This window comes from Ovis canadensis, chromosome 6, assembly GCF_042477335.2.
Source record: "Ovis canadensis isolate MfBH-ARS-UI-01 breed Bighorn chromosome 6, ARS-UI_OviCan_v2, whole genome shotgun sequence".
In the NCBI taxonomy this organism is placed as follows: domain Eukaryota; kingdom Metazoa; phylum Chordata; class Mammalia; order Artiodactyla; family Bovidae; genus Ovis; species Ovis canadensis.
In genome coordinates, this window is record NC_091250.1 from 108,360,678 (window position 1) to 108,649,035 (window position 288,358).

The window sequence follows — 288,358 nt, forward strand, 5'->3', positions numbered from 1 at the left end:
AACAGGATCTCCAAGTGACTCATATGTACTAAAACTTGAGAAGCACTGAAGTCAAACAAATAAGGGATGGCAAGGTACCCAAAGACTAATAAAATTAGGAATCATTATCATCCTTAGGACTGAAGGAAAACAAAGGGAGGAAATTGTGAGACTGGAACTGGTGAATCTATTAAAAAAAAAGTTGAATTGTACACTTTAAATGAGTAAATTGTATGATATGTGTATGTATGGACGTGAGAGTTGGACCATAAAAAAACATGAGCGTTGTGGTGCTGGAGGAGACTCATGAGAGTCCCTTGGACTGCAAGGAGATCAAATCAGTCAATCCTAAAGGAAATCAACCCTGAATAGTCAATGGAAGGACTGATGCTGAAGCTGAAACTCCAATACTTTGGCCAGCTGGTATGAAAAGCCAACTCATTGGAAAACCCTGATGCTGGGAAAGATTGAAGGCAAGAGGAGAAGGGGACAATAGAGGGTGAGATGGTTGGATGGCATCACCGACTTGATGGACTGGAGTTTGAACAAATTCTGGGAGATAGTGGAAGACAGAGGAGCCTGGTGTCCTGCAATCCATGTGGTCACAAAGAGGCAGACACGACTGAGCAACTGAACAATAAGATGGCATGTGAACTGTATTTTGATAAAACCATAGGGGAAAAAAACACAAAAAATACATGTAAAATCTGTATTCTGAACATAAAATATTAATAAAAAGCAAGCAGGGGGAATAAATATCATGTTCATGGGTTGGAAGATTCGATAGTGTTAAGATGTTAATGCTCCCAAGTGATTCTATAGATTTAATGCAATCCAAAATAAATCCCATCATGATTTTTTGGTATGATTTTACAAGCTTATTATAAAATGTATACAGAGGCAAACAATTTAGATTAGCCAAAATAATTTTGAAAGAGACTAAAGTTGGAGAGTTCATATTTCCTTATTTCAAGACTTATTAGAAAGTTACAGAAACCAAGGCAGTGTGGTGTTGGCAAAAGGACAGACACATTGACCAATACACAGAATAGAAATTAGTCTTAGTTCAGTTCAGTTCAGTCGCTCAGTCGTGTCCGACTCTTTGCGACCCCATGAATTGCAGCATGCCAGGCCTCCCTGTCCATCACCAACTCCCGGAGTTCACTCAGACTCACGTCCATCGAGTCAGTGATGCCATCCAGCCATCTCATCCTCTGTCGTCCCCTTTTCCTCCTGCCCCTAATCCCTCCCAGCATCAGAGTCTTTTCCAATGACTCAACTCTTCGCATGAGGTGGCCAAAGTACTGGAGTTTCCACTTTAGCTTCATTCCTTCCAAAGAACACCAAGGGTTGATCTCCTTTAGAATGGTTTGGTTGGATCTCCTTGCAGTCCAAGGGACTCTCAAGAGTCTTCTCCAACACCACAGTTCAGAAGCATCAATTCTTCGGTGCTCAGCTTTCTTCACAGTCCAACTCTCACATCGATACATGACTACTGGAAAAACCATAGCCTTGATTAGATGGACCTTTGTTGGCAAAGTAATGTCTCTGCTTTTTAATATGCTATCTAGGTTGGTCAAAACTTTCCTTCCAAGGAGTAAGCGTCTTTTAATTTCATGGCTGCAGTCACCATCTGCAGTTATTTTAGAAATTAGTCTAGACAAGCATATATATGCTTGATCAATTTTTGAGAAAGGTAGAAAGGCAATTCAGTGGAGAAAGGATAATCTTTCCAATAGGTGAAGCTGGAAAAATTGCATATGTGAGAAAATAAACTTTCATCCATATCTCACACCATATACAAATATTAACTCAAAACAGTGCACAGACTTAAATGTAAAGACAAAAACTACAGACTTCGAGAAAAAAACAAAGATTTGACAGATTTCTTAGACACCAAGAGCTCCATCCATAAAAGAAAAAAAATCAGTTATACTCCATCAAATAAAATTTTCTGCTCTATTAAGAAAATGAACTATGGACAAAGATTCGGGACATTGTACACAAGACAGGGATCAAGACCATCCCCCTGGAAAAGAAAGGCAGAAAAAGCAAAATGGCTGCCTGAGGAGGCCTTACAAATAGCTGTGAAAAGAAGAGAAGTGAAAAGCAAAGGAGAAAAGGAAAGATATTCCCATTTGAATGCAGAGTTCCAAAGAATAGCAAGGAGAGATAAGAAAGCCTTCCTCAGCGATCAATGCAAAGATATAGAGGAAAACATCAGAACGGGAAAGACTAGAGATCTCTTCAAGAAAATTAGAGATACCAAGGGAACATTTCATGCAAAGATGGGCTCATTAAAGGACAGAAATAGTATGAACCTAACAGAAGCAGAAGATTTGGCAAGAAGCAGAAGCAGAAGAGGTGGCAAGAATACACAGAAGAACTGTACAAAAAAGATCTTCATGATCCAGATAATGACGATGCTGTGATCACTCATCTAGAGCCAGACATCCTAGAATGTGAAGTCAAGTGGGCCTTAGGAAGCATCATTACGAACAAAGCTAGTGGAGGTGATAGAATTCCAGTGGAGCTCTTTCAAATCCTAAAAGATGATGCTATGAAAGTGCTGCACTCAATATGCCAAATCGGAAATCTCAGCAGTGGCCACAGGACTGGAAAAGGTCAGTTTTCATTCCAATCCCAAAGAAAGGCAATGCCAAAGAATGATCAAACTACTGCACACTTGCACTCCTCTCACACGCTAGTAAAGTCATGCCCAAAATTCTCCAAGCCAGGCTTCAGCAATACGTGAACTGTGAACTTCCTGATGTTTAAGCTGGTTTTAGAAAAGGCAGAGGAACCAGATCAAATTGCCAACATCTGCTGGATCATGGCAAAAGCAAGAGTTCCAGAAAAACATCTATTTCTGCTTTATTGACTATGCCAAAGCCTTTGACTGTGTGGATCACAATAAACTGTGGAAAATTCTGAGAGAGATGGGAATACCAGATCACCTGACCTGCCTCTTGAGAAACTTATATGTAGGTCAGGAAGCAACAGTTAGAACTGGACATGGAACAACAGACTGGTTCCAAAGAGGAAAAGGAGTATGTCAAGGCTATATATTGTCACCCTGCTTATTTAACTTCGATGCAGAGTACATCATGAGAAACGCTGGACTGGAAGAAGCAAAGGCTGGAATTAAGATTGCTGGGAGAAATATCAATAACCTCAGATATTCAGATGACACCACCCTTATGGCAGAGAGTGAAGAGGAACTAAAAATCCTCTTGATGAAAGTGAAAGAGGAGAATGAAAAAGTTGGCTTAAAGCTAAACATTCAGAAGACAAAGATCATAGCATCCGGTCCCATCACTTCATGGGAAACAGATGGGGAAACAGTGGAAACAGTGTCAGACTTTATTTTTTGGGGTTCCAAAATCACTGCAGATGGTGATTGCCGCCATGAAATTAAAAGACACTTACTCCTTGGAAGGAAAGTTATGACCAACCTAGATAGCATATTAAAAAGCAGAGATAATACTTTGCCAACAAAGGTCTGTCTAGTCAAGGCTATGGTTTTCTCCAGTGGTCATGTATGGATGTGAGAGTTGGATTGTGAAGAAAGCTGAGCACCGAAGAATTGATGCTTTTGAACTGTGGTGTTGGAGAAGACTCTTGAGAGTCCCTTGGACTGCAAGGAGATCCAACCAAACCATTCTAAAGGAGATCAACCTTTGGTGTTCTTTGGAAGGAATGAAGCTAAAGTGGAAACTCCAGTACTTTGGCCACCTCATGCGAAGAGTTGAGTCATTGGAAAAGACTCTGATGCTGGGAGGGATTGGGGGCAGGAGGAGAAGTGGACGACAGAAGATGAGATGGCTGGATGGCATCACCAACTCGAAGGACATGAGTTTAGGTAAACTCTGGGAGTTAGTGATGGACAGGGAGGCCTGGCGTGCTGCAATTCATGGGGTCACAAAGAGTGGACACGACTGAGCGACTGAAATGAACTGAACTGAACTGAAGAAAATGAAATGACAAACCTTAGAAATATGTGTGAAACATACATCAAGCATAAGAATAAATAATAAAATAACTCAGTTTAATAAAAAAAAAAACAGCAAAAAAACCCCGCACATAACCAAAGAAGGTTTGAAAGTGAAAGTGTTAGTCACTCAGTACTTGTCTGACACTTTGGGACCCCATGGACTGGAGCCCACCAGGCTCCTCTATCCATGGAATTCTCCAGGCAAGAATACCTGAGTGGGTTGCCTTGCTCTTCTCCAGGGGATCTTCCCAACTCAGGGATTTAACCACAGTCTTCCACATTGTCAGCAGTTTCTTTACTGTCTGAGCCGCTGGGGAAGCCCAAAGAAGGCATATGCATGGGAAATAAGCAAATGGAAAGACTGTCAACACCATTAGTCACCAGAGAAATGCAAATTAAAAGATCATTGAGGTACCACTGAAAAATGACTAGAATGACTGAAAATTTAAAAACTGAATATACTTACTGCTCATACAGAACCAAGCAACTGGAAATTTACGTGTCACCATGATACATTTTAGAACATTTTTATCATTTCAAAAAGAAATCCCATACCCCTTAGTTATTACTTAGTTATTAGCTCTCTACCACTTCAGTCCTGTTAATTTACGTTCTGTCTATATTTGTGTTGTTCAATCCCTCAGTCATGTCCGACTCATTGTGACCCATGGACTGCGACACACCAGGCTTCCCTGTCCTTCACGATCTCCTGGAGTTTGCTCAAACTCATGTCCACTGAGTTGATGTTGCCATCCAACCATCATCCTCTGTCACCCCTTCTCCTCCTGCCCTCAATCTTTCCCAGCATCAGGACATCTTTTCTAAATCCTTACCATGGCAATAACAGTTTTTTCCAACCCCTAGCCTCATCTCTATTCCAATGTAATTCAACATTTATTGAATGTATCAGACTTTGTGTGTGTGGACTTCCCAGGTAGCGCTAGCAGTAAAGAATCCGCCTGCCAATGCAGGAGGTGTAAGAGATGCGGTTTGATCCCTGGGTCAGGAAGATCCCCTGGAGAAGGAATAGTCTCATCTCTATTTTAATACAGCTCAATGTTTACTGAATATATCAGACTTCATGTAACACAAATAAGCACTCTTGCCTTGAGACACTCATGGTCCAGTAAAAGATGTGTATTAGTAGGATCATCTTTCAATTAATAACACCTTATAATAATAGCTAGGGTGACCATACGTCCTGGTTTTTGCCTATTGTCCTAGTGTAGTTACTAATGGTACCAATGCTGTTTTTCAGTCTCAAAAGTTTCTCGAAAGTTTGAGCAATAGCATGAATACTGGAGTGGATTGCCATTCCTCCTCCAGGTTACCCTGGGTTACCCTAGAAAAACCTAGTCACTGTGAGCTTCAGAAATAGCCAGCTTGCAGTCATACCATAGCAAGGGAGCCTAGGGGAATAAGTAACCAGACTCCTCTGCTGTATTGCTGTTGCTCCCCATTGCCCGAACTCAGCTAACTGAACCTAAGGGAAAGAAAGCCCTATATGTTCAGGCTCTCTTGTGGGCAGAAACATGGATATCCTGCATTAGGACTCACTGTTACTACCCTATTTTGCAATAGGAAAAAAAATGAGATGAAGAAAGGCTGATGTGCTCAATGTGACAAAGATGGTCTGTGATAATATGGAGTGCTGTGTGCTCCCCACTCCCCCAGGCTCCCTCTGCAGCTCCTGCGTACTAGCAAATGCCAAAACACCTATCCTCACCACAGCATCAGTACCCCTGAAGCCACTGACTCTTTGCTCATCCTCATCCCTTGTTTGGAATGTCTTCCTTGCCCTCTCCTCTCTACCTCCTTGGTGAAGCCTTTCCTGTTCTGACAGGCAGAGTGAATGGCTCCTTCTCCTGTGCTTTGAAATCTCATAATTTTTATATCTTTTCTAGGATTTGGCCTATTTATTAGAGTTCTTCAACATCTGTCTCTCAGCAGACTGGTTAAGAGTCAGGGAGGCATCCTCATTAAAAAAATTGTTTTTTAGTTGCTAGCACAGTGCTGGGCAGAATTAAAAAGGTAATCTAAGCCTTTAGCAACTCTATTAGGGAGGACCGATCACTAAACAGGTTTTAAAGATGAGAAAATTGAAGCACTGAAATGTTAAGTAATTTGCCCAAGGTCACACAGCTGTCAAGCAGTAAAGCCAGGATTTTGAATCTAGGTAGTCAGGTTGCAGTTGTTATGCTTAGTTGCCCTGTCATGTCTGACTCTTTGCAACCTCAGAGACTATAGCCCACCAGGCTCCTCTGTCCATGGAATTCTCCAGGCAAGAATACTGGAGTGGGTTGCCATTCCCTTCTCCAGAAGATCTTCTTGACCCAGGGATCAAACCTGGGTCTCCTGCACTGCAGGCGGATTCTTTACCATCTGAGCCACCAGGGAAGCCCACTCTGATTGTAGAATGATACATAAATAACTTCATAGTAAGAACTGAAATTCTGAAACAGCCTTCCTTGGTTGAAAGGACTTAAGTTGTACATTTATTAAATATATTTATGCCTACCTGCCAAAAAAAAACAAGGAGGGGGGTGGATTTAAGGCACTGCCCCTCATCAGTGAAAAAATTCAGGCAGAAACTGGGTTAACTGATGATTTTATCCTGAAAGTTTCCTCAAACAGATGAAACTTTGGAATAAATGACTTTGAGCTTTTGTGAGGAGCATAAAATAATCTACCAACAAAGGCAGGGAGTTCACATAATCAGTTGTTTTCAATATAGGTGAAAGAAGGTGAAGTCCCTGTCGTGTCCTACTCTTTGTGACCCCATGGACTGTAGCCTACCAGGCCCCTAGGTCCATGGGATTTTCCAAGCAAGCATACTGGAGTCGGTTGCTATTTCCTTCCCCAGGGGATCTTCCCAACCCAGGGATTGAACCCAGGTCTCCCAAATTGTAGGCAGACGCCTTACCATCTGAGCTACCTTTGGCCCCTTTCAATATAAGCAGTTGCAAACAAAATAAGTCAATAAAATTAAAAACAATTAATAAGACCCTGAAGCCTGGTTTGGTCAATATAACACAAAATGGAGAGCTGGTTTGCGGCTGCCCTTATGGGGCTGGCAGCTTGTGGAGGGACCTGCCCTCTGGTCCAGGGCAGTGTTGCTCTTAAATCCTCCCTCCACCAGAAGGAACCAAATGTCCATATACCACAGAGAGCTGCGGATCAAGTATTTCTTGCTCCTCCCTTTGCACAGCACTCATGCACCTGGTAATCCTAACTCAGTGCCTAGGGTGCCTCATGTCTGCTTGACATAAATTGGTGGCCTTGTCTTACAAAGATCTGAAGCCTAGGGGCCGACACTGGTCAGAACTGAAGAGGTTAGTGCTCTGAGGGTCTGGCCTACAGACAGGAGCTGCTCATCTTTCTTCATCCAGTGTGTGTGTGTTCAGTCGTGTCCAGCTCTCTGCAACCTCACCTTAGCTCGCCAGCCAGGCTCCTGTGTCCGTGGGATTTTTCCGGCAAGAATACTGGAGTGGATTGCCATTTCTCCCTCCAGAGGATCTTCTCCACCCTGGGATGGAACAGTGGCTCCTGAATTGGCAGGCGGGGTCTTCATCACTTGAACCAGCTAGGAAGCCCTTTCACTGAGAGCTCTTTCATCGTATGCTCATTCCGGGGGGGTCCCATCGGCACCCTGCGGATGGACTTCAGCCTGGGGTGCCTCTAGCCCCTCGACCCCTCCCGGGGCAACCTAGTGTCTGTTCCGCAGCAGCGGGAAGCGCACCCGGAGCCCACTCAACACTTAGTCAAAGGTGGCGCAGCAAGTTTGAATCCTGCACCCTTGGGGGCAGAGACAGCTGGAGCGGCAAGCCCTAGGCCCCGAGAAACCCAGCTAGTTGATGTCTCAGCTCAGACTCTGAGGCGCCCCAGTCTGAAGAGGCGGTTTGTCTTTTCACCTAATTCAATAGGCCCAGGATTTCCCCAAGGGCTCAAAGCCGTGGGCTGATCACTGACAGCCCTTCATCGCCTTACCACACCTTCCCTGCGCTGGGATCCAACGGCTTCCCTCTCCCCGACCTGTCGCTATCCTCGATCACCGTGTCGTCAGGCACCCCACCTCCCCCCGCCAGCGTGACTCCACGAGGGGCCGCGGTAATCTACAGCACTCCAAACACACCTCGCCACCCCAGCCCTGGACGAGGCGCCGCGCCACCCCGCGTGCAGCGGGACTCTGCCGTTCTTCCCGCAGCACAGACACGCAGCAATGCCCCAACACCTCCCGGAAAAACCCTTCCCCACCGCAAAGCAGTCTGCAGTCCCACGCGCTCGGAGTCGCACCCGCTCCAGGGTCACCCGCCTGGCGCCGCCGCCGCCCCGCGCGCCCGCCTCCGGGTCGTGGGGTCGGGCCTCCAGCGATCAAAAAAGGCCCTCACTTGCGCCCAGCTCTCCGGTTACACCCGGGGGAGGCCTCGGCCCCATGCTCTAGGGCAGTCAGCAGCTGCTTTCGTTCTCCGGCTGGGGCGTCCTTTTCTTCCTCTCTGGCAGGCGGTGGTTAGCGGTGCACGGCTGCCTCTACTCCGGCCTCTTCCTCTTCGGTGGGGTCGCCTACCCGGCCGCACGCGACAGTGACAGCTTCCAGCTGCCTGCCTTTGAGTCTCTCCCTTAGGAGAGAAGAATTGTGGAGGGGCAACTCTCCCCTCGCAGGGGTCTGCCCAGCCCCACCTCGGTCGCCCGCCGCTCTCCCTAGTGACCCACTCCCCTTTCAAGCCTGTTCCTCCGAGGGGGGCGTGCTTGCCCGGGGCTAACTCTCGGCGAGATGCTGTCCGCGTGGACCTGTCTCGCCCCAGGGCCCCATCTCCCACTCCGCAGCCGCTCCAACTACCAGCTTGGGGAAGCGCGTGGCAGGACCCAGGGCAGGGACCTCTGCGCCCAGGCTTTTACTCGGACTCCAGCACGTGGTGGAACGGGGGGTGGCGGGCAGCGCACAGGCTTGGGGGGCGCTCCGGGTGGCACAGGAGCGGGTCCTGTCGGAGCCGATCGCTCCATTCGGGGAGGGCGAGCCCGGCGGCCGGGGCCGGCTGACCCGGGTTGGAGACCCGCCCATCCTCCTCCCTCCCACCGCCTCAGCCAGGGCGCGCCGGCTCACACCCCTTCCTGGGGAAGCAAATGGTCCCTTCCAGGCGGGTGGCCATGTTGCTCTAATAAAGCGGGAGGGGCGGCGGCGTGGGGGTAGCAGATGCTGCTGGTGGCGCGCGGGAGCCGGGCGCAAGCAGAGCGCAGCCGCCAGGGAGGCGCGGGGGTGGCGAGCCGGAGCCGGAGCCCGAGCAGCAGCCGCTAGTGTTGGCGGAGAGCACCCGGGCGCAGCCAGAGCCGCTGCCGCCGCCGCGATGGCCGTGGCCGTGGGGAGACCATCTGTGAGTGCTGGGGCCTCGCTTTCCTCATCCGCCTCTCCTCCGGCGCTGGTCGGGGAGAGGGTTCCCGCTGGCGGGAGGGTATCGGCGGGGACCCCGGGGGCCGGGGCGGGGGCGCGGGACGGCTGCGGCGGTGGCTCTGGGTGTGTGTATGAATTTGGGCGCGCGTCTGGGGCGAAGGCGAGGGCGAGGAGCCGGGAGGCTCGGCTACTACGTGATGCAACAGTGGATCGCCCCGGTTCTGGGGATGTGGGAGAAAAAGGACCCCTTCCCTGTTTTCTGTTTTTTTCTTTAACAGGGTCGTTTTGGCCACGGTGTTTCTCGGCTGCCTCCCTCTCCCCGCGTACACCTTTTCTCTGGTGGCGGTGGAGAAAGGCGCCGGGTGCGGGGCTTTCCTCCCGGCTCCCCCGCGCGGAGGGGCGACCAGGGCGTGGGAATTGTTAGTTCAAGCGCCGTGCCTTAGGGTGGCAGAAACCGGCTCAAAAATAAAGGAGAGGGATTTCCGTGGTGGCTTCCCCAGTGCCTTGAGAGATTCCGGACACCCCCCGGCACCCACGCCGGTAACCGGGCCCTGCCCAGGATGTGGACAAAAGCCTTAGATACACAGACAAAGTTTTCAAAGGGCCCCCTTGTCCGGGTGGGTGAAAGTCTTAAAGCGCTCTGCGGTTGGAAGGCCGGAGGCGGGGGCGCGGGAAGAGGAAGGGATGGCGGGTGCGTGGAGAATCGGGTGCCCCGGGACTGGGGCGAGGGAGCCGGGGAGGGAGGGAGGGAAGGGGATGCTCAGGCCGCGAGTTTGCGGGCGGGGCGGGGGGTGCACGACTCAGTGGGCGACTCCGGACCCGGCCTGGACGGCGGCGGGACTAAAAGGGCGCGGCTTCAGCCGGGCTCCTCATCCCGGGTGAAGGGCGAAGGGATTGGGGCGGCGGCGGCGGCCTTTTCCTTTTTTTTTTTTTTAACTGAAAGGAGCAGAGCCGGGTGGGGAGGGCGGAGTCCGTTTTCTTTCTCTTTCCCCCTTTCTTTGGCGCTGTTCAAAAGTCCATTTTCGTCCCACGGGCTTTGTGGGCTCTCTGAGAGAGGCTCTTCCCGCTCTGTCCCCGCCGGTTCCTTTCCTCTTCTTCGCCTGCTCACCGCTGTGTAGCTGCAGGTGGTGGCTGCAGAGGGTTTGTAGGTATAGACCCGAGTCTCTGGGAGATCCTGGAAGCTCTGAAAGCCCAGAAATGCAAAATGCAAGACTGCTCTCAGATTTCCCACCCGCCCCCGACCCCGGCTCTTCTTGCAACTTCTCCCTCAGATACCCTCTCTTTTTGCACCCCTTCCTCATCATTTAGCGGAGTCCCTCTCCGGGTTCTAACCTGGTTTGGTGGTTCAGCTGCGAGAGATGTTTTCAAAGGCACTCTCCACCGTCGGAACCTGTGCAGTGGTCATATTGAAGCGTAACTGTGGGTCTTGTAGGCATTTTAAACTCTAATATTTAATGACATGCTCTTAAGAATTCAGGTCTCCTCTTGATAATTAGTGGTCATAGATTGTTGTTACTGAGGGAATTTGCAAAGTCTCTGGGCTGATCCCTTTATTTTTCTGGTGAGAAAATTGAGGTCCAGAGAGGTCAAGTTCATCTGGTTAAATTACCACCCCCATCCCCCTACCCCACCCCCTTCCCCAACACACACACACACACACACACACAGAGTCACTCTCTCTCTCTCTCTTTCTCTCTCTCTCTCATTTCCAGAGCAGTGATTCAGATAACTAAAATAACAAGATAATTGGACAGTGGCTAGGAATGCAAATATTCTGTGTGTGTAGGGGGAGGATGTCTTTCAGTGACACCTATTGCTGGAGCATTCTTGGGGCAAGGGGGAGGTGGAAGAAATAATTTGCTGCACGTTTTCTATAAATTAGTTAGTTCATATATGTCAGCTAAATAGGAACAGTATGTGGATTTAAGACTCAGTTGTGTGGCGGTAATCATATCCAACACCAGGTCTGCCAACCAGATGTGAACTTAATCCCTCAGAATTCTTGTGTAAGACCTTGCTCATTCAAAAACAGAGGCGACTTTACAAAGTATATGTGCACAGAGGAGGTGCCTGCTTTCTCTGCACATTCCCTGTTGTCACTAGAATTGAGATTAAATTACTTACAGTTTGAAAACAGAGGACTTTTTCTGGATCAAGCTGTGGTAGGGGTGATCAGGAGTTGACTACAAAGTTACAAAGTCTTTTCATGCAACTTGCAAGGAATTGTTGGACGGTTTCACTTTGTTCATTCAGGTACTGTCTTAGTGTAGTATGTGCACTTAGGTCTTCAAAACAGCCCCAGTGAACGCAAAAGATTCTCCAAACCCAGCCCCAAGGTCTCTTCATAGAGTCCTTGATGGTAGAATTCACTGCCCCCTTCTTTTCCCTTATCTAGTCTGTGATTTGAACAAAAGGAAGGAAGGGTGCGTTGAGAGAAAAGAATTACTGCAAAATCGATTGTGAATGGAATGTCCCCAGTTACTCCTTTAGAATCAGTTTTTTTTTTTTAACTTGTTTAGGAAACCATGAACAACTCTCCTTTCTCTACAAACTGCCTCTCTCGTTCAGATTGAAGAAAAGTTCAGTCAAAATAAGTTGCTCTCAACTTGAGACTGAGATTCTTGGACTTGAATATCTTAATCTGATATCCCAAGTAAATATGACATTTTACTGAGCAAAAATCTTTACATATCAGAGGTAGTATTTTCTGTCTTCTGAAGTGGTTATATTCAGTATAACCATTTTAATTTCAAGGCTAAATTGAGACGTCTCAAGTGGATTTGTTGTTGGCTGGGCAACAGGAGCTTCAGTCTGGTGCGATTCTGTTTATTTCCATTTTGATCTCGACCCCTAGCTTCGCCATTTTCCCAAGAATGGTTTTTGTATTAGGCTCTCAGAGGCCCCTGAGGCACATCTGCTGTTTCCAGAGTGTGACTGGTGATTAGCAAGAGCATTTCTTCCCTAGGGATGTGTCCACATTTTGGATGAGTTAGTATTTTGGCATCCAAGTCCCAGGGCTGCTATTATCTTTATTTTAATCAGACCATGGTAATTCACTCTACCTGGGAAGAGGCTTTAAGTAGCTGATCCTCTCTCTTACCCAGTGGTGTTCATCAAATTATAGGGTCTGGGGGTTTAGAGAGGTTTTAAAGGTCATTTGGTTCAGCCTCCTCCGCAATGCAGAAATATTTTCTGCGTTATCCCTAATAGAAGTGTTTAAACTTTTCCAGTGGTGGAGAGTCCTCTATGATATCAAGAAACTTTTTCAAGAAACAAGTTGAATTGTTTTAATTCACTGTACCCAAAGGAATAGAAAGTCATGTTTGTTCATTAGCTCATTTAACACTATTTATCGAACACCTCCTCTGTGCCAGTACTTTTCTAGGTGCTCAGGATACAGTAGTGGACAACTGAGAAATTCCTTTTTACCTGGAGCTTTTATTTTCTGAAAGATTTAGTGTCTGTGTGTATTACAGAAACAAACTTCAACAGAGTATGTAAGCCATTTAGGGAGAAAGGAAATTACGTGCCTATTGCTGAGTGAATAGCTATGATGCAGGTGAAGGATCTTATCTGTTTGAGTGTTGTTATCCATTTGAGGGTTATTATAGGCAGTTCCTAAGATATGGTCTGTCTTCAGCCGGAGGGTGAGGACTGGCAGTGAAAAGTTATTTTCCCTTGTTGTAAAATTGCCATTTTTATGACTTGAGGATGTGGCCCCTACATGGAAGTCTCTGGTTGTTGCAGAAAGAGTAAATCTTTTGAAAGCTGTGGATTATTTTTCTATCTTTTAAATATCTTTAGAAATGATGTCTCTACATCACAATGAAAAATTGACCCAAGTAATTGATTAAAAGACCAAAGCTACTCATAATCCCATTGTCCTGATATAACAGTACTTAGAGTGTTGTTTTCATCCACTCTTTGAGGTTTATACCAGCAAGCATAACCCGTACCATATAAACTGTTACCAAGAAACCAAACTGTTGAATTGGGAGATTGGGATTGACATATATACACTGTGGTAAAGGATCTAACCTGCAGTGCAGGAGACGTGTTTTCCATCGCTGGGTTGGGAAGATCCCTTGGAGAAAGGAATGGCAACCCACTCCAGTATTCTTGCCTGGGAAATCCCATGGACAGAGGAGCCTGGTAGGCTCCATGGGGTCACAAAAGAGTCAGACGTGACTGAGCAACTAAACCACACCAACGATAAAATAGATAGCTAATGTGAACCTACTGTATAGCATTCTACTCAGCGCTCTGTGGCGACATAAAAGGAAAGGAAATTCAAAACACAGGGGATATATGTAAAAAATAAATAAACCAAACTGTGTGCCTGGGAAGACCCTGTGTGACTAATTGGACATTCATATAGTGAAGGAAACAGATGCTTGGTGCTTTCACAGGGGCCACCCTATGTCTATGTCCAGACAAAAGAATGAATGATTTGGATGGCCTGCCTTGATTAATTACCAGAAGACTCAGTTCTATTACCACTCACTGATGGTGCCACAGCTGATAATGATGCTCGGGTTTTGACTCCCTGTGGAGCCAGCTACAGAGTTTTCTGTGCCTCTCTTTCTCTTTACAGGGCCTACACTTGGTTGGGGGAAGGGCAGGGTAGGGATTGCTCTTGGATTTTATCATTTTGGGGGAACTGTCTTTCATAGCCTTAGTTAGACTGTCTCACCCAGAGTCAGCCAAGCTGAACCATTATTGAAACAAAGACCCAGTAGATCCAAAGCTTCTATCCTTTTTCCCAAGGAGAACCACTTTGCAATATAATTGATACCCCCTTTGTTTTGGGTTTGTTAGTTTGTTTTAATCCAGATTGACAGGAAACTCCCTTCCAGCTAAATAATACCTCTTCTACCCACTCAGGCCTGTTGGCAGCCCATCAGTGCAGCTGCTGTTGAACAGAGAAACAGAACTGGCGCTAAGGTGAAACAGATTTCTGAAAAGAATGCTAGTGCTCTAAGAAGCAAGTTTGCGTTGTCTCAGGCCTGGCCTGAGGTAGAAATCAGGTCTGTTGCCTGATATGACCAGGCATCAGAGCCACCTCTTCCGGATCCATGCCAGTGAGAGTGACCTGAACATGTCACTCAGGTCAAAGGATGCAGGAGGTTGAGTTGTGTGGATGTACTTTCACTATCTGCTGGGCTAGGATGGCACAGGACAGAGTGCAATGTATTGATGGAGGGGCCAGGCTGCGCTGGAGAAGTAGCAATGACTTCACGCTCCAAAAGGGCATCTTTGGTATCTGACAAGGGGCAGCTTCATTCCTGCCTTTTTTAAAAAAAATTATTATGTTAAAATTGTTGTGAAAATAGACATAAAATGTGTCTACTTTTGATGACTAAGATTCCTTTGGAAAGAATGTATGAATTTTTTTACTTTCTAATTTTTTTTCTCCTAGAAGTAGAATCACTGTAATACAGATAGGTTGAGAGTGCAAAACAAAACCGCTCTCGACATGCTAATGCATCAGTAGTCATTCTTGGCTTTATCTGGCTTCATCTTGGCTAATCCATCTGCTTTATCAGATATTTCATGTGCACTTTCTTTGTGCAGGTGCTGAGGTTATGATGTGAGTACTTGAGATGCTGTTCCTCCTGCTCTCATCAAATTTCTCTAACGGATGAGAAAGCACTAGGATTTAGCAAGGAAAGCGAAGTGGGGAAAGGAGCGTGTGCAAAGCTCTGAGGTGAGGCAGAGCCCCTTAAGGAAATCCAGTGTAGCAGGGACATCAGCATTCAAGATGGGGGATTGGTGGACAGATAGGAGGCTGGGGAGGTGATGGAAAGAGACCACATCACTTTCGTGGTACACTCTTCGGGACATGGGTATTGACTGCACAGCATTTTTAGCATTTTCGATGCTGTCCAGCTGCCCCGCAACTTAGAATGTCCCAGATTCTTGCACTTGGTTGATAGAAGACACTGAAACTCTTCAGTGCACTAATTCTTCAGGTTTCAGGGAAGGTGCAGGGGAGTTGATTTGATGGCCAAATCTAGCCCTTAAAGAACAGAGAAAGCCTGAGGAAGGGCAGGGAGAGGAGGAGGAGGGATCCAGTAACAGTATCAGCAGGTCTTCCTCTGTCTAGTTAATTGTATTGAGCTCTTCCTCAAAAGGCAGAACTAAAGCCCTATTAGACACTGAAGTCACTGTGTCCTAAAAGGAGGGGTGGGGAGAATGCTGGGACTCCTCCCGCCTCAGATTGTGCGTTGTCCATAAAGAAAACTAAAAACCCATTGGATCCTATGAAGACAGGAAAGAAAGAAAGTGAAGTCGCTCAGTCGGGTCTGACTCTTGGGACCCCATGGACTGTAGCCTACCAGGCTCCTCCATCCATGGGATTTTCCAGGCAAGAATACTGGAGTGGGTTACCATTTCCTTCTCCAGGAGGTCTTCCCGACCCACATCTTAAAAGCCAGGGTCCTCCTAAGACTTAATCCTCTTTCATTCATCTCCCTTTGTGTACCATTTTCATGCCGGTATAAACTGCATGAATCTCATTAAGGGTGCCCATTAAATTTACTCAGACCTGCTGTTGCAAGGAAAAGGCTTGACTCATATCTTCTCTGTACAGGAAACCTGTGTAGCATCTTGATATTTAAAGTGTTTTCTGTTTAAATTACTGTCAAGACAGTTCTCTATCAATCCTCACAATTCCTAGGAAATAATGTAGGCAAGGAAACTGAGGCACAAAGAAGTCGTCACTCACCTGATCTGGTACAACCAGTTAGTGGGAGAACTTGGCTTTGGAACCCATGGCTGTTAACCAATGTGCATACAGGTCTACTGTTCGTGTTGGTCAGGGAGGCTCAATTCTGTTGAAGTAACAAACTGCTCCCAAGATCTGGTGGCTTACCCAGCAGAGGTTTGTTTCTCATGCAGAGCCCCTGTCTGTTCCTTTGAGATCCACTCCATGCTGAACTGACCCTTGGACCCAGCTGAGGGAGTGTCCTGTCCTCTTCTCAGTCTGGCAGCAGAGGAGAAAGAGGCAGGCTGAACCCTGAACCGACTTTCCAGGCTCTTGGATGAGGCACTGCCAATGTGAACCTCACTGGCCAAATAAATGGTCACTTCTAAATTCAACAGGATGGAGGTGGATAGTCTTCTGCAGAGAGGGGCTCTGCTGGTCACATGGCCAAGCTGGATGGGATGGGGGAAGTCAACCCTCCCCTAGGGAGGGCCAGTGGTGATGTTCAATAGCGAGATTTCACCATACCTGGTGGCTCAGACAGTAAGGAATCTACCTGCAGTGCAGGAAACCGGGTTTGATCCCTGGGTTGGAAAGATCCCCTGGAGAAGGAAATGGCAACCCATTCCAGTATTCTTGCCTGGAGAATTCCATGGATGGAGGAGCCTGGCGGGCTACAGTCCATGCATGGGGTTGCAAAGAGTTGGACACAACTGAGTGACTAACACGTTCCCCTTCCTAGTCAGGGCATCTTCTGGAGAGCCAAGTGTCCTTATTTTGTAAAATTGTCTCCCTGTTGGTAGTGATTTCTCTCGGTCTGTTTGATTTCTGTGATTCCTGCAGGATTTTGTAAACTGAAGAGAGAGGGAGAAAGTGTTCAGCCAGGATGAACTGAAGGCTGAGAGTGTGACTGTTCCTGTTCTTTCACAATGAACTTCCAAGTAGCCTTATCACCAGATGAGGGATGGGCGGTGGCCTTCTCAAAGACCTTCTGTGCTGCTCTCTGGTGGCCCCAGCCCTGGGACTGTACTCTCTGGGAACTGGTTTTGAGGCCATTAGGACTTCCAGCTGCTTGATAGGCTGATTTCCCTTAGGATGCTTCCAAATCAGTCTTTTTTTCCCAGGACTGTCTGTTTCTAAATGCAGATACATCTATGACCCCCTTCTTTTTTGTGTTGTTTTCTCTCCACTGAGAGATACTGGTACAGTTGTCCCTTGGTGTCTATGGGGACTGGTTCCAGGATCCCAGATATGCTGATGGATGCTCAAGCCCCTTATATAGAATGACCTAGGGCAGTCTGTGCTACATATCTAGATTCACCCAGCCGCTGGTGTGGTCCCTCCAGACCACTTGGATGGAGGACTGTATGCAGCATTTGGGTTAAGAATGTGGGCTCTAGAGCCAGACTGCTGGAGGAGTCCTTGGGTATCAGCTCTGCCATTTGACCTCCTTTATGACCTAAGGTTACCTCTCAGTCCTCATCTGTAAAATAATTACAGTGGGCTCTCAGTTGTGTCTCACTGCTTGTGACCCCATGGATGTAGTCCACCAGGCTCTCCTCTGTTCATGGGATTCTTCAGGCAAGAATACTGGCGTGTGTTGCCATTTCCTTCTCCAGGGGATCTTCCTGACCCAGGGACCAAACCAGTGTTTCCTGCATCTCCTGCATTGGCAGGCAGATTCTTTGCCACTGATCTGCCTGGGAAGCCCCAAGTAATTACAGTACCTTGCTCAAAGGTTTACAGGATTAAATGAGTTAGTACACCAGGTGCTTTCAGTGATATAGTCAATTTTAATTCCAGCTGTGCTGTGCTGATCTCTGGCAGGCATAGACTTCATCTCTACAGCTTTCTTCCCTAAGCTTTTCTGCTATAGCCACGTGGGTTCTGCTTAGCTATTCTGACCTATGTACAAATCTGGATATCCATCTGGTTACCATTCCGTGGGCCCACCTTTGACTGCTGGGGATGCAAGCTGGTAGAGAAATACTTCTCTTGTTACTAAGTTGGACAATTCTGAAGCACTGCTGGAGGAGTCCTCTAATAGATAGGGCTCCTCAGAGGGTCCACGTGGGCTGCAGCCCACAGGAATGACTGGCTCCATCCTTTTAAGATGGTTAAACTATTCCAGGTCCCCACTCCTGTTCCTTGGGATCACTTTTCAAAATAGCTGCGTGCACACGCGCTCTTGTCTCAGGTTTCTGCATTTTGGGGAAAACTGGGCGAAAACAACTTTTTTCCTGGTTTGGGTCTCTTTTTTTGCCTTATGCAGATGAGGGAGCTTGCATGTTACTTTTGTAACATAACAAAGCACTCTGGACATCAAGAAAAAAAGAAGGTTCACAACAAACTGATCTTTTGTCAGATTTTTACTATTTACTAGAGGTCAGACTTCAAACTGCTGTAAAAACTGGTCTTGGGAAAAAGGCCTCTCCATCACCTAAACTTTTCTATGATTTTCCTCCCTAGATCCTTGGAATGGAATTCTCACACTCCCCAGTTTGCAGGTGCTTTTTCTGAGGGTATGGAGCCTAGTTTGTGCTGTAACTTGTTTATCATACTGGTTTCAAGTCAGTGACATATATTTTGTTACCTAGAAACTAGATACAGAATGTATGAGGGAAGATGTGTGTGTGTCTTATTTTTCCTTGTGATGTTCCTTTTTATTTAAATATGTTTAGAAAGTTAAAAAAATTTTTGTTTTTTAATTGGAGGATAATTGCTTTACAATATTGTGTTGATTTCTGCCATCCATCAACATGAATCGGCCACAGGTATACCTAATATGTCCCCTCCCTTGTGAATATGTCCCCTCCCTATGTGATTCTCCCTCCCATTCCCCACCCCATCCCACTCCTCTAGGCTGTTGGAGAGCACTAGGTTGAACGCCTCAGAGTCACATAGCAAATTCCCACTTGCTATCTAGTTTACAGTATTACTCAGCTACGAAAAGTGTTTTTGCTATATGCCTGGGCTGTGAACTTGGGCCAAAACTTAAAACTTTTTGAAAAAGAGAAATTTGGGAGCTTACACTATCCACAAAGATGGGAAAAATGAGGTAGCAGTTCTTGAAAGAGTTTTTTTATTAACTAATGTTGGGCGATTTTAAGGGCCCAGATTAATTTATGTATCTACCTGAGAGTTCTGAGGATAATTGTTCAAATCATCCTGGCTCTTTGTAGAAGCCTAGCTTAGAGGTGGTTTCTGATGTGGAAGAGATATTTGGAAACATAGAAGCTGATTCATTCTCCAAATCTCACCAAACTTGTCACCTTTGCTCTTACCCTGAGATTTGGTTTGACTTTCTGTGTAGGTGGGCAATCAGAGACTATGCTGGAATGATTTGATTGTTTACCTATTAGGTACTTCTTTGTTTTCAAAGACTCTTCCAATCCTTAGTCAACCTTTGAATCACTTCTCCCCTGGGGGATATTGGTTGGTCCTGAAGCACAGTTTTATTTCTTGGCCCACTGAAGAAGTCTTTTATTTGCTGGTAATCAAGTTTTCCTGATTCAGAAAACAGAGTGCTAAGGTATTTTATGAACTTAAGGCAGAATATGAAATTAAGATCAGTCATTGAAATGACTGATAATTAATTTGTTGTCACTAGCTGCCGTTCCAAAGCTGGCTTTTAAAGCTGAAGAGACCTTAGTCTAAATTGGATTTTATAACTGGGTCAGAGCCGAGAGAGATGAAAATTCTCAGGGACTTTCTATAACAGACATTTATGTAGGCATATTGCGGAGTTAGGGATACTGCTAAATGTTACTTCTTCTTTCTTGAAGATTTTGTTTTATTCCTCAAAGGTCTTTCCTGTTTCCCTCTTTCATTAAGTCAACAGGCACTGAGCCTGGGCCAGCACCATGCATGAGTGAAGATGTCAAAACCTTATTTCTTCTCATTTTCCCACTAAACCAAGCCAGAACCAAAAAGCTTTTTTGGCAAATGGAGCTCCCTGTCGCGGAGATTCAAAATCTTGAAGGGAATTCCCTGGTGGCCCAGTGGTTAGGACTCGGGTGCTCTCAATGCTGTGGCTCTGGGTTCAGTACCTGGTTGGGGAAACGAAGATCCCACCTGCCACATGGCATAGCCCCAAATTAAAAAGTAAATAAAATAAAGATGTACTCAGTCTGTCTGGGAAGAAGAAATTATCTCATAAGATATAGATGAAAGCTTGGCCCATAGTCAGTCGTCAGCCTGGATTTTTGCCACTGACCTTAGGTAATTTTCTATCAGCAATTTGATTTAATTTTTAATCCCAAACATGAGAAGATTAAGTGTTTTTTTTAAAAAGTAAAAAATTGTTTTTCTATTCTAAAATAAAGGCAGTGGGAGGAGAAACTTAATAAATTGGAAGCTGAAATGTGTGATTTCTCCTTTTTTCAAACTAAAACTGGAATCATTTTTCAGTTTTGTTGTTTTTTTCGGTCTTTTCAAAATATACATTTGAAATGTTGCTAATTTACATATTAGCTTTGCCTTTAAACTCAACTGCACAGACAGCAGTGATGTCCTAGTTGAAGTTGTGCAATTGTATATATTTTTCCTGTGATAAGATTTCAATGGGTGAAAGCTGACTTTCAAAATAACATTGTGAGGTAGTTTGATTAGATGTTATTCTTGATCCAAGCCCATCAGCCCCTGTTTTGATGGATCAGGACTCAGACTTGATGATCTTAAGGCCAAGTCTTCTGACTATTGGTTATACCTCTTCTTACCAAATAGAGATTCCAGATACCACCCTAGGCTGCAGACCAGTGCAGTCAGGTAGAACTTTCTATGCCAATGGAAATGGTCTGCATTGATCAGTGTGGTAGCTGCTAGCCACAGGTTGCTGTTTAACATTTGAAATATAGCCGGTGCAACTACAGAATTAAATTTTTTGTCTGGTTTAATTCATTTGCTTTAAATAGCTACATGTGGCTAGTGGCTATTGCGCTGAATAGTGAACCTTTAGGGGTATAGTCTCCAGTACTCTTGCCTGGAAAACCCCATGGATGGAGGAGCCTGGTAGGCTGCAGTCCACGGGGTCACGAAGAGTCCGACACAACTGAGCAGCTTCACTTTCCCTTTTCACTTTCATGCACTGGAGAGGGAAATGGCAACCCACTCCAGTGTTCTTGCCTGGAGAATCCCAGGGACGCGGGAGCCTGGTGGGCTGCCGTCTATGGGGTCGCACAGAGTTGGACACGACTGAAGCAACTTAGCAGCAGCAGGAGTATTGTCTAGAGATACTTATAACCTGAGGTCTGTCTCAAATTTTAAAAAACTTTTTTGTTGAGGAAAATATACACAGAGTAGGGATGGAAGTGTTCATTGTAATATTCTCTCATCACCCAGACCAGTCTTAGTTCATCTAGTTCCCCTTTTCTTTTCTCTTCCCCACCCATCAGTCCCCAGACTATTTTGAAGTAAATTCCAGGCACAGTCCAATCTTATTTTGTTTTAAAAACTGGGAAGGTGATCTTGGAAAGTAGGGGAATGGTACCAGAGAGGTACTTCGGGATCTTCAAATGTATCTATGACTTTAAAAAAGACTTGAAATATAGGGATGAGAAAAGCTATGGTTTGATGAAGCTAGGTAATGAGTATACAGATGTGTTATGTTTTGTATGCTTGAAACATTTCATCACTATCATAATCAGAAAAAAAGCCAAGCTTGAGCCCAGAGATTGAATAGTCACTGTACCAGGCCATGTTTACCTGTGCTTACTGTGAACTTTGAGTTCATGGGTAATTTAAACATTCAAACATTATTCACGTACAGTATTTATCATTGAGCTTAATTGAATGCCAGCAGTGCTATAGAGTCATAGGATCTGTAAAAAGGTGGAAAGGAGGGTGAGGATCTTTTTCTTTAGCCCAGTCTCCTCCCATCACTTGGTTCCAGAGAGTGATAGCTTGATGGGAGCTCAACCTACTCCAGTGTTCTTGCCTGGAGAAGCCCATGGACGGAGGAGCCTGGTAGGCTGCAGTCCATGGGGTCGCAGAGTCGGACACGACTGAGCGACTTCACCTCACCTCACTTCACTTCACACTGAGTCCGGAGCTCTCTGTCACTTGCCAGATGGACTGATTGGCTAAGTTAAAGCTTGCAGCACTAAGTCACTCCTTGTGTTGTTGTTCTTCAGTTGCTAAGTCATGTCAGATTCTTCTGGACCTCATGGGCTGCAGCACACGAGGCTTCCCTGTCCTTCACTGGCTATCCCCTGGAATTTGTTCAGATTCGTGTCTGTTGAGTCAGTGATGCTGTCTAACCATCTCATCCTCTGCTGCCCTCTTCTCCTTTTGCCTTCAATCTTTCCCAGCATCACGGTCTTTTCCAATGAGTCAGCTCTCTGCCTCAGGTGGCCAAAGTATTGGAGCTTCAGCATCAGTCCTTCCAATGAATATTCAGGGTTGATTTCTTTTAGGATTGACTGGTTTGGTCTCCTTGTCCAAGGGATTCTCAAGCGTCTTCTTCTGCTCCACAGTTCAAAAGCATCAATTCTTTGGCCCTTAGCCTTCTTTATGGTCCAACTCTCACATCCTTACATAGCTACTGGAAAAACTACACCTTTCACTAAACAGACCTCTGTCGTGCCTATCTACTTTTCAAAATGCCAGATTCTTGTGATCTCTGTTAGAGCAGATACATTATTTCTAAGTCTGCTTGTAGTTTTGCAGATATTCTCATAGGAGGGAAATGTTTCTATAAGAGTATGAAGAAGTCATTTATTTATCTTTGGGGCTGAAAATCGATGCCTGTTACTGGTGCAGATTATTATAGGAAATGCCTGTTTGTTTTTTATATTTCTGTTTATAAAAGAAACCCTTGTCGCAGCACATTTTGGTCATATGGACACACTGGAGGAAATAGTGCTGGCATCAATGATACTTAAAAGTGCATTTTTCCTTCACAACATAAAGGAAGAATTGCTGCTGTGCTTTTGTAGTTCAATTTAGGGACTAATAATGATTTTCTTCCTTAGGATAGAGTGCAGCATATGTATATTCTAAATTTGGAACCCTATACTTATGATCTCAGGGTTCAAGGGGAATGAATTTGTGATGGTAAAAGGATCTCATATCATCAGAAATGCGCCCAGGCCTTGACTCAGCTGTCCTTTGATGGAGAAAGATAATATGCTTTAGAAGAAGAGCTATTAAAGATGTTAGCAACATTTTGAACAACTGCAAGCCCTGAGTTGCAACAGGATGCTGTCCCTTTTCTGTGTCTCTGAGTCTGCCCTTTGTGTCCCCTTGGTCTTTTGTTAACCACATTCCTGGGAGGGAGGGAAGAGCATTGTCTGATCTCATCATCTCCAGTTAGTTTTTATCTCATGGTTTGTGGAGACAGTGAATAGCTGGTTAATACCCTACATATACATGTTGCCAGGAGTCAAGATTTATGCCATTTTGCACATAATACTCGCATGAAATGAGCCTCCTTATCTCCACTTGACAAGAGATACTTGAATCCCTGGTAGGGCAAGATTTAGGAAGATGATTTGTCAAATCAGTTGCTCTGTCCTTTTCATACAGGACTTTTTTAAGGCTTTTAAAATGACTGTGACCTGATTAGGAGAGAATAGCAACTATTTTCAGTAAAGAGGACATAAGATTAGCAAGAGTAGCAGGTTCTTTAATTTTTTTTTTCATGTATTATATATATATATATAATACATAAATGTATCTAGCAATAACATGCCTTGAAAAAGAAAATAAATTCATATAATCTAGATCTCAAGCATTCTTATACTTAATTACCATTAGAAAAATGTCAAAGTTAGTGTAGCCATAACACTAATAAGAAATAGAAGTTTACCTTACATGTTCTCTTTGAAATAGTTACGAGCCATGGTTTACTGTGGTTTACTAGCAGTCTAGCAGTCTTTAAAGTGTTAGTCACTCAGTTGTGTCTGGCTCTTTGTGACCCCATAGACTGTAGCCCACTAGGCTCCTCTGTCCATGGGATTTCCCAGGCAAGAATATTGGAGTGGGTAGCCATTCCCTTCTGCAGGGGATCTTCCTGACCCAGAGTTCGAACCCGAGTCTCCTGCATTGCAGGCAGATTCTTTGCCATCCAAGCCACCGGCCTCAATTTTGTCCCGGAGTGAATTATTTATGGCATGGAGAGATAGTAAGGGAGACATGGTGAAACAGTAAGGGAGAGATACTGATGCATCAAACCATCTTTGACCATGGGGAGCTTCATTGTTTGGTTTATTTGTTGGAGATAAAAAAGTACCAAAAGGGACAACACTCCGATTCTTCATTTAAATTACTATAAATGCCCAAGCATGTGCCACCTCTTGATTTTAGCTGTTGAAATGAGGGTGTTAGAAGTATCATAGTTTTCAATTTTTCAAGAGAAGGTGGACATGTAAGAATTTGAAGTGAAATCTTCCCATCTGAAAATGCTGGCAACTGAATCAAATATTTTAAAATACTGTGTGGGCCACATACACATGTTCATGGGCTGTGCCTGCCAGTTTGCAGTCTGATTTCCATTGGAAATAATTCATTTATTTTTCTTGTATTTGAATAAAGAAATCATTCAAGTTTTTAAATTTTGTTTTGGTATGTCTTTTAGAATGCTTTGTGTGGGAAATATGCTGGTATTTAAAACAGAAGCACTTCCTTGGATTCTGATATGAAAATGTCTGCATAGTTTGAAGGCAGCAGCAAAACTTGTACATTGTGTCCTTCACAGGATCTGTCCAGACAGGTTTGATCCATTTGGGAGAAATACAACCAGAGTTGTGTGGTGTGACCAGGATCCACGGCGGAGGGAGTGGGAGGCCTTCTTGAGAGTGTGGTGTCCGATGCAAATCCTCCTCTGCGAAAATATTTGCTATACATAGTGAATGGGGTTGGATTCTTTTTCTTTTTTTCATTTTGGTTGAGGTCCAGTGACAGTTAATGGCTGTTCCTTACAGGCTGTGAAATAATTTATGAGCTTGGCAGTAGGATGATGTAAAACGCAAGTGGATACAGGTAGAATAAGGTCTGTTACCAGATTTCAAGAAATTGTTAGTGCTGGAGCCAGGAGGGACTTTAGAGGTCACCTCATCAGGGCCTGCCTTTGAGATGGGAAGTCGAGTTCTGGGGAGTTGGGCTGAGACTGAAGTTTCTCATTTACCCTTCCCCACCCAGCAGGAAGCCAGCACTCCCGCTTCTCCTCTCTTCTTCCTGCCTGGAGGAAGATGTTTCTTCTAGGACTTATTTGTGACAATCAGAGTCTTGGAAAACAAGCAAACAAACCAAAGCAGATGTTTGGTGAACAGAATACTTAGAAAACAACTTCCGAGGCTTCTGGTCATCAGAAGATTTTTACGATAAAAATTTCTGTGATGGTTTTTTTGAGTCTTGGTTCCCTTCTTTCCAAAAGACTACTTTTCCCTAATGGTTGTGTATACTGAATTACTCAATTGTGTCTGACTCTTTGCGACCTCATGGACTGCAGTCCACCAGGCGTCTCTGTCCATGGAATTTTCCAGGCAAGAAAACTGGCATGGGTTGCCATTTCCTGCTCCAGGGGATCTTCCTGATCCAGGGATTGAAGCAGAGTCTCTTGCGTCTTCTGCGTTGACGGGCTGATTCTTTACCACTGCGCCTCATGGGAAGCCCAGTGGTTATAAGAAGCAAAAATCTAGTTAGATCATCAACGGAAAAATGTGGCAGGACTTCCCTGGTGGCGCAGTGGCTAAGAATCTGCCTGCCAGTGCAGGGGACAGACGGGTTCCATCCCTGGTCTGGAAAGATCCCACATGCCGAGAAGCAGCCAAAGCCTGTGCGCCACAACTCCTGAGCCTGAGCTCTCAAGCCCGTGTGACACGACTACTGAGTCCTGTGCTCCCTGGAGACCATGCCCCGCAACAAGAGAAGCCCAACTTTGCTGCAACTAGAGAAAGCCCACACAAAGCAACAAAGATCCAATACAGCCAAAAATAGAGAAAATTAAAGAAAAATGTGGCAATTAATTACCTTTAATTGTGTCCTATTTCCTGCTGGTGGGTTCAACCACATGAACTAGTTGATTTCAGCTGTTTCTAAACTATGAAAGTGCTAGTTTCCTGTGAGTCAGGATAGTAACTTGACAGAAGGGTAATTAAGTACAGTTGACCCTTGAGCAACAAGGATTTGAACTGCACAGGTCCCCTTAGAAGTGGATATTTTTCAATAGTAAATATTGCAGCACTATACATCTGTAGTTGGTTGAATCCAAGGATGCAGAGAAACCACTGGTATGGAGGGCTGGCTGTAAATTATATGAGGATTAACCCTGGGTTATTCAAGGGCCATCTTATACTGGGCCATCTTCCCAGTCTTCTAAAACTATCCTTAGCATTTTCCGTGGTCACTGACCGTTCAGCTCTTCTCAGTTTATCCGGCTTAAGCACTTCTGCTGGGACACTTTTACTGAGAGCTGTGGGTTGAAAGCTCCCTGTGCACACGTGGAACAGTCTTCCTTCCACATGTTCTGTTTGGCTTGAAAAGCCTCCCTTGCCTTGAAGAAAAGACTGTCCAGCTGAAGTCAGATGCTAGATTTGTCTAAGTTTTCAGGCCAACAGAAGCCAGTTGGAATGGAAGTCTTGGTTCACAGCAGCATAGTTTGATAGGCAGTCATAGTAATGTTACAACTTGTATTGAGGATTTGAAACTTTAGGAAACATTGCCCTGTTACTGTAATTTAATCCTAACTGGATTTGGCCATGGTAGTGGTGATGTGGGGTGGTGAGTGGGCCCACAGAAAGCAGTGTTCTAAACTTTAGGCTTTTTCTTCTGCTAGTTTTCTAAATCGAATCCACTGATTGCCTTTGTCAAACCAACTTCTGTAAAAGAAGTGGCATCTTGGGATTTTTCAGGTTCTGAAAAAATAAAATGAGAGCTTAACTCTGAAATTTTTCAGAGAGATTTTGAAAATTTTCAGAGATGTTCTGAAATTTTTACTTGAGAGATGTTGTGATCTCAATAATATTTCAGACCTCTGACAACGGAGAATAAATCTTTTGACTTCAGGCATCAAGGGAATTAAAAATGTATACTCATTTTTCTTAAGAAATTTTAAAAAAGAAATCCACCCCAGATCCAGGCAATAGGAGAAAGCCAGTCTCTACCAAATTCGTGGCTCGTAAAGGTCAGCGTGCACTGCAGCTGCATAAATATGAGAGAGTCATCACAAAGAGCAACTTGGAAATGGGATTTTTCTGTACTCCTCTGAATCAGAGGATTAGTTAGAAATTCACTTCTGACATCTCAGCTCGTTTGGACTCTTCAAGTCGACGCTTTTACTCAGTTCTTAACTCATTTCATAGTGCTTGTATATGAGCTGTAGAACTAAGGAGTCCTTTTACCGGTGTAGAGCTTCCCTGGTGCTCAGATGGTAAGGAATCTGTCCACAGTGCAGAAGACCCAGGTTCGATCCCTGGGTCTGGAAGATTCCCCGGAGAAGGGAATGACTCCCCTGCCCCCAAAGAATTCTATGGACAGAGGAGCTTGGTGGGCTACAGTCCATGGTGTTGCAAAGAGTCAGACAAAACTGAGCGACTAACTTCTTTTTTTTTTTCTTTTATTGGTATAAAAGGTTTTCCAAAGGAAAAAGGTATGAGAGAGGCCGAATCTCTTACTTTATCTCTGCATAACTGCCCTTCGCCACTCTGTTCTTTTTGGGGTGCAGGCCTTCCTCCCCTAATCCCTATGAGGCTGCATCTCCATGCCAACTTTGTCTTTGCACATCACGGGAATGCCTTTCCCTGGCTCTTCCACCCTCTACACCTTCTCATCCTGCAAGACTCTCCAGGCCTCTTAACTTTCCCCTCGTCCAGGCAGAGTTGGGAGGACTCATTTCTCGTTTATCTTTGGGTCCCATCATAAGCGGATACCTTGTTGTACCATGACAAGTTTCATGTCCTTTTCATTTTTGTATCTTAAATACAGTAGAGAATAGTACCTGGCACAAAAGAGAGCCTCAGTAAAAATTTTAAAATAATTCTGCCATAACAGGCCTATAATAAATTCAGCCATAACAGGCCTAGGTTTCTGCCTAACATAGAAGGACTTAACCAGTAAAAATTACTATGGCAGAACATCCTAGAAGGAGGTGACGGAACAAAGAATTTAATGGGCCACTCAATTTTTCTCAGGAATTCTCAGTCATCATTATTTAACGGTTGAGCTCCTGACAATAGAGAGCTGTAGAGGGCTGGGAAGTGAACCACAGATGCAGTGGGCTAAAGATTTTAATTTTCACTTCACCTGTTTCTTGTCTCCGCTCAATTTTTCACAGCCCTGGGTTGCTCAGGCCATACCAGTTGGGGTTGACAGAGCGTAATATAATTTATTCCTGCCCATCAGAAGATACGGCAGAGAGACTGGGTGAGGTGGCCTCCGTAAATGGTACAGCTGGTTCTCTTCAGTATTGCATTCAGGGCCTTCCTCTGGGCGTGTTTTTCCTAATTATTGAAAGTATATGTATATAGTGATCCCTGAAGCGCTTCTGTGTGAAAATTGGTGGGCTGCTTTCAGTCTTTCCATGTTCATTACTTATTACTTTCCAGAGAGTTGCCAGTGTGGTTGGTGAAAGTTCTAGCAATAATAGCGTGAAGTGGTTATTCATGGTGGTCTTTATCCTGTGGAAATGAGACTACAGGATTCATTGGGACAATAAATACCTACATTTTTAAAGTTTGTGTATGAAATCTATGTGTTTCTTATATAGGCATCCTTAAATGTCTCGTGGAGTTGACATTGAATTGATAGGGAAAAACATTTTAAATATTGTTTACAATGAAATTGCTTACAGTAGGCAAGACTGTGCCAGACGCTTCCTATTGATTGCATTGAACTCCCTCCTCACCAAAATCTCATATATTGACCTTTCCCCACTAACTTCTTTGGGGCTTCTCTTTTGGTTCTCTGTAGGAGCCATGCTCCTACATCACAAGCCTATGCTGCTGCTGCTGCTGCTGCTAGGTCGCTTCAGTCGTGTCCGACTCTGTGTGACCCCATAGACAGCGGCCCGCCAGGCTCCCCCGTCCCTGGGATTCTCCAGGCAAAAACACTGGAGTGGGTCGCCATTTCCTTCTGCAGTGCATGAAAGTGAAAAGTGAAAGTGAAGTCGCTCAGTCGTGTCCAACTCTTGGCGACCCCATGGACTGCAGCCCACCAGGCTCCTCCGTCCATGGGATTTTCCAGGCAAGAGTACTGGAGTGGGGTGCCATTGCCTTCTCCACACAAGCCTATGATGTACACACTATCCATACTTTTCAATGAAAGGCAGAGACCTAGAAGTTATCTGCCCCAAAGTCATTCAGCTCAGAAGTGGCAGAGCTGGGATTTTTATTCCCGACTGACTTGCAGCCAGTGCTTATGATACTCTTCCATACTGTTTTACTTTTTGTATCAATTACAGAGAGTTTTTACCCAAGTCTATCATTTGTCAACTAAAAAGATGCACAATGTGAGAGTAGCGAATTAAGTTTTATTTATGGGAGAATGAGGGTAGCCTGGGAGACAGCACCTCAGATAGCTCTGAGAGACTGCTCCAAAGAGGTAGTGATGTTGTTGTTCAGTCACTAAGTTGTGTCTGACTCTTTGCAGCCCCATAGACTGTAGGCCGGGCTCCTCTGTCCACGGGATTATTATAGCAGGAACACTGGAGTGGGTTGCCATTTCCTTCTCCAAGAAATCTTCCTGACCCAGGGATTGAACTCATGTCTCCTGCACTGGCAGGCGGATATTTTTTTTACCGCTGAACCACCAGAGAAGCCCCAAAGAAGTACTGGGGAAAGGTCAATATATAAGATTTTGGTGAGGGGGGGAGTTCAGTGTAATCAAGCACTTACTTTACAAAAGGTTTCCTGCTAGTCACAAGGAGCTGATGTCACCATGAAGGGATTTAGTGTTTTTCTAGATTTGGAAGAGAAGCAAGGATTTGGATCATGAAATCAGTTCCTGAAAATATCCATCTAAAGACCTGTTCCACCAGTTTCTGTGGAGCACAGAGTATCTCACTCTCCACCCTGAGTTCCCCTCGGGGGGTGTTGATGATTCGCCAGCTGCAGCAGCATAGGGTTCAATTCCCGCAGAGGCAGATGGCAGATGCCCTTCTTGTTCAATCGCTGGCAAATGCTCTTGGCAAGTGCCAGTTTGTAGTTGACACGTTTAAGATAAGTGTGTGCCTGCTTGCTAAGTCGTTTCAGTTAGGTCTTACTCTGTGTGACACCATGGACAGTAACCCACCAGGCTCCTCTGTCTATGGGATTCTCCAAGAAAGGATACTGGAGTGGGTTGCCATGCCCTCCTCCAGGGGATCTTTCCGACCCATATCTCTTACATTTCCTGCATTGGCAGGTGGGTTCTTTACTACTTGCACCTCCTGGGAAGCCCATTAAAAATGGCACCGCCTACTTCATGTAGACCTGCCCAAGATATATGTGGGTGAAAGGTAACACTAATTACTTTCACAATTTAAATCACTTTATGCATTGGTCTCGAACAAAATATTGAAGCACTTGTTTTCCCTAAATACTCTTTAGTTATGATTTTTAAATGTTGGCTAGGTGCAGTGCAACACTTAAGAATATGCCAAGATTTTATGAGATTTTTAGAGGGGTAGTATTCACTTGGGAAAAAGGAAAACATCTGAAAATGGACAACTTCAGGGCTATTCAGTAGTATACTGTTTATCTTAAAGGAAGGTTGGGGGACTTCCCTGATAGTCCAGTGATTAAGACTTTTTCCATTGTAAAGTAAAATAAAGTAAAAATAAAAATTAAAAATAAATAAATACACTAAAAGCAAAAAAAAAAAAAAAGACTTCTTCCAATGCACAGGATGCAAGTTTGATCCCTGGTCAGGGAGCTAAAATCCCACATGCCTTGTGGCCAAAAAAACCAAAACATAAAAAACAGAAGCAAAATTGTAACAAAGTCAATAAAGACTTTAAAAATGGTCCACATTAAAAAAAAAAAAGAGAGAATGAGCCAGTGCGGGTCTAGGTGTGAAATGCCAAGTGGCTGTCACAGTGTCTTTTTTCTGTCCAGCTTCATGCAGCCCTGTAAAAAATGGCCTTTTAAAATATGGGGACATAATTACTTTTCTAAAGTAATTCTTAATAAAGATGGCTAGTGGCTTCACGAGATAAAACAGCAACCTCTAGGTGGTTACAATATTTAACTACTATGGTTGTAGTGAGGTTGAACCTCTTTCTGTGTGGCCACTGGGCGTTTGTTGTCATTTCTCTGTGAATGACCTCCTTGCCTTCCCCTCCTCTGCCCCCACTTGGGCTATTTCTCTCTGTCCTGTTGACATTCATCCTTTTTATATGTGGAAATAATCTTCTCTCAGTCTGCCTTGAATCTTTACTTTTCTTTCTGGTGTCTTGTTATATAGAAGCTTCAATTGCACCATCTTCTTTTTGGTTTGTATTTGAGTGTCTTGTTTGGGAAATCTTGAGCTCCCTTTTCACTGAAGTTCATTTAATTATGTTTAACAACTGTTTTGTCTTTTGCTCAGTAATTTAAAGGGGACAAGAATGTAGCAACTGTTGAGAAACAGAGTCCATTCATCCAGTGGGAGATGTCCTGAACTAATAAATTAGAAACAACTCAAAGAAGAGACAGAAAGGGAAGAGCTTGGAACCTAAGATGAGACAAGGAACCCAAGATCCAGGCCTTTTGGAGGGGCACAGGCATTTAATGCTCTGTGATTTGAAGAAATTTTTATGAGACAGTTAACACCTAACTTGTCATTAGCAGTTCAGTACACACTGGACTAGATGGAGGATAAGCAAGGGAGGCCTTGAGTTAGTGATGGGGTCTCTGAGTTAGAAACGTGTTGTTTGAGGGGGAAGAGATCTCATTTTAACGTTTATTTCACTTGGGTTATTTCCAGCTTTATTGATCTAAGTATTTTATTGAAAATAATGAGTAATAATGTTGAACACTCACTGTACAGCAGGTGCTGTGCCTAAGCACTTTATATGCGTTATCTCATTTCGTCGATAAACTCCTGAGCAGGTGGTGTATTATTTTCCGAATGAGGAAACAGGCTCAAGAAGGATAAATAACCTTCCCAAAGTAAGTAAGTAAATGGGACCAGGATTTGAATTCAGTGTTTTCTGACCTTAGGACCAATTAGATGTGATTGTTACACATTTTTAATAATAAAGTACTTGTGAAGGTGATGCATGATGAGTCCTTGTTGTTGATGATCGTGGCTGTTCTGCCGTGAAATTGGGCTCTATCAAGCATCTGCTGGCAGGGCTGGAGTTCGTTGCTCTCAGTGGGAGGGAGAAGTTTCTGAAGGGCTTTTTCACTGGAAACCCTTAAAAAAAAAAAAGCCACTTCCCTTCTGGGGGCCCTGCTTTTCTATGCAGGCTTTGGTACCTTCTGCAAAGGGGGTGTGTGTGTATGTGTGTCTGTGTGCTAAGGCACTTTAGTTGTGTCTCTTTGCAACCCCATGGACTGTAGCCCACCAGGCTCCTCTGTCCATAGAATTCTCCAGGCGAGAAACCCAAGGAGTGGGTTGCCATTTCCTTTTCCAGGGTTCTTTCCTGACTCACGGGTCGAACCCGCATCTCTTACGTCTCCCTGTATAGGCAGGCAGGTTCTGTACCACTAGTGCCACTGATGTCAATGAAGGGTCTGCAAGGTGACGAACGGGTTATTCTCTCCTTCCAAGCCCTGGCTTGGCTCTCCAGCAGCCCTCTACTCAGGCCACAGGTCAGCTCCATGCTGCTGTGGTGCAAGGGGACTGGATGAACTTCTCTGCGTGTGTATTTTTTTTTAAATTTTTTTTTAAGATTTATGTATTCTTTTTTGGCTGTGCGGGGTCTTCATTGCTGCGTGGGGGCCCTTTCTAGTTGTGGTGCATGGGCTGTTCAGCATGGTGGAGTCTCTTGTTGCAGAGCATGGGCTCTAGTTGCCTGGGTTCTAGAGCGAGGGCTCAGAACTGGCACATGGGCTCAGGTGCTCCACAGCCTGTGGGATCTTCCCTGGCCAGGGATCGAACCCGAGTCCCCTGCGCTGGCAGGAGGATTCTTAACCTCTAGGCCACCGGGGAAGCCCTGCGTGTGTCTACACACACTTGAGGGGACACTCAGAGCATGGCCATCTCCCCAGGACTCCTCAACAGTCCACTCCCCACCTCAGCACATATTTCATCAGGCCAACCCAAACATACTGTTTTATTTTGTTTATATTTTAATTAAAAACATTTTTTTTTTTGTCCACACCACACAGCACGCGGGTCCTAGTTCCTCGACCAGGGGTTGAACCCGAGCCCCCTGTAGTGGAAGCATGGAGTCTTAACCGCTGGACCACCAGCGGAGTCCCATAGCCTTCTACTTTAGTGAAAATGTGACACATAGCAAGCAAACAGGAAACTGCAGTCTGTTTATATGGAACTAGTGCTGAGGTGAGTCACTGACATAATTCCCTCCTGTTCAGTTCAGTTCAGTCGCTCAGTCGTGTCCGACTCTTTGCGACCCCATGAATTGCAGCACCCTAGGCCTCCGTGTCCATCACCGTCTCCCGGAGTTCACTCAGACTCACGTCCATTGAGTCAGTGGTGCCATCCACCCATCTCATCCTCTGTCGTCCCCTTCTCCTCCTGCCCCCAATCCCTCCCAGCATCACAGTCTTTTCCAATGAGTCAACTCTTCGCATGAGGTGGCCAAAGTATTGGAGTTTCAGCTTTAGCATCATTCCTTCCAAAGAACACCCAGGACTGATCTCCTTTAGAATGGACTGGTTGGATCTCCTTGCAGTCCAAGGGACTCTCACGAGTTCTCCAACACCACAGGTTAAAAATCCAGGTTTTGTTGCTTATTTCCTATGAGACCTTGGCCAGGTTTCTTTGTATCCTTATGACTTAATGTCCACCTCTGTAAAATGAGGATAATATCATCTAACTTACAGGGTTCTGAGGATGTAAACTTGAATGCATGGAAAGCATTGAGAACAGTGCCTGGTGGATAGATGGTACCTTCTGAATGTTCGCTATTTTATAGATTTCAAGCAATAAGTCACTATTTCCAGGGCGGTGGTCCTGTTACTATTTCATTGTGCCTCAGGGAAATCTTACATTCTTATCTCTGAGAATTTTGGTGAATTGATATCACTTTTACCTCCCCTTGTAGATGAAGACATCTCTGCGGCCTCTAGAAAAATAGAAAAGTTTATTTGAGCCCCAGGAAGACTGCTGCTGGCTTTTGGTCATGTTTTCTTACGATGGCCATGTCCCTTTGATCACCTAGGTGTAGCTCCCCATTTAAGCCTCAAAAATAGGTTCTCCTCCATCTAGAATTGGCAGTGTGTCCATGAGTTTTTACCCTAGCAGCTGAAATCAGGATTAAAACATCCTGGCTGTCCGTGTGGACTCTCCCTCCCTCCTCCTCCTTATTGAACCTGCCCCTTTAGCTCTGGTAGTTGCAGGCTGTTGACAGTTCAGTGACCCATGTTGAGCACTGACTCTCCGCCAAGCCCTGTCTAGATGCTGTGGAGGGCAAACTGAACACCACTGCAGGTTTTTGCGGCTTGGGTTTTCAGAGAGCGTTCAAGCAGGAATGACTTTGAAAGAAACCATCTCATCCAGCCCTTTCAGTGTACAGAGAAGGGAGCCCAGACCCAGGAGAGTCAGTGACCTGCTTATGGCCCAGAGAGTCAGAACAGGGGCCAAACCCTCTGACTTCTGTTCATCCTGCAAACCCAAGGACAGCAGAACAGAGGCGTTCTAGTTTGTAGGCATATTCTTTGGTTTTCCATGACCCAGCAGAGGAAAGCCCAAATCCCTTTCCAATTGCTGATCTCAGGTTTGGGACCCTGGTCACTGACTATGGTAGAAAAAACCTTAACAGTTTTGGAGCTACAGATGCAGTGAATCCAGTTTAACTTGGGTCTTCAATGCAGTTGAATATTTATGGTGAGTCACCCTTTGTAGAAAAAAAAAAAAGTCCTTGTGAAAGACTTACATAACACAGCTCGAGTTACTGTTGGCCCTGCACACGTGCACACCTCCAGCCTGTGGACTAGAGAATGAACTAATGCCTTACAGACGACCCAGGACACCGTCTGAAAGCTCTCTGCCATCCCAAGTGCATTCTGTGACAGTGGCAGTTTGGGGCCTCTTTTTTTTAATTAGTTGCATACTTTATGTCAAAATCAAGTGCTTCCCGTAGCCATTACCATGGGGCTTTGTTGCACCTTCAGTCCACTTATATATTAATTTTTTTACATGTTAAAAAATTACTTATTAATTCATTTTATGTGAGAATAATTGTATTGCCTGTTGACGTAAATAATGGTTTTATGAAATGTAAATTTTTCAAGCCAGTCAGTGAGACGAGATGCATTGTTTTACACTTTTGTAATTCTTTTTAATGTTGACTTAATAGAAGACAGCTGGGTTTTCAGGTCTGCTTTTCATTTACTCTGATGCAATATATTGTTTTGGTTGAAGTACATGAAGAAGTTCCAGCTTCATAGAGAATGTGGTTGAAGAGAAGGAACTTGTATACCCTTAAAAGTTTCCTGGAAAGCCGCCAGAAAGTCTCTGACCACACTTGGAGAACTACTTTTTAAAATTAATTTTTATTGGAATATAGTTGCTTTACACTGCTGTGTTAGTTTCCACTGTACAGCAAAGTGAATCAGCCCTACATATACATACATCCGCTTCCTTCTGGACTTTCTTCATAAAGGTCACCCCAGAGCATTAGATAAAGTTCGCTGTGCTATACACTATGTTCTGTTTAGAGGTCTATTTTATATATAGTATCAGTAAGTGTATTTGGGTCAATCTCAACCTCCTGATTCCTCCCACCCTACTTTAGAGTCACTCTCCCTGCTCTGAATCCTCATTCATTTCCCTCTAGGGAGGAGTGTTGAATTTCCTGATAGTTTGGAGAAGAAAGTGGGCACTTTTCTTACGGTAAAGTTAGGACTCTTCCTGTGTGCTGATAGTGGTGTATAAAGTAACTCTATTAAAACAACAGCAACTAGAAGAAAATGATTCAATGCCAATTCAAGATAAGTGTCTGCCTGTAGTGGTGGGCTTTAGGGAGAGGAATACTGTTCCATGTTGGGGGCTCTTGGAGCTTCAAAGCTTTCCATGGTGTTCTGTCTCTTGGGCTGAGTGTTAGATATGTTGGTGTGTGTTCTATTATCTTTACATGATAAGGATACTTTATAGACATAGTTTAAAGAGAGCTCTGGTTTCTAGCAGTTGGGGAAACAATGAAACTGTTTTTTCCCTCTTCAGTCTCTTCTGCTTTTTTGGCTTGGAGCGCTTGAATCCTTCTGGTCTAAAAAAACACCTGTTTGGATACATGACTTGTGACTCTATCCATCACAGTTACTTTTCACTTCCTATGCTTGTGTTCACTCGGGGTCTAAGGCTTATGATTCCCTCACTGTTGGAAGAATCAGGAAAATCCGAAACTCTCAAGCTCAAATGTGGGGCCAGAGCTGTGAGCGCTCTTGGTGTGGGAATGGTCTGGTGGCAGTGGCCCCCACGGCCTTCTGTGTCATGTTGATCTTGGCCCACAAGGGCTGGAGTGTTGTTTTGCTTTCTGCTAGATAATAGACTGGTTTTGTGGTCTCAAAAGCTAAAGGCCTGCTTCTTGGACAGGCGAACACTCTGTCTGACTTGGACTTGGATCCATTCCTCTGTCTGTTGTGTCTTCTCCTTTGGGTTCATATTGTTTACTTCTGTTCTGATGACTGATCGCTTCTAGTTGGGTTTTATTTTGGAGCCTGATATCTACTCTCTGTGGGTGCTGGCATCCTTTTCTTCTCTTTCCCCATTGTGAGTTATAAGAGCTAGTGTTAAGAATTAGAGAGTGTTCATACACCCTTCCCCAGCAGCCCCTGTCCCCTCATCTGTGTTACAGAAGATGAAACCAAAGCAGAGAGAAATGGTACTTGCTGTCATTTAAAGTGGCTCCTAGCTCATGTATGGTTGCCAGCCCTGGAGGATTTTTGGTTTAATGGCTAAAGTAGCTTTTTCTTTGTGGGTGCTTACTTGTTTTAAGGTTGGTTAAGTCCAGCTTCATGATATAATGTGAGATGAGATGGAAAGAAGAGTGTAGTATTGTAAGTAAAGAAAGCATATTTGGTGGGACAGAAATTTAGACCATAAGAAAAAGCTTAAGAGGACCACAACTTTTATTGGAGGGGGAGAAAATGGTATTAAATAATATGTGCCTTTGAATTTATTAACATTTGATTTTAGAATGCTTTGCCATTTGTTGCACTTTCAGAAATATTATTGTCTAAATATATGACATCTGAGTATGGTTTCCTTGGGTCTGTTATTAGTATTAACTAATACTATATTAGTAATAACCTCATGGATTGTTAGGAAAGCAAAAAGCAGATGTCTTGTGTTGATACCACCATGGCTGGTGGTTTGAACATGTGTTCCAAATTGTGAGCCACAGACAAGTGGGTGTAAAGGAATGTGGGTACAATTAAAATGTCTTCAGAATGGGGAGTCGAAGTAAATCTTAAGTGGAATTGCCAACGAATGCCCAGCTCAGGGTAGGCTTTAGAATCATGTTAGTTTCCCTGAGGGTAAAATTATCACTAGTTTTAAAAGTTTTATTTTTTAATATAAGCTCAGATGATGTGGATAAATGCATTCCATCAATAAATCAGGAGATAATCATGGGAAAATATTACAATATGTAGACTCCAGTACTCTTGCCTGGAAAGTCCCATGGACGGAGGAGCCTGGTGGGCTGCAGTCCATGGGGTTGTGAAGACTCGGGCACGAATGAGCGACTTCCCTTTCACTTTTCACTTTCATGCATTGGAGAAGCAAATGGCAACCCACTCCAGTGTTCTTGCCTGGAGAATCCCAGGGATGGGGGAGCCTGGTGGGCTGCCGTCTATGGGGTCGCACAGAGTCGGACATGACTGAAGCGACTTAGCAGCTCTTGTCTAATCTGAAAGCCCTGGGCAATGAGCCTTCCCCTCTGGACAGGATGAGGGAATGAATCTGGAAATGTTCTCTCATCCCCAAAGGGGCATCTCTTTTTAGGATAGTGAGGTTGGTGTCTCGCCAGTTCTTTGCACATGGTAGCAGGGGTCCAGAAAATGCTCTCTGTGCCCTTTTCATGAAAGCTTTGTGGCAGGCCAGCTATGCGTGTGTGCGCTCCTCAGCCCTCTCGGAGAGGCTAAGGAGGAAGTGATGGGAGTTTATCCGGCATGCGAGCCATGTGGTTTTAATCCGTCAGGACTGCTGACTGCATCCTGTCTTTCTTCTCCACCTCTGATGCATCTTCTTTGCATCTTCTGTGTAAGCTTCAGTTGCTTTTTCTCTGCAGCTGGTTTTTGTAGCATCTCCAGAGGAAACAAAGAAGGGAGGCTGGATAATCTTTGCTGCTTTTCATGTGAGCAAGAGAGCGATGGCTGTAGGCTGCATAACTTTAACCTATAATCTTCCCACTGAATGTGTTCCTTCTGTGTGAGAAATAGAAGAACGTGCTCAACAGCCCGGGATGGAAAGGCATTTCTTCTCCGATCCTTTCTCCCCTTGCTGCCTGCTTTCCCTCCTCCCCTCTCCGCCCCCTCCCCGCCTCCCCACCACTTTCTCTCTCTGCTCCACTGGGTAGGTTCAGGCACAAGCGTTGTGGTAGGCCTGCCTTCCTGGCTCTTACTGATCTCAGGAGATGGTAGTATGATGTGCTCATGTGAAGCTGTGGCTGTTCCCCAGTGGCCAGCACACATGTACCATTCTGTGGTTTATAAAAGGTTGACCAGAAGTTGCTTTTCTCGGCTCTCAGGCCTTGCTAATGCAGTGGCGAGGGCTTTGGAAGCAGCCTGCCTGGCTTTAAACCATCACTTATTTGCTGTGTGTCCCTGAACAGCTACATCTCTGAGCATCAGTTGCCTCAACTATAAGATGGGAATAATATCAGAGATGATGAGAGATAAGTAAGATCAAGGTTAAGTGCTCAGGATGGTGCCTGGCACACACATATATATTTATCTGTGTGTATATGTGTTTATATGTTGTGGTTTGTTTAGTTGCTCAGTTGTGTCTGACTCTTCTGCGACCCCACGGACTGTAGCTCACCAGGCTCCTCTGTCCATGGGATTCTCCAATACTGGAGTGGGTAGCCATTTCCTCCTCCAGGGGATCTTCCCGACCTAGGGATCAAACCCACATCTCCTGCATTGGCAGGATGGTTCTTTACTGCTGAGCTACCATGGAAGCCCACATATATTTCTATAAATAAATATAGTTCCTGAGACCAAGTGCCCTAAACTGTTTAGCTTCATACACAATGAGTTGCTTCCTAGTGCTAAAAGTGAAAGTCACTCAGTCATGTCCGACCCGTTGCAACCCATGGACTATACAGTTCATGGAATTCTCCAGGCCATGATACTGGAGTGGGTAGCCTTTCCCTTCTCCAGAGCATCTTCCCAACCCAGGGGTCAAACCCATGTCTCCCGCATTGCAGGCGGATTCTTTACCAGCTGAGCCACAAGGAAATACTGGAGTGGGTAGCCTATTCCTTCTCCAGTGGAATCCTCTTGACCCAGGAATCGAACCAGAGTCTCCTGCATTGTAGGCAGATTCTTTACCAACTGAGTTATCAGGGAAGCCTTCAAAGTGCTGGGAAGGGATCAAACTGACGCATGTGGCCAGAGTATTAAGGTCTATCTTTGCTAATTCCCAAGGGCTGTCTTCAACCTCACTCCCTCCATCACACATCCCCCATCTTGAAATGATGCTCCTTCTTGCAAGGCAGTTGTTTTGCTTGGGAAAGACAGGGGAAGACTGTTAACTCTGTGAGATCTGATTCTCTCCATTTGTTCATCCTAAAACACAGACCAGGCTAAGGGTGACAATAATGTGAAGTTCAGAGTAAGACACATAAGATGGGGTTCCTGTCCTCAGGAAGTTTGCATTCTTCCAGGGGCCTGGACCAGTGGAAAACTAAGTAATGTGCTAGGTACAGGGTGACCCAGATACAGTGACTGCTTGTAGAATAGAGAGCAATGGTGTCTAATTCAAGGAACAGGGAAGGCTTAATGAAGTAGGTGGCATTTTGCCTGGGGCTTTAAGGATGAGTAGGATTTGACAGGTGGAACTGAGGATGAGACATTCTCTGTGCAGAGTTGGGTGTACTTTGAAAAGAGTCAGCTGTCCAGTTTAAAGTCTAGGTAGGTGGTGGTGGACTTGGAATCTGGAAAAACTGGTCTGAATGCTGCCTCTGCTTTTCAGCTGAGCTGTGGTTTCCTCATCTATAAAACGGAGCCAAAAGTATCTACTTCACAGAGTTATGAGGATTAAATAAATGGGAAGATTTTTAAAGGTCTAGGTATGGTGTATGGCACAGAACTGCTTAGGAAATTACTACTTAAGTGATGGTTGCAGTGGAAAAGAGAAATGAAAAGTTAGTTAGAGGACAGGCTTCTCTGTCCATGGAATTCTCCAGGCAAGAGTACTGGAGTGGGTTGCCAATTCCTTCTCCAGGCAGTCTTCCCAACCCAGGGATTGAACCTGGGTCTCCTGAATTGCAAGCAGATTCTTTAGTGTTCAAACCACCAGGCTGTAGTAGAAGGAGAATGACACTGAAAAGCTTGAAGGGCAGTCCAAGTAAGGCAGCCTTGGTGTATCTCATTCATTTCTGCTAAACTGTACTTAGCGTTGTGGTCTTTGTGTACGTGTTTGGTGATGGATTTTTGGTTGGTTGATCAAAGGAAATGTTAGAACTTTCTTGTAGTTCTCTGGCTAAAAAAGTGGTAGAGCCTGTTTCCGCTTTTCCTACTCTGAATTTTTTTTTTTAATTTAATTTTTATTTTTTTAATTTTTATTTTTACTTTATTTTACTTTACAATACTGTATTGGTTTTGCCATACTGGGCTTCCCTGGTGGCTCAGTGGCAGGTCAAGAATCCACCTGCCAATGCAGGAGACCCAGGTTCAAACCCTGGGTCAGGAAGATCCCCTGAAGAAGGGAATGGCAACCCACTCCAGTATTCTTGCCTGGAGAATTCCATAGACAGGGGAGCCTGGTGGGCTACAGTCTATGAGGTCGCAAAAGAGTCAGACACAACTTGGCAACTAACCAACAATGATTCAGGTATTCCAGGCAGCTTTGAATTCATACTTTTAAAAGATATCAATCATCTTTTCCATGTTGATCCCAGAATAGGAACTGAAAGAGGAGGTGCAGTCTTCTTGAGGATTAAACCTTCGTTCACGCCACTCTCCAGATAGAGCTGGGTTTACAGTGTTTATTTCTTGAGTATTTGGGCATGCGAGCAGCCAGATGACTTGGGGCTGTCACACTGCCTTTTGAATTATTAATATCTGGTCTAAAGAGCAGGTAGGAAGTTGAACTGAGAAGGAATCCTGGGGTAGAGCTGTCAGGCCTTATATCCTTACATTCGTGGTTGCAGCTGCCGCACTACACAAAACCCACTGCTGGTAATAACCAACCTAAGTATGTACAGTTGGTGCAATTGTGGCCAGAGGGGTTTAACTCTGTGTAGCCATGATTACAGTAAGATATATGGTCTGACCCTCTCTATGTGGGAGGGATTTGAGGCTTGGATCTTTCTCAACTCCAGAGGGCCAAAGTTGCTCTTCTTGTTTTTGCCAGTGTAATTATCACTTATTTATCCTGCCTGCCTTTCATTTTCACTATGTGAATAATAATTATTCTAATGAACCACTAAGGCTCTGGAAGAGGTTAATGGCAGTGACTTGGATCAGTGCCAAGGACTTTTGCTAATTCTGTTCTTTACCCCGGGTGTCATTGAACTTTCTCAGTTTCTTCTTCCTACAGAATGTATGAATTACAACAAGGATCTATTGCCAAGCTACAGTCTTTCAAGTTTTGATTTCAGCTTAATGCTTCCCTGTAATCATGCTATCAAAGACTGTCAGAAACATGTTCCCATTCACAGATCCCACGACTCTTCATCTGTTAACCTAGGAGCATTGAACTGGGACTGGACCCCATCTTAGTGATGAATCTGGGTTGCTGACCCAACCCCTTTGGGCTTTGTGGGAACAACATCGAGAAAACATAACCTTCGCTGTTGCATGTATTTTATCATCTAGTTTTGAAAGCTGATGGGATTTTGTAACAGATTGTTGGATGTAGCAGAGGTTTCCCAGTATCTGACTTGGGTTCTTGTTGATTCTTCAGAAATAACGTGATGATGATGATAATGAAAATGGCTCTTTAAGAGGCATTGGAGGGGCGGAGGGGACTGTGGGAACATTCTTCTGTGACAGCCTGTGAAAAGAAGGTTTGTTTTGCATTAGCTGATCAAGACAAGAAAGCCAGCCTCTAAAGCCATCCAACAAGAGGAAACTTTTGAGAGTAGAGGATAATTGTAATATAGCCTCTTGGGTCTGCTTTCCTAAGCAATAGGTGTGGGGGAAAAAAAAAACCCTGCACCAACTTTCTCTTAGAGCTAAGCAGACTCTTCTATGATGTATGTCTTCTAGAAGGCAGAAAATTGTTCTGCTGGTGGGAGTATTTATTTATTTTAGGGATTAATTGGTTCTATTTTTTGAGAAGGAGGACAGAGTAGGAAGAAATAAGAAAGCTTTAGTTTGATTAGGATGGCAGAAATTGTAGCCATAATTAAAGGAGCCAGTCTGTTAGGTTTTCTGCAAGATACACCTTTTTTTTTTTTTTTTTTTTAATGTTCTGAAGGACTTTTGCATCAAATAGCTTACCGCTGGATGATTGCCCAGGCTGGTAATCTGGGTTAAAACCTTGGCTAGCAGGCAGTACTGTATCCAGGATCCCTTGGGCTGCTGCTCTGGTGGGAAGATCTATTCAAAGTGCACTGGGGGGTAGGAAACAGAAAAATCTTTCTTGCTCTCATGATGTGATCATCTGGTGTTCATTCCTCCTCCCTCAGCACTGGGACACCCAGTGACAGAGCCTGGACATGTGTTTACTTATGTGTTGCTTAGATGTGTGTTTGTAATGCTTCACTTTAAGGGTTATTTCCAATAGACTAGAATGTGAGCCAGATTTATTTAAAGTCTTGTATCCTCTACACTGAATTATTCTTTGCTATTTCCAATTCATTGATTTCCATGCCCATGGGACCTCTTTCTATTTTTGGTGCCTCCCCTGACCGACTCCACTTCTTTCTTTTCTTCCATCTCCATTCCTTCTCTGTAGCTCAGCTCAGTTCAGTTCAGTTGCTCAGTCATGTCTGACTCTTTGCGACCCCATGGACTGCACCACGCCAGGCTTCCCTGTCCATCACCAACTCCCAGAGCTTGCTCAGACTCCCAGCATCAGGGTCTTTTCCAATGAGTCAGTTCTTTGCATCAGGTGGCCCAGAGTATTGGAGTTTCAGCTTCAGCATCAGTCCTTCCAGTGAATATTCAGGATCGATTTCCTTTAGGATGAACTGGTTGGATCTCCTTGCAGCCCAGGGGACTCTCAAGAGTCTTCTCCAACACCACAGTTCAAAAGCATTAATTCTTCAGCACTCAGCTTTCTTTATGGTCCATCTCTCACATCCATACATGACTACTGGAAAAACCATAGCTTTGACCATCTCTGCAACTCACCAAATCTATTTCATCTTATCATGAGGTAGATGAAGTCTGACCCCTCTAAGATAAGCCTTACTTTCTTGCCGTGGTCCATGTTGCTCTCCATTGTCTTACCCTGATAACCTTTGTACTGTATTTCATCATCAAACAAGTCACAGTCATCTTCTGTTTTGTCTAAATGACTTTTCTCCTCAATAACGCTTAAGTTCCTTAAAAAACTTTTGCATTTCCTAGAATTCTTGTGATGTTGCAGCCCCCCTAAATGTTTGCAGAGTTTGCTTTTGTTGTTGGGGAAGACTTCCTCCAAAGGCAAAGTGACTCTCCCGCTAGTTCCTTGTTAGCTGCCTTATCACTTTTGCTGTAAACGAGGGTGGAAATGCCTTGGTAACCTGATAGGGATCTAGTTTACTATGACTTTTTTTTTTTAATTTTTACTAATTTCTGTGTTTTTCCTCCCTGGAGACTTAGTTGTGTTTTGAGTTGGGGAAGTGCTAATATTAATTATTTTATTCTATCTTAAAATGACACAGGAGAACATAGGAACATTTTAGTGCACAGAGGGTTGGCAGAATCTTAAGGTGGCCCCATGATCCGAGCCCTCGGTTTCCATGCCCTGTATACCCCCAGAACTTGGGGATATGAGGGGGTAGTCACTCCTTTGATGAGCTTATGTTATGGCACGGTTGGCTCTAAGATATGGTTTTCCTGGGGGGATCTGACTCAATCAGTCCCTTAAAAGGGACTGGATTCTTTCTGAAAAAGGAGATTTGAAATTTGAGAGGGACATGAGGGGTTTTTGTTGCTGCCTTGGAAGATAGGTGGCCATATGGCTAGTGACTGTGGGTGACGTTTTAGAGCTGAGTACAACCCCAGCTGGCATTCAGCAAGGAGAGGCAGCCCTCACTCCTACAGCTGGAAGGAGTTGAATTCTCCCAACCTGAAGGAGATTGGAAGTGGAATTCTATACCTCCTCAGCCCCGCCCGCCACGCCCCACCCCCCGGCCGAGCTTCTCAGCCTGGCCAGTGCATTGATTTCAGTGATGCCCCTGGCAGGGAATCCAGCCATGCCACACCCAGACTTCTGATATACAGAACCAAGAGCTGATGAATAGGTGCTGTTTCCAGCCACCAGGTTTGTGGTCATTTGTTGCAGGGCAATAAGAGACTAAGATACACCCCAGGTGTATGCAGACAGCCTCTCTTGCATCCTGATCACATTTCAGCCAGGGCTGAGATTAAGATGCTACATTTATCTTAGGAAGGCTTGATGGCTTTTGGCCAGGATTTTTTAGTAATATTTGCAGAGTGATATCAGATGTTAATTTGTATGTTTATTTCCTAAGAACATCTTTACTGGCTCTTGGGTCATTTTTGGTACAGTCTATCAATTTTCAGGGCCTAGAAATGAATCCTTTCCCTCAAGAATGTTCCAGATTTCCCCAGTGGCTCAACGGTAAAGAGTCTGCATGCAGTGGAGGAGATGCGGGTTTGATCCCTGGGTCAGGAAGATCCCCTGGAGGAGGGCATGGCAACCCACTCCAGTATTCTTCCCTGGAGAATCCCGTGGACAGGCTACAGGGTCCATAGCGTTTCAAAGAGTCAGACACAACTGAAGTGACTTAGCAGGCATGCAGAGATGTTCCAGATCAGCCTGGCTGAGTGACTGAAGGTGCTTTGGGAGGAGATCCTTGGTGCTTTTATGACTGCTGTAGAACCGGCTTGGGTGGCAGTTTCTTCTTTCTCAGAATCTGCCATTACGTGGTCCTTACAGTCACTGAAAGCCCCTTCCATTTATCAGAAAGGGACAGAAATAAATGATGTCTTTCAAAAAGGAAGTGGCTAATATATATCCGGTGATAGAAATGGTGGCAAAGGGAAGGAAGTGTCCCATCCATGTTTCATTTTTTGCTGATGAATATGTTCAGTGAATAGAAGTGTGTGAACCGTGCCACACTGTTTCTCAGACAGGAATAGAGGAATCGGTGTATGAATACGAGGAGGAGAACTGTACATACAGAGTTGAGAATGAAACTGCCAAGTGAGCTGGGCCCTTGATTATCTTAGACCTCCATGCATCACTGTTTTGAGAAAGCTTGTCTGGAAATCTAGCATTTTGTAGAGGCAGGGCGTGTGTGTGTGTTCAGTCGCTTCTGTTGTATCTGACTCTTTGCAACCCTATAGACTGTAGCCCACCGGGCTCCTCTGTCCATGGGATTCTCCAGGCAAGAATACTGGAGTGGGTTGCTGTGCCCTCCTCCAGGGGATCTTCCTGACCCAGGGATCGAACCCCTGTCTCTTACATCTCCTGCATTGGGAGGTGGGTTCTTTAGCCCTAGCGCCACCTGGGAAGCAAAAAAGGCAGGGCCAAAGGCCCCCAAAAGTACCACACAGCTATGTAAATTTGCATGGTTTTCTCCCCTTCGAGGTAGGTGACGTGTTGGAAGAGGGTGCTGGGCTCTTTGGGATCCCCCTGGAAAGCTGAGGGTTTGGAGATGGTTAGTGACTCTCCTTCAGGGTTTTTTCTCGAACTTTCCTTGGTGTTGGCTGAGCGAAGGGCTTCTCTTTATCTTGGGGTGAGAGTGGAGAGAGTGGTGTGGGGGAGCAGCTGTAGCATGTGTTTCTAATCAGATCGTGCCTTTCTGAGTATTCTGGCCTTCTTGTCACATTGCTCTCCCCATCTCCCCCCGTCCCCCCTCCCACCCCAGCACTGCTGAATTTGTCAGAGTCCCTGGAATGCACATGTGGGCCCCTTCATTCCCAAACAGGAGACTTTCTGCTGATCAGCACTTTGTAACGTTAGGCTCTTACAGGCATTAGTCACTTTGACTCAAATAGAAAGAGGGTTCTTTGGAAACTTCAGAAAACCTCTTTTGCTGTTGTCATTAATTCTTGGCATCCAGTTAGGTTTAGCCTTTCAGAATTTACATGGGCTTCTAGAAAAGAAACATTGTAAGAAAAAGTACTGCCCCTTTTTGCAATTTGGGAATGTCACACTTGGTAGTGCCTGGCTGCAAGGCTGTTTTACTAATAAGCCAGTACCCGAACCCCCTCCTGCTGCCCTTCCCCCCACCTCCCCAGGACCCAGGGCTGTGGGCAGCCGCTGGGGGTTTTGTTGACTTCAGATACCCATTTCTGGGGGCTGCTTTCAAGCAGGATATTTCCCAGTTGTTAAGGTGAGAGATCTGCTATCTAATAGGACAAAAGTGAAATCGTTCATCACAGAGAAAGCAGCAAGATGTTGGAGGAAGTGTGGGCAAGGACTCTTTTCTTCGAGAGGAGGATGTAGAAAAGACAGAACAGGAGGCCTGGGTGGAGGAAGGCAAGGGCTGCGTGTCCTCAGGCCTGTGCTGTCGGGCTTTACTCAGCAGCAGTGTGCATTCTAACCCTCATGGAGGGGGGTGGGGTGGGCCAGGCGCCAGAGCCGTGGGTGTTCCCTGCCCCTCTGCCTCTCCACCCGGCCCCGTGCGTCGCGCTGGACCTGCCTCCTTATCTAAGAAAGAGGAGGTTGGAAAATATACAGTTTCCACGAGACATCACACTGGATACAAATCTGGGTGAGGTTTAGTGGGGGTAATGTTAGGAAAAAAGGGCCATCCGAGTCATGGATTTCCAGGCTTGGAAATAGAAATCAGCGGGTAGAATGGATGCACTCTTGTCAGTAAAGAATGCTGGGTGGGCGAGGTTCAGCTAAAAAAGGGCGATGGGTAGTTATTACATCTAGGCGGAGAGGAGAAAATCTAACCTGAGACTGACAGCTTCCCGAAGTCTTCACCATCTAATTCGGAGGACAGTGGAGGGTTTAAGAAGATTAAAAGTAGACTTTTTTTTTTTCTGCAAGGGATTGGAGGCCTATACATTTATGTAGGTTTTTAACAGTATGCACACTAATTGATGTTATTCTAGAGACTTCTAATTACCTTGGAGTAGATGCGGTTGCCAAGAAAATAAGAGGAAGGACAAATGTGAATTGAGAATTGGGGGTAGGGTGCATTCCACTTTTGATGTTGGCTTTGAGGTACCTGGACTATGGATGCCCAGGAAGGAGGCAGGGCTGCAAGTTGTGGCTAGGGAGTTGTTAGCCTGTGATTGGTCACTAACATCGTGGGCAGGGATGAGGTCATCCAAGAAAAGTGTGTCAAAAGAGCTGAGGATAGAGAATTATGTTAATTAATTCTTACAACAGCTTGGTGAGCTAGTTTATTTTCGACTTGACAAAATTGGCATAGCCACTATGGAGAACAGTGTGGAGGTTCCTTAAGAAGCTAAAAATAGACCTACCATATGATCCTGCAATCCCACTCCTGGGCATGTATCTGGATAAAACCATAGTTCAAAAAGATCCATGCTCCACAGTGTTCCTGGCAGCACTATTTACAATAGCCAGGACATGGAAGCAACCTAAGTGTCCATCAACAGAGGATAAAGAAGATGTGCCATATATATGCAATGGAATATTATTCAGCCACAAAAAAGGAAGAAAATAATGCCATTTGCAACAGCATGGGTGGACCCAGTGAGTGTCATACTGAGTGAAGTAAGTGAAGATACATGACAGAAAAAGACATAATGTCACGTGTGTGGAATCTAAGAAAGTGATACAAAGGAGCTTATTTACAAAACAGAAATAGACTCAGGACATAGAAAACAAACTTATGGTTACCAAAGGGGCAGGAGGGATAAATTAGAAGTTTGGGATTAATAGATACACACTACTGCATATAAAGTAGACCGACAACAAGGACCTATTGTATAGCACAGGGTGGTGGTTTGGTCTCTAAGCTGTGTCCAACTCTTTTGTGCTTCCATGGACTGTAGCCCGCCAGGCTCCTCTGTCCATGGGATTTCCCTGGCAAGGAATACTGTAGAGAGTTGAAGCCATTTCCTTCATTACACTCAATATCTTATAGTAATCTGTCATGGAAAAGAATCCGAGAAAGAATATGTGTGTGTGTGTGTGTGTGTGTGTGTGTGTGTGTGTGTATAATCGGAATGACTGTGCTGTATACTCACACAACATTGTGAGTTAGCTATATTTCAGTTTTTTAAAAAGTTGGCAAAACTGAAACTGAGAAGTTAAATGACTTACCCCAGGTCACCCAGATAAACAATGGCAGAGTTGCCCCAAGTCTCCTGACTTCACGTGTCAAGTACCTTCTACTGTCTTATTCTGATTTTTTTGCTTACTCCTCATTGCTTTCTATGTGACTTGGTTCTGTTACTAGAAAAAATAAATACTCATATTTTATCTTCAGTTCAGTTCAGTCACTCAGTTGTGTCCGGCTCTTTGCGACCCCATGAATCACAGCACGCCAGGCCCATCTATTAGCTGCAATAAAATTGTAGTCTTAGCCCCTTTGAAAAGATTTTTATTATTGTTACTCACATTTCCTGATTTTTAAAATTGTATTAATATTTATTTTCTGCTATAAAAATGTGAGCATTTTAAAAAATAATAATTCTAATATTACAGAAACATAGCAGTAAAATTTCCCTATAATCCTGCAATCCCCAGAGAAAACCCTTCCACTGTATTAGTTTTGTTAGGATTTGAAAAAGCAAAATTTGTCCTTCTGCTTGGAGTCTTTTGGAGACAGTTGCTTAGAGATGGTACTTGATATTGGGGCAGTTACTCAATATTAATCAAGACCTTTTCTGGTTCCTTGGTGTTGATTCAAGGCTGGCTCCTGGGTTGGTAGTGGAGGTGACGCCCCTGGCTCTGTGACTTGGGAACTGGCCCCTGGGTGCCTCTTTTCTCAGTCCCTACTTCTTGCTGAAGGCACTCAAGTTCTTTCCTCCTGTGGTTTTCCTCTGGACAGTCTCCTCTTCCTGGCTGTCTCTTCTGCTGCTAGTGTGAGACAATTTCCTTGGGGGCTTTCTTGGCTCTGATTTTGGGATTTTATAGTATAGATGACAAGCAGAGTAGCAAATATTGTCCAAGTCATCTTTAAAGAACGTGATCCCCATTGGTAATGAGATGCTTCAGATGTTTTATATTATTTCATACTATGGAAGTGACCCTAGCCATGCCTAGCCTTCAAAACAGCCCAAAGCAGGCTTCATAGTTGTGGTTTGGGTTGATACTTTGCATTCCAGTGTTTTCCTTTTTTGCATGAGAACCAAGGGCGTTTCCCATCTTCCCACTAACTTTCCTTTCTTTACAAGAGAATATGAAACCAGTTGAATGCTCTCTAGAATGTATTTAGATAAATGTATGTATTTACAAAAATAAACAGTCAGGCACTTGGGTAGAACCTACTTCTTGGGCAGTTTGTAAGGCCAGGATTTCTCCAAAAGCTGGGAAGTGGCTGGTGCTCAGTCAAAGGTTTTGTGTGAGGAAAGACAGGTTCTTCTCTTTGTCTCCAGCTGGGTGGCATCTGTCCTACTGAAACAGAGCCCGGAAAAAAAAAAAAGATTTATGAAGGGATATGTACCTCTCCTCTGATTGAGCATCTTCTTTATGGGAACAGACAGAGTAAAGGGAGTATGCCCCATGGTTCCATCCCAGCTCTATTTAAAATTGGACATTCATTTTCTTAAGACTCAAGTCTTCATTGTTTCTACCTCCTCCCTTCAGGCAGTGCTGGGCAAAATGACTCTTTGTATTCATCTGAATATATAAGACTTGCAAGTCAGCTGTACTTAGAGTTGTCTACTAAATTAATATTGAAAAGTACTGCAGTCTAAATACATGTTTTTATATCCTAGAAGCTGGTGGATTCACTGGATGGATAACTAGTTAATCACATGCGTTGGAAGGTTGCATTGCATCCTGTAGTTTCAATAGCTTATGATTATACATTTGTGACTGTTTTTGATTTTTAATAGCTGAGCTGCAAAGCTCGGGATCTTATTTCCCCAACCAGGGGTCGAACCTGTGCCCCCAGCATTGGAAGTGCACGATCTTAACCACTGGATCACCAGGGAAGTCCCTGTGACTATTTGATTAACATTGCTGCCTGCCCCATGTGTTCCATGAGTTACCAATGCTTTGTTTTTTCACCATCATCACCTTAGCATTTACTGCAGTATCTAGCACGTGCTAGTATTCAATAAATATTTGTTGAATGAATGAAAGCATGAAAAAAAAGATTTGCTTCTTTTCATGAAGACAGATGATTAACTGACAAAGAAGAATTTTCTGTGTTTTGTCTTAAGGCTATAAATCTACTTTTTGAAAAATTTCTGGGAGACTGCAGATACAGCTGAAGAAAAAGGTAGTTTTTAAGCAGGACAGTTATAGGGAATGGGTCCATAGTTAAGCAAGCAAAAATGAAAAATATATGTGGAAAACACGGGGATACACACACAGATTTCTGTTATGTTTGGAGTTAACCAGGGTAACTGACAGAAGCTCCCTTTTAAGGGTCATGTAAAACTTGAGCCATCTTAGGTCTGACAAGGGAAGGTAAACTACAAGAAGGTTTTGCCTTGTGTTGGCCTTTCCTCAAGCAAAATGAGAGTTAGATTTATGTATCTCTGATTTCCAAACTCAAGAAATCTTAGAATTGGCAAACCAAAGACATTGTTAGAAGTCATTTGATTAAATCTCATTTTACAGATGAGGAAACGTAAACCTGGAGATTAACTTGGATCAATATAATTCATTCTCCATAAAATGAGGCTTTGAGAAGAATATAATTTCCAGCTGTCTAATACGTAATAAAATTTTATCTCTTAAAAAAATAAAGAGGCAGAATCTTTCTAAACTTCAACTGTAGTATCTGTCTTTAAAGGCAAACAAACAAACAAACAAAAAAACCCCGGAAAATGAAGTCTAATTGTTTTCAATACACATGAAAACAGATACAACGTATCACCTTGGTAACATACGCCCCAACTCCCACTGGCTGATTAACATCAGCAGATGTATACTACCTACTAACCACATCTACTGAAGGCTTTGGTTTTAAAAGGAACCCAGTAACTTTGGGTTACCCCTTCAGTTTGAATATGGTGAATAGAATCCATCTGGGCACAGACAGTTCGTTAATTTCAAGAGGCTGTGGGCTGGGCTAAATTAGAAGAGAGAAGCTGAGGAATCCTTAATGGTTTCCAGCCCTGGAGGATGTTGATGCCTGCAAACAGGAATGGAATTCTGTGGCTTTTCCTGCAGCTTTGTAAATGAGCATCCTATTTAGGGTGGGTTTTCTTCATGCTAGAGTCCCATTCTTCCATGTTCTGTTTTTCCTCTTTGTTCATCCTTAGTGATTCTTCCTCCCTGGGTAGTCTGAGGGCTTTGCCCATCTGCAGAGTCTCCCAGCATGAAGTGTGAAGTGTCTCTGACTCTGCGGGCCCAACAGCAATAGGAGAGCTCCTCTCTTCCTCCCACCTAATTCAGGGAAAGGAGACACAGGTTTCCTGATGACCTATTAAATGCTGGCTCTCCCATATGTACCATTTCCTTAGTTCCTCCCAGCCACCTTGCCAAGTGGACCATTTTTACTGATGGAGGAACAGGGACTAAAACAGGTAGGGATTCAGACCCATGGCTATCTGACTCCAAGCTTTGTGCCATCCTACTTTTTGGCTAAGCAAGATTTGGAAATGTGGAACATATTTTAAAGCAGCATTCAGAATGTAGGTGTTGGTGCACATTCTTATGTAATTTGTTTTATAATTATTTCCATAATGAAGTCAGCTAGACATCTTCTGCAAAACTTGTTGACTGTAATCTTCAGAGTACCCACATTCCTTTGGGCAGAAGATAGTGTTTATCTGGCAGGCTTGTGCAAGCTGGACTTGTATTTTCCTGGTAGGTTTGGAGAACTCCAGCCTTCCTGAAAGATGTTCCCTGAATTTCCCTAGCCAAAAGCTCCTGTTTCCCCTTAGTCATCCTATAGTATTTATCTCTCTTATCCTTAATACTACTTGTGTCCTATCTCTACTACTACACGGTAAGCCTCTGAAGGGCAGGAAAAGCATTTATCAATGAATAACAAAAGTAATGTATTTTTGTTCCCTTAGTGCTTTGAGCAGTGTTTTTTTGAATGAATAAATAAATAATGGTGTTCATGTCACGATGATCTGGGAAGAGAAAAATGAGGTTGTCATGTTAAAGACTGGTTATTTTATACTATAGAATTTAGTCATAACTCATTTCAGGATGGATTGGGCCTAGAAATCATCCAAGTACAGCCCTCCCTGGGTAGCTTAGCAAATGGAGGGCTGAATCAATTAAGGTCTTACAGTTACTGGCTTGGTGGCTCCAAGTTGGCACTTGCATCTCAGAAATGGTCCAAACTAAGCCTTTTATTATTGGCTTCATGTGCCGTAGATGAAAAAAAATCAAAGTCTCAGCATTGCCAGGACCCGTGAAAATATACTTAAGAGCTCCTTTGCCAATTCTAATTTTCAACTTCCACCTCTTATGGTTGCCAGAGAATTATTTTAGAGAACATTTTTTTTTTCTTTCTAGTTTAATATATTGGCTTTCAGTAGTGGCTAAAGTCATTGTATTGTCTACCAAGGAACTACCTAGGAACTTAGATCATCATGTGGTTAACAGTGACTCTGGAATCTGACCTCCTGAGTCCACATTTCAGCTTTTCACCTTATTGGCTGTATGACCTTGGGAAAGTTACTGAACTTTGTGGGCCTCTGTTTTCTCATCTGGCAGTGGAGAGTGGGTAACAGTAGTTAACTACTCATAGAACTGTTAAATTCTCTAGTTCATTCATGTTTAGGGCTTTCCTAGAACCTTGATCAATAAACGTTAGCCGTCGTATGGTGGTGGAATGCCAGATAGCTCGAGGCACCTTTATCCAATCATCATTTTTCCTTTTATTGGTAAAGGGAATGTTTATTGAAATTCACCCTGAGATTTCATAGTTAAGACAAGGGTGTGTGTTAGTCACTCAGTCATGTCTGACTCTTTTCGATCCCATGGACTGTAGCCCACTAGGCTCCTGTATCCATGGACTTCTCCAGGCAAGACTACTGGAGTGGGTAGCCATTCCCTTCCCCAAGGGATCTTCCTGACCCAGGGATCGAATCCAGGTCTCCTGCATTGCAGGCAGATTCTTTACCGATTGAGCCACCAGGGAAGCCCAGTAAAGACAAGACTGGAGATAAAATTTCTATGGGATCTGGAAGGTTTGGATGTGTTGGAGGCCATAAGATCTTCCCAGATAGAGGAAATATCATAATATGAATAAAGTCTGATGAGGAGAAACCAGGGGGTCTCCCAGGAACTGTAAGTAATTCCATTTAACTGCAGTGGAATGTCCTCCTCTGGGAGGATGGGAGATTTGATATCAGCCTACAGAAGCTCCTGAGAAGGCAGAGTAAGAAGTTTGGATTGAGGGCCTTTGAGTACCAAGATCCCTTTTGCAGCCAAGTAGATTGAGGGAGAATTAGAGGGAGTGGGATCCAAGCAAGGAGACCTGTTCGAAGGCTGTTGAATTAGTGAGAATAAAGAGGAGGAGGGCGCAGCATTAATAACACTTTGAAATGAATGAGACGGTGGGACTCAGGCACAGATTAGTGCCATTAAGAGAAGTAGGAAACCCTGGAATAGGGGTGGTTTGCAATCAAGGAAGATGATTTCAAGTTTGGTGAACAACGATTTAAGGTACAAGTAGGACAACCTAGGAGAACTGCCTCTGGGGTAGAAATTCAGAACTGGAGTGCAGACGGAGCTCAGTACTAGACAGAAAATTCGAGTCGTTGCTAATATATGATAGCAGTAAAGACATTAGAATATCTGAGATTCCCTGCGATCATATCTAGACTCGAGCCCCACACACATTCTTTGGGTCGAGGCAGCTAAGGCATAGAGCTACAGGCTTGGTACTGTGAGATGCAGAGTGCAGGAATTCATTTCAGCTGCTGTGTGTGAGTTAAATAGACTCCTCTCACATATCCTGCAGTGATTTTAGTGTTTAAGCCTGTTCGGAGGAGCCTCCCATTTCCCATTGTCCCATCACCCCCTGCTGGGCAACAGCCCTCAAGATTCCTTTAATGCTGGGCAGTCCTTTAATGGACTTTTGAAGTGGCATTATAAAATTTACATATTTTATATGACAAAGAAGACAGAGACATTGAAGACATAAATTCAAAGTAAAAAAAAAATTTTAAGACCAAACTGTTTTATAACCTTTCATTTTGTATGTGGTTTTCAGTGGGTATAAAAATACTCGGTGGGTGTGTGGGTGGTTTCTCGTGTTTTGGAAATGGTGAGAATATGAGATGCTGAGCACTGGGTTCTGGGATGAGAGCTATAATTACTAACTCTGATTCTTTCCCCGGATTGGCCTGGGTGAATATCTGAATCTAAAAACCCAACAACTGTCCAGAATCCAGAGCAATAAACCACTCTTTCCTCCCCCGCCCCAGAAATTAAAAGAATTATTGTGGCAAAAAAGGAGAGGGAGTGTAGGATGATAGTTCTTCCTTGCCTGGCCTCCTTTCCTGCTGCTTGTTGTCTGCTCAAGGCCGTGGTACGTCAGGAAAGAGGCTGGTGTGATGGTGTCTCCTCGCGGGCTTCACAGCAGCCACTGCACAGCTGTGATGGAAAGAGTTCTAAATATAACCCAGACTCGTTTCAGATCTTCTCCTTCAGTCTTGGCGGATGTGGTAAACACCCTAAAAATACCTGCTGCCTGAACCTTTGGGGTATCTGGAGAGGAAAGGGCAGGTGGTAGCCTTGGGGCCTCCTGGTGGTGCTGGGAGGCCTGGCCAGCTACCAGAGCTGCTGCCCCCGGGGGCCGCTCCCCAAGCTGTTGGGTGCGCTGTTGGCCAGGCCATCCTGCTCAAGGATAAGCGCCCGCTCTTGAGTCTCATATTCACTGCTGGCAGGTTTCAAGGAGGCTATTCATAGCCTTGGCATCTGTTCTCTGTACCAGTGACCTCAAACCTGCAGCTGCCACCATGGTATTCAGGGGGAGTGGTGGTGGTTTCCAACCTTACTTCACAGAATCAGAATTTTAGTGCTTGCAAGGCCCTTAGATGTCATTTTGTCCATAAAACGTTGCGCTAAAATCCCAACATTTAGGGAGTCACATTTCTCCTTCTCTTTAGTGAAATGATTTGGAAATGGAGTTTCAGCCTTTGAGTATTCAAAGACATCACTCTCGTTACTGTGGAATACACATAGGAGGATAACGAAGAACCGTCTTTTAAAAACTATTGACCAACTGATTCTGTGCAAGGTTTTCCCTTCTTTATTTAAAACAAGGGAACTCTGAGGCTCGTTTTCTTACCCCAAATTCAGTATCTTGAGTATAAAGCTCATTGGCAACATATCCAGAAACCAGGAAGACTTTCAATAACTAGTTTCTGGAATCCCATACCGTAACTGTAGTTCTTAATTGAAGGACCATAGGTAGCCTCTGTTTCCCTGGGAAGGAAGGGTTTTACAGATGATCTCCAATACCCACAGAATGCACTCAGCATTATGGAGGAAGTTCAATTCAGGTCAGTCGCTCAGTCATGTCGGACTCTTTGCAACCCCATGAATCGCAGCAGGCCATCCTCCCTGTCCATCACCAACTCCCGGAGTTTACCCAAATTCATGTCCTTCGAGTTGGTGATGCCATCCAGCCACCTCATCCTCTGTCGTCCCCTTCTCCTCCTGCCCTCAATCCCTCCCCAGTACCAGGGTCTTTTCCAATGAGTCAACTCTTCGCATGAGGTGGCCAAAGTATTGGAGTTTCAGCCTCAGCATCAGTCCTTCCAGTGAACACCCAGGACTGGTCTCCTTTAGGATAGACTGGTTGGATCTCCCTGCAGTCCAAGGGACTTTTGAACACCACAGTTCAAAAGCATCAATTCTTTGGTGCTCAGCTTTCTTCACAATCCAACTCTCACATCCATACATGACCACTGGAAAAACCATAGCTTTGACTAGACGGACCTTTGTGGACAAAGTAATGTCTCTGCTTTGTAATATACTGTCTAGGTTGGTCATAACTTTCCTTCCAAGGAGTAAGCGTCTTTTAATTTCATGGCTGCAGTCATCATCTGCAGTGATTTTGGAGCCCATAAAAATAAAGTCTGACACTGTTTCCACTGTTTCCCCATCTATTTCCCATGAAGTGATGGGACCAGATGCCATGATCTTCATCTTCTGAATGTTGAGCTTTAAGCCAACTTTTTCACTCTCCTCTTTCACTTTCATCAAGAGGCTTTTTAGTTCCTCTTCACTTTCTGCCATAAGGGTGGTGTCATCTGCATATCTGAGGTGATTGATATTTCTCCTGGCAGTCTTGATTCCAGCTAGTGTTTCTTCCAGCCCAGCATTTCTCATGATGTGCTCTGCATAGAAGTTAAATAAGCAGGGTGACAATATACAGCCTTGACGTACTCCTTTTCCTATTTGGAACCAGTCTGTTGTTCCATGTCCAGTTCTAACTGTTGCTTCCTGACCTGCATATAGGTTTCTTGAGAGGCAGGTCAGGTGGTCTGGTATTCCCATCTTTTTCAGAATTTTCCACAGTTTATTGTGATCCACACAGTCAAAGGCTTTGGCATAGTCAATAAAGCAGAAATAGATGTTTTTTTGGAACTCTCTTGCTTTTCCATGATCCAGCGGATGTTGGCCATTTGATCTCTGGTTCCTCTGCCTTTTCTAAAACCAGCTTGAACATCTGGAAGTTCACAGTTCACATATTGCTGAAGCCTGACTTGGAGAATTTTGAGCATTACTTTACTAGAGTGTGAGATGAGTGCAATTGTGTGGTAGTTTGAGCATTCTTTGGCATTGCCTTTCTTTGGGATTGGAATGAAAACTGACCTTTTCCAGTCCTGTGGCCACTGCTGAGTTTTCCAAATTTGCTGACATATTGAGTGCAGCATTTTCACAGCATCATCTTTCAGGATTTAGAAGAGCTCAACTGGAATTCCGTCACCTCTGCTAGCTTTGTTCATAGTGATGCTTTCTAAGGCCCACTTGATTTCACATTCCAGGATGTCTGGCTCTAGATGAGTGATCACACCATCATGATTATCTGGGTCGTGAAGATCTTTTTTGTATAGTTCTTCTGTGTATTCTTGCCACCTCTTCTTAATATCTTCTGCTTCTGTTAGGTCCATACCATTTCTGTCCTTTATCGAGCCCATCTTTGGGTGAAAAGTTCCCTTGGTATCTCTAATTTTCTTGAAGAGATCTCTAGTCTTTCCCATTCTGTTGTTTTCCTCTATTTCTTTGCATTGATCGCTGAGGAAGGCTTTCTTATCTCTCCTTGCTATTCTTTGGATGGAACTCTGCATTCAGATCCTTATATCTTTCCTTTTCTCCTTTGCTTTTCGCTTCTCTTCTTTTCACAGCTGTTTGTAAGGTTTCCTCAGACAGCCATTTTGCTTTTTTGCATTTCTTTTCCATGGGGATGGTCTTGATCCCTGTCTCTTTACAATGTCATGAACCTCCTCTGTCCATAGTTCATCAAGCATTCTATCTATCAGATCTAGGCCCTTAAATCTATTTCTCACTTCCATGTATAATCATAAGGGATTTGATTTAGGTCATACCTGAATGATCTAATGGTTTCCCCTACTTTCTTCAGTTTAAGTCTGAATTTGGCAATAAGGAGTTCGTGATCTGAGCCACAGTCAGCTCCTGGTCTTGTTTTTGCTGACTGTGTAGAGCTTCTCCATCTTTGGCTGCAAAGAATATAATCAATCTGATTTTGGTGTTGACCATCTGGTGATGTCCACGTGTAGAGTCTTCACTTGTTGGAAGAAGGTGTTTGCTATGATCAGTGTGTTCTCTTTGCAAAACTCTATTAGCCTTTGCCCTGATTCATTCCGTATTCCAAGGCCAAATTTGCCTGTTACTCCAGGTTTTTCTTGACTTCCTACTTTTACATTCCAGTCCCCTATAATGAAAAGGACATCTTTCTTGGGTGTTAGTTCTAAAAGGTCTTGTAGGTCTTCATAGAACCATTCAACTTCAGCTTCTTCAGCATTACTGGTCGGAGCATAGACTTGGATTACTGTGATATTGAATGGTTTGCCTTGGAAACGAAAGGAGTTCATTCTGTTGTTTTTGAGATTGCATTTCAGACTCTTTTGTTGACCATGATGGCTACTGCATTTCTTCTGAGGGATTCCTGCCCGCAGTAGTAGATAGTGGAGTGGAGTAGTAGTGGAGGAAGTTAGCACCGTATAATACAGCCTAAGTCATCCAGCTTTTGAAATACGATAACTACCTTAGCCCCATTCTCCTTCAGTAGACTCTTGAGCAGGCGTGGGGAGTGCAGAGCCTGCGGGGGAGAGCAAGGAGGCCCTACAAAGCCTGTCCAGTTCATGCTAGAGAAGGAACCAAGCCCTGTGCTGTGCCATTTTCAATATGTTCAATATGGTGGTTGCAGAATTTCTGCATAGGAACGGGAATGCATCCTCCACTGAGAGTTTCTGAAAGCTCCTTCCTGTGTCTGGAAGAGAGTCCTTTATTTTTGCCCTCTGGGTTGAAAAGTTTTCTTGAGCGCTTGAGGCTGTCCAAAGGGTTGGAGTTTTAGTGTCACTTAGAGCATGTCGGTATCAGCCCCCTCTGGAAAGCATATTTCCCCTGAACTGGCGCACCTGTAAGCATTCCTGAGCTGCCTGGGCGGGAGATGGTGTGCTTTGGGAGTCGGTGTGATTTTTGTATAAAGAGTATGGTTCTAGAGTTGGTGGCTTCAGTTGTGTAGATGCCAGGGAGGGGGTGGGCACAGAGGGGTCGCCTTTTTCCCCATGTGCCAAGAAGAGAGGACGGGAGAGAGAGGGGTGCCCAGGGGGTGTCGTCACGGGCTCTCAAATGTTTCCCTTCTGACATTTCAGAATGAAGAGCTTCGAAACTTATCCCTTTCTGGCCATGTTGGATTTGACAGTCTCCCAGACCAGCTGGTCAACAAGTCGACTTCTCAAGGATTCTGTTTCAACATCCTGTGTGTTGGTAAGTGGCTCATCGCTTGCCGCTGAGCAACGAGTCTGACTCTTAGGTGTCGGCAGGTGACTGTCAGAGGGGCATGTTTCGGGAAATAAGGGAATGACATTTTCACTCGTTTATTATCTGTAAAGCAAGACAATAATATCTCTACTCCACATATGCCACACAGTTCTTAGCTTGGCCAAGAAGTTCGTCCTGAAGAAACTTTTTGGCCAACTAAAAGATAAAGACATAAATGCTTTGTCAGTTTCGTGGTGTTGCTCAGATTATTTTTATTTATGTCACATAGTCAAGCAATGATCAGTTTAATATTGCTGTTGAATCACTTATTTTAATTTTTCACAGGGGAGGGACTTGGACCCTAACTAGACTATGAGTACTCCGTCATGTCCAATTTTTTACACCCACATGGACTGTAGCCCACCAGGCTCCTCTGTCCATGGACTTTTCCAGGCAAGAATACTGGAGTGGGTTGTCATTTCCTTCTCCAGGGGATCTTCCCGACCCAGGGACTGAACCCACATCTCTTGTGTCTCCTGCATTGGCAGGTGGATTCTTTACCACTGAGCCTGCTGGGAAGCCCATGACTAGACTGTAGGAAGTTGAGGGAAGGAAGGGATGTACACATACACAGAAAGATCATTCAAAAGCATTTAAAAATTTGTTTCCAGGGTTTCTGAATAGGGTGCAGTAGTAATCTCCATTCAGAAAAGGCAATGGCACCCCACTCCAGTACTTGTGCCTGGAAAATCCTATAGATGGAGGAGCCTGGTGGCTTGCAGTCCACGGGGTCGCTAAGAGTCGGACATGACTGAGCGACTTCACTTTCACTTTTCACTTTCATGCATTGGAGAAGGAAATGGCAACCCACTCCAGTGTTCTTGCCTGGAGAATCTTAGGGACGGGGGAGCTTGGTGGGCTGCCCTCTATGCAGTTGCACAGAATCGGACATGACTGAAGTGACTTAGCAGTAATCTCCATTGAAATCTTTTTAAAGATATGCTTCTGCCTACTGCAGGTAAAATCCGCAATTACTTTAACCACTTTGATAAACTGAGAATACTTGAAAATTTTGCTTTTAGAGTAAAAGACAATCTTAAATCCCATTTTATACATGAAATAAAATTTCCATCTGAATTACTGAATTAACCTTTAGTCTTTCAATTGGAGTCTGAAATTGATCTCCATTTATTCCTGGTACATAAATGGGAAAAGGCCAAAGAGATCTGACTTACGTGTTTGCATCTCCACTATGTTTTATTCATAGCCTTTAAATGTGATGTATTGGCCTGTGCTTCTGGTCTTGGTATTTTTCTTCTTTAGCCATATCTTTTTTAAACCAAGAGGAGGAAGGTAGGAAAGAAGGTGGAGAAAAAGAGGAAAGTAGAAACAGGGCTGTCCTGTTGATTGGAAGCAGACGTGTCCTTGAAATAGATCATGGCCTTTCCTTCAGCTTCCCTGTCACTCTTGATGGAGGACCAAGCTGCCCAGAAGAGAAGTGGCTCGGGTTACACTGTTTCATGCCCTGTCTTCTGGGCATAGACTTCAAGACAAACCAAAAGGAATTCTACCTGTAGCCAATATGTATTCTGTATGTCTCCTCCCTACAAGCTTAGCAGAATGTACCTGACTTACTTCTCTTGTCTAAGTAAAATGAAGTGAATTTAGCAGAGAAAGGTGTGTGTTCAGTGGAAGTCAGTTGTTGAGAGGGAGGGGTAGATATCTTCCTTTCTGAAAATCTTCGAGAGGAGCATGTTGAATGTGGCATCTGCATGGGCGTTGAAAGCCACCGCCAATCTACCCCCCAGCCAGCTCACTGTTTGGCGTTCTGTCTGGAGCACCAGAGAGGAACATGAGCAGGGCCGCCAGCTCTCCTTTTTTCTGTTTTCCCCACATTAAAATTCAGCAGGGGACCCCCTGGAATGGCAGCTTGCTCTACAGAGTGGCATAAATGAGTTGTTTTTTCTCTTCTGCTAAATGCTCATTGCAGAGCAGAGTGATTCTTCATTAGCATAGTGATTTGTTGGCAATTTGTTGATTTTTCTATTGAAAAGTATGCTAAATTGTAGGCCAATTACTATTCTAGCTTCTCTTGTCTGTCTCCCCCAGCCCTGCCTTCAAAATCAGCTTCTAGAATGCATTTGAGAGTTACGATCCAGCCTCCGCTGTCTCATCCAGTGGAACCAGACTGGAAGGATCTGGTTTGACCTGGTGTGTGGTATGCAAGTGTTGGCTCGTTGGCTGACCATTGTGTTAGTAGTGCAATTAGTGATACTAGTTGGAATTCCTCACAAGACACATCCATGCTGTGCTGTTGCATTTGGAAAGCAGCTGGTATTCCGATTCCCCTGGGTGGGTGATAATTCCTGAGATTCTTAGGTTTTTACTCTGGTTCCATTCTTGGTTGTTGTTTAGTCACTAAGTTGTGTCAGACTCTTTTTGAGACCCCCTGGACTCCATTCGTAACCACGTTTAAAATTAGTTTTTCACTTACTTAATATTATGAATGCTAAGTTGCTTCAGTCGTGTCTGACTCTTTGAGACCCCATGGACTGTAGCCCGCCAGGCTTCTCTGTCAATGGGATTCTCCAGGCAAGAATACTGGAGTGGGTTGCCATGTCCTCCTCCAGGGGATCTTCCCGACCCAGGAATCGAACCCACATCTTCTGTGTCTCCTGCATTGGCAGGTGGGGTCTTTACCACTAGCACCATCTTGGAAGTCCATTATATGGCATGGGTGTGTGTTAGTCACTCAGTTGTATCCAACTCTATGTGACTCTGTGGACGGTAGCCCACTAGCCTGCTCTGTCCATGGGATTCTCCAGGCAAGAATACTCGAGTGGATTTCATGCCCTCCTTCAAGGGATTTTCCCCACCAGGGATTGAAACCAGGTCTTCTGCATTGCAGACGGACTCTTTACCATCTGAGCCACAAGGGATGCCCTAATACAATGCATATTTCTGGTTAAAAAATTATAAAGTATCCCTATTTTTCCCCTCCCACCCTCATTTTCATTCCACAGAGATAAAACTGTGGAATCCTTCTACAAACTTCCTACACTTGGAAGTTATTTTCAGAGGCTGAAAACAACACCAGTTATTATTTTACAGCTTTTTCATTAATTAATTTTTAAAAATTAATTTTTATTGGAGTATAGTTACTTGACAATGTTATTAGTTTCTGCTGTACCCCAAAGTGAATCAGCCCCAGGTATACATGTATCCACTTTTTCTTGGAGTTCCTTCCCATTTAGGTCACCACAGAGCCTTGAGCATGGCAGTGTTGTTGAAGTCCAACATGGGTCTCGCAGGGCTAAAATCAAGGCCTCTGCAAGGCTGTGCTCCTTTCTGGAATGCAAGGGGAGAAGACACTTCCTTTTTTCCCCTCTGCTAGAGGCTGCCCACATTCCCTGATACTTGGACCTTTTCCTCCATCCTCAAAGCCAGCAGTGTTGCACCTCTCTCTGACTGGTCTTGGATTAGGAAAATTTCCACAGAGAATCGCAGAAATCTAGTTTAAACTGAGTTAAGGCTCTTCCTCAACCCCAAAACACACTGCAAAGATCTTATACCGAGTTGTGTAATTAAGAACAGCCTGGTCTAAGAATTCAAAGAGCATTTCCAGGGCTCCGTCTCCAGTTTCCGATCCTGCTGGCTTTTGCGCGGCTTTTACTGTGTTTGGGCTTTTTCTTCCCTGAGGTGGTGGGGCCGCCAGCAGTATCTCCAGCTCAGCAACCTCAAGGGGAAGAAGAAGCCATTCCTGACACGGCTTCTTCGATAGTCACGGGATTGTCTGATCCACCAGGCCTGAGTCATCCACCCACCCGGGGTGGGAGATGGGGTTTATCTACCCTGAAACACACGAGGGTCCCCGAGGAGAGGAGACATGGGCAGAAGGCAGGCAGAGCACGGGGGAGCCACACACTGGGCAGATATAAACAGGTCTCTCGTGATTGGATAAGCGCTGTTCTGTTTTGGTTTTATACGAATGAGATCATGCTGTTCTGCTTTTCGAATTTTCCTTTTTTTACTTCATAGTAAGTCCTTCCCCCTCCTTCTCTGCCCGTATATCTAGCAATCCGGGTTCTTTTGCACAGCACTTTGGAGAAGGAAATGGCAACCCACTCCAGTACTCTTGCCTAGAAAATCCCATGGACAGAGGAGTCTGGTGCAGGCTATTGCCCATGGGGTCGCAAAGAGTCGGACACGACTAAGCGACTTCACTTTCACTTTCACTTTGGAGCCCTTTGGTTGGAACGAGCTTTAGTTCTTTGAGAAACAGGGGGTGTCAGCATTAAGTTAAATGTACTTATCTTCAGAGGATAAAACACATCAAATCCCTTCACAAATACTTTACAGCAAAATATCCGTAGAAGACGACAGTTCTCAGTGTCAATTAATGCTCTATTTTTAAAGTAAGAGTCTACAAAAAGCATTCTAGTTGATCCAAATGTTTTGACAGCCACTTAGAGAAGTGGGTGTCGTATTTAACTTGAGTATCCATGCTACTTTCTCTTCTCCTTGTCATCCTACTGTGCATTTATGTGTTTTACACAGTATGCGCGCCCATGGTGTTTATAGCATCATTATTTTGGGTGAAAGATAGGGAAGGAAATTAAAGACTGAAAAAAAAGTTATGATCCTACTAAGGAAGCTGATGTTTTTCTAAAAGGTCTTAGAATCGTAAGTTTGTTCTGTGGGAAGAGCCCACAGGTTGCAAAGAGAGAGGAAACAAACCAGGGCAGAAATTAATCCTGGTGTGCGCTTCGTTTAGTTTTAGAGGCACTGAATTAAATATTGTTAGAGCCTATCTCTCTCAGTCCTGGAGAGAATGTAACAGCAGGAGAGTAGTGTTCACTTAACTGGGAAGAGAATTCTTTTTTTTTTGACTGCACTAGCTCTTCGTGGCTTTCTCTAGTTGCGGCGAGTCGGGGCTACTTTCCAGTTGTGGTACGTGTGCTTCTCATTGTGGTGGCTTCTTTAGTTGTGGAGCATGGCCTCTAGGGTGTGCAGGCTCAGGAGCTGCTGCAAATGTGCTTAGTGGCTCCGCAGCATGTGGAATCTTCCCGACCAAGGATCAAACCCATGTCCCCTGCATTGGCAGGCAGATTCTTAACCACTGAAGTCTGGAAGAGAATTCCTGATGCTAAATCGGGTATCAGACAGCCAAGGGTTCATAGTTCTTTTACCCTCCATCTTGCCTGTAACATGCCAGTTCATCCCCAAAACTGTACTTCAGTTTAAATAAAGTGTTTCTTTCTTAAACTTTAAACTTTTTATTTTGTATTGAGGTATGGAAATTAAAAGACACTTAATCCTTGGAAGGAAAGTTATGACCAACCTAGACAGCATATTCAAAAGCAGAGACATTACTTTGCCAACAAAGGTCCATCTAGTCAAGGCTATTGTTTTTCCAGTGGTCATGTATGGATATGAGAGTTGGACTGTGAAGAAAGCTGAGTGCCGAAGAATTGATGCTTTTGAACTGTAGTGTTGGAGAAGACTCTTGAGAGGCCCTTGGACTGCAAGGAGATCCAACCAGTCCATTCTAAATGAGATCAGTCCTGGGTGTTCTTTGGAAGGAGTGATGCTAAAGCTGAAACTCCAGTACTTTGGCCACCTCATGTGAAGAGTTGACTCGTTGGAAAAGACTCTGATGCTGGGCGGGATTGGGGGCAGGAGGAGAAGGGGACGACAGAGGATGAGATGGCTGGATGGTGTCACTGACTTGATGGACGTCAGTTTGAGTGAACTCCGGGAGTTGGTGATGGACAGGGAGGCCTGGAGTGCTGCAATTCATGGGGTCGTAAAAAGTCGGACACGACTGAGCGACTGAACTGAACTGAGAGCCAATTAACAATGCTGTTATAGTTGTGGTAGGCGAACAGCAAAGGGACTCAGGGGTGCATATACTTGTATCCATTCTCCTCCAGCGCCCCTCCCATCTAGGCTGGCAGGTAACATTGAGCAGAGCTCCATGTGCTATACAATGGATACCACCTTGCTGGCTCCCTGTTTTGAATATAGCAGTATGTACATGACCTTCCCAAACTTCCTAACTATCCCTTCTGCAATAAGTTGGTTTTCTAAGACTGTGAGTCTCTTTCTGATTTGTAAGTTCATTTGTATCATTTCTTTTTAGATTCCACATATAAGGATGTCATACAATATTTCTCCTTCTCTGTCTGACTTACTTCACTCAGTAGGACACTCTCTATGTCCATCCATGTTGCTGCAAATGGCGTTATGTCGTTCTTTTTAATAAGCTTTTCTTTCTTATCCACACTGTATTTCTAAGTTAGTACCCAGTCTTTTTTCACAATTCAGAATTTATTGATCGTTGTCATTCTCTTTCTAAAATGACACCAGCTCTGTGAGAAACTACACCATTGATCCTGCTGTGTGTGGTTCTTTGTGCACCTACACAGAGGGATAAAATACTGCGACATCCCGGCTTTTGAAGAGCAACCAGTTCAATAGTAGGGTCAAAGTAAATTAATAACACATTTTGAGAGTAGAATTTTTAAAAATAATTTCACTGGTTGTTTTGAGAGAATGGCAGAAGAGAAATAGAAAGCAGATGAGTTTAAGATCATTTTAGCTAAGGCAATAGTGTCATCATTAGCTGTGGAATTTTGCAATCAGATCTTAAACATTTTTATCCCAGCTTGCTTTTCCAGGAACGGCTATAAGTGGTTTAAGGGTAGAATGAATAAATGAATGAATAAAGATAAATTTAACCCCAGAAAACAAAGTGAAGATTGGAGTCAGAGCAAAGACCTGCCTATAGAAGTTGATTCTCTCAGGAACACATTTATCTCTTAGCTAGTGTGGCCAGAGCATGGGGGTCCCAATCAGTCTATGGATATTTGTTAAACACATATGTGCCAAACACAAGTTAAATGTTTAATGAGGACAGACTTATAGGAATTATAAACTAAAAACAAAAGGGTTGCTGCAGATAAAATACAGTTTACCTGGAAAAATCTCTCTTGTAAATTTTCAGAAAAGACATATGTGGCTGTCGCTCCATTTAAACTTGGGTTCCTGAGCTTCCCCCACTTGGGGGTCATTGAGCTATGCAATGCTGAGGGTCACATGCAGGTCTTCCAAGTCCCTGGTGGTATTAGCCAAAGCGTACTTCATCAAACAGGATTCTATGAGGAGTTAAAATAACACAACATAACTCTCTGATTATCTGGCTCCGTCCAAGAATAAAACCTCGACTGTTTAGAGGAGACAGACAGACCTTCATTCACAGCTATTTGAGTAGGTATAATAATAATTATCCAAGTAGCCAGTTTTGGCAATCAGAGTGAAAATGCTGAATCACTGATCAACTATTTGCTCAGTTTACAATTAATTACCTTCTAATTAATAATACATTCCTCTGTGCTCTTTTTGTTTTCCTTCTTTTTCTTTTTAAACAGTGTCCAGCTTAGAGCTTGAGATTTATGTAAGCCTGAGAACAGAATGGAAGAACCTGCTTTCCACTGTGCTGTGGGTGTCCAGCTTACCAGCACTGGCAGGGGCAGAAGCAGAAGCCCCAGATAGCACTTCAAGAGGAAATCTCTAATTACTCTAACAACTGTTGAGGCAGATGAACTTATCACAGAATAAACAACAGACTCAGAAAAATCTACCAAAGTGGCAAATCTCAGTATAAGTGATCACTATGACCACTTTCCAGTTACTTTTTATGGAAGTCTTCCTCAGAGCCAGGAGTTCTGAGATGTTTTAGAGTTGCTGTTAGTCTTAACTGTCTCGAAATATTGTTGTGGTTGTTGGGTTTGAGTTGTAACTTACACTAGGTAGGCTTTCAGTTACTTAATTCAAAGGAAGCCTTTTTGCTCTTGCATGTCCTTAAAAGTATAGCAAATGCCTTCTTTTCTGAGGCTAGAGATTGACCTCAACAACGAATGCATTGAAAAGCTCTCCTAGTTCTCTACAATTCCTTTTATTCCCCAAACTGTCATTTCTTCGTGAAATACTTTTGGTGAATTGCACTGCTGCTAGGGTAGCGGTGTCTAATTAGGGCTCTTAAAAGCACAGAGCGTAGAAATGGAAAGTTAAGCACTCTGAAATTTAGAGGAACAGTGGTTTTTCCAACCCGTTGATTAACCCTGTGCTATAAGTAGGGCCTGGAATGCTAATTGTTCATAAAGTCCACCTTAATGCAAATAATAATTAAAATTATGTTGCCTTAAAAAAAAAGCATCATATTCTTGATTCACATATGCTTAACTAATTATCAACTTAGGACATGGTAATTTCAGTGCTGTCCAGGTAACCTAGAATTCTTTTTTTTTTTTTCCAATTTTTTATTTTTTATTTTTTTTTTAAATTTTAAAATCTTTAATTCTTACATGTGTTCCCAAACCTGAACCCCCCTCCCACCTCCTTCCCCATAACATCTCTGTGGGTCATCCCCATGCACCAGCCCCAAGCATGCTGTATCCTGCGTCAGACATAGACTGGCGATTCAATTCTTACATGATAGTATACATGTTAGAATGCCACTCTCCCAAATCATCCCACCCTCTCCCTCTCCCTCTCCCTCTGAGTCCAAAAGTCCGTTATACACAGCTGTGTCTTTTTTCCTGTCTTGCATACAGGGTCGTCATTGCCATCTTTCTAAATTCCATATATATGTGTTAGTATACTGTATTGGTGTTTTTCTTTCTGGCTTACTTCACTCTGTATAATCGGCTCCAGTTTCATCCATCTCATCAGAACTGATGCAAATGAATTCTTTTTAACGGCCGAGTAATACTCCATTGTGTATATGTACCACAGCTTTCTTATCCATTCATCTGCTGATGGACATCTAGGTTGTTTCCATGTCCTGCCTAGAATTCTTGCCATGTAAATTGTAGTCTTTATGGCTGTTCTGAGGGAAAGAGATGGAAGTAAGATGGGTCACTTTTCCACTGTCAGAACCTTGACCTTATAGAGGAAATTTTATAAGGTAGCTCTTCTGTTCTTCCTTTGTCTTTACTCTGGGCTTCCCTTGTGGCCCAGCTGGTTAAGAATCCACCTGCAATGCGGGAGACCTGGATTCAATCCCTGGGTGGGGAAGATCCCCTGGAGAAGGGAAAGGCTACCCACTCCAGTAAATTCTGAAAAGAAGTTTGCTGTATCAGGAAAGATACTCATGTACTTAAAATGACTGGAGTACCTTCAATACAGAATTGCTGTCTGGATTCTCTGTATCTTAGGAGTGAAAACCCTGTTTTGTTTCTGTATCCATTGCTTCGTAACTTTATTTTGCTCAAGAGTTATTTTGTTAAGTTACCAATCATGGGTATGTGCTTGTTGAGCATTACAGAGCCTACTTTGATTATGTTTATTGATGGGTCTTTTTGGTTAGAATATTAAAGAAAGGAAGACAGGAAGCAGTCTTAACTGCTACACGGCCAGACTTCATGGAGATTCTGAACAACATTCAGGATATTACAGAAATTCAAAACATTTCAGTTGCTATCATTAATTACCATTTTACCCCCAGCACCTGTGCTTGTTACATAGTAAATACCAAAGTATTATAAATGAATGAGTTTCGGATACTAAGTCTACTGTGTCTGTCTGCTCTCTTTCTCCTATGTGCCTGGCTAATGGTCTGTCAACATGTCTTCTGTGTATTTATAGCCTCATGGCCTCTGCTTATTCACTTCTCTTAGTATATCTTTTCTTTCTCATGCCATCATGCTGTGTGCAGACTCAAAGCCCCAAAGAGAGAAGTGTGATTAGATACACAGATCACTGTTCAATGTGGAGCATTCTCACAGCATCATAATTGCACTTCCATGGGTGCAGCCCTGGGGATACCCCCAGGAGACAACAGGGGGGGTAGCACTGGTCCAGTTACCTGTGGTCATTAGCAAGGTCCAAGGGATAAACTATGGTCTTGCTTGTAAGAGGAAGGTGGTTATGGCAGACATGTAAATACCATTCCCATAATAGTAAATCAGAGTCTGGTTGGTATTCAGTCACGTTCGAGATCAGATTCTAAGCTATGGGTGCGCACCATATCCAGCCAGTTGACTGTTGTATTCCCAACACTTGGCACAAAGCTGAAAAAGACACTGGCTGAATGAAAACTGATGAAGGAGGAAGTTCTTTGATCTTAGGTGTATCAAGTCCAATGGGTAAAGCTGAAGAGTTGGGCAAATGTTCTTGACCAACTTTTATCCTACAAATGAATCATGGTAGTCAGTGGCAAACCACAGACTCTTCTAATTAGAGAAAGCTCAGTTACAGAGAGATTCCGTTCTACTTCATTTTTATACTATGTTGGAAAGCAATGAGTAATATAGAACTTCTAATTAGTAAGTGGATTTTGTCTTTTCAATGGGAAAGTTGCCCTAAGGCTGCCAATCCTAGAGCTCCTTTTTTCTCCGATAGAATTGTCACCATCCTAAAAGGCATTACAGCAACCCTTCAGAAGAGAGACATTGTCCCTAAGAACATCATGGGATTGAGATTTTTTGAAAGGGCTACAGTATACTGGTATGTTTAAATTGAGCTGAAAATCTAATTGGGGAAATTTTCCAAATGTTGTTTTAAAAAATGCATTCCTGTAGATAATGTTTCTTGATTTCTACCCCCACACACTCAACCACGGCCACAGAAGTGGATGGGTTCTTTCTCATTGCCAACTATTTTTGACTCAAGAATTAGTATCAAGAGAAAGTTTTTCTTGGCTTTATTTTAAAGATGAGGTTAAAGTTCTCCATGGTTCCACATTTGGGTCTTACCATTTGATTGATTTAGTATAATACCTGCCACTGATTTGCATATATTAGAGGCTCAGTGAAACCTGATGACTTGAACTATAATGTGAACCAATAAGGCCATCATTGCAGGTCGTTTAACATCATTCAATTTCATTGTCACAAACATCAGCCTGAATACCAGGACATCTAACAAATGCTTGCCGTCTACTGAATAGGGAAATGCAAACGGAGGTATACAAAGGATTCTCACAGATTCATAACCATACCTGAAAATATTAGGCAGTTAGTTTTCTCTGTAACAATGTCAGAATTGGTTGAATGAATGTAGGTGTTAGAACCACACAAACCCGAGTTAGAAACCTGGCTTTGCCATTCAACAATATGACTTTAGACAAGTTACTTAAACCTTATCTAAGCTTTAATGCCTCATCTGTAAAAGGGAGGAAACAGTAGTACGTATTCTATAGGAATTAGTACTAGGGTTTAATAAGATAGTACATCAGAAGCTCTTGTCACAGGACCTGGTACAAAGTAAGTGCTCAATAATTGTAGCTGGGTTTGTTATTTTTGTTGTTATTTGTTAAGAGTGTTGTTTTGAAAAAAATGTAATTCTTTCCCACAACATTAGATGGTATCAGATACTTCAATATAAATGCAATCAGTCTCTTACATTTTCCTAGTAACAGAAACTCAGCAATATAGATTTTTTTTTTAAGTACTATATTGATAGTTTTACATGCCAACATTTAGAGAAGGAAGAGCTACAGTTTATGTCTTTGAAATGACCACAAACTGACCACAGGCAAGCTTTTAAGTTCTGTTTCTCTATTCAGAGGTAAAAAAAAAGAGCATCTTGATCTATAAGTTCAAGATCTTCTCTGCCGAATGGTTTTTGAAATGCATTAAGGCATTTCTAGAGAGGTAGTCCATAGATCACACATGGAAAGAGCTATTTTTTTTTTGTGGTGGGATATCTGGTGAGACTGACTTTTCAAAAAGTTTTTCTAACATGATGATTTAAAAAAAAGAAAAAAACACTCCTGGTGTTGTGAACTGATGTCTCAGAGGCACTGACACTTTCTTTGATTTCTCTCTTGTGGTCATGCAGGCGAGACGGGGATCGGCAAATCCACGTTAATGGACACATTATTCAACACCAAATTTGAAAGTGACCCAGCGACTCACAATGAACCAGGTGTCCGGTTAAAAGCCAGAAGTTATGAGCTTCAGGAAAGCAATGTGCGGCTGAAGTTAACCATTGTTGACACTGTGGGATTTGGAGATCAGATCAATAAAGATGACAGGTACATCTTGGGATTTTGTGGGGATGTAAATGAATGAGGAGGTAACAAGACTCATCCTGGGGAAATGCAAAGACCAAATGTTAGCTCGTTGTAGGGCTTGGTCTCCTGTCACCTAAAAGATAAGACATTGTTGTCCTCTGAGAAATTGTCTTAGAATGTTCTTGAGGTCAGAATCAGCCGATGTAATTGATTCCAGCTAGTATGAGCAGAAAAGAGATTTGTTAGAAGGAATAAGCTAGCTTATGATTTTTCCTGGAAAAGTCATGGAACTAGGTTTGGGGGCTTTCCCATCTAGAAAAGCAGTCTAGAGAAACATCTAGGGTTAATGGAACTCCTGCCACAAATTACTGTATATATTTGGTACCTGTGATGCTGGGGACAGGTCTCTAGAACCTCCACTGAATCTGTCCCTGTTAACCGAATGCCTTCATCGCCACTTGCAAGAAGAACCCCTTTCCCTGTGTGTGGCCCCTGCCTTGGGTGACATGCCCTCTGCCTCCAGATCTTGTATGCCTGTAGCTGCTTGGCACAAAGTAGGCCACATCTGAACACTAGCTGCAAGAGGGTCTGGGGAATGTGGTTTCTGGTTTGTTTTTTGTTGTTGTTGTCACTTTAACTCTGCCAAGAAAACAAAACAAAAACCAGGCATTAAAAAGTAAGAGGAGTTTGGAATGAGCATCTGCCCTGCTCTCCTAGGGCTTCCCAGGTGGCAATAGCAGTAAAGACCCCGCCTGCCAATGCAGGAGGTGTGACACGGTTTCGGTTCCTGGGTTGGGATGATCCCCTAGAGGAGGAAATGGCAACCCACTCCAGTATTCTTGCTCAGAGAATCCCATGGACAGAGGAGCCTGGTGGGCTGTAATCCATAGGGTTTCAAAGAGTTGGACACAACTGAAATGACTTAGCATGCATGCAGGCACTCATGCTCTCCTAGTCACTGAGACAGATTGGGATATTTGACTTAATCCCCAAATTCCTTCAGCTCTGAGTGAAAACTTGGAGTCAATAATGATTTTGCCCAAGAATCTAGAGCCCAGGATTTAGTAGACCCGGTTTGTGGTCTGAATTCTGCCAATAACCAGCTATGGGCTCCTTGGCAGTTTATCTCCCTCTAAGAGAATGACAGTGGATACTCTCAGCCCTCTTCCAATGGGATCTGCATACAGTCTCTTTTCAGGTGGGGTCTAAGGAAGGGCACTGTGAATGGCTGAGCCTGGAGGAGGGGTGTGGTAATCATAGGGAGTAATCCTGTATTTTGATGGCTTTGGCAACCAGGGGTGTCTGCTTCTAAAACCCAAAGTGAAGAAAGCATGTTTGTGAAGAAAGCTCAATGGGAAATATCGTAGCTGATTTCCAGCCGGCACAGGATCTTAATATTGATGCTAGAGCTGTGGTGTGAGCACTGTGGCTCCTTTGTGCATTGTCTGGGTCTTCCTGTAGGCTGCTCACAGTTGGGTGGCCTGCTGGGTGCAGAATGGCCACATTGAGTCTGAATAATGAGTGTGGTTTCAGTGGAGCCTAGTGAGGAATTCAGATCCTTCTCTATCCAGCAAGGGTTTGTTAAACTAACCAGATAATGTATTTATAAGAAACTTCTTTGTCAGTGTAGAAAACAGACATGTTTAACCTGCTTAAGAAATAAAATGTCTTTTTTTTTTTCTTCTTCAAAATTTTGATCCTATAGTTTATATATAGACAGAAGCTATTAGCTATAAGTCAGTCTTGCTGGGCTTAGTCACTCAGTCGTGTCCGACTCTTTGTGACCCCATGGACTGCATGCAGCCCACCAAGCTCCTCTGTCCATAGGGATTCTCCAGGCAAGAATACTGGAGTGGGTTGCCATGCCTTCCTCCAGGGGATCTTCCCAACCCAGAGATTGAATCTTACCAGCTGAGCCACCAGGGAAGCCCATAAGTCCATCTTGGTATTCACTAAAACTGGTTGACATAAACTTCACCTAATTATAAAGTAATACTGTGAAGTTTTATTTTTATAAAACAAACCTTCTCAATTGATAAAGCCAAGCAAGTTCGACTCTTTGAGTTTCTGTAGTCCTTATTTGAGGGAAGTGTTTAAGTTTTTAAACCTTCCTGGTGTGCACCCATGAATTCATCTCAAGATCACTCATCTTTCTTCACTAATCTTTGAATCCCTTATGGTTATTTTAAATATTTATGTTCATTCTCCAAAAAAGGTTTGAGAAAGCTAAACTGTCCCAGGCCCAAAGATAATTCTAGAAGGAGGCTTCCAGAGACATTTTTGTGCAGTGACAACTTAATGCGAATAAGACAACCAGAACTTTAAGTTACAGTCTGTTTGCTTAGGGCTCAGACACTTCATTTGTATCATACCAGGTTTTGTTTATTTGTTTGCTTCATTTTCCTCTGATCTGTGTATGGTATATGTGTGTATTTTCTAAAGAGGAATTTTAACCATTTTTAAAAAATCTAGAGCTATGTATTGTCTAGATACATTTTAACTGTCTCTGATATAAAGATGGACCCATAGTAATGACAGAGAAATATTTAATGCATGCTCTAGCTGAGCACTGAGCTCTAGTTTATCTATAGAGCAGTTTATATGCTCTTCAGTAAACATTGGCCTGGAATAACAGGAGCAATTGTTAGACACAGTAAGAAAGATTTTATTTTGCATCTGTCAAAATGGACTATCTGTACATTGTGTTGAGTGGGGAACAGCTAAGCACAGCTCCTGCAGCTGAGCAATTGCTCTTGATTTATGACTTCAATTCCAAGGAACGATGGAGAGGTTCTTGTCTGAATGCTGTGTGTGATGCTCAGTGAAGCAGATGAAGAGAAACCCTGATGACAAGCAGAAGAGCACAAGTGCATTGTGGGAGCTGGGAAGCAAGCCAGGGGGCTCCTGGTCCTCGTGTGGTCAGGAGGACCCATCTCTGTCTCTGACCTGTGCAGGTTTCTCCCTGGGGTTGCGGAATGCCAGGCATGTGCGCTGCCTGACGGGCAGGCAGCAGCCGGACTTTTTCGGGATGCCTTCTGGAGGGAATGAGAACCATCCTCCTGCATTTTGCTGCTAAGATTCCTTGAGCTATTCCTGCTCCATCATCGCCCCAGCACTGCCACTACAGTTTTCACTTCTCCTTTAAATGGCGACTTCCTACCCTTCTGGTGGGTTTTCACTCGCCAGCCCTGAGCAGCAAGTGGCCAGTACCAGGCTGATCCACACATTTGCAGCTGGAGGCCTCTTTAAGAAAATTCCTGACTCATTTGGGTCAAATAATAGTTTCCAAGGAGACTTAGAAGAGAGGAAGTGTGATATTAACCTAACCTAGATACCAAATGTTTTTTTTTCTTCTGAAATTTCTTGACAGCTATTGCATAACCTCTTTGAGTGGCATTTAGAACTCTGTGCTCCAGAAGGATTGTTGACATTGTTGACTGTAAACCCAAATGCCTGTTGTTAGAAAAAAAACCAACTCATTCAGATAGGGTCTGCTTCCATCAAAAAATTGGAAGTGGGGTATGCATTTTTGTATCAGTATGTAAACATATGCAAAGGGATGTGTTGTTTCTCCAAACCCATGATTATTTTTACTACTTTGAGGATTAGGCAAGATTTTCTGCCATCGATGCAAGACTTCAAGAATGTCCCAGTTTGTTTATGTAGGCTTTGGACATGTCAGCATTCCTGCATCACTATCTGCCTTGGACCAGGCTAGCTAGAAGGAGGCAGGAAGAGAGGTCTGGTAAGGTTTCCTGTTTTGTTTAATAGCATGATTAACTCTTCGTGGTCTAAGGACATTCTTGTTCTGCTGTCTCTACTATTCAGTGAAGAAGGAAAGAGGTCTACAGGAGAAGGGAAACTGCAATCTGCTATAGTAGATTCTTAGAATTCTTCTGCTGGAAGTAGGAGAGTTCATTTGCTGCATATTTAGGAGGTGGGAGATAGAATGTCAGTAGCGTCCTACAAACTATGATGATAGCACAAAAAAGCAAGACTAATTCAAGTCCACTGAGAGACTCCTCAAACTCACCAAATCTTTGTCAGAGTTATAAAGTGGTAATGGAGTAGTCTGTTTGATCTTTAAATTCTGTCTTAGTCACACTTTCTGGTAGAGGTAGTGGAAGGATAAGGAAAATTAGCTTTGGCTAATAGATAGCAAGAGAGAGGAAAATATATGGCTAGTATCTGTTTATTTGTTCACATACAAAGGGGAGAGTCAGTCCCTGAACAATGGCATGGGCTGTTTTGCAAGCATGATCAATGGGTACCTTGGGTGGCTAGAAAACTTTGCATAAAATATTTTTTCCCATCACTTTTAGGATTAACCACTGCCAAAATTTTTTTTTTTTTAATGGCTGGATATTTATGGGGGGAAAAAAAGAGTTGAGGATAAAAAGGGATATCCCCATGCCTTAGAAGGAAATTATGTGAAAATGTACAACTTGATTTGGTTTACCTGCCCCCTTTCCTCTGCTTGATGTGGCTACAATCCAGAGAAGTTTGAATTGGCAAAACCAGAATATAAATAGGTATCCTCACTATAAGAATGGAAACTAGCAAAAGGCAAAAATAAGGATGATTTTTATGACTTTGAGTGTAGATAACACGTGGACAGGAGATGGAGAGAGGGCAGAGTCTATTTGAAGGATGTGAAGGGAGAACAAAGCCACTAGGCTAACTTACTATATGCATCAGGAGAGGCTATTTCATCAACACAATGAAATCTGGAACAGAGGAAATAGTGATTTTGGTCAATAGTTTTCCTGAAATGCATTTATTTGTTTATAATGCTATAGAGGCTAGAACAGATGGGATCTTGTACTTGGCTATGTGTGGGAGGTAGGCTCTGGATTGAACCTAGGATTCTGATTTGGCCAGTGGTGTGGATGGAGATGCCATCTGCTGAGCTAAGGAATACGGGCTAGTAGGGTTTGGGGACAAGATGAAGTGTGATTTTGGGCACATTAGCTAAGAGCAAGTGGAAATATCTGGTAAGCAGTTGGATGCAGTGGCCTGAAACTTAGGTAGGAGATCTGGTTAAGTGAAACACAAGAGGAAATGTGATTTTTCCAAGGAAACTGCATACACAGAAAAGGAGATTGAAAAGATTGGCCCAAACTCAGGAAGCCTGAAGCGTAAGAGGAGAACAGGAGATGGCTTTGGAGATGCTGAATTCAGGGCAGACAGCGCTCCTCACTGGAAAAGGAGAGGTGCTATGCCTCCCATAATCTTGGAGGAACAGAATCAAAACCAAAGGCAAAAAGGAAATTACTAGAAAGAAGAAACATTCTTGGACCACTGTTGGGGGAGATGCCAGGAAGCTGCAAATCAGGAACTGGGGGGACAGGAAGGAGCAACTACCGTGAGCTGCTTTCCTCCCTTCTGGGCTCAGAGGGTGCTGGGGAGGTCCCTGGTTCCCCAAGGACTTGCCTGTGTCAGGGGACCCGAAAGTCTGGCCTTGGACTCACAGGGCATGAGTGGGCCTCACTGAAGTGGCCTGGGCCACTGCCCTACAGGGCATGAGTCAGTGGCAGAAGGGTTACCGTGGATCTAGGTCAGTACAAAGTTCCTTTTTCTTTTTTTTCCCCTGTCTTTTTTGAAAACAGGCTTGCTTTTCTCGTATTTGTGGTTTATTAAATTACTGTGAAATAGTCATATCTCACAGTTTTATGTGCTAGTTTTTTGCATATACTAGCTCATGTATTTGTCATATCAGCTCTGACATAGATGATATTTTTGTCCTTGATGTTACCTGTGAGGAAATTGAAACACAGAGAGGTTTAGTAACTTGTCCAAAGCAAGTTAGAAAGTTGTGGATTTGGAGTTTGATCTTAGTTGGTCTGACTTGAGTCCATGCTTCTAACCACCATTTTACATAATTATCCTATCATAATAATGACTATTAATATTGTTATATAATACCTGCTTATATTTAAAAGATTAATGTTATGTGTTTGTTAATTTTATTGGCTACAATGGGTCTTTGCAAGCGGGGACTCCTCTAGTCGTGGTGTGTGGGGTTCTCATGAGTGGCGTCTCTTGTTGCGGAGCACGGGCTCTAGGGCATGAGGGTTTCAGTAGCTATGGCGGGGGCTTAGTTGGTCCATGGCGTGTGGGATCTTCCCGGTCTGAGATCAAACCAGTGTCCCTTGCATTTTACTGGTTCTTAACCACTGAACCACCAGAGAAGCCCTACCTGCCTATATTTTAAAGTTGGAACATGTAGAAGAATCTTACTACTTGTTCATCCTTTCCATTGGAATTCATTAGGATTTCTATTATGTTAAGGATTTTCTTCAGGCACAGTCTACTTTTTCTTTAAACCTCTAGAGGCTTTGCTCAAATTGAATCAATGGATTGTAGTAAATAACCAAAGGAAAATAGAAGAAAACTTTTTTCTGTTTTCAGTTTTGGTCATAATTTTTTTTTTTTTTCTTTTAGGACATCTGCTGTCATCCTCATTATAAAAGATTTATAGTTCCCTTTCAGGGATTTCAGTTTAATTTATGGGTTTGTGAGTTGAGTGTTGAGAGGTTTTTATTTTTCTTAAAGCTTAAATCATTCCTCAGCAAGGTAGTAAGTCTGGGGAAGGATTAACCCATTTTATTCCTAATCTACCTGTCTCATTGCTGCTGACACTAGCTTCTGAGCAGTCCCTGTGGAGACCTGGAAGAATTCGTGGCTTTTCCATAGTGACCTAATGAACTACTTTGTCCCTGGAGAACATGTGGTTTATTGAATATATATCCCGCATATGCTATTAATGATAGTGTTTGTGGTCAGTTCATAGAGTCATGCATAATTATTCAAAACAGATTTGAATTATGATTTGGTGAGAAGACAGTTTACCTTCAAATCATAAAATTGAGAGTTGGAAGGAACCTTGATCCTAATTGACCAGACACTTCCGTTTATAGATGAGGTCATGGCAAGCGCCGGGCTCTTTGAGAGGACAGAGTAGCTAGCCCTTCTCCCTGAAGGACTGGCCAGAGGAGTGGGGAGAGGCTGCCAGCCAGAGATGGTGCCACATCCTAAAACCGCAAAGGAGTTTCACTCTGGGCACCAATGCCAGTCAGTTGGGAGAGCCTGTCAAAGTTACTTTATGGGGACAGATTTTGAGGCTCAGTTTTGGCCCAGTAGGGAAGAATGCCGCAGTCTCTTAGCAATACTTTCATGGGTGCCATGGGGCAGTGACAGTGTGTCCTACATATTTCTAATCGCTGTTTTAAAGGATGGATGTTAGCCAGGAGATTAACAGGAAGAAGACCGTTCCAAGTGGGGATCTAGCATGAGGAAAGGCCTGGAGGCAGGCGGGAGCTTGCCATGTGGGGCAGAGAGCATGAACTAGGGAGGTGAAGGATAGGGGAGCCTGGGGTGATGTTTAGGGGTCGTAGGGCCAAAGGCCTGGGCTGCCAAGGTAAGGAGCTTGGACTTTAGCTCTTAGAGAACAGGGAACCACTAAGGACTTTCCTGGAGGATTGTACAAAGAGGTTTGAGACTAATGACATGCTGATTTAAAAATATGTTTTAATAACTTTCTTCTGCATTCTAGCTATAAGCCGATCGTGGAATATATCGATGCCCAGTTTGAGGCCTACTTGCAAGAGGAACTGAAGATCAAACGTTCTCTCTTCAACTACCATGACACCAGGATCCACGCATGCCTCTACTTCATCGCCCCCACTGGCCATTCGCTCAAGTCCCTGGACCTGGTGACCATGAAGAAGCTGGACAGTAAGGTACTCACTGCTGCTCTGGGTGCCGTCCACTCTCCCCTAAGATCACCTTTATCCAGAGGCCCAGGGGACCTCTGCCTTCAGTGTAATTTGGAGTTTTATTTCAAAGACTATTTTTTACAGTAGTTTTGTGTGTGCTTAGTCGCTCAGTCGTGTCCAACTCTTTGTGACCCCATGGACTGTGGCCCACGAGGCTTCTCTGTCCATGAGGATTCTCCAGGCAGGAGTACTGGAGTGGTTGCCATGCCCCCTTCTAGGGGATCTTTCCAACCCAAGGATCAAACCAGGTCTCCCACATTGCAGGCAGATTCTTTACCATCTGAGCCACCCCGGAAGCTGTTTCAGGTTCACAGCAAAATTAAGAGCAAGGTACAGATATTTTCCATAGATTCCCTTCTCTCCACATGCATAGCCCCCCATTACCAATATCCCCCCAAGACGGTGCATTTGTTATTAATACAGTCAAAAAACCTATATTGACACATCCCTGTCACCCCAAGTCGATAGTTTACATGAGGGTTCACTCTTGATATTGTACATTCTGTGGGCTTGGACACATTTATAATGACATGTAATTATCGCTAGAGTATCAAATAGAGTAGTTTCACTGCCCTAGAAATCTCCACCTGTTCATCCCCACCTCTGCTTCCTAACCCTGTATTTATATTTTCACTGGCTTACAGAACCATAAGGTTTAACAATATGAAAAAAACCTCTGGATATTAGGACAAAGCAAAATGATGTAGCTTATTACAAAGTATCTTTAGTTCTTTTTTTTTTTTCAGGTAAGAGGTCTTCATTTATTTTGTCTTTCATGAAAAATCTGTACAATCACCACAGAGAGAGTCACTGCAGAATCTTTACTCCTTCTGTCGTCCAAGCTCCAGCTCACTTTTTGCCAGCAGCAAAACTGGCCTTTGCAGTCCCCCTGACTTTCTTCACTCCGTTCTTGTGTTTCTTGCACTATTTTCTTGAGGTCTTGTTCTTCTCATACAGGCCATGTCTTGCAAGCCTGTGTTTGGACTCATTCATCTTTGCATAATCCAAGGAATGGTAAATCATGCCAAAGCCATTTGTCTTACCACCACCAAAATGTGTTCTGAATCCAAATACAAAGATGACATTTGATCTTGGACATTCTGGCCAGTTTTTCCCGAATTTCTGTCTTAGAGACTATTGCCTTTCCAGGGTGAAGGACATCGTTTCTGCTGAAGTAGTTGGTTGGTCGTGAACTTACTGGTCCGGATAGTTACTGTGTCGTTCGTGATGGCAGCTGATCTTCAAGCAGCCAGGGAGGAAAAGAGAGCTTCCGTTCTTAAATTGGCACTAATGTGTGCTCTGTTGAGCGTCAGGGAATCGGATAGTGGAGACACCTAAAGGGTCATGCTGCTGCTGCTGCTAAGTCACTTCAGTCATGTCCGACTCTGTGTGACCCCATACGCAGCAGCCCGTGAGGCTCCCCCATCCCTGGGATTCTCCAGGCAAGAACACTGGAGTGGGCTGCCGTTTCCTTCTCCGATGCATGAAAGTGAAAAGTGAAAGTGAGGTTGCTCAGTCGTGTCCGACTCTTAGCAACCCCACGGACTGCCGCCCACCAGGCTCCTCTGTCCATGGGATTTTCCAGGCAAGAGTACTGGAGTGGGGTGCCATTGCCTTCTCCTTAAAGGGTTGTAGGAAGGGTTAAATTTAGGGAGATTGAACAATAATTCATTATTTATTTTTTTAAAGAAACTTGCTTTAAACCTCTCTTTGTAGGGTTTGTATAGGTTTGGCTTTAACTTAAAGTTTAAAAAAATTTTTTAAAGTGTTAATTCTTTATCTATGTGATAAGGTTGGTCTAACTTCTTAGATTTTAAAACAGATCTGTACCATGTGTTCAAAGGAAGTAGTGTCTCAGAATGCGTTTGACCCCTGATCTTTGCAGATGTGTAACCTCTCTCCTTCACAACATTTGAGAGAGGGGCTGCTAAGTTTGACCACAGTTGATGACGTACTTGATGACTAATTTGATTTTCCATTTTGAAATAAGTAGGAAGGCAATACATTGTGAAATAAAGAAGCAGCAAACGGCAACAAGAACAACCACAGAATTCTGCTCTAGTGTTTCCTCTTAGACTCTAACGTGCTTTTGAGATCAGTAACAAGTCTTAATATCTTTACGGGGCTTTGTTGGGTGTTATTTTCTGTCCCAACAATTCTGTTTAAAGGATGCTTTCTCCCTGGAGGGACGTAATAGAGACCGCTGAGAAGATCTGCCTGTCCTCAAGGCCTCTGCCTGAACCAGCCCACAGGAGGTCCGCATGCTGATACAGCCAGGCTCCCCAGCCCCCAGCCTGCACAGGCACACTGCTTTACACAAACATTCTACCAGCCAGAAAGGACTCCTGCAACTAGAGTATTCTTGGGAGAATAAATAGAAACCTTCCCTCATCTCATTTGATTCAGCTGCAGTGAGCCATTGAGGGTGAGGAGTCCTGGGCAGGAGGACCCTGCTCCCTGCACTCCCAGGTCCTTGGAAGCAGGGCTGGGAGGCAGGCAGAGGGAGGTGGCTTCCTCACTGAGGCAGAGCTTGTACACCACGTCAGGGTGATATCCAGCAGTAGGATTATGCTTCGTAGAGTTGATGTCAAAGGGGAAAGAAAAGGCAAATGCAGCTAATTTAAAAAAAAATCACTCTAAAGCAAGTTGAACTGCTTTCAAAGGATTAATATTATTGTAGAGATGGAATGCTGGAGAGAATTTGAAAATGATGTCGTCAAAGGTTTATTGGTACAAGTCAAGTGAAGAATTAGGGCAAACATATGATAATTAAAGAAAAGATTTCCAAGCACCTGCCTCTGAAGAAGAAGAGATTTTAAATCTAAATTTGCTTGGTTCTTCTGTCTACTCTCATTGAACTGGCCAGGAAAGTATGATCCTCTGCCATTTTGTGCATGTTGATATTAACTGAATACCAAATGTGCACAAAAGTTAGCCAATATGAAAAACAGGGAGGAGTTTGTTGCCCAGGTCCTGATTCAGACATTCACCAACCCTCACTGATGTCTGCCTCAGCCTGCAACTTGCTGGAGGAAGCCCACGCGTGATAAGGTTAGGAGTGGGTAAAGGAATAGGGAAGAATAATTTTTTTTCCATCAGTGGATCATCTCATTCTGGTTTATCAGGGATTTTTGGTTTGGCTCTTGGGATGAAAGGAGAAGCAAAGGAATGCGGACATGACCCGGAAAACCTCCCAGAAGTCTCTCTTTTCTCTGGCTGGGACCACTTTTTGTTCCCTTTTCAACTGACCTGGGTGAAGCACATGGTCTTCGGTATCAGATGTCAATAGCATCTTAGTGAAACCTTTGTACCAAGCAGGGAGTGGAAGGAAGTTATTCTTTAAAAGTGAATTTCAAAAAATGTGCCTTGTGGATAGCACCAGGGCAAGCTGGGGAAGAGTGGCCCACCCTGGGCTTTAGGGCTTGAGCTGGAGGGTCCTCAGGCCTTGTCCTGGGCTTTCTGCCGTTGCTGTCAAATCCTGAGCTCTCTGTATCCGATGCTCTGAAAGCGAGTTTTGTCTTTAGCACTAGATCTCATTCTGGCACAAAGTAATCTGATAGAAGCTGGTTCTCAAGATAATTAGTTGATGTGATTTTGCAAAATTTAAAAGTAGGTGAAACCATTTTTGTTTTGGTTAATACTTAGGTTCCCTGCTCCTAGCAGTTTTCAGGTCATCAGAAGAAAGAAAGGATGCTATCCTCATAGAGCTGAATGTTCCACTATTCTAACTACTGAAAACCTTGGTATTAGACTGTTAGAAACATACAAAAATCAAGCTCCTAAAGTAGCTGGGAGGAGTCACAGAGGAGTGGCTGGTTACTCAAAGAATAGGCTTCTTTGTTATCGTTCTTTGTCATAGAGTAACATTTCCTTTTACACCGTAAGGAAGAATGAGGTGGCACAGAAGAGGAAATTACAAGGTTGCTTGCTTTCAGTGCCAGATGGGAGGAAGTAAAGTGTTCAGAGATGGAATTAAAAGATTATCAAATATCTTCTGAATTTTGCATCTAGGTAGAAAGTGAAATTTTTAATATCATCTCTATTTTCTAAGTGAAGTTATACAATTTCCATTTCTATGTTTTCTGTATTTTATTCATTTGTCTGTTTTTCTTCTGTTGGAATTAAATAAAAGTGGCTGTGTTTGGTTTACAGGTGAACATCATCCCAATAATTGCAAAAGCGGACACCATTGCCAAGAATGAACTGCACAAATTCAAGAGTAAGATCATGAGTGAGCTAGTCAGCAATGGAGTCCAGATCTATCAGTTCCCTACAGATGAGGAAACGGTGGCAGAGATTAACGCAACGATGAGTGTAAGTCCTCATGTAAGGACCATCCCGTGATGATGATGCAGTGGTTTTTAATATTCACAGAGTTGTGTGACCATCGCCACAATCAATTTTAGAACATTTCTATCACCCCAGAAAGAAACCATGTACCTTTTAGATGTCAGCCTTCTAACCATCCCAGCCATCGGTGGGCGCTGCTCAGGGGGCGCTAGTGGTAAAGAACCTGTCTGCCAGTGCAGGAGACATAAGAGGCTCGGGTTCGATCCCTGGGTTGGGAAGATCCCCTAGAGGAGGGCATGGCAACCCACTCCAGTATTCTTGCCTGGAGGATCCCCTGGACAGAGGAGCTTGGTGGGCTGCAGTCCATAGTGTTGCAAAGAATTGGACAAGACTCAAGTGACTTAGCACATACGCTTATACAGACATTGGCAACTACCAGTCTGTATATTCCTCTTTCTGTAGACTTGCCTATTCTGGGCATTTTATATAAAGAAAGTCATACTGAAGCTTAGCTAGAGAATTAAATGATTTGGTGAAAGCCATCTAGTGAATAGTAACACTGAGATTTCAACCTACCCGAAATTTCAACCAGATTTGTGCTGTTTGCCATCATAATTAGGAGACGAGAGTAATTCCTCAGAACTGTTTCTTCTTCCTTCTGTTCAGCATATGGACTTTTCTAGACAGGGCTGTTATCATTTAGGGAGGAACGTTTCCCTCTGGTCATCCCCACCATGATCAGGACTTCGGAAGGGAATAGGAGGTTTTCCTTCTCTGGGAAAGCATTGCCTTTAACACTGAAGGATCTCATTCCTGCAGAGGCAGTCCAGCTCTGCGCCGCCCGGGTCTGCTCACCCTGAGTTGTGTGAGCCCCTCTGGCTGTCGTGCTGCTGTGGTTAGGATAGTAAAGGGTCTGGAGTCCTTGGAAGAAACCCAAGAGAGATGTTTCCTGGGAAATGGCCATGAGAGCGTGTGAAAGAAGGTTATCCTAGGGGACAGTGGCAGCTTCTGTCCATCAGCACCCACGGAGCAGGTGGTTTCCTAGGTTGTGACATCATAGTGTGCGCTGCAAGGGTCCTGCCGCCCCAGCTCTAGGGAACATTCTGCAGTTCCAGATGCTGGGGAAGAAGATGTGCTTTCTTCCCTTCATCCACAGTGAGAAATCAACTGGAAAATACAAGTACCATGAGCACCAAACAGAATAGCACTTGGGCAGCCTGGGCCAAGGGTTCTGCTAAGCTCTCTGTGGGAGAGGATTAGACTTTAAAAGCATCATCTTTCTCAGTTTATCTGTAGCAGAAGGACCCTGCATCAGGGAGCAGTAAATCAGTAAATAATTACTGATTTATTATTTATCAGCAATAAATCCCAGAGCAGCCATTTCAATGTTATTCTTACCTGCCAATAGGAAAAATATGGAATCACTGTTTTCTCCCCAGAATGTAGCCATAGTTACCAAATAAACCAGTGCAGCACAGAGCATGGCACAGCCCGGTATCTTCTATAGCAGCTCTGCTCAAGGTGAGTCTGGGTGCAAGGCCTGAGCCAGTAATTTTTTCAGTCGAATTTTGTGCAGTGATCACCTGTCAAAAGCAATGCTCTTCAATAGGAATAAAATATAAGCCACACAAGGAATTTAAAATTTTCCAGTAGCCACATTTTTAAAAAGTAAAAAGATAAATTTAAGAACTTATTTAACCTAATTTGTCAAAAATATCATTTCTCTGTGTGTATTTCTTTTTTTTCTTCTTTTTTTGCCTGCACTGCAAGTCTTGCAGGACCTTAGTTTCCTGACCAGGGATTGAACCCAGGCCATGGCAATGAAAGCTCAGAGTCTTAACCACTGGACCACCAGGAAATTCCCCAATGTACATTTTACAGTTACATACATCCCAACTTGGACACCTACCTAACTTACTCCTCTCATACTTCAAAGTGTTTCAGTATGAAATAAGTACCAAAAAGATAATTTTCCTTCATGTTTACGTCCACATTGACATAACTGTTTCTTCCCCTTCTTTTTTTTTGAGAAGATTTGAATTTGATGCCAAGTGAAGTGCAGTCCTATCAAAACCATAAAGTTGTAATTAAGGGAAAACTGTTTCACACTGCTTCCTTTTAAGTGTAATTGAGTTAAAAGTAAATAAAATTAAAAATTTCTTCTTAACCAGCCTCACGTCAAGTGGTCTTAATCACATAGATGAGCATAGATCAGTGGCTACTGTCAGACACTGGAGGTCCCTCACTTGCCATACATATAATTGCAAAGACTCCAGGCTCCCCTGGCGTCTAGGCCACGTCAGAGCCTCGGTAGCTGGTTGCAGGGGGCTCGGATCCATGACACCGACCCCCACTGGGCTGTCGAGCCCCCTCCCTTGTCTGCCCTCATTCTGCCTTTCCTCTCACCCCAAGGAGACGCCTGTGGGAGGAGGGGGCGTGTGGAGGCAGCGGGGGCCCATCTTTGCCATTTGGGGAGGGTAACCATTCTGTGTCCTCTGTTGCTGGCAGGTCCACCTCCCTTTTGCCGTGGTCGGCAGCACCGAAGAGGTGAAGATCGGCAACAAGATGGCGAAGGCTAGGCAGTACCCTTGGGGTGTGGTGCAGGGTATGTACGTGGGCATCACAGCGAAGGCGCTCCTCAGCCGTCACCCCCAGGGTGACCATGTGGGAACTCAACATGGGCGGATGGAAGGGGGCCGCTGGCAGTCGTGGAGGAAGGAAAGAAATGGGGAGGCTGGTCCACAACAGAGAGAAGTTTCTGCAGAGCCTTTGTGCCCATGAGGCAGCCCCTCAGGAATGCTGGGTGGTGTGGGGAATTTACTATAAATTCCTGAGCAAAGAGAGTTCTTCCCTGGGAGTTAGAACCAGTTTCATCAGCCAAGTATCAGAAAGCTGCAAAGAGTTTCTTGCAAACAAGAAGATACTTGTTTCTCCATTATCTCCTGAAAAATTGTCTTCTAATGAAGTATTTTCTCAGTCAGCATCTGAGAATTGTGAGAATAAGTGACCTGTAATTGGCACTCGGGGGACATGACCACAGTCTCTAACCTGAAGACGTTTTTTCCTGTGTCACTTTGTTGGGCAAGGTCTCTGATTCTGTTGCCTGCCTTTGGGTGTTGTGAAGGAGGTTATCCAATGCTATGGATTAAGTAGGGTGGCTGCAGAAAGTTCCTTCATCAGTTTAAGATATATCAGTCCTCTTGTTCTGAATAAAGGCAGCAAATCTATGAGACCTGAGAAAGCACAGTGCCTTTGAGATGTATAGGAAAATTCTAGTGTTTATGAATCTTCCTAAATTCTCTGCAATAAGAAGATGTTCTTCATATTGTTGATGCGAAAGGAGAAGGGGATGGCACAGGATGAGATGGTTACATGGCATCACTGACTCAGTTGACGTGAATCTGAGCAAAATCCAGGAGATGGTGAAGGACAGGAGAGCCTGGTGTACTATAGTCCATGGGGTTGCAAAGAGTCGGACACAACTTAGTGACTGAACAACATCAGCAACCAGTTGTTGGTAAAATTAAAGAAGGTGGTACATAAAAGCTGCCTTGTTCAGGTCCTGACAGCATCAGTTCAGTTCAGTCGCTCAGTCGTGTCCGACTCTTCACGACCCCATGAATTGCAGCACGCCAGGCCTCCCTGTCCATCACTAACTCCCGGAGTTCACTCAAACTCACGTCCATTGAGTCGGTGATGCCATCCAGCCATCTTATCCTCTGTCGTCCCCGTTTCCTCCTGCCCCCAATCCCTCCCAGCATCAGAGTCTTTTTCCAATGACTCAACTCTTCGCATGAGGTGGCCAAAGTACTAGAGTTTCAGCTTTAGCATCATTCCTTCCAAAGAACACCCAGGACTGATCTCCTTTAGAATGGACTGGTTGGATCTCCTTGCAGTCCAAGGGCCTCTCAAGAGTCTTCTCCAACACCACAGTTCAAAAGCATCAATTCTTCGGCGCTCAGCTTTCTTCACAGTCCAACTCTCACATCTATACATGACTACTGGAAAAACCAAAGTGTTGACTAGACGGACCTTTGTTGGCAAAGTAATGCCTGTGCTTTTGAATATGCTACCGAAGTTGGTCATAACTTTTCTTCCAAAGAGTAAGCGTCTTTTAATTTCATGGCTGCAGTCACCATCTGCAGTGATTGTGGAGCCCAGAAAAATATAGTCTGACACTGTTTCCACTGTTTCCCCATCTATTTGCCATGAAGTAATGGGACTAGATTTCATGATCTTCATCTTCTGAATGTTGAGCTTTAAGCCAACTTTTTCATTTTCCTCTTTCACTTTCATCAAGAGGCTTTTTAGTTCCTCTTCACTTTCTGCCGTAAGGGTGGTGTCATCTGCATATCTGAGGTGATTGTTATTTCTCCTGGCAATCTTGATTCCAGCTTGTGCTTCTTCCAGCCCAGCGTTTCTCATGATGTACTCTGCATAGCAGTTAAATAAGCAGGGTGACAATATACAGCCTTGACATACTCCTTTTCCTCTTTGGAACCAGTCTGTTCCATGTCCAGTTCTAACTGTTGCTTCCTGACCTGCATACAGATTTCTCAAGAGGCAGGTCAGGTGGTCTGGTATTCCCATCTCTTTCAGAATTTTCCACAGTTTATTGTGATCCACACAGTCAAAGGCTTTGGCATAGTCAATAAAGCAGAAATAGATGTTTTTCTGGAACTCTCTTGCTTTTTCCATGATCCATTGGATGCTGGCAATTTGATCTCTGGTTCCTCTGCCTTTTCTAAAACCAGCTTGAACATCTGGAAGTTCACAGTTCACGTATTGCTGAAGCCTGGCTTGGAGAATTTTGAGCATTACTTTACTAGCATGTGAGATGAGTGTAATTGTGCAGTAGTTTGAGCATTCTTTGGCATTGCCTTTCTTTGGGATTGGAATGAAAACTGACCTTTTCCAGTCCTGTGGCCACTGCTGAGTTTTCCAAATTTGCTGGCATATTGAGTGCAGCACTTTCATAGCATCATCTTTCAGGATTTGAAAGAGCTCCACTGGAATTCCATCACCTCTACTAGCTTTGTTCATAGTGATGCTTTCTAAGGCCCACTTGACTTCACATTCCAGGATGTCTGGCTCTAGGTGAGTGATCACACCATCATGATTACCCGACAGCACGGAGGGGTAGAAATCGCCAGATGTGACAAGGTCTGGATGTAGACTCTGCTCCATCTGTCTGGGAGGTCAGCCTGCTCATCAGAACCATGCTCTGCCTCTGGGTGGCAGGAGTCACATAGCCTGCTTGGCAGAATTGTTACAGAGTCGAGACAGTATTTGCAGAGCTCCTCCAGGGTGCCTTGCACTCAGCAGTCAGTATGCACTCAGCAGTCACCCTCGTCATCAGTCATCACCAATGTCAGAAATCCTGTCTATGTTAGGGGTGGAAGGAGGATCCAGTAGAGGATCCTTGGGTGACCTTGAGACCTTAGAGGATTCAGTATCCATGAAAACAACATCTTAGAAGCATCACTTCAGATCTTAATGACATGGCTGCTGAGAACCCTCCCTGCCTTCTTCCCCATCTCTCACAGTGGAGAATGAAAACCACTGTGACTTTGTGAAACTCCGAGAGATGCTGATCCGTGTGAACATGGAAGATTTACGAGAACAGACTCACACCCGCCACTATGAACTGTATCGGCGCTGTAAGCTCGAGGAGATGGGCTTCAAGGACACGGACCCTGACAGCAAGCCCTTCAGGTATGCGGGCACCCAGCAGTCAGCTCCCCCAGGCAGCAGTCTCCGGGATGTGCTGGTGTACCACAGAAACACTCACTGGATTGAGATATCCAAGGGGGAGGGCTCAGGCGAGGGCAGATTAATAGCACGTATTGCCAGGCATTGCAGTACCACTTTTTCTGCATCACCCCGAGTAACTAATGTTCCTGATGTCATTACTGCCTCCTCATTTTACAGTCGAGGAAGCAAAGTCACCACAACCTGCCCAAGTTGGAAGTGATGGCGTGAGTTTTGAACCCTGTTATACTCACAGAAGCATAGGACCTGATTCAGGTGTTTATAAAGGTGTTGCTGCTCATTACAGTTGGCCCTGTTCATTTTTGCCACACAGATTTAAGGTTGAACCTTGCCAGCAGTCTTATTTTGGAAGTGCTTTTACTGGATTTCAGTGAATCTATACAGTTCTAAGAACAGGAGTGGGTAGGAAAGGGAATAGCTTACAGAACCCCTGTCATGTATATTTCCCCACACCGTTAATGGATGGAGATGAAGAGGAAAGATGTGAAGGGGAGAGTGTGGAGACCAGTGTAGAGTTTTGTTGTTGTTGTGCAGTTGCTAAGTCGTGTCTGCCTCTTTGCAACCCCATGGGCTTCTGCATCCCAGGTTTGGTGTGCCAGAGAGTTAGTGGCCCAACAAAGGCCAGGCCCAGTCAGAACCCAGTGGTGGGGAAGGGTCAGCCAGGCAGAGGAGGGTGGGCTGCTGGGCTAGAATTGCCACCTCCTGGTACAGGAGAGAATCACTTTTCCATATGAAACTCATACAGTTTCTTTCCTTTTTAAATACGTATTTACTTACTTATGACCGTGCTGGGTCTTCGTTCCCGCACACCGGCTTTCTCTAGTTGCGTTGCTTGTTCCTGCACACCGGCTTTCTCTAGTTGCGTTGAGCGAGGTCTGCCCTTGAGTTGCAGTTCATGGGCTTCTGATTTCTGTGGCTTCTCTCATTTTGGAGCACGGGCTCTTGGCACACAGGCTTCAGCAGTTGGGGCGCTCCGGTTCAGTAGTTGCCTGAACAGGTTCAGGACCTGTTGCCCTGAGATGTGTGGGATTGTCCCAGACCAGGGATTGAACCTGTGTCCCCTGCACTGGCAGGCGGACTCTCAGCCACTGGACCACCAAGGAAGGCCCTCTTGTAGTTTCTTAATGGGGATTTGAGTTGAGGTGATACGAGGTGTACCAGTTGGGGGCTACAGTTCCTTGGAAAAGACTGTTTTCCTTTGCTTTTGTGGCTGACCTATAACTTACACTTGGATGTCTAGGAGCCGGCTGGCCACACATTTACCTCCTAAAATGTGCCCGAGGCAGCCTGCGTGCAGTGTGGGCAGACTGTCCTTGGGATCTGAGCTGCCTTTAGGATGGGAGGAGGTTATTTTCTTGGAATTGCTTTAGAGATAGTTTTGTGAGATCTGGGCTGGTTTCCTGGTACAGTGCTCCTTTGTATCCTGAGAATGAGTAGAGACCCCAGACAAAGGGCTTCTAACCGAGACATTCACTTTTAGCCGGGTTTGCACCATTTAGTCCTGCCCTGGGGGCTTGTGAAACTGACTGTCTTCAACCACGGGAATGTGCTTTCTGAGGCAGCATAGAGGATCCCTTTTTGTGTATACAGGTTCAGCTGATAGAAACTTGACCCCAAAATAGCCTCAACACAGTCAAGCCTACTTTGCTTATTAAGCTGGAGGAAAATGGTAGTTGGTAGTGGCAGAGGCCATCTTTATTTTTTCATAGAGGTTTTCTCTCCTCATCCCTCCCCCACCCCCAATCCCCGTAGACATGGAACAGAAGGGACGGCAGAACAATGGGACCCATGTGCCTCCACCCTCATTCAAACCCAGACAGCGTTGAAGGGTGAGGGGGCATCAGTCTGGGATCCGGTCTTGGTCCTGCTCCCACTGGACTTCTTGACTTGTCTGGGCCTCAGGTTCTTTATCTGTAAAATGAGGAACTGGGCTGGATCCGGGGATAGTAAGATCTAGTAGGAGTACTTTTTCCAGAATGTGCCCCCGAGGAAATAAATGCAGTGGGTTCTGTGAACCATGCAGTCTCTGTCCCAGTCATTCAGTTCCACCCTTAGAGGATGAAAGCAACCAGAAACCCTAAAAGAACAAGTGTGGCTGCATGGCTGTAAAAAAGATACTCACATCCTAAAAGTGGAGGGTTCTGTTTTAATGTTTGGTGGGACTTTTTAAGACTTCAAGCCCAGAAGACAGCATCTCAAATAACCCTGAGAGAACTGCTCTGAGGAGACGAGGGGAGGACCCATCAGGTTATATAGTTTTGCCACAAAGGGCAGCTAGTCTGAACTGATCATTGTTGATTAAAGAAAACCAGATAACCCAAGTGAAGGAATTTAGTGCTTCTCTATGTATGGGAAGACGCAAGAGTCTGGACTCACTGAAGTCATCCCGCTCATTTGCATTTTGGCTGTCCCAGGCCAGTATCCTGTGTTTTTCACATCAGGAGCTCCCTTGGGGCTCACAGTGGGGGGTGGCTGCAGTCTGATGGCTGCTAGACCCCAGGTATTCTCCTTCCTGAGTTCCCTCAGGGCTCACCAGCTCACCTTGAAGGGCTGTAATTGCTGATACGTCCCTGTTTTCTGATAGGGCAGGAAATATTCCGTTTCTCAGCTGTGTTCCAATAAAACTGTAGTTAGAAAAACAGGAGGGGCGAGATTTCCCCTTCAGGCTCTAATTTGGCAGCCCCTAGACCTCTAGATCATCACCTGGAACCAGTGAGCTGCCTGCGGAGGTTAGACTGCGTGTGACTATTTCTGAAGTCTGTTAGAGGCAGTTTACATCCCCAGCATTCAGCACAGCCGTGTTCTTTTCAACTCTGGAATTTGAAGGCTGTAATGCAGGCCCCTGGATGGTGAGGATTTCCTGCTGCTGCCCCATCTATGCATTTGAACGACAGTTTCTCCTGCAAGGCCAGGGTAGTGCCCGCCACAAGAAGCATTGCTGGGTGGGTCCAGCAGGCTGTTCCTGGCAGAGCGGGGTCCAGCCCACTGCTTCGGCCTCCCAGTCTGGCGGTGGAGGTCCTTGAGACTTGAAGAGAACATGCTTTATTCACACATCTCCCCTTCCTCATTTGGATCCATTTCTACTGGCCTTAGGGTTCCTTTTTGAGGACAGAAAAAGCAGGAAATATAGAATATTGGGTTGGCCAAAACATTTGGGTTTTTATGTAAGATGGTATGGAAACGGCAATGAACTTTTTGGCCAACCCAATATATCTGCATCATCAGAGCCTTTACTCTTTTTCCTGTGTAAGAAAATAAGAAATAGAAGTAGACCTTCTAAAAATAAATACTTCCTACCACCTCAGTTCCTGGGAACCCTGGAAGCAGTTTCTCCTCTTAGAGACCCATTCACTCAACCTCAGGTGGCCCTCTTGGTGCAGGCAAGATCCTTGGGATGTAAAAGTCAACTCTGATCACAAGTCTTGGCAGGTTGTAAGATGAAATGAACTTGGTTTTCCTCTCCTTGCAAACCACCACTTTACAAAGAGCCCAGCCTCTCTCCTGGAGGAGTTTCCAACCTTCTGGGCACTAACTTCCTGTGGGCCTGACCCTGAGGGTTCACTGCGTGAACGATGACACAGTTAAGGAAAAGCAAAAGGCACAGATAATTTGAGGGATTTCCTGGAATTTCACCATCGAAATCATCATGCCTGGATGCTCATGCTACTGCCAAGTCACTTCAGTTGTGTCCGACTCTGTGCGACCCCGTAGACGGCAGCCCACCAGGCTCCCCCGTCTCTGGGATTCTCCAGGCAAGAACACTGGAGTGGGTTGCCATTTCCTTCTCCAGTGCATGAAAGTGAAAAGTGAAAGGGAAGTCGCTAAGTCATATCCGACTCTTAGCGACCCCATGGACTGCAGCCTACCAGGCTCCTTCATTCATAGGATTTTCCAGGCAAGAGTACTGGAGTGGGGTGCCATTGCCTTCTCCGCTGGATGCTCATAAAAGACATTTTTTCCCTGTGCATTTAGGGTGAGGTTGAAGGAGTATCAGTGAAGGACTCCAGGCTTTTATGTTCTCAAAGTAGAGGATTCCTTCTCAGGTGTACAGTGAAGGCCATCCTCCCCTCTGGGCGCCACATGTGTTTATACCATGTGTTCATAAAATAGAGGTCTGTAAAGCCGAGGCTCATGAGTGGCGGCTCCCCTGAGTATTACACCAAACCAGAAGCCAGGCGAGCTCAGGGACAGGCCACATTTGAGCCTTGGAAGTGAGTCCCAGGCACAGAAGCCAAGTCTGTGCCCGGTATTGTCCTTCAACCTGCCCGCATTCAGAGTATTGTCTCTTTTGCCTTGTGGCAGACTGTTTCTCTCTGTCACTATGCATACATATCTCCAGGTGTCAGCCTGCTTTTTCTGTTTTTTAAATGTTTATTTTGGCTGCACCAGGTCTTAGTTGCAGCTTATGGGATCTAGTTCCCTGACCAGGGATCGAACCAGGCCCCCTGCATTGGGAGTTTGGAGACCACCCGGAAAGTCCCTTCCTGCTTGTTCTGGTGTGCATCTTTTACACCTGAAGCTCACGGCTTCACTCCAGCCAGAGCACCCGTGCCTTCCTAGGACTCAGGCCCCCCATACCCGGGCCCCTTTCTGGCTGGCATTTGGGGAAGAAGCGGGGGCCGGATGTCGCACAGAAGAGGGGATGGGTCTTGTCTCTGCCGCTTGTCTCCTGGGACGCCGCTGCCCCCTTCCCAGCACTCCTTGCACGCCTCCAAACACCACCTTCTCCTTCGCTCTGCCTGTCAGGTCATATACAGTGCTCCTTTACTGCCCTTCTCTTGAGGTCACACAGCTTGCAGTCCCCTGAGACTTCTTTGTTTTTAGGAGCACCAAAGCCTTGCTTCTCCGGCCATGGGAGGCGAGCTCCCACCTGAGCTAGGTGGCCGAGGTGCACGTCCCAGCTCTATCATTTCTTCATCATGTGACCTGCACAGATTACTAAGCTTCTCTGTGTCTGAGTTTCTCCGTCCATGACATGTGTGGTGATAATAATACCCACTTCACTGTGTGGTTGTAAGGATGACGCATTTTCGTGTGTAAATTCCTCCACTAACCCGGGTGACGTGTGGGACTCCAGCCTGCCCTCCCTTGGTGGTCCATGAGACGTGACAGGGAGAGAGCCCTGCTGCGTGACTTACCTGAGTGAAGGATGGGCTGGAGTGTCCTTGTTCTCCTTTGCCTTGACCTCCATGGGCAGAGCCGTGTGCTACCCAGAGCTGTTGAGAGAAAATGAGAAGAGAAAAGCCTGTGTTTCAAGCTGGCTTAAAGCCTCGTGAAAATATTGTTCACTTCTCCCTTGGAAGAGGGTATTAGTAAGTACAATTACAAATGAAGTTGGAAGAGCTAAAAATTGCAAAAGGTGTCATCCCCTTAGGTGTCTGAGTGGCTACCATAGGGCCAGTTCCTTCTAGGGGGGGTTCACTGGCTGGAAGCATTGGGGAGGGTGTCCAGTCTCTCGTTCACACGTGGATTTCTGCAGGTGCCTGGGGAGTGTCATCTGTGAATGCATATCTAAGAAATTTACTGCACTGGACTCCTGGGAGTGGGGTTTCTCTTTCCAGCATGTTGCTTGTCATCTCCAGTGTCAGAGCTCCAGAGCCACTTCCTGTCCCCGGATGCAGCCACCTCATCAGCAGCCGGTGTTCAGATCATCTGGCTGCAGCAGTATCACTCTATCCTTTCTCTGGGATATGCACTTTCCAACTCGGGGCTGCAAACTTCCCTATGAAATACGTTCTACATCATGATCTAGTATATACATTGCATGAAACAATATCTGCTGTTCGTGTTTGCACTGCATTTTTTTTTTTTCTGTCCTAGGCTCTCAACTTTTTATTTTTAACAGATAGATTAAGACCCTCAACTGGGTCATGACTCAATTTGAAAATGGATTTCCCAAAACGGGAGCCTAGGCTAGGCTGTGTCTGGGACTGGCGAAGGTGGAGTCATTCTGAGAGTTCTCAGAATTCCAAGTAGTGTTACCCAAACGAGATTCTCTCTGTGGGTCACTTAACAAAACTTTCCATGATTAAACAGATTTGGGGAGCTCTAAGTTAATCAGTTTAAACAGGTTTTTGTTTTGTTTTTAAACTAAAGGCCTTTTCAGAGCACTTAAGACAAGCCTTGGTTGGCATACTAGTTACTGTCCAGTCACCTGGAAACATTTAAGAAGTAAAGAGATTGCTTTGCCTTTGTCGGACATCCTGAGCCAGCATCTCCAGGAGTGGAGTCTAGAAAAGTCCAGTAAAACCTGCCCAGGCAGTGCTGACGTGCTGTAGGTCTTGGGAGCCCCTGCCCTCTGGGGCTCTCCAAAGAGAGGTCAAGGTCACACGTTGCACCTTCCTTTTGTTCTTTCAGCCTGGGATCCCTTCTTTTGAAGATTTCTTGAAATTAGTGGTCTTTGGAACACATTTTGGGTCATGTTTCTTGGTAGTGTTTCTATACTATTGGCTTGGCCAACAGGTTCATTTGGATTTGTTCCTAACATCTTAACGGAAAAACCCAAATGCAGCTTTTTGGCAAACCCAGTGGGTGTTCCACTGCTTGTTAGGAAAGGGAGATATATTCATTATCTTAAAATCAACAAAAACTGGGTTCCCTCCCAGAATTTAATAGCAGGGACAGGTCATCCTCTGCCTTTGGCAATTCTGACCCAAGTAATGCTGTTGAAGAGTTTACTGGAAGCTAGCAAAGAAAATAAAATTTGTAAATTATTTTGTACCTTTATTATCCCGTGCATTTCTCTGTATCGGTGGCTATAGAGTTTAAATGTCAAGTCCAAATATTGCTATTGTTAGCCAGCACTAATGTTGGCTACACTTGCTTTTGTGTTCTAAGATAATGTGAAAGCCAAATATACCTCCAGAAACTTGAGACTCCTAATTGTCCATTACTGGGTAGGTAGTGTTGGTACACTTGAGGGTGGGAGAACTTATTTTTTCAGCAGCCAGTAAGAGCACTGATCATGGGAATAGAAACAATCCTAATTAAGATATTTGTAAGTATGTTGCTATTTTTCCCCTCCCACCCACCCCCAACTTGCATGGCCTTTTCCTCCTTCTGCATGGACAAGTGTGAATGCTGGGGTGGCTCTGCTTGGAGCCTGGGGTCACCCACAGGTGCTCTTCATTTTGGAACCATCTCTATGGATGAAATTGGTCCCTGGATAAAGGCGGACAGTTCTGCAGACCTGTGTTACTGTAACAACTCTTGTTCTAGGGATAGTTCAAGGGAGAGCTAGAAATAATAATTTACCCACAAATGTTTCTCTGTGTGAGTGGGTGAGGGTGTCTGTTTTTCTAAGTTGTGTCACCAATGGTAGTTTTTCTGTGAATATATTTGTTCTGATTTGGAGGTGAAACTGTCCATGGCATCTGCTTTAAAATATCGGGCCCTAAGTTGTGTAGACAGTCAGGAGGTGGATGAGGTTGAAAATAAAAGTAAAACTCCTCCCTGCTCTATTTACAATTCATAATATCACTTGAAGAGTAGTAATTTTCTATAATATCTTTAGATATACTATTGTCTATTTAAATGGTTCACTGAGTCTGTTTTCTGAACTGGGGGTTGGAGGGAGCTGAGTGGGGGAGATGACATTTATCCAGCGCTAATGTCATGTCAGATGCTTTCCTCCATCTGCCCACATTCACCTCCCATAATCATATCCCTGGAAGGCAGTGTGTCCACATTCATATAGAGAACATTGAGCTGAGAGGCTGTGCTCTTCCTCAGATCAGTCAGGAAACTGCTGGGAACCTCAAACCAGCCCTGATGGCTCTTGTCTGGCTCCAGTGCCAATGCATGTCTCTCCCCACACCGCCTCTAACCTTCTAAAATTCTAATCATGTCTTCAGTGTACTGATTTGGGAGACACTGGCCCGCCCAGGCTGGCCCTGGGTGAATATACACAGCAGACAGCTTGGGCAGTAAGAGACATCCCCTTAGTGCTCGGGGCTTCCCTGGTGGCTCAGTGGTAAAGAATCCACCGTCCAGTGTAAGAGACTTGGGTTTGATCCCTGAGTGGGGAAGATTCCCTGGAGAAGGAGATGGCAACCCGCTCCAGTATTCTTACCTGGGAAATCCCATGGAGAGAGGAGCCTGGCGGGCTATAGGGTCACAGTCCATGGGGTCACAAAAGAGTGGCAACTAAACAACATCAACGTTAGCGCTTACTGTGCTTGCTGCCACATCTCCGGCTCCTGTATGCTTGTCTTTCTGACCCTCACATAATTTAAAAGAGGTGGTGCCATTTCATGTGTCCCTGAACCTGGTAAGTGGCAGCCTTATCTATTTTGAGGAAGCAGTTGGTTAGAAATTGTCTGAACTGAAATTTCTTATCATGCAACTTCACAACACTGTCCTTGGTTTGTGGCTTTTGAGTAGTCTTCAGGAGACATATGAAGCAAAAAGGAATGAATTTCTGGGAGAACTTCAGAAGAAAGAAGAAGAGATGAGACAGATGTTTGTCATGAGAGTGAAGGAGAAAGAAGCTGAACTTAAAGAGGCGGAGAAAGAGGTGAGCCATCTGTCCTGCATCCGGGGGAGGCACAGAGGAGATAAACGCTTGCTACGTGTATTCTATCAGAGGAGTGGCCTACCAACCTGCTGTGAAGAGTAGGACGGCCAGTCTCATTCCTATTTCATGGATGGGAACACTGAGTGTCCTAAAGATTAAGGGGTTTATGCAGTCACATACCAACTTAGTAGCAAAGCCAAGACTAAAGCTAAATCTTAGATCTCTGGGCCTGATCCCAAAGCCCTATAGTTCCAGGCCAGGGTAACTGTTTCCTGGATTTCTTTTTTATTTCTTAAAAAAAAATTTTTTAAGCAGTATTTATTGATTATATTACTTTTATTTTGAGAAGTTTCTTAAAATACAAATTAGAGCTTTTGGTCTATCACTTTTGATATGGAAGTTCTTTCTAATAATTAAGCATACACACTAAATCATTACCACTTTAAAATAGTTTAAGCACACAAAATATACCTAAAACTGTACAGATAAACATATATTTGATTATATAAACATATACGCCCCTATTATTAAAATTAAATCAAGAACTTAATTTAGTTGCCATTAGATTAATGTAGTGTGGAAGCTTTTAAGATCATTTAATTAAATGTAAATGTACCCTTTTTATTTGCATTTGTTTCTTATACATAATACCCTAAATATACTGCTAAATGTGTGCTTCAGTTCAGTTCAGTCACTCAGTTGTGTCCGACTCTTTGTGACCCCATGAATCACAGCACACCAAGCCTCCCTGTCCATCACCAACTCCCAGAGTTCACTCAGACTCACGCCCATCAAGTCAGTGATGCCATTCAGCCATCTCATCCTCTGGCGTTCACTTCTCCTCCTGCCCCCAATCCCTCCCAGCATCAGAGTCTTTTCCAATGAGTCAACTCGTCACATGAGGTGGCCAAAGTACTGGAGTTTCAGCTTTAGCATCATTCCTTCCAAAGAAATCCCAGGGCTGATCTTCTTTAGAATGGACTGGTTGGATCTCCTTGCAGTCAAAGGGCCTCTCAAGAGTCTTCTCCAACACCACAGTTCAAAAGCAGCAATTCTTCAGTGCTCAGCCCTCTTCACAGTCCAACTCTCACATCCATACATGACTACTGGATAGTATATTATAAAATAAATCACAGTAAACATTTTCAGATATACGGATTATTTCACATGGTGATGAGTAGTAATTTGTTTTCATCTTAAGTAATATTTTCATTACAGTAAGAGTTTTCACAGAGTTCACAATGAAGGAATCAATTCTCCTCGGGTTTTAAAATGACCCAATTCTTTAGCTGATATAGTTTAATGAATATTACTCATTTTCTCCTGTTAAAAGATAAACTGAGATACATTAAAATTTATGAGTCTTTTTGCATGGACATCAATTGGAATCGGGCCCCGTGGATTTCTGAGTAACACTTATCCCACTGAGAGAAAGACATAGGTTTGCCTTGATAGTAGATAATGAAAAATCTAGAGTTTACTTAAATAGCTAAGTACGCAACATAGTTTTGCTGCAGAGAAAGGAAAGTTGAGTCTTATTTGCTGTTGCCTCTAAGTATCAAGTGAATGCTGGGTAAAAAATCTAGAATCATTCAGTCAGGACGTTTCCCTCCGTTGCTCCTTCCCTTTCTCTTCCTGCCTCCCCATCCGCGCTTCTTCCCTCTCCCCCTGTTTTTGTTTCTGCATTGTGATATTTTTCTAAATTTAGTTTGTCAAGGTTCAGAAATTTCTCTACATGCTCTTTTTCTTTTCTACATGCTCTTTTTATTTGCATAGTATGTGTACGTCTATCTGTAGTCATTATGTAAGTCTCCAAGTAAACATGTATTATTTATTTTGAAAAGAACTACTCTTACCGTTAGGTGAGTTTCTTACCAGGAGCATGGATGATTTTCATTTTCTTCTTTATGCTTCTTACAATGAATATGTATTTTATTATCCGAAAAACTGCACGGAGATTTCTCTTAGTCCTAAGGGATCCAAGTCTCAATAGAGCACAGGGCTCCACAGGATGCTCTTCACACCTCTGCCTGGCTCAGCCCTAGATCCAGATCCCCTCTGGGAACTGGACCGCAGGCAGCACCACATGTGTATTTCTGAACAGACACAAGCAGCCTTAGACCAGCCAGCATCCCTCCCTCAAGCTTGTTCTCCTCCTCTCCTTTTCAGCTCCACGAGAAATTCGACCTCCTCAAGCGGACACACCAAGAAGAGAAGAAGAAGGTGGAAGACAAGAAGAAGGAGCTGGAGGAGGAGGTGAACAATTTCCAGAAGAAGAAGGCAGCCGCCCAGTTGCTCCAATCCCAGGCCCAACAGTCTGGGGCCCAGCAAACCAAGAAAGACAAGGATAAGAAAAAGTAAGCGGGTGTCGCCCCCACACAGCGGGGTCTCTAACAGTTTATTCCTCTTGCATGTCTCTACTTTTCCCATTTGCAGACTGGAAACTGGTCTGTTACCAGAAAGATAAAAGCGAGTATTTTCTCTACAGTGCAGGGGAGACGATAAAGGTTTTTAAAGTATTTCTAAAGGGTACACAAACACTCATGTCTAAAACTTGACCACACGATCAAGCAAGCAGGACTGGAGCCAGCTGTCGTCTCCAGTAGCATCTCTGAACCGACACTAGGACTCTCGAGAAGACAGTGTATTTCTCTTCACTACTCTCTGGAGACAATCCTCCTGGCTCTTGATGAAAGAGCATCCTAAAATTATGATTGTTAGAATTATTTTTCTATTCTCTCTTGTAAGGCTTGAGAAGCCAGTCATTGACCGTCTTGTTCCCAAAATGAAAGATTCAGAAGAACTGCCAGTGGCCTCTAGTTTTCCTCTGAACAAGATGATGAATTGTTTTATTGTGAAAATGAAATCAAAATGCCCATCCTATTAAAACACTTCCACCAGCTCTCAAGACATACCTGTATCCACACACACAAAGAAATTTTTTTTTTAATATAGCCTTGATTTAATGGGCCAGGGGGTCAGACTCTGCTCGAGTTGTCACTCCCTATGACATTCCAACAGCAGTGGCCTGAAGCCAGTGGGAGATTTGGGCCTGCCTTGAAATTCTGTCATTTGACACTTTGTGGCAAATCACCTGAAAGGCTCGAGGGTGCCATTTTACGACAATTACTGTTGGTCTGACAGTAAGCACAGAGGTCAGTACGTTACCTGAGAAGAAAACCTTAGCGGCAGCCAGGTGGTGAGCCCATGGGTGCCACCCTCTTTGTTTAATATGTGACCCTCTGAGGGCAGCGAGGAGATAAGTCAGAGCATGTTTCAGGATTCTTGCTCTCCACCCTCAGATCCTAAGGTGCCAGGGGAGAGGCTGACAACTAAGTAAACACTAAAAATGTTGGTACTGGAGCAGGCAGAAAATTACGTTCTTAGACGTAATACGGCAGACACGCGGGAGCCTGCGTGGTCATCAAGTCTGATCAGTGGACAGTGAGCACAGTAGTGAGGTGTTCACTTCATCTCCGTCAATGTGCAGACCTGCCCCCGCAAGGAATAGAGTTATGTGGTCTGTGGTAGAGACCAGCATGCGCTGCTCCAGTGACGTGCAGAGAGAGTTTGCAGTTCTTCTCTGCAGACCTTGACTTTCCAAGCGCTGAGCCAGCAAGCAATGTGTGAAGGGAGCACAGGAGCAAGCAGATTTTCTAAGCAATAGAAGGTAGTCAGTGTAGGTGAGCTGTGGTGTTAAATGGGGTTGGTACAGACCCAAGTGATCGAAGGACTCCAAGGGCTGAAAATTGAGTCATGCTGGATTAATTCTGAGTGACAGCTGCCTAGATTACAATCCAGTTGAAGAACACGCTTTGTAGTAGCTCTACACGTTGGGGGCAGTGTTGGTCACTAATGGTGACGATCCCCATGCAGAGTCAGAGACTAGTGATTCCTTTAGGGAAGACACAACAAAAGCCATTTGGCATCATACCCTTGTTGATCCAAACCAACCCAGGATAAAAATAGGTTTTGTGTGGGTATGTGTGTGTGTACACATCTATAGGCATGAATGAAATAGAAAAAAGCTGCTGAGTCATGGTTTAGGAAACCCAAAGTCAAGTTTTCTTACCCTGAAGCACAAAGTGCATAAAGGTACACGTTTTAGGACTAAACATGTTTATAAAAGACCAGCAATGTTCCAAGGATATCTCATTTATACTGGATGTGCCTTTAAGCAATAAATATTCCAAGAGCTGATCAGCATCGTGCCTCCATTTTCAACAGTCTCTCTAATAACAGACTTCTCCGTGTAAGGAGGTTTCTCTTATCCTTTAGAACGTTTTAGGTTATTTTTTTCCCAGCCTTGGGCCTTAGCGATGTAGAATGCTTTTCAAGTTTATGTGAAGTGTGTGTGAACTCTATTTTAGCCTTATTTATACATTCTCAGTTATTATTAATGGAGTTAGACTTAATTTTGGTGCACAAGAGTCACCAGATTTTGTGCTTGACAACAGCACGAACTTTTTGGTAACTTCTTAAAGGCACTTAAGCTCACTTTCCCATTTGAACAGTGAAAGCAATTGCCAGTTGGAGGCCAGAAGTGGAAAAGTGAAAAAAAAAAAAAAATCACTTCTGTTACTGCCAGTGGAGAGTTTTGGTTAGAGAGGACCACAGACAGACAGTGACCAGGGTAACGAGAACAGTACTTTGAAAATACATGGGAGGCTCTTTCCTCCTTGTGTAGCTGGAGGAGGAGCATGGGAGCTGTTCAAGGGAGAAAATTTAAAAAGAGATGCGTGTTTATTCACCTGCTATGCTTCCACCTCAGAGCTTAACTAAGTTTTTCTAATAGTTTGAAATTCTTTGTTTTTTTTCTATTCTAATGACACGCTCCCTCTTTAACATAGGTAAGGCCTTGTACTTTCTCCTTGACCTGTAGTGGCATGAGAGCATATAACATGTCCTAAGATTATAGACAAGGTAGCACTAACCCTGGTACTGCCTTTAACTGGACCCCACCTCCTGCCACCAAGTCACTTTCCTTGCTCGCGGCTACACCTCAGTGGTGGGAGTGCCCGAGGGTAAGTTGTTCAGTAGACAGTGTTCATCTTTTCTGAAAACTTTGCCAGCCGGCAGTTTGGGGGTTTAAAGACGCATCCATTCCAAAAAGAAAGTTTTAAAATCTCATTTTAAAACTATACCTGGCATCTGATAATGACAGTTCACAGAATCATCCACTCATTTTTTTTTCTTTTTTAAAACATATTTTGATTCTTGCTAAGGAATGAAGTTGCATGTTTTGGATTTGCCTAAAATTAGACATCTGTGGATCTTGAACTTGGCGTTGCTTTATACCTAAGAGGGGGAAGGCTCCTGGCATTGCTATAGCTATAACCATATAATGATTGTCCTTTTTTTTCCCCTCCCAAATAGATCAGTAGCATGTCCTCCATCCACTATATTCCAACTGCCAAACTATTTGTTTGAAGATGTTTATTGTATATTTATTTATTCTCTGACTCTAGAAGCTCAGAAATGGAATTTTCAGCTCCTGTTCAGTACTGCTGTGATGCCCAAATCTAATAGATCCTGGTTTTGTGTTATTTGAGAAAATGAAAAATCAAACCACAAATCTTTTCAGTAGAACATGTAATGGTTTCAAGAAGTCACTCGTGAATTCCGAATGACCTGCAAATGGAAACTAACCATGTGTTCTTTAATTCAGTATTAAAATTTTGCTTTTGCTTGTCATGTAGTATATAGCTTACTCAAATTTTTGGTTTTAATTTCTGTCGATTCCATAATCATTGCATGAGCATTCACCATCACCGAATGCTGGTGCTGGCGCTCCTAATTTTCCTTCTTTTAATTTATTATTATTTCTAACTTTTTTGTTTTGTTTTTTAACTTGCAGTGCAAGCTTCACATAAAGCCTGGCAAGCCAAGGATGGTCCGCATTCACCTGCTTTTGCAGTAATATTGTATCTCTGCCATCTGTGTCCTTTTATTTTGTTTTAATTTTTTTCCCCTTCCCCAGACACCATATAACTATTAACTCATTTTGCTGAATGTTGTTGGGTGGTGGAAAATGATAGAACAAGGGAGTCACAGCAAAAGCTATGTGCAGTGGGACTTTGTTTCTGGAAACGCAAATGACTTGCTGTTTATGCCTGTTCAGAGTGGCGGCGGCAAGCATGCCTGTCCTGTGACTTGTGTGTTGCTTGGGACCAAGGGAAGGAGGCTAAATTCCTCCGTGTATGTCTGACAGGAAAACTTCTCACCACCTCAGCAGCTGAACTGTAAACCTGAATAGCCCTGACAACTTGCTTTTCTTGATTATTCATCTCCATGATGGAAAGGCTCTGAACACTTTCTGATTCTTCTCCTCACCTGCCCCAAACCAAGGTAGCTTTGTATGTAGGCAGAACGGTAGGTAAGCTTTACCTGACTTTTACCCTTGCGTGGATTTTTATTACTTTAATAACATTATTTGGCCTGGATTGTGGATCTGTTCAGACTGGTTTGTCTCCTCTTATGGCTTTAAAAACATGTCTGAACCCCTATCTTAAGTCCTAGCCAAGCTGGACTGTAATAAGAGAACACTGATTCTATTTACTTGTTTCAGGGCAGCCTTGGCCCTCTCACCGATAGCCCTTTCCAAGGCTGATCGTACAACGTTCTTAGTAGAAGAGTCTTCTACTAAGATTAATGGGCTTTTTGCAACCTGTTTGCTACTAACAATACCCCGTCTTTTCATAAACGCACCTAAATCTGCTCTCAGTAGGGTGAGGGCCTAATGACTGACTCCAGGGTGTCAGTGCTTCGAGTAACATTTTTCAATAATTCCAAGGAGAAATTTTCCAGAAATATTTAAAATAGAAAATTTGTTATAAACTGTATCATCATCCAGCACAAGTTTGAGGAGACTTTGTCATTTTAAGATAGAAATGAGAAGGGACATAACACAAACCCACGAGTCAAAAAAGCAGAAATCCAACTTCACATCCCAATTTCCTGGCATATTTTGATATTTGGCCAAAAGAGGGATGAAGGAATAGAACATCTAGTCTTTCAAATCCAGTTGTCTTGAAGGAATGGCCTCACCAAGACTCACTCAACATGCCCTCTATGTTTAAGACCCATTGCCCCATCAACAAGAATTAGGAATTAGTCACCTTTCAGGACATAGACTACATATGCCAGATTTGTATGGAAAGGAGCATACCTAATTTCTTTTCTATACTTTTCATTCTTGAGGCTTATCCTTTCAGTTTCTTAGTTATCCCCCCTCCCCCCCATAAAAACAAAACACTCCCAGCTTCTCTCTGACTCCATAGTCTCCTACTTCTTACTTGAAAGAATAACCTTTCTTATGAATCTGACCCTTCACCCCTGCGTTTTCCTTTTGGCCCTCCCTAGTCATCCATTAGATGGGCTTCCCTAGTGGCTCAGATGGTAAATGACCTGTAATGCAGGAGACCCAAGTTCAATCCCTGGGTTGGGGAAGATCCCCTGGAGAAGGGTCTTCATTAAGTCATACATTAAGTAAATAGAACACACATACACACTTTTGTTGTTGTTTTTTTAATTTAAATAGTCTCTAGTTGATTTCAGTAAATTTTCAACCTTCTCTTTATCCTCAACGACACTCTTAGAGGCTTAATTAGGCAAAGCAAGGAATCAGTTTTCATGGAAGCTCAAACTAAGCTGGGATAGAAACTGCAAACCAGAAGCAGCAATAGAGGTGTAAAGACAGGCTTTAGAAGCTCCTGGATCAGTGTTTCTGCTTTTGTTTTTGAATGATTCTAGTCTGAAGCTAGCTGTGCAGCAGCCAAACATCAGGTGGCATGCTGATTCTAACCGTGGGCTGAATTTGCTCAGACGCTGTGCACCAGACAGAAGCTTGAATACTAGTGCTGTATGCTTGTTCCAACCATTGCTTGTGTGCGCATTTTTGTGCCTCGTAACAGGAAATACACTTCTAAATCCTAAGAATGCGTCCCTTGAAAATGACCATTTTACATGCATCGCTAAAGCCTTTTTAAAGTGAGCCCAACCGCGAAAGGCATCCAGCTGACTTTTTGATTCCAAGATTGTTGATTGATTTTTTCCCCCCATTAAATTTTTCACAGAAAAACAAATCATGGGGAGTCAGGGAATAAAAAGTCAAAAGAAACGTATAAAAGCTTTTTTTTTTTTTAAACTGCATTGCTTCTCAACTTTTTTCTGCCCCTGTTCCCTGGCCCTGTTTGGTTTGTTATTGCTGCCCTCTCTTTCTTTCTGTATCTGTGCCTTTTTTCACAGTAGTCCTTGGCTCTGCACGGAGTAAGTGATACCCTCAAATCTAATTGGATGTGCTTTCGCCTTTGCATGTAAGTACAGTAGTAAGCAACCTTTGAGATCTTTTTGGCTTTTTAAAGAAACAAATGGGATAGGTGGAATTATTTCTGTTTTTCTTTCCTGGATGGGGGTAGGGAGGTATTGGTTTGAGTATCCTTTGTTTTCTTTTTTTTTATAAAGAAAGAAAACTATATTTTAAATGGCTCACATTTATCTCTTTTTCACAAGAAACACAGAGATTTGACTTTTCCTTGGTGTCAGTGTGGAAGTCAGAAATTATCAGTCCCAGTCTGTGTTCTACATAGCATTGTGGGTTCTTTGGATATTATAGAAGGTCCTTGGTTCTTTTTTTTTGTTATTTTTGGTTGTGCCATGTGATCTGTAGGACTTTAGTTCTCTGACCAGGGATTGAACCTGAGTCCTCAGCAATGAGAGCGTGAAGTCTTAACAACTGGACCCCCAGGGAAGTCCCAGAGGGTCCTTGGTTCTGACTGTGTAAGTAAAGCTAGAATGAGAAACTACTACTTTCCACTAGAGGAAAACAAGAGAAAGTTTTTTTCATGTTACACTGCCTTTATGACTGCTTAGTGTTTTGGTGATCCTGGTTTACTGATCTCTCCCTTGTGCTAACTACTACCAAGGATCACTTTTTTTTTTTTTTTTAACCCGCCAAGACAGCTCTTGCCGGCCCTTCCCCAGATCTTTTGTTCAACCATTATGACCATGCTTTTGCTTCTTCTGGACTTTAGATACCTATAACGGTTTCAAAAGGATGTGATGGAAAAGCACTTATGAGAATTTATGGGCAGTTGAGAGACTAGCTTTTCCCAGCTTAGGCTCTTTATTAATTGGTGAAGGTTTTGTCCAGAAAGGACACCTCAACCAGGGGAACATTTAACATAATGCTGGGCACAGGTTACTCATCTTCCTTCTCTGCTTTGTGATCTCACCAGCAATAACACCTCATATCTTGTGCACCTCAAACAAACAGACTTGGTTTCCTCACTTTCTTGACATATCCATCAGTGTTTCATAATACAGACTGTTGAATCAGGTTTTCAGCTGTTACCAACTCATTTCATACTGTCTCTGTGTGGTCCTACCAAAACTGTGCATTGAGATCCCTTTGCTTTGCCATTCACAAGTGTCTGAAGTTGTCAAGTCTCAACTTCCAGAAGTCTTGGTTCCATTGACAGGATACATATGTGATGACTCTTTAGGGGGAATTGATGACGTACAAAGTCTAGATTGTATGTAGGTATGAAGGGAATTTTTTAAATAAATGGAAGATTAAGCTGTGAACAGCATTAGAACTTTGTCTATTCCTTAATTTTAAAATATGCTGATATGCCTTAAACTGTAGTTGTAGATCATTGTCATTTTGCTGTTGGAAAATAACCAGTGTGTTTTTAAAACTGTTGTGTAATCTCCTTTCGGTGTTAATGCAGAATTGTCATATATGTAAACTGCATGTTAGACACTTGTCTTTTTTAAAAAACTAAAACAACTGTATTGGTGTGAAGCATATCATTTTTTTCAAGTATGAAAGTAATCCCGTAGCAAACTTGCTTAGTCATTTGGTGTCTGTGGAGGTAGGAGCGTGGTGGACAGGTAATCTATGCATATCACTAGTGCCAAGAACATAAAGTGGGGGAAAATATATTTTTACCCAAACATTGTGTGCCCTTTTGTGAGTTCTTTTTAGTCACTGTTTGATATACAAATGTACACGTGTTTATAACACTGGATAAAAGAAATAGGGATGGAAGTGTCTCATGCTTTCCTGCTTTGTCTGGACTTCAAATGCTACCATCTGGGCAGCACCAGCTCCTCCAAGACGCTTGCCACGTGGTGTTCTGTACTTCATACACTGTCTCTGCCACCCTTTGTCCCCCATTTCTGTCCCCTTCTACCCTGATGAGCACCCCACTGCCCCAGCCGAAGCAGCCTCTTCTTCCTCGGCCTCTGGTGCCAGCTCTGCTGCTGTTGCTCCCACCTCGACTGATCATCCCTTTACTGACACACCACTGTTCTTTCAGTTTGTTGTAGAGAAGCTCTTTTTTTTTTTTTTTTAAAAAAAGCCTTTTAAGAATCAACTTTGAATCTGAACCTTTCTTTTTTCTCTTCTGTAGCTTCTTCTTTATGTAACCATCCTGTTGACAAGCCCCACTCTCTCCTAATGGACATAGAGCATTAGAAGAGCAGGAGCTGTCTGTTCACACGTGTTGGGGAAGAGTTACCTCATTTCCACCATCGCCTCCTGTTCTTTTAAAGTCTGGGTCAAATATTGCACTGCTGTTTCTATTTGTCAATGTCTGTTTACAAACCACTGCCCGTAGTGGTTACTAAAATGACTTATCGTCACCAAAAACAGTAATACTTAATAATACTCCTTAAAAGGAAATTGAGTGAAACAGAGAACTTGGGCCAAAACCCAAAGTAGCCATGTGTTGGGATCTTGCTTAGCTGTCACGTTCTTGAAGCTGCTGACCCAAGAACTCATGGACTGAAGATAGCATGGACCCTAGTCTGAGGGTCCACAAACTTGATCTCATGTAAACTCCAGACCTCTGTCCCATGAGAGACCTTCTGAACAGTCCCATCAGGACCCTCAACCATCCAACAGGTCATAAGATTGGGGCAACAGTTCTCCTTCCTCTTGGTAGCTTGATGGGTTGTTTTGAAGTTTGGAGTATTTTTCTAAACATTTGATATTGCATGAACAAAGATGGCTGCAAGTTTTAAATTTGGAGTGTTCTATTGATACAATATTTTTATTTTTCAGCTGATCGACTGCTTCTTGAGAGAGAGAAGTGGGCATCCTTCCTTTAAATTCAGGAACCACTGTTGTTTTATTTGACTCTTTCTGTTACCTGCATCCTATATATAAGTTTTTGGGGTTTGGGATTCTGTTTTGGAAAAAAAAATTTTTTTTCTACTTAGCCAGTTTGTTTTCATGTAAAGGTTATTCAGACTTAGTTTTGGTATCAAAATTATGCCAATTTTAAGCTCAAGGAGAAAGTTAAGTGACATTTAAGCCATAGAATTGTGTTTAAGATGCTCTCCTCATCTCAAATACAGCAACAAATCCCGGTGCTGTCACTGGGATTTTGACCTGCAAGTCTTAATCATGTTTAAAATGTGCCAGTGTTGGGTAGGTGATTTTCCTGCCTCTGGGACTCAATTTATATTTAAAGGTATGTTAAAATAACTTTCTGGCCCATCCTTGCCTTTTTATTTATTGTGAAGCTCTTCTTTACCACATGTCCAGAGTTTTTGTGTCCTGGACCATGGAAACAAACCCCCAAGTACATATCCTGTCCCAGACAACAGGAGCGTTGTTAACAATGGTTCTCATCCATATTTGCCAGTCAGCCAGGTGGCTTTCTCCACTCTGTTTGCCAAAGGAGGAAAAAAAAATGCTGAAAATCACTTAAAGTACACCCACATGCAAACACACACTTCTGGCTGTTGAGTCAGTGATTTCTAATGCTGACTCATTTGTGATGGGCTGGATTCAGGGGTAGGTTATTTTGTTAGCAGTCACCTCTTAGGGGCAATTTTTGTAGTCAAGGTGCAATTTCCAAATTCATTTCTATTTTATGCATGAACATGCAATTTGCTAACTTTACATTTCTTATCAATAGTTTTTGCTTATTTCCATCATTTTTTAGCCCCATAGCAGTTGGAGAAGGAAATGGCAACCCACTCCAGTGTTCTTGACTGGAGAATCCCAGTGATGGCAGAGCCTGATGTGCTGCCGTCTATGGGGTCACACGGAGTCGGACACGACTGAAGTGACTTAGCAGCAGCAGCAGCAGATGGATATTGGTGGCAAGAGAGTTCCCCCCTTTATTTAAGAATGGTAAACATATGCTTTGGTTGAAAGGTGAAATGATGAAGCAACAGTGCCTGCCTCTTGAATCATTTGATTCCTGGAAAGAGGTTATTTAGTCTAATTGGATAAGCATACTGGCGAGAGGCTTCCTTTACTTAGACACTGTTATTAAATGTTATTAAAATCAAGTTCATCTGAGCCATTAAATAGTTAAAATATGAGTTGAGAGCCGTCCCCTCCATATTACACTATAATCTGCAAGGATAGAAATCTGCTAAGATGTGATCAGATTTGATGGATGGATGGGTGGGTATCAACTCATTAACTGATGCTACAGCATGACATACTATCAGTCTTGTAAGTTGAACACAGACATCCTATTGTGTGAAACCACTGTGATTACTAAGCACAATAATTGGATTTATTTTTAAGCTCCTTTTAGTATTTTAATATCAACTTTACCCTATCGCTCATTTTGAAAACAAATTGTGTGTCAGATTGTAAAGACATTTTTTGAGCAATATTTAAAACTCAAATTAGGCAGTATTTTTGTCCTTAACTAGAGAAATGTGTAATCTATTACTGCTGTTCCCCTTTTAGGCCTCAGTCTAGAGAAGTGTAATGGTGACATCTTTGTGGGAGGGGTGAGGGAACTGTTGTTCCATCCAGGCTGGTTTCTGTTCAGTTATCCAGAGAGTGGGTAATGGACAGCACAGGTCAAGCACACAGCTAACCTCCATTTTACTTCAGGTGGTTCTTTTTCTCAAGTGTTGATAAAACTGGTAGGTTCTCAAGTTCTCTTGGCTGACCAACTAAGAGAGATGAAAAATAAACATTATTCGCTTGTCCCAAGCTAGATTGTTGAAAAGCAGGGAGAACTGAACCAGCTGAACCTATTTTGATTGATAACAGGCTTTTTTTCATAGTCTTAAAAAAAAAAAACCAAACCTTGCTTCAGCTACAGACTCTTGCCTTATGCTGAAAGTGTATCCTAGATGATCTCTTTGAGATTGGCACAGAACATGTATAAAGGAGAAACCTGATCTTCTGAATTAGTATGCACTGAGCTGAGTGAGAAAATTAGGTCATCATATCAGTATGTTCAACTGTACTTTTTCCCATCAACTGTACCTAAACTTCCTTCTTAGTTATTCTGACTTTTCTGCTTATCATTGTCCCGTATGAGTAGACAGTTCTGGACATCTGAAAAACTAAGGAAATAATTTTCACTGTACCTAAATGACAGTTCTATGCAAAACCTTTTGCTTTGCAGATGACTGCCATCTTTCCACCGTGGAGACTGTTGGCAATATGGCTCACTTTGAAGATCCTTGCATTTGAATCCTTAAGACTGTGGTGTTTAGTCCTTGTGACTGATGCCACGTAACTTTCAGACCAGTCTCTAGCCAACATGCAGCACCCTCAGGGCTGAATGTGTTCATATGAAAAGACTAATTGCAAGCCTGGGCATCTGCTCACCTCCTTTTCCAACCTTCCTATTCTGACAGGTAGCTGTAAATAAATGAGATCTTTTGGTTATTAGTGGAACATCGTAGGAGGTACAGATGAAGATTTCATGTCTTCCTCAGATCAGTTATTTGCAGTACTGTGAGCTGAAACGGCCTGTCAGTCCACTACGGAAACTTGCTTGGCACCAAAGAAAAGCTTTTTTCTTGGCAAATTATGGGACCAAGAGGCATGAAGCTATTACTTTAAGGTTGGTTCCTGTCCAAAAAAAATTTTTGTGTGTGTATGACGGGGGGAGGATACAGAATAGTGTTCTACAAACTCTGCTTAACCATGCCCTGCACAGGGCTTTTAGAACGTTGAAGAGGTGTAGCTCTAGCTCTCCTTGCTCTTTCTTTATATCCATCCGTCTTGCCACTCTTTCCTCTCCCCAAATACTTTTATACTACACTAGGCCAACATTAGGCACTGGGGATGTAGCCACACACTATGAATTGCATGTCTCTGAATACCTCATACAGCAAACTCTGGGAGTAAGAGGTAAGCCCTTTCTGGGCTAAACTGCAAGAGATAATAGTATTCTGAAAAGGAAAACACCCTCCTGATTGCTTTTCAGTAGTTTTCAAGTCCACTGGCCTACTGTTGTGTAATATAGTAAGGTCAAAAGTTTGACATTGGATCTGCTATGAAACTCATACTTTATGAGTTGAGAGAAATGGAGAGGTTCAGCCTCCTAGAGTTGTGTGCGGTCTTTAAACTTATCTGGTAAGATGTTCTTGGTTACCTCTTACAACAGCTGTTCAATGATCCAGAGGTGGCACAGAGAGGTATGTCTCTGTACTACACATGGGAATTACATCATGCAAACCACTGCAGAAGGTCCCTGACTTAATATGATTTGACTTCGTGATGGTGTGATACACATTAAGAAGAAACTGTAGTTCTGGATTTGGATCTTGTCTTGGGCTAGCCATATGCAGTACGGATACTCATTTTGCTGGGCAGTAGCAGCAGGCAATGGCACCCCACTCCAGTACTCTTGCCTGAAAAATCCCATGGATGGAGGAGCCTGGTGGGCTGCAGTCCATGGGGTCGCTAAGAGTCGGACACGACTGAGCGACTTCACTTTCACTTTTCATTTTCACATTGGAGGAGGAAATGGCAACCCACTCCAGGACTCTTGCCTGGAGAATCCCAGGGACAGAGGAGTCTGTTGGGCTGCCATCTATGGGGTCGCACAGAGTCAGACATGACTGAAGCAACTTAGCAGCAGCAGTAGCAAGCTGCAGCTCCTAGTCAGCCATGCTACTCATGAAAGGAAACAGCTGATAAGACTTACAACCATTGTTTTCCACTTAAGCACAGGATTCAACAAATTCCATAGGATATGTGATTCCTGTGTTGTAGAACAGGCTTTGTGTTAAATGGATTCAGCCCAACTGGAGGTTAATGTTAACTATATTGAGTACTTGAGGTGGACTACGTTCATAAGCTATGGTGTTTAGCAGATTAGGTGCACTAAATGCATTTTGATTTAAGGATATTTTCAACTTATGAGTTTATCAAGATGTAACTCTGTTATAAATAGAGGAGGGTCTGTAAACTTAATACGGTGAGGAGAAGCTGTCATTTTAACTCCTTGTTCCTAGCTTTACCACATTTAAGTGCAGGACCAAACAACTTAACCGAATATTAGGATCTTTAATTTTTAGAATGTTTTTGTTGTTGAGACATACTTAGCCACATCTAAGTCCCAACATGGCAGATCTTGGTAATTTCCCATCAGTCCCACGTGCACAGGCCTCCCATGGCTTAAGTGATGTGAACTCGTAGCTGCACATGATGCTGATGTTTAGAAACAAGAGGTGAGGCCTTAAATTGCTCATTCCCTCACAGTAAGCTGTTTCTCCTGAAACTTAAAAAGATGTTTTTTCTAAAAGCACCATCTAGTGGCCAAAGCTCAAAATACTAACAGGCTTAGGAGACATTCTCCTGTTAAGAGCTTATAGACTAATTTCAATGATTTGAGTCTTTAAAAGTTACAGTTACATGTTAGACAAAACTTCATGATATCACAAAGCTTTATATCTGATATGTCAGAAGCTGAACCTTGTTAAAAATTCCTGGCCATGTGGCCTTGGACAGTTCTCTAATCCTCAACCTGCTGTGTCCTAGGATGGTTGTGAAGGCACTGGCCAGTTATCTCCCTTTCCAGTTGAAAACTACAACCTACCTTAAGGCTCCCCATGATGACGGCCGGGCATCAGTCACCTTAGTCACATTGTGCTGTTCTGGGCAGTAATGCTCAAGGGCAACTTACTTTCTTGTTTCAAGAATTTCAAATGAGTAAAACCCAGGTAGGTAGAAAATAGGGAGCATATATATATATATATATATATATGCTATTTTCTACCTACCTATATATATATATATATATATATATATATATATATATATATATATATATATAATATGCTATACATATTTCTCCTGTGTTCTAAGAACATATGAGAAAATAAAGAATACTTCGGGGGCAGATACCAATGTCTTAGCTCTCAACAGTAGGAATGTAGGCTCAGATTCTCATCAGCTTGGCCAAGCAAGAAGCTATATTACAGCTGCTTTCAGAGCCAAAGGTACCTGGTCAGGGACATTTCTGACAAATCAGAATTAGTCTTTTTAACTGGCATTTGAGAGTACTCTCCTTTCCCAGCCCTCCCCTCCACACTAAGACATCTGTAGGGGGAAAAAAAAAATTCAGTTCTTCACAGATAACCAATTTAACACCAATCCTGCAAAAGACAATGAAGTAAATCACCTGGCTTTTCCCAGTATGAGCTTCAAGAGCTAGAGCATGCACATTCACTTCTGTTGGAGGATGAGAGTAACTTATTAGAATTAAACTAATTTATCCCATCACGTTTATTCCTTTGCTTTTGCAGATCCTTCATGGAATAACAAGTTTTCTAACCACCAAGAGGTACCAGGCAATTTGATTCCCCAAAGCTCAAGTTTCCAGATATTGGAAGAGAATTGTGTGATGCTAAAATTTAAGCACTGTGGATAAGGCAATGGCACCCCACTCCAGTACTCTTGCCTAGAAAATCCCATGGACGGAGGAGCCTAGTGCGCTGCCATCCATGGGGTCGTGAAGAGTCGGACATGACTGAGCGACTTCACTTTCACTTTTCTCTTTCATGCACTGGAGAAGGAAATGGCAACCCACTCCAGAGTTCTTGCCTGGAGAATCCCAGGGACGGTGGAGCCTGGTGGGCTGCCATCTATGGGGCCACACAGAGTCAGAGACGACTGAAGTGACTTAGCAGCAGCATAGGCTAATGAGAAGAGTTTCCAGTAAAACAGGATCTAACAGTAGGAACATCCTTAATGAGAAGTTCCTCACTGTTCAAGCATGTTTTGCTTTTTTTTTTCTGCCTTAATCCACAAGTTCAGGTCCCAGAAAACCAAAGTTCTGGAAGAGCTCGTGGTAGCTCAGGTCTCCGGGATGGTGGCAGGGACATAAAACTGAAAGGGTGCATGCTCAGGAGGGTCTGGTCTCCCAAGTACTATCATTTAATTGATATACAGGTTAAATAAGCTTTGAGGCACAAGACCTGGCAACCCAACCATTGCAATCCAGTTTCCCATGAAAACAATACCTTTTCCCCCAAACTGCTTTGCCATCAATTAAGGAAATATTCTGATTCTAGACTCAATGTTATCCGTAGATTTCTATGTAACAAAAATACTCATTTGTTGAGGGGGGGATGGAGGGATTAAATGCCATTTTTAAAATGATGAACATGTGTAGTTATAGACTTCTTGAAGCTCCCACAACTGAGGTGAATTAAGAAACACAACCAGATGACTGCTAGGATAAGTGGGATTTTTTTTTTTAATGTGTATTTGCAAAGTCAGCCTCATGCTATCTTCACTCCCTGTACTTCAATGTCAGGAGACAATTCCCCCTTGATTGGACTGTAGCAGGTAGCCAACCCTACCACAAGAATTTAAAAGTCAACTGCAGACTGGAGAATACTTGTGCTCTGCTAAACCAGAGCAAAATCAGTGGGTCAAAAATGATGGGTTATCAAGACATGGGAAATGCCTGCCCTCACAGTTCCTTAAGCTAAGAATTTACTGTTTGGAAGGTCAGTCCACCAGTTAGAAAATATTAGAAAGGAAAAATTATGTCAAACCCTAAACTCAGTCACATTTAATCCCCCCTTTATGTTTTATTTTCTGTAAGCGTATTAGTATTTTTATCATCTTCTACAGTTGAAATAGCAGTGCTTAACCAATCAAGAATTTGTACCTCTTCACAAGCAGAAAAAAAAGATAAAAAGTTTAAGGACAACATTTATTGCTACCAGTGGCTTTTATCATCAGTACATGGTTCTGACTGCAATTCCTTCTTCAGACTGCACAGGGAGCTCAGAATCCAGAAGTCATTAAGAGAAATACAGGTAGGCTGAGGAGGCAGGGGGTTAACTCATCAAAGGAGGCAGGGGGATTAACTGATCAAGAAATACAGGTAGGCTAGGGAGGCAGGGGTTAACTGATCAAGAAAAATCCTAATGGCTTAACATAAAAACTAGGGTACTGAATTCAGTTAATATTAATACATGTTACAGATCCCAATCACAGAGCTGCCCCAACATCTAGAGTCTCTCCTGCTGATTATAAATGAGTAAACTGAGCAGTTTAAAATACCTAACTTTAGCTGTTACATGTTTCTTTAGTGAGCACCTGGATACAGTCTTTATCACAAATTTTTATACAAATGTCAAAAATCCTTTCAGCAAACCTAAGAGTGTCTTAATCACGTGCCACTTTTAAGCTTCAATTTAAGATAAACAAAAACTGAAAATGATTTTATTTCCAAACTATAGAAATTGAAAGGAGACAAAAATCATAATGGTAACAGGAGTCCTTTTTACCACCTGATTCATATGGGGCAATTTTGAAGTACCTTTTCCAGATTAATGTGAATTTGAATCATGGATTAAACATGGCTGTCACACCGAAATAATCTGTTCACTAAATTGCTAAAAATAAACTTTGAGGGTTTCCTCATCAGCGGAAGTCAGGCCATAGATCAACATGCATAAAATTCATTTAGTATTCAAAGAAGCAAGCAAAAGCAAGAGGAAAATTAAATCAGGGTTCTGGGAAAAGGTTTGCTAGCTAGGAATTTTGGAATTAAAAAAAAAAAACACTGAGTTTCTGACACAAGGCAATCTACACATTACATTTTAGCAGAGAAAAGGGTAGAACTGACAAATACTACAAAGGAATTTTTTTACTTAAAATTTTTTTGATCCTAATTTTAGACTTTTTTTTTTTGGTCTTTAAGTGCTTAAATATTGTTGAATTATAATTAGTCATACAAATCAACTGGGTTTTTTCCTCTGGCTCATTTCAAATCAGCCTGAAAAGATATATACCTTACATAGCCTATCCTGGTTTTCCATGCTCCCATCCCCAGAGTCGTCTACCCTAGTTTGCCCTTGAAGGTAACTCTTGCAGCTACATGACAGAAACAGGCTGCAGAGGTGGACAAGGAGAAGCCTGTCCCTCTTGCCGTGATACATCAGTGCCACACACAGAACCCACACTTTCTGAAGCGTTATCTTCATTATAGAGCCGTTTGATCCCATCGTAGAAGTCGTCCACTTCCATTTCCTCCACTTTGCGTTTGGCAGAGGCATACTTGCACCCATTGGCAGCTGGGAGATGGTGGCAGAAGGCTGCTGGACCTCTGACTGGCACTTCTGGTCTGCTGTTGTCCTTGGAGAAGTCTGGGCCTGGGACAGAGGAGGGGTGTAATCTGAACACTCCTCTGTCACAGGTCACCAGGGTGTGCTTGAGGGGACGGTAGACATAAACGGAATTTAGAGGCAGGGAAGACTGCAGAGTAGAAAGGTGATGTGCCACAAGCTCCCGACAGTGGATCAGCTGGGAGCTATCCATCTGAGCCAGGCGAGAAAAAAGAAATAATCAATGGAGGTGGCTCTGTCATTTCTGCTAGCCACTTTTTCTCCTCATGCCCCCTGCCCCCCAAGGCTTCTCTCCTCACATCTTTGACTTCCAACTCATCTAATTCCTCCAGCCTAACCCATCATTTTTAGAATGTGTGTCCAGATCTGTATTTATAATATAAACCACTTTGGAACTTGAATTCTGTATTTGCAATTATATGCTGGACATCTTCATGAAAGTAGGAATTATTCTTTTTTTCACTGATACATATCCAACATCTGCTTTTTGTTCAGGCTATCGCCCCTGTCCAGAAGGCCTTTCACCTCACCCTCTCTGCCTCCTCCAACCTCTTTAGTGAAGACCAACATACAGATAACTATATTAATATATATACTCCCTTTTATATATATATTATAAAGATACGTATTATATATGTATGTCTATATACACAGACACACACACATATACATACACTCGCTTTTGGCTTTAACAGTAAACAATCCGCCTGCAGTGCAGAAGACCCAGGTTCAATCTCTGGGCCAAGAAATCCCCTGGAGAAGGAAATGGCAACCCACTCCAGTATTCTTGCCTGGAGAATCCCATGGACAGAGGAGCCAGGTGGGCTATAGTTCATGGGGTCGCAAAGAGTCAGTCACAATTAAGTGACTAACACATTCAATGTATAGATAAACAAAATCCATTAAGAATTTAGAGAAGCAGCCAGAGGCAAGAAAAAATTTAAATAAGGGACGGGGAAGGCTGTCTGGCTAAGAATTTTTGAATAACTTGTTTTTTTTTTTTTAAACAGAGTAAATGAGAACCTTTGATAAGTTGTATTTCTGTAGCAAACAGCAAGCTTGACAGCACTAGCAAAAAACATTTTTGCTAAGATTTTTGTTTAATTAGGAAGTTTCACTAACTCCTTCTTATCCTTCAGGATAATTCAGGTATCAGTCCTTTTTGAAGCCACCCCTGACTTCCCTTATTCTTCCCAAACCCCAAATCCCAGGATCATCTGTTTTCGTATCAACCTGCGACCGGGGAAGCCCATTAGAATAATCTATTTAACCATTTATGCTTTTCTACTACAGACTATAAGATCCCAAGAGGTAGCCACTGTATCATATTCATTTTTATTTCTTAAGTTTCTAGCACCAATGACTACATGGAAGGCCTTCAAAATCTTGTTAGAGTCTAATTATAATTAGTCTCTTTCTGCCTTACTTTCCCTTCAATTATAGCTTTAGTCAAAATTCCTATACAACACAAATTTAAATTAATTCCTCTATCTAATCCCTTAGCACCCCAAGTGCCTACCAGAAATAATCTAACTTCTTTAGTTTGGTATTAAGAAGGCTCTCCACAATCTGACCCAACCTTCATTTCCTGTCTTGTGTGAGCTGTGTGCTCAGTCATGTCCCAACTCTTTGCAACTCCATGAGCTGTAGCCCCAAGGCCTCTGTCCACGGAACTTTTCAGGCAAGAATACTGGAGTGGGTTGCCATTTTCTTTTCCAGGGCATCTTTGTGACTCAAGGATTGAACCTGAGTCTCCCGCACTGGCAGGCATATTCTTTACCCTAGAAGCCTTTCCAGTCTTATTTCCTCTTGCGGCTGCTGCTAAGTCGCTTCAGTCGTGTCTGACTGTGTGACCCCACAGACGGCAGCCCACCAGGCTCTGCCGTCCCTGGGATTCTCCAGGGAAGAACACTGGAGTGGGTTGCCATTTCCTTCTCCAATGCATGAAAGTGAAAAGTGGACGTGAAGTCGCTCAGTCATGCCCAACTCCTAGCGACCCCCTGGACTGCAGCCCACCAGGCTCCTCCATTCATGGGATTTTCCAGGCAAGAGTACCGGAGTGGGCTGCCATTGCCTTCTCCATATTTCCTCCTAAAATATCCCAATTTGCTCTCTGTCAAACAAATATGCTCTCTACTCTGCACAAATCTTGCCCTTTCTTACTTTACCCTTGCTCATCCTCATATTGAAACTGTATTATGTATTCCTTCCAGGTCTAACTGCCACCACCTCCAGGAAGTCTATCTTGACTAACTACCAGCAATCACTTTCCAGGCTTATGTATTCTATATATAGGTATCTTTGGACATTTCTCAACCAATTCTTATTCATACCTAAAAAACCCTGTAGCACACAGTATGACTTGCAACACCACAGAGAAAGGAAAATAACATGCTCTGAAAGAACATATTTGGTGACAAAATTTTTTATCTCTAAATATACTCCTTGCTGGAACTTCCCCTGCAGTCTAGTGTTAAGACTCCACCTTCCAATGCAGGGGGTGACAATTCAGTCCCTGGTTGCGGAACTAAGGTCCCACATGCCACAGGGTGGTGTGGTCAAACATTTTTAACATAATCATAAAATGCACTAAAATAAACTCATTACCTGTTACCAAGCAAAGTATACAAAGATGAAAGGCTAGTGTTAGTCATCATGTACAAATGTAACAGTGTCTGAAATTATCAGAAACTATATATGAAAATGACCTTTTTTCATCTATTTTGTTCACCATTTTTTCCCCCTAGTTTGAAAGGCTCTAGCTAACACCCTAACAGGCAAGATATTATTAACTAGTATTAGAATTTCTTTTCTTCTCTTAAAAAAAGTTATATAATAACTTTCAAGATTATAACTGTAGGCTAAGGCTTATCATGTCCCAGGGATGTGAAACCAGCTAAGCCATGCTAAAAACAGTGGAATGGGACTTCCCTGGTAGTCCAGTGGCTAAAAAGACTGTGCTCCCAATGCAGGAGAAGCCTGGGTTCGACCCCTGGTGAAGGAAGTAGATCCCACATGCTGCAAATAAGACCTACTGCAGCCAGATTAAAAGACAAAAACAAAGACCGTGGAACAAAGCACCCAGGAGAGGGGTGGGGCTTCAGGGTTCTTGAAGGCACCTGGTTCTCTAGGCCAGGACCCCACTTCTTCAAATAGCCTCCAAAAGAGAGGTAACAGAGAAAAAGGAATTGGGACATGGAAAGAAGACTACAGTGTAAAAAAAATTATTTCTAAAAAGTAAGTACCCAGTTTATTATGTTGTTCTTCAACAAATGAATGACACTTAATGGCCTAGAAAAACAGAAATATCACAAATATGCTAATAACTTAGTCACTGGGCATAGTATCACAGAAGAAGCCTAAAGAAAAACATGTTTTTCAAGTAAAAAGAAGACTGTGTCACTAAAAACTTTCTCTGTGGAAGTAGTAAGTAAATAGGGAGTTATATTTAGTGAGGACTGGCAGAAAATGGGGCTAGAAAGACACTGAAGGTTTTGCAAACTAATACCATCTAATGAAGCTTCGCAAGGTGGTGCAGTGGTAAAGAATCTGCCTGCCCATGCAGGAAACACAAGAGGCAGGTTTGATACCTGGGTGGGGAAGATCCCTTGGAGTAGGAAATGGCAACCGACTTCAGTACTGCCTCGAAAGTTCCACAGACAGAGGAGCTTGGCAGGCTATATCCAGGGGGTCAGAAAGCGCTGGACACGACTGAGCACGAAAGCACACACAGACCATCTAATGATGGTCTACCCAAGCTAAATCCTCTGTCCAAAATAATTCATCAACATAAATTCCTTCTATTGCAACCTGAGTTTGTTCTAAGAAAATAATATGGCCCTTGCTGAGTTACAGTGGAGGAAACAAAACAAGCATATATACTGGAATTACTGCAACTTTAGACACCAGACAAGTTCTCTAATAAAACTCATAGAATGATTTACAATGAACATGTTCTAGTTGCACAGTGTCAAGAGAACATTTATTGTTATTTTTCAAGACGACCATCTCCCTCAATTCAAATACTAACTATTTTAAAGCATCCCTTGCTAGAAAAACAAACAGAACTGTAATTCAGCTTACCAAGGAGGTGAGGCAAATAGCCTTGAACATTTACAGAGCAGACATCTGAACAGGTTACTGATGGGAAAAAGGGGATCGGAATAGCACGATGTAACTGATTCAGATGGACCCATTAGGTTCAGTGGATAGCATAAAGCCCTGAAAACACCTAGAGCCATAAGGAGTCAGACTCGAGCCACCTTCAAGGACTAGAAGACCCTGGTGGGGAAGGTCTGCTTCTTGAACTCCATACTCTTACACTACACCACAGAGGTAAACTTATACTTTGACTAGGGACCTTGGTTAGGGACAGGAAGTTAAAGTAAAGTCACTCAGTCGTGTCCAACTCTTTGCAATCCTGTGGACTGTAGCCCGCCAGGCTCTGTCCATGGGATTCTCCAGGCAAGAATACTGGAGTGGGTTGCCATTTCCTTCTCCAAGGGGTCTTCCCAACCCAGGGATCGAACCCGGGTCTCCTGCATTGCAGGCAGATGCTTTATCGCTTTACGGACAGGAAGACCACCACGCTAATCTGGGGAGATTTAACATCCTGAGATAATCAAGGCAGACTGCATCAATCAGAAAGAGGAGAACATGAGTACAGGCACAGAAACAGAGCAATGAGAGGAGTAAGAAGAAAGAGGGTTAGCCAGCTCAGAATGATGACCAAAAGCCAGCACAAGAGGTAATAGGGGTGGTGATGAGGCAGCAGAGTGGGGGTGAGGGGACTAGAAAAGACAAGAGAAAGCTTGCCTTTCAAACCAGGAAACACTCCCTGTACTTTGTCTGAAGTCCAGAGGGAACACAGGCAGAGCTGGTGACAATGGGGCCCCTCACAGCATGGATGCCTGTGATGGATCAACAGCAGTCCTCTCAAACCACAACACTGGGAAACACATCACAAGTAGTTCCGGCACCATCCTACCAATCTGATGTAAGAACTTCCTATACAACAACCAGAAATCCAGGAGGAGTGTCTGATGTTACTATGGCTTTGTCACAGGTCTAATTACAAAGATACTAGACTTGGTGTTCCTATGTGAACAGAGGCGAACTTAGCAAAGATAACTGAGTCTTAAAGAACAAGGAGCCATTCATATTTGGGCCTGGAGAAGGCAATGACTACCCACTCCAGTAGTCTTGCCTGGAGAATCCCAGGGACAGAGGAGCCTGGCGGGCTACAGTCCATGTGGCTGCAAAGAGTTGGAGACAACTGAGCAACTAAGCACAGAGTTGGGCCACTAGGATTTCAGAGAATTGCAAAGACCAAGTCTCAAACTCTCTGAAGTTTTGTGATCTTATGTGTGTTTTTAACTGTCTTCTTCATTATAACTTGACTACTACACGGAGCAGAGACTTTTTGGAATCACTGTATCCCCAATGCCTTGACCATAAATTTCTCAATAAATGTAACAAAACTATATACATATATAAGAAAATGGAACAGTGGTTTTCAGACCATGTCCAAACAGCTTATGAAAGAGAGAGGCCATGTTGAATAGGACTGCATCTGATAAGGCTTCTGGCCCAAACACATATTACAAAGTAATACTTTACTACTTAGGATTTGGGGACTGTGCGTGTATAAGATTTAGGGGGAGGGGGGTGACGAAGAATTCTATTTCTAAAGAAAACTCTGAAAACCACTGGACTACAATCTTCAAAATTTTTACGGTATGGGTAAAGCACTGTGTTTTTTCCAGTTTTCTTTACTACTAAGTTTTGTGTGTCTCTGAGAAAAGTCCCAAGTTCTCTAGGCTGCAGCTATAAAATAAGGAGTTGAATGATCTGATTTTTAAGAAGGTTCCTTCAAGTTCCAAGCTTATAATAAGCTACAGAATATACATGCTATTTACAATATTCTTATTTACGGTTCAAAGCTTGTCCTTTCTCAGTGCTAGTAACTCTTCATATAGCAAATTTTCTCTGCACTAACTTGGAAATAGGCACAGAGACAAAGTCATGGAGGCATTTAGAGATATGTCCTTCATTCCAATAAAGATGAAAAATGTAGGAGGTTCTCTTAATGTCCCTTCCCCCACTTCCACAGTCTAATGTAAATGATTAACATTCAACTTCCTTATCCAACATTCAAGGTAGGCAAAGTAAGTGCTCTGTGTCACACTATTCCCTGAAGTGGTAGTTTTTGATGTTAGTTTCTAAAAATTCTCACTAAATAGCAACTATCTCCCAGGGTTTATTTTCATTATAGCATTATTTCAATAGAAAAAAACATTTCTCAATTATTTCAATCTAACAAATGCAAGTAAAAGGAAGTATCTCCTTGTATGGAGAAATAGCCTGTATTACACTAACATCATGTTTCCCAGGGAAGGAAAGCAAGCTGGGCTATGCTAAAACAGAATAAAACACATCTAAGAGGAATATAGCTTTAGTTTATATATTGCTCTATTATCATCGTTCTTTTTATGAAAAGACAGCCCTTCTCTGCTCACAAATTAAAGCATGAAATTCTCAGAGCTGAGAGGCTGCCCTGAAGTATATTTTATATGTCTGCTAACTTTTTTTTTTGGTCTGTTAGCTTTTACGGCTTGTATCTATCAACTCTAATTGTCCTACAAAATATCAAATTCAAGTATTATTCTCATTTTTCTCTTATAGAATTCTTTAATAAGTTTTATCAGCTCAAAGATTGCAGCTGTTTGCTGAAGTTGGTTTTTATATTACATAATGTTTTTAAGCTCAGAATTTAGCAGTCTCTTCTCTAAATAAAATTTAATAAAACAAATCAGAATACTGCCAAATGAGAATAAACAGGGACATATAAAAGGGAAAGTAGGCTCGTAAGTCTTATTTGGACTCATTTGGTTAAGGGGTATTGTTTGCAGCAGACCTAAACTCATAGGTTCCATTTAGTGCCATGAACAGAACCAGTACGCATCCTCTCCAAATAGTTGCTAACAGAGTAACCATTACTAACTTTTCATTTGAATTTTAAATTTTCATTTGAATGAGAATTTTTTCCACTAAATTTTTAGTTTTTATATAGATGGTTGATAAAAATTTAATCAACCTCAAACATTTTATATCAATTTGCAGATAAAGCTACTCACCAACCTTAGGCAACTACTTCAGAAAGTCCTGGAACTTCAGGAATATACTTTCTATTTGCCAAATACTTCCTTCTCTAGCCAACAATAAATTATCTGCTTGTCTAAAAAGCAACTTCTTACAGTTTATGTTTTTGCCTTATCTTTTTTAAAAAATGAGTTAACTACAGAAGTACTGTAATGAAACCTAATAGGTAAGAAGGTTCTTCATACAAAACCAATGGAGTATATTAGTAAGAATCTTAGTAACCTTTTAAGATTAAGATTTTCAGCAACCTAGAAGGTTAGATGGTTAGACAGCATCACCGACCCAGTGGACATGAATTCTGAGCAAACTCCAGGAGATAGTGAAGGACAGGAAAGCCTGGTGCTGCAATCCATGGGGTTGCAAAGAAGCTGGACACGACTTACTGACTAAACAACAACCACCACCACCTAGAAGGAGGGATGAAAAGAATCGAGAAAATACTGTCTAGGCTTTAAAAGAGAAAAAAAGACATCTAACCTATACATTTAAAGTGTGTAATAATACTCTGTCTGGCCTTAAAAATGAACTGCCATTACAAGATTAAAATATCTCTTAGTTTTATAACTATCTGCTAACCCTGTTTTCCCAGTAAGAGACAAATGAATGCCATTTAATTAGACTGACACCTACCTGTGCTTTCTGAAGCAGTTCAATTGTAAGAGGAAGCCAATCAGGAATGAGTTTCTCCATTTCCAGACTAACCATCGCCAGGGCAAGCATGGATCCTTTGAACTGCAGAAGTTGGCTGCAGGCCATACAGTGAAGTAATTGCTTGGTAAGGAATGCCAAATGTTGAGATGGGCTCAGACTGGGCAAACTAAAAAGTAACTGAGGCCTAATTGACACTGCAATGGCATGGAACTAAAAAAAAAAGAAAAGAAAACTGAAAATTAAATCACAAGAACATCATTCTAGTTACTTAAATGTCTAGATAAGCTATGTACAGAAGTTGATGTAACCTCCTCAGGTATTACTCAGTTTCTAAGTTGGCAATTTTAGCTTCAATGATTTGACATATATCTTAATTTCCAATTTTTCCTTGGCTAACTGCAGTAATTTTCCTTTTCCTAAAAATCAGAACAACAACAACAACAAAAAAAAGGACTTTGCTGGTGGCTCAGGGGTGAAGAATCTGCCTGCCAATGCAGGAGACATGGGTTTGGTCTCTGATCTGGGAAGATCCCACATGCTGTAAAAGCAACTAAGCCCGTGCAGCAGAACTGTTGAGCCTGAGCTCTAGAGCCCAGGAGCCACAACTACTGAGCCCACACGCTCCATAGCCCCTGCTCCCCCAAACTAGAGAAAAGCTGGAGCAACAACAAAGACTCAATGCAGCTCCCCGTCCCCGCCAAAAGAGCAGGCAATCTACTTTTCAAGTTACTAAAACAGGACTATATACTCAAGTAGGAAATTGAAAGACTTCAGGTGAACTTACAATGTGAAGAAAGTCCAATGGTGTGGCTGTGTGAAGATCCCAATTCAACTTATCCAGAATAATTCTCTCCATCCGCAGAATTTCAGATGAAGAACAGCCACAGAAACTGTCTCTTGCCAACACCTTCAGGACTGGGATTCTCTACACAAAGCAAAAGGGGAGGAGGCAGGGAGGGCAGGACAGAAAAAAAATTAACTCATTTTTTCAGTTTTTGTTTTGGTAAACACTAAACAAGCTAATCAACGGATAAAACTTTCAACAAAGAGACATGACTAATCTTGAAAATAGTTACCTCATCTTCCTCAACAGTCTTGGCAGCCAGGAAAAAACAGCTGATTGCAATACAACTCAGGTATTTTGGGTGGGCCTAAAACAAGGACGAGGTAAAAAGCAACTTCAGTGATTTGTCAAAAAGTTAAGAGTTTATTTTTTGAAACTAGATATGCAGACGAGGCAAGTATGCACACAACCCTGTGGAATTCAAATTAATCTGGCTCTCATTCACTGCTTTCTAGGATCAGAGATAACTTATAACCCTAGCCATACTACACACTCTACAGAAATATTAAGATCATTCTCTTCCAAGTTCAACCGATGCTAGTTAGCCAAAGCTAATTTCTATCCATCAGAGGTGAGCTTGATTTTAGAAGACCTTTTTTTACTTATAAAATTCCCCAATTAAAAATATATTTGTGTATTTTTAAAGCTGGTTTTGTTCTCTTTATCTGTTGTATCAGTTAAGATTAACATACGAGGTATTAGGGGAATTAAGAAAGGAATATAAAATGAAGGCTATTAATATATTTTACATACTTTACAAAGTGACAGCATGCTAGCAAATTAAATTTTCTAATTAAACGTTTACCCAAAAAATTATAAATTCAAATCCATGATAAGAATGAAAGGCTCCTAAATATATACAGAATCAATCAAGGTGGGGAAAATCAATCTTGGATTTGACACCCTTAGGAGGGTTCGAGTTTGCCTGTTTTTCTTATCTATAATAACTTTCTACCCTACTGGTAGAGTAAGAGTTTGCCAATCCAGTTTTAAATAATCAGGACAGGGATTTTCCTGGAGGTCCGGTGATTAGGATTTGGAGCCTTCACTGCCATGTCCTGGGTTCAATCCCTGGTTGGGGTACTAAGATCCCACAGCTGTGTGGTGTGGCCAAATGAATAATCATGATAGTTTAGCCTTCATTAATTATTTAATAAATAGGCCAGCCAACAACCAATGCCTCAGTGCAAGGGGCATAGTCTAGGAATCTTCCATCCCTCTTCCTGAGTAAGAAATAAAGGGTTAGTTGCTCAGTCACTCTGACTCTTTGCACCCCATGGACTGTACAGTCCACCAGGATACTCTGTCCATGGAATTCTCCAGGGAAGAATACTGGAGTGGGTTGCCATTCCCTTCTCTATGGCATCTTCTCGACCTGGGATCGAACCCAGGTCTCCTGCATTGCAAGCAGATTCTTCACCATTTGAACCACCAAGGAAGCCCATATGAGAAATAAAAGCCAGTTCAATTCTATCAATATTTTAAAGTAATCATTAATATTAATCAGAATATTATGGTTTAGAAAGCATTGCCATAAATGTTATATCTTGCTTTACAGATGAGAAAACAGTCTCAGAGGTTAACAGAGATACCACAAGTGATCCAGAAAGTGAAGTCAGATCTTGTGGCTCTGACAGTTTTTAAGGTTCTCTTATTTCTCCATGTGTAACAACATATCAAGCCCATATCCTTGAGGAAATCAGAGTTCATTACAGACAGTCCAACAGTTAGCAACTCTGGGTAGGCAATGAAATCCCCAAATCAAGGGCACCAATAATAAACTTAGTACTATAAAGAACCGCAACAGAAAATATGTGGGTTTTTTGTTTGTTTGTTTAAACAAACAGTAATTTTCAATCCTGGATGTACATCAGAATCATCTATGTAGTTTCTTTATTTAAATAAAAATGTCCAGCTTTCACCTACTAGAGATTCAGATTTAGTAGGTCTGGGATAGGGCTCAGGGTCTGTCCTTTTAAAGTTCATAGCACCTTTTTCTGCACAGCTGGACTTGAGGCTCCATTCTTGTTGCAACCCTTTTATGACCTGCTTTAAGCACCTTGAAACTATGAATACATTTTAAATGAACTGTTTCAATATAGATTAGCCATCTCTAAGTAAGCATCTGATGCTAGTAACATCAGGACCCATGGTATCTTTCTCTGTGAAAGGGAGCTTAGCTAGAGTAGGGGAACAGAGAGAGGGGAGGAGGGCTTGATGCTGAAATAACTGTTGGCATCTCAGTTAACCCAGACTTCAGGCAATTAGGGTCATCATAATTTAAGTCTCTCAAAAGTAGAAGTTTGAAACATAAAAAGGTAACTGAGTGGCCATCCAAATTCTTCCACTCCATAATTCTTTGGCTTCTATTTGTTATACCAAATAACAAAAAATACAGTACCCTAAGCACTGAACTCATAGTTCCTACAACATATATATTCCTAGGGATACAAATGATAACTGAATTGCCTTTTTGTTTCATGTCTTGATATTGAATAAATGTTGACTTTCTGCTTTAAATCTGCTAAGGGCCTCCCATGACTGATTTCACATCATATAACCAATGATACATTATACCAATAGGGATAACATAAAACTTATCTGTAATGCTGCCATTGAACAAAAAAACACCCAAGTTATGTATAACAGTTCAGTTTTCATCTTGTTATACTCCAAATGTATGCTGCTAGAAAGTACTTATATGCTGTTCAGAAAACGACAAAAAAGAGATTTAATAAATAAGTAGTGACAGAAAAATATGCAATAGGCTTATTATACTTTTCTAGTCTGATTCACTGTTCACAACTAGTATTCAATGTGTTAAAAAGATGACTAAACTTTCTACCAATGCTATATGGTTTGCACTAAAAGAAAGAGAGAAAAAATTTCATTGGTTAGGTATAAGCTATGAATACTTACAGACAAAAAAAATTACAGAATATAATCGGAAACATTTCTGAAGACTTAAAGCAATAACAGAAGACATCATGTCTTCTTACAGATATATATATTAAGAAGGTTTTCCATTCCTTTCCACCTTGTAGAATATTTTACTAATTGCCCCTGGTGCAGCATATAAACCATTAAAACAGAAGTTGTATGTAAGCATATTCCAGAATATTTACCTTTACAGTAGCTAAGAACCTGTCCAAAAGACTGCTAGCCAGAGCAAATGTTTCTGGGTAAAGGTTGAATTGGTATTTGAGTTTGGCCAGCCACTGAATCACTTCATCTCTCTGGGATGGAGAAACATTCTATAAGGGAACAATTAAAAAATAAAAGAGGACAAGTTTCAAGTTATCATCAAGATATACTTGCAATTCTCACTTATAAAAGGTTAGCAAATGTTATGGAATATGTGTTTACGTGTTAGAAAATGTTTTTAAGTTTATTCAAAATCTAACAAACTTGAGATAAAGGAAGATAAAACCTTATGTATTAGTTGCTGTGCTGTGCTTAGCCGCTCAGTCATGTCTGACTCTCTGTAGCCAGCCAGGCTCCTCTGTCCATGGGATTCTCCAGGCAAGAATTCTGGAGTGGGCTGCCATGCCTTCCTCCAGGGGATCTTCCCAACCCAGGTCTCCTGCACTGCAGGTGGATTCTGAGCCACCAGCGAAGCTAAGTAGATGCTAGATACTTCTCCAGTAGAACAACCTAAATATCTCCAGATATTTCCAAATGTCGCCTGGTGAGCAAAACTGGCCCCAGTTAAGAACCCCATGCTGATATAACACAGTAATAAATATCTCAACCAGCAAAAAAAAGGTATCACCCCAAAGTTGATAGCCGAGACAGCTCACTTTAAATTACTTTACAAATATACCCTTCCGCTACTTTGGTAAATAAATAAATGAGTCATTCACACAGTTTTTAAAGTAAATGAAGCACTGCTCTTTTTAAATGTGAAATCAGAATTAAAAATGTCCCAAGTACTTCTTTTTTCAATCTATCATTTAAGTCATTCCAATATAACTACAGAAAATATAAAACTCGTAGAACTTGGCTATGGAGTACAAAGTTGACTTAGTTACTGTCAGAGTCATAACTAAGCAAACATCTTTACTGATCTTCAGCATTTCAAAAGCAAACAATATGTAAACAATGGGAAGAGTGAAATGGTTCCTCACAAAATGAAGAAAATGTTTGCAAATCATATATCTAATTAGGTACTTATATCTAGAATATGCAAAGACTCCTGAGAGTTTAACAGAGACAGAAACCAAATTGTAAAATGAGCTAAGGGTCTAAATAGATATTTCTTCAAAGAAAATACACAATTCGCCAATGAGCACTTGAAAAGATGCTCAATATTATTACATATCAGGGAAATGCAAATCAAAATCAAAAGGCAGTATCTCCTCTCACCCACAAAAATGACTACAATAAAAAAATTAATAACAACAAATTCTGGCAAGGATATAGAGAAATTAGAACCCTCATTCATTCACCAAGTAAGAATGAAAGATAATACGGTTACTTCAGAAAACAATCTAGCAGCTCCTCAGAAGTATAAACACAGAATTATCATATGACCCAGCAATTCCACTCCTAGGAATATACCAAAAAGTTTTTAAAACAAGCATTCAAACAAGTATTTGTACACTAACATTTACAGCAGTAACTATTCACAATAGTTAAGAGGCAGAAACAACCCAAATGCCCATCAACTGATGAATGGATATAAATAAAGTGTGATATATCCATACAATGAAATGTTACTCATCAACAGAAAAGAATGAAGTGCTGGGATTTTCCTGGTAGTCCAGTGGCTAAGACGTTGAGCTCCCAGTGCAAGAGCCTAAGTTCAATTCCTGGTCAGGGAACTAGATCCCACATGCTACACCTGAGACCTGGAGCAGTCAAATTAAATAAATACATACTTTAAAAAAAAAAACAGAATGAAGTACAGACATGCCATAACATGGAAGACCCTTGAAAACAATATGTTAACTGAAAGAAGACAGTCACAACAGACCATGTATTATATGATCATGTTTATATGTAATGTTCAGAGTACACAAGTCTATAGAGATGAGCAAAATAAAGGGCAGAAATGGTATGGACCTAACAGAAGCAGAAGATATTAAGAGGTGGCAAGAATACACAGAAGAACTGTATAAAAAAGATCTTCACGACCCAGATAATCACAATGGTATGATCTCACCTAGAGCAAGACATCTTGGAGTGCAAAGTTAAGTGGGCCTTAGGAAGCATCACTATGAACAAAGCTAGTGGAGGTGATGGAATTCCAGCTGAGCCATTTCAAATCCTAAAAGATGCTGCTGTGAAAGTGCTGCACTCAATATGCCAGCAAATTTGGAAAACTCAGCAGTGGCCACAGGACTGGAAAAGGTCAGTTTTCACTCCAATCCCAAAGGCAATGCCAAAGAATGTTCAAACTACTGCACAATTGCACTCATTTCATATGCTATCAAAGTAATGCTCAAAATTCTCCAAGCTAGGGTTCAACAGTTATGTGAACTGAGAAGTTCCAGATGTTCAAGCTGGATTTAAAAATGGCAGAGGAACCAGAGATCAAATTGCCAACATCCACTGGATCATAGAAACAGCAAGAGAATTCCAGAACACCTAACTTTTGCTTCATTGACTATGCCAAAGTCTTTGACTGTGTGGATCACAACAAACTGTGGAAAATTCTTCAAGAGATGGGAATACCAGACCACCATGTACCCCTCCTGGGAAAACTGTATGCAGGTCAAGAAGCAGCAGTTAGAACTGGATATGGAACAACGGTTCCAAATTGGGAAAGGAGAACGTCAAGGCTACTGTCACCCTGTTTATTTAACTTATATGCAGAGTACATCATGTGAAATGTCAGGCTAGAATCAAAACTGCCAGGAGAAATATCAATAACCTCAGATATGCAGAAGACACCACCCTAATGGGAGAAAGCAAAGAGGAAATGAAGAGCCTCTTGATGAAAGCGAGAGAGTGAAAAAGTTGGCTTAAAACTCAACATTTAACAAACTAAGATTATGGTATCCGGATTCATCACTTCATGGCAAATAGATGGGGAAACAATGAAAACAGTGACAGACTATTTTCTTGGGCTGCAAAATCACTGCAGATGGTGACTGCAGCCATGAAATTAAAAGATGCCTGCTCCTTGGAAGAAAAGCTATGACCAACTTAGATAGCATATTAATAAGCAGAGACATTACTTTGCCAACAAAGGTCCGTATAGTCAAAGCTAAGGTTTTTTCAGTGGTCATATATGAATGTAAGAGTAGGACCATGAAGAAGGCTGAGCACCTAAGAATTGATTCTTTTGAACTGTGGTGTACTAGTTACAGCATTTAATATCAATGTCCAATATTCTCTTATTTATTAAATAAAATCTTCACAATGTCATCACACCACAAATCTATATAATCAAATTAAGGTTTTAAAGTTTAGGTAACACTGTTACAAACTAGTAGTAATTTTGGAATTAAGTTTTCTCAATTCCTGAGAATAAGAAATTTAGTAAGAATAAGAGAATTTCTTTCTAAGGCAGCAAACAGACATTAAGCTATCTTAAATGGGCCATGTAAGAGATTGACAGTCCATTAAAAACAAAACTAAACTGAACAGGAATAAATGAAAGATACTAGGGACAAAAGATGAATATACATTTAAAGATGAAAGGATATTGAAGGGGAAATTAATCTGAATTTATCATTAGAGATTACTACACAAACACTGATTATTATCATTTTAATCTTCCTACATACTAAGTTTTGGGTTTAGGCTTAATTTTCAAAAGGTACATACTTTAAAGCAATATTTATTTACTCTTCAGTTTTACAGGAACCATAAAAAACGAAACAACCTAGTAATACTTAATTTACTACTAATAAATAGAACAGATATATGTAAGTACTGCTGCTGCTGCTAAGTCGCATCAGTCATGTCCAACTCTGGGCGACCCCATAGACGGCAGCCACCAGGCTCCCGGTCCCTGGGACTCTGCAGGCAAGAACACAAGGGTGGGTAAGCACTGCTGTCAGATAAACACAAAAAAGTACAGAAATGCCTCCGTGATTAGTGGAAAAGACCATTTTCAATGTGAGGGTTCCAGACAAGTAAAGGTTTAACCTGAGTACTGCAGGATTCACCATCATAACCACTGTGGATGGAAATCTCTTTAAGAATATATTATTTATCTCATTCCTCAGAAAGTATAGAGACCACACCTTAAACCTTTTTCCTGATCACTCAGAGTCAACTTTATGAAATTAATTCCTCTATCACAGAGAGGTGCATTAAGAGTTATTAAAGTATGAAAGGCTGTACATCTTGACGGTGGGTCTCCTCAAATAGGCATTTCAGCTAGAATTTCTTCTCTCCTTCCTCTTGGTTTTCTTTAGCGTTGCAAGGAACAGTGCCAGGCGCTCCTCGTAGCCTCTGATATTGCACTGGCCAGTTTCCTTTATTTCAACTCCTCTTTCTGTCAATTTTCAGCTTTGGCCCAAAAAGTAAAGTATTTCTTTGTGGCCAAACCAACTAATCACGCATACATAACTTTTATATTTAGCTCTAAACTCAGTTATCACTGGTATTTATGATGGTTAACTGCCATATATATTTGCCTACTGGTCAATTCCTTTTGTTATATAAAAACTGACTCTAGAAAAACTGACTACACAAGAAATACTGACAAGAAAATGAGACAAAGATGGCTTACAACCTTTTATATTAATATCTCACCACCAAACTGGTGTTAAGACTATGAACAATAATTTGAAAACATCTGATACTCAAGGCATTTAACTTAGTTATGGGAATACAATGAAGAATGACAATCTCCCTGTTTAAACTTTAAAGCAAAGCCTCATGATGAGGCAAACAATCAGAAATCATTAATAAAACACAGTAAGATGAGAGCAGAGGTATGCACAGGGTGAGGGGGAACACTGGAAGGGCGCCTGGCCCAGTGTGGGAGCAGGACAAAAGGCTCTGAGAGAAGACAGCAATTACCTTGTATCTTAAGAGTGAGGGCAGGGGGTGATCACTTGCAAGGCAAGGAAAAGTACTAAGTATTTTAAACCTGTGAACTTTACTCTGAAGGACAAGACTGATGTCAACCTGGAGTCAACTAATGTCAACAGGACTAATGTCAACACAATAACCTAGTATTAAGCTCCTCAGATTTGCAAATAAAAATCAAGGTGGATGGAAAAGACCGCTAGAACAGATACTCTGACAACTAGTGATACAATTCAATGAATCGAAAAGAATAAAGTTGCTCATGGAACTGAAGTTGTGGGCTTGAAATGCTTGGGGTATACGGGGTAACAGGAAAACAATGTCCTAAAGAGACTACTTTCCAACTTGACAGAGGAACCTGGAGTTAGGTTATTTACAGCCAGGATATTAAAGCCAGCAGATGGATCCTCACTCTCACAGAAGGAGTCTGAAAGAGTCAGCAAAATACTATCTGGATCTATGGCTTCTCTAGAGGTAGGAGGAAATAGACACAGCCCTACAGCTAGCCCCTGGGTACTGGTTTTAAAATATTCCATTCTCCACAGAGCCATGAGGTGTTACTTTTAAGAGCCGGACCAGGAGCCCCTAAAGGTCCCTGAGAACCAACTGAAGCAGCCACAAAACTTTTAGATGGAGACAATTAAACATTCAAGAGAAATTAAATTTCTACAAAGGGTAGCTTTTATCTAAAAACGCCAAAAAAAAAACCACAAAAAACCAATGTTAATTAAGCCATCTGAACAATTCAATGACAATGAAATAATACAAGGAGAGGCAGATGGTGATACAATCTGATGAAAGTGGGTAGGCTTTTAGGGAAGTGAAAGAACAATGATCTAGAAGAGCAATAAGGAGCAAAAATAGCATTAATTCAATACCTTCAGGTTGGATATAGGGGGGCAAAATCCCTAAGTAACAGATTACATTACATAACGTGTTTGACATTAAACAAATAACACAAACATATAACTGTAAGAAGTCTCACAAAAGAAGGACATAATGCGCTGTAACGAGAGGTATAACACGTGGGAACACAGCTAGATTTACATACTACAACTAAGTGATTTAACTTGTGTGAAACACATAGAATGCAAACAGCAGTGAAATGTTAGTTTTGCCCTTTTCCTTCCTCTACGGATATCTAGTGCTTTGTGATGCCAGAAGAAACAAATTTACAAACTGTTACTTATAAATAGTTCTTTCAAACCAATTATAATGCAAATAATTATGAAAGAAAACATGACACTCTTTGGACTTTAACATACTTTGTATTAAAAAATCTGAGAATGGAGCCAAGAAAGCATTCTCGAATGGCTAGTATTATCATTACTAGCCAAAACTAACAGAAAGCAAAAAATCCCCACAGAAGATAAGTTTGCAAAGACTCACTCATATTTCCTGATCAAGAGATCTGTTTTCTCTTATATAGATTGCTCAAATAGGGTTAAGAGAATTCAGTATAGTGGTTGAACAACTAATCCCAAAGAGAATTTATAATGGTTTGATTCAACATGGTAAAACACAGAGCTTTCTGCTATTCTGATTATTAAAACACAAATTCTGTCTCTACCTAAAAGATGAAATGTAATCCCCCAGGCAGGGCATGCAAATCCCTCTCTGACCTACCTCTCCAGTTTCACTCACCTTCCATCCCTTTCTGCCTTAAAATGCATAAGAGCAGTACTTCTATTTATGGTTTCTTCCTTGCTCCTGTAACGCTATTTTATATCACTGCTTCCCTCTGGTTGAAACACACTTCTTGCTCTTTACTTGCTTTTTTATTTCTCCTTTAAGAGCTTTTTCAGCCATCACTCCCTCCCAGACACTTTTCCTGATGACTCAAATCGGGCTGAGTACTTTCCTGTGCTCCCACATCATCTCCTGTCACAACTGTTCAATACTTTTTCAAAAAATCACCTTACTGCTTTTGGCTATGACTGAGTAGGGAGCAGCAAACCTACACTCTAGCCGAAAACAGCTAGAAAGGCCCCTAACAGTGACAGAAAGGCATCAGAACTGCTAGGACAGCCAGGCCTTGCGGAGCCGAGATTCCAGAGAGGAGGCAATGAATAGAGATGAGTCTGCATAGCTTCCCCTTTCAGGCATCTGCCCATCTTGTGAGTATGGCAAGAGGTGTAAAGTATGAGCAAAGAAACCAACAGCGTTTTGGGGAGTCTTACAAGGCGAGTTAAAATTTGGTGACTTGAACAGCCAAGAACCTAGCGGGAAGAGGGAGGGTCAGAGATCTGAATGTGACACTCAGCTGATTTTCCTCTTAATTTTCTGAATGAATTTCTGAAGTTGGGAAGGACAAGGATCTAAGTGGCTAAGCAGAAAGTCTCTGAAAAGTAAGAATGAACTCTGGGAAGAGTGTAGCGCCCTTCCAGGAATGAGGGCACTAGTAAACACTCTAAGCTTTCAGCTGGGATCCTGGGCTACTCTCTAAAGTTGGGGACAACCAGAAATAGATGAAGCTATCCTCAACAGCAACCCAGCCTCCCATCAGCATAGTCCTTCAACGGATTCAAGCTTCTTCTTCAGTTTGCCCACCACTGGGAAGATTGAGCCCTCCTGCAGAAAAAAAAAACATCTAGAGCCTCTACAATTTCTCATGATGTTCAGCAACCAGTCAAAAATAACCAGGCATAACAAGACAAAGAACCAAGTAATCAAAAACAAGGGAGAAAAAAAAGGGGGACAATAAAAAGATCTTGGTCTTTGCATTATCAGAAAAGGACTTGATACACAAATAGAGAGGAAGACAGATGAGAAAATGAAAATGTTCACTAAAGAAATGAAATCTATTAAAAAAATCCAAAAGGGAAATTTTAGAACTGAGACATGTAACAACTCAAATTAAGAACCTGATATGAAATCTAAACAACAAACTCAGCAAGAGTAGACAGCGATGCTTTATAGTGCTAAATGAATTAAAAAAGAAAACATTTCTCTTGAGATAAAGCATCTATATCTCAAGATAAAGAACAGAACTATACAAAGAAAGTAGACAGAAATAATGGAAAAAGAGCAAAACTTAAAAAAAAAAATGTACAATAGGGAAAAATCAACAGAATTGAAAGGCTGACAGACCTCTAGAAAGACTGATCAAGAAAAACCACATGCCAAATAAAAAAGGGCATGTTAAAGAGAGAATACTTTGAGTAACTTTATACAAATAACTGGAAACTGTAGATGAAATGAATTCCTTAAAAAACACAATTCACCAAAACTGCTGCTGCTGCTGTCACTTCAGTCGTGTAAAACGGTGATAACATTTAAATGAAGACCTGATTAGCCTCATACTGACCAAAGATATTAGACTAATTAGTAAATACCTTATCTACAAATAAATCTCTAGGCTCCAGGGGCTTTGAAGCGAAACCATCCAACATTGAAGAAAGAAATAGTATCAATTTAAACAAATGGAGAGCACTGGGGGAAAAAAAGCAGGAATAATTCCCAACTCATTTTACAAAGCCGGCATAACTCTATCATGAGAATCTAACAAAGGCATTACAAACCAATCTTACCCATGACCTTAGATGGAAGACTCCTAGTCAAAATGTTAATAAGATCCAATGATGTATAAAAATTCAACACTTATTCATAAAAAAAAAAACTCCAAGCAAACCAAGGCAGAGAAAAGAATTTCTTAATCTGATAAAGATTAAAAAATATATAGCAACTATTAGAGTTAATGGTAAAATATTGAAAGCTTTCTCCTGGAAACCCTGGTTAATTCTGAAAAACAGGGAGAAAAGAAAGTTGTAAGGACTAGAAAGAACAAAATAAAACCATGATTATTCACATTTGACATGACAAAGTATAATACACAGAAAATCCTAGAGACTCTGCAAACTACTTAGTTAATTTAGTATGGTCTATATAAAAATCTACCAGCATATAGAAGCAAGCACATAAAAAATTTAAAATGATACCATTTGTAATAGCCTCAACAAGTCTCAAATACCCAGGAATAAACCTAAATTCTCAAATATTATTAAAAGAAACTGAAGACCATCTTTAAAGAAAAATGGAGAAATACTCTATGTTCATGGATTAGAAGACTCATTATAACATGTTCATTCTTCCCCAAATCAATCTACAGATTCAGTAAAACCAAAACCCCACAAAATTTTTTTGTTTTTTGAAAACTGGCAAGTGTATTAAAAGTATTGATACATACAGAAGAGCAAAGGGCTCAAAACAGCCAAGGCAACTGTTAAGAAAAAAAAAAGAACAAAGTATATGCCACCAAAGACATTATTATGCTACAATAACTGAGGCAGTGTGGTATTTAAGAGACGTGAACAGATCAATGAAGAGAGGCAAGAAACTGACCCACAAATGTGTTTACTCATATACAGCAGTCAGTCATTAATAACAAAACTACATTATGGGGCAGTGGCACAAACAGTATTTCTAATCAATAGTACTGGTTTTCTAAATGGAGAAAAAAATTATTCTTGACTCCTATTATTACTCCGGGTGAGGCAAACATTTCTTTAAAAGGACTAAGCAAAAAGGAAAAAATTTCTGATATTTGGTCATTAAAAATCAAGATCTTCTATTTATCAAAAGTCAACATATACAGAGCTGAAGATCTGTATAATACACAGAGCGTGCAAAACAAAAAACTTCTAACAATTTAAAAAGGAAATCAACAGAACCCAAGTGAAAGATGTGAACACATTTCACCAAAAAAGATAGTCAATGGCCAATTAGCACATGAAAAGCTGAATTTCATTAGCTACCCAGGAAATGCAAATTAAAACCCAAAGTGACACTACAACACACTCACGAGAATAACTAAAATGAAAAAGACAGATAATATCAAGGTTCACAAGGATGCAGAGCAACCTGGGACTTTCATACTCTGCTGTAAGGGTAGAAAAAAAAAAGGGGGTGTGAAAGTGGTTTAACAACTCAGGTAAGTAATACAATTGGTGGTATCTGCTAAACCTGAGAATACACATATTCTAGGTTCTAGCAATTCCACCTCTAAGAATATACTCAACAGCAATGTACAAGTGTGTTCACCAAAAGATATACACAAAAACGACCCTAATGACCATCAATAGCAGAATGGATAAATGAATCCCTATGAAGAGATCTTAAACCAAAAATAATAAATAATAATGCTGAGCAAAACAGCCCAGGACATATTTTATTATTCCATATATAAATATAATTCAAAATAAAGAAAAATCTCTGATAATAGGATAATGTTTCTTTGTGGGGAGAAGATAGATGACGGTAAATATAAGACCTAAGAGCTTCTGAAGGTGCTGGTAATGTGGTTAATGTCATTTTGTGAAAATTTATGAGCTGTACACTCTATGATCTATATATACTTTAAGAAACTGTTTACTTAAGAAAAAAAAAAAAACAACCTGGGGCAAATCAGATGCATTTATTTACCAAATCTACAGATGGTACAAAAATGACAAAGTTAATGTATTAGAGCCAGACATCCTGGAATGTGAAGTCAAGTGGGCCTCAGGAAGTATCACTAGGAACAAAGCTAGTGGAGGTGATGGAATTCCAGTTGAGCTCTTTCAAATCCTGAAAGATGATGCTGTGAAAGTGCTGCACTCAATATGCCAGCAAATTTGGAAAACTCTGCAGTGGCCACAGGACCCGAAAAGGTCAGTTTTCATTCCAATCCCTAAGAAAGGCAATGCTAAAGAATGCTCAAACTACCGCACAACTGCACTCATCTCACACGCTAGTAATGCTCAAAATTCTTCAAGCCAGGATACAACAATATGTGAACCATGAACTTCCAAATATTCAAGCTGGTTTTAGAAAAGGCAGGGGAACCAGATATCAAATTGCCAACATCCGCTGGATCATCGAAAAGGCAAGAATTCCAGAAAAACATCTATTTCTGCTTTCTTGACTATGCCAAAGCCTTTGACTGTTATTGTGGATCACAATAAACTATGGAAAATTCTGAAAGAGATGGGAATACCAGACCACCTGACCTGCCTCTTGAGAAATCTGTATGCAGGTCAGGAAGCAACAGTTAGAACTGGACATGGAACAACAGACTGGTTCCAAATAGGAAAAGGAGCATGTCAAAGCTGTTTATTGTCGCCGTGCTTATTTAACTTATATGCAGGGTACATCATGAGAAACGCTGGGCTGGAGGAAGCACAAGCTGGAATCAAAATTTCCGGGAGAAATATCAATCACCTCAGATATGCAGATGACACCACCCTTATGGCAGAGAGTGAAGAGAAACTAAAAACCTCTTGATGAAAGTGAAAGAGGAGAGTGAAAAAGTTGGCTTAAAGCTCAACATTCAGAAAACGAAGATCATGGCATCTGGTCCCATCACTTCATGAGAAACAGATGGGAAAACAGTGGAAACAGTGTCAGACTTTATTTTTCTGGGCTCCAAAATCACTGCAGATGGTGACTGCAGCCATGAAATTAAAAGACACTTACTCCTTAGAAGGAAAGTTATGGCCAACCTAGATAGCATACTCCAAAGCAGAGACATTACTTTGCCAACAAAGGTCCATCTAGTCAAGGCTGTGGTTTTTCCTGTGGTCATGTACAGATGTGAGAGTTGGACTGTGAAGAAAGCTGAGCGCCGAAGAATTGATGCTTTTGAACTGTGGTGCTGGAGAAGACTCTTGAGAGTCCCTTGGACGGCCAGGAGATCCAACCAGTCCATTCTAAAGGAGGTCAGTCCTGGGTGTTCTTTGGAAGGAATGCTAAAGCTGAAACTCCAGTCTTTGGCCACCTCATGCAAAGAGTTGACTCATTGGAAAAGACCCTGATGCTGGGAAGGATTAGGACAGGAGGAAAAGGGGACGACAGAGGATGAGATGGCTGGATGGTGTCACTGACTCGATGGACGTGAGTTTGAGTGAACTCCAGGAGTTGGTGATGGACAGGGAGGCCTGGTGTGCTGCAATTCATGGGGTCGTGAAGTCGGACACGACTGAGCGACTGAACTGAAACTAAAGTCAAATCATCAGGAAATTATAATAGTGTGTGCTATCATATGTGAAGAACAGAGTGTTATAGAAGCAAACTGAAGGGAAGTGATAGATGTCTAATATTCTTACATGACCACTCTGTCCTAAACTGCAAGACAGGAGATGAGAATTATAAGAAAATGACCTTGTAGTAGTGTTTAGGTGAAAGCAGAGGTGGGGTGAAGAAAGCTAGAGGAGAAAAAGCTTAAAAATATTTTATTTTTCCGCTTTAACCAGCACCCAAAAAAAAAAAGCCCTAAAATAAAAACGTTGGTTTAGAGACAAGACTATTTCTCTTATGAAGAGCGAAAAAGGAGGGAAATCATGGTTAGAAGAAATTGTGAAAAGGGAAGTAGAAAAACCAGTCCCTGAGAGTTGCAGAAGAAAATAAAAGAATTAGAACAGGTAAGTGTCCCTGAGGTTCTTCTGTCAAGCGGCTCAAGCCCCTATAGCTCTTCACTCCTATCTCTATCTTATTTCCTATCACCATCAGACCAAGCCCACACACATTTTACAAGAACTAAGTAGGGCTTCTAGGATTCCCTGGTAGCTCAGATGAAGAATCTGCCTGCAAGGCTGGAGACCCAGGTTCAATTTCTGGATTGGGAATATCCCCTGGAGAAGGGAATGGCAACCCACTCTGGTATTCTTGCCTAGAGAATTCTGTGGATTGAGGGGCCCAGCGGGCTACAGTCCATGGAGTCACAGAGTCAGACACGACGTAGAGCATCTACTTGGCATTACAAAGACAAAACCTTAAACAGATCCGTCTTAGAAGTTCTGATATTGTTCTGTTCTCTGGTATTACACCTCAATAATATCTGTTAAATATCTATAAAAATAGGTCAGAATAAGTGATAATATAGCAATATACTATAATCTTGATAGAAATCACCTTCAAAGACCATGTTATAAAAGTTTATCACGCACGTTGGTTGCATGCTGACTTGAGATAATAGGAGAAAAAAATGGTCCTAAAAGCAGATATAATAAAGCTTTGAGGCTTATTAGAATGTCAGAACATAAAAAGCAGAAATTTCTATTTTTCTCACAATTGTATCCCCAATGCTAGAATAGTGCTCAGAATATCACACTTAAACATTTACTGAATGACTGACTCACACAAGCACACAAAAATAAAAAGTATAATGGGAAGAAAACTGCCTCAGGTTCAAAATTATAACTCTACTACTTAGTAGTTGAAATCCTGAGCAATTTGGGACTATTGCTTTTTCCAAAGAATCAAGTGTGTGCGGTCTTATGGACTATATAAGGGAAGCCCTCAAAGGATCAAGTGAGATATTAAATGTATTTGATAACACACGCAAATGTTCCTAGTATAAAAGGCTTTCATTCAAATTAACTAATTTTCCAATTCCCTAAATGACAATTAAGTAACACTAAAAGCAAAACATGTATTTCTTCAGCTTGTGGGAAAGAAGATAAAAGCAGGCTGGAATTAGAAAAAGCACATAGATATCAATAACCTATGGTGTGGTGATTTAGTGCTAAGTCATGTCTGACTCTTATGACCCCATGGACTGCAGCCCACTAGGCTGCTCTGTCTGTGGAATTCTCCAGGCAAGAATACTGGAGTGGGTTGCCATTTCCTATTCCAGGGGATCTTCCCAACCCAGGGATCGAACCCAAGTCTCCTGCATGCAGGGGGGATTCTTCACTGTTAAGCTACCAGAGAAGCTTAGATACTGTCATTTGCTTACACATACTGAAAATTTATTGGCCATTATTATTTATCCCAAGCACAGAGCTAGGTACTAGGGATAAACGATGTGTAAAGACATGTTATATCAGTAAATTTTGGGGAGTAGACATATTCACAGCTATTTGTTAAAAAAAAAATAAAAACTCTAATTATATGAAATTTCTAAGAGAAAAGGCATATCACTTCAGTTCAGTCACTCAGTCATGTCCGACTCTTTGCAACCCCATGAATCACAGCACATCAGGCCTCCCTATCTGTCACCAACTCCCAGAGTTTACCCAAACTCATGTCCATCGAGTTGGTGATGCCATCCAGCCATCTTATCCTCTGTTGACCCTTCTCCTCCTGCCCCCAATCCCTCCCAGAATCAGGGTCTTTTCCAATGAGTCAACCCTTCGCATGAGATGGTCAAAATATTGGAGTTTCAGCTTCAGCATCAGTCCTTCCAATGAACACCCAGGACTGATCTCCTTTAGAATGGACTGGTTGGATCTCCTTGCAGTCCAAGGGACTCTCAAGAGTCTTCTCCAACACCAAAGTTCAAAAGCATTAATTCTTCGGCGCTCAGCAAAAGGCATATAGCCAACAGTAATTAAGAGGTAAGCTGGTGATTATCTCCCTAGTTTTCAACACTGACACGACCTTAGTAGGTTATGTAATTCTTTACTAATATTTATGAAGGAACAAGCTTTTGATCACTAAAGATAAGGATGTGATTATGTTCAGCCTCTAAGGTGAGCTATGTATCTAGAAATAGAGAAGGCCTCCTACTCTAAGTATTGTGCTACAAGGAAAGGGAAGGGACACACCTATGTTCCTAAAGGTGTAACCCAGATAAAACGGAAAAGCAAACAGTTCATTTTTTCTCATATAAAGAATATCTTTATATATGATATACATATTTCTCCAATGCAGTGTCAAGATACTGTTACATATGATAGTGGTAATAAAAGCCACCTATTTAGAGTGAAGAGAGAAATCTTTACCTGATTTGTAGGTATTTTCGGCACATTCACTTTCCACATCTGGGCTTCCCTAGAGATTGCCTTTTCCAATAGGAAAGACAATCTCTGGTTTTCCAAAGGCCCTGGAAACTTCATGATATCCTATGGATCTGCCTGCCACCCAGCTTGATGTAGCTACCTATAAAAGCAAATATAAAACAATGTTCTATATTTAATTACACATATATAGTTAGGTGTAGCATTGTATAAATATGTTGGTACTTATTAAGCAATTCATAAAATAAAAATGTTATGAGGCAATATAGGATTTTACAACTCTTTAAAATATCATGTATTAAAATGTTTACAACAATCATCAGTTATCTAAAACATTCTCCCTTTAAATCTGAAATTCAGTTATAGAGACAAAAACATGACCATATAATTGACAGAATCTTTGATCAAAACATCAATGTGTCAAAACTAAGTCATAGGCTTTTTAAACTAGAAATTTTTAGAACTAGTTGTCCCAAATATTCCTGTTTAAAATCTAATTGGATAAGGGCTAAGCAGTCTCTTCATTAAAATCAAAACCATTTCCACTTAGTATGAAACTATCCCCTTAAGTATGAAACCATCCTGAACTGTGCTTCCCAATACAGTATCCACTAGCTACACAAGTAAATATTAAAATTAGAACTGAATAAAGTTAAAATTCCTCAGTCACACTAGTCATATTTCAAGTACTAAACAGCTACATGTGGCTAGTGAATACTGCACTGGACAGTACGGCAAAGGACCATTTCTATCAAGGCAGCAACTTCTACTTGACAATGCTGATCTAGAAAGCCCAACAGTAAGGTAACTGGCACCAGTGGTAAAGAACCCACCTGCCAATGCAGGAGACACAGAGATGTGGGTTTGATTTGTGGGTTGGGAAGATCCCTTGGAGGAGGAAATGGCAACCCACTCCAGTATTCTTGCCTGTGTAATCCCATGGACAGAGGGGCCTGCCAGGCCCCAATCCACAGGGTTGCAAAGAGTTGGTCACAGCTGAAGTGACTTAGCATGCGAGGTAACTGGCACTCTAAAATGAGCAAGTCTAAAATGCAAAGTCTAGATCAGCACAAAGCATCGTCTGAGAAGATATTTCTACATTAAAGCTTAAAAAAAAAGGAAACCACAGAGATTTAACTGTATGTAGAAAACTGGAGACACTGTGGAAGGATGTCAAAAAAAGGTAATTAGATTTGATGGAAGTTAACTGCCAAAGAATTGATGCTTTCGAATTATGGTGCCAGAGAAGACTCTTGAGAGTCCCGTGGACAGCAAAGAGATAAAACCAGTCAATCCTAAAGGAAATCAACCCTGAACATTCACTGGAAGGACTGATAACTGAAGCTCCAATACTTTGGCCACCTGATGTGAAGAGCCAACTCACTGAAAGAGACCCTGATGCTCGGAAAGACTGAGGCCAGGAGGAGAAGGGGGCGGGGGCAACAAAGGGTGAAATGGTTGGATGGCATCAGCAACTCAATGGACATGTATGTGCATGCATGCCCAGATTCTGCACCCCTACAGACTGTAGCCAGCCAAGTTCCTGACCATGGGATTCTCCAGGCAAGAATTCTGGAGTGGGTTGCCATTTCCTATTCCAAGGGATCTTTCTGACTCAGGGATAGACCTGCATCTCTGGAGTCTCCTGCACTGGCAGATAAGATTTTTTGAGCAAACTCCAGCAGATAGTGAAGGACAGGGAAGACTGGCATGCTGCAGTCCATGGGGCTGCAAAAGTCAGACACAACTTGGTGACTGAACAACAACAAAACAACTAAAAGGGTTATTAAACTCAGAAAAAGAGATTATGCAAGAAAGTAAATATAAGAAAATATAATAATATAAGAAAAGCTATGAAAACCTGGACAGCATATTAAAAAGCAGAGACATTACTTAGGTCATATAGTCAAAGCTATGGTTTTTCCAGTAGTTATATATGGATGTGAGAGATGGACCATAAAGAAAGCTGAAAGTCGAAGAACTGATGCTTTCGAACTGTGGTGCTGGAGAAGACTCTTGAGAGTCTCATGGACTGCAAGATCAAACCAGTCAATCCTAAAAGAAATCAGTTCTGAATACTCACTGGAAGGACTATGTTGAAGCTGAAGCTCCAATACTTTGGCCACCTGATGTGAACAGCTGACTCATCAAAAAGACCCTGATGCTGGGAAAGATTAAAGGCAGGAGGAGAAGAGGATGAAAGAGGATGAGATGGTTGGATGGCATCAATGACTCAATGGACATGAGTTTGAGCAAGCTCCAGAAATTGGTGACCAACAGGGAAGCCTGGCATGCTACAGTACATGGGGTCGTAAAGTCAGACACGACTGAGCAACTGAACTGAACTGAAATATAATAATATACCACAATATTTACAAAGCAATAATAAAATACTGAATAGAGACTTCAACACAAAGACTGTGATAAAACTACACTGGCAAGATGAGGGGAGTTAGAAGGCAGAATGAGAGCCTCATCTTTATATTTCAGAAGAAAACATAAATAATATCTAAAACTCAAATATCAAAAAACAGCAGCAATTATTTGAAAGTATGATTTTTAAATCACAAGAGAAAAAGCTAAGAGCAAAGAGTGGTTAAACCTCTAAGGAATGAGAAGAGAAGAGAAGAGAGTGGGGAAGTCAAGTAGCAGGGGAATGCTGTTTTTCACTGAAGACCTCAAATAACTATTCCATTTTATCAACTATATACCTGTATTACCTATCTGCTTCAGATTCCAGGGATGCTTTAAAAAAATGTTTTAATGTCTAGTTTTAACAAAGTCCCTAATTTTTTATAAAAATATTTGAAAAAAACAAAATATAGAAGCCTCATCTTCAATTTCTGTGTTCCCTCTGCCCCAACTCTAGCTAATATCCTCTTCCCTATGAATCACCCCACATATTTCACTAACTTACTGCTTAACCTACTGCAAACTACCTCTGATTAACAGGACAGTTATTTTCTTTTTGCTTCTTTAAACTTCTGGGTTTTTGCAAATTTTTTATACCAAGCATGAAGTGCTTTTTATATTAAGAAACAAATAACTTAGAGTGGAAAATAGAAACCATCCTGAAAGGTCCATCTAAAAGGTAATTTCTTCCAAGAACTATCTTCCCTATAAATTCCTTTGCATTCATATCATGTTTTCATAACCCACAGGGCCCATAGCAGTGTCCTGATGAAACAGAGATAGAATCAAAGGCTCATTTCAACCCTTGGGGCCAAAACCAAAAAACTATAACCAAAACAAACCCAACCAAGTCTGATCTCTTTCAGAGATCAAGCCTTCAAATGTTTGAAGGCTGTTATCATGCTCATCAGTTCATCCTCTGCAGAAATGAAAAACTATTCAAGAGTTCCTCATGTGACATGATTTTAGCTCTTCAAAATTAGCACCAATTACTAATGCCCTCTAAGACCATTAGCTACTTTTTTAAAAAGGGGCTACTGAATTACCGAGACAAAATTTATGCTAAAACTCTAAGACTTTCTAAGGCACACTCTTAGGCAAACTTCTCTACCTCCCTGCCTCATTGTGTGAGGGCTTTTGGTGCTTTTTTGGGGGGTAGGGGAGGACATTACATTTTTGTTCAGGACCTTAAATGCATTCTTTCTTTAAACAAAGTTGTCTTGTTAAATTCCATTTACTGTTATATTCTGCTGAGATGTTCTGAGATTCCAATTTTGTTGCCTTGGTACTTTTCTCCACAATCTGAGATAAACAGACTCACTATAATTTCATTTAAAGTAAACATAAATATTAACCTCAGAAACACGAGTGTAAACTAGATAATCACCTGTCAAGAGGTATTTAGAAGAAATACCTATACTGGATGCAGACTGAACTCCTTAGGTTCTAAGACTTCTTCTAAACCTAATTTTAATCAGTAATTGATTAACTCTTGTCAAAACTTATTTCATTCCTTTAGCTACTCTCACCAGGGTGGCTCACCAGGATCTGCCAGCTTTCTAAAATTAGTAAGACAAACTAAAAGAAAACCCCATACCCAAATGGCTTCACTGGTGAATTCTACCAAACATTTATAGAAACATTAAGACAAATTCTTCATAAACTCTTCCAAAAAATAAAGAGGAGGAGTCCTTCTCAACTCATTTTGAGGCCAGTTATAATCCTGCTACCAAAATCAAAGACTACAATAGGAAAACTGTAGACCAATATATACTTCTTTTAAATACAGAGGCAGAATTCATCAACAAAATACTAGCAATCTGTATCTGAAAACATAAAAAGGGGATTATACACCATAACCAAGCGGGATTTAGCCCAGGAATGCCAAGTTGGTTTAACATTCAGAAATCAATGTAACATGCCACAAAGTGAGGTGAAAGTCGCTCAGTCCTGTCCGACTCTTTGCAACCCCATGGACTATACAGTCCATGGAATTCTGCCACTGGAGTGGGCTGCCTTTCCCTTCTCCAGGGGATATTCCTAACCCAGGGATCGAACCCAGGTCTCCTGCATTGCAGATGGATTCTTTACCAGCTGAGCCACAAGGGAAGCCCTACACCAAATCAACAGGAAAAACAAACAAACAAAACACAATAGGGAAACAACAAAGATGTCATATTACCTTAAACTTCAAAAAAAATGGGATATAAATAATACAAGCATGGAGGACATCCATGGGGATGTTCCAGATTTTCCACTCTACAGAAAAGTGAAACTGCAGTATCTATCTGATCTGGCTACTGCAGATCAGATATAAACTCATTATCTGGATCCTGTAGAGAGAGGGTCACTTTTGGGTCAACTGACATAATGAGAATTCCAACAGATATGACAAAAAGTAAAAGTATCAATGTTAAGTTTACTAAAGTGGATAACTTTACTGTGATAACTGATTATCTGTAGGATGGTCTCTCCTATTAACCTTGATGGCAAACACTCTCCAGAGTTCAGCACTGTGCTAAGTAAATAATAATAATAGTTTATACTTGTTAAGTGCTTAGCTAAAAAATAGTAAGTGCTTATCACTTGGCCAGGTATTGTTCAAAATACTGCCATATTAACTCCTCAAACTCAAAGAACGGTATTAAATTTGGTGGTGGGGGTTTAGTCACCAAGTCGTGTCCAACTCTTTCAACCCCACGGGCTGTAGCCTGCCCAGCTCCTCTGTCCATAAGATTTTCCGGGCAAGAATACAGGAAAGGCTTGCCATTTCCTTCTCCAGGGGATGTTCTGTACCCAGGGATCAAACCCAGGTCTCCTGCAGTGCAGGCAGATCCTTTACATACTGAGCTACCAGGGAAGCACATTATTAAGTTTGTATTTTTATTAAGCCTCTTTTAAAGACGAAGAAACATGCACAGAAAGGTGAATAATCTTCACCTTTGATCGTGGCATACATTCAGAATAAAACATGTACACACCGCTAAGCTTCCAATCTTAACCAAGAAACATTTCAGAGTTCCATTCTCAACTAGTATGTCACACTGCCATGAAAACTCACTTAACTCAGTTTAACTGCAAACCATCCAAGTGCACCTTCCCAAAACACGCTGATTCTACTAGTCTACTCTTCACCAGTATTTAGAAACTTCTAGTTCAGAAGCTCGGAACTTCTGATGTGTCTGGTCCCAGACTAGCAAATCTGAATCTTGCCCATTCTTTCTTGTCTGTTCCCTTCTACTTTGTCTGCCACAAATGACCTGGAAAAGCTAGAAGCAGATAACACTACTTTAATTTTTTCCGAGATACAGACTGTATAGCACAGTCAGACTGCCTGGGATGGGAATTCTGGCCACCGTGTCCTGGCTGTCATCTAGTAGGGAAAATCAATTTTATGGAGCCTCAGTTTCCCTCATCTGTAAAATGTGTCTGAATCACCTACCCCTGTGAAGATTCAGTAAGTTGCAAACCACTTAGAACCATGCCTGTCCAATAGTAAGCCTCAACAAGTGTTACTATTAACATCATAATGTCACACTGCTATTGTTCAAACGCTGAGTGGCTCCCACCGACAGAATAAAAGTTGAATACTTTGACATTCAAAGATCTCCAGTCTGATGCCATCCTACCTCCGGAAAGATACCCTTCCACTACTTTGCTATCTAATTCGCAACTCCTACCCAAACGATCTGCAGTGGAATCACTAGCTCGGCAGAGGGCCTTCCGCCCTCTTCAACTTTTCGGTCTTACCTGCCCTTAGGGTGCAAACTCTTAAGCTCAGCTCCTTCGGCAGATCTTCCCCACCCACCCAAAACTCCGAGTAACGTTCCTCTCCCCCGCCTTCCCGCAGGTTTTCCCCATCATCTGCACCCCACCCCACCCCGTCCCGTCCCCAGCACCGCCTGCTTTGCGAAGTGAACGATTTTCCCCCGGGTCCCTTGGGGGCGTTGAGGTCTAGGGTTGGGGGTGTGTCCTTCTTTGTGTATCCCCCGGGCTCGCGGAGCCTAGAACGCACACTAGGAGGCGATTTGCTGCAGCTACAAAAAAAGTTACGCGCTGACGGAAAAAACTGGCCCGAAAGGGAACCCAGCGGAGCTGTTTCCAAACTGGGCAGGTGCCGAGTTGTTGGTGAGAGGGGTGGGGTGGGGGGTGTCCGGCAGGTTTCCCCGACGGAGCGCGCGGCGCTGGAGGGGGTCGCGCGCGGATCGCGAGGACCGTCCCCGCCCCTCACCTTCTCCTCCTCTTCTTCCTCCTCCTCCTCCTCCCCGGCAGAACTGTAGACCTCAAAGTGGTGACGAGGGGTCATCCGGGGGCCCGTTACCACCTCATTTTCCTCTGCGCGCGGCGACGAGACGCGCGGGACCAGGACCGGGCCGACTGAGGAGGGAGAAGAGGGGGAAGCGGGCCGGAGGGCGCGGGCGCTGGCGCTCGAGCAGGACGCACGGCTGCAGCCGGTGGGCTGGTCAGCGAATTAGTTCCATGACGCCCCCGGACCTGAGGCCGCCGCCGCCGCCGCCGCCGCCGGTCCCGCTCCTCCAACCGCCGCCGCTTGTGCCTGGGTGGGGAGGGGGTTCCCTCTCGCCATAGGGCGGCGGGGGCCGGGGAGAGGCGGGGGGTGAGACCGGCTCTGCCCCTGCCCAGGGGAAGCGCCTCCGAGGGGAAATGGTGAAAGGGGGGGAAGGGGGAAAAATAAAAAAAAAAATAAAAAGGAAGGGGAAAGGGGGGAGAAAAATAAGAAAAAGCGAGACAGAGGCGATACCGCGTCCGCTCGCGGGGAAGGCTGGGGAGGGAGGGGAAGAGAGAAAGAAGTGCCGGCTTCTTCGGCTCCGCCCTCGCGGACCGATTTCTAGACTCGCTCACTCCCCGTAAACAACCCTGGTTTGGTCTCACATCCTCCAACTTTTCCCTCTCCGCCGCTTTTTCCGTCCAACGAACGTACTCAGAAGTTCGGCAAAAAGCTGGGCTGTTGGCAACGGGCCGGGAAAGTCTTTGGCATTGGGGTAGGAGGGGTAAGGAAAGCTAAAGGTGCGTGGACTCGTTTCCATAGAGCAGCGGAAGGGTTTTCTCTTCGACTGCACGGTGACGTAAGCGCCTCCTCGACTCGCTGGAAAAGGCGTGCGGAGGCAGGAGAGTGGGCTGCGCATGCGCCCGGAGGAAAGAAAGACCAGGCTGAGCGCTCTGCTAGGGGGTGGGGTTTTATCTGGATGCTCTCCTGGCCAAACCTAGGGCTACCAGGTTTTATCCAGCCCATCTTTGTCTTTGGGGCTTGTGAAAGGATCTTTTGGGGAAAAAGCCGGCGATCTGTTGCGGAAAAGTCTTGCATTCTTTGTTGACCTCGCAAAAAGTTCTGTGTTCTCTTCTCATCGTTGACATAAAAATAGAATTGCAGGGTTGTTTTTTTTTCTTTTTGCTGCCACGTCGTGGGTGGAGGGAGATTCTCAAGTGTATTAGCGATCGGAGAAATTGCGGAGGGCATATTCTTAAGCACCTTTTCTTTTAAAACTAAATTACATTGCTGGCAGCCGGGAACCTACTTGGTAAGGCGCCAAGGAAATTCTATACTGTTAACCAACGCATCTGAGTATTTCAGAGTAGGGTTACTACCACGTCTGTTAATGAGTGTGTGATAACATATAAATGTGTTTTATTTGGGGTTCTTTACGGGTTTTGGTGATTTTTTGCTTATCTTTTTAAATTATTGTAGTTATAAAAAGAATAGAATTACAGAAAGTTTTGAAAAAGGAAAAAAAAACCCAAACTGAACTGTTTACAGAAGTAGTCGCATTTGTGTTTTCCATTTCTGGGTTTTATATGCCTGTTTTTAACAGTCACTTAAATTTGTTTTGAGCTTATTCAGCCAGCTAGGTGTTAATAAGCTCTAGCAAACTGGAAGTAACTAAGACAAATAGCTTCTACCTTCGTGGAGTTTACTATCCAAACACAGAGGAAAACCGTGGAGCTAATTATCATTAACTAAAATCACCCAAAAGGGTGATTTGTTTACTTGTACGTTACATTCCCTCTGTAGAATATAAGGTCTAGGATGGCTGGGGTCTTGCATGTTTTATTTTACCTTCTATTCCTGCATGTAAAAGGCTCTCAATACTTGATCACTGACTAAATAATTAGCCTTATTAAGATGGAAAATTGCAGGCTGCTATGGAAACACCTAATCCTAGACTAGTTAGGGATATCAGAGAAGGTTTCTGTGAGGAAAAGACATTTAAGATGATACTTGAAACCACTGGTCATCAAAGTGGGGAAAGTGTGATACAAGCAGAGGAAACAAATGCAAAGACTCTGGATCTTAGATATTTTAAAAATCTCTAAAAGCAGTGTGGCTGGTCTTCAGGGAATTGAGGGGGAGAGCTCTGAGGTCAGAGGCAGAGGGCATGTCCCTATGACAGCAGGGACGGGAAACCCAGAAAGGATTTTAAGAAGGTCGTAGTTTGCTTTTTTTTTAACCCCTGACTTCCCAGGTGGCGCCAGCGGTAAAGAACCCCCGTGCCAATGCGGGAGACAGAAGAGCCGGGTTCAATCCCTGGATTGGGAAGATCCCCTGGAGGAGGGCATGGCAACCCACTTCAGTATTCTTGCCTGAAGAATCCTCATGGACAGAGGAGCCTGGCTGGCTATAGTCCATAGGGTCGCACAGAGTCTGACACAACTGAAGCAGCTTAGCACACATGCATCCTTTTTCTTGCATGGTCTGTATGGCTGCATGGTCTTCCTTCTACATAGGCAACATTTATTTTGCATAATACCATTCTCTGTTGGACAGTGAAATTGCTTATGATTTTCAGTACTGTAAGAATACCAATTCCATTCCCAGGTATGTAGTCAAAAGAAATGTAAACATGTCCATGCAGAAACTTGTATGTAAATGTTCATAAGGGCATTATTTATAATGACCGAAAAGGGAGACAACACACACAACACACACAACTGCTGAATGCATGGTCAAATGTCTATACAATTAAATAATATTTGGCCAAAGGAAGTACTGATATATGGTGTAACATGGATAACCATTGTAAACAATGTGCAGTCTTTTGTGGCTGGCTGCTTTTACTTAGCATAATGATTCTATTTATATGAAATGTTCAGAATAGGCAAATCTATAGACAAGAGTAGATTGTGCAGGTGCTAAGTGGCTTCAGTCATGTCCGACTCATTGTGACCCTCTGGACCATGGCTCACCAGGATCCTCTGTCTGTGGGATTCTCCAGGCACAAATACTGGAGTGGGTTGCCATGTCTTCCTCCAGGGTATCTTCCTGACCCAGGAATCAAACTCATGTCTCTTACCTCTCCTGCATTGGCAGGTGGATTCTTTGCCACTAGCTTCCCTGGTGGCTCAGAGGTTAAAGCATCTGCCTCCAATGCAGGAGACCCGGGTTCGATCCAGGAAGATCCCCTGGAGAAGGAAATGGCAATCCACTCCAGTATTCTTGCCTGGAGAATCCCATGGTCGGAGAAGCCTACAGTCCATGGGGTCTCAAAGAGTCGGACGCGACTGAGCAACTTCACCTCTTCATCTCACCTCACCACCTGGGAAGCCTCAGAAAGTGGATTAGTGGTTGCTTAAGACTAAGAATGGAGATGTGATTGGGAAATGATGAGTAAATGTTTTGGGGTTTCTTTTTGATGAAAATATTTCACAGTTGATTGGGGTGATGGTTGCAAACTCTAAGTAAGTTACTAAAAGCTATTGAATGGTACACATTAAACAGATGAATTATCTGAGATGTGAATTATATATCAGTAAAGCTGTTACCAAAAAAACGAAGGGAAAAAACAAAAAGAACAATTAACATCTTCAAGTATAAGCTTTTTCTGGGCTATTTGCATTTTTATGGCTTTTGATGTATACCAATTTGCCAAAGTGCTTGGCAGAAGAGTTGACTCAATTAAAATGCAACCCGGAGTATTTAAGAGCTCTCACTTCATTACATACTTAGCCTTTGTGAAGCTTAGTTTTAATAAAACTGTCTTACTGTCTGTGAGATTGCCAGTGACAGTTTGATCTAGAATACTATAAATATAGTTATAAGTAATTAATTGGTAAGTAAGGAACTTGTTCCAGTTGTCCTAACAAAAAATATGGACTTTTTTATTAATAACTAATATCATTTTTTAAAAAATGAATGGCAGTTATAACACATGAAAAGTCTTTGAAATTCTGTGAGAAAATAAGGCATATAAAGAAAACTTTAATACTGTATTGATAGGGAATTCATATTTTTTCAATTAAAAATTTTTAGGAATATTTTGTCCCAAATAATAAACTACCTTTCTGCACCTGGTGTGTGTGTGCTCACTCGCATCTGACTCTTTGCGACTGCATGGACTATAGCCCACCAGGCTCCTCTGTCCATGAGATTTCCCAGGCAAGAATACTGGAGTGGGTTCCATTTCCTTCTCTAAGGGATCTTTCCCACCCAGGATCAAACTCAAGTCTCCTGCCTTAGCAGGCAGATTCTTTACCATTGAGCCACCTGGGAAGCTTCTGCATGTTAAGTACTAATAAATAAAATATATCGATTACTCACTATGTACGAGGCATTGCACTGAGCGCTTTTATTGCTTTCTGCTGTGCTTATTCCTACAGCACTCCTCTACTGTAGGTATTTTTGTTATCCCCATTTTTCAGAAGATAAAGAAGTAAAGTAAAAAGTAAAAAACAACAGCAATAATAAAATAAGAGGTAAAGTAAATCCTCAAGAGGGGTCACGCAGCTTGGAGAGGCGCAGCCAGGATTCCAGCTTGTCTTACTCCCGAGTCCGAAGTGTTTTTAGTTACCAGTCTTTACTGCCTCCCCTACGGGTATTTCTGGCTTGTGTGGAAGTCTGAACAGAAATACTCACCCTCTGGTTATTTTTGTCTTGCCTTTAAACCTAGAACAAACATGCAAACAAAAGTTTTTAGTGAGTAGTTCATATTTGTGTTTCTAGAGAGTTGAGTTCTGCCTGAAAACAGGTTATTAACATTTTCTTACATTTGCTTTATTTCATGACTAAAATATGGGATCTTGAAATAGAAACATGCCTTGCTTCCAACGTAGAGTGACAGAGTAAGGAGGAAGCTGAGAAGCAGAGTGCTCTCAAAATAAAAGCTCTGTTCTGAAATGCAGTATAGTGAAGTGAGACCCCCCCTCCAGAAATCTAGGACAAGTTGAGGGGCAAAGTCGTTTGCTATCTATAATCTTTAAAGAAAAAAATTAGAAACAGGCTAATAAAAAACAGGCCTTTTTGTGAATATAGAAGATAAGGCTTTGTTTAATCTTTAAAGAGAGAAATTTCTAGTCTCCTTTGTCTTAAATGAAATTTTAGGGTAATGTTTTCAGCAGACAATTTAATGAAGGTGCTATCCTATAAGAGAAACCCCAAAAGAACAAAAGAAGTGATTTAATGTTCTTATAATCACTAATCTTTAGTGTTGCGCTTCAAGATCCTTTTTACAGCCTCCAAATTACTTGTTTTCTTTAATCTCTACAGAGAAAATGTAAGAGGAGTAAACCTGTCAAATAGACATTAAAAGAAAAGGAATCCACATTCACCAAATAATACAAAAGACCACCTACTCACTATTATTTAATTGAAGTGTAGTTCATTTACAATGTTGTGTTAGTTTCGGGTACACAGCAAAGTGATTTGGTTATATATATATATATATATTCTTTTCCAAATTGTTTTCCATTATAGGTTATTACAAGATATTGAATATAGAGGAAGTGCTCAGAGAAAACAAGTCAAAAGTTCTAAAATAGGAAGCCACAAGCTGCTTTCCAGAGTTTCACCAACTCTGAATAAAAACTTGCTTTAGGTTTCTTGGTGTGTAAGTGCTTATTGAGAAAGACTTCACCAGGAGGGACCATTGGTTGCATGCTTTCCTAAAAGGAGCCCCAGAAGCCGCTATTTGAAATTTGTAAATCAAAAAGACTTCAGTAGAAACATTCTTTCCTTGTTGTTTTTGGGAAGAAAATAGACCATTAAAATAACACCGTTTTACTCTCACAAACTGTTTTGAATCCTGAACCACCAGAAAGTATTTTTGTGTGTCTTATGTAATCAAACTACCAATGCAGATTATTTCTTGTGAAGCATTTATGTGGGAGGTGTGGAGAGACAGGTAAACATCTTCCAAAGTGTATTTTTAGTTTCATCACAACATCTATTTACTGTAATCCTTATTTCTTCTCATTGAAGGAAAATAATTATATTTGGGAAATCAATTTAAATTATCCACAATCAGGGTTTCCAAGACTTCTTTCTCACATACATCAGCTTCTTTTGTTAGCAGACAGTGAGTAAGTATTTGAGACCCAATTGAATATTGGGCTAGAAACTGTATGAGATTCAAAGAGGCATATGCGGTCCTGTTTGTAAGAAACTTGTATTCATTCATTTCTTAATTCAATATTTACTAGCTATGTGATCATGAGCAAGTTAACCAGCTTCACCTGTTTCATCAACTGTAAAACGGGATAATAGTATATCTCCTAGGTTTTTATGAGGACTAAATGGGATAATGTTTACAATAGGCTTAGACCAGCATAGGACACATAGAAAACACTAATTGTTAGCTTAACTTATCTAACCCTTTATGTGCCAGGACTGAGTTTGGTTATTTTTTCCCACTTAATAGAGTTAAAAATGGCTTACCCTCCATGAGTTCCCTGCCTTGTACAAGGGAAGAAACAGAGAGGAGAAATTCTTTATGTCGGTCAGGAAAGGCTTTTATAGACTTGAATGTGGCATTAATTACTTGCTATTGATCAAATTACCTTGAAACTTAGCTGTGTAAAACAATGAGTATGTAGTATCTCACACCAATTTTGAGGCTCAAGAACTGTGAGTTCCTTAGCTGGGTGGTTATGATTTAGGATCTCTCATAAGGTTGCAATGAAGTTGTTGACAGGAGCTGATGTCATCATGGGACTGGATAATCTGCTTTCAAGTTCAGTGTCGGCTGTGGGCAGGAGGCTTCAGGCGTTGCCACTAGACCTTTCCATAGGGCTGCTCAAGTGACCACAGTCACCTATGACTGCCCCTTCACAGGTGGTGAGAGAGAGACGGAGTGTGAGACCCAGATGGAAACTGCAGTCATTTTTAATCTGGGACATGTTCTGCTGTCACTTCTGCCATATTCTGTTCACTAGAAGCAAATCAATAGGGACCTCCCTGATGGTCGAGTGGTTGGGAATCTGCATGGCAATGCAGGAGACGTGGGTTTGATCCCTGGTTGGAGAACTCAACTCCCACCTGCTTGGGAGTAACTAAGCCCTTGCACCGCAGCTACTGAACCTTTGCGCCACAGCTAGAGAATCCATGTGCCACAAGGAAAGATCTCACATGATGCAACATGCAACCAAGACCCAACACAGCCAGCTAAATAAATAAATACTAGAAAGAAAAAAAGCAGCAGCAGCAACTCAATAAATCCAGCCTGTAGTAAAGAGGAGGGGAGTGAAACTTGAAGGGAAGGGTATCAAAGAATCTGTGAACATAGTTTTAAAACCACTGCAGGTATGGAAGGAAAAGTAACCATTTTGCTCCCTACACAGAAACACATTTATAAAGGCCAGGGAGCAGCAGAAACAAAGGAGTAGAGAGATGTAAGTTTCATGACATGTAATCTGGCCCATAGCTAAAGAATTGAGGGAGCTGTTTTTATTCCTGTTTTTATAAAGAGAAAATGGGCTTAGAGAGGTAAAGTAACTTTCCCAGTTTATATTCTGCAATTAGTAAATGGCAGAGCCAGATCTTAAATCCATATAATTTTGGTTATAGAGTCTACAGTCTTATCACTACCTGTATTGGGCAGGGTTCTTCAGAGGTACAGAACCAAGAGGCTGCATCTGTGTCTCTTTTTCTATATACACAGAGGGATTTTGAGAGAGAGATTTATTTTAAGAAATTGGTTCATGACTATGGAGGCTTGGTAAGTCCAAAATTTGCAGTGGAATACTGCAGCTCTCTAGAAGAGCCACAGTTCAAGTCCAAATGTAGTCTGCTGACTGAATTCCTACTTGCTCAACCTTTGTTATATTGAGATGTTCAACTGGTTGGATAAGGCCTGCCCACATTATGGAGGGTAATCTTCTTTATCCAAAGTCCACCAACGTGGTTGTTAAATCTCATCCCCAAACAAACAAAATCTTCATAGAAACTCCCAAAATAATTGTTGACCAAGTATCTGGGTACCATGGCTGACCCAAGATGACACATGAAATCAACACATGAAATTATACTACCCTCTACAAAGATGACAATTTGGGGACCAGATCACAATGGCCCTGAATGTCATACTAAGCAGTTTGTTGGACTTAGGAAAATTAACCAAACCTACATGTCTGTTGACAGAGGAATGGATAAAGATGATATGGTACATATATAGAATGGAATATTACTCAGCCATTAAAAGGGATGAAATAATGCCATTTGTTGCAATATGGATGGATCCAGAGAGCAGCAGAGATTGTCATTCTCTAGTGAAGTAAGTCAGAGAAGGAGAAGTACTGTTTGATATCCCTTATATTTGGAATCTAAGAAGAAATAATACAAACAAATTTATTTACAAAACACAAACAGACACAGAAAAGAACTTATGGTTGCCAGGGGCAAAGGATGGAGGAAGGGGTAGTTAGGGAGTTTGGGATCAATGGGTACATACTGCTGTATTTAAAAAGGATAATGAACAAGGTCCTACTGTATAGCACAGGGAACTGGGCTCAATGTTATGTGGCATCCTAGATGGGAGGGAAGTTTGGGGAAGAATGGATACATGTATATGTATGGCTGAGTCCCTTTGCTGTCCACCTGAAACTATCACAACATTGTTAATTGGCTTTACTTCTATATAAAATAAAAAGGTAAAAAAGAATATTAAAAAGTTAAAAAAGAAGATTAACCGATAGCACTCTGTGAGCAATATAATCTTGAGCATGTGATACTGGATGGGGTATTCCCGTGAAATACTGTAATTCATTTAGGAAATGTATGTTGGAATACTTGTCTATCATGCTTGATCTTCAATTGTGTTTTGACAAATACGGTTTTTATTAACATTATATTTTTTCCTTTCAGTGTTTTCCTTTTTTAGTCCATGTGTTTTCAGTAATTCAGTTCAGTTGCTCAGTTGTGTCTAACCCTTTTGTGACCCATGGACTGCCGCACTCCAGGCTTCCTTGTCTATCGCCAAATCCTGTCGTTTGTCAAACTCGTGTCCAGCGAGTCAGTGATACTATCCAATCATCTCATCCTGTGTCATCCCCTTCTCCTCCTGCTCTCAGTCTGCCTTTCACATATTTCAAAACGACTTTCATTTAAGAAGTATTTTTCTCCCGTTTGGACCTTTCTCTCTTTTCTTCCCTTTGATGCCTTATTTCAAGGTTTCCTTTTTAAAAATTTATTTATTTATTTTTGGCTGTGATAGGTCTCTGTTGCTGCACAGGCTTTTCTCTAGTTGCAGCAAGCAGGGGCCACGCTCTAGTTGCGGTGCAAGGGCTTCTCATTGTGGTGGCTTCTCTTGTTGTGGAGCACGGGCTCTAGGGTGTATGGGCTTTAGTAGTTGTGATGCATGAATTCGGTAGTGTGGTTCACAGGCTCTGCATGTGAACTCTCATGCATAGAGTGCATGCTCAACAGTTGTGGCACGTGGACTCAGCCGCTCCTCAGCATGTGGAATCCTCCTGGACGAGGGATCAAACCCACGTCTTCTGCATGGGCGGGCAGATTCCCCACAACTGAGCCACAAGGGAAGCCGTCGAGGTTTCCTTTTAGTCATACCTCCTACCACAGTGAAATGTGACATCAGGAAAAAAGACAAAAATGAGGGTGAGAACCCAGTTTGTAGACCAGCTGGACTTGGTGATTCCAAAGGTATAAATATTGTTCAAGTATCGTTTCTTTGCTGATGATGCATAAGAAAAACTGTTTCAATCTTGCTGCTGGAGATATTTCTCTTTGTAACTAACATAGAGCAGGAAACTTTTTTTGTGGAGCCTCAGAATTTAAAAGTGCAATGGTCCTAACTTTTTCTTTTGACCTACTCCAGTCTGAGTCCCCACTGAGGACATGACACAGATAAGGAGTGGGCTGGAGAGTGTTATGAAGCCATCTGAAAGTGATATGGAGCGTAAATCCATGGATACAGCCTACCAGGAGAGAAGAAGAATGCTTTGCTTCAGTCATATCTAACTCTGTGCGACCCTATGGACTGTAGCCTGACAGGCTGCTCTGTCCATGGGATTCCCCAGGCAAGAAGACTGGAGTGGGTAGCCATGCCCTCCTCCAGGGGATCTTCCTGACCCAGGGATTAAACCCACATCTCTAGCGTCACCTGCATTGGCAGGCGGGTTCTTTACCACTAGCGCCACCTGGGAAAGAGCAAAATCTAGAACACCCATAGGGCAAAGGGTGCAACAGGTTGGCAAGGAAGGCAGAACCAGATTTGCAAAATATATAGGAGCTGAGACCTGCTGGTAAAACATAAAGAAGGTAAGAGAGTTTGGGAGCTAAAGTTCGAGCTCTAGATAATAGCCCATTTTCAGCTTTCCTTCTTAAGAACAGGAGGATATAATTTGTCAGCTTCAAAACACCCAGCGGGTGGATAACACCACTAGGTGGTTTGGTGAGTTCTAGCTGATGAGCCGGAGAGGGCAATGGCACCCCACTCCAGTACTCTTGCCTGGAGGATCCCATGGACGGAGGAGCCTGGTGGGCTGCAGTCCATGAGGTTGCTAAGAGTCAGACACGACTGAGCGACTTCATTTTGACTTTTCACTTTCATGCATTGGAGAAGGCAGTGGCATCCTACTCCAGTGTTCTTGCCTGGAGAATCCCAGGGACGGGGGAGCCTGGTGGGCTGCCGTCTGTGGGGTCACACAGAGTTGGACACGACTGAAGTGCCTTAGCAGCAGCAGCAGCTGCTGATGAGCAGATTTTGTGTGAGTGAAGAAGACATCAACACCATTCAAAGGAGAAGCTAGTTTCCTAAAAAAGGAAAAATTCAATGCATCAGTGCTTCTCTGTGTTCTTCTCTTTCTCCTCTGTTTCCTGTAGCTATCCTGATCATCCTACAAACTCGGTGAAGTGTGAATTCTATCGTCAGATAAGGGCTTCATTAATAGCATGAAAGACCAAATAAAGGTTTTACCAAAATCTGTTTCCTTTGTTTTATATCAACACAAATTTGTCAATGATAGGAGATTTTGATAGTTTATGTAATTGTTCTATTTTTAATAGTTATACTTAAACCGTCTTGGAAAAATATTGATAGTTTTCTTACTTTGCCTTGAAAGATTGCCAGTGGAGGTATATTTATAAATTCTCTAAGTACACCATTCCAAAGGAATGATCCCCTTTTAGTTATGTTCCTTTGCATATTTCAGAAAGTTATTTTTAATATATTGCTCATTTGAACCATGATAATGGAAACTAAGATCCAAAATGAAAGTGAAAGTGTTAGTAACTCAGTTGTGTTCTACTCTTTGGACCCTATGGACTGTAGCCCGCTAGGCTCCTCTACCCATGGTGTTCTCCAGGCAAGATAATGGAGTACACTGCCATTTCCTTCTGTAGGGGAATCTTCCCAACCCAAGGATTGAACCCAGGTCTCCCAAAGATCTAACCATACAAAGAACTCTGCATCAACTCAGCTAATTTTGACTTAAATCTTAGAAAATGATCAGCTTATTTTGACATAAATCATATACTTATAACCACCTGCATTTTAGAGTTAAAAATTACATACCCCAAATTCACTACTCTATAGTTTCCATTCCTGAATCCAAAATGTCTTCTGAATGTTTAAGAATAGTGTTGAGTAAGGAGAAAAAAAAAATGCTGGAGAAATATTGTGAGAGAAATCGAGCTTTATGCTAAAGAAACTGCAGTTTTCTATGGACTTTCCCTTCCTCCCACTACATAAGAACTCTTCCATCAAGACTTTCAGAGAGGCCCACTGATCAATTTTTATAAATCCGTTGTAACTTGGCCTCCTGACCACTATCAGGAATTTACAGTGTACATACTAATCGGTAATGAATATTAAAAGATTGATTTGAATGCCACATCAGGTTTTTTTTCCACTCAGAATTGTTGAATATAGAACAGGCTTCCTTTGACAGCTACTCCCACATGCATTATAAAATATGCACCATATTCTCTACTGTAGAAAGTTACAGCTAAGGTAATAGAAATGGAATCTTGTCCAAATGAAAAAAACAAGCCCATGTTACTAATAACATTGTTTTTATATTTATACATCTTGTATGTATCAGTATCTCGTTACCTGACTTTAAAATATGTTACTGCTTTAGTTTTAAAACTGTTCAAAAGCCGAGGGATTATTCACCAAGTTCTCATTAGTCACCAAATTAAAATTGAATTTATAAAATGATGTTAGGGAGTATATGTTGATTTTTATAAGTTGAAAGGAAAGTTGAAAGTTAGAGTTGCTCAGTCTTGTCTGACTCTTTGTGACCCCATGGACTATAGAGTCCATGGAATTCTCTAGGCCAGAATACTGGAGTGGGTAGCCTTTCTCTTCTCCAGGGGATCTTCCCAACCCAGGGATCAAACCCAGGTCTCCCCCATTGCAGGCAGATTCTTTACCGGCTGAGCCACAATAAGTTAGGTATACATTAAACAGAGGAAGTGAGACAAAAATGTAATTTCCCATGCTAACAATGCCAAGATCCTTTATCATAAGACTAAAATTATGCCTAACATTAAGAGTTATAGTACACACATGCTCATTCGCTTCAGTCGTGTCTGACTCTTTGTGATCCCATGGACTGTAGTCCATCAGGCTCTTCTGTCAATGGGATTTTCCAGGCAAGAATACTGGAGTGGGTTGCCATGCCCTCCTCCAGGGGATCTTCCCTGCTCAGGGATGGAATCCTTCTCCTTGCATCTCTTGCTTTGCTGCTGCATTCCTTACCACTGAGCCACCGGAAAAGCCTTAAATTAGTATAAAAACCAACAATAGGAAAGGTTCTCAAAAGACTTTTAGGGGTAGAGTGTCTACTCAATACTGTATTATTTGTATTGAGTAAATGTATACATTTATTATAAACATGTAATGTAAAAGTCTATGTTTTACATTTAAAAATTCAGTAAAAACAAACAAATTCAGTAAAGTACACTGTAGTTAGTGTGCATCCTTATCTTCCACAGCAGCTTAGAGGGTAAATGTAATGACAACAGTAACTTCTGGCTTTGAGCTCCCCGAGGCACCCCAATTCCTCCAGCACTCCAAATTATTCTTTTCTCTTGTTAGGTCCTAGAGGAGTTCACTTGATCTCTTTGACAGTCTTTAGAAGAATTCCATCTCTTTGTTATCTGCTTGGTTTCTTTGGCTCAGCTGCCCTGCAGGCTCTCCTCAGATGTGTACTGACCTCAGCACAACACTTCGGGGTCACTGTCTCAGAGTTTGGACTTACAATCGTCCCTTCTCAGTGGCTGACTGATGTTGGATCAGGTCCCTTGTGGTCAACATCTACGTTGGTCTAGGTAAAGGCAGTGTGAAGTGAAGAAGGGGGCCTCTCTTGGCTGGTGTTATAGTCCTTTCAATACTTTGGCCATCTGATGCGAAGAGCTGACTCATTGGAAAAAACCCTGATGCTGGGAAAGATTGAGGGCAGGAGGAGAAGGGGGTGACAGAGGATGAGATGGTTGGATGGCATCACCGACTCAATGGACATGAGTTTGAGCAAGCTCTAGGAGACAGTGAAGGACAAGGAAGCCTGGTGTGCAGTAGTCCATGGGATAAGTGGGACATGACTGAGTGACTCAACAACAACAACAACAACAGCAACAAAGTAGCTTTTTTGTCAAGTCTCTTTTCTAAATTAGACCCTTAGAGAAGCTCCTGGGAAGAATTATTTCCTGGGATGAAGTATCCTGGCCAGAGCAACACCACTCCATGTTGTATTTGCTGGTAAGTTGATGAAATGATGTCATTTTGGTAGAGTCTCTGTTTCTTCTTCTGAGACTAGACATTTTAAAAAGTGAATTTTAAGTACCTTTCAAATTCTTTGAGATTCAGCATGCAATCATTTCTCAAAGGCACAATTGAAACACAACATGGTATGGTATAGACTGTTGCTGGTTTCAGCTGATTTTGCCAGCCACATTTACTAATAAAAGCTGGAGTTACATGAGACTCTTTCTGACTCAGTAAACAAATAGCTGAATATTTACTGAGCATCAGCTGTCTACAAGGCCTTGTTGTTCAGTGGCTAAGTTGTGTCTAACTCTTTGTGACCCCATGGACTATATTCCACCAGGCTCCTCTGTCCATGGGATTTCCCAGGCAAGAATACTGGAGAGGGTTGCCATTTCCTTCTCCAGGGGATCTTCCTGACCCAGGGATCGAAACCACATCTCCTGCATTGCTGGCAGATTCTTTATCGTTGAGCCACCAGAGAAGCCCTTCTACAAGGCCTTGGACTACATATCAAGCTGACCACAAAGCCAGGAGATAATGTTACAGAAACAGGTATATGCCTTTTGTGATATATGCAGTGATCATGATTTTAAGGGAAAGTTGAGAACAACTATACAAATATTTTGTGCAACAACACTAGAAATTTCTGTATACTTCTGGAATGAAATTATCCAGGAAGTCATAGAGCTCTTAATTCAGAAGGCATTTTTTTTTACCTGGCCCAGTGTTGGACTGGGCTTGTCGTACTTACTGTTCTTCAGAATTGGAGGTAGACCAGATGGAAAGGAAGCAAATGGCCCCAAACTCATAGGCAAGTCTACCATTTTCCAGTGGCCTGGTGTAAAATCTTTCTAAGTAAAGCAAAAGCTTCCTGTTGCTTTTCTAATAGCACCTTGGCCTTTAGCCTTTACTGCTGCTGCTACTGCTAAGTCACTTCAGTCATATCCAACTCTGTGTGACCCCATAGATGGCAGCCCACCAGGGTCCCCCATCCCCGGGACTCTCCAGGCAAGAACACTGGAGTGGGTTGCCATGTCCTTCTCCAATGCATGACAGTGAAAAGTGAAAGTGAAGTCGCTCAGTCGTGTCTGACTCTTAGCAACCCCCTGGACTGCAGCCTACCAGGCTCTTCCGTCCATGGGATTTTCCAGGCAAGAGTACTGGAGTGGGGTGCCATTGCCTTCTCCAAGTCTTTACTAGGTTATACATTTTTGGCAATCCCAAATTATTTCTTCCCCGAGGGAAAAATCAAAACATCATAAAAAAATTATCATCATCAGGAAACTATGTAACTTGTCAACTATTTTGTGCTTTTACTCTCCTTATTTTCTTATTCTCCTTATTTAATCTTGTTTTATTTTTCCATGTGGGATCTTAGTTCCCCAAGAAGGGATTGAACTGGGTTGAACTGCCTTCTGCACTGGGAATTCAATCTTAAACACTGGACCACCAGGAAGTCCCTTATTTAGTTATATTGAACTTACTTAAAATTGTACCTCTTATCACAGTTCCAAAAATATTCTTAGGACATACTTCCCACTTTCCTAAGGACTCTTAAATACTCTTTTATTCTAAGATCCTACGGAAGGCTTAGCGCATCTGTCTCACCTCCCAGACCTCGGTCTACTGCCCTAGATGTAGGCTCACTGTAGAGTGGGATGTCAGTCATCTCTCTAGAAATATTCTGTGCTTGTCTCCTAGATTTATGTCAGGTGCCAATATATATGGAGAGAGTCATCTGAAGGCCTGCATAATGATGGTCTTGTTTAGGACACTGGTTAGGCTGTTGAAACAACATACTCAAAAATACAAACACCAGAGGCCCTATCATATAGAGCCTTGTCCATCCTGTTGCTTTCCCATCGTTAGGGAGTTAGCTTCATTTTTGTGCTTGAGAATTAGCTAGCTCACAATCACACACTGAAGCCATCCCATTTGGAGGGGAAAGAGTAAAGAAGCACCTAGCGCAGAAGCTGCGTACATCACTTCTGCTTATATTCTATTTCCTGTGCAGTCTTCCGGTATGTTTGCATCCAGCTTAAACTGTTATCAGTAGTATGGGAGATAAAGGATATTGAGAAGATGGTTAGCAAACTCTGCCCCACACTAATATGATCTAGATCTATTAAAAAATTGTTTATAAAAAGCAGCAGCTGGATTTCCTTGGTGTTCCAGTGGTTGAGAATCCACCTACCAATGCAGGGGACATGCGTATGACCCCTGGTCCGAGAAGATCCCACATACCTCGGGGCAGCTGTCCCCATTCGCTGCCACAACTACTGAGCCTGCGCTCTAAAGCCCAAGAGCTGCAACAAAAGAAACCACCACAATGAGAAGCCCACACACCCAAACTAGAGAGTAGCCCCTGCTCACCACAACTAGAGAAAGCCTGAGGGCAGCAACGAAGACCCAGCACAGCCCAAAATAAAATTTAAAATACAAACAAAAAATAAAAGAGCTAGCAGTTGGCATTTTGGCAGAGGCATAATGTCCATCCTAGTTCCCCTGATACTCTTACTAGTATTTGGAGTGGGGTGGTCGGAGAAGGCAATGGCACCCCACTCTAGTACTCTTGCCTGGAAAATCCATGGATGGAGGAGTCTGGAAGCCTGCAGTCCATGGGGTTGCTGAGGGTCGGACACGACTGAGCGACTTCACTTTCACTTTTCACTTTCATGCATTGGAGAAGGAAATGGCAACCCACTCCAGTGTTCTTGCCTGGAGAGTCCTGGGGACGGGGGAGCCTGGTGGGCTGCAGTCTATGGGGTCGCACAGAGTCGGACACGACTGAAGTGACTTAGCAGCAGCAGGGGGTGCAGGTGGGGAGAAAAAAAGTAAAGCAAAACTTTTTGATCTGATCTCAGTCCAAGATGCAGTAGTCATAACTATGCTGCTGCTGCTGTTGTTAAGTTGCCAAGCAGTGTCTGACTCTTTGCAACCCTGTGGACTGCAGCTAGCCAGGCTTCCTTGTCCATTTCCATTTCCCAGAGTTTGCCCAAGTTCATGTCCATTGAATCGATGATGCCATCCAACCATCTCATCCTCTATTGCCCTCTTCTCCTTCTGCCTTCCATCTTTCCCAGCATCAGGGTCTTTTCCACTGAGTCAGCTGTTTGTATCAGATGACCAAAGTATTGGAGCTTCAGCTTCAGCATCAGTCCTCCCAGAGTATTCAGGGTTGATTTCCTTTAAGAGTAACTGGTTTGATCTCCTTGCAGTCCAAGGGACTCTGAAAAGTCTTGTCCAGGACCAGAATTCAAAAGCATTAATTCGTTGGCACTCTGACTTCTTTATGGTCCAGTTCTCACTTCCATATGTGACTACTGGAAAGACCATAACCTTAACTATATGGACCTTTTTAACATACTGTCTAGGTTTGTCATAGCTTTCCTACCAAGAAGCAATCATCTTCAAATTTCATGGCTGCAGTCGCCACCTGAAGTGATTTTCGGACCCAAGAAAAGGAAATCTGTCACTGCTCCCCCCTTTTCTCCTTCTATTTGCTATGAAATGATGGGACCAAATGATGTGATCTTAGTTTTTTTAATACTGAGTTTTAACCATGCTGACTTCCCTGCAAAAAAGTGTAACCTCTGTACTGTCACAAAGAGCCAGATTATGACTCTTTAGCCACTATACCTTGAATGTACATTAACACTGCTGCGGCTGCTAAGTTGCTTCAGTCGTGTCCGACTCTGTGCGACCCCATAGACAGCAGCCCACCAGGCTCCCCCATCCCTGGGATTCTCCAGGCAAGAACACTGGAGTGGGTTGCCATTTCCTTCTCCAATACATTAACACTATAACATATTAAAGATATAACCAATACAAGTGAGACTCTGAAGCTGAATGTGTCCCTTTGCTAATGTAACTAAAATCTCCATACTTTTGAATGTCTTTCACTTTACTTTTTGTAGGTAGGGAGCCTTCCTGTTCAGGGTCCTCATTATTCTAGCTTCATGCCCTATTGACCCTCAACCTCCTGCTTCTTTGATGCTCATCAGGGTGAGCTTCAGCACTCTATTTGCATTGCGCAGGAAGCCTGCAGAAGTTAGCACATTCCACAGGATGCTTGCTTCCTTCCTTAACTACTCTGAAAACGGAGGCTGATAAGTATACCATTGTCTCCATGAGGGATCTCTGCTGATGAGAACAGAAATTCCCTCAACTCAGCATTGTAAGTAGAGGTGGAAAGGGTATTTACTGAAGGATATCTATACTTTGAAGAATACAGAGTCCTGCTTCACAGGAATGAGAAAGTCATCCAGTAACTTCTGGGATCAGATGGTCTCTCATCTCTGTTTCGTCTGGGTGTATCCATTTGTTCCTTCTCCTCTACTCCAGGCATTTTTTATTTTTCTGAGGCTTTTTGAGGTTCACTCCCCCTCACCAGTTCTCACACGAGGTTTCTATTTGCCACAGCATCATGTTTGCACTGATGTTCCCACAGCTGAGAGCTCCTCTGCGCAATATGAACAGCCTCACTCTCTATATTTTGGTCCAGCTTCTGAACTGAGAACATCCAATCAGCTCAGTCTGAATCCTGTATTTACCTGGTTCAAGCAGTCGTAACCAGGAAAGTAGATTCATCTGAAATAATCATGACCAAAGCCCAGAAGGCAGTCTCTTAGAATGGATTGTGAGTGGAAAGGTGACCAGTAGATCTAGAAAAGACATCATCTTTTTTATGTTTTTAACTCAAGTCCAAATTTGGGCTGAACAGAGTTAGTCCTGGGATGATGAGAGTTAAGCATCTGTTGCAGAATATCATCTGACCAACTACCATAACTGGTACCCGGGGATGATCCTTCAAAGGAATTAGGTCAGCTGCTCCCCTGACCAGATAATTGCTGCCTATTGCTTTCATACATTCATGTTCAAGAATTGGCAGCTGTAGATCCTTATAAATTGGTATCAGCTTCTGGACATGTGGTACATTTAAACCCTGGCTTATTTCTTATTTTGGACACTGCTTTTTCATATCTCCTTTTGAAATCTCTCGTGTTTTCCATCATGTTCTCTTAAATTACCCATGGATATCATTTAGAAACACAAAAGTATATATTACAAACTTACCTATAGCAGGAGTAGATTGAGGTTTCTGTGGGCTTGAAATCTATACAGCTTTAGAAACTCTTTCGAAGAAAAATAAGAATATGAAGTTATTAAGTTATCAAAATTAGGTATGAAATTAATTCTCTGTTTCAAATGACCAAAGGGACACAACAGAAATCTTTTAAATAAATGGTACTTAAGTTTCAATGGGCATACAATGCAGTCATTTTCTTAAAATACAGATTTCTAGACAAGGATGCCCACTCTCACGACTTTCATTCAACATGGTACTGGAAATCCTAGCCAGAGCAATGTTCATTGCAACAATGTTCACAATAGCCAGGTATGGAAACAAGCTAAGAGTCTAAACAACAGATAATGGATAAAGAAAATGTGATACTCACACATACACACACATACACACACACGCAGGAATACTATTCAGCCTTTTTAAAGAAGAAGGAAATCCTTCCTTTTGTGACAGCGTGAATGAACCTGAAGGGAATTATGCTAAGTGATATAAGCCGTGTGTGTATGTGCTCAGTCATGTCTGACTCTCTGCGACCCCATGGACTGTAGCCCGCCGTGGGATTTCCCAGGCAAGGATACTGGAGAGGGTTGACGTTTCCTCCTCCAGGGGATCTTCCCAATCCAGGGATCAAACCTGGGTCCCCTGCATTGGCAGGTGGGTTCTTTACCACTAGTGCCACCTGGGAAGCCCCTGTGAGGTAACAGATGTGTTAATTAACTTGAGTGTAGGAATCTTTTCACAATTAAAGTGAAATCAAATCACATTATGTACTTTTAATGTATTGCAATTTTATTTGTCAATCATACCTCAGTTAAGTTAGAAAAAAAACCCCCACACACAAAAGATATTGTAAGAGTGCTACTTAGCACACTGAGAGAAAAAACAAAAAAGAAAGCAAATTCCTGGGTCCATTCCTGAGCAACTAAATCAAAATTTCTGGGGTAAGTCTCTAAACCTACATATTAGCACCTGCATCCTCTGGTAGTCTGAAGGCCACATTTTGAAATGAATGAAGTGACTATTGTAGTGAATTAATAAGATTTTAATGACATATTTTTGTGTGTGCATTTACTAGGAATTTCAGTTATTCTTATTGTATGAAAGAAAGACTACAAATTTTGCATACAAGGTTTAATAGAAATTTGTCATCAACTTATATTTTAATTTAGCTGTTTTGTAACCAGAAAGAATAAACCAATGTAAAGAAGGAAAACCAGAAGCTGACAAAGATAATAATGAATATCATAATATTTCACAGGATATTTACATTATTTGAAGGAGAAAATGCCCCAAGGATGTCATTTTTCCATATCATAAAATAAGAGTAAACATATGAATACTAAATGTAACTTTTATTTTTATTTTTTTTTAAATGTAACTTTTAAAAAGTGAGACTAAGTTTAAAAAAAATGCCAATACTGTGATGATTGTACTTTATCACATGTGTTTCACAAATTTTTATGTATATGTAGAATACATGCACACCCACAGCAGTTTAATAATAGTATAAATAAACTTTGCTTAGTCTTAGGAGTTAAGAACAATTTTGTGAGTGAATTAATGGTCATCACATTAACTGATTGCTAATATGCATAAAGTTCAAAACATACATATCTGAAGAAATCACCTACATATTTATTTGTGATAGAAAAATATCAGTTAATGGAGTTTACTGATTTACAGAACTAATTTGACAGGGTTAACTGTAGTACTCAAGCACAATCTCTGTAGAATTCACATTTACAGTTAAAACATTCTCGTGTTAAGGGGAGGCGGGGGAAAGCCTGACTTTATAGCTTCAGGGAAATACTTTTGAGTAAATTTAGGGGACTTCCAGAGGTAGCAAAAATGAGACGGGGGGGAAGCCATCATATTATCACATTTTTCTAATAATTGGAATTCAAATTCTTGGGACACAGCTGCATATTCTCTATCTTGAACACTGGTTCCTCCTGAGGATTCAGGTCTTCCTGGACCAGGAAAATAAAGGGAAGAACCATCACCTCGGAGTTGGGAATCAGAAATCAGATTCTAAGTGTTTGGGGAGATATGTCAGTCAAGGAAGTTTGTAGCATTCTCTAGAACGGAGCTTTCTTGGGACATGAATCTTGTTTATTTTCAACAGAAAACTTTCTAGCTCCAAATGGCAAAAAAGAAAAAAAAAATCTTACTTTAAAAAATATTTCTCTCTGCCAGAAGGTTAGGAAACCACTGAGCCATCTAAGCCCTGAGGCTCGTTGGCAGAGTGCACCTTCTTAATCTGCTCTCAGAGCCTCCCTGGCCCTGGGCCAGGCCCAGGTTCTCAGACCTACCATTGTGCTAACAAAGGCACGTCTGGAGCATAGCCTGCCTTCTCCAGTGAGTCTGTCTACCTCCTCCAGGTAAGTCAGGCTGTCCCAGGAGAATGCTTGGGACACAGAAATCATATTGCGCCCCATGAATGCAGCCTTGTTGCAGGCTTGCTTTAGAACCCGTCTTTAGACAATGCGATAGCTCTCCGCTCCCTGGAAAGATTCCTGCATGAGTTTGAAAGCTGTAATGTGATTTACGGCCTTATTAATTTCAGTTGCAAACTGAGCGCATACAGAATTCTCTGTTTAAGTGATGAATAAACCAGCACTACACTGAGGAGGTATGTCTGTTTGCACACTTGCACCTTGCCATAGTGTTGTCAAGTTCAGCTCCAGGCTCTCAGACAAAAATTTCCAGCTGTTTACTGGGCCTGTTCAGACAGTACCCATGTATTTGCCACAGTCACTTTAAAAATTGGTTTCCAATAGTTTGAGGCCCTGTAGCTAGAATAATCTGACCTGCCTTCTAAGACATAGAAACTGAAGAACAGGGACTTTCCTGATAGTCCAGTGGTTAAATCTCTGCTTCCACTGCAGGGGGCATGAGTTCCATACCTAGTTGAGGAACTAAGACATGCCTCACGGGCAAAAAAAGGGAACCGAAACAGTCCTTGGCAACCTTCATACAGAGAAAGGCTTCTCAGCCTGAACCCTGTGGATGTTTTGGGCTAATTCTTTTTATTTATTTATTTTTTGGCCTGACCAGTGATTGAACCCCATGCCCTCAGCAGTGAAAGTGCAGAATCTTAACCACTGACCTGCCAGGGAATTCCCTATTTATCTATTTTTCATTGTCATCTATTTTGATTTTTGAAGTTTTCTTTCTTTTTTTCATTTTATATTGTAGTACAATTGATTTACAATATTGTGTTAGTTTCAGGTGTACAGCAAAGTGATTCAGTTATACATCTAGCTAAGCTTTTTCATGACTCTGTAATAACCTATAGACTGAGTAATTCTTTGTGAAAGAGTTGTCTCATACACTAAAGGAAGTTTAGCAGTATCTAGTTTCCTTGATGCCTCAAGCATGCTAAATGCCGCAGCCCAGGCAAGCAGTCAACAGTAGTTTTGTTCCCCACTTCAAGCAGTTAGAGCCTACATCTGGCCTCTTCCCTTCAATGAAAGGCTTTGAACCCCTTTTCCCTTTAGAAGCTCTGACCAATCATCGCCAGCTTCCATCCTGAGCTCTCAGCAGGCCAGGGGCTTCAACGCACTCCTTTGCATTTCTGCCTTTGATTCTGTTCTGTGAGCTACTCCCTATCTTTCCCATGAATTCATTTTACACTATCAATTTTTCTTTCAGTTCAGCAAATAACAACTCTTTCTTCCAGCTGCTCAGATCAATAACTTGGATGTCATCTCTGATTCTTTTTTTTCTCACATCCTATGTCACTCAGAGTCCTGGCAGAATACAATTAGCACACTAAAAGGTGTTGTTGTTCAGTTGCTCAGTCACGTCCAACTCTTTGTGACCTCATGGCCTGTAGACTGCCAGGCTCCTCTGTCTGTAGGATTCTCCAGGCAAGAATACCAGAGCAGGTTGCTATTTCCTCCTACAGGGATCTTCCTGACCCAGGAATCAAACCCATGTCTCCTGCATCTCCAGCACTGCAGGTGGATTCTTTACAACTAAGCCACCTGGGAAGTCCTTGTGGTCAGGGAAAGTAATAAGGAATGATGAAGCACCCAAAAGGGGACCACCGTGGGAAGCCACTGCTACCCGAAGCTGGAACAAAGCAGAGATGAGCAGGGTTTACCAGAACCAGCAAGAGCTCTGGTGTCATAGACAGCTGCCTGACAGGAGAGAAGGGCAGTGTTGGCACACTGTAGCCTGGCAGGGCTGGTGTCAGGCAGACACACATTTCTGTCTTGTTCTCCCGCCCTCCAGTTCACTTCGTTGTCTGAACCCAACCAAAGGAGGATAGGAGAATTGAAGTGTGTGGTCCACGGAGGTCAGATCACCAGTGCCCAGGAAGCAGGAGCACGTGGATCTGAAGGGACAGTTGGACTCCCTGTGTGCCCTCATCAGTGAGTCCGTCTGCTCTGCTGGAAATACATCCAGAATCCAGCTCTCACGCTCTTCCTCCCTTATTCCTTCCTGATCCAAGCCACTGTTTATCACCTGGACCAACTGAATTAGCTTCTATTCATTTCCCCAGCTTTGTTTTTTTATTTATTTACTTTTTAAAGATTTTTGTGTGTGTGTGATGCAGACCATTTCTTTTTTAAAGACTGTATTGAATTCATTACAGTACTGCTCATAGTTTTATGTTTTGTTTTTTGGGGCACAGTTCATGTGGGATCTTAACTCCCTGACCAGGGATTGAACCCACACCCTCTGCATTGGAAGGCAAAATCTTAGCCACTCAGTTCAGTTCAGTTCAGTTGCTCAGTCGTGTCCGACTTTTTGCGACCCCGTGAATCGCAGCACGCCAGGCCTCCCTGTCCATCACCATCTCCCAGAGTTCACTCAAACTCACGTCCATCGAGTCGGTGATGCCATCCAGCCATCTCATCCTCGGTCGTCCCCTTCTCCTCCTGCCCCCAATCCCTCCCAGCATCAGAGTCTTTTCCAATGAGTCAACTCTTTGCATGAGGTGGCCAAAGTACAGGAGCTTCAGCTTTAGCATCATTCCTTCCAAAGAAATCCCAGGGTTGCTCTCCTTCAGAATGGACTGGTTAGATCTCCTTGCAGTCCAAGGGACTCTTAAGAGTCTTCTCCAACACCACACTTCAAAAGCATCAATTCTTCGGTGCTCAGCCTTCTTCACAGTCCAACTCTCACATCCATACATGACCACAGGAAAAACCATAGCCTTGACTAGACGGACCTTAGTCGGCAAAGTAACGTCTCTGCTTTTGAATATACTATCTAGGTTGGTAATAACTTTTCTTCCAAGGAGTAAGCGTCTTTTAATTTCATGGCTGCAGTCACCATCTGCAGTGATTTTGGAGCCCCAAAAATAAACTCTGCCGCTGTTTCCACTGTTTCCCCATCTATTTCCCATGAAGTGATGGGACCAGATGCCATGATCTTCGTTTTCTGGATGTTGAGCTTTAAGTCAACTTTTTCACTCTCCTCTTTCACTTTCATCAAGAAGCTTTTTAGCTCCTCTTCACTCTCTGCCATAAGGGTGGTGTCATCTGCATATCTGAGGTGATTGATATTTCTCCCGGCAATCTTGATTCCAGCTTGTGTTTCTTCCAGTCCAGCGTTTCTCATGATGTACTCTGCATATAAGTTAAATAAGCAGGGTGACAATATACAGCCTTGACATACTGCTTTTCCTATTTGGAACCAGTCTGTTGTTCCATGTCCAGTTCTAACTGTTGCTTCCTGACCTGCATACAGATTTCTCAAGAGGCCTAGATCTGATAGATAGAGTGCCTGATGAACTATGGAATGAGGTTCATGACATTGTACAGGAGACAGGGATCAAGACCATCCCCATGGAAAAGAAACACAAAAAAGCAAAATGGCTGTCTGGGGAGGCCTGTGAAAAGAAGAGAGGTGAAAAGCAAAGGAGAAAAGGAAAGATATAAGCATCTGAATGCAGAGTTCCAAAGAATAGCAAGAAGAGATAAGAAAGCCTTCTTCAGTGATCAATGGAAAGAAATAGAGGAAAACAACAGAATGGGAAAGACTAGAGATCTCTTTAAGAAAATTAGAGATACCAAGGGAACATTTCATGCAAAGATGGGCTCGATAAAGGACAGAAGTGGTATGGACCTAACAGAAGCAGAAGATATTAAAAACAGATGGCAAGAATACATGGAAGAACTGTATAAAAAAGATCTTCACGACCCAGATAATCATGATGATGTGATCACTAATCTAGAGCCAGACATCTTGGAATGTGAAGTCAAGTGGGCCTTAGAAAGCATCACTACGAACAAAGCTAGTGGAGGTGATGGAATTCCAGTTGAGCTATTTCAAATCCTGAAAGATGATGCTGTGAAAGTGCTGCACTCAATATGCCAGCAAATTTGGAAAACTCAGCAGTGGCCACAGGACTGGAAAAGGTCAGTTTTCATTCCAATTCCAAAGAAAGGCAATGCCAAAGAATGCTCAAACTACCATGCAATTGCACTCATCTCACATGCTAGTAAAGTAATGCTCAAAATTCTCCAAGCCAGGCTTCAACAATACGTGAACCATGAACTTCCTGATGTTCAAGCTGGTTTTAGAAAAGGCAGAGGAACCAGAGATCAAATTGCCAACATCCGCTGGATCATGGAAAAAGCAAGAGAATTCCAGAAAAACATCCATTTCCGCTTTATTGACTATGCCAAAGCCTTTGATTGTGTGGATCACAATCTTTGCCACTGGACCACCAAAAAAGCCCCAGCCCCAGCTTTGTTCTTTTACATCATTTATGACCCCCTAAGGAGAGGGGAAAATAGATGGGGAAACAGTGGAAACAGTGTCAGACTTTATTTTTTCAGGCTCCAAAATCACTGCAGATGGTGACTGCAGCCATGAAATTGAAAGACGCTTACTCCTTGGAAGAAAAGTTATGACCAACTTAGATAGCATATTCAAAAGCAGAGACATTACTTTGCCAACAAAGGTCCATCTAGTCAAGGCTATGGTTTTTTCAGTGGTCATATATGGATGTGAGTGTTGGACTGTGAAGAAAGCTGAGCACCAAATAATTGATGCTTTTGCACTGTGGTATTGGAGAAGACTCTTGAGAGTCCCTTGGACTGCAAGGAGATCCAACCAGTCCATTCTAAAGAAGATCAGCCCTGGGATTTCTTTGGAAGGAATGATGCTAAAGCTGAAACTCCAGTACTTTGGCCACGTCATGTGAAGAGTTGACTCATTGGAAAAGACTCTGATGCTGGGAGGGATTGGGGGCAGGAGGAGAAGGGGACGACCGAGGATGAGATGGCTGGATGGCATAACCGACTCGATGGACATGAGTCTGAGTGAACTCCAGGAGTTGGTGATGGACAGGGAGGCCTGCCATGCTGCGATTCATGGGGTCGCAAAGAGTCGGACACGACTGAGCAGCTGAACTGAAGGAGAAGGCACTGGCGACTGACTCCAGTACTCTTGCCTGGAGAATCTCATGGATGGAGGAACCTGGTGGGCTACAGTCCATGGGGTCACTAAGAGTCGGACACGAATGAGTGACTTCACTTCCACTTTTCACTGTCATGCATTGCAGAAGGAAATGGCAACCCACTCCAATGTTCTTGCCTGGAGAATCCCAGGGATGGAGGAGCCTGGTGGGCTGCCGTCTATGGGGTCACACAGAGTTGGACACAACTGACGTGACTTAGCAGCAGCAGCAGCAGCAGCAGAACCCCCTAAAATATTATGTATGATATATTTGCTTACTAATGTCTCTCTCCATTAGAATGTAAATTCCATAAAATCACTATCTATCTTTTTAAGTGCTGTGAAACTCTATACGTTGTAGGCAGTCAATAAACATTTAATTAATCAATACTTAAGTTGATCTGATTTGATTTCTGCTTATTATTATTTCCAAAGAACTTTAGATGGTTTCAGGGGCATAGAGTGTAATCTCATTTAGTTTTAAAAATTTTTTGTGCAAATAAAAAAGAATAGATGTATGTTCAAAAAATATTAGAAGTGATTATCATTGGAGAGTGGGATTTGGGATAATTTTCATTTTCTTTTTTGACTTTAATACTTCTGAAATTTTCTACAATGACTATATGTGATCCTTGTAATAAGATAAAAATAAGTTTATTTCATTTTATTTTTAATTTAAAAAATTATTTTATTGAAATATATTTGATTTACAAGGTTGTGTTGATTTCTGCTATAAGTACCTTTATTTTAAAGTACTGACTAGCATCAAACTCGGAGAAGACAGTGGCATCCCACTCCAGTACTCATGCCTGGAAAATCCCATGGATGGAAGAGCCTGGTAGGCTGCAGTCCATGGGGTTGCGAAGAGTCAGACATGACTGAGCGATTTCACTTTCACTTTTCACTTTCATGCATTGAAGAAGGAAATGGCAACCCACTCCAGTGTTCTTGCCTGGAGAATCCCAGGGACGGGGGACCCTGGTGGGCTGCCATCTATGGGGTCGCACAGAGTCGGACATGACTGAAGCGACTTAGCAGCAGCAGCAGCAGCAGCATCAAACTGATCTTCTAGAAAAGCTTGGCAGTTTTTTTTTCATCTCTTGGCTCCCTATCTCTTTTCTGACAGTGATGCATGTGTGTGTGTTTGTCACTCAGTTGTATCTGACTCTTTGTGACTCCATTCTAACAGTGGCATTGCCAAACCTTCTCCACTCCTTTTAAAGTCTGACTGGATCCATTTCCCACCATCTTTACCCTCCCCTGTGCCTTAGGAAGGGCTTCCCAGGTGATGCTAGTGGTAAAGAACCCACCTGCCAATTCAGGAGATGTGAGAGACTTGGGTTCAATCCTTGGGTTGGGAAGATCCCCTGGAGGAGGGCATGACAACCCACTCCAGTATTCTTGCCTGGAGAATCCAATGCACAGAGGAGCCTGTAAGGCTACAGTCCATAGGATCGCAAAGAGTCAGACATGACTGAAGTGACTTAGCATGTACATACACACGTGCCATAAGAAGCTTTCCCATGAGATTGCAACAATCTGGCTCCCTGGTCCTCTAGATACCAGTTAGGTTTCAAACTTTACTTGAAATCTACAGGGCAAGAGTAAATAAAGTCAGATCATTTATACCCCTAGCTTCCTCCTTACCAGTCCTGCCGGTTGTCTATGTCCCTTTACCTAAAGGCCTACAGCTCCTGCATGGGGTCCTCTCCCAAAAGCTTTCTCTGGGTAAGTGCTCTCTCCTCCCTCTTCTCTAGTCCTGGGAAAGGTAACAGTTCTCCTGCCCACTAGTCTTGGGAGAACGTGCCATCCTTTGTTTTTTCTCATCCTTTCTCACAACTCTACAGAAAGAAAGAAAGTGAAAGTAGCTCAGTCATGTATGACTCTTTGCAACCCCATGAATAATACAGTACATGGAATTCTCCAGGCCAGAACACCGGAGTGGGTAAACCGTTCCCTTCTCCAGGGGATCTTCAAAACCCAGGGATCGAACTCAGGTCTGCCACATTGCAGGTGGATTCTTTACCAGCTGAGCCACTAACTCTCCTCAAAACTTCCATATCTTTTCTTCCAAGGTCACAACTAAGCATTCAATCACATCCTCTTCCATCGCTCTCGGCAAATGACCTTGCCTCATTCTTTTCTTTGTTTTTTACTGAGAAGGTCTTGTATCAGCTTTCTTTGCATTCCTCAGATGGCCATGTATCATCAGGTTACTAAAAGCAGTCTATATAATGGCCTGCTCTCATGTCTAATCTTGCCTCTCACAGTACATAGTGTATCTTGCTCATAGCAGGGCTCTACCTGGTCTTCCTCTTGCTTCTGAGAACATTTTTCCTTTATTGGTTCTTCTCCCTTCTCCCACAGTATAACTCTGGATGTTCCTGATGTGTCAAACCTTGGTTTTTCCCATAACAATTTTTTTTTTAAGCAGAAAGCTTATCAATTGTTACTACTTTGTTTATTACTTATATTCAGATAATTTTTATATACTTGCTGTCCTATTCATTTAACTAAAGTTCAGTCCTTTATCTCTCCAATTAGACTAAATATTTTACTTGGATTTCCAATGATCTCCTCTTCCTCAAATCCAATATGATTTCATTCTCCTCTAGTAGATTTTTCCTCCCATTTGTCAGTATTTTTTCCAATGGAATCTATAGTTCTTGATCTCAAGAGTTTAAATCATTGAAGTTATTTTTTAATGCCTCAATTTTCTAGACCCCTCAACTGCAATTACTTTCTGAATTCAATTATGTTTTCTGAAACTCACTTCTCAGAGCTCTTTCTTTCCGTTCTCATAGTTGTACTCCGTGCCTCCCCCCCGCCCCCGCCTCCACTCAATTTAACTATAGGCCGAGATTATCTCAACAGTCACCTAACTTGTCTTCAAATTCCAGGTTCCCCCATTCCTATGGAGGGATTAAGATTTCTAGAATATTGCTAATATCATGTGGTTCTAAAATGTGACTCTGGGAGTTCCTGGTGGTCCAGTGACTAAGACTCCATGCCCCTAATGCAGGGGGCCCAGGTTCAATCCCTGGCCAAGGAACTAGATCCCGCGTGCTGCAAATAAAGGTCCTGCATGCCACAACTAAGACCTGGCACAGCCAAATAAATAAATATTTAGAATATGGCTCCAATCAATAATAACTACAAAATCAACAACTAATATGTACTGAGTATTTGCTCTATGTTGACTGCTATCCTGAGTTCTTTTTTACATGGGTTAAGTATTTTAACCCTCAGGAGAGTCCTGTAAATATACAATTGTAAGGTTTTTTTCTTACAAGTCAAAGGTATGCGGTTTGTCCACACTCAGCAATGGTGATCTTCTTGCTGGCGGTGTGTCAGAGATTTCCAAATCCGTAGGCTCATCAAGTAATATCTGTCTATTAAAAAAGCACAGTGACTCAGACGCATGCTATGATTCTTATAGATCTGGTTCTAATTAATAAAATACCAATGTACTTTAAGGGATTTCTGAAGTTAGAGAGAGTCTTTGGTACTTTATACTCTATTAATTAATAAATCCTAAAAGAATTACTATATACTCTATGGTAGTTATTAATTTATTGCCTCTTAGCTCCAAATTCACCCTTCATAGCCTGCTCAATGAAAGTGAATCTGAATCTCTTAAATAGTTTCCTTTTGCAGCTGACATAATGTTAGGCTTTGTAGAGAGCCCTAGAGAGACGTTTCAGGAGAAAGAGGCATGAGTCAGTCTGGCTATTCCATTGGGAATGGATTTTGAAGGAAGGACTGACTGTATTTTCAGGAAGACCAGTTTATTTGTTTCTCCTTTGATTTCACAAAGTTTTATGAGAACCTACTCAATATCAGACAATGAGGATTGTTGGATAAAGAATACATAGTCCGTGGGACTTCCCTGGTGGCCCAGTGGTTAAGACTCTATATTTCTACTGCAGGGGACTCAGGTTCCATCCCTGGATCAGGGAATGTTTGCATGTGGCCAAAAAAAAAAGAAAGGAAGACATAACCTCTGTTTCAAGAAGCTCAGGCAAGAATAGAACTGAGTGCATTCATGATGATAAGAAGTGAGAAGCGCCCCCTGTAAGATCAAGAGGGGCCCCAGATGCTGTGAGAGCTGAAGGGACAACTAATCACACTGGGGAAGAGAGAACCATATTCTACGGGAAGTCTTTTGAGTCAAATTTTGAAGGAAATAAAACCTATTCACCTGTGTAAAGAGATAAAATACGGTCAAGCCAAATTGAACTACATGTGTCGTATGTGAGAACACTGATGGGGTGGTTGAGTATTGGGATGGGTGCGTTGTGGATTGATGACAGATGAAGTTAGAGAAGTTGGACCCAGATTATGGAACTGGTCTATTTGATATTTAGATTGTTTCTATATTTAAAAACTATTTGCAAACAATCGCAAGTTTAGAGAAAGTTGAAAGAACAGAGCAAATAAATTTCCCCACCGCCCGAATAATTTGAGAATAAGTTGCCAACATGATGCTTAATCATCTTGTCTCTCTAAATGTCTTAGTGTGTATAATATCCATAAACAAGGACATTTTCCTTAATACAACCACCAAAATTAAGACAGTAATGTTGATCCATTACTACCATCTAATCCTCAGACCTTGTTCATGTGTCACTAGCTCTTCCAATAATTTTTTTTATCAGTTCAGTTCAGTTCAGTCGCTCAGTCGTGCCCAACTCTTTGTGACCCCATGAATCGCAGCACGCCAGGCCTCCCTGTCCATCACCATCTCCCGGAGTTCACCCAGACTCATGTCCATCGAGTCGGTGATGCCATCCAGCCATCTCATCCTCGTCATCCCCTTCTCCTCCTGCCCCCAATCCCTCCCAGCATCAGGGTCTTTTCCAATGAGTCAACTCTTCACATGAGGTGGCCAAAGTACTGGAGTTTCAGCTTCAGCATCAGTCCTCCCAGTGAACACCCAGGACTGATCTCCTTTAGGATGGACTGGTTGGATCTCCTTGCAGTCCAAGGGACTCTCAAGAGTCTTCTCCAACACCACAGTTCGAAAGCATCAATTCTTTGGTGCTCAGCTTTCTTCACAGTCCAACTCTCACATCCATACATGACCACGGGAAAAACCATATATTTTTTATAGTAAAAGATTTAGTTCAGAATATCCTTATGCTTAGTTGTCAGGTCTCTTCAGTTTCCTTCAATCCAGGACAGTTCCTCACCTTTCCCTTGATTTTCATTTCCTTGATCTTTTTGAGGATTACAAGTTAGTCATTTTATAAAATGCCTTTCCACGTGAGTGTGTTAGATCTTTCCTCACAATTGGATTTGATCATGCATCGTTGGTAGGTGTTTTTCAGAAGCAATGCTATATTCATCTCATTGCACCCCTATCAGATACATGATTTCAATTCGCCCCATCACTGGGGATATTAACTTTGAAAACTTTATAAAGGTAATGTCTGCCAGGCTTTTCCAGTGCACAGGTACTTTTCTTCCCCCTTATAAATAATAAATATTTTGTACAGATATACTTAGAGAATATTTAAAGAGTCATTCCTTTTCAAAGAGTCAATTCATCCAATTGTTTATATCACTTGAATAAGTATGGACTCGTAGCTTTGTCAATGATTTATGTGTTCTTTAGAAATGTTCCCATTACTCTCTGAACCCACCCTTACTTTTTCTGGCAGAGATACTCCAGTCTTATTGTACATTCCCTGTCCCAGCACTGGACTCATCTATTTCTCTCAAGAGCCTTGGTTCCTTTTACTGGAAAAGAATATTTAGAAACCAACTCTTGAGAGTCCCTTGGACTGCAAGGAGATCCAACCAGTCCATTCTGAAGGAGATCAGCCCTGGGATTTCTTTGGAAGGAATGATGCTAAAGCTGAAGCTCCAGTACTTTGGCCACCTCATGCGAAGAGTTGACTCATTGGAAAAGACTCTGATGCTGGGAGGGATTGGGGGCAGGAGGAGAAGGGGACGACCGAGGATGAGATGGCTGGATGGCATCACGGACTCAATGGACGTGAGTCTAAGTGAACTCTGGGAGTTGGTGATGGGACAGCGAGGCCTGGCGTGCTGCGATTCATGGGGTCGCAAAGAGTCGGACACGACTGAGCAACTGAACTGAACTGAACATCTAGGCACTAGTGGGCTCCTTGCTATAAGGGTGACATTGTTCCTAGACCCTCATAACAGACATATGTATGTATACATACGTGTGTTTATATCTGTGTTTATTTTTATGTTTTGTATCTATTTTTGTAAGAGCCAGGAGTTGACAACAATATCCCCAATTCTAAGCCAATATCTCATTCTTATGTTCTCCCTGTATATATTGTAATAATTGTAACTTGTTTCTCTAGAAATGAGAAACCTGGCCTCCTTATCCTCAGTATATTTACTTGTTTGATCAATCCCCTATATGCAACTGTTTTCCATAATAGCCACCACGCTCTCACCCTTGTAAATGCCCTCCTCACCTTGACTGGGCTATGACACCCTGCTCTATCTAGGCTCTCTCTCCCCCTCCCACAGAGGCTCTCCTCTCACTGCTGGGGCTCTTGCATTCTGAGCTGAGTCAATGCCCTACAGAGACCCTTTTCTCCAGTGATTGTCTGCCATTCCACACGGGCTACCGTGGCTTTTCCCGTGCTCACTCACAGGGACACCTACCTTGTATAGCCTCAATCTAATGGGTTTGGGGTTGAATTGCTCAAGAAGTGAACAATTGAATGGAAGGGAGAAAGATATGGAAAGGGGAAAAGAAAGAGAAGAGCATTCCTATTTTTAAAAATATGTGTTTTATCAACAGCATTCCCTTTTTGTACATGAATTTTTACCATTAATTCAAACTGTTTTCTAGATTCCCAGAAATGGAATTATTGGGTCAACTGTCATAAGCTAAATAACTTGTCTTAAGTTTTACTCCTGCCAGCAGTACATGGCAGTGTCTACTTTTATCCTAGATAGCTTTGGGTGTTACATCTAATTTTAAAAGAACTTTTTGTTAACTTTATCGGTGAAAATAATGTATGGGTTTATTTTCTGTTTCTTTGCTAGTGAGGTTGAACATTTTTCCATTTGTTTATTTAGTCATTTTTAGCTTCTCTATCGTAAATTACCATTTTCTTGTGCATTTGTGTTCTGGTATAACTGGTTTCTTCTGACCACCTCCACAGTTTTGCTTTCCTATCTCTCCTGCCGACCAATTTCTGCTCAGGTAAATACAAACCAAGGATTATATTACTCTCAAAAACATAAAATTAGAAAAATAAATGCCTGTTATAAAGCTATTCAAATGTATGGTGTACTTTTTTTTTTTTCTTTCTTTTGAATGGCATAGGGGATCTTAGTTCCCTGAACAGGGATTGAACCCATGTCTCCTGCAGTGGAAGCACAGAGTCTTAACCACTGGACCTCCAAGGAAGTCTCCATGTATAGTGTACTTTTAAAAAACAAATTGTTATTTGCAGATCATTTTTATCTTTTTTACTCTAGGTTTGAAAGATTTTTCTAATTCTCTCAATTTTTTTCACTTCATATCATTTGACACTGTGATAGTAATGCTCTATTACTGACTAACTGAATTTTTCATCATGTATCTCTTACCTCATATTGTTTTTTCATCTTAAAGTCTAATGTTTTGGGGGTTGGTATTTGCATGCTCTAACATTTTCAACATCTTATTGTCAGTCTTTTAGAATCCTTATGTTTTAGGTGTGTCTCCTGCTGTGAGTCAGGATCCTGGCAGGAAATAGGCAGTGCACTCAAAACGCTAATTGAAGACAATTTAATGAAGAAATTCTTTACAGAGGTGTGGACAGCATTAAGGGAACCAATAAAAGACAGTGAAATACCCAGGCACTAGAAACAGGGAAAAGCATTTATACCCTAAGCACGAAAAGGTCAAAGAAAGGGAACAGTAATAGTGGAACCCAGTATAAACTGTTACTGGGAGAGGGGGCACCTGCAGGATCAGTGGTCTTCAGTAGAGATAATACAACCACTGAAAAACACTGGCCTGGCAGGGAGGGAAACTAGGGGAACTGATACCCTACTTTTTTCTTCTCCTGACCTGTGATCTATTACCACTATCTACTGCTGGCCAAACCCAACCAGAAGTTAGATGGCAAAGGATTTCCAGGGATGCAGAGCGTAGAGCTGAGCCCACAGCCAGGTAGAGTAGAGTAGAGAAGAGCCAGCTAACATGCAAGCCGCTCATAGCTGGATTTTGTTGCTGTTATGTAGTCTGCTGGGTTGTGGGGTTTTTTCTTTTAAATGGAGCATTTAGCCCATTTACTTACATTTGTTGAGATTACCAGGGTGATTTAGTTCTAAGATGTTATTTTAGATAATGTCTCCCACTATTTATGTTTTTTTTTCTCCTGTCTTGACTATTTTTTGAATACTTGAGTGATTTTTCTTATCTGATTCATTCCATTTCAATTATTTTATTGGTGACTTAGAAAGTTTTCGTTATTGGATTGGACAAGAAGTTTGTTCAGGCTTGTCCCATAGATATTACATAAAAACTCAAATGAACTTATTGGCCAACCCAATAACATCTTGCTTCCCTGGTGGCTCAGTGGGAGGAAATCCTGTGGACAGAGAAGCTGGGAGGGCTACAGTCCATGGGATTACAAAGAGTTGGACATGACTTAGCAACTAAACAACAACAGCAATAGTATCTTTCAGTTCAGTTCATTTCAGTTCATTCCCTCAGTCGTGTCCAACTCTTTGTGACCCCATGAATCGCAGCACTCCAGGCCTGCCTGTCCATCACCAACTCCCGGAGTTCACTCAAACTCATGTCCATCGAGTCGGTGATGCCATCCAGCCATCTCGTCCTCCGTCGTCCGCTTCTCCTGCCCCCAATCCCTTCCAGCATCAGAGTCTTTTCCAATGAGTCAACTCTTCACATGAGGTGGCCAAAGTATTGGAGTTTCAGCTTTAGCATCAGTCCTTCCATTGAACACCCAGGACTGATCTCCTTTAGGATGGACTGATTGGATCTCCTTGCAGTCCAAGGGACTCTCAAGAGTCTTCTCCAACACCACAGTTCAAAAGCATCAATTCTTCAGCACTCAGCTTTCTTCACAATCCAACTTTTACATTCATACATGACCACTGGAAAAACCATAGCCTTGACTAGACAGACCTTTGTTGGCAAAGTAATGTCTCTGCTTTTTAATATGCTATCTAGGTTGGTCATAACTTTCCTTCGAAGGAGTAAGCGTCTTTTAATTTCATGGCTGCAATCACCATCTGCAGTGATTTTGGAGCCCCCCAAAATAAAATCAGCCACTGTTTCCACTGTTTCCCCATCTATTTCCCATGAAGTGATGGGACTGGATACCATGATCTTAGTTTTCTGAATGTTTAACTCCCTCCTAAACAAGAGGAGGATCTTTGAAATGTTTTGCTCGATTACCCCCTCCTGATTTATGTTGGGTATTTTTGTTTTATATGTAAATATATTTATCTGTGATATGAATATATGTTTATAATATATAGTCAATATTTATCTAGAGTTTTCTACTTTCTTTGCTCACCATTCATCCTTGCATTTTAGTCTTTCCATTTCAACTCACTTTTCTTCTTTCAATCTTTTGGAACATCCTCTGTTGAGATTTATTGGTGATAAACTCTTTCTGCATATTCTTGTTTTTGCAAATGTCTTTGTTTCATCATCACTATTTAATGATATTTTGGCCAGGTTTATAATTTTAGGATGACATCTTTGAAGACATTATTCTATTGCCTTAGGACTTTCATATATTGCTGGCTTGGCATTCATGGATAATTCTAAAACTGTCAGCTGGTATCTTTTTTATTGGTTCATATCCTTCTGGATGGTGAATTTTAGGTTCCAAAGATAACAGTCACAATATCTCCCATTCCACATACTCTTCTGACAATGTGACTTTGACATTCCTCCCATGGAGAAACGAAGTCATTATTCTTTCTCCTTGAATCTGGGAAGATCTGTAATGTCCGTGGAAGTGATTCCATGTGATTTCCAAGGCTGGAAGATAAAAGACAGAACAATTTAACCCTACTTGTCTATAGATGTGTTGCACTCTGAAGCAGCCACCTTGCTGTGAGAAAGCCCATGTAGCCAAAGGAAAGATCATATCTAGGTATTTTCACCAAGAGAATTCTCAGCTGAAGTCCTAGCCAACAACTTGTATCAACCACCAGAACTGCAAATAAACTAGCTTACAGGGAATTACAGTTCTAGCCTTGGAGTCACCTCCTGGTCTTCAAGTCTTCTTTGATAGCCACCAGATACATTGGGGGCAGAAGTAAATTGTCTATGTTGTGCTTTTTCCAAATTCTTAACCTGGAGACTCTGTGAGTATAATAATCCTGCTGGTGTATGATACCAAATTGGGAGGAACATGGATTTTATCCAGCAGTCAATAACAGAACACTTCTGCCAGACACCTTGGGGTGAGACCAAGCTTAGACTAGTTTAAATTCTAGGGTTTATGGGTTTAAGGGCAACAGAAGAAGTATAAATACAGGTTAGAGACCTACTTGAGGCTGGTTTGTAACTGTGTATGATTAGAAGGAATAATTTTCCCTCTACTCATTGCCATGGTTTAAGTGTGACAGTTCTCCCTGTGACCCCATGATTTGGTGGCATGAGTAGGCGACAGGCTTATTTCTAGTTCACCTTACATTGGGTGTTTATCCCTTCGGTTTAGGGGCACTTTAATTAAACTCCTCACTTTGGGTAGGTTCTATTCTCTTCTTTGCTCCCTGAAAATTACAGAAAAATAAAAACTTAAGATGCTTAAAGTCACCAGGTTTTGACAAATGCCCTCAAAGTGAAACCAGTTCCACTGCTTTGTTTATTTACCTAGTTTCTCATTTCAGTTTGGGTTTTGGCCCGTGTGTGTATATGTATAATTTTTTAAGCTCTCAGTTCTTTGATACGTTTAAAAAGATGATTTGCATAGGATAAATGGAATTTTTGGTGGTTTTCAACAGATGGCTTGGACAGGACCCTGTCATGGGCTGAACTTTGGTACCTCCTAAAATGTATATGTTGAAGTCCTATCCTCCAGTACCTCATATGTGACTATATTCAAAGACAAGATGTAAAGTCACCTATTTAAAGATAGATGATCAAGTTAAAATGAGGATGTTCGAGTGGGCTCTAATCAAATATGACTTGTGTTCTTTTAAGAAGAGGAAATTAGGACACAGACAAGTGCAGAGGCAAAATGATAGGAAGACAGAGAGAGAAGAAGGCAGACTGCAAGCCGAGGAGAGAGACCTCAAGGGAAACCAATGCTGTCAACACTTGGATCCTGGACTTCTAGCCTCCAAAACTGTGAGAAAATAATTTTCTGTTGATTAGGCCACCCAATCTGAGGTTCTCTGTATGAAGCCCAAGCAAACTAATAAAGGAAACCCCCATTGCCTTTGGGCTTCCCTAATAGCTCAGCTGGTAAAGAATCCATCTGCAATGCAGGAGACTGTGGTTCGATTCCCAGGTTGGGAAGACCTGCTGGAGAAGGGATAGGCTACCCACTCCAGTATTTTTGGGCTTCCCTGATGGCTCAGCTGGTAAAGAATCCATCTGCAGTGCGGGAGAGCTGTGTTCGATCCCTGGGTGGAGAAGATCCCTTGGAGAAGGGAATGGGTACTCATTCTAGTATTCTTGCCTGAGAATTCCATGGACTGTATAGCCCATGGTGTTATGAAGAGTCTACATGACTGGCCACTTTCACTTCACTTTCCACTGCATTCACTTATTTGGTTAATTAAGGGATACGCTCTTCAATTTGTATTTCTTGCAACTTCTGTTTTTTCTAACCTCTCTTGCTGTCTCCCTTTTAAAAATATGTAATTTCTCTTTATTCTTTTTTATTTTGGCCTTGCCACATGGCATATGGGATCTTAGTTCCCTCACTGGGGATTGGATCTATATCCTCTGCATTGGAAATACAGATTCTTAACCACTGGACCACCAGGGAAGTCCCTCCTGTCTCCTGTTTGACCATTTCATGGCTTTTCAACACTCACAGGAGAGGAACACAGAGACAATGAAACCCCAGTTCTTCTGCTGTGCCTCCTAGTTAACATCCCATGTTATTAGTGTGATAATGGAGGGGAGGAAACTTTAGGCTAAGTCCAGTTTTTGCGTAACTCTATGTATTATTCTGTATGACCCTAAATATTTTGATAATACAGCCTCTTGTTTTATTGGTTATAAATGATACTACATTCATCAATGTTCAACCTACAATACATTGTACATTGCTCAAGACCCATGAAGGTTTCAACCTACTCAAATAGCATCAACAACGTAAAATTGCAACAGAGAAACCATTAAAATGGTTATATTCAATACTTATATCATTAAGATATTTTAAATTTAAAAACCACCCATTAGTCCATCTAATGGAGAAGGAAATGGCAACCCATTCCAGTATTCTTGCTTGGAGAATCCCGTGGACAGAGGAGCCTGGTGGGCTGCTCACCATGGGGTCGCACAGAGTTGGATATGACTGAAGCTACTTAGCATGCATGCATGCATTGGAAAAGGAAATGGCAACCCACTCCAGTATTCTTGCCTGGAGAATCCCAGGGACAGAGGAGCCTGGTGGGCTGCCGCCTATGGGGTCGCCAAGAGTCAGATATGACTGAAGCAACTTAGCTGCAGCAGCAGTCCATCTAATTTTAGGAATTTTAGTTTCAAAAATAAAAACTTAGAAAATGTAAAGGAATTGCGATTTGTTACTCCAATTAGTAAAAATTTACAACATAGGCAATGAATCAATTTTCCTCAATGGAAATCTTAGGAAAAAATTTCTAAAAATTTCAGATCATTTTTGGAGACAATTAGATGTAACACAGAAACAGATGGGGAACCAAAAACAAAAACTTGTTTTATCAAAGTAAGTCAGAATTGGGTCTAAGTACTGAGTGAGTCACAGTTTCTGTTCTTTCAGACCAATTTAACTTCAGTATAATTACTCAGGCTTAATGAAAGTGTCCTCACAATATGTGAAAAGAGTGTGATGATATGTGTACACATTTGATTGGAGAGTTTGGGAACTCTGAGGCCCTTTAATAATGAATGAATCCTAAAATTAAAAAATAATAACAAACTCAAGTTCTTATGCTGAGTGACCTAGGGCATTTCCTTATTAAATCAGAGCCTTACAAAATTTCAGAAAAGAGGTAGGATGAAAATATATTTCTATAATGAAAATAAAATCAAGTTTCCTAGAAAAAGTGAAGTATCCAACTCTGTTTTAAAAGCCTAGGAAGGGGAAATGTTAAAATTTGGAAGTAGGGTATGTGTTAGTTGCTCAAGTCATGTTTGACTCTGTGAGCCCATGGACTGTAGCCCACCAGGATCCTCTCTCCATGGAATTCTCCAGGCAAGAATACTGGAGAGGGTGGGATTCCCTTCTCTAGGGGATATTCTCAACCTAGGGCTTGAACACGGGTCTCCTGCATTGCAGGAGGATTCTTTACCGTCTGAGCCAAAAGCATAGGAAGAGGAAATGTTAAAATTTGGAAGTAGGGAAGGGAGCCCAGACTCCTGCTCAGGAGGCTAAGGAAAGGGAGGAACTGGAGTTAGAAGAAGGGGTGTTCTAGAGAAATCTATGAAGGGCAAGGCATAGTCCAGGGAAGGGAAAAAGTGTGGCCACTGCCAAGAGTCTCATGGGGACAAGCCTCCTGGAAGCCTTCTAGGTCTCCATTTAGGAGAGTGAGATGACTTGAAGAAGAGAAACTGGCAGAGCTGTGATTGTTTTACCCCACCCCAACAGCATGAAATGACCTTGATTAGTTTCCATTTCTAGACCAACCTGCTAATAATCCTCATGCTATTTCATAGGCCTTTAATCCCCCAAACATTCTTTCTGAGTATTGATGTGTGAAATCCCCTCAAAGGGTCAAATGGGCATGGCCCCACAATGAGAGATAAAAGGCTTACAGGAAAAATTCACCGTGTTCCTACCCATGTGTGAACAGTTGATCACCGAGGAGAATCGGTGACTGATAACAGGTTTTCCTGGTACTCTTGCCTGGAAAATCCCATGGACGGAGGAGCCTGGTAGGTTGCAGTACAAGGGGTCGCAAAGAGTCGGATACGACTGAGCGACTTCACTTTCACTTTTCACTTTCCTGCATTGGAGAAGGAAAGGGCAACCCACTCCAGTGTTCTTGCCTGGAGAATCCCAGGGACGGGGGAGCCTGGTGGGCTGCTGTCTATGGGGTCGCACAGAGTCGGACACGACTGAAGTGACTTAGCAGTAGCAGGAGCCAGAGGAAGTCAAGGAATGGGGTGAGAGGAGAACTCAAGATTCTCTTTTCTATCTGGGCCTCTTTCTCTTGAGTATTTGGTGACAAATAGAGGTTTCTGTGAAGGTACTTTTGTATGGTGATTTTTTTAAATTTATTTTTAATTGGAGGATAATTGCTTTACAATGTTGTATTGGTTTCTGCTGTATAACAACGTGAATCAGCTATGAAGTGAAAGATGCTCAGTCATGTCTGACTCTGCAACTCTATGGACTGTAGCCAGCCAGGCTCTTCTGTCCATGGAATTCTCCAGGCAAGAAAACTGAAGTGAGTTGCCATTCCCTTCTCTGGGGGATCTTCCCAACCTAGGGATTGAACCTGGGACTCCTGCACTGCAGGCAGATTCTTTACCATCTGAGCCACCAGGGAAGTGAAGTGAAGTTGCTCAGTCGTGTCCGACTCTTTGCGACCCCATGGCCTGTAGCTCCTCCATCCATGGGATTCTCCAGGCAAGAACACTTGAGTGGGTTGCCATTTCCTTCTCCAGGGGATCTTCCAGACCCAGGTATCAAACCTAGGTGTCCCACATTGCAGGCAGACGCTTTAACCTCTGAGCCACCAGGGAAGCTCTATCTGTATCTACATCTATATCTATACACACATCCATATATTTCCCTCTTGACCCTCCCTCACCCATCCCTCCCCTCTAGGTCATCATACAGCACCAGGTGAGGTCCCTGTGTTATAAGCAACTTCCCACTAGCTAGCTATTTTACACGTGGTAGGGTATATGTTTCAACTGTGAAGGTATTTTTATGTGGCAGACTTGATGGGAGTGTCTAAGCCCCATGGTGCTACCAAGGTAATGAAGTAGAATTTATGAAACTGATTTCATTATTGTCTTATTCAGTTCCTGGTGTCACCAACAGCATGAATAAAGAAAGTTCATTTTCCTAGAGAACAGGGAACTGATGTTTCAATGGATGCATGCAAACCAGCTTCTCTGATTTCTTATGATTTATTCAGAAGAGTAGTCATCCCATATTTTTTCTGTCAGCAGCACTTAGTTAATAGGTACTATCTTATTTTACATTCTCTTTCTACAAAGCACTTCAGGCCACTTGCAAGAAATACACTTCATAACACCAACCATTCCGTTTTGCTGAAAGAGTCTTGGGTCTTGTTGCTTATCACTGTGAGGGAACAAAAGTCAGGTTTTTCCACCCAGAGTGAGTTGGCGTTCTACGCCATCAGTCTGCCCAGTGGAGCTGACCCAGGCTGAGTGTCTTCAGTCAGCAACCACCAGCATTTGTGATTTTAATCATACCACTGCAGGAATTCACTGTTTACGCTGCCTCACTGAGTCATTTTTTAAACGGGCACTTGGTAACCCAAATAAATCTTTCTATAAATGCGAGAGACATTTTTGAGGGATGGTGGCAGTCTTCCAAGTTCCTCACCAAAAAGCTTTCTTCTCAAAGCTACCCCAAACCTTTTTTTCCTAGTTTTTTTTAAAAATTTTTTTAAATGACACGAAAAGTATATTCTTATTGGAAAAGACAATATAGAGGGACTTCCCTGGTGTTCCCAGTGCAGGGGGCCTGGGTTTGATTCCTGGTCAGGGAACTGGATCCCACATGCCACAATTAAGACCTAGTGCAGCCAGATAAATAAATAAATATTTTTAAAAAGACAATACAGAAGTATATTCAAGTTCACCTTCTGTGGATATTTTTTTAATGCCTCCTTTTCCAGAAGAGAGGCCCTTTCTTTGTGGCTCTAGGAAGTGGTGAGGAGAGCAGGGACGGCTCTGGGCCCTTCCTCACACCTCTTTCTGTATCCTTACCAGTATTAGTCAGGAGAAGCTATGTTCTGTTGCAGCAATAAACAGCTCCTCAAACCTCACCCAGCTCACATGTGCTGAACCTACTGCAGCTTCGGCAGCTTTTTCGGGCAGCTTCCTTCCAAGTGATGACTTGCAAATCCAGGCGGCTTTTACCTTACAGCTACTCCACCTGGAACACAAGACTTTCAGACACTAAAGCAGGGGATGGGTGAATTCACACATGCTCTCAAGTGTTGAAAGCTGGAAATGACACACATCACTTCATTTCCCGTTCCTTGGCCAGACCCTGTGCATGGCCATAAGTGAACTTTGAGGAAGGCTAGGAAAGTTTTCCTGTGTGCCCAGGAAGGAGAGGAAAAATAACTATGATGCCACTGCTAAATTTCTAGATATTCCCTCTCTCCTTGATGTTTTTTCAAACCTAGAGCCCTGACACTAAGCCATGATGATCTCAAATGTCCTACTTGTTTGCTGGTATCTCTTTACCCATTCCTGAGCAGTAAGCTCTCTGAGGCAAATTAGAGGCTAAGAAAGGAGAAGATTTTGGATAGTGAATGTGATATAAGGAAGGAATGAAATCTCTTGAGTGGTAAGATCGCCATCCACGAGAAGGGACTAGCCAACAGGAATCAACTTTCCTCTCCCCAAACCTATTTACCATCCAGCCCTACCATGGTGCAGTAGACAGGTTAATAGAGTTCTCCATCCAATTCTCCCACTGTATAATAAGGGGGTTGTGCAGTTTTCTCCTGTAAGCATCAATTTCTAGAGAGAAGTATTTGATTTCTATTTAGCCCTTAAGAAGAGAATAGATAATAATGTAGGAGAGTTTTTGAAATACTGAAGATTTATCTGTAGAGGTCTATGAACTTTGTTTACTTATGTCTAAAGTATCCTATGCCTCTATTTTGCCTCCCCACCCCAGCTTTCCCTCCCGCTTCACACAGTTAGCTGTGTTCACAGTTTACACACACACGCACACACACACAGAATCAGCTTCAGAAATCCTCTCCCCAAATCAGTTTCCAAAGTTTCTCTTTTCTTCCCCCCAAGTCCAACTTTCCTCAGCTCTGGTTGAGCCAGATGATTATCCATGAGGTAAATGACAGGTATAATTTGTGGTTATAAAAGCCTTCATTAATTCATAATTTAATCTAGATGTCATCTGTGAGCAAACAATTTAATTAGGCTATTAATTCCGTTAGAGTGTTTGGATTTATATATCCTCCACAATAAGATTTTTGTACTTTCCTCATTGGTCCTTATTCCCTAGTTTTCAATGATTTAATACCCTCAGTTACAGTTTCAATACCATAATTTTTGGCAACCTATTTCCATCCTTTGAAAAGTTTGTACTTTCTTGACCATGAGCCAGATCCCTATTCAGTGGGTGTGCATAGATGAGTGCAGACAGGGAGAAAATAGTTACCAGATAATTTTTCCACATCTATGAGAATGTTGGTTGAAATCTAAAGGAGAGTTAAAGAGGAATTTGAAGAGGTGCAACAGCCTCTCTATTAAGGGAGTGATGTCCCTTTGGTAGTAACCTCATCAGATTCCACTCCTCAGGTCCCTCTTTGCCCACTTCTATACCTCTGGGCTTCCTAGGTGGCTCAGTGGTGAAGAATCTGCCTGCAATGCAGGAGACATGGGTTCGATCCCTGGGTCGGGAAGATCCCCAGAGAAGGGAATGGCAACCCACTCCAGTATTCTTGCCTGGAAAATTCCATGGACAGAAGAGCCTGATGGGCTACAGTCCATGGGGGTTGCAAAGAGTCAGACACAACTGAATGACTTTCATACATCTGTAACTACCAAATGAGGTCCTTTAGGGAGAAGGCAATGGCACCCCACTCCAGTACTCTTGCCTGGAAAATCCCATGGGCGGAGGAGCCTGGTGGGCTGCAGTCCGGGGAGTCGCTAAGAGTTGGACACGACTGAGTGACTTCACTTTCACTTTTCAGTTTCATGCATTGGAGAAGGAAATGGCAACCCACTCCAGTGTTCTTGCCTGGAGGATCCCAGGAATGGGGGAGCCTGGTGGGCTGCTGTCTGTGGGGTTGCACAGAGTTGGACGCGACTGAAGCGACTTAGCAGCATCAGCAGCACACATGCATTAAGGTGAATGAGCCAAGACAAGCTAGTTGTTGTTTAGTCGCTAAGTTGTGTCTGAATCTTTTGAGACCCCATGGACTCTAGCCGGGCAGGCTCTTCCCGCCCATGGCATTTCCCAGGCAAGAATACTAGAGTGGGTTACTATTTCCTTCTCCAGGGGAGCTTCCCAACCCAGAGATCGAATCCACGTCTCCTACATTGGCAGGCAGATTCTCTACCACTGAACCACCAGGGAAGCTTAGCTCTTTTCTTCCCACAGCAGAGCATGCAAGCCCAGCATCTCAGGATTCTAGGATTCCAGGAATCTGTTCTCTAAACATCACAACCTCCAGATTTCTCTCTCCAGCAGGAAGGTGCTTTAGTGATTTCTCATTCACAATGTGTAACATTAAAGGTTTTAACCTAAACAGAGAAGTAAAACAGACAGAAGTAGCTGAACGGAAGTAAGACAGACTGTGTAGGTCTCCTTTCCCCAAATGGGAAGCTTTGAGAGGTTCAGTGACTTCTTTAAAGCATTCAGTAAGAGGTGAGGCTAGATCTCCGGGTTCTCAAGCTAGCTACTCTTTCGACCACAAGACCATACTTCCTTCCGTTCCCATTGATCTGCAGAGGAGACTGGCCAACGTAAGCAGCCAGGGTGGTGACAAGGGCACGAAGGAACACACAGTGTACCCCGCGGGAGTACAAAAGCAAACCCGAATTTAGACGGCTCTTTTGAGGAGTCACACTGTGGAAATTCAATAGCAGGCTCTCCATGTGATTTAAGTGACTGAGACAGCTTATTAAAAACCTACCATATGCTAGGCACTGATAAGTGCCAGGGATACAAGAATGCACAAAATGAAGTTCCTATTGTCATGTGTTAAAAATCATCACAAAACAATGGACAGCCATGTGGTATGCATGGCAGCCCAGCCCGGACACCCTTTACAGCTTCGAGGGCTCATCCCTGTGACTTTCTCCAGAGTCTTGACCTTGGCCAAGTGGAGCCACTTCACTGGAGTATCCCAGTCCAAGAATAACCAGGACTGACTCACGTCCTCTCTTTCATCTTCCTTCCCAGACTCGACCTAGGAACTCAGCTCTTTCCTATACTGCTTCTTCCCTCCTCCAGCTTTTTCTGAAGAACATATTCAGTCAATGAAGTACATGTACTAGAACCCCTTTCTCAGGCTCTTCATCTATAAAACCCAATCTTAAACATGGGTGTTTCTTTAGGTTACAGAGTAACCTCCTAGATGCATTGTCTAGCATAGGATTAGTAATATTATGTAGGTCTGCGGTGGTGCAGTGGTAAAGAATCCTGCCAATGCAGGAGTTGTGAGAGATGCTCTTTTGATCTCTGGGTTAGGAAGCTCCTCCAGAGGAGGAAATGGCAACTCACTCCAGTAGTCTTGCCTGGAAAGTTCCATGGACAGGGGCGTCTGGTGGGCTACAGTCCACGGGGTTGCAAAAAGCCGGACATGGCACTGCACAGCACAACCTGGATAGGTTTGCACAAACTCAAAAGACCCCAGCATTTTCTACTATCTATAGGAGACTGAGTATGCTACCCCACCTTCTCTCCATTTTTCTTCTAAAGACTGAACAATCTGGCTTTTCAGTGTGACCTTTCAGTGACTATTTTTTAGCAGTTAAGAGATATTCTATGGGGAATGGACTGACAGAATAGAACATAAATATGTATGTAGCTACATGAATGATGCGTGTTTTAGCATTTTCAGCACAATTGTGGCATCATTAAAAGCCATTTCTGTAAATTAAAAAAAAATGTTTCCCTTGCTCATTATAGAATAGAATAGTGGAATAAAAACTCTCAAGAGGGAAACTGTTGATCTTACTGTTGAGGCAATCATCCTGAGCAAACCTCCAATCAGATGTTTGGTAGGAGATTCAGCCATTGCATTCCTTATCCATGCATTTCAACAAATGAGCTGTGATGACATGATAAGGAGCAACATCAATGCCACCCTTATTAAAATTAAACATATTTTTCTTATAATACCAGCTTTTATGGTGAGGGTAGCTCCTGCTGTCCATTCTCCTAACCCTCCTCACAGACTGGTTCCTCTAAACAAACGCATTCTCGTTTTCCAGTTTCCTATGTAGCTAAGGCATGAATGTTCTGCCACCAACACCTTAAATATTAATAAATGAGGTTAGGTTATTAGAGACAAGATTAAAATATTGAAGCCAGCTCCAAAACATGCCTCTCCTCCCACTCTGCCCAAGAGATGGTTGCTTATTTAAAGACAAAGACAGGGCAGTGTTAAAGAAAAAATTATTCACGATAGGCAGGCAGATTTCATTCCAGGGAGGCTAACTCAATGAGGTTCTGACTCAACTCCCACTCCAATAAGGACAAGCGGGGATTTATAACCAGGCAGGAGGATGGGGGTTAGTGGATGGAAAATTACTAGGAGAAATCATCAAAGTTAAGTAGAATCATGTGAGAAGAGTTGACAGAATTCTTCCTAAAGGCAGGACAGAGTGATAAAATTTGAAGGGCGGGGAATTTTCACTAAACTGATTCAGCAAGATTCTTGCTCAGATGGCCTCTACAAGGATAGAGTGAAGCCCCAGGCCTGGCCTTAATTGTCACAATAATATATCCATAGAAATTACTATTGCCTTCATTTTACAGGCGAGGAAACTGAGACAGAGAGAACTCGAGCAAATTTCCCCAGATCTTCCAACTGTTGGCTGAAGGATTTGAAAGTAGGAAGTCTGGTTACTGAGCCCATTTTCTAACCATCGAGACCCACTGCCTTTTTATATGTGAGAGAAGAATTAAAGTGTAAGATCTGGAGATAGGTTTTATAGCTGACAGAGTGATCTAGAAGGTCTGGTAGAATAATTTATAATCTCATCTTGCTGGTTACTGTACCATCATTACAGGCAGAATTTTAGATTAAGTAGGTCAATTTCTAAGATGATCTGCAGCCCCTTAAATGAAGAGAGTTGAAAGCAGTGGGTACTACTTAATTTTTAATTGAAAATATTTTAACAGTAGGGTAATACTTATTAAAATGCAGATGAACACTAATGTTTCCTTTAAGAAAAACAGCTCTTATGGACATTTGTATATTCGCATTTTAAGAGGACAGGAACTGCAAATTTTAGAAACCGCTCATCTTTGAAAACTCTCTTAAGGGCTCATTAAAAACTGATTTTTTTTTTTTCATTCTTTAGGGCATTAGAAGCTGTTGCACAAATGCAGTCTCATTAGGATTTTGTGTTTAGTGCCTCTGGTTTACAATGTCATTTATTATACAAAAAGCACAGTATTATGGCTATAATCTGAAAGTACAGAGACAGCAGTTACAAAGGAGATCTGGAAAACAAGATTACCAGTTTGGAAGGGAAACAGAACGCAGTATCAAGCCCCACAGTTTAGGCGAAATGGGTTGTATTGTAAGTAATATGTCCAGTGATGGACCTTTTTTCTTAATATATCTTTTTTCTTAAATTAGTCCAAGGTCATTGCTACCATCAGAACCACTCCTCTAAAGTAAGAAATTATGTTTCTTACATTTATATCTCTGTGTTTATTACATTTCTTTTATTTGAGATGGTTAACAGTATTAGAATACACTGTGGAGAATTCTGAAAGAGATGGGAATACCAGACCACCTGACCTGCCCCTTGAGAAACCTATATGCAGGTCAGGAAGCAACAGTTAGAACTGGACATGGAACAACAGTCTGGTTCCAAATAGGGAAAGGAGTACGTCAAGGCTGTATATTGTCACCCTGCTTATTTAACTTACATGCAGAGTACATCATGAGAAACGCTGGGCTGGAAGAAGCACAAGCTGGAATCAAGATTGCCGGGAGAAATATCAATAACCTCAGATATGCAGATGACACCACCCTTATGGCAGAAAGTGAAGAGGAACTGAAAAGCCTCTTGATGAAAGTGAAAGAGGAGAGTGAAAAGCTTGGCTTAAAGCTCAACATCCAGAAAAAGATCATGGCATCTGGTCCCATCACTTCATGGGAAATAGATGGGGAAACAGTGGAAACAGTGTCAGACTTTATTTTTTTGGGCTCCAAAATCACTGCAGATGGTGACTACAGCCATGAAATTAAAAGACGCTTACTCCTTGGAATGAAAGTTATGACGAACCTAGATAGTATATTTAAAAGCAGAGACATTACTCTGCCAACAAAGGTCCGTCTAATCAAGGCTATGGTTTTTCCAGTGGACATGTATGGATGTGAAAGTTGGACCGTGAAGAAGGCAGAGCACCGAAGAATTGATGCTTTTGAACTGTCGTGTTGGAGAAGACTCTTGAGAGTCCCTTGGACTGCAAGGAGATCCAGGCAGTCCATTCTGAAGGAGATCAGCCCTGGGATTTCTTTGGAAGGAATGATGCTAAAGCTGAAACTCCAGTACTTTGGCCACCTCATGTGAAGAGCTGACTCACTGGAAAAGACTTTGATACTGGGAGGGATTGGGGGCAGGAGGAGAAGGGGATGACCGAGGATGAGATGGCTGGATGACATCACCGACTCGATGAATGTGAGTCTGAGTGAACTCTGGGAGATGGTGATGGACAGGGAGGCCCGGTGTGCTGTGATTCCTGGGGTCACAAAGAGTCGGACACGACTGAGCGACTGAACTGAGCTGAACAGTATTAGACCATTAAAGCTCTAACACAGGTAACTTTTGCAGCTACTATAATGGAGCAGAAGATTGTATAATATAGAACAAATAGATTTTGCTTGAGTGAAAGGAAAAAATAGAGAACAGGTCTGGGATGTAGAGTATTGTGTACGGGACGATCTACCCACGTTGAGTGATGAAGTGGCTGAGATCATAAAGCACATGGTAGGAGGAAATCTGCAAAGGGAGAGATTTCTCAAAACACATTTTGACTTTGCCGGAGATCAGCAGCCTTTTTTTTTTTTTTTTTTTATGATAGTGGATCTCAAATGTCCTTTTCCAAGGACATCATGAGAGGCAGCCAAAACCATTTGGAATCACTGAAGAGCTGTTTTGTCTTAACGCAGTGGAGATAAATGGTTAACCCTTTGTAGTGGTCATTCTTTGGAATCAGTCAACTAACAATAAGCACCCACCCTCCACCCAACTGCCCCATTCTGAGGATCCACAGTGTTAAGACCAGACCAAGCTCTCCCAACCCCCTTGCTATTCTACCATCATTTTCACCCCATATATGGTGCTTCCTTCACTCTGCCTCTAAGCTGCAGTTCACTGTACCATGATGATTATTTGACCCAACCTGGAACAATCAGAGCACTTTATGAATACGGAATTGAATGAGGAGTAAAGGGAAGAAAAAGGAGAGGGAGGAGAAGATTGATTCAATTTCCCTGTGAGGTAGAGTGGTGACCTGCAAACTCAGGAGCTATGGGTAGACTTCTTGCCAGACAGACCAGGCAACAAAGAAAGCCAGGGTGCAGGAACAGAACAATGCGACGGTTACACAGAGAGAAACAGAGAGCCACAGAAGAATCCAGGTGTGGCTCTTCTAAGACTGAGCATCCCATTATGCTTCTGAGTCCCTCTGCCGTGTTATAATATAGTCTCCGTGTTTGCTTAATTTGATTCACCTGGATTTAAAAATATAATTAAAGAAATCTCAACTAGATACACCCTTTTCTCTTATCATCTTAATGCCCTGTAGTTTGTTTTCTCATTTTGAACCAGGAGAAAAAAGGAACAAATTCTTCTGGCTTGGGGCCTCTGTATTTTATGGCTTGATGGAACATGAAAATCACATCAACTTTGCTAATTCCCAACTCACCTGATGTGTGGGAGTGTTGTTGGTACTTACGCTTAAGTCAAGAAATAAGATTTAAAACTGAGATAATGATGTGAAAGCATCTAGAATGATGTCTTCCCAGTAGTTAGGCAGTAATTAGGTTCCACTGGATACAAGGAACAGAGTCAAGTTATTATTATTTTAAACAGTGGGGTTTGGGAAGGATATTTATAGAAGGAATCTCAGCTAAGAGCTGAGGCCTGGCTTGGCAACTCTAAGAACTGGATTTTCTTGTTAGCCACTCAGTAGCAGAAATTTGTTGACCTTACACTATTAGGTGACTTGGTTCCTCTTTGCATTTACTGCTTTTGCTGACCTACTTGCTCATGGTCTATTCAGACCCCTTCTCCCTTCTTCATTGTTTCTCTTCGCTCATTTTGTCTCCTTTCTTGTAGCTTCAGCTTATAACTTTTGAATGTCTGTGACCTTTTTTTTTTTTTTAATTTAGTGGTAATTTTATTTGTCTTTCCAACTTGACCTGAATTTCAGATTTTTGCTTATTTTTCCATTTTGGTTTTGCCTTTCTTTTTTTTATTTCTGGCTGCACCGTGCACCTCTGAGGCTCTTACTTGCCTCACCAGGAATCAAACCCTGTGCCCCCTGCAGTGGAAGCCAGGTGTCATAACCACAGGTGGACTGCCCTTTTATAGCCCTGACTATGATTTATTGGAAGGACTGATGCTGAAGCTGAAACTCCAATACTTTGGCCACCTGATCTGAAGAACCGACTCATTTGCAAAGACCCTGATGCTGGGAAAGATTGAAGGCGGGAGGAGAAGGGGATGACAGAGGATGAGATGGTTGGATGGCATCACCGACTCAATGGACATGAGTTTGAGTAAACTCTGGGAGTTGGTGAAGGGCAGGGAATCCTGGCATGCTGCAGTCTATGGGATCGCAGAGTTGGATAAGACTGAGCGACTGAACTGAGCTGAACCATTTCTTACCTGGGTGGTTTTTTTCCCCCCACCTACACCTGGCTGATTGTTTTTTTCCCCTCTACACTGTGGAAAGGAATCTGATTTAGCTAGTTAATCTCGGTTTCAGAGGAGCTCTTATATTACTGTCGTCATAGCACTTTGCTTTTTATGAGTCTCTATGTTACGAGTCCTCAGTCCAAAGTCCAAGCTGGATGGTAATAGGGATGATGGGTGTTAACGGAAGAGCCGTAAGGGCTCATGGTAGGTCATGGCGGCCCAGAGCTGCCTCCTCAGGAGAGACCGTGGACAGAATTCACTTGATTAATACAGCTCTCAATAAGTCTTTTCTTTCTTTCTTTGCTTTTCTTTCAGCATAGTGACCTAGGGAGATACCTTTTCTAGAGATATTGGTATGGGGGCTTATATATATGCAAGATGACTTGTGGTTTTTTTCATTGTTTTGTGCAACACTTCTTGAAGTGTGGTCAGTGGACGATAGGGAGATCTCCAGATCCTCTCTGGAGTCTGTGGGGTCAAAATTACTTTTATTATAGTGCTAAGATGGTACAATCTTATAGTCTTATGGTTGACATTTGCACCAGTAGTAGAAAGCAATGGTGGTTAAAATTGCTGGCATCTCAGTGTGACTCAAGGCAGCAATCACAAATTGTACTAGAAGTCATTGTTTTCTTATTGTCATGCACAGGCCGTGAAAACCAAACCCCCTTGCCCGACCCCACCCCAACACAAAGCCAGTTTCCTTTAAGAATGTCCTTGATGGAGCAATAAAATAATGTATATTATTAAATCTTGACATTTGGTTATACATTTATTCCATGTTTTAAAAATGGGAAAGATGCATGAAGCATTTCTGTTGCACACAGAAGAATAGAGTAGTTGTCTTGAGTAAAAGCTCTTGTGTGGCTGTTTGAGACTGAAGCTGAACTAGCTGCTTTTCTTTTGGGACATCATTTTCACTTGGAAAAAAATGATAGAAAAACTATGGTTATTTACACTCGGGCACTTGGCAGATATTTCATTACAAATGCATGAAATGAAACTGTCACTTCATGGAAAACAACTGACAGTGTTTATTGCCAATGAGAAAAATAGGAGTGAAAATTAGAATTTGAGGAAACTTGAAGCCTGATAGTTTTCCAACCCTTACTAATGAGATCTGTGGTGATGTTAGTGAACAGAAGTTTTGTTTTTATATAATGAATTATGTTAACATTTTGAAGATCTGCCTAACTCAGTGAAGCAATCCTTTCCAAAGGACCAATGTCTCATGCTCAATAAAAGATCCACTCAAAATGCAAGCTAGACCAGTGGATTTTATTGTGATTGAGTTTAAAAGCTCATTTTGTGGTTTCAGATTCCACATTATAACTAACCTTTAGGAGATGGCCACTCATTGAGTTTTAGTGTAGCATCAATGAAAAATATTGACAACTATCTAAAAGGTCTATTAAAATGTATATATTCCTCTCTTTTCTAATAACATATCTGTGTTGGGCCAGATTTTCTTCATATACTTAAAATAACATGATAATGGAATGAATATTTGAGGAGATATGAGAAGTCTTTGAGGAACCTAGACATTAAGAAAACTACCAAAATGTAAAACAACACCTCCTTTTTTGCACTAATTGGTTTTTGTTTTGTAAAAATGCTTTCTAAAAATGGCATTTAGGCCAAATAAATAGTAGGATTATTATTGTTTTTTTGATAGAATTTACAAGTGAAAATTTAAAGAATATTTCAGTTCTAATTTCTAATGCTGTAAGTATTTATCGATATAATCCTCATAAACTTAAGTTCTTCAAGGTCCTCAGAGAGGTTTGAGTGTGAAGCAGTTGTGTGCAGGCTGGTGGTACTGGCTCCCAGCAGCCAAGGTGAGCATCTCTTTTCAACTCTGTGTTCAGTAGCATCATATTGATGACTTAAAATTGGACACGGGGAACGTATTTATAAACAGAAATCAGGAAATACACAGAGATTTAAAAAATGTTTATTAAACATTTATCAGTACACTACTCTATAAAGAACTCCTGAGATCAAAAAAATGGGCAAGCCACTCGTCCAGTGGTTACCTCCCTCTCTCTCCTCTGTCATCTTTCCACAGGAATCTTCTTGAGTTATTCTTTCTCTTGTTCAATAAATAATCACAGACTGTCTCTTTTCTAGACAATATGTTGGGAAAGCGAGAGGTCAAGATGAGTAGCAAGTTCTCCATTTAGCTGGGATATTAGAAATCAATCACAAAATTCTGTGATGATTTGTTGTTAATAACAGTAAAATGGGAGAAAATTTTCCAACCTGGAGTGGAGGATGGGAGCAAGTAAAGGAATCCTGGGAAGGTGTTTATATCAGTCAGTATCCTGTCAGGAGATAGAAATTGCACCAACAATTAACAATTCCTTTAACACAAGGAATTGTTAACCAGGTACAAAGTTGCCGGCTAGGTAACAGAAAAGGCAAAAGGAAATTGCTAAATTGTTAGGGAAGCGCAATGGGAGACAGCTATTAGGTTGGTGAAATAAAGAGAAGAGGTTGGAACTATCAAAATTTAGAAAATTGGGTGGGGGCCCATGAAGCTGAAATTGAGATATTCAGAGCTTGGGGCCTGCTCAGTTGGTGCCAGTGTCTCTGAGTTTGGAACAGGAGCCCTTTAGGCTAGGAGCCAGATCTCTGAGAAGGAGGTACCTGCTGACTAGTGCCATTGTCTCTAAAGTGGGACAACCTGAGGATGGTTTTACCAGTACAGGAAAAACAGCCAGCTGAGTTAAGTTGCTGCTATGGAGGAAAAAGAATTATGCTCCTAGGGTAAAGAAATGATGCTAGAGCACAGTTCGCAGGCACAGAAAGCAGACAGCAAACACATGCAGAAAGTCAGTTCATTATCCTCCAGCCTCGCAGTGTCTGTCTAGAGCACCCGAAGAGTGGTGCCTAACAGGAAGCCAGCTGCAAAGCACAAATGTGATTCGGGGAGTTCCTGTTCCAGCATCATTAAGCAGAGTATAGAAGCGTGCACTTGCAGCTACGATATAATGGCTTAGTAACTTATACACTGTGCTTCCCGGCCAGTTGGCATCCATAATGACCCAACTACACATATACATCTTCTATACTTCCACCCAACAAAATTCTATATTTCTACCAAAAAGATTCAGTTCCTATATATAAATGAAGACATGTTTTCCTTCTCACTCACAATCATTGAAACAACTTCTAGGAGTCAGTCACACCACCCATCTCGGGACCGTGTCAAACTCAGCCATTGCTTTGCCTGAAGAGTCTTTTGTTGTGGTTTAGTGTTGCTAAATCATGTCTGACTCTTGCTACCCCATGGACTGTAGGCCCCCCAGGCTCCTCTGTCCATGGGATTTCCCAGGCAAGAGTACTGAGGTGGGTTGTTATTTCCTTCTCCAAAGGGTCTTCCCGACCCAGATTTGAACCCACATCTCTTGCATTGGCAGGCAGATTGTTTACCACTGAACTGACAGGGAAGCCCAAATATTCTTCTACTAAAGACTAAATTGTAAAGCTAACCTCCAGCAAAACGTGGGTGAAATAATAAGGGGGAGAAGGAGAGAGAATAAAATCACCTGTCTTTAACTGTATACATACACAAACACAATTCACAATAAGCAAGGAAGAGAATCTACAAAGCTGCCATAGTTTTTGTTTCTATAACTGGTCATGAGGCCATAATTGATATTTATTATTTCTCTCTTCCTTTCTAGTTTTCATTTGTCCTCAGGTGGGACCTCAGCTGATAAGGATTCTTTGCTTGGGAGTGTAATCTAAACTTTTAATACTGAAGCATCTGACTGTTCAGCGGTCCTGACTTTATTTTACAGCTGTAGTTTTCCATTGTATTTCGTTATTGCACATGGAAGCATTAAGAGGCTCCTCAGAGAACCCCCTTGGGTTCAACATGTAGTCCTCCCAGCCTTCAGTGTATGGCAGCAACTCAATTTTTCCTCGGTAACCTGGCTCCGTCATTCCAGTAGTATAAATTGCACAGCCAGTCGTACAAAAAGCCCCAAAGGGTCAGATATCAGTTTCAGCTTCTAATTCAATGGAGCCAATGTTGTAAGTCCTGGCAAAAATATTCTGCCCTTTGGCATCAAAACCTCCACATCGACAGAACTGAAAATTGCAAGAATGGAGACAGAAACCTCTGTAAGTGGTCATTAAGTGTAATATTGAGGGGATCCATTTACTTCTCCTTGATTCCTGAAGCCATTATTTTGGTTACTGAAGAGGAGGGTAGCACCTGGTTGTGGATTCAAAGAGCATTTTCATCTTGTAAGCTAGAACCCCATCCTTCACCTGGCATTTTGAGTCCAGGAGGCTACTCAGCTTCTATTCAGCTGACTGCTTCTGGGTGATGGCCTGTATGATGAGTGGTGAATTGCCTGCTGCACCTCTTTGGCTGTGAAATGAGTACTTTGACGAGAGTGATGCCGTGTGGTAGCCGACTCATCCCCTGGAGTATGGAGCTTTATTGAGGACTCAGTGTTGGTCTTAGGCCTTCCCCAAAAGCTCAGTGGGTAAAGAATCTGACCGCAATGCAGGAGACACAGGTTCGATCCCTAGATTAGGAACCCTGGAGGAGGGCATGGAAATCCACTCCAGTATTCTAGCCTGGGAAATCCCATGGGCAGAGGAGCCTGGTGGGCTACAGTCCATGGGGTCGCAAAGAGTCAGACACGACTTAGCAACTAAACAATGACAACATAATTGCTTTACAATGTAGTGTTAGTTTCTGCTTTACAACAGTATGAATCAGCTATATGTATACGTATATTCCCTCCCTCTTGAGTCTCCCTCTCATCCCCCCATCCTACCCCTCTAAGTCATCACAGAGCACCAAGCTGAGCCCCTTGTACTATACAGCAGCTTCCCATTAGCTATCTATTTTGCACACGGTAGTATATACATGCTGATGCTACTCTCAGTTCTTACCACCCTTTTCTTCTCCCTCTGTGTCTGCAAGTTCACTCTTTATGTCTGCACCTCTATTCCTGCCCTGCAAATAGGTTCATCAGCACCATTTTTGTAGATTGCATATGTGTTAATATGCAATATTTGTATTTCTCCTTCTGACTTACTTCATTCTGTATCATAGACTCTCAGTTCATCTACCTCATTACAACTGATCCAATTTCATTCCTTTTTCTGGCTGAATAATATTTGTGTGGCAAATAGATGGGAAAACAGCAGAAACAGTGACAGACTTTATTTTCTTGGGCTCCAAAATCACTGTGGACAGTGACTGCAGCCAGGAAATTAAAAGACACTTGCTCCTTGGGAGAAAAGCTATGACAAACCTAGACAGCATATTAAAGAGTGTAAACATTATTTTGCTGACAAAGGTCATATAGTCAAAGCTGTGGTTTTTCCGTAGCTTTGAGTCATGCATGGATGTGAGAGATGGACCATAAAGAAAGCTGAGTCCCAAAGAATTTATGCTTTTGAACTGTGGTGTTGGAGAAGGCTCTTGAGAGCCCCTTGAACTGAAAGGAGATTAAATCAGTCAATCCTAAAGGAAATCAATCCTGAATATTCACTGGAAGGATTGATGCTGAAGCTGAAGCTCCAGTACTTTGGCCACCTGATGCAAAGAGCTGACTCATTAGTAAAGACCCTGATGCTGGGAAAAATTGAAAGCAGGAGGAAAAGGGAATGACAGAGGATGAGATGGTTGAATGGCATCACTGACTCAATGGACGTGAGTTTGCACAAACTCTGGGAAATGGTGAAGGATGGGGAAGCCTGGTGTGCTACAATCCATACAGTCACAACATGCCATTTGACTCATAGGAATCTGACATAGGTCCCTGAATTTTCCCGAGGTTTTATCTATTCTCTGGTTCACACTCCTGTTTTTTGTTAAATCGTTGCTGGTAGTGCTCAGCTCTGAGGTCCCATCAGATATGAGGTATTGCTTTGGTTTACAATCCTGATAAAGACAGGAATTTCCAGAGCCTTTCACTTGACCTGGGCTTCCCTGGTGGCTTAGACAGTAAATAATCCGCCTACAATGCAGGAGGCCCAGGTTCGTTTCCTGGCTTGGGATGATCCCCTGGAGAAAGGCATGGCAAACCACTCCAGTATTCTTGGCTGGAGTGTCCCATGGGCAGACGAACCAGGCAGGCTATACAGTCCATGGGGCTGTGGAGTCAGACTCTGAGCGACTAACACTTTTCACTTGACCTGTTTTCACCATGACAGTCCTCAGTGGGCAGAGATTCAGTGAGACTACTGTAGAGTATATAGCGGAGTTATTTCACCTGAGTTAGGAAAGAGCTGGGTTATGTATCTACCCACTCAGTAACTGGTTGAGGGCTGTTCTCACAGGCAGGCAGAGCTGACCTTAGAGGCCAGAGAAAATGAACGGGGCACCTGCAGTGTATGCTACAAAGTTATTCTATTTGTTTGTTTGTTTTAAATTATTTAATTGACTTACTTTCTAAAAATTTTAGTTGAGTTATAATGTGGTGTTTGTTTCAAGTGTATAGCAAAGTGATTTAGTTATATATATATGTAAAACAATATATAAATATATATATACACATATATATTCTTTTTCAGATTTTTTTCCCTTATAGGTTATTACAAAATATCAAGTATAGTTCCCAGTGTTATACACTAAATCCTTGTTGGTTATCTATTTTATATATAGCAGTGTTGCAACAAAGTGATTTGAATGGAAGTTTCTGAGTTCTGCTTTGAATGTGTTGAGAAGATAATGACATTCAGTAGACTGTTGAATTAGTGAGTCTGAAATTCAGCAAAGAAGATCTAGCCCCTCCTCTGTACCCCTATGGCCCTGTGCTCCCCTCTGTCACAGTATTTACTATGTTTCATTTGAGTGACCTATTTATGTACTTGGCTTTCGACCAACCTGTAAAGGTCTGTGTCTTTTTTTCTTTTCTTCATTGTTCATTGTGGTTGGCACAGAGTAGTTGTTCATCAAGTGTTTATTGGGCCAAAGTTAATGTTTTCCTTCTTACCAATGTTTTTGTGCTTTTTTTTTTTTAAGCTATGAGGCCTGGTGAGAGCTGACATCTAACTCAGAGAGGAGCCCTTATATTTTCAATACTGGCCCCATGCCTGCTGCTGCTGCTGCTAAGTCGCTTCAGTCATGTTCAACTCTGTGCGACCCCATAGACGGCAGCCCACCAGGCTCCCCCGTCCCTGGGATTCTCCAGGCAAGAACACTGGAGTGGGTTGCCATTTCCTTCTCCAATGCATGAAAGTGAAAAGTGAAAGGGAAGTCGCTCAGTCATGTCTGACTCTTAGCGACCCCATGGACTGCAGCCCACCAGGCTCCTCTGTCCATGGGATATTCCAGGCAAGAGTACTGGAGTGGGGTGCCATTGCCTTCTCCGGCCCCATGCCTAGCACATCCCAAATAAGTTCTCTGTGAGCAGGAGGGAAAACCTTCTTTCCCTTCATATTGGACAGGTCAGAATTTATAAGTAATTTATAGTGTGCACCATGCATGCTCAGCCACGCAGTCATGTCCTGCTCTTTGCCACCCCACGGTCTGTAGCCTGCTAGGCTCCTCTGTCCATGGAATTCTCCAGGCAAGAATGCTGGCTGCTGCTGCTGCTGCTAAGTCGCTTTAGTCGTGTCCGACTCTGTGTGACCCCATAGGCGGCAGCCCACCAGGCTCCCCCGTCCCTGGGATTCTCCAGGCAAGAACAATGGAGTGGGTTGCCATTTCCTGCTGGAGAGGGTTGCTATTTCCTACTCCTGGGGACCTTCCAAACCCAGAACTTGAGCCCTTATCTCCGGAGTCTCCTGCATTGGCAGGAGGACTGTTTACCACTGAGCCACCTGGGAAGCCCGTAATGTGCATGCTGATATTGTATTTCCTCTATTAGGATATGGTGTAATGTAAATGCATTTATTTGATCATCTTGCACCCCTAAGGAATGCTAAGTCATTTATTGAAACCACATACAATTCCTAAAACTTACAAATTGGCTAATAGCATTTGTACAGAATTTATATTGTTTCCTGAGAACAATAACAAAAAAAGCCATTATCAGCAGCATAGGAATCTGGCTGATTTTTTTCAAGTAAGAAATGATCACCAAGAACCCACAAATGAAAGGAAATATGTTTGGTCTGAAATACAATGCGTGTGTATAGCTTAGAGTCATTGGAACCCAGTGATCGAGTTCCCTCGGTCGCATTAACAAATAAACAGGTGTTTGATTCTAGTACTTGTGCAGCTGGTTGGGATAAGATCAGAAGTCACGATAATTCAGTGGCTTCTGGGAACGCACAGCGCTACTGTATACCTAGGCAGGAAGAACATGATAACTACTTGGTTTACGTTTCTCTTGTTCCATGTGTCACATGCTATAGCACACCAAAAATTTTATACTTTTCAGTTGTGTGTCACTTTAGGTTTTTGTTTTGTTTTATTTAATGGAACCGTCAAACAAAGGGCTAGCATCATTTGGAGCCAGAATTGTCCCATACAGCTGTCTGGTTTCCATGGCATGTTGCTCCTCTGTATTGGGGTCATAAATAAATATCTTGGAAATGTCTGACCTCTAGAGCAGTGAGTAAAGTGAATTAAGCCTGTGAGAAGCAGCACGTGGCTCTTTTTCATGGTGACCCACTTTGTTCATCTTTGTTCAGAAAAACATGGCAAAAAAGGCAACTGGGTGGAGGCAGTCAAAGCCATTTGGTTGTAGAAATGAGTGATAAGGAAAGATGGCATACAGATTTGCAAGAACAGGCGACATGAAAACAAAGAGAAAGAAATAGGTCATAATTGAAGTATCCTTTTATGAAATAAACAAGCAAAATTAATTCTTATCCAAACATTTTATGAATGTAATATTTGTCACATTATACTGATGCCAATTCTTGGGCTTTGTGACAATATTCACAGCATGTGAAATTTGTTTACACAGTTCATGTCCAGGTTGGTTCACCCAGCTGCCTAATAAAGACAACGGTTAGTTTTCAGATTGGCCAGTTAGCTCTATAGAGAGAAATGATCTCTTTCTCTATAGTAGCTTGTGAGCTATCACATTCAGGTCTCTTTAAAAAAAAAATTCAGGTCTCTCCCAAGCATAGGTCTTTGATCTTATGGCTAGTTATAATTATTGGGAGAACAACTCAAAGCAATTTTTCTCCTGGAATGGGTAGCAAAATAAGTAACAATAAGAAATAATAGCCTTACTGAGCCCTTTACCACATACACTGTGCTTAAACTATGTCTCACTTAATTCTCACCAAACTGCCATTTTCAGGTGAGGAAACAGGCTTTACAAAGATAAGTAGCTTGCCATATAAGTCATTCAGCTATTAAATAATGAAGCTGGAATTTGAACCCCTCCACAAAAATAATAATTTATATTTGTTTAGCACTTTATGGTTCATTGTTGTTGTTCAGTCGTGTCTGACTCTTTGCAACCCCACGGACTGCAGCATGCCAGGCTTTCCTGTTCTTCACTATCTCCAGGAGTTTGCTCAAATTCATGTCCATTGACTTGGTGATGCCATCCAACTGTCTCATCCTCTGTCCATTTTTTGGTTTACTAATGGCTAGTGGAGGTGATGGAATTCCAGCTGAGCTATTTCAGATCCTAAAAGATGATGCTTTTAAAGTGCTGCACTCAATGTGCCAGCAAATTTGGAAAACTCAGCAGTGGCTACAGGACTGTTTTCATTCCAATCTCAAAGAAAGGCAATGCCAACGAATGTTCAAACTACCATACAGTTGTACTCATTTCACATGCCAGCAAAGCAATTCTCAAAATCCTTCAATGTAGGCTTCAATAGTATGTGAACCAAGAGCTTCCAGATGTACAAGCTGGATTTATAAAAGGCAGAGGAATGAGAGGTTAAATCGCCAACATCCATTGGATCATAGAAAAACCGAAAGAATTCCAGAAAAAAATCTACTTCTGTCTCATTGACTACACTAAAGCTTTTGACTGTGTCAGTTTAGTTCAGTTGCTCAGCCGTGTCCGACTCTTTGCGACCCCATGAATCGCAGCACGCCAGGCCTCGCTGTCCATCACCATCTCCCGGAGTTCACTCAAACTCACGTCCATTGAGTTGGTGATGCTATCCAGCCATCTCATCCTCTGTCGTCCCCTTTTCCTCGTGCCCCCAATCCCTCCCAGCATCGGAGTCTTTTCCAACGAGTCAGCTGTTCACATGAGGTGGCCAAAGTACTGGAGTTTCAGCTTTAGTATCAGTCTTTCCAAAGAACACCCAGGGCTGATCTTCTTTAGAATGGACTGGTTGGATCTCCTTGCAGTCCAAGGGACTCTCAAGAGTCTTCTCCAACATCACAGTTCAAAAGCATCAATTCTTTGGTGCTCAGCTTTCTTCACAGTCCAACTCTCACATCCATACATGACCACTGGAAAAATCATAGCCTTGACTAGACGGTCGTTTGTTGGCAAAGTAACGTCTCTGCTTTTCAATATGCTATCTAGGTTCATCATAACTTTCCTTCCAAGGAGTAAGCATCTTTTAATTTCATGGCTGCAGTCACCATCTGCAGTGATTTTGGAGACCCCCAAAATAAAGTCTGACGCTGTTTCCACTGTTTCCCCATCTATTTCCCATGAAGTAATGGTACCAGATGCCATGATCTTTGTTTCCTGAATGTTGAGCTTTAAGCCAACCTTTTCACTCTCCTCTTTCACTTTCATCAGGAGGCTTTTCAGTTCCTCTTCACTTTCTGCCATAAGGGTGGTGTCATCTGCATATCTGAGGTTATTGATATTTCTCCTGGCAACCTTGATTCCAGCTTGTGTTTCTTCCAGCCCAGCGTTTCTCATGATGTACTCTGCGTAGAAGTTAAATAAGCAGGGTGACAATATACAGCCTTGTCATACTCCTTTTCTTATTTGGAACCAGTCTGTTGCTCCATGTCCAATTCTAACTGTTGCTTCCTGACCTGCATATAGGTTTCTCAAGAGGCAAGTCAGGTGGTCTGGTATTCCCATCTCTTTCAGAATTTTCCACAGATTATTGTATAGATCACAACAAGCAGGGAAATTCTTAAAGAGATAGGAACACCACACTACCGTACCTGCCTCCTGAGAAATCTATATGCAGGTCAAGAAACCACAGTTAGAACTGGACATGGAACAATGGACTGGTTCCAAATTGGGAAGAAGTACGTCAAGGTTGTATATTGTCACTGTGCTTATTTAACTCATGTACATCATGCGACATGCCGGGCTGGATGATGCACAAGCTGGAGTCAAGATTTCCAGGAAAAACATCAATAACCTTAGATATGCAATGACACCACCCTTATGGCAGAAAGTGAAGCAGAACTAAAGAGCCTCTTGATGAAGGTGAAAGAGGAGAGTGAAAAAGCTGGCTTAAAACTCAACATTCAAAAAACAAAGATCATGGCATCTGGTCCCATCACTTCATGGCAAATGGATGGGGAAAGAATGGAAACAGTGACAGACTGGTTTTCTTGGGCTTCATAATCACTGTGGATGGTGACTGCTCTGTCACTTCAGTCGTGTCCGACTCTGTGTGACCCCATAGACGGCAGCCCACCAGGCTCCCCCGTCCCTGGGATTCTCCAGGCAAGAACACTGGAGTGGGTTGCCATTTCCTTCTCCAATGCATGAAAGTGAAAAGTAAAAGTGAAGTCGCTCAATCGTGTCGACTCTTAGTGACCCCACAGACTGCAGCCTACCAGGCTCCTTCGTCCATGGGATTTTCCAGGCAAGAGTACTGGAGTGGGGTGCCATTGCCTTCTCCCATGGATGGTGACTACAGCTATGAAATTAAAAGACACTTGCTCCTTGGGAGAAAAGTAATGACAAACCTAGACAGCATTTTAAAAAGCAGAGACATTATTTTGCCTACAAAGGTCCTCATAGTCAAAGCTATGGTTTTTCCAGTAGTCATGTACGGATGTGAAAGCTGGATGATAAAAAAGGCTGAGCACCAGAGAATTGATGCTTTCAAACTATGGTTCTGCAGAAGACTCTTGAGAGGCCCTTAGACAGCAAGGAAATCAAACCAGTCAAAGCTAAAGGAAATCAACTCTGAATATTCACTGAAAGGACTGATGCTGAAGCTGCCAATACCACCTCATGGGAACACTAGACTTATTGGAAAAGACCTTGATGCTGGGAAAAATTGAAGGCAGGAGGAGAAGGGGATGCAGAGGATGAGATGGTTGGATGACATCACCAACTCAATGGACATGAGTTTGAGAAACTCTGGGAGATGATGAAGGACAGGGAATCCTGGCATGCAGCAGTCCATGGGCTTGCAAAGAGTCAGACATGACTGAGTGACTGAATGACGATGACGAAAGGCAATTTATGGGCTTCCCAGGTGGTTCAGTGGTAAAGAATCTGCCTGCCACAGGGAGGCCTGGCATGCTGCAGTCCATGGGGTTGCAGAGTTGGACTGAGCCACTGAACAACAACAATGCAGGAAATGCAAGTTCCATCCCTGGGTTGGATAGATCCCTAGGAGTAGGAAATGGCAACCAACTCCAGTACCTTGCCTGGGAAATCCAATGGACAGAGTAGCCTGGCTCAGAGTCAGACAGGACTTAACGACTAAACAACAACAACATTCACTATCTCAGTTCCGTGAGATAGTTAGGTGTTATTATCCTATTTTACAAATGTGGGAGTGGAGACTTTGAGAAGTCGCTCAGTGAGTATGTATCAGGAACACTATTCAAAACTGAGTCTGCTGATTTCACGTTGCAGGGTCTTTCCTCTCTTGGACAGCTGAGGTCAGGCATATGTATATTTATAGTGAAGCTAAAGTCTGTACAGTACAAAATGCAATGTGGATTTCATAATTATCCAGATTATTCAGGCCCTATAGGGTCCAGACACTTCATTTTTGCTTAATGAAATTAAAAACATGAAGTGTTACCTATGAAAATAAACATATACAATACTATAAACATTCGATCCAATAGAATACCTCAGGTGTGAAACGAGAAAGCTTGTATTCTCTACTGCTGATTGTATTATGTGACCTAACTGATGGAATGCAACTTCTATGCAATTGAGTTATCTGAAAAGAATTGTTTTTCTAATAATTCTTAATATTATTACATAATAAATGTTTGTCTTACCCTTTTTAAGGTATTATCATGTAGCAACTGTTTAGATAAAAATTATGTACTTGAACTGTAAGAAATGACTTCTTGGGACTTCCCTGGTGGTCCAGTGGTTAAAACTCCATACTTCCAGGTTTAATTTCTCCTTGGGGAACTAAGATCCCACATGCCTCTTGGTATAGCCAAAACAAAAAAAAAGATCTTATTTCATTCCTTTTCTAGAACTATGATTTAAATTTTTATATTTTGATTTTGAAATATGTTGAAATTATACCAGTACACAATTTTTACCTTTAAAACCTCAGTGTATCTTGAAATTGATTGCCTTGACAAATGAGTAAAAGTATATATGTGTGTGTGTATTCATATATATACACATATATAAGCAAAACTGGTTTGAGATTTCCCTGGTGGTTCTGTGCAGGACTCTGTGCTTCTGCTGCAATGGCCAGGGTTCAATCCCTGGTAGGGGATCTAAGGCCCTGCAAGCTGCATGGCCTGGCCATGCTAAACAAAACATGGCCAAAGCTAAAGAAAACTGGTTTAAAAATAAAAGCTCAACATTTGAAAAAACATTTTCTGGGGATGGTAGGAGGATGAAAATCTGTTATAGATAGGGAAGAAGTAAATTTAGAGTTTAAAGTAACTCACCAAATCCTTATTTCTGTTGGATAGGTGTATATTTAAGCTCACTTTAAAGTATGTGTTTTTAATTGGTTTTCTACACAAATTGATAGTTAAGAACCTCTAATCAGTGGTTCCAAATGATAAGCTTCTGAAATGGATTACTGTGTTCAAATGACAGTGTTTTAAAACCCATGTTATTCGCAGATGCAAATATCAAAGGTGGTACAGACACTCATGTACACACGCACCAACGCATGCCTACACACAGTGCTCATAAGTGTGTGTGTGTGTGCAAGGTAGAAAAATTTCAGAATTCTTTCTTTTTAGAAGAGATGCTATTTCCTTGCTCCCATGTTTTGTGTTACTAAACAAGCGTTTATGTATTTTTGTGTTCCTCTGTGTGCATATGTCTGAATATATGTTTACATACATGTATGCTACTGCTGCTGACAAATGTTCAGTCGTGTCTGACTCTGCAATTCCATGGGCTGTAGCCCGCCAGGCTCCTTTGTCCGTGGAGTTTTTCCAAGCAAGAATACTGGAGTGGGTTGTCATTTCCTACTCCTTAGATATGTCTATATTAATCTAAAAATAAAAGCAAAGCTTTCTCCTATACATGAAAATAGCAATTGTATGTTTAAGTATAGTTGTCTTTAACTTGATAAAATGTATTTCCAGAATCAAGAAACCAGAGAACTTTTACTGAGCATCTTTTCCGTACTTGGCTTTATGTGAAGAGGAGGATACAAAGGTATAAGTCACTCTGACCCTTGTTTTTAAGTTTTATGAAAATAATTAACACATGTTGGTGAAACTGTGTTATAGCAGAAACTGACAAAGAACAGCTGGAAACTGATGCCACTCAGCTCAGTCCAGTTGAAGATGCACATATCTTGGGACCCAGAACTTTCCTCTCCGGCTATATCTTTTATGGACAAACTCTTAGATGTGTGCATAAGGAGATGGAAGGGAAATATGAATTGCAGCAATTTTTATAAAAGTGATATACTGGAAACATTTCTAAAGTCCACTCACAATAGGAACAGATAAGTAGAGTGTGGTATAAAAGGATGGAATATTTTATAGCAAGAACAATTTCTATGGCTATAGGCAAACATGGATGAAGGTCAAAAACATAACGTGGAGTGGGAGAGGGTGGCAAAAGCTCACAGCACCTGTTATTCTCAGGCAAGTTCCCACTCAGGTCCTCTCCCAAGCTAACAAACAACATTAAAAACCTTAATGTTAAGGGGGAAAAAGAGTCACAGAAAAATATATTCCCTGTGATTCCACTTATATAAAGTTCAAACACTAAACAATATATTATTGGGGGATCCATGTAAAGTAATCTATTTTTTAAATTTATTTTTTGGCTGCACCCTGAAGCTTGTGGGATCAGTTCCCTAACCAGAGATCAAATCTGCACCTTCTGCATTGGAAGGGGAAGTTTTAACTTCTGGACCACCAGGGATGTCCCAGTAATCTATTTTTAAAAGTAATGGAATGATTAACTGGAAATATTCCTAGGGCTACTTTTAGGGAGAGAGAGTGGGGATGTGGTCTGAGCAAGGCATCCAGAGGGTTCAAGGTACAGATTTTATTCTATTAATTAGCTTGGATGGTGGATACACAATCTCTTGTTTCATCAATGGCCTTTAAAGTAAGCACACACTATACATATACACTCTTTTGTATATTTCACGATATAATTAAAATATCTATCAGAAAAGAGACTAGAAGATATTACATCACCATAATAATGTTAGTTGTATTGGATTGTTTGGTTATATGTAATTGTTTCCCTCTTCCACATTTTCTGTAATATGTTTTAATTGCTTCATAATTTAAATATATTAAATCTAATAAAATATATTAAATAATCCACTTATAGGGAAATGGCAATGTTCCAACTTAGCCAAAATAAGGCACAAAATATAACATGAAGTGCTTTTAGTTAGGATAATGAATTTCACAAATATCTGAGAAATGCCCATGTTAAAAGTACATTCTGAAGATACGAGTTCTCGCAACATGTAGTCTTGAGTGGCTCAGATGCTGCTAATCTGTTCTCAGAGCAGAATTCCTTTTAAAAATGAATATAACATTCTGACTTGAAGGGAGAAGACACAGCCACATAGTAGAAACAATTTTTCTGGAAGCAGCCAAGAATCTCCTCCTCTGAACAGACTTATCTAATCCCCTCCCCCAACTGAGATAACTATTCTCTCCCTATCTTGCTGCTATGCTTTCTGCACACTTATATGGTTGCACAGATCACACCGTAATGTTATTTGCCAATCAGCTGTCCCCACCTAGGGCTCTGAGTGCCTTGTGGGCAGCTTCCAGCCATACTCACTTTGCATCTCCAATCCACCACTGTGCCTCAACAGAGTAGGTGCCTAGATAATGTTTATGAAAATAAACAAAAGAAGCAACAAAACTTTTGAAAAGCAGCATGGTCTGCCTTTATGAAACACATGGCTATTGAAATCCGAATATTTAGGAGGCTAATCTTTGTGCAGAAAGAGTCAACACATTTCTAAAATGTTTAAATAGACGCTCTAGAGATAATATTATTATGTCCATCATAAAAACTTACAAACATTGCACAGCACTATAAACAGAAGTAAATTGGTAACTTCTTGGTATTGTGTTTGTTCCACCCCTTCCCATCTCCACCCTCCTGTCCAGCACAGGCTGCAAAGCTCAAGCCTGCTATTTTTAGCAGGGAGCGATCACAGGGGCTTGACTTCCATCTAGAAGGATGGTTTGCAGGTGAGAACATAAGAGAAGAACCAGCCGTGATAGGGCAAAATATTTGCTGATTATAATCTTCAGTTATAAAAAGACAAAAAAAAAAAAAAAAAGCTTCCATGTCATAAGATGGAAAACAGCTCAAACAACCACAAAATAGCCCCTAGCAGGACGCATAGGAACACAACAGCAATTTCCCTCTGGTGCCTAGACATTTGCAAACTACTCATATGACATACTCATGTGACATTCAAAAGTCTTTAGACATCTTCCTGCAATATCTAAAGGAAGGCAGAAAAGAAAACTTCTTTTTAGTCTTCTCCTACCAGCTTTCTTGGGATTTGAATGGTAAAACCATGCTGAAACACTTGGCCTGCTTTGTTAGGAATATGTTAATTCAAAACTCCAGGGCAAGGGCAGTTAATCCTGGTAAGTCTGGTCTCTATCTGGATAGGTAGATTTGCTTGGTAGAGAGAAATCAAATTTCTCAAAAATATATTCACCTGCTATAAAAGAAAAAAAAGAAAAGACACACACAAAAGCAGGCAGGTGTATAGTTCATTGATTAAATATCCTAAAAAACATCCAAATCCAGGGCTACCCTGGTGGTCAAGGATTAAGAATCTGCCTTGCAATGCAGGGGACACTGGTTTGATGCCTGGTTTGGGAAGATCTTACCTGCCAGGGGCAACAAAGCCCATGTGCCACAACTACTAAACCTGTGCTCTGGAACCAGTGAGGCAACTACTGAGTCCAGGCACTGCCAACTACTGAAGCCCATGCACCTCAAAGTCCATGTTCCACAACAAGAGAACCCATGCACCACAACTAGAGAGTAACCTGACTCACCACAACTAGAGAAAGCCTGTGCACACAACAATCAAAATAAATAAAAAATCCAAATCCAAATTGCCTTGGTTTAGGTTGATGTAAACTATTGACACAACCATTTTGTGTAAATTTAATAGAAAGTATAGGCAAATGGACCAAGCTTATGCCCAATTTGCAGTTTTATTCTCCTTCTTCCTGCATACCAGAATCACTATGTAAAGTAATGGTTAAGAATGTGGGTCCTAGAGTCAGACTGTCTGCTATTGACTGTTGACTCCACTGCTGTCCGACTGTGGGGACAAGCTACTTAAACTCTCTGGATTTCTATGTCTGCATCTCTGTGTGTTGTGGGCATTACAATTACGTCATTTTGTGTAAATCACTCAGTACAGTGCTAGGTAGCTAATTATTGATTACCAAGTGTAGATTTATTGTGACGCTAGTGACATGTAGTTTGGGGCTCCTCACTTGCCCATATTCTTTCTGAGATCTCAGGAGGGGCCATAGCAGAGTGTTCACATATGCATTTTTTTTTTAGTTTTCCAAAAGGAAGACATTTTAACTGCAGTCAAGACTGATGCTTCTCTCCATGTCAAATTTCCCTGTATCATTTTCCCTTGTGTTTGGAAGTGCTTGGGGTCCACCAGTATTTTGGGAATTTGGCTAAAGGGATGTTGAGTATGGGACATACCACTTTAACTGAAATTTAGAAACACATTTTAGAATATTCTAATAAAACAACTGAGAAACTACAAACCTCTAATTTGAATGTAAAAGAAAGATGCTTCTTTTGACATCTGTATTTTTATTTAAGATCTAATATAAAATTCTGATTAAAAATTAATGAGGTATGAAATAAAAGTGATAGAAATGCATGATAAAACAGAATGTGCTTGCACATCAAGACACTAATTTTTTTTTTTCCAGATCATTCTAAAGGTGGTCCTTCCCTAAAAAGAAGAGAGGACTTTCTAATAAAAGTAATAGATGATCTCTTGGATTGGTTGATAGTCTCATTAATGAAGGGGAAGGAATCATAATATTTTGAAGAATACTGAAATCTCTTGTTGATTTGATATACTGATGTTGACAAAGATAACATAAAGCTCAAAATATGCTTCTTCAATAAGGGAACAGATAAGCTAATCATGAGTGTGGCCAGCCTTCACTGATGACCTGAACTTTTACAGCTTAAACATGAAAATATTTTAATAAAATTTTTCTCAGATATCAATTCTAAAATATCATATGATATCAATTCAGTTCAGTTCAGTTCAGTGGCTGAGTTGTGTCTGACTCTTTGCAACCCCATGTTCTGCAGCACGCCAGGCTTCCCTGTCCAACACCAACTTCTGGAGCTTGTTCAAACTCATGTCCATCGAGTCAGTGATGTCACCCAACCATCTTATCCTCTGTTGTCCCCTTCTCCTCCTGCCTTCAATCTTTCCCAGCATCAGGGTCTTTTCCAGTAAGTCAGTTCTTTGCATCAGGTGCCAAAGTATTGATATCATCTTTTAGTGTCATATCAGTATGAAAAGGCAGAAAGATATGACACTGAAAGATGGTATCAATAATGAGCTATAAACCTGAAAGAAACATGTTAATATATCAATGATTGAAAAAAATGGATCCATCATGCTAAAAATTTGTTTTCTCCATAGAAAAGTATATTACAATATTCTTATGAAGATGTGATCAGAAAATTTGCAGCCAAAAATATTGTATTTATTAATACAAATTATCATGGAATTTCCTCAATCTTTGATGTTTGTGAGTATGGAAGATTTTACTTTTCATTGACTATCTCCACAGTATCTCCTGTCTCAGAAGCTCTTCTCACCATGTGATCAACATGCCTCTCATTAAGATGTGGAGTCTATATCTTTCCCCCTGAAACTTGAACATGAGCAGACTTGTAGCTGTGGCTGAAGGAATGCTGATTAAGGCAAAATAATGCCCCCTGCCCAAGATGTCCATGTCCTCTTCCCCAGAACATGTGAACCTGTCATGTTACATGGCAAGGTGGGAGGGGGGTGGAATTAAGATGGAATTTGGTGTGTATGTGTTAATTGCTCAGTCATGTCCGACTCTTTGCAATCCCATAGACTGAGGCCCTCCAGGCTCCTCTGTCCATGGAATTCTCCAGGCAAGAATACTGGAGTGGGTTGCCATTCCCTTCTCCAGGGGATCTTTCTGACCCAGGCACTGAACCCAGGTCTCCTGCATTACAGGCAGATTCTTTACCATCTGAGCCACCAGGGAAGCCCAAGATGGAAGTGCAGATGCAATTAAGGTTGCCAATCAGCTGACTTTGAGATGGAGAGAGTATCCTAGTTTATCCAAGTGAGCCCAATGTAATTAAAAGATCTTTATAAGTATAAAAGGAAGGCAGGAAAGTCAGAATTGAGAAAGATCTGAAGAGGCTACAATGTGGGCTTTGAAGATGAAGGATGGGGCCATAAGCCAAGGAATGCAGTGGTCTCTCAAAGCTGGAAAAGGCAGGGAAATATATTTTCCATGGAGCCTCTAACAGCAATACAGTCCTGCCCACACCTTGATTTTAGCTCAGTGAAACCAGTTTCAAACTTCTGAGCTCTGGAGCTATAAAATAGTAAATATGTTGTCTTAAGCTGCTATATCTGTGGTAGCTTGTCACGGTAGCAATATAAAACTGGTGTAGAAACTATGTGACTGCCAGGTCTGGTTCATAAAAGGAGATACAGTGTTCACCTGGTTTTCTCTGAGCTTTGTCACCATGGCATGAGGAAATAGAAAGGCTATGTGAAGAAGCCATATAAGTAGGAGTTTTAGCCACCATCCTTAGCTGAGGTCACAGCCCACAGTCAGTATCAACTGGAGACACATAAGTAGTGAGCCATAAGGAGACTCTAGCCCCAGCCACCATCTGAATGTAACTTCATGGAAGACCCTAAACAAGGACTGGGAGCTGAGCTCAGCCAACGCCAGAACTATGGCAGGTGATAGTACATCTATTGTTGGTTAAGCCATTAAGTGTTGAGTGATTCATCACACAACAGCAGATAACTGGAACATGAGTCTATGTCAGCTTTTGAAAATGTAGTTTTTCTGGATTTGTCTCATTTAAAGTAAATATTCACTTTCATATCTAATTTGCATTTCTAAAGTCTTCTCTTTTTCCTACAGAGACCCCCCTCTACATTGTAAAGCTTCAATCCTCCTCCCCCATCATTAGCAAAAAAAAAAAAAAAATCTAGTTCCATTCCTGCATGCAGCCATAATTTCTTGTTCAGAATTCTGTTGAAAAAAACATAATAATACATGCAATTAAACAGACCTGAGAATCTTGAAATAAAGCAATCTTCCTTTTTAGAAGTTAAATAAAAACCTTCATTTTGAAGACACTTAAAAAATTTTAACAAAAGCAAAATTTAAGCTTATGTTACTTGTTCATATCACTTTAAATGTCAACTGCTTCTGCATTTGGGATCAACATAAGGGATAATTACTTTCACAGAAAATAAAGATTTCCTTTAGAAATAAGATGATATTTTCAACAGATGTCTCTGAAATGATTCTTTGCTGTGTCAACTTCCCATAGCTCTGTGATGTCAAGAAAAGACAGGAAGTATCTGATTTAGGTTATAGTTCTTGGGACAAATCATAAAAGAGGAATGTGTTATGTAAATAATAATGTACAATGTCCCAGAGTGCAGCCTGGGCTACTTCAAATACATTTGTTTTGGGACAGACCTACCATTCTGAGATAATCAGCTCTGATTTCAGGAATTGCTGTGTTCTCAGTTGCACCTGCTCTGAGCTAGTCTTTCCACAACTTGTCAGGGCTACTCCATTTATCCCAGTTGACTTTCAATATAACAGAAGCTGCTCTGGATACTAAAGACAAGAGTCAGCTACAGAGGCAAGTGAGCTTTGAGTTCTCTGGTTTCAGAGATAATTCGAACCACTCAGTTGCAAGCTGGCAGGGCTGGCAGGGGCTAACCTGGTTGGCTAGAATGGTGGTGGTTTGGTGATTTAGTTGCTAAGTTGTGTCCAACTCTTGTGGTCCCATTGAAGGTAGCCTGCCAGGCTCCTCTGTCCATGGGATTTGCCAAGCAAGAATACTGGAGTGCTTTGCCATTTCCTTCTCCAGGGGATCTTCCCGACCCAGGGATCAAACCAGGGTCTCCTGCACTGCAGGCAGATTCTTTACCAACAGAGACACTGGGGAAGCCCCTACAGTGTTGATAAATCCCCCAGTTCCAAAGCTTAGCACATCAACGTGAGTGTGTGCTAAGTTGCTTTGGTCGTGTCTGAGTCTTTGTGACCCTATGAACTATGGCCCGCCAGGCTCCTCTGTCGACGGTATTCTTCAGACAAGAATGCTTGAGTGGGTTGCCATGCCCACTTCCAGGAGCTCTTCATGACCCAGGGATCGAACCCATGTCTCTTATGTCTCCTGCGTTGGCAGGCAGGTGTTTTACCACCAGTGCCATCTGGGAAGGCCGAGCACATCAACATGTGTGAATAAATATCCCTAACCCTTACAAAGATAAGCAGACACTCCCTCGGAAAGATGCAACATACTTCTATTTTTAAAACACAACTGCAACAAAACACTATGGGATAAATAGAATGTTGGATTTGCTAATTTCAGATTTGAAGTCTTGTCCATGAGAAAGTCAGAAAGCAGAATATATGAGCCCTTCACTGATTTAGTCTCTGATTACTTGGAAAAAAAAAAAAAACCTGTCTGCCTATACATTGTTTCATTCTTTCCAATTCAGATTCAAAAATGAAGTCTTGGTTAAAAGATCTAAATTACTTCAAGATGGCACCCCGAGTTAGGTTAGGCTTTTCTAATGCTTCTGTCTCTGACAAGCATTCCTGTTTTCTTTACAGGTTCTGCTAGCAAGGTTAATCTGCTGCTGCTGCTGCTAAGTCGCGTCAGTCGTGTCCGACTCTGTGCGACCCCATAGATGGCAGCCCACCAGGCTCCCCCGTCCCTGGGATTCTCCAGGTAAGAACACTGGAGTGGGTTGCCATTTCCTTCTCTAATGCATGAAAGTGAAAATTGAAAGTGAAGTTGCTCAGTCATGTCCGACAAGCATTGGAAATTTGGAACTGCAAACCACCCTCAAGGACGAAAAACAGCCTAGGCAGGGAGTTAGACATAGTGAGTGGAGGGGAAGAGGAAGTGGGGTCTTTTGTCAGCATTCCCATCCTGATCCTGAGTTTCTTTCCTTCATAGGGCTGCTTTCTACCTGATTCCTTTGATGAGGTTAGGGATGATCACTTTGCTTTCTTCCTGAAGTCACAGCATTGGCAAAGTCCCATGTATGATGGTAGTCCCCCTTTTGACACTCTGGACAAATCAAATTATTCAAAGCGTTCGAGGTACCATCTCCAGTGAATAGGAAAGTTGGGTCTCAAATCAGGCATTCCAATCACTTGCTAGAGCATCTGCCCTACATCTTAGATACACTAGGGCATATTCTGGGACTGTGTTTTATTTATCTGCTTTTGTATCTCTCCCTAGTAACATGTCTGGCATCTACTGTGTAGTCATTCAACGTCTGTTATAAAAGTAGGATGTATTATCTAAAACTTCTCATTTCTGAGAAGAAAGATGCTATCTAGATAGTTCTGTGGGAATTTTGATGTCTTACAAAGCTCAGGGAAGTCACGTTTAAGGCATTTGGGGAAGCCAGGGCAGCAGCTGCTTGGGAATGTTCTATTTTCTTTTCAAGGTGAAAGCTTTAATGTAGGTAGGTTTGAAGGACACGCCTCACGAGTCAAGGATTCGCTGAAGGGAGGCATTGTTTCTACATGGGTGTTGCTGCTGTTTACTTCCTGCTCTGTGCCCATCTTCTCTTTTTACAGTTTCAAACATCACTGAGGACGGCTAATTCCCTGTCAGGCCTTCATGGGGAGGAGAGTATCACCCAACCCAACTGCACCCCCATCACTGTGCTATAGACCACATATCCTGTAATGAGATACATCCCCTCAATACCCTTCTTGAGGACTGCTGGATTTCTGATTCCATATTTTGCATTCACATACAATGTAGAAAAGTTGCCCTCAAGAAAGCTTGAGAAAGGCTGAAAGGCAGCTGATAGATAAAGGTCGATTAGCCTAGAGGAGAATGTCTTTAGTACCTAAGATCTTAAGCTGCAGGGCTTCCCTGGTGGCTCAGAGGTTAAAGCATCTGCCTGCAATGCGGGAGACCTGGGTTTGATCCCTGGGTCGGGAAGATCCCCTGGAGAAGGAAATGGCAACCCACTCCAGTATTCTTGCCTGGAGAATCCCATGGACGGAGGCTACTCTAGGTGGGCTACAGCCCATGGGGTCACAAAGAGTTGGGCACAACTGAGTGAGTGACTTAACTTAAAGCTGCAGTAAAGTAAGTCAATGTGGTAAGGACAGACAGAGCCTGGAGAAAGGCTGTCATTAAGAAAACGTAAAAACATTCACAAACATCTAAAAAAATCAGCAGAGTTAAAAAAAGAAGACTTGCATCATTTTCTATTCCAGAAGATAATCATTGTTAAAAAGAAGTCTTTTTTTTTCCCCAAAATATTGTATATTAACACATATATATGGAACCTAGAAAGATGGTACTGGTGAACCCCTTTGCAGGGCAGCAGTGGAGATGCAGACATACAGAACAGACTTGTGGACACTTGTGGTGGGGCGGGGGGCGGGGAGGAGAGGGGGGCACCAATGGAATAACATGGAAACATAAACACTACGATATGTAAAATTATAGCCAGTGGGAATTTGCTGTATGACTCTGGGAAATCCAACTGGCACTCTGTGACAACCTAGAGGGCTGGGATGGCTTGGGAGGTGGGAGGGAGGTTCAAGAAAGAGGGGGGCATATGTATACCTATGACTGATTCATATTGACATATTGCAGAAACCAACAAAATATTATAAAGCAATTATGCTTCAATTAAAAATAAATTTTTTTAAAAAAGGTTTTCTTTTAAAGGAAGATTTAATACTGGACCAATTATTTTTTAATGATTGCTTTCCTTTATCTTAAAAAGATAAGTGGACTAAAATGGACAAGAGGCTCCACATCGGACAACTGGATCAGTCTTTTCTATACTGAACAGGGCCTCTAAAGAGCAGGAAATTCAACACCATTTACAAAGCTTTCTGGAGAGAATTGCTTATCATTCAAGAAGCTGCCTGTTAGAAGACACATAAAACCACAATTATAAATAGCATACATTGTCTATACTATTTCTATACATTTTGTAGACCTTTGTAACAGTGATGTAGGCAAAGGTCAACATCTCCATCTCTTCCTTTTTGTCTTATATCTTCTCTATTATTTAAAAAATCTTCTACCACATAGAAGATTTACATTTCCTGCTCATATCACTTATTCTATATTTTATGTTCCTCTTCTATCTTTGCCCTTCTACTTGAAGAAAAGTCCACGATCTCCATCATGTTCAAGGAGATCATACTCTCCTTTTTCATGGTGCATGTTTTCCATCCAGCTCTTTTCTCTCTCTCTATGAACTGTTTGCTGAGTCTCTTTGTATACTGTAAAACAAGCTATCATGTATATATATGTAATTCTAATCTTAGTCCTATTTTCCATGTTAGTTACATGCATTCTTTTATGTTGTTTCAGCATAGATTTCCAGCAAGTTTATATCAGACAAAAGTAGTAGTTTTCAGTCTCATAGATCAAACACACATTAAATAAAATTATGTCTCTTAATGTAATTGTATTAATTTTCCAAAACTGTGAACAAAGTTACAACTCTGAAATAGCAGGATTAGTTCTGAGAGCTGGTCTCCCCGCAGCTGCTCTGTGCTGCAGTCTGTCTAGTCCTGGTTTATATGCAAAGGGATCTATTTCCAAAATTCCTTAGCTGCTCTGGAAAAAAAGAGCAAGCTGTTGTGAAATCTGTCACATGCCTTCCCATATTTTACAAGTAACCAAACAATTCACAGAAAACATACAGAAGGGCAGAAAAATCACTTCCTAGGGGCTAATTGATTATTATTTAGAGTAGAACAAGAGAACGTGCTATTTACTGATTTGCCTGTTGAGCAGATGGCCAGGGAGGAAGCAAGAGAAGGTAAAGAAAGTAACTATAAATGTTGGAGGGGAGCATCTTAACATCTCTGAGAGATACTCCGTGTGAAAGTTTCTCCGGCCTAAGGCATTCTTTGCTTTGCTTTTTGGCCCCGCCTTAAGAGAAGTGTCTCCTCTTAGTAACAACTCTAATTATAACGGACAATAAATGATAATTTACAGGTGATCAAGGACCAAGAAGCCTCTCCAAGTCTTCATTAAAACAACAGTACAACCTCAGGAGGTGTGCTATTATTAAGACAATTGCCTGCCACCATCAATGTCCATAGGTAACTTTTTAAGTCCTTTCACTGAATATTTATTTTTATTACAGGAAAATTTCAAGGTACACACAAGTAGAAAGACTAGTATAACAAACCCTCTTGTATCCATCACCCAGTTTCAACAACTCTTTTTGCCAATCCTGTTTTACACATCTTTTTCTTTTTTTCTTTTGCTAGGAAAACTTTAAATCAAAGATGATAGCATTTTACTAGTAAATACTGAAAATTTTTACAATAATTTTACTGATGCAAAATGAACCTGAAGGACAAAACAAAGAAGGAACGGAGAAAAATCCTCCGTGGTGGAAGAGGTTGTCACAAAGGCTAGCTGTTTCAGCTCTATGGGGGTGAGGGGGGGGGCGGTGACAGCCCAACGTGAGATTCTCCGCAGACCCGTGCAGGCGAGGGGCTTGAGGGAAATGCGGGAAGGAATGCGCAGACCCGCGGGTAGCTCAGTAATTCCTCCGAAGTGGTCCACTCAGGCATGCGCAATCCAGACCTCAGAGTTGCTAAGGCCCCCAAGGCAGAGAGAGGCGCAAGATACGGTAACAACCAATCAAAGGGCCCAAGGGCTAATCAGTTAGCCAATCGAGACTCGAGATTGAATCGGAGCTTCAGCATTCTGCTCGCCCCACCAGTATCCAATCAGGAAACTGGCTACTTTGGGCGGACTTTTCAAAACAGCGAAAACAAAACAAATCGGGGACCTTTAAAAGGTGCGATGCGGCCTGAACCTATCTCCTTCCGCCCCTCGCGTCTAACACTCCCTCTCTTTCCTCCTTGGGATCAATAGACGAATAAAGTCGGTGCCCAGATTCCATCTTGCGCCCTGGAACCGAGAGGGAGGATTGGTTCGGTAAAGCCATAGCGAGTCGAGGAAGCCTCAAAGCTGACTGGAGACAGACGCTTAGGGGCGGGACTCTTTTTCCAAGACTGCTGCGACAGCGGCGGATCCCTCCGCGGGGAGTCACGTGCCCCACCCCCTTGGGGGCGTCGGAAACTCAAAACAAAAACAAGGGGTTTGCTTCGGCATCCGCAGCGGCGGCGGTGGAGCCCGCAGTCGGCCTGGGCTAGAGGGGCCGGCGCAGCGCCCCAGCAGGAGGGTGGGCGCGCGGGCAGCAGAATGAAGCCGGGGCTGTGAGGCCACAAGCACCGGTGGCCGGGGGTGGGAAGGGTTGGATGCCGGTCCGGGGGCACCGCTGAGGCGGCAGGTCTCTGACCTCGGAGACTGGTCCGGACGCCCCCGCCGCACCCAGTCCCCTCCGACCGTGACGCCGCGGGCCGGTGGAGGCGCGGCTCCAGCACGGTGAGTGGGCCCAGCCGGGATTGCAGAGTTTCTTTGTTCTTGGTCGGGGCTGCGGGGACTGATGTCAGAGAGGCCACCCCTCAGCCTGGGGAGCAGTTCCGGTCCTGCCCTCAGCCCTAGGGCAGTGGGCACCCGGGAGCGGAGAGATGCTGATGGGATGCGTGCAGTGTCTAGGAAGCTGGAGGCAGTTCTTTGGTGCGCCCCCCCACCCATTTTGTCACAGGGGGCTCTTTGGGGTGGATTTTGGATTGACAGCTCCTCGTCTCCGCACAGTTGCGGAATCGGGCATGGACAGGTGTTGTCTGGGCACTGAACGGGCTGGATTTTCTGCCCCCCACCCCTGCCCGGACCCTGGCAGACTGAGCCGCGCCACCCCAGCGCTTTCTGGAACCGAGGTCTCCGGCACTCCGGTTTTGTTCCGAGGAGGCGCAGTCGGTGCGCCTGGGAAAGGCTTGGGGGCTGGACTCCTGCGAGAGGGGCTTCTGGAGCCGGACTCCGCGGGAGGGGCGGGGCTCGGGAGTCTCCTCCCTCCGGTTCTTTGTTCAGTCGCGAGACTTTCTTTCCCCATCCCCCCGCATTGTGCGAAGCCCCTACGCCAGGGATCCGCTGCTTTCGGAGCCCCGGGTGCGTTCCACTGGGCAGAAGCCCCTGGCCCCACGACTTCAGGTGGGGCGGGCCGTTCGGACACCGCAGCCCCGGGTACAGTTTCCTGTTTGTGAAACGGCCGGGAGGCCGGGGCTGGCCGGCCTGACCCTGCGCTGGCCGGCGGACGTGCCCACGGCCCCTCCCCCTTGCACACCTCCCTGGCCGCGGGGGAGGATTCCGCCGGGCTCGGCTGGACGTGACTGGTCCCCTCACCCGCTTCTCGCCCGGGTGTGCTGGTGCGCCTCTCGCTGGAGGTATTAACCCCTGCTCTTTTGTGCTCTCCCTCGCTCACCCCTGCCACCCCCAGGATACACTGAACTGTGTGTGGTGTCTTTGCTGCAGATGAAGGATTTGGGGGCAGAGTACTTGGCCGGTCGCGAAGGTGTCCAGCTCTTCGGATTGTTGAACCTCTACCTAGAGCAGGAACAGAGATTCCAACCTCGAGAAAAAGGGCTGAGCTTGATCGAGGCTACCCCGGAGGTAAGTTCACAGGAAAGATACCTTGCGGCAGCCGCTGACTGGGCTTGGGGAGGTGACTTTAAAAATACGTGTGTGTGTGTATATATGTGTATATACACACACACACAGACACGTATTTATATTTTTATTTTAGTTGAGTCTGGATTAAAGGCTGCAAAGTTTCTTAAGACGAGAATCGATCTTCTTAGAGTATTAAGATAAATCTTAATACCGCGTCATTGGTTTTGTTTCTTAGCAAGAACGAGAGCGATACTAACTCTAGGGAAGTGTGGCTTCAGAAGTGACACCCCAAGTCCGCATCTTCTGAGTGGGAGAGTCCCTGGAAATTGAGCAGATCATTTGTGGAAATACCCTTTGCCTATGCAATACTTCGGTATCGTAGGCTCCTAAGTGGTTTTTCTTTTTTTTAATAAAAGGAAACAAGGAACCTTCTATGTGTCCATTACAAGGGAATTGGATTATATTTGCTGTAACCCTCTGAAAGTGTGGCAGCAGTTTGCTTTATATTGAGTTGCTGAATGTCTGATGGTGTATATATGTTTTTTGTGTGACTTGCCCAGTTATGTATATTTTTAAAAATTGGTGATGTATACACATTTTCTTTCTGAATAACTGCAGCATTTTGATTCAGTGATAGCACTCTGCCCCCCATATTCTTGAAGATTAAGTGAAACAGTTACCTTCTTTGAATCTGTGTGTATTACCCATTTTAGTTCTAAGACAGACATAAACTTTGGCTCTTGGTTTTTTTTGCAGACGGATAACACTTTGTGTCCAAGATTGAGAAATGCCAAAGTCGAAGATTTGAGGAGTTTAACCAACTTTTTTGGATCTTGCACTGAAACTTTTGTCTTGGCTGTCAATATTTTGGATCGATTCTTGGCTCTTATGAAGGTATTTAATCACTTTTTGTAAACACAACTTCATTTTTTAATACCGGGTGCCCAGCACAATACCTAGCATAAAGGATTCAGTAACTATCTGGTAAATGAATGTATTTGTTATTATACATAAGCATTTTTAATGATCAGAGTTGTGATCTTTAGTTCAGACTAAGAGACTACAAAAGTCAGTGTATTGTATCTTAGGTTTTGCTGTATCTCCTACGTACCTTCTCTTTGAAGATGTGATGCAATGAAGAGTACTTTTTTTGGGGGTGTTTTGTATCTACACAGCTCTCAAAATAAGGTTTTCATATTTTCATTTCCCAGTATGTTTCTGTTAAGCCTAGGTATTTTTAAACACCTGAAACATGCCATATAGCAGTATGTTAAAGGTGACCTAGTGCCTTCCCTATGAGAAACCTTTTGAAAGCAGGGAGCCACAGTCTTATTAACAGTTACCAGCGACTCATAAAATTTCACTTATTTGTGGAGTCTAAAATATGACACAAATGAACCTGTCTATGAAACAGGAACAGAACTAAGGACAAAGAGAATAGACTGGGGAGTGCCAGAGGGGCGGGAGAGGGTTGGATTGGGAGTTTGGAATTCGCAGATGCGAACTGGTGTCTACAAAATGGATGAATGACAGGGCCCTACTGTGTAGCACAGGGAACTCTACTCTATATCCTGTGATGAACCAGAATGGGAAATAATATGAAAAAGAATGTATATTCATATATATGTGTATATATTGACGGAGTTACTTTGCTGAATAGCAGTAATATATATAACATTGTAATTCAACTATACTTCACTTAAAAATAAATTAAAAAAAACATTGATCAGTAACTGTTAGAAAAATGTTATTCTTCTGCCAGTAGGATTCTTGTCAGCTGCTGGGTCAGTTTTCAGGGCACTGAAAGGAAAAGGGCAGCCATCTGTCCATGGCAGCTTTTCCATCTGCTCCACTCTGCGCATCTGATGCAGTAGCTCTCTTGGGGCAAATTTGCACTGAGGCATAGGATGGTCCTTAAATAGATAAGAAGATCAAAAGATGGATATGTTACTTTATATTCAAAGAAGTATATTTTCTTGGTGTTAGGCTTAATTTATTTTGGGGGAGATTGTACTATTATGAGTTTCGTAAGTTAGAAATACAGTGTATTTAGAAACCTAGCTTTTAAATTTGCATTAATATTTTTTTAGCCGCATTTAAATTAAATGCTCAAAATGTTTTTTCTGTTTTTTAAAGGGAGGTTAAGACAGCTTAAAATGTAAAAACGGTTAAGTATAATTGTATGTAAGGGTAAATATAAGGAAGCAGTTTGATCATGTTCTATCTTAAGAGTAGGGGCCCACTGCAGTATTTTAAGTGTCTGCTTTGCAAAGTTAAAGTGACAGTTGTTGGAAGAAACCTTTGGTTCCTTGTTTTTCAGGTGAAACCTAAGCATTTGTCTTGCATTGGAGTCTGTTGTTTTTTGCTGGCTGCTAGAATAGTTGAAGAAGAATGCAATATTCCATCTACTCACGACGTGATCCGGATTAGCCAGTGTAAATGTACTGCTTCTGACATAAAGCGGATGGAAAAAATAATTTCAGAAAAATTGCACTATGAATTCGAAGCTACTACTGCCTTAAACTTTTTGCACTTATACCATACTATCGTACTTTGTCATACTTCGGAAAGGTCAGTGGGATTAAAAATGAAAATTTTGTACTTTAGCTTTGCTGTAACTAACAGTAAAGAATTAGAATGCCAGTGAATATTTTTATACCTTCCAGTTTAATAAACATTTTATTCTTTCTTTTCATTGTATAGGAAAGAAATACTGAGCCTTGATAAATTAGAAGCTCAGCTGAAAGCTTGCTGCTGCCGACTTACCTTTTCAAAAGCAAAAGTAAGTTAATTTCTTACTTATATATATATCTCAGTTTCTATTTTGAATTAAAAATATTTATTTTTCTTACTTTTTTTTCTTGTAGCCATCCGTACTAGCTTTGTGCCTTCTCAATTTGGAAGTAGAAACTTTGAAATCCATTGAATTGTTGGAAATTCTCCTGCTTGTTAAAAAACATTCCAAGGTAAATTAAATATCTTCAGAACTTGTTCTTTATAGCAGATTTCTTACTGGTATTTTATTTTTTCTGTGGTGACTTAATCATTATTAACACTTTATGAGGCTCTTAACTTTTATTCATTTTTTTCTTTGTATCTTAAGTGTTGATGTTCTTCTCCAAATGCAGCTTCAACTCAGACAGTATTAAGCTGGAGTGGAATCTGATCACTTGGCCTAGCCTCTTTCTGCATTCAGACATCCCTTCCCTAGTCTTCTTGCCAGTTGGTAGTACAGTGGTCTGTGTCGCCCTGCACACGTTGTTCTAAAATGCGTACTAAGAAGTCAACTCAGTAAATACACCAACAGCATCCCAGTACATCTGTAGGACTGAGACATTGTCCCATAGTAGCATTACCAAAATAACATCAACTGTGTTTTTGTTTTTAAACTCCTTTGTCAGGCCAGCCTAATAAGTTTTTTCAATCATAAAGAGGTGTAAACCAAACAATCACAGTCTTTTTTCTTCAACTGGTAGTCTGGTTGGAGAAGTATGGAACTGAACACAAGGCAGGGTCTGTGTCTCTAAACAGAGGATGTGCTTGAAAGTTTGGTTAGCAGAGAAGTGGGCTAGACCATGAGAGGCATGATGGCTGGGACCCTGGCTGTACCAAAAAGCATCTTAGACACTGAAAGTTTGGGAATCAGTTCAGGGTAGGTTTGTAGATAGAATGTCTAGGTGCTAGTCACAAGCAGGAATAAGGGCATCTAACTAGTTTTTAGAGGCCAAGCATGGAAATAAGGAGTCATGGATGACCAAGATGTGGGCCTAGTGGTGTAGAGAATATTGGCCCCACTGAGGAAAATTTCAAAGAAGTTAATGTCAAAGAAGTATGATTTTAGGTACTTGGAGAAGGAAATGGCACTCCACTCCAGGGCTATTGCTTGGAAAATCCCATGGACAGAGGAGCCGGGTAGGCTACAGTCCATGGGGTTGCAAAGAGTCGAACACGACTGAGTGACTTCACTTTCTTTCATACCTGCCTGATAGGTAGGTGTCTAGCAGATTCTTGCCAGTCTAAATTATAGTTGGCGATTGAGATTAGGAATTTCTTACGAGGAATATTAGTTGAAACCTGAGTCCCTTGCTTAGGGGTCAGTTAAAACTCCGGGTTTTCGGTATTGGCAGTTTCCCTGTTAGGATCCAAGTGAAGGAGTGTGAAGTATACAAGTACAAGCATTCAGGCGGGAAGGAGGTTTTCAAGAAGGAAGTGGTCAAGAGTATTGAATTTTGTGAGAGGTCCAGTGTAATGAGAATTGAAGGAGCTTAGTTGGCATGTAGGAGGTGATGTCAGGAGAATGAGAGGTAGAAGCCAGGTTGCAAGGGGATTAAGATGTGGCTGGATTCGGTGGAAATGGAAGCCAGGATGACAAAAAAATCCTCATCCGTTTGTGGTCAGGTACATGTAGCGTGAAGCATTTTAACAGCTGACTTCCAGTTATTGTTTTAGTGATGAATTTATTAATTTGGATCTAAACCTTTTATAGTATTGTTATTTGGAAACAATCTTCAGTGAAAATTGATTCCTTGAAATAAATTGGGGCACTCCCCAGTGGCGGAGGAAGTGTGCCCATCTGGGGAAATTTCTCTTCTCTTGTATTTCCAACTTCTTCTTTCACATACATCTGGTGTTCTAATATAAATGCATATTTTAGCAGTCCAATTAAAGCTATGTTACAGAAACCTAAATTCTGTTAAATTCCTTTGCATTGTGACTATCAAAAAATGTACTTGATAATTGGTGGATTAACAGACCTGTTGCTTATAGGCAGTGTGTTTTCCTAAAATAGGTGGAATCCTCTGGAAGTATTTTATACCTGTGGTGCTCCTCACCTGAAGCAGTGGTTACCAAATTTTGACTGCATATAAGAATCATCTGAGGAGCTTTAAAAAAATCTTGGCTGACCGCCCCCCCCCCCCCCAATACCGATTAAGTAAAAGTATCGGGGGTGGGAGCCAGGCACAGTATTTTTTAAGAATCATGGAGTAAGTCCAAGGTATAACAAGGTTTGGGAACCACTGTCATAACCTCTTCAGTTAATTTTTTTTTTTTTTCTTCAGGTGAATGACACCGAATTTGTTTACTGGAGGGAGTTAGTTTCTAAATGCCTAGCCGAATATTCTTCTCCTGAATGTTGCAAACCAGATCTGAAGAAGCTGGTTTGGATCGTTTCAAGGCGCACAGCCCAGAACCTCCACAACAGCTATTACAGTGTTCCTGAGCTGCCGACCATACCAGAGGGAGGGTGTTTTGATGAAAGTGAAAGGTAAGCAGGTTCCGTGACTAATCAGACTTCCCCAGACTGAGACTGATTTTTGTATATCAGAGCCCACACCTCTAATGGCACCATTTCTTCGGGTGAGAAAATTAACCAGAAGTAGTTTTTATAGGTAATAGGTGGGAAGTATACACCCCCTCCCCCCCAACTTTATTAAAAAACAACAGAAACCAGCATCCTATGCATCATTACCTCCCAGGGCTTAACAACTGAAAGCATGTACCTTTTGGCCACCGTCACCTACCACCCTCTCCCCTCACCCCCGGCAACCACCCATCTGTTCTCTGCATCTGTGAGTTCTGTTTTTTGTTTTTAGATTCTACATATAGGTGACATCATGCTGTATTTGTTGTTCTCTGACTTATTGTATTCCTCCCTTATTAAAAACTGGTTGTTTCCCATCTCCCTTGCTCTTTGAAATTCAGTTTAGTTAGAAAACAAGCAAATGGCATTCTGGGCTTTTTAACATTAGTGTGAATTCCTAAAATGGTACTGTGGGAAGAGGCTGTGGGTTAAATGACTGGAAACTAAAGGGAACTGCCATCACTGATGCAGCCGAGTTCTGGGGATATTTTTAGTTTTGTCAGATGCCTTTGTCTTGTTCAGAATTTATTTTTGTTAGTAAGTGAACTTAATTTTATTAAATTTGACCGTTTTATGCCATAGGGAGTAAAAGACCAGAAGTACCATTTTAATAGCTTGTTGGTCTCTTGGTTTGATATTTGAGAAGATCACTGATTATTGATGTGAGACAGACATGTGATAGGACTTTGTCATTAGTCTGTGTTTATTGGATTTAAGGGCTTCCCTGGTGGCTCAGATGGTAGAGAATCTGCCTGCAGTAAACGAGACCTGGGTTTGATCCCTGGGTTGGGAAGATCCCCTGAAGAAGGGAATGGCTACCCACTCCAGTATTCTTGCCTGGAGAATTCCATGGACAGAGGAGCCTGGCAGGCTACAATCCATGGGATCGCAAAGAGTCAGACACAACTGAGCCACTTAATACTTTCACTTCACTTTTCATTGGATTTAAAATACTTAAACTACTTTAGAATTCTAGTTAGTATTACTTGGTACAAGAATATTAGTTTGGCAAGAGGTAATTAGTTTAAACCCCTTAAGCGAATCTGTATTTTCTAAGGAGGTTACAATAGACTTCCCTTTAGGAAGGCCTTCTAAGTTAAATTTTGTCTCTGTAGAGCTTAAATTTTGAATGTAAAAATCCTGAGACTAGAACTACTTGTTCAGCAGTTTAATTTTGCCTGTGTGACATTGGAGTGTGTTTTAAATAATGAGATCCTCTTCTCTGTTTTTCCTTTCAGCGAGGACTCTTGTGAAGACATGAGTTGTGGAGAAGAGAGCCTCAGCAGCTCCCCTCACAGGGATCAAGAGTGCACGTTCTTCTTCAGCTTCAAAGTGGCACAGACACTGTGCTTTCCATCTTAGAAATCTCATGGTCCTGGGCCCGAGTGTTAAGTGTGTGTACAGGTTTCAAAGCAATAAATGGAGTAGGTAGCTTCCTGGTCCACCCCCATCCAGGCAGGAATTGCATCGACTCTGGAATACCTACCTTCTGTTTATTATTCAGATCAGATCTGGCCTATTTTCATATTTAATCCTAAGCCATCAAATGGGTTAGTGCCTCTTAAACAATTAACAATACTTTAGACATTGGCACTTTATTTTTCTCATTGATCTTTAGCTACTTGGGGGAGGAGGGAAGGTGCTGATACCTTCAATTTGCTACTTTTCAAGGTGATTTTTAAAAGATGAGTAGTGTAGCGTCCATTTTTTATAAAGCTTTCAGGTGTCTTTATGGAAACAGATTGGGAGTGTGAAAGTGCTGCCTTAGCAGGTACGATGGCTGATCCTTTAATGGTTTATCTTAGGTCTCTCCCTCCCCCCCGTTCTCAGAGCAGAGAATATACTCTTAATTGTCAAACACCTTTTCGGTTGTTTTTGTCTTTTAAATGATCAGTGTACTCTGATGCAGACTTTAGAAATTTTAGTAGGAGTTAGAATATTGACATTTCTGTGATTTTAGTGTGTGTAGTATCTTCATTTCTTTGAGGTTTCTGCCAAAGCAGAATAAGCAGCAGACTAGAGTAAGTGGGTAGTTGCATTCCTAATGCTTAAGTATTGTCAGACTGTAGTATTATTTTAATGTTTTTAAAGCAATCCATAATCTGCTAGTTTTGCATGTACTTGTATGAAAGCAGTGCAGCAGGTTGAACAGAACTAGGTAACTGTGGAATGGAAAAATGTTGATCTAGTAGCACATTTTATCTCATTTTCTTCTATTAGAGGAGTCTGCATGTTTATGTTTTATTTCCTTTATAATTCACATTTCAAAAATAATGGTATTGTATATGGGTGCCAAGAATATGAACTGTAAAAAAGAAACCTAAGTGTTTGTAGTATTATAGTTTTAAGCATATTTGTGTGGTGGTACAGCCATAAGAAAAGGGATTTATAAACTCTGTACACATGAGATTTTGTACAGAGAACTTTTTTAAACTTTATAAACTGTATATGAAAGTGTAAATCTTAAAAAATGTACATAAAATACTGTATTTTTTTACCGTGTGTGATAGTCTAGTCATTGCATGTAAATATAATTTATTGTGTATCCTGTATTATAACTCATATAGGGATGACTTACTTTTTTGCTGGTAAGTCAACATCCATTGGATGTCTTTTGAAGTGAATCTTTTGGAAGTAATAGATTACAACTCAAAATAAAAATATTAACAAATGCTACTCCTTGTTTGCAGTCACATTTTAATTTTTAACTCTGGTGAAAAAGTGTTTGCTGTATTTCAGTGAGGAGGCTTGAGGTAAGTCTGGAGTGCCTACAGGAAGAGCCCTTTCCCTTGGTTACTATAAGTCCCTCAGGTAGTGTTTCCTCACTGCAGTTTGGCCCTGAACCTTGGGGATACTGAAAGTGAATCTGTGGAGAGTTGACCTCTTTGGGGTGAACTCATACTAAATGAAAGAGTGACACATTAGCCTGAATGCCTATTAGTTTATAGTGAAAGCCAACAGATGTCAAGTAGACCAGAATGCTCAGGTTGGTGGGTTAGTACAGTCTTTCTGCAGACAAGCCAGATTGTCTTAGAAGGTCACTTGGTGAATATGCCCACTAGGGGTGTCAACTCTGATTGGACCTAGGCAGCTTCTGGCTCTTCTGATCTCTTTCCAAGCTTTAGGCTTGATAAGCAAGTAGTAGGTTTTGGTTTTTGTTTTCTTGCATGGGGTCTCCAGCTAGTTTGGCATGTAGACTTTTGTTTTCTTTAGTTAGAAAATGAGATATACTGAATATGGTGGTCTTGTAATCTCTTCTCCCCTGGAGACGGGAATGGTTTCCTACCCTCCTGGTGGAGAATCTCTGTAACCCTCAACCTCTTACCAAGTAATTTTGGCAAGTAGTAGACAATGTATTCTACTTTAAGCTTTTTTTAAGTTTTTATTGAGTTACAATGCTGCTTCTGTAAGAGGTTTGGGTTTTTGACCCCTTGTTTCCTCTTGCCTCCTGCCTCCTGCATGGAGGCCACCATTTATTTATATGCTGTGTTTACTGTTTCCACTTTCTTCCTCTAGCTTGGTTCAGACCTATACTCTTTATCAGCAGGAATACTACCGTATCTTATTGATCTCTCAGACTCAAGGCTTGCTTTTGATCCCCTCACTGCCTAGATAGCCTTTTAAATATGCAAATCTTATGCAAACACGCAAATTTGCCCTGAAAAACTACCTCAATTAGGGTAAAGTCCATGTTGTGACATACAAGTCTTTTCTAATCAGAACATTGCATCTCTCTCTTTTTCCTTGCCATTTCCTACAGCTACAAAATAGGTGTTAAAAGAAGTAACTGGCAGCTGTGTGGGAGATGGAGTAGAGCAGGAAGAGACCACTCAGGAGTCCTGCAGAAACCCAAGAAGTGATGAAGGTGATGGGATGAAAGAATCAAGGTGGGGCTTGAGAGGCACTGTCCTTTGTAAGCATTATCAAGCATACTCACAGACAAGGTCAAGAGCCCTTCTTGGGCCATTGACAAGGTGGCTTCCCATAATAGGAATAAAATTGAAAATCAAGTCTCCTGACCCATTCACAGCAGAGATGAGGAAAAGGCTGCCATTTTGGTCTCTTCCTTGCCCCTTGATTCGGCAAGAAATTTAGCCTTTCAGGTTTTGATTCTATTATTTCCCGGGATGTGGTGCACATACTTCACTGCTCCCGTCAGTGAACTGTGCTGAACTGTGGCTCTCCCTGAGCCTGTGGTTGCCACCCATCTAACCCTTGGGAAGCGAGATTGGACAAATAATATGTTTCGTTCACCTGTTACACTCAAGAGTTAATATTCAGGTTAAGTACAGAGGCGGGGAAGGCAATGGCACTCTACTCTAGTACTCTTGCCTGGGAAATCCCATGGATGGAAGAGCCTGGTAGGCTGCAGTCCATGGGGTCTCGGAAGAGCCGGATATGACTGAGCAACTTCACTTTCCCTTTTCACTTTCATGCACTGGAGAAGGAAATGGCAACCCACTCCAGTGTTCTTCCCTGGAGAATCCCAGGGAGGGGGGAGCCTGGTGGGCTGCCTTCTATGGGTCGCAGAGTCGGACATGACTGAAGTGACTTAGCAGAAGCAGTAAGTACAGAGGTGTTGGTTCCAGAATACTTCTCACAACAATTTTAACCATTTTCTTGGTCTAGGATCTGCCATTTTCCTTCAATTTCTTTCACTGGGCTTCCCCAGTAAAGAATCTGTCTGCAATGCAAGAGACCCAGGTTCAATCCTTGGGTCAGGAAGATCCCCTGGAGGAGAGCATGGCAACCCACTGCAGTATTCTTGCTTGGAGAATCCCATGGACAGAGGAGCTTGGTGGGCTATAGATCATAGGGTTGCAAAGAGTTGGACATGACAGACTTGACTGACCATGTACATGCACACTGGATTCTAAATAATATGATGTTCTCCCCTGCCTCCCACTTTCCCTTGCATGTGTACCAAGTGTCAGTTTATTTAAGCAACCCACTTATCAGATTATTATATAGCCAAACCATGTGTTTTGCACTTGTCCCTTTTGAACTGAGTTTTTCTAATTTGTACCAGAAACAGTCCACAGATTTACTGGCTTTGTGATCAGCAAATTGGATGTGGGGTAGATAGCTTCCCAATAGCCAATGAGTCTTCTCATCACTGTGCAGACATGGTTCTCTTCACATCAATGCTGGAGTCCATTCCCCTTGAACTTCAGCCAGCCTTGTGCCTGGCTTTGCCTTTACTAATGTGCAGTAGAAGAAGTTCAATGCATGTGCAAGCCTAGGCTGCAAGAATTCCCTTTTATCTCTCTTGGAAGCCAGCCACCCAGCTGCAAAGAAGCAGGTTGGGTTACTGAATGTCAGAGCTCATGCAGAGAGAGGCTCTCGGCAATGAGAGGCCATCTTGGAATGTTTCAGCTCAGCAGCTTGTGTGAGCATCTTCAGCTAAGTCACAGGAAGTGGAGGAACCACCCAGCTAATCTGAATTAACCCACAGACTCATTATTTTAGGCCACTAGGTTTTGTGGTGGTTTCTCACACAGCAGTAGATAACCGCGGCAGGTTGCTTGTTATTTAGAGTCCAACGGTGGTTATCTCTGAGTGGTAAGATTACAGATGACTTTTTTTTTCACTCTACTTATGCTTATGTGTAGTCATGTATGGATGTGAAAGTTAGACCATGAAGAAAAGTAAGTGCTGAAGAATTGATGCTTTTGAACTGTGATGTTGGAGAAGACTCTTGAGAGTCCCTTGGACTGCAAGGAGATCAAACCAGCCAATACTAAAGGAAATCAGTCCTGAATATTCATTGGAAGGACTGATGCTAAAGCTGAAACTCCAATACTTTGGCCACCTGATGTGAAAACCTGACTCATTGGAAAAGACCCTGATACTGCGAAAGATTGAAGGCAGGAAGAGAAAGGGACGACAGTGGATGAGATGATTGGATGGCATCGCTGACTCAATGGACATGAGTTTGAGCAAGCTCTGGGAGTTGGTGATGGACAGGGAAGCCTAGTGTGCTGCAGTCTGTGGGGTCGCAAAGAGTCAGACGCAACTGAACTGAACTGAACTGATGCTTATGTGTGGTGTCTATTTTTTTCCTTCAAATTTGAGCTTTTAGTGTATTGACAGAATAAACAATGAACTCTAGGAAACACGCACTGATTATACTCTTTCTTTGACTAAAATCCTTGTTGGTTTCCCATTGCTCTTGAGCATCAAGTGCAGATTCCTTAGCACAGCTTCCAAGACCCTACTTGATTTGGTCTCTTCTCAGCCTCATCTCTTATGGCATTCATATCCACACACATTTCAGCCTGGTTGTGTTTCAGTTCCTCTCATTCACTGTGCTTTCACTCCCTCTTGTGACTTCTTGCACGTTCCTTCATCTGTCTGGAATACCTTTCCTGTCTTCCTCATCTGGAAAACTCCTACTTATCACCTTAGGAGTTGCTTTGTTCTCTCATTCACCACCAGTGATATGAATGCCTCTTATGTGTCAGGCACCACATTAAGGGCTTGATATTACAAAATCAAACACAATGTGCAAAGTACCTGCCCTCATGTAACTTACTTTCTAATCCAGAACCAAATAATATACAGCAAATAATATTTTTGAAGGATCTGATGATGTGTTTTCTTCCAAGGAATCTTTCTGGAACTTACTTCCCTCTCCTTGCCAGTGCAACATATTTCTATAAAACTCTCTATTGTTCTTATCCTAGTGGTTAATACCTTGTTTGTCTGCTTGTCTTACCTGTCTGACCTGGGAAGGCAGGCAATGTTTGTCTTTCTTGTCATTGTTGAAGCTCCAGCACCCAGTATAGTATTTGGGCCAAATGCCTCCTACTGTTGCTGTTACTGGTAAAAAATAATTTCACTGTTTAGTTAATATGTTCTAGGCACCTTATGTGAATTATTTAGTCCTTCCCACGATGCTACTAGACAAGTACTGTTTTAGTGCCACTTTTTAATATGAAGAAACTAACAATTAAAGAAGTACTTTGACACAGGTATGGTGAGTAGCAGGGCTGTAATTCAAACCACGTCTGTCTGCCAAACCGTGTGCTAAACTACTACCTCAGTGTTGATGGTACTCATTAAACAGTTCTGGAATGAAAGAAATAATAAAAAATGAAAGTTCTTATAAAGGAAATCCTATTCATAATACCAGTAAAGTAAACCACAGTATTCTGTTGTTCAATTTTTAAGTGCTCTCACCCATATGAAGGAAAAGTGGCTAAAAACTTAGAATTAAAATGTCTTTAATCACCCTGTAGTTAAAATGTCTTTAATCATACAGGGTGATGTAAAGTTCAAGGCTGTATAGTGGCAGAAAAAAGGAAGTCTCATCAAAATCTGGAAACTTACTTGAACTCAGGTTTGTGGGCCCTTCCCAATCCTTGTACATCAATTTCCTCTTACACTTAGGTTATACTTTATCATGATCTTGCATTCCAGGGCCCATAGTCATTCAGTGTTAAGGGGGGTGGAACTTTGTAACAGTAGAGGACTGTCTTGTTAAAGGTTTGCTTGCCCTGTGCCTGTTTTACCATTATCCAACATAGCAGTCACCTGCTACTTACTTTCTATTGTTCTGGGATTTTTTTCCCAATAATTACTTCGTGTGTCTGGTTTATCCTTTTGCCTAAATCCTAGGCTTCTCGTAAACCTTTATAGCCTTCAAGGTGTCTAGCATAATGCTGGGTAAGGGCGTGTATCAACGTTTTTCTACATGTACCACACCTGCCAGTGTCCTTTCCATTCCTGATCACAGCGATCCATAGTTGACAAAGGTGAGCCTCCACGCAGGCAAGAGTGAAGTCACATTCTCTCCCAGGTTAGGATTTCACATCATTATTATGGCATGTGGGGGGCTACTTCCACTGCTATCGTTAAGTATACCTCAGTCAAGAGTAAGCAGTACTGAACAGGACATGGGCTCCCAGCAGACTATCAGGGTTTGATCCTTGCTTGACCACTCACTGTCTGAGTTGACTGAGTGTTAGCTAAATTGTTTGCACCTCAGTTTCTCCATCTGGATAAATGGGTTGATGATTAATGGACAGACAGAAATGTACTAGGTCTCCTGAATCGCAGGCAGTTTGTTTACTATCTGAGTCACCAGAGAAGCCCCTATTAAAGTGTTTGTGCCTGCTTTTTCAGTGGATAAAGGGGTTGATAATGGATGGACAGACACAAAAATGTACTGCCTTGATGCCCTAGCTGCTGCGAGGGCTTTTGGCACACAGCCTTCAACTGACGGCTCCTTTGAGATTACTGACCCAGAGAGCAACCATACCCAAAGTCATAGCCTCCCAGGACGACCTGTATCTGATAACTGATTGAGGTGGGAGGACCTATTGAGTTGGCCAAAAGGTTTGTTTGGGTTTTTCCTTAGAATGTTATAGGAAAATCCAAATGAACTTTTTGGCTAATCCAATATAAAGATTTAGTTACCTTGGTTCAACACAGGACAACTCAGCTGGATCATTCTGGTCCCAGAGCTGAACATGGGGTAGCTGAGGCCGCTATTGGGCCGCTGGTTTGGTGCTGGTGCTAAGTCACTTCAGTCGTGTCCAACTCTTGTGACCGTATGGACTGTAGCCCACCAGGCTCCTCTGTCCATGGGATTCTTCAGGCAAGAATACTGGAGTGGGATGTCATGTTCTCTGCCAGGGGATTTTCCCAACTCAGGGTTTGAACCTGGGTCCCTGGCACTGCAGGCAGACTCTTTACTGTTTGAGCCACTGTGTTGCCACTCAATTGCTTCCACCCAAGCTTGCTTCTTCCTTCCCTTCTCTGCCATAGGTGCTGATCACAGCACTGTTTCCTAATGAATATCCTGCACCCTAAACTTTCTCTCAGAGTCTGCTTCCCAGATATCACTGCCTACAATGTTGCCTTGTGGGGTTCCTGTGTGGGTTGAATGACATGATGATACGTGTTAAAAATTTTGGAACAGTGCCTGATACGTACCTATGTAAACACTGGTTATAAAAATGATCACCCCACTACTGTCTCTATCCTCTTATTTCCCTGCTGAGATAAGACTCAATTGTTTATCCAACTATTATTGAGCTACTATGATGTGCTAAGTTTTGTTCTAAGCACTGAGGATGCAACAGAGAATCAAACCGCAGTCCGTACCATTGAGAAGCTCAGCCTCTAAAGGGAGAAGCAGATGTCAGTTACCAGGCAATGTGAGAAACACAGTCATTGAAGTATGTACAAGGCATGGGGTTAGTATGCTGGCGTCACCTCTGCATGGGTTCTCTAGTCTTCTGGTTGGAACTAAAAGATCATTTGGCTTGATTTCAGTCATTCCAGGGAGGCCCTGATAATCCATCCTCTCTTCAGTGCCCCTCACATTCCTGTTTTCTTCTAGCTCATTCTGTCATTTCTACCTTTAGAAAGTCTTTCCTTTAGCTAAAGATTTTGAGTGGTTAAAATGCAAGTATCTCCAATAGGGTTTTTACCTTAATGGGATTCTGAAACTATGGTGTGAGTCAGGATTTGAGTGCCTATTTGCTGTGAGTATAGTTTTGGACAAGCCACGTGTGATTATTTTGGGACCCCAGGAAGTAGATACTGCGATGAAGCCAGAAGTGCAGAGGAAAAGACCTAAACAGACATTTCTCCAAAAAAGACATTCAGATGGCTAACAAACATGTGCAAAGGTGCTCAATATCACTTATTATTAGAGAAATGCAAATCAAAACTACAATGAGATATCACTTCACATGGGTCAGAATGGCCATCATCAAAAAGCCTACAAACAATAAATGCTGGAGAGGGTATGGAGAAAAGGGAACCCTCTTGCACTGTTGGTGGGAATGTAAATTGATACAGCCACTATGGAAGATGGTATGGAGAGTCCTTAAAACACTAGGAATAAAACCACCATATGACCCAGCAATCCCACTCCTATGCATATACCTTGAGGAAACCAAAATTGAAAAAGACACGTATATCCCACTGTTCATTGCAGCACTATTTGCAATCGCTAGAAGATGGAAGCAACCTAGATGTCCATCAACAGATGACTGGATAAAGAACTTGTGGTACATATACACAATGGAATATTACTCAGCCATAAAAAGCAACCCATCTGAGTCACTTCTGATGAGGTGGATGAACATAGAACCTATTATACAGAGTGAAGTGAGTCAGAAAGAGAAAGATAAATATCATATTCTAAAACACATATATACGGAATCTAGAAGGATGGTAGTGAAGAATTTATTTGCAGGGCAGCAATGGAGAAACAGACATAGAGAATAGACTTATGGACATGGGGAGAGGGGAGGAGAGGGTGAGATGTATGGAAAGAGTAACATGGAAATTTACATTACTATACATAAAATAGATAGCCAATGGGAATTTTCTGTATGGCTCAGGAAACTCAAATAGGGGCTCTGTGTCAACCTAGAAGGGTGGGATGGGGCGGGAGATGGGAGGGAGGTTCAAGAGGGAAAGGATATATGTATACCTATTTTTTGGGTTCCAAAATCACTACAGATGGTGATTGCAGCCATGAAATTAAAAGACGCTTACTCCTTCGAAGGAAAGTTATGACCAACCTAGATAGCATATTCAAAAGCAGAGACATTACTTTGCCGACTAAGGTCCGTCTAGTCAAGGCTATGGTTTTCCTGTGGTCATGTATGGATGTGAGAGTTGGACTGTGAAGAAAGCTGAGTGCCGAAGAATTGATGCTTTTGAACTGTGGTGTTGGAGAAGACTCTTGAGAGTCCCTTGGACTGCAAGGAGATCCAACCAGTCCATCCTAAAGGAGATCAGCTCTGGGATTTCTTTGGAAGGAATGATGCTAAAGCTGAAGCTCCAGTACTTTGGCCACCTCATGCAAAGAGTTGACTCATTGGAAAAGACTCTGATGCTGGGAGGGATTGGGGGCAGGAGGAAAAGAGGACGACAGAGGTTGAGATGGCTGGATGGCATCACTGACTCGATGAACATGAGTCTGAGTGAACTCCGGGAGATGGTGATGGACAGGGAGGCCTGGCGTGCTGCGATTCCTGGGATCGCAAAGAGTCGGACACGACTCAGCAACTGAACTGAACTGATGGCTGATTCATGTTGAGGTTTGACAGAACACAACAAAATTCTGTAAAGCAATTATCCTTCAATAAAAAATAAAAAGAAAATAAAGTGCAATAAATACATTGGAGGATGTGAGTGAGAAATGGGGAGGAAGAAGGGTTGGGCAGGGAGAGCCTAGAACTGGCAAATCTGACAAGACTTAGCCAACCTGGGCCTTGGGAACACAGGTTGCCCATTAGAAGAGACCCATGTTGGGTGGAAATGGCCAGGTCTAACACCCTCAGTGGTCAGTCACTAACAGGATTATTCAAGAAGAGTATGGCTTCAGCTTGAATGCTGAGGGGCTTACTGAAAGGGCTGCAGCTGGAGGCTGTCCTTGCTATGGAAAGTGTGGTTCTTTCTAGAAGAGAGATCTGTGGGGTGCATCTCCAACGCCCTCACCACATAACTTCTCTGAGAACTAGTTTTTTAATCTGCAGAATAGAGACACTCAGAACTGCAAGAACTCTTGGCAAGAACACTCCATTCAAATCCCACACTAAGAGACTTGGCCAAAGTTTAGCTTTCTTCTCGCAGCCCGAGGCCACATTCCTGGGACAACCTTGCTGCCTTTTGAGTTCCTCTGAGGAAGATCCCCTGGAGAAGGAAATGGAAACCCTCTCCAGCATTCTTGCCTGGAGAATCCCATGGACGAGGAGCCTGGTGGGCTACAACTCCATAGGGTCACAAAGAGCTGCATACGACTGAGGCGATGTAGCACTCCCACATGCTGGAAAGAAAGCTCAGGGCTGTCTACAGAATCTTTTTGTTCTAGCTGCCACCTGACCTCCCTTTCCTTCTTTTCATTAGAAAGGTTTAGAATTGTGAATGCTATTTCTGTCGGTTTGAGATGTGTAGCTCCCACAGCTCAGGAGGGTCTTTCTAAAGGATCCGAAAGCCTTTACACTGACGCATAGCCATCAGGAAGGACTGGGCCTCTGTCTCCCAGTCTCTGTTGGAGTGAAGTGAAGTCGCTCAGTCGTGTCCGACTCTTTGTGACCCCATGGACTATAGCCTACCAGGCTTCTCCGTCTGTGGGATTCTCCAGGCAAGAGTACTGGAGTGGGTTGCCATTTCCTTCTCCAGGAGATCTTCCCAACCCAGGGATTGAACCCAGGTCTCCCACATTGCAGGCAGACGCTTTACCATCCGAGCCACCAGGGAGGAGTGGAGGGGTAGAATCCTAACTTCCATAGTGGCCAGATAGACACATTGCCCAAATCCACACTCACCAACACTTTGAATTTTCTCATTGAGCCTCCACTCACTTCCCCTCCCTTCATCTTCTCTCTCCCTTTAAAACCTCCCACCACCTCTGGCCCAAGTAGATGGCACCCAGCTCTTTCTCCTTCTAGAGTCAGCTTTCACCATTTCCACTTATGTCCAGCTTTGCTTATCATCGACAATACTAAGCCTTGACTTTCCTACCTCCCAGGGCAGTGAGAACTGAAGAAGTTAATGGAGGAGAAAAAAAGCATTTGCAAACTGCGAAGCTCTTTTCAAGTGCAAGTGGCCAGTTTGAAGGCATTGAATGTATTTTCCTGAGAGGTTTCGAAAAATACATCAAAATATTTTTTCTGTTTATATATCTCTTCCCTAAAAATGTAAAACCACGTGTAGATGTAAACGATACAGAGAAAGTGGATAATGCCTACAATGCTACACCTCAGAGATACTGCTGTCAACAGAATGGCATTTATAATTTCATTCTTTTTAGGCAAGGATAAATACATAACCTGTTTTTTTTTTTCCCCATAGGTGGGCTCTATATACTCTTCCACAACCCACTTTACTCACTTAACAATATATTGAGTCATATACCAGTATCAATTAATAAGGATCTACTTATTTTTAATGACTATGGAGTGTTTCATTTTATGCTCGTGTGGTAATTTGCTTAAAGTCCTCTTCTAGTGAATAATTACATTGTTTCCAAGTTTTCAGTGGTTTTAAAAAATATTTATTTGTTTGGCTGCATCTGGTCTTCCTTGTGGCATGCAGGATCTTTCATTTTGGTATGCAAACTCTTAGCTGGGGCTTGTGGGAGCTAGTTCACTGACTAGGGATCAAACCAGGGCCCCCTGCATTGGGAGCATGGACTCTTAGCCACTGGACCACCAGGAAAGACCCGTGTTTATTATTTTTAATTAAAGCAGCAATAAACTTTCTTGAACATACATTTCTGCTTACCCACCTAGTCATTTCTTTGGGATACCTTTCTAGAAGTGAAATTCCTGGGTCTATTCCAAAGGAATACATGTTTAAAATTTATATATTGTTGACCTGCTCTCCTGAAAAGTTATATGGGTTTCCACTTCCACTCATAATGCTCAAGAGTGACAGTTTCTTTACTTTCGTGCTGGAGGATTTTGATGAGGGTGGGGGTAGGATTAACTTAGAAAAAGTGAATGGGATCATTAGATTCCTAAAGAACCCAGAGAAAGGTGTCACTAAAATGGATAGCAGGGGCAGAGACACCAAAATCTGGGCTCAGAAAGAAGCCTGCTGCCTGCCTTCCACTGGGTCCCAGGTCCCAGCTTGCCCTCCATTGGGCATCACGCTTGCTAAGCCACTGGAACACTGAAAGTCTTTCCATAGCATATGGCAGGCAAGCAGCTGCAGCTGCTCCCCCTAAGCCTGGGCAGGCAAAAACCTCCCCTGTGCAGTGCTGGAGAAAGCCCTGCCTGCAGCTACACTCGCCTGGCCCAAGCTCTCATCCCATCTTGTACATTAAAGAGGAGCAATGTTGACGTGTCCCACAGAGGAAAGGCGATCAAAGGCTAGACATGCTGCCAAGTCTCAGAAGGGGTGCTGTGCCTGAACTTGGGGCCTGTCTCCAGCATCAGACATTTATCTTGGTTGCTCCAGGGAAGGCATTCATGCTTTTTTCTTTGGGGTGGAACAACTGGGCAGGGAAGGAAGTGAGGGATAACAGGCAGTCCCATTTTACCTGGCTCCATGCCTCTGTTGTACAGGTTACCAGGGTTCTTCCCTTTCTTTTTTTCTGTTATCCCTTCTATTTTTTTAACGGAAGAGAAGGAAAGAATGGCTTCATTTCTTTGTCAGGCAAAGGGGGAACACATTATTGGGCTTCCCTGGTGGCTCAGATGGTAAAGAATCTGCTCGCAATGCAAGAGACTTGGGTTTGACTTCTGGGTTGGGAAGATCCCCTAGAGAAGGGAATGGCTACCCACTCCAGTATCCTTGCCTGGAGAATCCCATGGACAGAGGAGCCTGGTGGGCTACAGCCCATGGGGTCCCAAAGAGTTGGACATAACTGAGCAAATGAATGCATAACTTTCATGGGGAAAAAAAACCCCCACAACTCTAGAGGTTATCCGTTATGAGTCCTTTCTCATGCCACAGATGTCTTCATGATATATGTTACCTGCCAGCTACTGTCACAGGGGTTTGTATTGTCCACATAGCATCAGAGAGCTAGCCCCTTTTCCCTTTGCATCTTACATCAAGCAGCTTTAGAACACAGTAGTGCAGCTGCCTAACAGCTGTCGACTGGACTTAGGGCAGGAGCCCTGTTTGAGACTCCATGACGTGGTTCTTTTTTTTTCTTTTAAAGAATAGGGTGGAGATTTCCCATGTCAGTTATTAAGGTTTACTATAGAGCTGTAGTATTTTAAAAAAGTGTCTCACGTATTCATTTATTAAATTTTGGGTTGCACTGGATTTTCGCTGCTGCGTGGGCTTTCTCCAGCTGCGGCGAGTGGGGGCCACTCTCTGGTTTCAGTGTGTGGGCCTCTTATTCCAGCGGCTTCTTTTGCTATGGAGCACAGGCTCTGGGCGCACGGACTTCAGTAGCTGTGTCACGTGGGCTTTGTTGCTCCTTGGCATGTGGAATCTTTCCAGACCAGGGATCGAACCCAAGTCCTCTGCGTGGGTAAGTGGATTCGTATTCACTATACCACCAGGAAAGTCCTGACATAGTTCTTTAATGCAGTTTCCAGGACTCTTGAGATACAGGAACAGTCAGAGTTGCTCAAGCAAGAAGTGAAAGGATCCTATGAAAAGCATTTCTCCTTTGTCTGGGAGCAGAGAGGACTGACTGTGTGTTTGCTTACCCCTAGGGCTGGCCTCAGCAGGATTTTAGGACTACTTTCCTTTCCTTTCTTGATGCTATTAGAAGATGGCACAAAGGGAAGGTGGCACTAATTATCTGCTTCTTCAGATCATTAGTACCCATAAATCCTGGTTTCTTTAAATCAACAAGATTGCCTACTCTTGGAGGGCGACTAGCGAACCATAGTCAAACCCTCACAATTATGCTTATTTGTTATTTTATCAACTGTAAAAGCTAGACAGGGCCCCAAATGCTAAAGAGGGAAGCTGGCTGGACTTCATAGCAGAGCTCATAGTGACAACACTTTCATGGGGTTACCAGAGTTCAAGGTCAGTACCTCAGCTCTGCAGCTAGAGTCTAAAACATGGAGTAGGACAGCCTTTAGTGAAAGGAAGTGGGGGTACCAACTAATCAATTAGTCTTAGATGATTTCCCTTGGATCTAGGATGTTAATGCCTGCCATCCAAAGCATGCCCTTCCCGCTAGCAGGATACACAGGAAACCGACAATGATCAGAAGGTCCATGCTTGGAAAGCATGATTTGAGAACAAACACTGGGGAGGTTCTGAGCATCACTTTCATCCAGAGCTGATGAAATATGGTCCATCGGCCTGTCCCTAAGCAGCCCTGTCCAGTTAACCTGATGGGACTTAGTTGTTTTTGTCGTAGGTTTGTTTCTGCTTATTCCCTTTAGTCATTGATTTTTATTGTTACTCTAGAGAGCTAATATCATCCATTACATTTTGATCTGACTATATTACAGAAGACTGTAATTCCCCTATAGAGACTTTATTTCTTTTCTTGAAGTCTTGAGGACCCCTATGCAATCATTTAAAAACCTATACTGCCACTCAGAAGAGCTTTAGTACTAAGTCTTGGGAATTTTCTGGTATTATTTTTCCAGTTGACTTTATAGTACACTCATAGAATTATAATTTGAAAGGTAGTTCAGAATTTTCATATACATCCAGCTTTTTTTTTTTTTTTTAGTGCTAAATGTGGAAGGCACAAAGATAGACATGCATATTGGCTTTCTTCTTTTACTGATAGCAAAGGCAGAAAAAAACAAAGCATTTAGGAAGAGGGAAAAATACAGGACTAAAAAGAATGTAAAAATTCTTGTGGAGAGAGAAAGAAGAGGGAAGCTGCCGATGACAAAAGACTGAAAGAAAGAAGGACCTCCCTGGAAGTCCAGTGGTTAAGATTTTGCCTTCCAGTGCGGAGGGCGTGGGCTCAGTCCTTGGTCAGAGAGCTAAGAACTCACATACTCCAGCCAAAAACCAAAACATAAAACAGAAGAAATGCTGTAACAAATTCAACAAAGGCTTTTAAAAAAAGATGAAAGAAAGAGGATTAAAATATGGAAGGAGAGGAATTTGCTGTGAGAGCCAGCAAGCCCAGGCAGGTTCAGCGGGGACCAGCTGTTGGAAAGAACCTGGAATAGGAATAAGGAATCTTGGGTTTTAGCCCCAGATTGTTGACAGCTATCTGACCTAACCTATTTACTCTATTGCTCTGGAGTTGACTTTCCTGATTATAAAATGAGGGGATGGGGCTCTGTAACTTTCTGAGGTCCAATGGAGCTTTGTCATTCTCATTCTAAAGCCAAGAAGAAAATGCTAGAGAAACTCAAGACTTTCATCTTCTGGGAAAGAGTTTCTTAAATCCTAGGCTGGAGGATTATCATTACTTCTGGTTGTTATTTTTTAAAAGGCCACCTCTGGTCTGTGATCCAGTTGAGTCTGTTTTAAGCTCTGGATCACACCCAGTGCAGTTTATCTTGATCTCTGTTAACTTTCACTTAGAAAGACAGAACTGATACATGATCACATAAACATCTCTGGTGGGAAATGGAACGATAAGCATTTATAAATGGGGTGAAACCGTTCAGCACAGATACCATCTGAAACCAAGACCCTGATAAAGACTTAACACAGATGTCCTTGGGGCTGTGCTGCAGGTGGGCTTGGTGTAGAAGTAGGCACCATCTGGGTAGCTGCATTATTTTTCAAGCCCTGGTGAGAGAAAGGCCATCTCAGGCAGGTAGCTCTGAGCAGAGAGGATATGAGGGTGGTGCCAGATATTGGCGAGCAGCATAGACCAGCAGAAAATAAACCACATCCATATTTAATATCCATCATGTGTGGAGAGGCTAGGCTGGTCTGAAAAATCTCTGATGTTATGTCTCGTGGAGTCTGGAAAGCTTAAAATATTTATGTTGTAGAAAAGCTCTGATGAGCAATTCACTCTTCCCTTGGCTTAAACCTCATATCGTCTGATTTTTTTTTTTCCTAGCTTGGCTTAACTTAGAAACAGTTTCCAGAAGCTTCTTGGGAGAGTGCCTGTGTCTTCTGCATTGTTATATGGCCAGCACCTACAAGAGTGCTTATCACATAGTAGCTGCTTAAGAAATTAAAGTGGAATGAACAAATCAACAGATGAAGCTACTCAAAGGGTTCTCAGAGGAAACCACACTCTAGAACTGATACTATTTTAAAGGTCTACAGCAGGACTACATATGAAGCAAAAGGGAGTGGCAGTGATGTACCTTCAGAACTCTGAAAATTGAAACTGTGAAATCCACACATAATGGAAGAGAGCTGACACTGGGAGGGGAGAATTCTCCTTAAAGCAGAACAAAGTAAGCTAATAAAGGATTAACAAGGAAAACAAGGTCTTCTGGGTCCCAAGGTGGAGAAAACAGGGCTTGGCTACAGCATTCTGTGTTGGAATCAGCATGGCTAAGGAAGTATGAGCCAACAGAACAGGAATGATCTGAGTGGAAACCGAAGGCGAGAGTCAGAGAATCAGAGACCAGCTGTTGCCAGTGTTTACCAGGGGAGACTGGGGGCGTGGATATCCTTTCTGAGAAAAGAAAGAACACTCACATTAGGAATGTCTTCAGTGAAAATGGATTAGTCAGAGTAGCCTTGTTCTGATCCTGTATTCTCTTAGCACAAATATTGTTTGATTTCCATGGAGATTTCCTTACAGGGAACAAAAATGCTGACACGGCCCTTTGCTGTCAGCTCAGCTCCTCTAGGCAGTTCAGCTCCTGAGATGGAGTTAGCGGTATAAGAGGTGGATTGGGCGGTAATGGCCATGAAAGGTAGGGCGGAGTATGGGGGAAGCAGGATTGGGCAGGAAGAACTTCAGACCGTGATTAACGTCTGAACAAGTCTCTGCCAACTCAACAGGCAACTCTGGAACAGAGATCAGAGGAGTCCTGTGTTGGGCAGACCCGGATGGACCCTGGTAATCCCAGCTTGTACAGTATTGGCTGGGGGCTACCTGGAGAGAACCTGGCCTCGGCTCAAACGTGACAGACTCAGAAGGCGCTGCAGCTCGAAGCTGCCAGTCAACTGCCTGCCTTGAAGCTGGATAGCAAACTTCCTTGAAGGGAGATGGGTGTGGCACACTGTCACAGCTGCCACACTCTCCAAAGCCATGTCCAAATCTCTTACTCCATGCCAATCCTCATTCCAGAACAGTTGCTAGAATGTGGATGGACCTGGAGATTGTAATACTAAGCGAAGTAAGTTGGAGTGAGTGCTAAGTCGCTTCAGTCGTGTCCGACTCTTTACAACCCTATAGACTGTAGCCCGCCAGGCCCCTCTGTCCATGGGATTCTCCAGGCAAAAATACTGGAATGGGTTTCCACGTCCTTCTCCAGCAGATCTTCCCAACCCAGGGATCAAACCAGTGTCTCTTACGTCTCCTGTATTGGCAGGCAGGTTCTTTACTACTGGCACCACCTGAGAAGCTCATAAGTCACAGAGAGAAAGACAAATATATTATATTGCTTATACACAGGATCTAAAAAAAAAAAAAGATACTAATGAGCTTATTTACAAAACAGAAATAGACTCACAGGCCTAGAGAAAGAATTTGCGGTTACCAGTGGGGAAGGATGGGGTGGACAAATAAATCGGGAGTTTGGAACTGACAGGTACACAGTACTGTATTTAAAGTAGATAACTAACAAGGTACTACTGTATAGCACAGGGAACTCTGCTCGATACTCTAATAACCTAAATGGGAAAAGAATTTGAGATACATGTGTATGTAAATGTCTAACAGTCACTTTGCTGTACACCTGAAACTAACACAGCATTGTCAATCAACTATATTCCAATACAAAATAAAATTTAAAAAAAGAAAAAAAGGGACTTCCCTGGTGGTTCAGTGAATAAGAATCCACCTGCCAATGAGGGGATACGGGTTCGATCTCTGGTCCAGGAAGATTTCACAAGCTGTGCAGCAACAAAGTTGGTGAACTCCAACTAATGAGCCCCTGCGTTGCAACTGCTGAAGCCCTCGTGTCTAGACCTTGTGCTCTGCAACAAGAAAAGCCTCTGCAGTCTACTCATGGCAACCAAGAGTAGTCCGTGATCGCCGCAACTGGAAAAAGCCCACGCAAAGCAAATGAAGACCTAACACAGCCAAACATAAATAAATAATATTATATATATATGTATAAAGAACAGTGGCTAGAGCCTTATATGCTTGCTTTCCCAGCCTCCTTGGCAATTGGTATGACCATGCAATCCTATTGGCCAATGGGGCTTCAGGGAAGTTAACTGGGCAAAAAGGTAAAGTCTCATGAAAAGAAAGCATTTCCCCTTCTCCCTCAACCAGCTATTTGTTTTCTAATTTTACATGCAGTATTGATATCTGGGCTAGCAGCAAAATCTTACAACAATGAGGCCATAAATAAACATGCTAAAGGGTATAGCTCTTCAATGACATTGATGAGACCGGTCTCTCTTCTTGTAGATTAAACAATAATGTACTTATGGTTTAATCCATTTATTTTCCCTGTTACTTGCAGCTGACTGATACACTTCTTGCCTGGTTCCTGTAACTTACAGCATGCATGTATATATTCCCATTTAAATTAGCCAGTTGGCATTCTGCTTTACATACCCATTTCTTATTCTCTTGCATAGAGCGAGCCAGTCTTTAAAAATCAATATCGATTGAGTGCACTGAGAAAATGGCTTTGAGGTCTGAAAAGCTAAAGACTGCAGCTGGGAAAGTGTGACAATCTGTATTCACACACTGTCTTTCCTGAGCTTGTGCTTTCCAATCTTAGCAAACGTATTTATTCAAGCCCCAGGGTAAACGAATGCTCCGTGTCCCAGTCAGCTATAATTTTAAAAACATTAAAAGCCTGAAACCTGTAACCTATTTGCAATCAACTAGGCTTTTCTGCACTCATCTCACACGCTGGTAAAGTAATACTCAAAATTCTCCAAACCAGGCTTTAGCAATACGTGAACCGTGAACTTCCAGATGTTCAAGCTGGTTTTAGAAAAGGCAGAGGAACCAGAGATCAAATTGTCAACATCTGCTGGATCATTGAAAAAGCAAGAGAGTTCCAGAAAAATATCTATTTCTGCTTTACTGACTATGCCAAAGCCTTTGACTGTGTGGATCACAATAAACTGTGGAAAATTCTGAGAGAGATGGGAATAGCAGACCACCTGACCTGCCTGTTGAGAAACCTTTATGCAGGTCAGGAAGCAACAGTTAGAACTGGACATGGAACAACAGACTGGTTCCAAATAGGAAAAGGGGTACGTCAAGGCTGTATATTGTCACCCTGCTTATTTAACTTATATGCAGAGTACATCATGAGAAACACTGGGCTGGAAGAAACACAAGCTGGAATCAAGATTGCCAGGAGAAATATCAATCACCTCAGATATGCAGATGACACCACCCTTATGGTAGAAAGTGAAGAGGAACTAAAAAGCCTCTAGATGAAAGTGAAAGGGGAGAGTGAAAAACTTGGCTTAAAGCTCAACATTCAGAAAGCAAAGATCATGGCATCTGGTCCTGTCATTTCATGGCAAATAGATGGGGAAACAGTGGAAACAGTGTCAGACTTTATTTCTGGGGCTCCAAAATCCCTGCAGATGGTGATTGCAGCCATGAAATTAAAAGACGCTTACTCCTTGGAAGAAAAGTTATGACCAACCAAAGACAGCATATTAAAAAGCAGAGACATTACTTTGCCAACAAAGGTCCATCTAGTCAAGGCTATGGTTTTTCCAGTAGTCATGTATGGATGTGAGAGTTGGGCTATAAAGGAAGCTGAGCACCGAAGTGCTGCTTTTGAACTGTGGTGTTGGAGAAGGCTCTTGAGAGTCCCTTGAACTGCAAGGAGATCCAACCAGTCCATCCTAAAGGAAATCAGTCCTGAATGTTCATTGGAAGGACTGATGTTGAAGCTGAAACTCCAATACTTTGGCGACCTGATGCGGAGAGCTGACTCATTTGAAAAGACCCTGATGCTGGGAAAGATTGAAGGCAAGAGGAGAAGGGGATGACAGGGGATGAGATTGTTGGATGGCATCACTGACTTAATGGACATGAGTTTGAGTAAATTCCTGGAGTTGGTGATGGACAGGGAGTCCTGGCGTGCTGCAGTCCATGGGGTCACAAAGAGTTGGACATGACTGAGCAACTGAACTGAACTCAACTGAACTGAGGCTTTTCTGCAGTGAAGACATGAAGCAGAGCCTATACTTTTAAGGTACATTTTTAGGTTTGATTAATTATAGTATGTGGGACAATAATAAAATTCTATGGAATGCACACTATGAAGGCTGATGGGCACTGTCTAGGAAGATGAGTAGTGAATGTAATTTGTGTGTGTGTGTGTGTGTGTGTGTGTGAAAGACAAACATTGTGTTAGCCTTCTTTCATCAATGTATCAGCACCCATGAGCAAATTCATTAATTGTTACATTGGAAGACAAGGTCTTGGGAAAAGGATACAGAATAGTTTTCACCATGGTTGAAGAAAGCATGGGGCAGGAATAGGGTTTGGAGACCACCATGTTGCTGGGCTGTAGCAGGAGGTGTTCTGGATATCAGTGCCTTAGCATAAGGACCTTGGATGCCTGAGACATCTGAGGGTGCTGTTTAGGAGCAAAAAGAGACGGTTTTGATGTTTTCATCTGTACCAGTCAGTGCTCTCAGGGAAACAGATGACACATTCCAATTAGAATAATTCAAAGAGGGTTTAATAAAAGGGTTATTTCAAAAGTAAAGGTAAGATGTGGGGAAAGCACAAGGGACAGTGCAATAGGTCAGAGCCTGCGTGAGTGCAGGAGGGCCGAGAGGAGCTACTCCATGTTCAAGGTCAGGAGGGGGGGCGGTGAGGAGATACCCCACATCCAAGGTAAGGAGCAGCAGCTGCACTTTGCTGGAGGAGCCGTGAAGAGATACCCCACGTCCAAGGTAAGAGAAACCCAAAAAGACGGTAGGTGTTGCGAGAGGGCATCAGAAGGCAGACACACTGAAACCATAATCACAGAAAACTAGTCAATCTAATCACACTAGGACCACAGCCTTGTCTAACTCAATGAAACTAAGCCATGCCATGGGGGGCCACCCAAGATGGGTGGTCATGGTGGAGAGGGCTGACAGAATGTGGTCCACTGGAGAAGGGAATAGCAAGCCACTTCAGTATTCTTGCCTTGAGAACCCCATGAACAGTATGAAAAGGCAAAATAGTAGGATACTGAAAGAGGAACCCTCCAGGTCAGTAGGTACCTAATATGCTACTGGAGATCAGTGGAGAAATAACTCCAGAAAGAATGAAGGGATGGAGCCAAAGCAAATACAATACCCAGCTGTGGATGTTACTGGTGGTAGAAGCAAGGTCTGATGCTGTAAAGAGCAATATTGCATAGAAACCTGGAGTGTCAGGTCCATGAATTAAGGCAAATTGGAAGTGGTCAAACAGGAAATGGCAAGAGTGAACGTCAACATTCTAGGACTCAGCGAACTAAAATGGACTGGAATGGGTGATTCAGATGACCATTATATCTACTACTGCAGGCAGGAATCTCTCAGAAGAAATGGAGAAGCCATCATGGTCAACAAAAGAGTGAAATGCAGTACTTGGATGCAATCTCAAAAACGACAGAATGATCTCTGTTCATTTCCAAGGCAAACCATTCAATATCACAGTAATCCAAGTCTATGTAACCAGTAACGCTGAAGAAGCTGAAGTTGAACGGTTTTATGAAGACCTACAAGACCTTTTAGAACCAACACCCAAAAAAGATGTCCTTTTCATTATAGGGGACTGGAATGCAAAAGTAGGAAGTCAAGAAACACCTGGAGTAACAGGCAAATTTGGCAAATATGGAATGAAGCAGAGAAAAGAGTAATAGAGTTTTTCCAAGAGAACACACTGGTCATAGCAAACACCCTTTTCCAACAACACAAGAGAAGACTCTACACATGGACATCAACAGATGGTCAACACCGAAATCAGATTGATTATATTCTTTGCAGCCAAAGATGGAGAAGCTCTATACAGTCAGCAAAAACAAGACTGGGAGTTGACTGTGGCTCAGATTGTTAAATCATTATTGCCAAATTCAGACTTAAATTGAAGAAAGTAGGGAAAACCACTAGGTTTAGGTATGACCTCAATCAAATCCCTTATGAGTATACAGTGGAAGTGAGAAATAGATTTAAGGGACTAGATCTGACAGATAGAGTGCCTGATGAGCTATGGAATGGGGTTGTACAGGAGACAGGGATCAAGACCATCCCCATGGAAAAGAAATGCAAAAAAGCAAAATGGCTGACTGGGGAGGCCTTACAAATAGCTGTGAAAAGAGAAGCGAAAAGCAAAGGAGAAAAGGAGAGATATAAGCATCTGAATGCAGAGTTCCAAAGAATAGCAAGAAGAGATAAGAAAGCCTTCCTCAGCCATCAATGCAAAGAAATAGAGGAAAACAACAGAATGGGAAAGACTAGAGATCTCTTCAAGAAAATTAGAGATACCAAGGGAACATTTCATGCAAAGATGGGCTTGATAAAGGACAGAAATGGTATGGACCTAACAGAAGGAGAAGATATTAAGAAAAGGTGGCAAGAATACATGGAAGAACTACACAAAAAAGATCTTCACGACCCAGATAATCACGATGGTATGATCACTCATCTAGAGCCAGACATCCTGGAATGTGAAGTCAAGTGGGCCTTAGAAAGCATCACTATGAACAAAGCTAGTGGAGGTGATGGAATTCCAGTTGAGCTCTTTCAGATCCTGAAAGGTGATGCTGTGAAAGTGCCGCACTCAATATGCCAGCAAATTTGGAAAACTCAGCAGTGGCCACAGGACTGGAAAAGGTCCATTTTCATTCCAATCCCAAAGAAAGGCAATGCCAAAGAATGCTCAAACGCCCACACAATTGCACTCACCTCACACACTAGTAAAGTAATGCTCAGAATTCTCCAAGCCAGTCTTCAGCAGTATGTGAACCGTGAACTTTCAGATGTTCAAGCTGGTTTTAGAAAAGGCAGAGGAACCAGAGATCAAATTTCCAGCATCCAATGGACCATGGAAAGAGTAAGAAAGTTCCATAAAAAACACCTATTTCTGCTTTATTGAATATGCCAAAGCCTTTGACTGTGTGGGTCACAATAAACTGTGGAAAATTCTTCAAGAGATGGGAATACCAGACAAGCTGACCTGCCTCTTGAGAAACCTATATGCAGGTCAGGAAGCAACAGTTAGAACTGGACATGAAACAACAGACTGGTTCCAAATAGGAAAAGGAGTACATCAGGCTGTATACTTATTTATGATTATGTATGCTTATTTAACTTATATGCAGAGTACATCATAAGAAATGCTGGGCTGGATGAAGCACAAGGTGGAATCAAGATTGCTGGGAGAAATACCAATAACCTCAGATATGCAGATGACACCACTCTTATGGCAGAAAGTGAAGAACTAAAGAGCCTTTTGATGAAAGTGAAAGTGGAGAGTGAAAAAGTTGGCTTAAAGCTCAACATTCAGAAAACTAGATCATGGCATCTGGCCCCATGACTTCATGGGAAATAGATGGGGAAACAATGGAAACAGTGTCAGACTTTATTTTGGGGGTCTCCAGAATCACTGCAGATAGTGATTGCAGCCATGAAATTAAAAGACACTCCTTGGAAGGAAAGTTATGACGAACCTAGATAGCATATTAAAAAGCAGAGACATTACTTGGCCAACAAAGGTCCATCTAGTCAAAGCTATGGTTTTTCCAATGGTCATGTATGGATGCGAGAATTGGACTATGAAGAAAGCTGAGCGCCGAAGAATTGACAATTTTGAACTGTGGTGTTGGAGAAGACTCTTGAGAGTTCCTTGGACTGCAAGGAGATCCAACCACTCCATCCTAAAGGAGATCAGCCCTAGGATTTCTTCGGAAGGAATGATGCTAAAGCTGAAACTCCAGTACTTTGGCCACCTCATGTGAAGAGTTGACTCACTGGAAAAGACTCTGATGTTGGGAGGGTTTGGGGGCAGGAGGAAAAGGGGATGACAGGATGAGATGGCTGGATGGCATCACCAACTGATGCACATGAGTTTGAGTGAACTCCAGGAGTTGGTGATGGACAGGGAGGTCTGGCGTGCTGCGATTCCTGGGGTCGCAAAGAGTCGGACACGACTGAGCGACTGAACTGAACTGAACTGAACTAAATTTGGCCCAAAGAGATGAAAGAGGATATGGTTTCTAGAAACTAAAGGAAAGCGTTGTGTAGAAAAAGATGATTTGAGAGAGACTCTGTGCCTTTGTTTGCTGTAGGAGCACGGGCACTAAAATATTCTGACCTCATATTCTGCCCTCCCTCTAATTTCTGTGAGGGTTCCCCATTGCCCCGACCGGAAGCTGGAGAGTACGTAGGAGAGCCTCACTGATACAGTCCATCAATTCCATTTCCTGGTTAAGAAAGCAGAAGGGCAAAGAGCTGAGAGTGGGTCTGAAGGACAAAGAGAAGATAGCCTGTGCTTTCCTTTAGCTCCTTACAGAGGGGGCACTGAACATCTCTAGGACCAAGTTGAGGAAGAGAAGGATAAAGAAACTGCACCTGGATCATCTGAAGATGGTATAACTCGTTCCTCCATAATTGAGAGATTCTGAAACCGCCTCAGTAGAAACTTCACTCTTTCACATTAGGTTTAGATTCAGTAGGTTCAGTAGGCCCTACTGAGGGGGTTTTGGAAATGTACTTTTGGCTGATATGAAAGGAAGAACTCTCCTTTCAACTAGCTAACTTGTTATTCCAGCCAAGAAAGAATGTAATGCAAAAATAAATGGAAATGAATTACTGTTGAAGAAAAGGAAAATGGGAACCAGTAGGGAGAGGATGTAGGGATGGGCACTGACTGGGGGAAGTGAAGCTTTCCAAGCCGTCAGCTGATGACTCACTGTTCCAATCGAGCTTTGCTGCATAGGGGTGGGCACTGCTGGCTCTGAGGGAGTCTGGGAAAACAAGTGTTTCTACCTAAGCACATGGAGGCTCTGCTCCAAGGCAGGTTTTTGGTAGAAGACAGGGGAGTGGCTATTGGAAAGGCAACTAGTAATGTCTACTATGTGACAGAAAACTAAGACTCATGGATGTGAAGGAATTTACCCCCCAATTCAAAGCTAATAAATGATGGCGCTGGGATTCGGATTTTGCACTTTTTGACTTCAAAGCAAATGTATTTCCCCCGCAGTACTATATTGAGTAGTAATGGTAGCTTGGTGCTGGCCTCTTAGCTTAACACAAGTGTGCTCAGCCACTCAGTTGTGTCCGACTGTTTGCAACCCCATGAACTATAGTCCGCCAGGCTCCTCTGTCCATGGGATTTTCCAGGCAAGAATACTGGAATGGGTTGCCATGCCATCCTCCAGGGGAATCTTCCTGATGCAGGGATTAAAACCATGTCTCCTGCATCTCCTGCCCTGCAGGCAGAGTCTTTACCACTGAGCCATCAGGGAAGCCCTCTTACCTTAACATGTAGTGATGAAATACTGGTTTATTTGATACTTAGTAGATACTGGTACTTGGTAAAGGACTGACATTTATTTTGTAGGTAACAATGGCTTTGGACAAATGGAGAAGAAAAAACAGGGTATTTTTAGGGAAGGGATTAATCTCATCTAGAGTCAGAAACACTGGATATTTGTTCTAGTTTTGCCAGCAACTTGAACTTTCTGACTCTTTAGTATGATTTTTTTCTAATTACCTATACAATGGAAATAATCCACATAATCAGAACACAGATATTGTAAAATGTAAGGACAGTGTTAACAAATGCTTTAATATCCATGAATAAGGTGTTGCAAGGAAAAGCTTATGACATGTTAAACCAGCGTTTTTGACCATGGTACCTATCAAGAACATTCCAGATAAAAGCAGAGCATCACTTCTATTGGAGGAAGTAAGAGTGGGATTAAACACTACCAAAATCGAAGAATGCAGAGAAATGTCTGTTAGGAACACAAATCATAGAGAATAATAAGGCTTCCTCTTTTCTGTTTCTCAAAGAACCTGTCTGTCTTTGACTCCTGGACATGAGGGGCACCTGCAAAGAGGATCAAGTGCTGAGATAGGCTGTCACTGAAATCCTTGCAGGAGATCTTTTCTAACATATGGATCCTGAGAAAGCTCTGTGGAACTCCAAAACTGCTTCTCTTAGTCTCATTTCAGAGAGAAAACGTGAAAAAGACAACTGCTACTGTGGTTTGCAAGACACGGGGAATTGGGCTAAAAATCAAGGGAGACTTGTGGTAACAGATCCATAGGATTTCGGAACTGGTAGCAACTCAGCTTCAAAACCCACCTCGATGTGCAGGTTGTCATATCAAAAGGTATAAATGCTTTTCAAATGCTTAAACATGTACTCAGGGTTGCTGTTGGGAGAAACACAGAAATACAGATTGAGAGAAATCTAGAAATACAGATTGCCTGAGTCTGAATTTGGAATTTGAACCCTGCACTTCATCTTTCTGATCTATTTGCTCCTCTGTGAAGTGGAATAGTAACAGAAATTTTCTTTGGTTACTTTGATTAGACAAGTTAACCCTTGGCACAGAGTATATACTCCATAAATTCTAACCCTTAGATTAGTATGTATCTGTAAACTCTAACAGTTATGTAGCCACAGTTTCTATATTCAGGGAAGCCTAAGTCTTCTCCAGCCCACCTCTGCCTGGAGGTGGGTTGGTAGATGGAGACACTTAGAAGTTGGAGTCAGATAGATCAGGTGGCGAGTCCTGCTGTCTCCTCTAACACTGTGCCCTTCATTCAGTCACTTTAATTCTCTGAACCCCAGTTCCGTCTCTGTTTGACTAAGAAAAGTGTCTTCTTGGACCCTTGTCTGTGGCAGCCCAATACAAGTCTTGATGGAGATACATTCAATCCATTCATTAACTTTCACAAGAACTTCATTCACACTCCATTCACATTTCTAAGAATTAGAAACATCTTCATGTTTCTTATTCTTACTGTGGGTCATAATGGTTGTAGAAAGAGATCAAAGAGAGTACCCACCATTTCCCTTAGAAAACTCCATTAGATTTCTCTCTTCTCCCAATTCTTTCTTTCTTCCTTTTTAAAAAAATTTATTTATTTATTTATTTGTTTGTTTTTGGGTGTCCTGGGTCTCCGTTGATGCATGGAGGCTTTCTCTAGTTGTGCGTGGTGGAAGGCAGGGCTTACTCTCTAACTGTGGCCTATGGGCTCTAGAGTGAGGGCTCAGTAGTTGTGTCATACGGGCTTAGTTGTGTCATACTTGCCCCATGGCACATGGAATCTTCCTGAACTAGGGATCGAACCAGTGTCCCCTGCATTGACAAGCAGGTTATCAACCACTGCACCACCAGGGAAAATCCCCTCTCTTCTTCTTAAACTTGCTCCCAAATGCATTCAATCCCACTACCTTTCCCTTTTCCTCCTTTATTTTCCAGAGAAATGTGCAGCTTCTGCAGGAAACCTGGGTGTCAGTCTTTTGATGTATTTATCACAACTGCCTTATCAAAGTATTTCTCCTTAGAGCCAATTCTCTTATCAGCTTAAAGAAGATATATTTTTCTCTGATCAGCCAAAGACTCTTTCGTTGAAGAGAAGCTGTGTTGGGTAGTTCCCATTTGCACTTCCAGGTCTCTTCCCCACCCTCATCCCCTGCTCTGTGCCCTGAGAGGCTGTCTGTGCTGATTATACCATTGGATCTCTTCCCTTCTGGCTTCTGATTGGTTTGGCTAGTGAGAGGAAGCAGCAGGTGATTGGAGGATGGGAGGAAAGTGAGTTTCGGTATTTATTCCCTCAGCTTCCATCAAGCCAGGTCACTATGTATTGGATGTATCCACATCGCCCTTCAGCTGGTCCTCCCCTTCAGTGACTCTCTCTGGGTTCTGGGAACTACTTTCTTTATCCTTTTAACTTCTGGCCTAGAGGTGGTCCTAGTGCCTACTATAGAGATGCATTTTTTAAAATGGGTTTCCTTTACCTTGTCTACACCTTTACAAATAGTCCCTTTGTTGCAGGGAAAAGTCAATTCTGACTTCCTGTTGGAACTGTTTCTTTGACTTGCTTTTTGTTGCTTTTGTTATTATAATCATACATAATGGCCTGCCTCAGAGAATCCTGCCCTTCTGCCTGACTGTTAAACTTTATTGTTCAATTGATCAGTTGTGTCCGACTGTTTGTGATCCCACGGACTGCAGCATGCTAGTCTTCCCTTTGCCAACTCCTGGAGCTTGCTCAAACTCATGTCCATTGAGTCAGTGATGCCATCCAACCATCTTGTCCTCTGTCATTCTTTTTTCTTCCTGCCGTCAATCTTTCCCATCATCAGAGTCTTTTCTAATGAGTCAACTCTTTGTGTAAAGTGGCCAAAGTATTGGAGCTTCAGCTTTAGCATCATTCCTTCCAATGCATAGTCAGGACTGATTTCCTTTAGGATTCACTAGTTCAGTCTCCTTGCAGTCCAAAGGATTCTCAAGAGTCTTCTCCAACACCACAGTTCAAAAGCATCAATTCTTCAGCGTTCAGCCTTCTTCATGGTCCAACTCTCACATCTGTACATGACTACTGGAAAAACCATAGGTTTTGACTATACAGGCCTTTGTCAGTAAAGTAATGTCTCTACTTTTTAATATGCTGTCTAGGTTGGTTATAGCTTTTCTTCCAAGGAACAAGTGTCTTTTAATTTCATGGCTGCAGTCACCATCTGCAGTGATTTTGAAGACCCCCAAAATTAAGTCTGTCACAGTTTCCATTGCTTCCCCATCTATTTGCCATAAAGTGATGGGGCTGGATGCAATGATCTTTGTTTTCTGAATGTTGAGTTTTAAGCCAGCTTTTTCACTCTCCTCTTTCACCTTCATCAAGAGGCTCTTTAGTTCTTCTTCACTTTCTGCCATAAAGGTGGTGTCATCTGCATATCTGAGGTTATTGATATTTCTCCGTGCAATCTTGATTCCAGCTTGTGCTTCATCCAGCCCGGCATTTCGCATGATGTACTCTGCATATAAGTTAAATAAGCAGGGTGATAATATACAGTGTTGATGTACTCCTTTTCCAATTTTGAACCAGTTTATTGTTTCATGTCCAGTTCTAACTGTTGCTTCTTGACCTGCATACAGGTCATGACTATTAAACTAAAGTGCCTTTGCTTAGGACCCTGTCAACCTGTGGATGGCAGGAAGGAAGAAATTAACACATTCCCTGCCTGAGGCTTGCCATTCTAAGAGATATTTGCAAGATTAATGGCCTTTTTACTTGTTTCCTCACCTTCCCTCATCTCTGATCTATGAAAGAATCTGGCATCCAGATCCCAATAAGATGGTTATTTTGCGACATTAGTCTGCCATCTTCTTGGTCAGGTCATTTTCCAAATAAAGTTGTATTCCTTGCCTCAACACCTCTTCTCTTCATTGTGCTGTTGTGTGGTAAGCAGAGAGAGCTTGGGCTGGGTAACTCCTTCATTTAAATATCCTCAATTATATCATTTGAATGTACCATTTATTTCTAGACACAGCAAACTAGTCATTTGTTCCTCCCTTCATTCCTTCAAAAATCATAATTGAGTAACCATTTCTGGGCAAACATTATTCCAGTGACTGGGACACAAAAGAGAATAAGACATTCTAATTTCTGTGAGCTCAGTCCTGGTGAAGGAACAGACAAGTGAGCAGATGGTGACAGTGAAGTTGTGATAAGAGGTGCAAGAGCATTTCTGTTCTGAGAGGACATGAGGAGGTTCCTGAATCATTTTGGGAAGGCTAGCAAAGAAGTGCTTTCTGAAGGAGACAAAAAAAATATGTTGATCCTTGAAGGGAGAGTGGGAATTAGCCAGGTGTCTGGCAAAGGTGATAAAGAGAGCAGGGTGTACTAGAAGAAACAGCATTGGAAAAATGCTAGAAGGAGGACTGACTGAAGGGGGCCAGTGTTCAGATGGGGCTTGAATGAGTGATTTAAGACTGGATCAGTCAATATAATAACTTGTCTTTTTTTTTTTTTTTTTGGCTATGGAATAAATTTCTTGATTCCAAACATTATGGGAGCCAAAGAAGGATTTTTTTGTTTTAGAAAGATTTCTATGGATGCAACGTGGAGTGGGACTGTGGAAGCAGTGAAGACAGTTGGGAGGGTAGAATAAAGGATTAAGTGAAAAGTAAGGGCTTAAGCTGGGGCTTTCCAGTAGGTACAAGTGCTAAAGAATCCACCTGCCAGTGCAGGAGATATAAGAGACATGGGTTCAATCCCTGGGTTGGGAAGATCCCCTGGAGGAGGGCATGGCAACCCCACTCCAGTATTCTTGCCTTGAGAATCCCATGGACAGAGGAGCCTGGCAAGCTACAGGCCATAGGGTCATCACTTGCAGCTGCTTTCCAGTTTTAAAGGGGAATATAGAACTATAGGCACGGGAAAGTATTGGAAAGTTCTCCATCTGTTTATATTCCAAATTACATTTGTACATTTTGAGGTTCAATTAATGTTGTAAAAGATCAAATACATACTATGGTATAACTGTATATGTAACAACACCAGCCCTATTCAACCATACCTTGCAGATAATGTGGGTTCAGTTCCAGATGATTGAAATAAAGTATCTCAATAAATCGAGTTACGTATTTTTTTAGTTTCCCAGTGCATTTAAAAGCTATGTTTACAGTACACTGTAGTCTATTAAGTGTATTTAAAAAAACAATGTACATACATCAACTTAAAAATACTATATTGCTAACAATTGCAAATCATTATCTGAGCCTTAATCTTTTTGCAGATAGTAACATCAAAGACTGGGGCTCCCCAGGTGGTGCTAGTGGTAAAGAACCTGCCTACCAATGCAGGAGACTTAAGAGATGCAGGTTTGATCCCTGGTTCAGGGAGATTCCCTGGAGGAGGGCATGACAACCCACTCTGGTATTCTTGCCTGGAGAATCCTATGGACAGAGGAGCCTGGTGGGCTATAGTCCACAGGGGTGAAAAGGATCGGAAGTGACTTAGCATGGCATACAATGTCAAAGACCACTGAGCAGAGATCACCATAACAACTTCCATAATAATGAAAATGGCTGAAGTATTGAGAGAATTACCCAAATATGACACAGAGAGTGTGCACAGATGCTGTTGGAAAAAATAGTGCCAATAGACATACTTAATGCAGGACTGCCACAAACCTTCCCTTTGTAAAAAATGAAAATGGCATAAAATGAGGTATGCCTGTGATGAGTCAGACAGTGACAAATCCAGTCTTCCAAAGGGCAGACCACCAACACAGAGTCCTTCCTGCTGCGCTGGTGTGGATGGTAGCTGCTTTCCACCACCTGTTCCCCTGCTATTGTTCTCAAAGAATAAGTCCAGGATCCAGGCAGGCATCAGAACACAGTGAGATGGCAGTTGGTTCTGGTGAATAACCTATTGGAATTCGTCCAGCTCAGAATACCAGTTAAGAAACCTGGAATTGGGGGACTTGCCTGGTGGTCCAGTGGCTAAGACTCTGTCCTACCAATGCAGGAGGCCTGGGTTTGATCCCGGTCGGGCAACTAGATCTCACATGCCACAACAAAGAGGTCAGATGTTGCAGCTAAGACCTAGCACAGCCAGGTAAATAAATATAAAAAGAAAAGAAAGTTGGAATTGTCCTCTGCAGAAACCCTATTTCCTTTCTTGGTAGGAGGTAAGGAAGGGAGTGGGAAGGGAGAATGAGACAGGAAAGGAAAAGGGTGGGTCGGACTAGGATTCTTGAGCAATTTGCTTTGGTTGAAAAGTAATAGAATTGAAATAAAGCTGTTGAAATAACAATTAGAGTGCTTTCCCAGCATCTCTTCCCCTGTGCCTCTGACCCTAAAGAGAGCTCCCATGGCAGGAAGAGTATTTTGTCTGTCTTCTCTTGTGGGTCATGGATCTCTCACTGGAAAAAGAAAAACAGGGTCATATGGTGTTAATAGCTCTGCCACCCCCTACAGCCCTTCAATCCTGAATATTTTTTGAAGAGACTGATGTTGAAGCTGAAGCTCCAATACTCTGGCTACCAGAACAAGTGACTCATTGGAAAAGACCCTGATGCTGGGAAAGATTGAGAGGAGAAGGGGATGACAGAGGACGAGATGGTTGGGTGGTATCACTGACACAATGGACATGAGTTTGAGCAAACTCTGGGAGATGGTGAAGGATAGGGAAGCCGGGCGTGCTGCAGTCCCTGGGGTCACAAAGAGTCGGACACAACTTAGCCACGGACAAACAACAACAGCCCTTCAAGCTCACTTTCTTGACAACCTCAATTGATTCATTTAATGCTTAAGAGTAGGGCCTTGGAATTTGAAAAACCTGGGTTTAAATCCTGGTTCTGTTTCTCGCTAGCTGTGTAACTTGGGGAAAGTTGCTTAATCTCTCTAAACCTGAGTTTTCTCATTCACAAATTAGAACATCAATATTTAGCTCATGGGGATCAAGCCAGACTAAGTGAACCAAAGAATGTAGATGACATTGCTCAGAGTAGGGACTCAAAGTATGGTAACTTTTAATATTTGAATAGTAAATCAGAGATGGGGTGGTCAAATTAGGAGCCCAAGCTGGATCTCTGTACAGTTGTCATCCACTTAGGGCTGGGGAGCAGTGGCCGCCTTCAAGAATGTTGCCTCAGGCTTGGGCTGGCTTTTGCCTCAAAGAATGATGATTAATTATGGAATGTTGGCTGGCTTCTCTGCAGTGAGGATTGTCATATGTCCAGGTCTGAACTGGAATATCTGGTATTTGAGCTTCGTGTCCAGGAGATCAACTGAGAAAACCATGGAACAAGCATGGAGGGAGGTGGCTTCTCCAATTTGTTAAGCTTCACTTTTGCCATGTTATGACATAACTTCTAGGAGAATGCTCTCACTGATGTTTGGGCCTGCAGAAGCAAGGGCTACTATTCCATGTGGCTCTTGGATGTGAATTTGCTGTTGTTGCCAGTTCATGCTTGTATTATTTATACATTTGCAATGTAGAGCTGGCCATTTCTCTTTTATAAAGGTATCTCTCTTTTCACACCTCCCAGCACACCATGTCTTCTTTCTTCTTGCCTTAAAAAAATTTACTTCCTAAAAAAGTGTTTTATTGAAATCGAGTTGATTTATACTTTTATATTAGTTTCAGGTGTGGTCTTCTTCCTTCCTTTCTGATAACAAAAGAGGCAATGCAATGTGCTAGCTAAGAGCAGCGGAGAAGGCAATGGCAACCCACTCCAGTACTCTTGCCTGGAAAATCCCATGGACAGAGGAGCCTAGTAGGCTGCTGTCTATGGGGCTGCACAGAGTCAGACACGACTGAAGAGACTTAGCAGCAGCAGCAGCTAAGAGCAGATACTCTAGAGCCAGACTGCTTGGGTTTGAACTGAGCTCCACTGTAAAGAATCTGCCTGCAATGAAGGAGCTGCAGGAGACCCAGGTTTGATCTCTTGGGTGGGAAGATCCCCTGGAGAAGGCCATGACAACCCACTCCAGTATTCTTGCCTGGAGAATCCCATGGACAGAGGAGCCTGACAAGCTACATTCCACAGGGTTGCAAAGAGTTGGAAAATGACTGAGCTCTCACGCATGCACTTGTAGGTTGTGTCATTTTGGGCCAATGAGTCACCGACCTGCGGCTCACCTTTCTCATGTGGAATGTAAGGACCCATACTAGGATTGTTGTGAGGATTAAATGAGCCAGTAAGTGTTGCACAGAGAGGCACTGGGGTGAGAGTAAGGGCTGTATGTGTTTGTACCGTGATCTATTCTAGACGCTTTTCATTCATATTACTAATCCACCCTCACAACAGTCTTATGAGTAAGCACTATTTTTATCACTGTTTCACAGATGAGGAGGAAACAGAAGCTTAGAGAGGTTAGCTAGTGTGAGATCACAGAGCAAGTAAGTAATAGAATTCAGAATGACACACAGGTTTGTCTGCTATCTCCCAAGTCCACGTTCTTAACCGTGACTTACCCTGTCCCTCATCAAAGAGATTATGAGATTGTATTTTGTTGTTTTTAGGGTTTTTTTTTGGGGGGGGGGGCAAGCTGGAAAGCATGTGGGCTGTTAGTTTTACTAGGAGGAATTGAATCTGGGGCTCTGACATTGGAAGTGTAGAATCTTAACCACTGGACCACAAGGGAAGTCCCTAGGTGTTTTTAAAAAACACATTCTTCTCAAGTGTGTTTGGTAATTTGGTTGCTGTTGTTCCATGGGAGAGGATCTTCTTTCTCCTGACTATAGATATATGAAAACTCAAGATGAAAGTGAATGGCTGAAAACAGTAACTTCCCAGAAAGCACTGTAGTAATCACAAGAATAAGTAGGCAATTTGTAAGTAGTTGTGTATTGACGTATTGCCTTCCTTCATTCTGGCTGACCCCTCTCCTCTAGTCTTATCCCCCTTGCATGCAAGCTCTGTGCAGCTTTGTGAGTCATCTGGGTAAATATGCTGCTTGTCAAACTTTTGCTCTCTATTACCCTAAACATGGGAAAGTGTCTCAGGGAAGTTTGGGGAGAGGCACAGTTTACAGCAGTTTGCTTTAAGCTTAAGATTTCTTTGAAGGCTCACATTTTATCTTAAAAATTCATGCAATTTTACAATCTATTCCCTTTTCTTCTTGTTATTCTTTTAAATAAATGTTTTATTTAGGAATAGTTGTAGATTTACCAAAAAGTTTCAAGGATAGTAAAGAGTTCCATGGGGGCTTCCCTGGTGGCTCAGACAGTAAAGAATATACCTGCAATGCAGAAGACCTGGGTTCAATCCCTGGGTTGGGAAGATTCTCTGGTGAAGGAAATAGCAACCCACTACAGCACTCTTGCCTGGAGAATCCCCATGGACAGAGGAGCCTGGCAGCCTACAGACCGTGGGATCACAAAGAGTCTGACACGACTGAGTGAATAAGCACTTAAGAGTTCCAAACACCCCTCACCCAGTTTTCTCTAACATTAACACCTTATATTGGGTTGGTCAGGAAGTTTGTTTGGATTTTTCCATAACATAACATCTTAGGGAAAATTCTGGACGAACTTTTTGGCTACTCCAATATAACCATGCTGCTGCTGCTGCTAAGTCACTTCAATCATGTCCAACTCTGTGAGACCCCATAGACGGCAGCCCACCAGGCTCCCCTGTCCCTGGGATTCTCCAGGCAAAAACACTGGAGTGGGTTGCCATTTCCTTCTCCAATGCATGAAGGTGAAAAGTGAAAGGGAAGTCGCTCAGTCGTGTCCAACTCTTATCGACCCCATGGACTGCAGCCTACCAGGCTCCTCCATCCATGGGATTTTCCAGGCAAGAGTACTGGAGTGGGGTGCCACTGCCTTCTCCGATAAACATGCTAACCTGGGTCATTTGGTTAAGGTAGTGTTTGTCAGATTTCTTCACTTTAAAATTATTTTCCCCTTTCCCTACCCTGCTGTTTGGAATTGAGTCCCTACGTCCAGCCCACACTCAAGGGGAGGGGAGTTAAACTCTAGCTTCTGGATGAGGATGTATGAACATGTGTTATTTAAAGTTCTTCTGCAAGGAAGATATGTCTCTTCTCCCTTATTTGTTAATTAAATAATTTACTTATATTGATTTGGATTGCTATTTTCTTAATCTAAAATAACACTTTTTACCCCCAAATCTACAAGTGGAGTTGACTTTCCAGAAACATGTGTATCCTAAAGATTCTTATACCCCCTGGCACGCTGCTTGAGAAGCACAGACAGAACTAAAGCCCCACTAGGCCACTTCCTCACTTCCTTTGAATCACATGTATATGTGTGTGTATGTGGGGTGTGTGTGTGTGTGTGTGTGTGTGTGTGTGTGTGTGTTCAGTCACTCAGTTGTGTCTGACTCTTTGCAACCCCATGGACTGTAGCCGGCCAGGCTTGTCTGTCCATGGGATTTCCTAGGCAATACTACTGGACTGGGTTGCCATTTTCTCCTCCAGGAGATCTTCCCCACCCACAGATGGAACCCAGATGGAACCTGAGTCTCCTGTGTCTGCTGCATTGCAGGCAGATTCTTTACCCTTGAGCCACTGGGGAATGTGCTAGTCACTCAGCTATGTCCAGCTCTATGTGATCCTATGGACTGTGGCTGCTAGGCTCCTTTGTCTATGGAATTTTCCAGGCAAGAATACTGGAGTGTGTTGTCATTTCCTTTTCTAGGGGATCTTCCTGACCCAGGGTTTGAACCCAGATCTCCTGCACTGCAGGCAGATTCTTTACCATCTCAGCTACCACTGGGGAAGCCTCTCTTAATAATATTTGCAAATGGAAGAATAAATGAATGATACACACAGGTGGGCTATAAAAATCACTAGGGTTGCCTGCAGGTAAGGAAATTTGACTCTAAGACCTGTGTCTGACCAATTAACTATTCATATTTCTTATTTTGAAATTCCTCCAGGCACACTAAACATCTTCCATATTGACTTAGTATAAATGGAAAGATGATTCAGCTACATTTTTTTTTAATTCAGCCACATATTAATTGTGATTCTAATTTCCTTAAACCGTGTCTTTAAGAACTGTGTCTTTTACAATGAATTGGCTTGCCAAGCAGGAGACTTTGGTTTGATCTCTGGGTTAGAAGATTCCCTGCAGAAGGAAATGGCAGTCCGTTCCAGTATTCTTGCTTGGGAAATCCCATGGACAGAGGAGTGTGATGGGCTGCAGTCCATGGGATCACGAAGAATTGATTTGACTTAGTGACTAAACCACCATCATCCTTTACAACGTAGTTAAAGAAAAAAAAGGTGGGTGGAGGGAGGAGTAAGCAGTGCCTCTAAAATAGGAAGCCTAAAGAACAGAAGCTTCTGCACCCAGGCCTCCGGAGACTTATTTTCACCTGCTGTAAGTCAGGGACCAATTGTACAACTGAAGATACGTCCGAGCGTTCTTATTGGTCCGCACATGAGAAGCAGGCGGGGCTTCACGTATAAAAAAGAGGAAGTTCGGTGGTGGTGGCCCTCTGTTGGTCTGTTGCTACCGGGTGTGGTCTGAGGCTGCTGGGGAAATATAGTCTAAAATTTAACAGACTACTGCGTCCTAAGAAGTTCTCTTATAGGATGAGGGAGGTAGTGGGCGGAGAGAACCAAACTTCTTGGATCTCAAGGGAAATTTTGGTTAGCTTAGTTGAGAAATGAAGGTTGAATAAAGAAAAAGGGCTAGAGACGAGAGGAAGCAGATTGAGGAACGCGAAATAAGGGAAGCCTGTCTTGTGAATATAGAAAAATGCCTCTTAGGAGTTTATGGCAACTTCCTAAACTCACGTTCTCAGGCTTGTCTCTTCCTCAAGATGCAGCTAGCGGAGAAACTTACCTAGTTCAGTTCAGTTGCTCAGTCATGTCTGACTCTTTGCGACTCCATGGACTGCAGCATGCCAGGCTTCCATGTCCATCAACAACTCCCTGAGCTTACTCCCATTCGTACCATCTAATCATCTCATCCACTGTCTCCCCCTTCTTCTCCCACCTTCAATCTTTCCCAGCATCAGGGTCTTTTCCAGTGAGTCAGTTCTTTGCATCAGATGGCCAAAGTATTGGAGCTTCAGCTTCAGTATCAGTCCTTCCAATGAATATTCAGGACTGATTTCCTTTAGGGTGGACTGCGGATCTCCTTGCAGTCCAAGGGACTCTCAAGAGTCTTCTCCAACACCAAGGTTCAAAATCATCAATTCTTTGGTGCTTGGCTTTCTTTATAGTCCAACTCTCACATCCATACAGGACTACTGGAAAAACCCTAACTTTGACTAGACAGACCTTTGTTGGCAAAGTAATGTCTCTGCTTTTTAATATGCTGTCCAGGTTGGTCAACTTTTCTTCCAAGGAGCAGGCGTCTTTTTATTTCATGGCTGCAGTCACCATCTGCAGTGATTTTGGAGCCCCCCCCCCCCAAATATAGTCTTTCACTGTTTCCATTGTTTCCCCATCTATTTCCCATGAAGTGATGGGACCAGATGCCATGATCTTTGTTTTCTGAATGTTGAGTTTTAAGCCAATTTTTTCACTCTCCTCTTTCATATTCATCAAGAATCAAGATTGCTGGGAGAAATATCAAAACCTCAGATATGCAGATGACACCACCCTTGTGGCAGAAAGTGAAGAGGAGCTAAAAAGCCTCTTGATGAAAGTGAAAGAGGAGAGTGAAAAAGTTGACTTAAAGCTCAACATTCAGAAAATGAAGATCATGGCATCTGGTCCCATCACTTCATGGGAAATAGATGGGGAAACAGTAGAAACAGTGTCAGACTTTATTTTTTTGGGCTCCAAAATCACTGCAGATGGTGACTGCAGCCATGAAATTGAAAGACGCTTACTCCTTGGAAGGAGAGCTATGACCAACCTAGATAGTATATTCAAAAGCAGAGACATTACTTTGCCGACTAAGGTCCGTCTAGTTAAGGCTATAGTTTTTCCTGTGGTCATGTATGGATGAGAGAGTTGGACTGTGAAGAAGGCTGAGCACCGAAGAATTGATGCTTTTGAACTGTGGTGTTGGAGAAGACTCTTGAGAGTCTCTTGGACTGCAAGGAGATCCAACCAGTCCATTCTGAATGAGATCAGCCCTGGGATTTCTTTAGAAGGAATGATGCTAAAGCTGAAGCTCCAGTACTTTGGCCACCTCATGCGAAGAGTTGACTCATTGGAAAAGACTCTGATGCTGGGAGGGACTGAGGGCAGGAGGAGAAGGGGACGACCGAGGATGAGATGGCTGGATGGCATCACGGACTCGATGGATGTGAATCTGAGTGAACTCTGGGAGATGGTGATGGACAGAGGCTGCGCTTCATGGGGTCGCAAAGAGTCGGACACGACTGAGTGACTGAACTGAACTGAACTGAAGAGGCTCTTCAGTTCTTCTTCACTTTCTGCCATAAGGATGGTATCATCTGCATATCTGAGTTTATTAATATTTCTCCTGGCAATGTTGAATCCAGCTTGTGCTTCATCCAGGCCAGCATTTCTCATGATGTACTCTGCATAGAAGTTAAATAAGCAGGGTGACAGTATACAGCCTTGCTGTATACATTTCCCAATTTGGAACCAGTCTGTTGTTCCATGTCCAGTTCTAACTGTTGCTTCCTGACCTGCATATAGGTTTCTCAACAGGTCAGGTGGTCTGGTATTCAAACCTCTTTCAGAATTTTCCACAGTTTATTGTGATCCATGCAGTCAAAGGCTTTGGCATAGTCAGTAAAGCAGAAATAGATGCTTTTCTGGAACTCTCTTGCTTTTTCCATGATCCATTGGATGTTGGCAATTTGATCTCTGGTTCCTCTGCCTTTTCTGAAACCAGCTTGAACATCTGGAAGTTCTTGGTTCACATACTGTTGAATCCTGGCTTGGAGAATTTTGAGCATTACTTTACTAGCATGTGAGATGAGTGCAATTGTGCAGTAGTTTGAGCATTCTTTGGCATTGCCTTTCTTTGGGATTGGAATGAAAACTGACCTTTTCCAGTCCTGTGGCCACTGCTGAGTTTTCCAAATTTGCTGGCATATTGAGTGCAGCAGTTTCACAGCATCACCTTTCAGGATTTGAGAGAGCTCCACTGGAATTCCATCACTTCCACTAGCTTTTTTCATGGTGATGCTTCCTAAGGCCCACTTGACTTTGCATTCCAGGATGTCTGGCTCTAGATGAGTGATCACACCATCATGATTATCTGGGTCATGAAGAGCTTTTTTTGTACAGTTCTGTGTATTCTTGCCACCTCTTCTTAATATCTTCTGCTTCCGTTAGGTCCATACCATTTCTGTCCTTTATCGAGCCCATCTTTGCATGAAATGTTCCCTTGGTATCTCTGATTTTCTTGAAGAGATCTCTAGTCTTTTCCATTCTATTGTTTCCCTCTGTTTCTTCGGATTGATCACTGAGGAAGGCTTTCTTATCTCTCCTTGCTATTCTTTGGAACTCTGCACTCAAATAGGTATATCTTTCCTTTTCTCCCTTGGCTTTCATGTCGTTTCTTTCCTCAGCTATTTGTAAGGCCTCTTTGGACAACCATTTTGCCTCTGTGCATTTTTTTTTTTCCTTAGAGATGGTCTTGATCACTGCCTCCTGTACAATGTCATGAACCTCTGTCCATAGTTCTTCAGGTTCTCTATCAGATCTAATCCCTTGAATCTATTTGCCACTTCCACTGTATAATCATAAGGGATTTAATTTAGGTCATACCTGAATGGTCTAGTGGTTTTCTCTACTTTCTTCAATTTAAGTCTGAATTTGGCAATAAGGATATCTCTAGTTACTAAAGAGATCTCTAAAGGAGTTCGTTCTTGGAGTAGCTTAAGATAGGATCTTGAATTTTGAAGTTTCTTATGGGCAAATCTTTCTGAGAAGTCACCTGTTTCTTATTCTTATTTAATCTCTAGCGTAATAGATACTTCAGGAAAATCACATTTCCAACTAAGTGACTGCAGCTGTACAAGCCCTCTTTCAGTGAAAGATAGGTTTAGAGCTTCTGTACTTAAAACTCACTAACATTGATTTCTTCATGAAGTTTCTAAATGCTTTTCATCTGCCCTTCATTTGAAATCCTAAAATCTCTGTTGGAGAGAAACTCCTGGTTACAGTAACCAGAAATTGAGGAAAAACTTGCTTCTCTCCTCCCCAGCTCTAGAAATTGAGTTAGCTTGGGTGAAAGCCTCGGGAGAAAAGTGTGATTATCACCTTTGAATTAGACTTCCTTGTGGAAAGAAAATGTTCTTTTTTATTAGTGAAGGATAGAACTAAAGTGAAATTCAAGCATTGTGTGAATTCCTCTTACCGGGGAGTTAGTCATAATCACATTCCTTTTGACAGCAATCATCTGATCTGAAGAAAATAAAAAACCTGAGGGCTGACACCTTCTACCTGGATATGAGGGAGGTTGGGGGTGGATGTATCACTTCACCTTGGGCTTTTCAGTGTCAAATATTCTCACCTGAAAACACTTGTCTGCTAGGTGACTTGTCATGGAGGCTTTTGCAGTTGGTGGTGAGGAAATCTGGAGAAGGCAATGGCACCCCACTCCAGTACTCTTGCCTGGAAAATCCCATGGGCAGAGGAGCCTGGTAGGCTGCAGTCCATGGGGTTGATAAGAGTTGGACATGACTGAGCGACTTCACTTTCACTTTTCACTTTCATGCATTGGAGAAGGAAATGGCAACCCACTCCAGTGTTCTTGCCTGGAGGATCCCAGGGATGGGGGAGCCTGGTGGGCTGCCGTCTATGGGATCGCACAGAGTAGGACATGACTGAAGCGACTTAGCAGCGACACCAGTGAGGAAATCTCATCAAGTTAGATGGTGACCTAGATCACTGAGGCTTGTGAGGCTTCCTTGAGTTTATCAAGATGAATATCATGGGGGAAAAGGGCATCTTTGTGACAGATGCATTAAGAGCATTCTGTGTTCGTTATTTTGACTGACTTCACAACTGCTACATAGCAAATTCCACTGAAGCTTCAGTATGTCAACTACATGCATTTATTTCTGCTAAAAATCATGCTATAACCGAACACCTAGGTCTACTGCCTTAAGAAAAATGTGGAAAGGTGGAGAAACAGTCTGACAGTAAAGACATAAACCTTTGTCTTCCTCACCAGTAGGGGGTTATCTTGTTTCCATGGTACTCATAAAGGAAGCAAGGTTCAAGGAGAAAAATTTTTGGCTTCATGTAGATAACTCTGCTCAGGAAATGTGTATTTCTGGGCCAGCAGTCTGCTTGATATATAATTTGACAGGAGGTTTGGGATCTTGAGAGTCCCAGCCTTTCCAAGCAACACTGTTGTAGTTAAAATGGGAATTAAGGAGCTTGAGGGGTTTTAGACATGTGGGGGCCTCCTAGAAGATTAAGCCTGGGGACAGGCATGCTCCTTCTCTGTGGCTGCTTAACACTGAAAACTAATTTTATTTATCTCATCTTAGAGATAAACTCATCTTAGAGAGCTCTCACCTGTAATTATGTATTTATGGTTGAAATTCTCTGCCTCTGAATTCAAAAGCTGGTATACCAGTGGCTTAATTCCATGAACCAAGGATCTGGTTAAATCTAAGTGTGAATTTTAAGGTATTAAATACCTGGTGTGTATGCTTTGTCTACCAATCACCTCCTTTTCTATAAACTTTATCAACCACTCTAAAAACCAAGGGAAATAAGTGTCCTTCAGACCTACAAAATACCTCCCTCACTGGATTGTTGGCAAAGAAAATACTAACCTCCAATAGAAAACCAACAGTGGTGGTACTGAGAAGTTTGTCTTTCCCACCTTAGAAATGTAGGGCAGCACAATCGCCATTCACTTGTTTAATTAGCTAGTCAATTAAAGGACTCCACTGCAGCTGAGTCCTGTGAAACTGGTGTCTCTATATAGGTAGTGGTACTGCATAGGATTCTGGTCAGTCATGTGGCTCTAGATATCAAACTATGGTGTGATGGATCAGGAGGAGGCAACTGCAACTGTAGACATAACTAGGGAGTGGAGAGAAGAGGTTGAAAAGCATCACATCAGTTGTAAACTTTTACAACAAGAGACGGGATAGTACAGGATTTCACTCTGCCAATGGGAATTTGGCCATGCTTTAGGCTACTTCTGTGTGGATGTCTCTCTGGGCTTTGGCCTGATGTGCATTTTGCCTGCTTTTTGGCCACTGTGCTCAGTCCAGCCTGAATCTCTGCTTATGACTCCTCTTAAAATTTGTCTGGGATTAGCTTTTATAAGCTCAGACCCTGACTAACCCTTGTGTGCGTGCGTGCTAAGTCACTTCAGTGTGTCCGACTCCTTTGCAACTTTATGGACCGTAGCTGACCAGGCCCCTCTGTCCATGGGATTCTCCAGGCAAGAATACTGGAGTGGGTTGCTACTCCCTTCTCCAGGGGATTTTCCCGACCCAGGGATTGAATCCACATCTCTTGTGTCTCCTGCACTGGCCTTAATAAAAAATTCCTCAGTTCTGCCAAGGCCACTTTGAGTTCAACTCACTCTTTGTGTTTCTTAGTATTCACTGTTTACCTAGAGCTAGTCAACACAGACACCAGAGCCCAATGGCTACATTTCCAGCAGGTTGGATGTAGCCATGTATCATTTCTTAGTACCAGATCTTTCTTAAACTGTCTCTGTGCTGTACTTAGCTGCTCTGACTGTGTCTGACTCTTTGCAACCCCATGGACTGTATAGCACGCCAGGCTCCTCTGTCCACGGGATTCTCCAGGCAAGAATACTGGAGTGGGTTGCCATGCCCTTCAACCCAGGGATCAAACCCAGACTCTCACATTGCAGACAGACTCTTTACTGTCTGAGCCACCAGGGAAACCCAAGAATACTGGAGTGGGTAGCCTATCCCTTCTCCAGGGAATCTTCCTGACCTAAGGAATTGAACTGGGATCTCCTGCATTGCAGGCAGATTCTTTACCAGCTGAGCTCCTAGGGAAACTCAAACTGTCTAGTTGAACACTATCTTAATTATATTAAGTCTCTTGGACAAGTATTAAGTATTGAAAAGGGGAGTAGTAAGAAAATAGTCAAAGGTGAGAGAATTTAATGATAGAAATTGGAATCAGGTGAGCTGAAATCCGTGCCTTTAGAAGCTGTTATTTTCTTTAGAGGCATTTCTTAAGGACAGCTGTCTCTGATCAAGACAGTTCCTATAAACCTACGTGTAGGAGGCTAATACTCGATGATGTAATTGAAGCCAATGGCTTCAAACTTTGAGAATCCTGATACATAACAAAATAGAAGCCCACTGTAGGAGTAGCAGGGGAGAATAGATGCAGAAATATTCTACTAGCCTACTGTCGTAACTGGCCCAGAGAATGCCCATGATGCTGGGGAGAATGATACTTGTTAAAAGATGCTTGCCTACTGGAGTGGTTAAAAATCATTCCTATTAAGGGAAACACGTCAAGTTGGTAAGTGTGGTCACTGTGTTCACTTCTCCAAATTCTCGGGCTGCTCCTAGGGAAATCCCTTATCTAGGCGCAATCTTCTTTCTTCCTTTATCAAACTGAGAACTGAGTCACCCTCTAGGTCTTATGGCTTCCATGATGTCTGTTTCTTGGTACATCAAAAGTCTGAGGTCTTAAATGGGATGGGGGTACAGTTGGAGAAAATGCTTTCACAGAGGAGCTTGAGCCTTAGATACAACGATGAATTCTTTGATCCATGAAGCAGTTTGCTTACCATCCCTTTCAAGGATGTGATTCTGTTTCACAGGAATGGCTAGTATCTTCTGCAGGAATCCATTAGAAGCCTGAGGTGAGACAGGCTACCCAGGTCAAGTGACTTCCCCTTTCCCCACCTCACACACTAGATAGAGAGACCCACTGACTGGAGCCAGTGATTGGCTGGCATTGTGTGTGCTTGTTAAGTCGCTTCAGTTGTGTCTGATTCTGGGTGACTCTGCCAGATTCCTCAATCTGTGGGATTCTCCAGACAGGAATACCGGAGTGGGTTGCTGTGCCCTCCTCCAGGGGATCTTCCCAACCTAGGGATCAAACCCGCATCTCTTACAGCTGGCAAATGTGTTCTTTACCACTAGCAGCACCTGGGAAGCAGTCTTGTGTTATCCTGATGGAAGATTATGTGTTTTCTGTTGATTAACTCTGGATGCTTTTCATTGAGTGTGCTTTCATTTGGTCTAATTGGGAGCAGTACATGTTGGAATTAATTGGTTTTCTGGAAGGAACTCACACTGGAGGGACTTCCCTGGTGGCTCAGACGGTAAAGCGTCTGTCTGCAATGCAGGAGACCCAGGTTCAATCCCTGGGTCTGGAAGATCCCCTGGAGAAGGAAATGGCAATCCACTCCAGTACTGCTGCTGCGGTTAAGTTGCTTCAGTCGTATCCGACTCTGTGCGACCCCATAGATGGCAGCCCACCAGGCCCCACCATTCCTGGGATTCTCCAGGCAAGAGCACTGGAGTGGGTTGCCATTTCCTTCTCCAATGCATGAAAGTGAAAAGTGAAAGTGAAGTCACTGCGTCGTGTCCAACTCTCAGCGACCCCATGGACTGCAGCCTACCAGGCTCCTCTGTCCGTGAGATTTTCTAGTACTACTGCCTGGAAAATCCCATGGTCAGAGGAGCTTGGTAGGCTGCAGTCCATGGGGTCGCAAAGAGTTGGACACAACTGAGCGACTTAACTTTCCAATTTCACCATATACGCAACATCACTTTTGGATGAAGATCGGCTTTTGGTGTTGTTGGTGATTCATGTGCCATGATCTCTCCCATTCCACGTTATTGTACGGTATCCACTTTTCATTGCCTGTCATTTGTCTTAAAAATGAAATTCTTTTTTTTTAATAGAGAATTGCATATAGAAATATGGTTGAGAATGTTTTTTTCCGCTTAACTTCTGAGGAACCCAAACATCAAAGTGATTAACATAACCAAGCTGGTGCAAATGATTTTCAATGTTTGATGTGGATATTATGTCATTTATCTCCTGCGTGGTATAGCATTGATTGTTATTAGGTAATGTCTCAGTTTGATCGCTATCAACTTCAACTGGCCTGAGTGTGGAACGTTGTTCATTGAGAAATCTCCAGCATGAAACTTCACAAACCACTTTTGACACAGTTGGTCAGTCACAGCACTTCCATACACTGCACAAGTCTTTTTTGGGGTTTCAGTTGTGTCTTTACCTTTCTTAAGTAATAAAGCTTTTTTATTCCATATTAAATATTAAAATGGCTACACATAAATTTACCAGTTTTGAAAAGTTTTTTTAAAATTCATGCCGATATGACAGCCATCACAATACAATCTAACAAAATTGTTCTGAATGAAGTTAAAGACAACTAACTGCTGCTGCTGCTGCTAAGTCACTTCAGTCGTGTCCAACTCTGTGCAACCCCAGAGGCAGCAGCCTACCAGGCTCCCCCGTCCCTGGGATTCTCCAGGCAAGAACACTGGAGTGGGTTGCCATTTCCTTCTCCAATTCACCAAAGTGAAAATTGAAAGTGAAGTTGCTCAGTCGTGTCCGACTCCTAGTGACCCCATGGACTGCAGCCTTCCAGGCTCCTCCATCCATGGGATTTGCCAGGCAAGAGCACTGGAGTGGGGTGCCATTGCCTTCTCTGAACTAACTGCTACTGGAGCTATTATTGTAACAGTAAAAACTGAACAAACTTTTTGGTCAAACCAATATGTATAAAATAGATAACTAATGGAAAACCTGTATAACACAGGAAATTCAATGCTCTGTGTGTGTACATGCTTGTCACGTCAGACTCTTTTAGACCCCAAGGGCTATAGCCCGCCAGGCTCCTCTGTCACTGGAATTTTCCAGGCAAGAAATTGGAGTGGGTTGCCATTTCCTACTCCAGGGGATCTTCCTGATCCAGGGATTAATCCAGCATCTCTTGTGTCTCCTGCATTGGCAGGCAGATTCCTTACCACTGTCACCTGGGAAGCCTACTCAATGATCTGTGGTGACTTAAACAAGAAGGAAATCCAAAAAGCAGGGTGTATATGTAAACATATAACTGATTCGCTTTGCTGTTCAGCAGAAACTGACACAACATTGTAAAGCAACTACTCCAATAAAAATTAACAGAAAAGTGAAGTTTAATATTAACTCAGTAGACGCATTTCAACATATAAAATAATGAGCTTTTATTTTGGTACTAAGTTTTTGAAGTTTGGTATGTGTTTTATATTTATAACACATCAAATCCAGCACCATCTTAAGTGCTCAATGGCTAGTGTCTAGTCATGTTGGACTAGGTAAACGATAACCTTGGGTCCTACTGTTTAACCTCATTTGCCATCTGTTTTGCAGAGTCAGACACAGCTTAGCAACTGAGCATGCATTTAGAGGTACACTAGTCTAAAATGACTTAGGTAGAATGCAGTTTGAATATTGTCACTTGAGTGCAAACCCTTTAACAAGAGTTCCCAGGAACCAGAATATTGGAATCACATAAACTGTTTACTTGGACTTTGTAAGAACGACTGCCTTTGTGTTTAACACCAGCCTACACCCACAATATGTCTTTCACACTCCAAGGAGTCACTTTATTTGATTATTGCTGGCAGACTTTGTCCTGGAATCTTCTACATTATATGAACCCAAGCACACACTCCACAGCTTTATTTTAGTAACTCCTGACTATCCTATGGGTAGGACACTGGGAAGATACAAGTACCTCTTACCTTTGAAATCTTTGACTATCTTCCAGCTTGAGTTGGTGATAATGTGTTTGTCGCTGCACTGGGTCTTGGTTGCTGTAGGTGGGCTTTCTCTAGCTGCCGTGCACTCGCTTCTCATCGCAGTGGCTTCTCTTGTTGCAGAGCATGGGCTCTAGGGTGTGTGGGCTTCAGAAGTTGTGGTGAATGGGCCCAGTTGCCCCATGGTATGTGGAATCTTCCCAGGCCAGGCTTTGAACCGGTGTCCCCTGTAGGTGGATTCTTAACCGCTGGACCACCAGGAAGTCCTTTTTATTTCTATTTGAGTTGGTGGTAATCTATAGATCAGGTACTTGCACGCTAAGTCACTTCAGTTGTGTCTGACTCTTTGTCACCCCATGGACTATAGCCAGTCAGGCTCTGTCCATGGGATTCTCTAGGTAAGAATACTTAAGTGCGTAGCCGTTTCCTCCTTCAGGGAATCTCGCTGACCCAGGGAATTGAAACTGTATCTCTTAAGTCTCTCGCACTGGCAGGCAGGTTCTCTACCACTGGAGCTATCTGGGAAGCCCACAGATCAAGTACTTAGGCTCTTGATATCTACCTTCAGGGCCTCACCCTCCACCCCTCTTCAAAACACAGGCTAGAGTCTCCTCATAGCGGAGGAGCCATGTGGCTTACTACTGTGCTACGCTCAAATTGGGCCTGGAGTGTGCTTTTCAGGGATGGGCTGTGCCAAGGAGACTTCTCATAAACCAACAGGGGTATAGACCTTCTTAGGTGACCAGAGATAATGTGCCTGTATAACGACCAGTGTAAATGAATATCTAACTCAACTAAGTTTGCTTTGGTGGTGGTGGTGCGGCGGGGGGCGGGGGTAGGGGTGGGGTGGTGAACATCTTCTGCTGGCAACACAGCTCCTTACTCAAAACTTCTTTCAAGTTAAACTTACCCAGCCTGGACTGGAATTTAGCACAGCTGGCCTGGCTCCCCTACCACCCCCCCCCCCCCCCCCCGCCCCCAGGTGTTTATATTTACCGGCAGCATCTACCTTTGCCAAGAGGAAGCTTTTGTCTTTGGAGCAGGAAGGTGGAGAAGACAGAAAGTGTCTGTTCCTCAGACCTACATCAAGGAGATACGGTGAGGGTGAAGAGCATGAGAGCCTGGGGGTGTCCTCAGGTGGTGGTGAGGTACAGATTTTCAAGTCTAGACCTTGTACATATCGGCAAGCAAGCAGTCCACACCTTGTCACACCTTCTATGTCAAATGCCCGGCCACCCTCCAGATGCAATAAATCCTCAGGTCTAATGATCATGAGGCCAATTGCAAGGTCACGTGGAGGTAACTGTAGCTTCCCTTGTTATATCAGAGCTAGATGGGAGCATCACTCTGACCTGTAGCTATACTATAAAACTCATGAATAACTACGGTTTATCACTTGGTGTTATTACTACTATAACATCACTGATCTGGTTACTAAACTTTGACCAATATCCCTAGTTAATTAGATCTTAACCTTGTAAGAGGTGCCTTAACCTCTTATTTACATATTTACATATGCAAATATACCTCTTATATGTCTCATAAATGTACATATGCCTCTTATTTACCTATACATTACATATCTAAGGAAGCCAGGATCCCATGACCTTACCAAGTGTTGTTAACTCCTCTTTACCTGGAAGCTCAGGTGCTTATTTCTCCTCACTCTGCTGCCTCTATATGGTGCTAGATTGATCCTCGAGTGGCTGATAGTAAAGCTAGTGAAGAAACTCAACAAACACTGTGCCTGGTTTTGTCTGGCTCAGTTTTTAAAATTATGTACAATACTTAAAGCGCCTTCCAAATGAACTCAACATTAGCTTGTATAATGACTAGGCCAAGTTGTGACTAGGAGCCAACTGACCAGCCAACTGACCAGAGCTGTTTGTGGGTCATTAGTGGTTAGGCTCTTAGAGAGACAATCAAGAATTAGTTCATGGCAACTGAAAGAGTTACTACCACTTGGCAAGTTACCTTAACCTCTGAGAAGTTACTGTTCTTATAGGCAACACTTCGTTCTTTCAAAAATTTAGAAATTTAAACTTCATAGAATAACAGTGGTCCCTTCAACTCAGTCTTAAGATGCACTTCTGATGTTTTTCCTAAGCTAAACTTCGGCCACTACTTCGGCAGTTAAAAAAAAAATTGGTCTAAAATAAGTCTGCAAATGCCAATTGTGTTTTGGAGCCCATTTAACTGATTACTCAAAGATGAAATCAGACTGACTAGAACCTTGTGATGGAATGGAAGGCAGTTCTTACACGTCATCTTATATAATTGCTCTCGTCTATTGAAAATACCTCAGTGTAAATACCTAAGCCCCAGCAATACACAAAGGGCACAGGATTTAAGATAACTGGGCAAACTAGTATCTGACTTGACTCAACACTTAGCAGGCTGAAAGAAACAATCTGCTGTGGTCCTAGCTGTCAAATACCTAGCTTGTCACCTCAGGTTGGGCAATGCAAACACATGAAGTTCAATCAATATTTTGCTTCATCTCAAAATATATAAGCTCTAGGTAAATGGGTAATGACCCTGTCTAATTTTAAGCTTCTTCAAAGAGATACTGAAAATCATGATTCACTGGGCTTTTTCTTAGTTTACAAAACTAAAAGCTGGTTTGTTTATAATTGTGTACTAAATTAATTGCCTGAATGTTTGTAACCTGGTTGGTAGCTGGTATGTCCAGCCAAAGGTTCTGTGGGGACACTTAAAACCTTGAATGAACAGATTCACCTGTTGAGAGAGTTTGGAAGATCCATGAAGTGCTAGCTGTTGGGTGCCTTCTCATTCTCCATCCCCATTGCTGGAATCGGGTGTGTTTTAGAATGTTGAAGTTTTCTGTACCTCACTGGGGTGGGGAAGATTTATCAGATTAATAGATGACACAAACTCCCAGGTGAACTGAAAGTAGGACAATGGAAACAGCGCCATTTACATCCCAATCTACTCAACGTTAATATTCCAAAGAACACATGGGAGCCTCTTCAGGCTGAGGAAGCCAGGTTTATCTTCAGCGCACTTCATGGTGAATTTCCCCACTGATTGCAGCTTCTGCTCACATTCCTACTAGGTTTCACATAAGCGGAAGTTACCCTTCTTTAGCAGTCGACTCCAAGCAGAGATCTTAAACACCCTGTCTCATGGTCATAGGACCCTTCTTGTTTGGGTTCTCTATAGCATTTTCCTGGCTCCAGACTCATGTTCATACTAGTTACACACTTGCCTAATCTTATCACCTTTTCTTTCACCTCTCTTGACCTCTTATGTTCACTTTCTATTCTTTGCTTTACCATTTGCCTTAAACGCTAGTGGGAAGAATTCCCTAGTGGCCCAATGGTTAGGATGCTGCAGTTTCACTGCTGAGGGTACAGGTTCAGTAAGATCCTCAAGCTGTGTGGCATGGCAAAAAGACTAAGGAGTATTGCCAGTTCTGGTTCCCCATTTTCCTTGTGTTGTAAACACTTAGTCTATACACATGTTCATTACTCACATACATGGGACCATTGGTGGTTATGTGAGCAGTAGATCAGAGTCATGACTAACTATGAAATTTGTGAATATGGACTAACAATAGTAGCAGCAGTAGCTGAGCCATTATACCATTGTTCTAAATGCTTTATACACTGGTTGATTTTAGTAACTCCTAAAGAGTGGTTATTTACACTTCATAAGTTAAAAAAAAATGGAGGCCTAGAGTTTGTCACTTTCTCAATCTCTCCACCTAGGAAGTGTCTTTATGTACACAATTAAATTGCCCTTACAGTGATTTACTATCATGGGCCTGTAGAACAAACCTTTTATCTAATACTGAATTTTATAGTTAAGGGTTAGGTATCATAAATATCAGACTGAATCTTAGCCCCAAACGACACGTAGGCAGGTAGCTGTCATTCCTGTCTTGCTCAGTGAGTAGCTAGTTGTCTTAAGGGAACAACAGTCACTTCCTGTATCACAATGTCCTGTCTGCTTACACGGCTTCTGTGTACACTGACTCAAATGTCAACTGTGGGTAATGTGTGGTTTCTATCATTATGTGAACAGAAATTTGGTGTGGCCAGATGACTGGTTAAATGTCATGAGCTTAGTCATGTACATGTTTGTGTCAGACTAAATGACCAAATAGATATGAAAAGGTAGAATAGATCTGTCATAACTTGGAACATATCTTGCTGTCTTTCCCTTGCATTTTTTGGTGGCTTAACTCCACCCAAGATCTCTGGACTGTTTCAATAAACCAGTTAAGGTCTGATGTTTGTCATATATGATTAACAAATGCATGTATTTAATTCTCCTGAACAGTAAGATTTAGATTCATTTTACAGAATACCTGTCTGATTCAGTGAAGCAAGCAGTAGCTGTCACCTGATGTACTGGAACTGATGCAGAAATCTTACTGTGAGGTATTACAACAGTCAGTTGTAATACTTCTGACTTACCTGAGAAAACACTGAAGTACTGGCCCATTGCCAGATAAATGAATCTCAATTACTCAGTTTCAGACAGTTACATACTTTTATAGGTGATGCTCTGAGGCCAACTGCCCAGTCTCTCTCATAAGAGGTACTGGAATTTGAACCTCAGATCTCATTCCAAAGTCAAGTACTTGGATGCTGGGATGGTTATCAAAACACCTCATTCAGCCTGACTCAACCTTATTGCCGATAGCTGCTACTCAATTTCCTTGTGCATAGGTAACTAATACCATGCACTTTGTTTCCGCCAATAAGTAATCTGGTTGTTTCACTTAATGGTCTTCTCTCCAGCTCGCTCAATTCTACCCACTTCATTCCCACTAAGATGGTTGTCTCCATATGACCTCCAGTCTGTTGACCCCTTTATTTCTGTATTCTAGCTGCTTCCTTAATTTTCTTGTTAGCATGTCTTTTCTCCCAAGTAACAGTTTTGTGCCTCTATT

General features: G+C 42.4%; 3 protein-coding genes, 4 long non-coding RNA genes and 1 pseudogene across 21 annotated transcripts; 4 read left to right on the top strand and 4 right to left on the bottom strand.

Annotated features, from left to right (window-relative positions):
* Positions 1-4,000: 4,000 nt before the first annotated feature.
* LOC138442665 (uncharacterized) lies at positions 4,001-8,982 on the bottom strand. Of its 2 annotated transcripts, none has more exons than XR_011257808.1 (3): positions 8,267-8,982; positions 7,404-7,499; positions 4,001-4,283 (listed from the first exon to the last, which is right to left on the bottom strand). It is a non-coding gene; the product is annotated as an uncharacterized lncRNA (long non-coding RNA). The 2 variants fall into 2 exon arrangements; XR_011257809.1 differs by having other exon boundaries at positions 8,362-8,858.
* On the top strand, positions 8,914-115,773 carry SEPTIN11 (septin 11). Of its 11 annotated transcripts, none has more exons than XR_011257805.1 (11): positions 8,914-9,342; positions 59,358-59,472; positions 71,311-71,506; positions 79,041-79,227; positions 83,416-83,577; positions 86,062-86,158; positions 89,100-89,268; positions 97,708-97,840; positions 100,010-100,197; positions 103,698-106,155; positions 108,909-109,065. XR_011257805.1 is itself a non-coding variant. In XM_069594405.1 (11 exons), the coding sequence occupies exons 1-10, from the start codon at positions 9,316-9,318 to the stop codon at positions 106,110-106,112; spliced, it is 1,299 nt and encodes a 432-aa protein (XP_069450506.1). In that variant the 5' UTR covers positions 8,914-9,315; the 3' UTR covers positions 106,113-106,155; positions 108,256-109,334. The 11 variants fall into 11 exon arrangements, 10 of the variants coding, with proteins under 10 accessions (XP_069450506.1, XP_069450507.1, XP_069450509.1 ...); XM_069594405.1 differs by having other exon boundaries at positions 106,088-106,155; positions 108,256-109,334; XM_069594406.1 differs by having other exon boundaries at positions 106,088-106,155; positions 108,909-109,334.
* LOC138442927 (uncharacterized) lies at positions 9,615-16,305 on the bottom strand. Its single transcript, XR_011257935.1, has 3 exons — positions 16,087-16,305; positions 10,692-10,749; positions 9,615-10,542 (listed from the first exon to the last, which is right to left on the bottom strand). It is a non-coding gene; the product is annotated as an uncharacterized lncRNA (long non-coding RNA).
* On the bottom strand, positions 80,081-81,526 carry LOC138442841 (small ribosomal subunit protein eS24 pseudogene; annotated as a pseudogene).
* On the top strand, positions 111,382-111,625 carry LOC138442667 (uncharacterized). Its single transcript, XR_011257812.1, has 2 exons — positions 111,382-111,469; positions 111,551-111,625. It is a non-coding gene; the product is annotated as an uncharacterized lncRNA (long non-coding RNA).
* Position 115,774: 1 nt separating the features above from the next.
* Positions 115,775-151,084, bottom strand: CCNI (cyclin I). Its single transcript, XM_069594430.1, has 7 exons — positions 150,213-151,084; positions 143,555-143,711; positions 128,990-129,118; positions 126,097-126,171; positions 125,805-125,945; positions 125,000-125,230; positions 115,775-117,401 (listed from the first exon to the last, which is right to left on the bottom strand). The coding sequence occupies exons 2-7, from the start codon at positions 143,666-143,668 to the stop codon at positions 116,958-116,960; spliced, it is 1,134 nt and encodes a 377-aa protein (XP_069450531.1). The 5' UTR covers positions 143,669-143,711; positions 150,213-151,084; the 3' UTR covers positions 115,775-116,957.
* Positions 149,973-225,646, top strand: LOC138442666 (uncharacterized). Of its 2 annotated transcripts, none has more exons than XR_011257811.1 (3): positions 149,973-150,095; positions 223,567-223,684; positions 224,548-225,646. It is a non-coding gene; the product is annotated as an uncharacterized lncRNA (long non-coding RNA). The 2 variants fall into 2 exon arrangements; XR_011257810.1 differs by having other exon boundaries at positions 149,988-150,109.
* A 2,109-nt stretch (positions 225,647-227,755) lies between these two features.
* CCNG2 (cyclin G2) lies at positions 227,756-237,521 on the top strand. 3 transcript variants are annotated; one of them, XM_069594431.1, is made up of 8 exons: positions 227,756-228,358; positions 229,346-229,483; positions 230,240-230,377; positions 231,804-232,054; positions 232,187-232,265; positions 232,351-232,449; positions 234,544-234,749; positions 236,084-237,521. In XM_069594431.1, exons 2-8 carry the CDS (start codon positions 229,346-229,348, stop codon positions 236,205-236,207), a joined length of 1,035 nt encoding a protein of 344 aa, XP_069450532.1. In that variant the 5' UTR covers positions 227,756-228,358; the 3' UTR covers positions 236,208-237,521. The 3 variants fall into 3 exon arrangements, with proteins under 3 accessions (XP_069450532.1, XP_069450533.1, XP_069450534.1); XM_069594432.1 differs by having other exon boundaries at positions 228,024-228,358; positions 229,311-229,483; XM_069594433.1 differs by lacking the exon at positions 227,756-228,358 and adding an exon at positions 228,504-229,257.
* The last annotated feature ends 50,837 nt before the right edge of the window (positions 237,522-288,358 follow it).

Bases quoted from the DNA above. Each gene is read 5' to 3' on its own strand.
- SEPTIN11 (XM_069594405.1), top strand. From the start codon at position 9,316: ATGGCCGTGGCCGTGGGGAGACCATCT. The intron at 83,578-86,061 runs GTAAGTCCTCAT...TGTTGCTGGCAG, and splicing joins AGATTAACGCAACGATGAGT to GTCCACCTCCCTTTTGCCGT. The intron at 89,269-97,707 runs GTATGCGGGCAC...GCTTTTGAGTAG, and splicing joins CCTGACAGCAAGCCCTTCAG to TCTTCAGGAGACATATGAAG.
- CCNI (XM_069594430.1), bottom strand. From the start codon at position 143,668: ATGAAGTTTCCAGGGCCTTTGGAAAACCAGAGATTGTCTTTCCTATTG. The intron at 125,231-125,804 runs GTAAGTTCACCT...TTTTTTTTTTAG, and splicing joins CATTGGACTTTCTTCACATT to TTCCATGCCATTGCAGTGTC. The intron at 117,402-124,999 runs GTAGGTGTCAGT...CGCCTGGCTCAG, and splicing joins AACTGCTTCAGAAAGCACAG to ATGGATAGCTCCCAGCTGAT.
- CCNG2 (XM_069594431.1), top strand. From the start codon at position 229,346: ATGAAGGATTTGGGGGCAGAGTACTTGGCCGGTCGCGAAGGTGTCCAG. The intron at 232,055-232,186 runs GTCAGTGGGATT...TTCATTGTATAG, and splicing joins CTTTGTCATACTTCGGAAAG to GAAAGAAATACTGAGCCTTG. The intron at 232,266-232,350 runs GTAAGTTAATTT...TTTTTCTTGTAG, and splicing joins TTACCTTTTCAAAAGCAAAA to CCATCCGTACTAGCTTTGTG.